The sequence below is a fragment of the Cyprinodon tularosa genome, unplaced genomic scaffold (genome assembly GCF_016077235.1).
Source record: "Cyprinodon tularosa strain WSP-4 unplaced genomic scaffold, ASM1607723v1 ctg182, whole genome shotgun sequence".
Taxonomy (NCBI): Eukaryota; Metazoa; Chordata; class Actinopteri; order Cyprinodontiformes; family Cyprinodontidae; genus Cyprinodon; species Cyprinodon tularosa.
The window spans coordinates 738,183-1,026,540 of NW_024038624.1; the positions used below are offsets into that span (position 1 = coordinate 738,183).

The 288,358-nt window shown below is 38.0% G+C and overlaps 7 protein-coding genes and 1 long non-coding RNA gene across 20 annotated transcripts; 4 read left to right on the plus strand and 4 right to left on the minus strand.

Annotated features, from left to right (window-relative positions):
• Positions 1 to 2,517: 2,517 nt before the first annotated feature.
• LOC119781817 lies at positions 2,518 to 12,360 on the minus strand. The gene is made up of 3 exons (XM_038282414.1): positions 12,154 to 12,360; positions 11,505 to 12,008; positions 2,518 to 2,721 (listed from the first exon to the last, which is right to left on the minus strand). Exons 1-3 carry the CDS (start codon positions 12,358 to 12,360, stop codon positions 2,518 to 2,520), a joined length of 915 nt encoding a protein of 304 aa, XP_038138342.1.
• A 2,388-nt stretch (positions 12,361 to 14,748) lies between these two features.
• On the plus strand, positions 14,749 to 54,488 carry mllt1a (MLLT1 super elongation complex subunit a). Of its 2 annotated transcripts, none has more exons than XM_038282349.1 (12): positions 14,749 to 14,886; positions 31,603 to 31,783; positions 31,890 to 31,972; positions 33,681 to 33,824; positions 35,813 to 35,938; positions 38,079 to 38,720; positions 38,908 to 38,998; positions 43,515 to 43,626; positions 43,907 to 44,006; positions 46,384 to 46,458; positions 47,510 to 47,581; positions 47,792 to 54,488. In XM_038282349.1, the coding sequence occupies exons 1-12, from the start codon at positions 14,875 to 14,877 to the stop codon at positions 47,918 to 47,920; spliced, it is 1,767 nt and encodes a 588-aa protein (XP_038138277.1). In that variant the 5' UTR covers positions 14,749 to 14,874; the 3' UTR covers positions 47,921 to 54,488. The 2 variants fall into 2 exon arrangements, with proteins under 2 accessions (XP_038138277.1, XP_038138278.1); XM_038282350.1 differs by having other exon boundaries at positions 46,384 to 46,449.
• Positions 54,489 to 59,464: 4,976 nt separating this feature from the next.
• On the minus strand, positions 59,465 to 91,389 carry acsbg2 (acyl-CoA synthetase bubblegum family member 2). 2 transcript variants are annotated; one of them, XM_038282381.1, is made up of 15 exons: positions 91,265 to 91,389; positions 80,577 to 80,709; positions 78,612 to 78,724; positions 75,648 to 75,895; positions 72,906 to 72,994; positions 71,490 to 71,610; positions 69,851 to 69,931; positions 69,626 to 69,775; positions 66,932 to 67,108; positions 65,782 to 65,963; positions 65,421 to 65,663; positions 61,940 to 62,157; positions 61,721 to 61,860; positions 60,830 to 61,076; positions 59,465 to 60,688 (listed from the first exon to the last, which is right to left on the minus strand). In XM_038282381.1, exons 2-15 carry the CDS (start codon positions 80,684 to 80,686, stop codon positions 60,570 to 60,572), a joined length of 2,238 nt encoding a protein of 745 aa, XP_038138309.1. In that variant the 5' UTR covers positions 80,687 to 80,709; positions 91,265 to 91,389; the 3' UTR covers positions 59,465 to 60,569. The 2 variants fall into 2 exon arrangements, with proteins under 2 accessions (XP_038138309.1, XP_038138308.1); XM_038282380.1 differs by lacking the exon at positions 91,265 to 91,389 and adding an exon at positions 84,603 to 84,802.
• Positions 91,390 to 93,686: 2,297 nt separating this feature from the next.
• rfx2 (regulatory factor X, 2 (influences HLA class II expression)) lies at positions 93,687 to 132,204 on the plus strand. 5 transcript variants are annotated; one of them, XM_038282382.1, is made up of 18 exons: positions 93,687 to 93,861; positions 109,024 to 109,132; positions 109,693 to 109,764; positions 113,276 to 113,352; positions 115,234 to 115,504; positions 116,445 to 116,519; positions 118,992 to 119,173; positions 119,330 to 119,449; positions 120,952 to 121,073; positions 121,278 to 121,396; positions 125,385 to 125,497; positions 125,584 to 125,735; positions 127,428 to 127,525; positions 127,687 to 127,836; positions 127,919 to 128,127; positions 128,217 to 128,370; positions 128,910 to 128,952; positions 129,901 to 132,204. In XM_038282382.1, the coding sequence occupies exons 2-18, from the start codon at positions 109,025 to 109,027 to the stop codon at positions 130,020 to 130,022; spliced, it is 2,187 nt and encodes a 728-aa protein (XP_038138310.1). In that variant the 5' UTR covers positions 93,687 to 93,861; position 109,024; the 3' UTR covers positions 130,023 to 132,204. The 5 variants fall into 5 exon arrangements, with proteins under 5 accessions (XP_038138310.1, XP_038138314.1, XP_038138312.1 ...); XM_038282383.1 differs by lacking the exon at positions 93,687 to 93,861 and adding an exon at positions 94,123 to 94,235; XM_038282386.1 differs by lacking the exon at positions 116,445 to 116,519.
• On the minus strand, positions 132,205 to 212,443 carry fcho1 (FCH and mu domain containing endocytic adaptor 1). The gene is made up of 27 exons (XM_038282379.1): positions 212,308 to 212,443; positions 185,159 to 185,209; positions 169,789 to 169,880; positions 163,140 to 163,214; positions 161,329 to 161,470; positions 160,994 to 161,146; positions 157,303 to 157,407; positions 156,004 to 156,102; positions 155,626 to 155,722; positions 155,212 to 155,329; positions 153,271 to 153,295; positions 150,480 to 150,540; positions 148,821 to 149,008; positions 148,667 to 148,688; positions 145,835 to 145,891; positions 145,020 to 145,071; positions 144,240 to 144,364; positions 141,598 to 142,611; positions 139,794 to 139,900; positions 139,522 to 139,717; positions 136,389 to 136,503; positions 136,141 to 136,296; positions 135,916 to 136,048; positions 135,590 to 135,786; positions 134,960 to 135,024; positions 133,039 to 133,206; positions 132,205 to 132,776 (listed from the first exon to the last, which is right to left on the minus strand). The coding sequence occupies exons 2-27, from the start codon at positions 185,183 to 185,185 to the stop codon at positions 132,748 to 132,750; spliced, it is 3,618 nt and encodes a 1,205-aa protein (XP_038138307.1). The 5' UTR covers positions 185,186 to 185,209; positions 212,308 to 212,443; the 3' UTR covers positions 132,205 to 132,747.
• Positions 212,444 to 229,264: 16,821 nt separating this feature from the next.
• On the plus strand, positions 229,265 to 243,595 carry prg4b (proteoglycan 4b). Of its 4 annotated transcripts, none has more exons than XM_038282412.1 (16): positions 229,265 to 229,529; positions 229,627 to 229,705; positions 230,027 to 230,143; positions 232,788 to 232,910; positions 233,197 to 233,268; positions 233,385 to 233,432; positions 233,890 to 233,952; positions 234,032 to 234,262; positions 235,497 to 235,898; positions 235,986 to 236,498; positions 238,922 to 239,008; positions 239,227 to 239,363; positions 240,981 to 241,137; positions 241,219 to 241,326; positions 241,934 to 242,062; positions 243,096 to 243,595. In XM_038282412.1, exons 2-16 carry the CDS (start codon positions 229,639 to 229,641, stop codon positions 243,203 to 243,205), a joined length of 2,364 nt encoding a protein of 787 aa, XP_038138340.1. In that variant the 5' UTR covers positions 229,265 to 229,529; positions 229,627 to 229,638; the 3' UTR covers positions 243,206 to 243,595. The 4 variants fall into 4 exon arrangements, with proteins under 4 accessions (XP_038138340.1, XP_038138341.1, XP_038138338.1 ...); XM_038282413.1 differs by having other exon boundaries at positions 236,073 to 236,498; XM_038282410.1 differs by having other exon boundaries at positions 235,497 to 236,498.
• Positions 243,232 to 285,359, minus strand: tprb (translocated promoter region b, nuclear basket protein). 4 transcript variants are annotated; one of them, XM_038282405.1, is made up of 51 exons: positions 285,181 to 285,359; positions 284,762 to 284,866; positions 284,598 to 284,671; positions 282,977 to 283,073; positions 282,747 to 282,850; positions 282,501 to 282,665; positions 282,308 to 282,400; positions 282,132 to 282,212; positions 281,563 to 281,650; positions 280,594 to 280,734; positions 280,354 to 280,454; positions 278,996 to 279,193; positions 270,176 to 270,283; positions 269,864 to 270,090; positions 269,595 to 269,758; positions 269,367 to 269,506; positions 268,383 to 268,531; positions 268,141 to 268,303; positions 265,594 to 265,728; positions 265,372 to 265,512; positions 265,107 to 265,272; positions 264,745 to 264,911; positions 264,183 to 264,335; positions 263,951 to 264,067; positions 262,259 to 262,462; positions 261,966 to 262,153; positions 261,732 to 261,879; positions 261,464 to 261,601; positions 260,107 to 260,238; positions 259,869 to 259,999; positions 259,496 to 259,706; positions 258,903 to 259,049; positions 258,548 to 258,746; positions 258,273 to 258,454; positions 258,086 to 258,159; positions 257,302 to 257,498; positions 256,921 to 257,217; positions 254,416 to 254,570; positions 254,258 to 254,329; positions 253,961 to 254,155; positions 253,726 to 253,887; positions 250,787 to 250,880; positions 249,410 to 249,570; positions 249,101 to 249,157; positions 246,496 to 246,584; positions 246,200 to 246,309; positions 245,983 to 246,081; positions 245,746 to 245,884; positions 244,163 to 244,284; positions 243,665 to 243,760; positions 243,232 to 243,464 (listed from the first exon to the last, which is right to left on the minus strand). In XM_038282405.1, exons 1-51 carry the CDS (start codon positions 285,329 to 285,331, stop codon positions 243,415 to 243,417), a joined length of 7,077 nt encoding a protein of 2,358 aa, XP_038138333.1. In that variant the 5' UTR covers positions 285,332 to 285,359; the 3' UTR covers positions 243,232 to 243,414. The 4 variants fall into 4 exon arrangements, with proteins under 4 accessions (XP_038138333.1, XP_038138336.1, XP_038138335.1 ...); XM_038282408.1 differs by having other exon boundaries at positions 246,496 to 246,581; positions 249,416 to 249,570; positions 285,181 to 285,331; XM_038282407.1 differs by having other exon boundaries at positions 249,416 to 249,570; positions 285,181 to 285,331.
• Positions 255,500 to 255,892, plus strand: LOC119781816. The gene is made up of 3 exons (XR_005280608.1): positions 255,500 to 255,633; positions 255,712 to 255,778; positions 255,865 to 255,892. It is a non-coding gene; the product is annotated as an uncharacterized LOC119781816 (long non-coding RNA).
• Positions 285,360 to 288,358: the final 2,999 nt, after the last annotated feature.

Sequence of the window (288,358 nt, forward strand, 5' to 3'; positions counted from 1 at the left end):
CTGGAGAAGACTCTTATGGTGCGTAGTGGCTGTGGCAAACTTTTTTATAAAATCGCGACACAGCAGCCAATCAGGGAATGGTTGTAGGTGAAGCGTTTTCCCTTAAAATGGAATTCAGAGATAAACAATATTAACAAAGGTAGGAATAAGGGATGCTCTTAAGATGTCTTTAGGTATCTTTTAAAAACGCTGTTTTAATTTAGTTCTAATATGAGTGTTAATTACCTGCAGCACAAAGCCAGGTCTGTCACTGCCTTACTCCCCAGCATCAATGCTTTGTGGATGCTCAGATTTACAAGGTTTTGCCAAATCTGACAGAATCAGAGCTGCATCTGGATGAACCAAAGTGGACTCTTTTTTTCAGAGCTTTTTCAGGGCTTTTTCAGAACAATTTAATAGCAGTTCGTGATGTTATCAATTAATCCAATCAATCAATCAATCTTTATTGTCAACTACAATTTGCATTGTAACCAAGATTAAAGTTCCTATACAAACTTTTCATCACATACATTTCATAAGCTACATGTTTATGTTGTTTATGTTTATGCATTTAGCAGACGCTTTATCAAAAGCAACTTACTAAGTAGGCATTAGCGTAAAGGGTCTTGCCTAAGGGCCCCACACTGGCAGCTTATAGGGCTTGGGATCTGCGTTGCATTGTGGGATGTGGTGGCCATGTTGATGGCTACGCAAACGTTAACATAGCTCTGATACAACGTTGTTGAACGAAGAGATGTAGACGTAGAGAGAAAAAAGATCTTAAAATCCCGAAAAGCATCTGGAATTTACTGGGACACATTAAAAAGAGAAGCCAGGGACCGGTATGTTGACAAAATCAGCATTATTAATAATTTGGATCTATATGAAGATCCAAACAATGAGCGGAGCACCAACGACAACTTTTTTCCACAGTTTTGTATATCAGACTTCTTCGGCTACCTTGTTTCTTGTATGAGCGCCTATACTTTAAAACAGTTCCGAAGCTACAAGTCCTCGGAGTCTCAGGTGCAGTTCACAAATGGATGGGTTCAGGAGCTGCAGATCATAAAGACAGCAAACAGTGGGAACACAGTAATCTCTACAAAGGTAAGCTGTGCTCAGACGGGCTCTGGTAGTTGAGTAACTGCTAAACGTTAGTGCTAACAACCACTCACGCATGTAAAGTACTTTTAACTAGCTGCTATGTGTTTCAAAGGTGTAAAATAAAACCGTGCATCTTTAACTTACCAGAATGAAAGTGCAGGGAACACACTCTCACTGACATCGGGATACTGTGGAAAGTTATGTTTGGTCGTCTTACAGCTGCGATCCAAGCTAGCCGACAACTCTTTGTTATCTCTGACACTTGGTCTCTGTGTTTGCGCCTCCAGGCAGGAAAGTGGTGGAAAGTTAACCCAATTTCTATGTTTTTCCCATGGCGATCATGTGTTGCGCTGTTACAACCCACACTACAGCAACGGTTTACCATGGTTGAAATCAAGTTAAGGTGAAATTAATCAAATTAAAACATGGCTGAGAGGGAGTACAGTACGCGGTAGTCATAGGCAGTAGTATGAGCAGCGGTAAAAGACGCATTCAAGATGGCGGCGACGCAAACTAATTACGTCATGACGCCCACGCCCTATTCAGAGATTTGAACCCAGGTGAATGATTGAGGCCATGTATGCCAAAGAACACTTCCATTAGGCGTTTCACTACCCGGAAGCACAATTTGTACCATCAGCTCATTTGCGCATGTGCAAGCAAATAAATACACCATAAATAATGTAGTCATGACTTGGCCAACTAATATTGTAATTTCTTACACACAGAGTGTATGCAAAACAAAATCTCGTTTTGTACAGCTTTCAGACAATAAATGAGCAGCAGTTTAGCAGTGAAATGAAAATTTCCATTTAATAAAGTGCAGCAGTGATTCAAAAGCCTCTGAACACATCCAAGATTTTATCCCATCTCACCTTTGAGTTCAACAAGTGCAGCCAGCTTGCGTTCCATCGCATCCAGCTTGCTACTCAGGTAACGGCCTGCTCTTTTCCAGCCTGCGTGAGTGCATCAACCGCGGCCCGAAGCCTAATCATCGCCCAAATTGCCACTGACTGTCATAATCCTGGCACTGGTGGTTGGCTTTTTCCATCTGCTTCTGCTCACCTGCCTAATTGGCCCTGTGACTAATTACTGCCAATCTAATTCACCTGGTCCCAGCAGTTATTTATGCTGTTTGCTCTGCTGCCATCGGCACCTGATTGTTCAACCTGTCTCGTGTGAGTAACTCTAGCGTTCAAAGTAAGTTGTCTGTGTTGGTAAATTCTGATTGGCTTTGTGCCCTTGTATTTTCGGTTTTCGTCTTTTTTCCTGTCTGTTCTGCACAGTGTGATTTTTGGTCTGACTTCCTGGGTTTTGCTGGTCACCAGACTTGGACTGTTTTACTGACGTCGGCTTGGTTTCTCCCTGCATACCTCTTCGGCTCTCTGGTAACCTGGTTTCTGAAATTGTTCTGGACTGGATTTCGGCTTTGGATTATCCCTTAAGGAAGCCATTGCTTGCTCCGTGTCGGCTGGCACCAGCTCCCCCGCCCTCTGTGCTCTGAAGTCCAAACGACTGCAAGCGGTGGACAATCTCCCCCCGGGTTTCTCCTCTCTCAGTATCGTACTGAACTTTCAACCAGGTCAGTGACTTTTGTAGTCTTTTCCGCTCATCATTCTCGTCACTGACCTGACTTTTCTGTCTCAACAGAGAATCCAAGAACCCACACCGAGGAGTTTTTGTCGCCCTCATTTTGTTATTTCAATAAACTTGTTTGAAATTCAGTTTGTCTGCTGAATATTGGGTCCAGGTTTCAGCGTCCGTTACACTGGCATCCTCAGATCAGGTACCCTCCAAATCCAAAGAGAAGAATTTTGAGTATCATGCATCCAAACATGAATATGCTTTTGACGTCCTGCACTGACACGATCGTAAAAAAAACACACCGTTCTCCAATCCTTCCAGGAGTCTAGGGTGTATCCCATGAAGTATGTCCTGGCAGGACAGGGCGGGTCCCCTTTACCCTGTCTGTATTTGATCAATTGCATTGAGACACCAGCTGACCAGATCCATATTTGATTCGGCTGATATGAAAAAAGAAAAGGGGAGGTGTAGGAGCAGCAGGAAAATGCGACCACCTCCACTGTGTCATGATCAGCAGGTTTACTAGCCCAGATGCAGAACTCACAGACTCAGAGGCAGGATAAAAGTCCAATATTTTATTGGATGAACACAGGTTTCTACCTGGGAGGCAGAAAGGACAAGGCAGGTTAGGTTCAGGTTTACAGGTTTACAGGAAAACAGGTTTACGGGGTCAGAACAGGCAGGGTGGCACAAGCTTGCTTAACAAAAAACTGTTTAACAATCCGGCCCAGAGGGAAGCTCTCACCCAGCTTAAATAGGGAGAGCATAAACAGCTGCTTCAAATGAGCACCAGCTCTCAGGAGAGGATCCACGGCGCCCTCTGGTGGGCAAGCCTCTGGATCCCAACCGACAGCAGAAACCCTCAGGAAGGGATCCACATCGCCCTCTGGAGGGCAAACCTCTGGATCCCAACACACTGAGAGCAGAACAATCATATTAAGTGTCACCTGTGATTTTATTGTAAAATACCGACAGCAAGACCTCGACCTGAAATGCCATGGGGTTGCCAGGGGTAAAAGCAAGTCTAAAGCAAAGGGTAAATCTTAAACAATCATTCCAGCCACTAAATAAAATAAACATGCACAAGGTTATATTCATTACTAGCATAGGAATGACATGTGAGGTTATGCAGTATCTTTTTATCGGGAACGCACAGCACTAATGTCTGCCGGGTTTGTGATGTCAGCTGTAATATAAATAATTAATCTTAAAAACCAAATCAGCTCAAATGATAGTTTCACCTGCACAAATGAAGAAGCACTGAAAATGTAGGCTGGATAACTTTGATTTAATGCAGAGTTTAATGGGTGGATAGTTGACACCTGGATAGGGTGACCAAACGTCAGTTTTTCCCGGGACATATCCGTATTTCACGTCCTGTCCCGGGTGAGGAAATGTCCTGATTTCACTGCGCACGACGCTCCGTGTGACGTAATCCCTGAGCCGCGTCAGTGCGGGCAGCCCTGTTCTTAATCAGAGGCTCTTGCTCTGTTCGAAAACCTAGGACGCATCCTCCAAGGACGCGGTCTACCTAGACTGGATCCTTCGAAGTCCTTGAAAATAAGGAGGCCGGAAGAGTTTTGGCTGTAAATTCGAACAGGTCTACCCTTCGGCGGGTATGCTCTGTTGCTTAGCAACCGTGAAAGTTGACACACAAAGCAGGAAAAGAATGAATACCGAGGTTTTCAAAACTGTTTGTTTATTTATTTATTTTTTTAAAGTTAAAGTGAACAAAGACTACACTCACAAGAATCCAGAGTGGAATAAAGGTTCCAACCAACGGGAGCAGGAACAAATAAAATCTAATGATAGAAACCTTAGTCAGTTAAATAACCTGCTGCTGTCATTCTGCACATCTCTGATGTTGCTGCTATTTTCAAATATCCATTACTGTAAAAATGTCCATAGCTGCATATTGGTTATTTATTCTCCAGTTTTATATTGTTAAAACACTTTACAGAATTGTATTTTTTATATTTTAACTCTTCCCTATTATGTTATTCTTATACATTTTTCTAAGGTCCTAATTTGTGTGACCATTTTCAATAATCTTTCTGCTGCTGTAAATCTGCCCATTGTGGGACAATAAAGGGATTTTCTATTCTCTTCTATAAAAGGGGTAGAGAGATATAAGTAAATCTAAACATCTACAAAATAACCAAACATTACCGCCACATATCTGACTCAATAACCATTAAATCAACTATTTTCATTCATTTCAGACTATGAGACATTTGTTCTGCACTTTCCTCAGCTATGTATTTCACTCTTACGCAAGCCGGTAACGGCTCTCCTTTATGAAACCTAGCCATGTCTGCACTTTTTGATACCTTATTTCATTGGCTACAAAACCAATGAAATAACTTAACCAATAACAGCAGGACTATATGAGGTGTAATATCGCTCTACTCTGTGCGTCACTGGCTGACAGGCAAGGAGCATTTGTGAGACTTCAGCGACTCTCCCTGACTCAAATCAAGTCACACAAATATGCAGATAATTTTGACTTTTATGTAAGAAGACAATGTAAAGAAACATACCAAAAATCGCAGACAAATTTTTGAGGAGATAAGTTTTTTTAGCAAGATGCTAAGCATTAGCTATGATGAACTAACTTTTCTGATGTCAAAAAACGGATGCTATGCGGCGATTTTTTCATCATGAGATGTTTGATGTCTAACGATGTCTATATTAGTAAAAATTTTACCGTTGTAATTTCCGTGCCTTCTCAGTTATTAGTTGTAAACGCTATAAAAGAATAATTTCTTACAAAGTAGAAAGAACAGAGAAAGGTCAAAATAAGCTTTAAAAAGAACACAACTAATCCTTGTAATAAAAATCTATTCCACCCCTCTAAAAAACAAACAACACTCACCCACATACACATGAACTGGACCACATAACACACACTCGACCCCCACACCGTTTACACATGGAATGGCCCATGTAACATACCCCCCCTCACACTCCATTTACACATGGAATGCCCCATGTGACACTGTGACATCATTCACAGGCATCACTTAGAAGCTTTACTAATTCTAGCTCCGCCCCTACAGTGACATCATCATTTAGTTTTCTATGAGAACAGTACTTTCCTTAACCTCATCATTCTGACAAAGGACAGGCAACGTGTTCAGTCACAGTGACCAAATCTTCAGGAAACAGGATTTCTTCATACAGATCATTCAAATGGGTCGGAGAAGACAGCGTCTTACCTCTCAGAGCGAAGACCATAGTAGTCTTTCGTCTCACCAAGATTTAATGAAAGAAAACCAGGAACTACAACATACTATGGATAGTCTTCGCACCAAACTTGAGCGCTGCGGAAAAAAAAAGAAAACCAAACTTTGTACAGAAATTGAGGAGCTTTCTGATGAAAATGATTGTCTCAGAGCACAGGTTAGTTCACTCCAAACAGAATGTCAGAACCTAAAGCAAGAAAACAAACGTCTGATGGCATGTTGTAAAACGATGAAAACCGATTTGCAACAACAGATGAATGAGTTTAAGAGGAAACTCGATGAAAAAGATCAAAAACTTCAACAGCTTACAAATATACAGGTTGACAATGAAAAGCTACCAACGTCTTTTCAAGAGTTAAAAATGGAACTGAAACAGAATAACAAACAACTTAAACAGAAGCACCACAATTTAAAAAATTCTCTGGATGCAGTCAGCAGTAAAGAACAGCACAATATAAAGCTAAAATCAGAGATTAAAGCCTTAAAAACTGAAACCATTCACCTTAACCACAAGCTGTGTGAGTCAAAGATGATCCACATTCAAAAAGAAGACCAATTTCAACAAGAAGACAGGGAGATGGCCTTAGCACAAAAAGTACAAGTTGTAGCCCTTCAAATCGTAAAGGATTTTTTTACACCCCAGTCAACGTACAGGTACTGGATTTCACCATGGCTTTGCTGAATCTGAATTCTAGGATTCAGCAAAGCCATGCAGGATCATCCAAATCATGATCCTGACTTTTTTAGTTTTCATATACATTTTTATTTATGTCATTTTTTTTTTAGTCAGTAATTGACTGGGTTCACTCCAGGTGCTCTGGCCAACCACAAAAGCCTTATTTTTTAGTAATATTATTAGCATAGTAGGTTTAAGTATTTGTTTTATGTGTATCTCTGTGTTATCCTGCAATAGACCAGGTGACCTTTCTTTCCTAATCAAGTTTGCCTGTTTTCCTTAGTTTATATAGGTTCACTCCAGGTGCTCTGGCCAACCAAAAAAGCCTTATTTAGTAATAGTGTTAGCGTAGTAGGTTTAAATATTTGTTTTATGTGTGTCTCTGTTAAGCTGCAATAGACAAGGTGATATGTCTTTCCTAATCAAATTTGCATGTTCTCCCTTGTGTATGAAGGCTTTTTTCCAGGTAATTTTGGTTTCCATCTAAAAAAAAGCCTTATTTCTTTCATTAGTGTTAGCATAGTAGGAATAAATATTCGTTTTATGGGTCTCTTTATATCAGGTGAGTTGTTTTTCTGCACCAAGCCTGTAAGTTTAAGATATCTCCTGCCACAGCATGGGATTATTTTCTACTGTTATGCTGATGATACTCAGCTATATCTGTCTATAAATCCAGATTAAGCTAACCCATGACACAGACTACAAGCATGTCTCGATGACATAAAAACCTTGATGACTTTTAACTTTCTACTTCTGAAATCAGACAACAACAGAAGTTAAAGTCTTTGGAACAGAGTCTTTGAAAAAGAAGCTGATTAGTCAGTCGCTGAATTTGGAAGGGATTAAATTAATCATAGATCACAAGTCCATGCATTTGTACCTCAAGGCTGAACTATTATATTCTTTGCCATCAGGAAGTCCACAAACTGTAGTTAAAAGCCTTCAGCGGATCCAAAATGCTGCAGCCAAAGTTCTGATGAAAATTAAAAAGAGAGATCATGTCTCTCCTATCCTAGCATCTATTCATTGCCTTCCTATTAAATCCAGAATCTAATTTAAAATCCTCCTCCTCACATATAAAGCCTTAAATTGCCAAACTCCTTCTTATATTAGAGATATGATTGTTCCTTCTGTTCCTAACAGAGCACTTTGCACTCAACCTGTAGTAGTTCTTAGAATTCCTAAAAATAGAATGGGAGGCAGATCTTTTAGTTATCAGGCTCCTCTCCTGGGAACCAACTACCAGTTTTAGTCCATTAGGCAGACACTGTCTACTTTTAAAGCAAGAGGTAAAACTTTCCTTTTTGATAAGGGGCTAGTTAAAGGGTCTCAGGTTATCCTGAGCTATCTCTGTATTTATGCTGCTATAGGCTTAGACTGCTGGAGGAAATCATTCTGCTGCATTCTATCTTTCTTCAGTTTAAAAGGGAGTTTTTCCTCTCCACTGTTGCTACAAGCGTGCTTGGTGTGAGATATTGCTTTTGAGTCAATGAATCGATGCAATCAGCTGGTTTTCTTCAGATAGAAAACGTTGAACCCATTTGACTGTATGATCTGGTTGAATTGTCTCTGTAAAGAACCTTAAGATGACATGCCTTGTGAATTGGAGCTATATGAATAAACCGAATTGAGATGAATATTGATGCAATCAGGATTCAAACCCACCATGCCCATGGATTGTTTTATTTGTTTACAAATGTTTATCTGTTAATCTGCTTTTATTTTTCTTCTAGTTTATTATCTAATTCGCGTAAAGCACTTTGAATTGTCCATGTACTAAATTGTGCTGTAAAAAAAAAGCTGAAATTCCGCAGTTTAGACACATAACATATGTTTATTTTATTTTTTCAAAGCCATTGTGATGTGTTTATGGAGCCAAAGAGATTAGAATTGTGGCTGTAGATAATATTATTGCTGGAAATAAAGAACCTTAAAAGGAGCATTCCTCCTTAAATAAAAGTATTTTTTCTACATGCCTATACAATGTGATTCACTTTGTATTCTCTGACCCTAAATTTCTTACCTAGAAAGACATTAGTCCTCTAAACAAAGATCTGTGAAGTCACAGTGGCAGACTCTTTCCTTTATAGAGGTGGAGGGATATAGATACAAACACTAACGGAGCTTCATTAAGCTTCCTTAAACTAAGCTTCTTTAAAAAGTACAGTCTGCTTTGTACTTTCTGGTAGAGGTAAAGAGTGCTGTATTTATACTCTTCCAATACATCTATACTTAATCTAATTTATATGTTTATAAATGTGTATAGAAATGTGTGCAGATCAGCTGCTTGAAAGATATCAGTGCACATCCCAGAGTTTCTGCGATAATGTATGATCTATGGCAGCAAAGGTTAAATTGTCTGCAGTGTAGAAGTTTGAGTGTTTGGTACTGAGATTTGGGACATGGGTACAAATCCTGGAAATGTCTGGAAGGGTATTTGGTGTTAAAGCGAGGTGTAATGGTTTGCTGTAGGGTCCACTTAAACAACTAAAAGAACTTATCAGATTAATGCTGTCAGGTTTTTGTTAGTTAATTTAATTATTACATGGGTAGGTCCTTCTAGTAGTTTATTATTAGATTTTTATTATTATTATCATTATTATCATTATTATTATTATTATTATTATTATTATTATTATTATTATTATTATTATTATTATTATTTCTATTATTAGAAAATATAAAAAGGCATAATTAAGCAGTTCTTTAAACTTGCCACTAGAGAGCAGCAGCTGCCAATCTGAGGTTTGCTGTTCTGCTTGAAACGAGGAATCTGTGATATTTGTGGGTCTGGGAGGTTTGTTTTGGGTAAGTGAACGTTCACTTTATGAGAGTAAACAAATACACAGAACTGGATCAGAACCTGATTGTTTTTCACAGTCATAAATCTTAATATACTTTACATGATCTACGTTAAACTCTCAAAAGCTTAAACCTTCCTGTGTTATACTTAATCTATACATATGTAGATAGATAGATAGATAGATAGACAGATAGATAGATAGATAGATAGATAGATAGATAGATAGATAGATAGATAGATAGATAGATAGATAGATAGATAGATAGATAGATAGATAGATAGATAGATAGATAGATAGATTTGGGCCACATCCATCACTACAGATGTCCTCTGCTGCTTATCAATGATCATTTACATAGTGATGCTGCTAAACCATGTAAATACAGTTTTGACACAGCAATATATCAATATTGATGTAAATAAATGTTAAAATCAATGCAAAATTATTTAATTTCAGTATTTCCATCTATGAAACTAATTAACAGATAAGATTCTCTCAGAATCATACATCATCATCATTTTTGATTGTTTGTGCTTACGGATTATGACAACCTAAGAAGTATATATCTGCTAAAAATTCCGGCTGTTTCATATAGCTGGTGAAAAAAAAGAAAATGTATAATAAAGAAAAGTAACGTTGTTTTTTGAAGCATAAATTCCAGCAGCGGTCAATACCTATTGAGTTTCTCCACCGTCTCGTCTACATCTACAAGTTTTGCTCTACCACATATTTTCCCTCCACTCAACTTTCACATCAGTATAACAGTATTCAGCTTGTTTATATATTCTGTTAACAACAATTCACTTCAATGCGCCTTACAAAATAATACAGTTTTTCTCAAATGCTAAAACACATTTCACAAACGTTTCGTCCATGTTCTTCAATGTCTAAACACAACATCCTTTTCTAAAGCTACATAAACACAACCACACCTTCTCCCTTCAAAACTCAAACTTTCACACCAAAAGAGCAGCTCGAAGCTTTCAAAAATGTAAACACTATACACATCATTACACACTACAGCAAAACAATTGAAAACACAATGCTCAATTTGTGAGAAGGTTCTTTGTTACTGCCAATGCATATTTTTAGAAACTTTACAATTATGGATCTTCTGCAGAGGATTGGGCATTTAGATTTGTGAGTTTCATATGAAGGGTATAAATCTATAGTAAATTCTGTACACTACTGTAACACAACTCACTGCAAAAGCAGAATCTATTGCACACAACAGTACTTTTGAAAACATGATCAGGGTGTGAAGTTTTTTTATTAATTTTACAGTATTTACACCACAATCACTGTGCGGCATCATGTCGCTGAGCTGCATCAGGCCACATCACCTCATCCACATCACAGGCTATATTGTCTCTTCCCAGGCACCGTGGGAAAAACGCCCTGGAATGGCGGATCCATCCTTGGAAGTTCTCCACTGGGATGTCAACACACGCCAGCTCCATTGCCCTTAGGAGGTTTTCTCTAGTGCAGTGGTTCCCAAAGATTTTCTTCTGGGCCCCCCTTTGGATTACAATTAAATTTCCACGCCCCCCCCCCCCCCCCCCGCCAAAAAAAAGAATAAACTGGGCACACTCATCGTTCAACCAGATATAATAAACCTATACGCATATTTTGTTTTCAAAGTCCACTGAAGTTTATTTCACACTTCAGGTTGCAACAAAACAAACTACACCATCTTTAAAGTGGAACAACTGTATTTTTTTCATAGTTCTATACTGTAGATTAGAAGAGGATTCTTTGTTGTCTGTGTTATTTTAAACATATTTCTTTTTTTTTATTTGTTACAATATTTAACTTTGCTATAATCTATACATTAAAAAGCCTCTGTGCAAAATGCAGTGAAAACATTGAACAGCTCCCTGAGAGTTTTTTCTTTGTACTTTAATCCTCCCATCTTTTCAGTGGCTGTAGTGAGCCTGCTTTTTGCTGTAGATCTTCTCAAATCTGGGTTGCAGTGTCACAACTGTCCATTATGCTCAGTCAAGCAAGCGCTGTTTTTTTTTTTTTTTGTTTTTTTTCTTCATTCATCCATACCGCTTCCCGCGCCCCCCCCTGCAATGGCATTGCGCCCCCCCTAGGGGGCGCGCCCCACACTTTGGGAACCACTGCTCTAGTGTATGGTTGTCTGTCATAAACCTTCCATCTCCACGATGAGAAGAACTCCTCTATAGGGTTCAGGAAAGGGGAGTAGGGTGGCAGACAGACGTTTAAAAAGTGGTTACTGTTGGTGGTGAACCACTCACTGATTTGGTTTGTTGTTTGGAAGTGTACATTGTCCCAAATGATCACATAAATGGGATGTTCGGGCCCAGGATGGTGTTGTTGGCGGTCTAGGAGGATATCTTTTAGCTCCTCTAGGAAGGTTAGGAGATGTTGGGTGTTGTAAGACCCAAGGACAGCCTGCCGGTGGACAAGCCCCTCCAAACCCATGGCCGCACAAAGAGTAATATTACCCCCCTGTTGGCCAGGAACCTCAGTGATGGCTCTTTGGCCAATGATGTTACGGCCTCTTTGCCTTCGTTTGTGCAGGTTGAAGCCAGCCTCATCCAGGAAGAGGTACTCATGAGGTCTGGCCATCGCGTCAAACTGTAATATCCTCTGTGAAAATGTGAAAGTGCACAGGTGTTCAGAGCAACAGTCAATCAGGTAGCATATTACGTACTGTATTGTCCAGAAGTAATGTAGGCCACTGAGCAACACAGTATGTTTACTAACTGTACTGTGAACATGGATGTATACTTACTTGCACATACTCGTAACGTAGGTCTTGTCGTGCAGAGTTTCGCTCAAAGGGAACCCTATAGACTTGTTTCATCCGCATCTTTTGGCTCAGGAGAACTCGGTCTATTGTGGCCAAGCTGACATCATCAATGCCCTCAAAGTTCACATTATCGTCAATGTCTTTGTCTCTGATCTCCCGGAGTCTGATGAGGTTGTTCTCACAAACCATATCCACAATGGGGGTTTCTTGTGCCGCTGTGAATATGGTAGCCCACCCACCTCTATGTGGCATTCTTTCAACTCTAAAGAAAGAAACGTGTCGTCAATTGACATGTTTTACAATACAGTAACAACTGATTTGAAACTACTGTAATAGACTACTTTCACAGGCTTGTAAAATTGTATTGTGACAAAGAAAGCAATAGAGTACAATACCTGTTGTGTTGTCTGAATGCCCTGATAATGGTGGCCACGGTGAACCTACTCAGGTTTGGACGGACTCTTAGTCCTGCTTCAGCCATTGTCATGCCATGGACAATGACATGGTCAATGACTGTTGCCCGCATCTCTTCCGTAATGATAGTACGAGGTTGTCTTGCTCTCCCTCCTGGACCTTCTCTCCCTTGTTGGCCTTCTCCTCTTCCTCCTTGGCCTCCTCCTCTTCCTCCCTGGCCTGCTCCTCTTCCTCCCTGGCCTGCTCCTCTTCCACCATGGCCTGCTCCTCTTCCACCATGGCCTGCTCCTCTTCCTCCCTGGCCTGCTCCTCTTCCACCATGGCCTGCTCCTCTTCCTCCCTGGCCTGCTCCTCTTCCACCATGGCCTGCTCCTCTTCCACCATGGCCTGCTCCTCTTCCTCCCTGGCCTGCTCCTCTTCCACCATGGCCTGCTCCTCTTCCTCCCTGGCCTGCTCCTCTTCCTCCCTGGCCTGCTCCTCTTCCTCCTTGGCCAGCTCTTCTCCCTCCTCTGACGCGATTACCTCTTCCCCTGACTCTGCCTTCATCCATTGTGTTTGTTTGGAATCTTCAGCATTAGCAACAGGTGTTTTCAATTTTGAGTCGTTGTGTGTAATGAATGACGCCAGGTGTGTTCATTTTGTTCAAATATTGCTGACTGTGGCAAGCATTTTGCATCACATGAGCTTTCATTTGAGAATATGAGCAGAGTTCTTTTGCAACTTGTGTTTTAGCAAGGAAAAATGTGTTAAGATTTATGCGAATAGAGGATTGTGTTTTGTGAATTGTGTCTTCATGTGAAATGTGTTTATGATATTGGAAAATGATGGCTAGATTTAGTAAATGTGTTTAGACAACTGGTCATTTGGTTTAGAGGATTGGCTTTTGTGTTTTAGCATTTGAGAAAAACTGTAAGAGAATTTAAGTCAATCAAATAGAGAGATTCAATGTCAGTTGCCTACTTTCTAGTAATGATACAGTGATGCTTCAAACTGGTTGAACAGTTTCCTGTCTAAGCAAACCCAGCAGATTAGACTGAGTCCCTGGATAATTGCTTGCATCGTGTCATTAACTTTGCAGCAATCCTCCGTCACTAGCATACCATTTTTTGAGAAACTGAATTTTAGGCTGTCATAAGCTTACAAGTTTTAATTATAACATCAAAAAAGATATAAACTATAAATATAAAATGTATCTGTATTTTATGAGTTGAAATATGGGATTTTCACTTTCTGAATCATGCAACTAATTAAACCAAATATTTGTACACATGATGTGGATTTTAATAAGTTTGAGTATGATTACAAATACCAGAAGCTTTGTGGGTTTTTAAGAGAATTATCTAACAGAATTTAATTCACAGCACAGTGACATTAAAAGTAACAGAAATATGTTTTGGGTTCTATTCTTTTCCAAAATCCAGGTTTCCTCTTTATGATGCATTTCTTTGTTTGTTTTTTTTTAAATCTATTTAAAAGTTAAAAAATACAAATAAAGTGTTGTTTTTTCAAGCAATGTAACAGCATTCTTAAGCATTCTTTGTAACTCAGTTTTCACAATTTCTGTTTCTCACTGTTACAGTATCTAACAAACCCCTTTAATCAACATTAGTTTTTATACTAAGTATTAGTTACAACACAGATATTTAGATAAACTTTGTGATTTCTGAAGACAATTGGTTCTGGTGGATTTTATTTAGGGGTATCGTTATCTCAAGGTTGCAGATCCATGTGTGTTGTAAAATGTGAGATTCAGGCTTTTTTATTTACTTTGTATTGTATTTTATGATAAATCCTATAGTTAAAAGTATAATAAGTCGTATCAAAATATGATAAAGTGCAATAGGTATGAATATTTTCACAATTCACTATAAATTGTGAAAATATTCATTTTTTATTCACTATAAAATCGCTTTTGATGGGGTAGTAATCAATTAGTACTAAGTGGAATTTATAATTGAAACTGAGCGTTAACTATTGGGACTCTCCTGCTGTCACTCGAGACAACCACCAGAAAATACTTCAATTGTATTTGCAGACCAGCTTAAGCCCCGCCCTTCCTCTCTTCCTATTGGTCATTTATCAGACCAAGGCTTGAGTTCGCGGCTCTCTGATTGGTCCGGACAGCTTTCTGTTTTGATCGTCTGCCAGAAGCCGTCTGGAAGGGGAGGGGACCCGTCTGCCTTCCGCTTCTGGGGCTGGATTGACACACAATGAGGAGCAGAGAGGCCGGGGAGACGCTCCACCAACGCCGCTGTAAATAATTACAACAATCACAGAGGCCGGAGAAACATGGAGAACCAGGTACTGTTCGTGTCTCCTTTTGATATGTGGTATTTTAAAGAGCAAAAGGGCAGCAGGTAGCTCACTGGCGGAGGAGGGATGAATGTTCATTTCTGTCCGTGAGAAAGAGAGAGAGAGAAAAAAAAAACCTCGTAGTTGTTTGGTTGTGGAGCCCAGCTAGCTGGGCACTCATACATCGGTATTTACTACTACAACACCCGCCACCGCTGCACAGCCACGTCCAGACACACAAAGACACCCCCGCTTGGTTGTTACTCTGCCCCGGTAGCTTCACAAACTCACGCAGACGGTTAAAGACTGAAACTGTATGCTTATAATGGGACTTTGGTGTAGCTATGCTAAGCTAATTTATGTATGAGGAGTGTGTCGGCCGTTGGCTAAAGGCTAAGGAGCTGCTGCTACAAGGCGCCGGGGGGTGGGAGGGGAGGTTTGTGATTTGTCCTGCCCCAGGTTGGGCAGCTGAGGCTGGGTGTTGTCTCCGGCCTGAAATCTGAACAGAAAGGAGCTGATAGCAGCATGGATCTAACTACCCTGGACTGTGTTTGCATTGTTTCACTCAGTTTGTTCATGTTCGCTGCCTTCATAGCTGCTTTGGGCTCCTGCGCTCTGTAGAAAAGTAAGGAATCCAGGGAAAGTGTTCTTCAATGTTGGAAAAGTCTGGAAAAATAAACTATAGCAAGGAGAAATTATGTCTATTTCTGGACTACTTGCCTTATTGTCTGAATTTTAAATGCATGCATTTATTCAGTAATAATATGCATGCACACATTAAAGCAATAATTCATCCATCCACACACGTATTTTACCTTCCAAACAGCATCTATCAAAAAAGGCTTTCTATTTTTTTCCAACCATACATCCTTTTTTATCTTTTTTTTTCCCATGTTGCATCTTTTCATAGAGCCACCCATAAATGCATCACGCTTTCAATGGATTCATCCATAAATAGACCTATTTTTCTATCTATGAATGTTTATGTTTTTTCTTTCATACATCCACAAACGTATCTATTATGCAATGCATTTATTCGTCTTTATTTGCTTGCACCTGCATAAAAATAAATTACTTCCAGTTTATTTCTCCGTCTGATTTCCTGTAGCCCTCTTTGCATAAGTTGTACCATCTACCCATTTGCAGGATTTGTTTTCATCCATATATTTAGATGATCAGCAAATTTGTGAACAATTCATTGTGATTTTTTTTCTTTTTGGTTATGTTCGAATTTGTATAATAAGGACTTGAGAACTTTAGAAATTAATGTGGCATGAGGCAAAATCTGTCAGAGGAAAGGCTTCTAAGCGAGGTTTTAGTTGAAATTTAAAAATACACAAAATGTATGTATTTAAAAAGGATACTTTTATCTAACACAAGACTAAAATAACTTTCAAATAATCTATATTTTAGTTAGTAAGAATTCTGTATAATTTTAAAACCCGAAAATTTTTTGGGATGATTTTTGTCCTTCAACTTTATTTAAGCTGAGCTAAACAAAAAGTCGTGAAAGAAATGTATTTTAAGGATTAAATTTTGTAGTGATGCACTGGGTCGATATTGGCCCAGACTTTGGAAAATACAGATTCAATTACAGAAAATACTGATGTGCCATCAGTCTGAACCCTGATTTTTACTTCAATTATTTTTGGGTAGAAAGTTGAAGCCGATTATTCTTTTTCATCCTCCGCTTAAAGGAATAGTACACCCAAAACATGATTAGCCTTCATTTTCTACTCACCCCCATGCTGAACAACACTCTGGAGTACTTTTTTGATATCTCAAATGCATCTGGAGATCTGGCAGGCTTCTTGCTGTCTGCTGACATTCAAATAATGGAGGTCTATGGCGCCCAAGGCAGAAAGGTCCATAAAAGTCCACAAAAAACGTGTCAATATTCCTCCATACTGCTCGTCCAATGTATTCCAAGTGTCCTGAGTGGGTAGCGTCCATAATGTACTCGAAACGAAGTCATTTAGAATGTTTTTAGAGCATAAACAGTAGTGTATAGGATTTCCTAAAAGCGCGTTCACGAGTCTACGGAAACCGCGGCAGACCAAACCAGATGAAAGTGCGCATTCAGCATCTGCTCTGCCAATAATGCAAGCGTAGAAGAAGAAATGTGCTGCTTACCTGTGCAAAGAAAGAAACAACGAAAGAAAAATGTCTGAGGACTTCAGTGTTGAGGAAGAGCATGAGTTTTTTGCCGAGCTGAATGCGCACTTTCATCTGGTTTGGTCTGCCGCGGTTTCCGTAGACTCGTGAACGCGCTTTTAGGAAATCCGATACACTACTGTTTATGCTCTAAAAACATTCTAAATGACTTCGTTTCGAGTAAATTCTGGATGCTACCCACTCAGGACGCTTGGAATACATTGGACGAGCAGTATGGAGGAATATTGACACGTTTTTTGTGGACTTTTATGGACCTTTCTGTCTCGGGCACCATAGACCTCCATTATTTGAATGTCAGCAGACAGCAAGAAGCCTCCCAGATCTCCAGATGCATTTGAGATATCAAAATAGTACTCCAGAGTGTTGTTCAGCATGGGGGTGAGTAGAAAATGAAGGCTAATCATGTTTTGGGTGTACTATTCCTTTAAGTTATAAAAATTACAACAAACATTATACAAGACTCAATCTAAAACAAAACAAAACATATCAGCAAATGAAACAAGACATCAACAATGTATAGCAAATGGAGGACAGTAGAAATGCACGCACTCGGCAAGATGTCAAGACATGGTTGCTAAATGCTCTAATAAATCAGCCAATACATGCAAAACATGCCAATATCAACTGAAAATATTGGCTGGGTGACATGTATCGGTTTTTCTCTAAATAATGACCGATATTTTCTGGTGTTATATATTTCTTTACCCTTTCGACGCCTTGAAAAACCAACTATAGTTCTGCTTCAGTTAAATGTCTGCCGTCCTGAGCTGCACCACAATCACTGACCAAACTAACATCCCATAACACTCCCCCCTACTGAAACAAAACCACCAACTACAAGGAAATAAATGTTGTTCTTAATATCGGCTTATTTTTAATCATTGCGCCATTATGATGTTCATTAAAATGATCAAAGCTAACCAACATTATTAAGGTCAATATATCTAAATCCCTGATGAATGAAAGACTATTTTAATGGTCAAGCTAAATTGTACTTTCTGCATCTAAAATCTTATATTTAGTTAAATGTAAATTTTTAATGTTTTGTTGTTTTTTTGAATGGCAACAAGTGCAATGCCTTTATAACAATAAGTGGTTCTGCTTACACTGTTCTTCAAAATGATTGTTGTCCAGAGATAAAAGGAAAAGAAGTGTTTTCAGTCTGACCGTGCCTAGCCTGAATAGGCTTGTGCTTTATGCTGCCTCCATGTGGTGTGGTAAAGACGATCCTTACCACTTGTAAAGTGGAAATTACCAGCGCACTGTGCTGAAGTGCTTTTGTTGTGGTAAAGAAGAGAAACATGTTGGATCCAAAGATTATCTTGACCAGGAAGGTACAGGAGGAGACTTGCTAAAGGAAGACTTGCTAGTTCATCTGCTAACGGAAGAACATGCATTGAATGTACCAACCGATTGCTGGTGAGCATCTGATCAAATCAAACAATAATGGTCATTTTAAAAACAAGTTTAAGTGTTATGTTTTTTTTTTTACTATACATGTCACCGCATTTTGTAGGCTATAGACAAACGGAAGAGAAAGCTAAACGATGCAGTATACTACATATAGAATCGTTTCACTGCTCTCCGCCATGTTGAAAGGTCAAAGTTTATGTGAGCAACTCGCCGATTATAGAATTTTCCCAGCTTTCCAGTGGAAATTACGACATGAATGGGTGTTCATGTGCAATTTTTCATGTCGGCTTTTGTATTTACCATAATTATGAAACCCATGAAGGCACCATTCAAGCATGTATGAATCTCTAGCTGACCTTTAATCAGCAACAACATCCACACTTTGGAGTGTTGTCAACCGGATGCCAGTACCACGAAGCAGGATTGCTGGGATAGGAAGACAACTTCAGGTTTAACTCTGACTTTCCACTACTGCAAAGCTGGATTGCTAGTCACCGTAGTAACGTACTCTGAACAGCTCCGGGACAGGATAGCTTTCAGGATTGATCTGAATCCTAAAAAAATGACCCGATTTGATAAGGAGCACAAAAAAACGTAAACAAAATCGCATATAAGGAACTTGAAAATCAAACTGTAGTTAAAACAAAATATTGTCTTGACAAATTAGTAGTAGTTTTTTTTTTTTTTCTTCCTTTGCCTCCTTCTTGACATACCAACATTTTACTTTTTTGTATTTTTCTCCTGTATAATATCCTCTAACACTGCTGGCATTTATTTGTTTCATGTTTAATTGACATATGAAGCAAAATTTAAATCGGAGCGCAAATTGTGAGAAGATCCTTCTGGTTCACTATAATTACTGGTATAAGTGATAGAGGTTTTTATGGGCTGGGCTGGCATATATGCCAGATCCTGGAACAGTGTGTCGGCTGTGTGGCCCGCAGGAATGAGTTCCTCACTGTATCACACACTGGATGTATGGCCATGAGATATTATGCAACCAGCAGCTTTATGTATACTGTCAGGGATGCAGAGCCCCTTTGATTGAACACAGTCTATAAAAGGATTTTATTCCATTGCAGGTGATTCATTACCTGGATTTCTGTGAGATTTCTTATTTGTCAAAGTATCAAAATCAAGTTATTAAATATACATTATAAATCAGAACATTAGTTATGCTGAAACCCTCCTAATGGGAGTTTAATGGCAAACTGCTGTAAAAAAAAATAAATAAAAAAAGTTCTGATACAGTTCAGAAATCAGGAAGATTTCCCTCAAACTGATCACTTCTTGTATTAATATGACACAATCATGGCATCAGCCTCCAGCTTTATTGTAGCCCAAATGTTATTAAAGTCCAACTAACTAGATGAAAATATGTTTCTGTGTTTTATTTTTATCTGCTCTCAAGTCCTCTTTGCTCTCCAGAGGACTTGGACTATGCAACACAGGGATGCAGTCTCTGTTAAATGACACTGATGTCTAACTTGTTCATCTACGCAGTCAGCAATCCTTTGCTACGTCATTTGCCGTCTCTTTGATGATGCCACTGTATTTGACTTTCCATTGAGACTATTTTTATCCTCTTCGTGTTTCTGTAAGATAAGTTGTTGTTTCTCACAGTTCTCACAGAAATATGGCGCACTCCCTACCCGCCCATTTATGCGTGCCGGTTCAGATTCATGATCAGTTCAATTTGTATTAAGTTAGCGAGTTGATAACCAGCTTGGTGGTACCGCTGATCCTGATTGCCATTTTTCTAAATTGGTTAAGCTTCGCCTCGTCTTTTCCTGTTTGGCTGTGACACTATCCTGGAGAGAAATATCAGCTGCACTGCTATATTACCACCTTTGTTTATAGATGTTGAACATTGGCCTGTTTTTCCGCTGTGGTCCTGTTTCTCTGACTGTGACTGACTGAATGTGCTCTCTTCGTCCTCTGACATGGAAGCTGGCTCGGAGCCCGTCTGCCTGGCTGTGTGTTTCCTGGACAGGGCCGCCTTTTACATTTGCTTTCTGTGTCTATGCTTTTGTCTCCTTGAACCCCAGTTGGCCTCAGCAGATGGCCGCTCACACTGAGCCTGGTTCTGCTGGAGATTTCTTCCTGTTAAAAGGGAGTTTTTCCTCTCCACTGTCCCTACAAGCATGCTTAGTGTGAGGTATTGCATTAGAGTCAATGAGTCGATGCAATCAACTGGTTTTCCGTGGATAGAAAACTTTGAATCAATTTGATTGTATGATCTGGAGAACTGTAAAGTTCTGTGAGATGACGTGTTGTGAATTGGCGCTATAGAAATAAATGGAATTTAAATGAATTTAGCTCCATTCATGGTACGATCTTTTGATCCAGTAAGGCCTATCTGTGATGCATTTATTGAACACAAGTTAACTTTTTTAGTTTTTGGCTGTGAAACCAATATCTACAATAACACTTCTGTTGAAGCTTTATTTAACCAATTGGTTAATAAACGGATCACTTGTTCTCAGACCTTCATAGTTGACATTTGTTCTCTCTTGATCAGGGCATTTCTAATATTGTACGCAAAAAAGTGATAAAAGAATGCACGACTGCATGCTGATATCAGTCAATATTTAAGGCTGTAACAACAGTATTGGAAATTAGAAAGTTTTATCAGTACACCACTGTTAACTAGGTTTCTGTTTTTAGGCTTTCCCAGGTATGAAAGGAGATCTATGTTACCAACCTTTTCTCTACCCACTTTATTTGCTCATAAAAAGAACCTTTTGAAATAGATATGCAACGTAGTTTGATTAATATTGTAAAAAAAAAAATTATTCAAACTATGCAAGATTTGTAATTTTTAACTGTAATTGGGAGCAATGTAAATGTTGTAGTGATTAAACACAAACCCCATGAAGTTTAAAACTAAAGAGTTTTTATTTTTGGTTGCTGTTCCTCTCCTGACAATTAACATTTTGTTTTCTCATTAAAAAAAAATAATAAATACTTAAAACGGTTTTGGAAAATGTTTACTATGTAAATTTACAAGGCTTTCACTCTTAATGTACATTGACTAAAGATTAAAAAAATATATTTTGGTGAATCGAATAGAAAATGTGTCCGCTGGCTAATCCAGTTTCCATGATCCCATGTTGTAACCCATAATTTTAAGGGTTGGTTTGTGATCCAAACGTGATTAATGTATAAAATTGCTCGCTCAGAGCTTATGTCATCACAAGTAGAACATTTTAGTTTGCAGAAAACTCACTTAGCCAAATGATATATCTGCTCTCTTTGGAAGGAACACAGCTTCATTCGTCTCAAATGCCTGAGGCAGTTAAAGGCTGAGTTTTCAGGGTGAAGCGGCACACGCTGTGGAAAGTGGCTCATCCACTTTCATGGGGGTAGACTCGACTTAGAACGGACTCCCTTTGAAGTTTAAACCACCCAAGGAAGACTTGTGGTACATGTTAGGAGCTAATTTCAGTTTTCTTATCCATGCTACACAGAACTGAAGATTAAAAGCTGGTATTTAAGATTACTTTTATTTATTTTAGTTGTTACATTTAACTCATCAGTGTCCAAAGAAAACAGATTTTAACTGTATTTCAGTGAGCATCTCTTGATTTTGACATTATGAATCTACTCATCTTGATGATCAGAAATGAAAGTTAAAAAAAATATATTTTAAAGGGTTTAAAAACCCTTTTTCTCTGAAGTAATGATGGTATAAAAAGTAGAGATACATCAGTCAGACATTTGTGGCTCAGGTCAGTTTTCCTCATTCAAAATAACTTGATCCCGTCCATTTTTATTATTTGCTTTTCTTTATGATTAATAATATTACAGCCACTGCAAAACAAGTGTTCACTCTTAGTGGAAACTGGTGGTTTTTTACAAGATTTGCACAAATCAATGTTTTTATGAAAAATCTTTAAAGGATAAAGCAAACAATCTTTCCAATACCATAGCCAGTTTTTGGTTAAATGTCCTACCGCTGTCAATCAAATACTGCAGAAAAGGATTGTAATAATTAAAAAAAATGATTCAATCTATTTCTAAGGAAATGCATTAACAACAAAATCTGGTCACTGGTTTAAAACTGGGCGAGAACAGTGAAATGTGACCTATTCTCAGAGAGATTTTTGTGTAATTTGCAAAAGTAATGTCTGGAGAAAGGTGCTTTTTTTTGTTTTTTTATTGTTTCCCACAGATGGAAGAGCAGTGAAAGCTTTGCATCTCTTATTCTTCCTCATAAATATGTGGCCTCAAGTTTGTTGTTTGAAGCTCAAAATTTTTAATGTTTTACTTTCTGTTCTCTGTAACCCTGAGCTCCTTTAATGCAAAGTGATTTATTAAAATGTTTAATTGATTGTTTGTCCAAGTGTTCCCAGCTTGATATATATGGAGCATGTGTTTCTTACTTAGTCAATTTCTATTCTTCGTTGGTTGCTCTTAGTGTTGCGCCAATGCCGTCGTTTGGCCCTGATACTGATACCTGGCTGTGCAGTTTGGCCGATACCGATACCATCTGTTTGAAATCGATGTGTGCATATATGAAGAACTGCATACTACTTGGATGTAAAATAATTGCCATCATGGCTTTGTCACGCTGCTGCCTACCTTTGTGAAGCAGGAAAAAGACTAATACAAAGTGAATCCAGTAGAACCTTTTATTGCCTACCTGGAATGGGTGACAATAGTTGAATAAACTTTTGGCTCTCTAAATGGTATCGGTGCCCTATTTGTTGGTACTCGTCGACACCGATACCACCATTTTAGTGCATCGCCAGATACTGGCATCGGTGCAATACTAGTTGCTCTCTCAGTTAATGGCGTGTTTTTAGACTAGACGTTCTCAAACCTACAAAATGGTAGCAATAAAATAGCATCAACAACTATTGTGTATTCGCTTTATTGTATTTGTGACGTTATAATAATTTTAACACATAAAATTGCTTCATCATTATCATTGTTATAGTTTAGTTTAATTTAACGGATCTTAGGGTCCCATACTTGATGATCTGTGACACACAGAAAGGTCATGACCCCAGCTTTGCGAATCAATGTTTTAGAGTCTCTACACCACAGTTGGCGATTCTCAATCCTAAATTAGTTTACGCTTGATTAAATAAATGATTGGTCACAATTAAATAAACACAGTAAATTATTACAACCTTAATTGGTAAATTAAAATATTTCATCACAGTGGTTGGTTTTTTCAGATGGCTTCATGGGAGACTTTGTGCATCTGAGCTTCTTTTTTTTTTTTTTTTTTACCGGCTCTTATTGCAGGCTCACTACAGCTGGGTTGACATGTTTGATTTGTCATGCGGCTTGTTTATATTCCAAACTCTCCATTTCACACACCCTGATTGCAAAAACCCGCTCGCTATCATTGGAGGTTTCACAGAGAGTGTTTTTAGTTGCTCAGCGTCTCTCTGGGATTTTCCTAAACAGATTACTGGTCCAATGTCCCCGGTGGTTCTGGAAAGCTAATGTAGGACATGAATTACTGATCTTCCCCCAGAGACTTCTTTGGTCCCTGTGTGTGTCTTCTCTTTGGGGAAAATGTTCCTTCTCTTTCAATTATTTATTAGCTTGAAGATATTGGTGAGGTTTTTATTTATTTTTAGCCACCAGGAGTTCATTGTTTTCATGGGAGCCAGCATGTCAGCCAAACCGTATTTCCCCTCACATTGGATGAAAACAAAAACATGATGATGATGATCACATCATCACCAGTTTAGCAGCTTTTCTTTGTTTTTAAATCTTCTGCATTTATTTTATTCAAAGTCACATGAAGTAGAAATCTATTTAAATCGCTCCTAAATGTGATCTTGTTTATTATTTTTAGATGAATTAGCATTTTATTACTGTACAAAGGTAACCATGTGTGTATTAGTCTTGTATTCTGCATTTAAATTTATGTTTCTATTTCTGTCTTAGATTTTTACATTTGTTCTACTCTATTTGTGAGGAATTTAATGGTAAATAGCCAAAACCTATAGCCATTTTTTTACTAGTAACTTTTCAGGGAATTTCTCACTTTGAAACTTTATATGCAATTGTTTTAATGATGTGCTGTGTTTAAACCTAATGAAATTATATTGTTATTGAGTGTCTGGTACATTTTGTGAAATAAAGGTAGTTAAAGTTGCATGGAAAGAGTCGAAGCAGAGTTTTCAAAAGAAAACTACCCACCGCATATTGGCTCTAAGCTCTCCTGGATTCTCCGGTAAAGACCTAGAGCAGAGCGAAGAGTTACACACCTAGATCTTTTTTCTCCTCACTATCTGACAATAAATTAGTAAAACCTTTTTTTCCCTTAATGCAACATTTTGTTTTATATAAAGATTACCTTTAAAGCCACATTAATAATTTAATGGCATTGTAAGCTTCTTTAATGCGGCGTTTCTAAACAGTGATAAGGTTTTATTTTAGCTTCCTCAACACTGAACTCAATTGCTCACCTGGAACAACATCAAGTCAGATGTTAACATCTTTTTTTATATGGGAAAATCCCCTAATATGCTAACTTAGCTCATTTTAGCGTTCAACCATCAAATGTCGGCATTTTACTCAAACATTCCCCATCAATAACAAGAACGACTACCAGGTGGGTTTTATTGCTGTAGATAAATACTGTAACTGGAATGCAGTTTGGTTCTCTGTTGCTCACTTCTTAAATGTACAGGGCTTGACTATAATTTAATAGCATACCGTATATTGATCGATAGACATGTGGCGCAATAGAAAAAAAGAGGATTGATTAAAGTTTGATATAGAAACACAGTTTTCCTTCCTTTTCATTCAAGTCTATAATGTAAGTCAGGGGTAACCAATTAATAATCAGCGGGGTCCGAATAAAGAAAATCCACAACCAGTAAAGGTCCGGACACATTTTTAATGATCTGTTACTTTAAACAGAATTAGACACTGAAATAAAGTGGGGTTTTTATGCATCTATGTTATACATAGAATTAAAAAAATAATAGAATTTTAAAATCTAAAGAGTTGTTTGAAGTAGAGAACAACAATCGTTCAGTTTTCTTTCTTTTTTCTGTCTTAATGAGAGCAGTGGGCTTTATGCTGCCCTGCAAGGCTTTAAACCTGGGTCTGATTGGAGACAAAGCCATTCAAAAGCACATATCAAGGTGCTTATTTTGAGCCTGGATCCATATTTATTTTTGATTCTGTTCATAGTGGAGAATCCTGCTTCACAGCAGCAGGTTGAGCCAAACATACTCTAAATGTGCAGGGTCATCTTTGAGCACACCATTTCACTTTTCTGCCCCAGTTCTCTGCAATTCTTACAGCAGTCCACACTTTCTCTGCTCTCTTTTTCTCATCGTCTTCTCCCTCTTTCCCATCGCCCCCCTTGCCAAAGGTTTGCCTGCTGTGTCTAAAAGTAGCAGCAGCAGCAACTCAGACTGAAACAGCTCATTGGCTAATTTGTATCATGTGCAGCCTGGTCCCGGTTACCATATTAACAGGAGAAGCGGCGCAAGTGAAGTTAAACACTGTCATCGGACAACATACGGTAATGTTTTAAAACAGGCTGGGTCTTGATTAGCCAATAGCTGGGTCCGGATCAGGACAAATCCGTGACCTCTGATGTAAGTTGATGCTACAGTCACCATTTCCCACCAACCAATCACAATCGTGGACCCAGGCACGCCGTCATAGAGCGCCCCCCTCTCAAACCACAACACAGAGTTTGCCAGTTTGGCAATATTTCTGTTATATCAAGTCAAACAGAAACCGGACCACAGTGATTTGTGAAATTTGCAGGGAACCGGTAAAAACACAACCAACTACTTCTATCATCTAAGCTGCTCACAGCCAATTGAAAACAAGCTTTTGTCGGCCCTGGTGCGGTTCCACATCATCTTAGTACTCTTCAGGAACTTCTGCCAATACAAAGCAGGCAAAGGGAGCTAGACTGGGCTTCCTTCTTTGTGATAAATATGACAAAGCATCCAAGCGGCATAAGCCATCACTCATGCAGTAACAGGCTTCATAGAGATGGATATACAGCCGTTTTCTGCTGTTGAAAAACCTGGCTTCAAACAGCAGCTCGCCACTCTTGATCCACGATATGAAGTTCCGGGCTGCAAGTTTTTCTTTAACACACAACGCTCCATAATTTGAACAGTCAGTGCAGAGACTCCGTGCAAAATGAGCTGCAATCTATGTCTTACAATGTCTGACGGACCTTTGGTCAAGTTGCACATCCGAGCCCTACGTCAGCCTCACTACATAGACAGAGAATGGAACCTGAGAAGTTAAGGGATAATTTAGATAATTATTCATCAATATGCTTTTTTTATTTTATTTTTTTTATTGACATGCTTTTTTTCTATATCGTCCAGCCCTTGTATGTACTGATCAAACCTAAGTAGTATTATCAGTAAAGGTTTTTTACTTTGTTTTTATGGCACAACATTTTTTTAAAAAGTATGCCTTGGTGTCTATTTGTTAATGTAAGTTAATATATGTAATTAAATTTACGATCTGTACTAGTTAATGCCCACATACATCATGTTACATGCATCTGTTTGATCTTTTAGAGAAGGTTAAGCAGTTAGGAAGATGAGCTTTAAAGTTGCAACTCAAAGTACAGACAACAAATGTATGAGGAAAAAATCTACCCCTGATTTAGCAGTTAGACTTCCAACCAGTTGGTGGCAGTAATGCACCTGAAGGTTGTTCACATTAAAGCCAAAAGAAAGGAATAAAAATGGACGCTGTCGGATAAATAACAGAGCAGGAAAGAGTCAACATTTAGAGGCAAAGCTTATATCTCAGTCCCACAGAAGGTGATGAGAAGGTGTGAGAGGAAACCAGACCGGTTCAGCGGTCCTGTAAGGCGAAAAGAGACAAAGAGACATGTGGAAGGTAGCTTAAACTAAACTCACACAGTAATGGAAAAGGAGAAGTATGGTTTCATCATTTTGAAATTAAGCAAATGAGAATAATTTTGGTCATTGTTACTAACCTTTAATAGTTAGGATCTGATATACATTTTTGACTGTGATTTATAAAAAGCATATTTCAGTTGCTATTTTGGATGGAAATTTAATTTAAAATTTATTTAATTGAATTTCTCCTAATTTGTTTACTGTGAATTGGTGGAAAACCCGTTTCGTTCTTTGCATTTGCTACAAAATATATAAATTTTGCTTATGTGTGGCTGTTTATCTGCCTTCGGCATCTTGCTTGTTTGTAAGGATGTTGCTCATTGATGTTTAAAATGAAATCCATTAACTTTAATAATAAAGTTCCTACTAGGAAACCAACCTTGTTTACTTAGAGGTTTTATCACCTTTGCAGTAAACGACTTGAGGAACTTTATCCTAAAGCAGAAATATTGTCCATTTACAGGACTTCAGATCTAAAGAGCTCATAATTGAAAGAATGGAGAAAGTGACTTGGCTGTGATTCAGTTGAAATATTGGCTTTATTGATGAAATGATTAAGAGACGCTCATGAATTTCCCTCTAGCTGTCAGAGCTTTAAGTCACCTTCCTAGTGGATGTTTCTTGGCCATACCAGCCATGCGGTCTGATTTAGACTTTGAATTGAGTTGATTTAAACACTCCAGGCTCAGTTCATGTATTTCAATGTCCATTTGTGGTTTGTTCCCTTTTATCCTGACTTTTTTTCATTGCTGGACTCCTTTGTGGGGGAGGGGGTGTTAGCGATCAGAGCGTCTCCTCCGTCTGCTCCCTGTTGGCATGCTGCTGTCGAGAGTTTAAGGGCATTACTGTCACAAGGTGACCAGGCAGAGTGCCAGCCATGAAAGTAGTTGTGTTTGTGTTTTCTCGGGGGGGTCAAACGAGCTCATCTCAGCCCTGTCCCCGTCTAATCCCTCCACTCAGTCCATTCTCACGAGCAGCACTGTGCCACTTCCAAACCCCCACATTCCTCAGTCCGGACATAAAGTGCCTTTCTGCCCCCCCCCTGTCCTGTGTCCCTGTGTTCTCCCGCTGCACTCTGCCTTTTCATCTTCTGTAATCACGGATTCATTTGCGAGGCTCTCCTGTTATTGTCTGTGGCAGACAGAAGCAGACTAATAATGTGCTTTTTTTTTTGAACCAGTCTTTTGAGATTGGTCCGCTTGGGCGTCAAATTACTCTCATTTCACAGAGGGCGTCCCAACACCAGTCCAGCTTTGTGTCTCTCTAACCCCCCCACCCCAGCCGCTGGAGGACTTTGAAATGAAATTTCAAGGTTTTTTGTGTTTTTTGTTTGTTTTTAATTGAAGTTGGAATCGGGAAATGGTGGATAATGGGTTCCTGGATTGATCTCAGCTCTGACTTCGCTGATGTTAATTGCATTAGATTGCTTTGTTTTCTAAATATTTCTGCTGCTGTAATTAATCACCATAGAAGACGCAGTTTTAAACCACCTAGACGGAGCTCGGACTAAAGGTCTTTTTTTTTAAATTAAAAATCAGCGTAATTAAATTCGAGGAACAAAAGGAATCCATTTTTATGTATGGTTTTCCCATTTCATTATTCAAAAAGTGCAAATGTTCAGGTAAGAATGCAGAAGCTATTGCAAATATTAACTTAATGTATTGTTTTGGGATTAGGCATCAAAGTATGTCAACCAGGAAGCCGTTAGTAATGCTCTTACCTATCCTTTCTCTATGGGAGAGTGGATGGACATGTGGTTAAAGAGCCTAAAATATTTGTTTAGGCTCTTTGTTAATCTGTTAATTTAATTTTAAATCAACATTTAAAATTTTATTGCAAAAACATATATCTATATAATCAGGGTCATTAGGTGGGTGGAGCGGCACCCTAGCGCCCTCTATTGACCAGCTACCACTGCCTTCCAGCATTACAATAAAAAACAAAACATTACAATACATGTATGCTCTAGAGCAGGCATCCCCAAACTCGGTCCTCGAGGGCCGCTGTCCTGCAGGTGTTAGAGGTTTCCCTGCTTTAGCACATCTGATTATAATGATTGCAGTAGAGCAAAAGCCTGTTAATCAACTATCAATTAAAATCAGCTGTGCTGGAGCAGAGAAACATCTAAAACCTGCAGGACAGCGGCCCTCGAGGACCGAGTTTGAAGATGCCTGCTCTAGAGGCTAACCGATACGTTGGTGGGCCGATGTTTTTGCCCGATATCAGAGGAAAGTTTTTTATATTGACATCAGCCGTGCGTACATTCGCCTATTTCTTATTGCATTTATCAAAAATGTGATCACGTGAATTATAAGAATCAAAGAAACGTCGCCCCCCTATATCTATACCTAATATCTACTCATTTTTAATATTTAGTTTGGCTTAAGAATTTTTGTTTTAAATTGTTGCATTTGATTTAACTGTCATTTGTTCATGTAACTAGTAGGTAAAAAAATTACTATTGGCTTCCAAATAACCCCAGTTAGACTGATGTCAAAATAATTGGCATCGGCCTAAAAAAGACTTTATCACTTGATTTCTAATATGTAAAGTATTTAAGCTAATTTCAGACTGTTTATTTTTATTATCATCATGATGCTCTTCCTCTGCTAATAGCTGCATTATTCAGCTCTAGTGTAAAAACCTTTCTGTAATTCTCTATAATTGTGGGCTGACACTTTTTTTTTTTTTTTTTTTTGGCTTCGCCCGAAACATGCGTCTGCAGATTCATCAGTTCTTCCAGCAGTCATACCTTGAGGTCACCTAGGATGCAAGCATAGCTACTTCCTGCATATCCTATCCATTTTTAATGTTGGGCTCGATTTGTTAATAAATGTTTGTTTAAATTAAGATTTATGTAACATTTATCATTTTTATCATATGAATGGAGGAGATAAAAAAACAATATATTCCTATAAATTACCCCCAAAACATCTGCAGCACATATCAGTGATCTGTTAGACCGGAGATCCCAAAACTTTTCAGTTTGTACAACAATTGTACAAGAAATGGTACAAGAATCGACAAATATTTCTACAATATAAATTAAAGACAGGTGTGGTAATATAGCTAACAACATTAATAGCCAAAGTAGTTTTTTTTTTTATCCATTTTCATGCTTTTATATACTTAAGCATTTAAATGTAAATATTCAAATTAAATATTGTTTAGTTTCTTTACTGGATTTCAAGGCCCCATGTTGGTTGATTAAGGACCAAAAGAAGGGTCAGGATAATTTTCTGTCGAAAATGTGCTTTTTCAGCCGATAGACATTTAACACCGAAACTTGTGATGACGTAGCAAACACCACGGCCGGCACGCAGGAATGTTTTCGAGTGTGCAAAGTAAAGCACTGAAGCAAGAGAGGACAGGTGGCAGAGCAGTTTGTCAGAGCTGAGCTTGCAGCAAACAGGTTTTGAGTGAGAGGGTGCAAGTTTAAATCCTGAGCATGGATCTCACTGCTCCCTCAGATCAGTGGCAAAAACATGATGCCATAGAAATCCAAACGTCCCCATCAGCATTCGGAATATAAGAACGTGACACGGAAACTGAAACTGAACATTCCCACTCAGTCTGTGAAGGACATGTTTGAAAATCCAGTAAAGTTTCCCAGTGATTCTGCTGAGGTAAATGGCATAACAAAAAACATGTCGGTAGTAAATGAATATTTTGATACTTTTGTAATTGATTTATTAAAATGCCCTGATTTTACTGAGTTTATTAAACATTTATAATTATTATGTTTCTAAAAAATTTCTATAACCAAAAATGCTTTGGTTCTAATATTTGACATATTTCCTTGCGGTGTTTGTTTTTGGCCTTGGTTTCCTCTTTTATAATTTTTTTCCCCCTTCGGTTTCAGCCAAGAATTTTCATTTCATTCAACCCCTATATTAGGAATAATCAGTAGTAGTACAGGCTTTTGCTTGTCTGTGTAACCCATTATGACCAAAACAATTCCTCATGCTCTTCTTCTGATTAACCTGAACAGCCTGTTCTAATCAAGGCAGATTCATGCATTAGACCAAAGTCCAGACTGGAGTAAGCTGAGTAGATCTTCATAGAGGTTATCTAGTCAAAGAAAACCGTCACTGGTTGGCTCGATGCTTCATCCGTATATTGATCTCTGATATTTATGCTTTGATGGATTAACATGGGTATGAAATGGTTTGTTGAAATCTTAGGACAAGTGGACCTCTGCCGCCTGATTAACTTCAAATGTGTTATTTAATGTAAACGTTTTCTTTTTTAGTGCACGGTGCAGGTGAAGCTGGAGTTGGGCCACAGAGCTCAGCTGAAGAAGAAAGTGACATCAGAAGGCTTCACCCACGACTGGATGGTTTTTGTCCGAGGGCCAGAAACCGGCGACATCCAGCACTTTGTAGAGAGGGTCGTCTTCCGCCTGCATGACAGCTTCCCCAAACCCAAGAGAGGTAAGATGGATCTGTTGTTGGATATAAACTAAATGCACATTTGAACATTTTTGTAAGAAAGACAAATGTTTAAAACCCTCTGTATAAATCAATTTTTTTTCTGCAGTATGCAAGGAGCCGCCGTACAAAGTGGAGGAATCGGGCTATGCAGGCTTCATCATGCCCATCGAGGTCTACTTTAAGAACAAGGTGGGAACGGTATTTTAGTTCTAAATGTTTCATTCATTCCTGTTTTTTGCTGTTCCATATTTAAACCCGGTTCATAGTGAATCCACCTGCCTTAAGATTGTATTAACTTTTGCATAAATCTTTCAAATATTGGCTAAATATTTCTGTCAGGAATTTGAGTTCAGGGAATAATTGAACGTGGAGGAACTACACACCTCATAGGGTGTGTATCCCTAAAGGTGTAGAGGAGTCTCTACACTAAGTATCTCCTCAGCCTCTAACCAGGTTCTGCATGAGCCAAAGTCTGATGTCAAACAATCGGCTCCTTAGTAGAACCTTGCAGGAAGGTTGTCTGCAGTTCCAGGGCAGGAATTGATGGAACCTGCCCTGAAGACCTGAGGTGGCCTGCAATTTGCTTTTATTTTGAAAAATAGTTTCATTTTGAAGATATCTGCCTTCTTTTGGGTTAACTACAGTAGCATCTTGTTTTTTGTGTGTGTGAATCTTTACTGAATTTCTTTTTTTGTAAATGTTAACTTAAAAAAACAAAAAACAGATTTATAGTATTTTGCTAGCTAGTCACTTTTTTAAACTGTGATCACATACACTGTTGGTAATTAATTTTGCAAATAAAACTGAAGCTTGTTGATTTAGTTAAACCTCTAGGTTGAGATGATTGAAGCTCAACATAAATTATTTTCTAATTTTTTTTACTTATTAAATTCATTTGATGGATGCATTAATACAATAAGTGAACATTGTTGGGCAGATAATCTTATTTCTCAGAGTGGCCTTAATGTTCCCATAATGCAAAACTAATTTTTTGGGGTTTAAAAGCTTCCCAGAGGAAATATTAGTATAAGGGATGCATGATATAATCGGCCCCCTATCGGTATCGGTCTTAAAACTGAATATCGGACATCGGCCACCACACTGATATTTAACCCGATATTTGATCAGCTTCTGAGTTTCTAAAGTCTAAAAAAAAATAAAAAATACTACTTCTTCTTCCTCAAAAACTTGTTTTTTACAGACTTAAAAACTTCTAAAGACGAGGGAAAAAATATTGATACATTAAAATATCACAGTATCTTCATATGCTGATATATTGCCATTTAAAAACATCTTATCAATCTCTTTTACTAATGAAATATTGCTATATGTCATCGAAATTTTTCCATATTTTTATATGTTGATATATTGCCAAAATCTCACAAGAATATGCAAAATATCACGAGAGTTTGTAACAGAACGATGAAATTTCACAAGATTTTGAAAGTAAAATAGATCGATACCGCGTTTTTAAAAATCTATTTGATATCAGCATATGAAAATATATTTGAGTATATTATTTTTCAAAGTGTCAGAAATGGATAACAAAACTGCTATTTTCAATTATTTATTTTTTTTGTCTAGCTTTAACATCGGTACCGGTATCGGTTATCGGCTACATGAGTTTTAAAATATCGGCATATCGGATATCGGCCAAAATCCCAATATCGTGCATCCCTAATTAGTAGCTTTGAATCCTCCATCACATTAACAGAAATGCTTCTGGCTCACAGAAATTTAGGTAACATGTTTGAACTTTGGTTGTTTTGCTTCTACAACTCCAAAGCTGATCTCTTTTCAGCGTGCAGACTTCTATCGTGTCAGTCTTATATTTTTTCTTCGTTCTTCTTCTGCTGCGACTCCCAAAGGAAGTTTCATTCCTGTTTCTTTTGTTCAGGAGGAGCCAAAAAAAGTCATCTTCAACTACGACCTGTTCCTCAACCTGGAGGGTAACCCTCCTGTCAACCACCTGCGCTGTGAGAAGCTCACCTTCAACAACCCCACCAAAGAATTCAGGAAAAAGCTCATCAAGGCTGGAGGGGTAAGGCTGGCTCACTCACAGCTTTTACTGAAAAAAAGGGAAGAAGAACTGAGGTCGGAAAACATTTTAATGTGTTTGTAGAGAGAACAAAACATGCTGTTTTTGTTCTAAATTAAATTTCAGACAAGAGGCTGTAGGTTGAACTGAACAGACGTCCTGCAGAAGCAGCTTTTTTTAAAAGCTCCAGTATTAACAGCATTAAAGTTGTAAATAGTATTATAACTGAAGTAGAACTTGAAACATCCTGTAAATATTAAAATCTAATGAAAGGAAATAGATGAGGAAGAATCTGATCAATCACCTGCCATGTTTTCTTTCCTTCCACCCATGTCGCTATCAATGTTTTTTCCATAAACGGCTCCAACTGGACAGATGTCTCATCCCGCTCTTGGTTCTTCCTGTTTTATTGCAGCTGTTATGTCATGTTACCAATATTTATAGAAATAATGAGTCAGTTTGGAAAAATAAGGAGTAGAAAGAACAGATATTTGCTTTGAAACAATGTGAGCAAAAGTAAAAGGTCCTTAAGAAAAAAATGATCAAATTTAGTTTAGAAAATCTGAACTAAAGTATAGAAACAAAAAAGCTACTTAAGAACAATAACTGAGAATTGATATTTAGTTAATTAACATCTTTGTCATCTTTTTCAGTTAATTGGTGAATTTAATTCCAGGTGGTAATGTCAAACAGCAGCAGAAATACTTTCTAAATACTAACAGATGTTCTTCAATCTTTTTATTTATTTATTTATTTTTTACATGGTTGAAACTTCTTCCCTGTGATCTTCTATTTAATTCAAACCTGTAGCTTTATATTTGAACTATTAGTGGCTTATTAGGTTTGTTTCTGTCTTTCAGTGTACATTTTATGTGGCTATATTATTCAGTACTTATTTGACTTTTATCTGAATGTCATCGCAATATTCGGCTTACCTACTTCAAAGGTAATTTATTGTTTGAAATGCACTCAGTATTTTTTTTTTTATCAAAACAATGTCTAAAAATGTACAACATTTGTTGGACTTATAAGGATTAGTTAATGATGTATTCATCTTTAATAATTGTGCATATTGCAACATTGGATCAAAATGTGCATTTTTAGAGTGCATTCTAGCCTGCAGAGACAGGGCATCCTACTTGAGCTGAAAGAAATCCAACTGCAGGTCTGGTCATCTTAATTTCTTCATCTTTCTTGAACTTTTCCTTGACGTATGGCACAAAGTCTAGAATTAATCGCCAGTCAGTAAAGTGAATGAGCGACATACCACCAGCTGTTCCCCAGGTAACCATAGTTGATAACTACTTTCTCAGAAAACAGACATGCTTGGCACCAACAAATTGAGCTTTTTTTTATATATATATAGAAAGCTATTCCTGACTGGAGAACCCTGAAGAAGTGTTTTAAGGTCTTGATAGGTTCAGAAAAATAAAAATAAACGTTTGGAATTTGAATGTTTTACAACATGCTTTACTTATGTTTTGTTTTAATGCAAAAATATTTTAATAACAAATTAAGTAAAATTTTGTGAGTTAAGATCTTTAAGCGTAAAAGTTCAATAATGTCTCAGCTTTTTTTTTCTTTTTTATTCTTAAAATTTAAGAAATTGTCTTTTACCTTCAAATAAAAAGGAGGTAGATATTTAAATTTGGCCTTGGAGATTATAAATGAATAACACCTACAGGTCTAATTAAATCTTTTTTGCTTAGAAGTTGTTTCAACATTATGAAAGAAAGGTTAACATTTACTTTGACCATGATCAAAACCTTCAATATATAACAATCTGTTCTCACATTTGTTTAAATTCAAATTATTTCATTTAAGCTTTTTTTTTTCCCCTATCAAACCAGTAGAAAGTTTATTTCTATAAACTGACTTTGTGCCAAATCCCAGAGGCTCAAAATGACTGCTTCTCATTTTGAACTTGGAGTACGGTGCTGGTTTTGAATGTCAGCAGGGAAACACTGTGACTCATGTGTATTTAATTTCAGATACTGGTGGTCCCTGAGGGGGCTGAAGCCGTGTCGAGGCCCAGTCCGGACTACCCAATGCTTCCCACCATCCCCCTCTCAGCCTTCTCAGACCCCAAAAAGACAAAGACCTCTCATGTATCAAAGGTAGGACAAAGAAAAACACAATCATTTTGTTATGGTCCCCCTTGGTCACTTGTATTCTGCTCACATTGCTTTCATGTACAGATGCAATGAAAGTTTCTATCATTTCTATCTTAAGAAGAGGGCGACTAGTCAGTAATCGTTCCCAGCTGTTTTTGCGTGCCTTGGTGTGCAGGATTACTCCCTTCTTATCTGTGGAGAGAGGGCGTACATTAGGGAAAATCCAGGAGAATGGCTCCTTTAAATTTTTAAGGGATGATTCAGTTGCAGTACACTGTAGATATTTATTCTCTTCCAGGCCCACATCTTTATGATTTTTGAATATATCTTAAAAAAAAGAAGAAAAAAAAAAAGAGAGGGAGAGAATATAAAAACTTCTAGTTTCAAACTAAGGTTTCCACCCTGGCCCTCAGCATCTACCGTCCTGCATGTCTTAGGACACATATCAAACTTCTGCATCTTTTAGAGTTGCCTCTGCTTTAATGCACCTGAATCAAATAATCAGCTAATTAGCAGGACTTTAGATAAGGGCATGCATATGCTGCACATTATTTTTTATTTTTGTTGCCCTTTTTGGGTTGATTTTCAGTCGTGAGAATTTTTTAGATCGGTCAGTTTTAGACCTGTTCTGCGTCATGTAGTATGCAGGGGGTTATAAGTAGCGTCTGACAACAACATCGTACAGTCAGGATAAAATCAAGTATGTCTGGAGTTCATTGGACTAATAGGTGCACATGTTGTCTGTACCATGAATACATTCAGTAGCCTTTGTTTTTCTCTCAGTAACTGAGCATTTTTTCTAAATTTAGTCTTTTTTTTTTTTTACTTTGCACATTTTAATGATATTTCTAGTTTCAATAAGGGAGGACATTAGTTTAGACTTGAGAATAAGGGTAGGTGTCTGATTCTAGCATCTTTCCATTTTCACCAGCAGTTTTTTAACTCTGTTTTTAATCAGATTCTCTTGAAGGTCATTCAAAAAAAAAAAATAGTCAGAAACTGCTCTTATCATTTGTTAAATGACTCCGAACTACAAAGATAGGTGTCAAAACAGGAACTCGAGAGGGTTATTTATGTGTTGACTTCCTCTCGTCTAGACTATTGCGACACACTTTTCTCAAGTATTAACTACGACAGCTAGTCGTTTGCTTCAGTTGGTTCAAAAGTGCAGCTAGAATCCTGAACAGATGAGCTCACATTACTCCTATTTTAGGGTGTTTTTTTTGTACCATTTATTTGTTCATTTTAGAAAATATTTAAAATCAGATTCTTAACTTTCCATCCTGTATTACTGACTTGCTAAAGCCACATAATCCAGGTTCAGACCTGGAGACCATAAGCTCCACCCAGGGTCCCAAGAATCAGGAAAAAAAAATATACAGACTGCTAAACCTGAGCGGTGGAGCCTGCTTGCCTCTTGTTAATATTTCATATTTTATTATATATTATAGAGAAAAATCTAGTGGCTTTTCATTTTTTGAGTTTGGCAACTTCACATGAAAGCAGCAATGGTTCAACTGTTACTATCTCACGACAGCAGCTAGAGCTGCTTTGAGTCTCTTCCTCCCTCAGCGCTGCCTCACAGGCACAGACGGCTATTTCCCACAGCTAATGAATAACACTCGTACACAAAGCTGCAAGCGATTCCGCCCTGGATTAAGCAGGATATAGATATAATATAAATATTTTTCATTCGGTTCTCTGGTTGTTGTTTTTTTTGGGGGGAAAATGTTGCACTACCATTGTTACCTGATTACCACACGGATTAAATCACTAATTCACCTCCCATTGCATGTGCCTCTGATTTTATTCCTTTGGGTAAAATTAAACATGGTGATTTAGGCTATGTGTAAAAATGTATACATTATTTTATGAATTATTATGTCAGCTGCGTTTCAACAGTATTTTTAAGGAATTTTAATTGTCTAGTTTTGTTTTAGATTTGCATGAACCAAAAGTTAGCTCACCACAACGGTTAGCAAAAAATCCCTTCACTGTAATGATATTTTAATAAAAGCTTAACTAAAAATTGAAGTGAAAAGTTTAAAAACAATCCTAGATTTGATAAATGTAAAATTTGAGGCAGTATATTGAGCTTTCTGCTTTCCATTTAATATAACTTCTGCTCTTCTCCACTCCTCAGGAACCCAGCAAAGAAGGAAGTGGCGGCAGCAGCAAAGGACCCAAACCACACAAACTGACCAAGGAGCACCGTGAACGGTCGAGAAAAGACTCTGAGAGCAAAGGCTCATCCAAAGGAGACGACCGTGATGGAAGCAGCAAAAGCGGGCGTGATCCCTCCTCCTCCTCATCTTCGAAAAAGCCCTCCGAGATCAAAGTGAAGGACGAAGTCAAAGTTCAGCCCAAGGCGGCCTTCAAGGAACCCAAACTCACCCTGAAGGAGTCAAAGATGGACGGCATGTCCCCCAAAGGAGGGGGGGCAGGTAGCGGAGGGGGAGGCGGCGGCGGAGGAGGAGGAGCTATAGAGGCCAAAGCTCCAGGGAAGCGACCGTCCGCCGTGGAGTCGCCCAAACCCAGCGCCAAGAAACAGAAGAAGGGTGGGTCGGATGGGCTGAAGGGGCCGACCGGCGGGGCGTTCACTGGAACCTCTCCTCGCGTCTCTTCATCCTCTGCGGTCAGTCAGTCCTACAGCGAGAAGAAACCTTCCAAGGAGAAAGGTCGCTGGCCCAGGAGCAAAAACGACAGCCAGGAGCTGAAGGAGCTCAAGAAGCCTCCAGAGTCGGAGGAGTCCAACTCTGAGGATGAAGCATCATCAAAGTCAGAGGTATGGATGTTTACTTTGTTTAATGGATAATAGATTAATGTGCGTTTAAATGAGAATATACCTTTTTTTTTTTTTTCTCAGCATTGCTATTTTTTAATGGACATAAGATATCACTTTTTTTTTTTTTACTTTCCTTTCACATTTATTTGTTCTTTTAACTCCTGCATCGTCGTGTCTGTTCTTACAGCAGTCGGCTCCGTCTAGCGCTTCCGTTTCTACGTCTAGTTCTGATTCCAGTTCAGACTCAGACTTCGAGCCGGAACAAAAACAAGGGCAAGGTGAGTTTGCTTCTTATTTATTTTCAGTTGATTGAGTCGTCGATAGCCTCATGCAGTTTTGACTGTGAGGCCCTAAACCTGTTTATGTAAATGATATGTGCTGATAAGAGGGTCATTCTTCCTGCTACCGAAGCTTTTCTGCTTCAGCTTCTTTAATCTGGAGGAAACTGTTGCAAAACAACTAGAATAAAAGAAAACTCAATCTGTCAAAGCGCCTATGATTTCAAAGCTGAACTAAGTCACTCTGGTTTTTGCTTTTGAGCCGAATGTTAATGAATTTTAAACAAATAGTTGAAACGATTACATCTTCAGAGAGTAACTAGAGCGGAGAGGAAACAATGTGGCTTTGGTATGATTTTTCATCGGAAAACTGAGGCTTTTTATTTTCAATGATTGTCAGTCATTACCCTTTACATTTTTGTGGCTTCACTCCTGACTTCATTGCTACTTTCCTTCTAAAGCTAAACTGTTTTAGCTTCCAAGTGAGGAGTCTTAATAAAACGATGTCTTTTATAATTAAAGCTTTTGTAACACGTCCTGATGGATCACTACAGGCACAGCATCACTTACAGTGTGCTTGATTACAATGTGTCTGGGTCACTGATGCATAATCCTTATTGGTTTTCCATCAGATGCAAAACATTCAAATATTTCAAGTTTAAATGTCTAAAATGGCTTTGATGGGATGTTAATCATAGGAAATGCTACAAAGAGGCAGATTTCACTCTTCATTATAGTAATTTAGTTATTTCAATTGTGGCTGATCTTGCTGATATCTTCACATAAAAACATTTGTATGAAATGTAGTCCGATAATGATTTCAAAGTAAAAATCGCCCCTACGTCTGGAAACAGACATTTATCCGACAGTCTATGGTCAAGCGGTAGAATATACCCTGGACAGGTCACCATTCTGTCGCACGGCAACACAAAGACGCACACGCTCTCACCTAAGGAAAATTTAGAGATGCCAATTTACCTAACATTCATGTTTTCTTTGTTTGTTTTTTTGTGTTTTTATTGACAAAGTTTTCTTGTTACGTGTGAATAGACGTAAAGCTATTTCACAGGGCGGGACATAAGAAATCAGTTTCAAGTGCATGTCTGCTCTTTTTCATATTGGGTCATAGACCAAGATTTAATTAAGTATTAATTATATATTATCCAGCATTTTTAAACATCATAAATAGGATTTTTTTTATTACAATTTAATTTTGTAATCTAAATGAAAGATTACATTTGACAAATTTTTTTTTTATAAAAAAAAAAGAAGAAAATAACGGCTCGCCATTATTGGCTCCGTCCCGATAGCAGAACCAATAAAAGCGTTGTTGCGGCCGGGACATTTGGGAGATGCGCCATTTACGTTTAGTCTGGAAAATATGAGCAAGTGTAAATGTAACGAAAATTGGTTATCCAGCCAATAGTTTTCTTCATGGCTAAAACCAGTACCAGGGAACGTATATGAGGCACAGTGTATTTTGTGCAAGAAGTCATTCAAGCTCAGAGCGATGGAAATTAAGGCAGTGGAGTCGCACATGTGAAGCACGAAACACAAAGCATCAAAATGGAGTTACAGAGAAACAGCCGGTATTTCTCAGTTTTGTTCCACCCTTGTCTCTGCAACGCCTCCACTTATCACCAAATCAAACATACTAAGAAAACGATACAAAGAAAAATAGCTGCAAAAAAGACTTAGCACTGGTTATGTTGTGGCTTTAAAACTGATTTGTTTTGTTCCCTGCTAAAACAAAGTTTGTGAATTCAGTTAAATAATTGTTAAAATATATCTGTCATTTGTGTGTTTTTAGCTTTCTTCCTGTATGGGAAGCTTTTCAAAATTTGAAACATAAGTGCAGTGGTTTATGTTATAATAAACCTTTGGGTTAAGTTGTCACAAGCAGGTTTTTCTTGTGTTTCTTCTAAATTTGGTCTTAAATTTTTATTTCAAGTGGCATTAAAAAGTCTTAAAAAGTCTTGAATTTAACTTGCCTTATGCTGTAGGAACCCTGCATGTGATTATTTTTTCCAGTTTAATTTCTCATGTCTTTTTAAAAATGTACAAATACATGTGTTACATAATAATCAGATTTATTTAGAGCACATATTACAAAAATAAAGGAAACAAATCTGTGGCTTTACCTTATTAATATCTTTTAAGTTTCATGATACATACACATATGGACATTCCTTAAACGCTGCCAGATTTTAAGACAGTCTATAAATAAATAAATAAATTTGTCGTGTTACCTCGTGAGGTAGCAACAATAGCAAGGCATGTCCTGCACAACACCTGACGTTGTGTTGAATTATTTTGGGTTTAAAACAGAAGACGCTGCACAAGTGATGTACTGCTTCTCTTTGGTACCAGACCTTCAGTTGTGTTGGTTTTTGTCGAGTTCTAAGCCATTATTCAGCAGGTTACTCGCATACGAGTATCGTCTTTCCCTCCGTGCGGGAGGGTTTCAGTTTTTCCATGACCTTGAAAGCCTGCTTGTCCAGAATCCAGTGTTGCAGGTCTTTACTGTTAAACTTCAACAAACAAGTTCTTACTTCTACTACAATGCAATAATCTAGGTGCTACCTACAATTCTGCCTTCTCTTCTGTGTGGCGCCATACCCAGTTTAATCGTATTACTGCCACCTAAAGAGCTGGAAAGAGAAATGTTGTGCCTTAAGGCTAATTTATACTCATCTGTGTGTGTTGCAGTGAATGCAAATGTGTCTCCTCCCTGCCGCAGACATTCTGCTGTACCTCACCACAATTGTAGGTGTTCGCAAACACTGCTGCAGACAGGTGGCCTCTGATTGGTCAAATCTACATCCGCTCTACACTATGCGTATTTCTTGTTTGGTACCTTACCGGCTTATTTTGTTTTTTATGACCGCCATTGTGAAAAAACAAATTAAAGTTGGACCAGCTAGTAGAGCGAGGTGCAGAGAGCGCTGGGACCCTTTTTCGACCTGGATCCCCGCTCTTTTTCGCCCTCATGTCCCTCCGCTGTTGCCCAAACTTGCCCCCACTTACTCACTGCCTCGGCCGTATCTAGACCCTCTTGCATTGTGGCGTGGAATTACATAGGGCGGACCACGCTTCAACATTGGGCATAAATGGAAAAAATCTGCGACAAGCTCACTGCGACGCACTGCTGCGGGGGTATAACCAGCCCTTTACTCGTATTAAATGTGTTGTGATTAAGAATTGAGTGCTTCTGCGATTTGAAAATTGCATTTTTCTAAATTGTAATTATATTGCATATGCAATTAAGCTCTATTGGAAAGATTTGATCAGAACCATGTTCTGGGGTTGATTTCAACCCTAGCTTTCTGGTTTGGCTCTGGTTCCTGCAAAGGGACTGACTGGATTGGAATAAACAAAAGAGTGGAGAAAAAAATATAAAAGGTTTTCAGGTTTCTTCACCTCAAAGTTTAAGTTACCTTCTATGCCTTCAGGTCTGTGAAAATGGTGGCATTTTTGCTTGAAATGTAAAGGAGCAACACTTCCTCAGCAAAGTAGGCAAATGTGTAAATCTCTGACTTTAGCTCTTCATGAAGATGGATTCAAATTAATTCATAAAGTTGAGTAGTACTTTGGGCAAACCTGGTTTAGGTGGTTTAGTGTTTTATTTTGAAGATATTGCTGTTCGTAAACCCCATTATAATATTATTATTATTATTATTATGTACTTCTTAAAATTTCTTTCCTTGTGTCGGTAATCTGATACATTGATAGTTGCATCTAGCAGCCATGCATATTTGCACTCTCCGTCTGCTGTCCATTGTTCACAATTAGTTTGATTTTAATAAATGTTCCCTTTTTGTTTAATTTGAGACAGATTTTTTTCATTCAATTCAATTTATCTTTATTGTCATTGTCACAAGAACAACGAAATTTTAAAAAGTGCCATCGATCAGTGCATATGCTTAAAAACAAAAACAAAAATCATTGTCACCACCATTTACACATGATATAAGAAATAAATAACAACTGATACAAAACAACTAATAAGAATAGTACATTCTCGCACATCATCCACGATGATTAATGGTTATTTTTGGTAGCATTTAGTTTTGTTGTTGGTGTCTGGTAAAAACTGTCTGTAAGGCGGTTGGTTCTTGTTCTGATTGCTCTGTATCGTCTGCCTGAAGGCAACAGTGTAAACAGAGAATGTCCGGGATGAGAAGTGTCCTTTGTGATTTGTTGTGCCTTTTTTAGACAGTATAATAGTAGAAAAATAAATGTTGGCCTCCAAAATAAGCAACAAATTTCAAGGGTTGGTTAGACTGACATCAAATTAATCAGTGTCGGCTTGAAGAAAATGTTAATCTAACTTTTTTATTAACATTTGGGGATTTTAGTTTTTTTTTTTTTTTTGGAAAGTAGAAATTAGAAACGCATTTAGACTGCTTTACATTTACTGTTTGCAGAAGTCTTTGGCCCAACAAGTTTCAACCAGTTTAAATGTTTTTATTGTGGGTCGAATGAACAGTGTCTGTGTTTCTGTGCTCTTCTCCAGGCCCCCTGAGGTCCATGGTGGAGGAGATCCAGTCGGAAGAGTCGGACGATGACGACAGCAGCTCAGAGGAAGAGACGCCCGTCAAAACCAACCCCCCCAACCGCGACTCTCGGTCAGTTTCTGACCAACTCCTTCCCGCCATTATACTCAAACATTCAGATGTCTGAGTATGAATTATTGACCCACAAAACATATTTTACACATGCAGAGTTTATTTGCAGCATTTTTTTTAAGCCAGGGGATTTCACATAGTTTTTTTCAGCCGGTTAAAAAAAAAAAATCTACTTTTTATCAGATGCAGACGGTCGCTTAAAAGCTTCAGACATAACAGTTAGGCAGCGTTCCTTTAGTCTGTTTGAATGACCTCTGACCTTGACCTGTGCCTCTGACAGACTAAGCCTGGACAGCGAGAGTGACAGCAGCGACGGCTCGCACCGCCCCAGTCGAGACCCTGCCCCACCCCCACAGAAACACAGCTCATCCAACAACAAAGTGAGTCCCCCCACAGACCGTTTTATTTCGGGTTTGAATCTGCGCTTCTTTAACAGTCAGGCTGTTGGAGGATTCCCAGCTGCTGTGACTCAGGTATCAAAGTACACCTTAATAAAATTAAATGTGTGGAGTTTTATCATTAAAGGCTTATAAAGATGGGCTTTAAGCCTTTTAGTGTAACGATTGTATTAATTATGTTTAAGTTATAACTAAGGATTAATTTATCAATCCTGTTATCTTATATAAAAGATATACAGATTTAGCGCATAACCTATTTCTATCTAATAGGGTTGTTACAATATAAAGAAATGTTAAACCATTACTGTTCAGTTTTCAGTAACATCTTAATTTTTGTTTTTCAGTTTTGAGCAAAACATGATTGAAAGTATTTAAGCTTATTAAGCAAGTCTAGCGCCCCCAGTGGCTCAAAGTGAACAGTATTGCTCTGAGTAAAGGACAGTTTAGTCCATATTAAGTGAAATATTAAAGTATCACATTCTGGTTAAAAGAGTTGAGCGGAAAACGTGGAGCATGTTAATATTTTTATAGAAGAATTGGATCTACCTTTGATTTAGCTGAAAGATTCCATCTAATAATCATCTTTATTGTGTGCTTACATCATCCCGTCGATTTACCTTTAATACAAATCGATTTCACTACTGAGTTAAAGGATGATTTTGTATTTAAAGGTTTTTTTTTCTAATCAAACATGGATCTGGCTCATGCAAAAAGCTGCCTTCTTATAATGTAAACCAGAATCTTTTCCATTCAAATGAATTCAGCAGTAATGAACAACTGTTGATCTCACTGGTATTTTAAAGTGAATCTTCAATTCCTACCTATAACTGCTGTAATTGTCTAACCTGACTCAGCCAGATGGATTTGCTCTGCATATCCATCTGGAAACCTTCCGTTAAAGTAATTTTGGGAAGGGGCAAAAATACTGGTTAGCTGATTGGCCTATGTTGGTGATAGATGGGCCAAATAAACCAATCAGATCAACGAAGCATATGACGTACTAACAGACCGACGACAAAATCACAACCACAAGCCAGGCTACTCTTGCAGAAACCAGTCCGGAGAAGAGCAAAAACATCTTTTCCTCTGAGAAAAGCCTCCAGAGCAGTGTTTTGCTCTTCTTTCAGTGAAGAAATACTCTGTAATTCCGATAAAACTTGCCCGATAGCCACGCTAACGCTAGTTTCATCGGCTGAAGCCGCCATGTTCTTTAGACTGAACTGTCGCGCTTCACCTCAACCCGCCTCAAAACCAACGCTGATTGGACGTTCGTTTGGTGAACAGCTCCAAATTTTCTTCAACGGAGTCTTAAGACTGATTAGTGAGTGAAATCTTGAAAGCTCGTGAGATCAGGATGGTCTCACGAGGCTAATAATTGTCAGCCTCGGAACCTGTTTATGATGATTGTCTCTATTGCCTGAGGATTAATGGATGGTTTGTTTATATTTTCACTGTTTAGCAGCAAATCAACACTAGCCTTTGTTAATCTGTAGCCGAGTGTTGTAGATCTGCGCTCCTGAAGGAGGGACTCGGACCCACTGAACTCGGTCCACTCCTATTTCTTTATTTTCTTTTATACTGGAAGGATCTCTTCGTATCGACTTGTAATATGCAAAATATCAGTATATATTAACTGATATTAACAATATTAACTGATTGTCTTTTTTAATTGGTGTTTGGTTGTCTCTACTGTTTATACATTTCAAAGCAAAGAAAGGTAAACATTTAGTGACAGAGATAGGATTGTGTAGATATTTTTTTATTAGATATTTGTTTTCTTTTTTTTTATTTAGAATTAGGACGGTGCATATTAATCGATGCTTCTATGTAAATATGTCAGTTAGCTCCAGAGCTACATCTCATCCGTTGTCATAAGGCAACGCAAACATTTGTTGTTTTTATTTTTTTTAATTTTTACGGCTCTAGAGACTTTTTTTTTTTTTTTTTTTTGGGACAGTAGGCTGAAAGGAAAGGGGGTATAAGAGAAGGGGAGAAACATGCGGGAAAGGACCAAAGGTCGGATTTGAACCCAGGTCGGCCGCATCGAGGACTAAGGCCTCCATACATGCGTCGTGTGCACTAACCACTGCGCCACCAAAGCACGCCAGATCCAAACATTTATTAATACACATAACAACACAGACATTTCTAAAGGAAATAGTCAAAAGACTATTTAGAATAAAAGGCCAGAATAAAAAATGATCTAACTGCTGAAATACACAAAAGTAGAATTGATTAAAATGTTGTTTGTGTTTCTGTTGTGCTTTTATTTTATTCCCCAGATATTTCCTTAGTTTTCAATTTTTTTAAGACTTCAGATCACTTCTACTCCTGCTTTGCCTCCGATCTTTTGCTACAGGTGGTCCGAAAAAGTCCTGATTCCTCTTTTCGCTCTGAGAAGGTGATGAAGAAGGGATACGACAAGGTAGGAAGGGTAAATCAAACTTTTTACATTCAAACTCCAACTCTCCTGCTGCAAAATGAATCTTCTACTCTTACAAGATAAAGTAATAAAGAGACCAAACTTTCTGGTTACATTTTAGCATCATGGTTTCTTGTAAAAAATCTATGGACCTCAGAATGAATTAGATTAAACCCTCCTCCCCAATACCTTCTAGATCATACAGTTAAAGGTTAGTTCAGAAAAAAACTTTCAAAGTGCTTCAAACCCTCGATATTTTGTATTGACTCTGAACCTAATTATTGATTTTCATCTAATCCAGGGTTGTTGGATTATGTAGTTTTGGGGCCTTTTGAACTTTTCTTAGGATATGATTTTTACCAATTTTAATCTCGTGATATTTTGCTACCCTTTTAGTTTTCTATCAACTTTTACTAAAAACAGACCTGGGTCCATTTATTAAACGCATCTAAACAAGGAAAGGGGAAAAAAAAAAAAAAAGCAAAATACAAAAAATATTAAGCTAGAAGAGATTTTTCTTTCATTGAAACAAAGAGACTGTTTATACTTTAATACATGATTAATTTGAAAAAGGAACTTTAAGGATATTTTTTGTAAAAAGGATTAAATATTGATGTTTGGCATCTTTTACTGTGGTAAACTATGAGGCTCGACTATGTTGAAGACTGTGCAGTACTTATGCCGATCCATTGGTGGTGCTGCCACAGAAAAACTCCTACATCCGTCCACACAGAGCAGGCCCCTGCAGAGGTAAATGATGCAACATGGCGGCGCATGCAGTTTCAGCAAAAAGATGCTCTTACATTATTTCAGAAAAGTCAGCAGCTTCATTTACACTCGTTTCCATGGCGCAAACAGATTTGAACACAACTTGTTCAAAACTAAAAGTAAAATCTGGAGGACATCTTGTAGTTTAGGTGTGCAAAGCTTTCTTTAGGTCCCCACCCCTAAGGTTCAGAGCAAATGAGCTATCTAGGTTCCTGAGTCTCCTTAGCATTAAACTTTATGGCTTCTATTTTCTCCAACTTTTCGCTAAAGTTCTGAAAATCTCTGAACCCTGCAGGCCTACACAGAGGAACTGGTGGATCTCCACCGCAGACTGATGGCGTTAAGGGAGCGAAATGTCCTGCAGCAGGTGTGTTTATGAAAACATTTTTGTTTAACAACTCATGAGGATTCACTGCCTAAATTACTTTGTGGAGATTTGATGTAATAAACAAAAACATTGTTTTTAAATCTTATTGTTGGTCTGTTGCATGAAGTCCCCATAAAAACGGTGACTCTGAGCAGCCATCGTTCCTCCATTCTTCACGTCTGAATTTAACCGATTTGAATTCTCCTCCAGATTGTCAACCTGATCGAGGAGACCGGCCACTTTAACGTGACGAACACCACCTTTGACTTTGACCTCTTTTCACTGGACGAGTCCACCGTCCGCAAACTACAGAGCTACCTGGAGGCGACGGCCACGTGACAGGAAGCAGGGGGGGGCGGCGGCGCGTGGACGTCGGCGGCAGAGGTAGCCTCGCCATCACGGCCGCTCTTTGCGGAAGAGATGAGCAGAAGCGTCTGCCGCAGCCTCTTCACAAGCCTGACTGGAGCATCGAACAACCACACCGCAGAGCAGAAACACACAAACAGTCGCAAGCACACAGCACCACCTTCACGTGACCCCGGGGAGGAAGCAGGAGGAGGGGGAGGAGCAGGAGGCTGGTGTGTGAGGAAAAACCAGAGCGTCTGACCTCCGTCTGGTCAGGATTTTCACTACACTCACTTCGGATCTGTGCCGAGCTGTGGAACCCCCACCCCCCTCCTTGCACTTATACTGCTCCCGCCTTCGAAGACCTCATATCCACCTCCTTTTCTTTCTCTTCTTCTTTTCATGCACACTCCTAAATTAGCAAAGCCCCACTCCAGCTCCTTCCTTCCCCCACGCTGTCAGCTGGAGCTCGTTTCTCCTCCATCACACTCCTGAGTTGAGTTTGAGAGCAGTTTGTGAGTCTGTCAGAGCCGTGCCGCTGAGCTTCAGGAGGTCGCGTTGTCTTTGTGGTTTCTGATTCTTCGAATGTGAAACTTGAGCACAAACAGCCGGTCGCATTTCTCCCACCAGCCACTCTGCCCCACTAACCCCCAGGTTGACATTATTAGTTTATAAGCACTGAAAAATGACTTTAATTTACTTCTTCCTTTAGCCTCTCATCAGTTATGATTTCAGTAAGTCAAAAATATTTTCTTTTTTAACTATACAACCCTTTTAAGGGCGAATTGGACTCTTCTTACCTCTGCAGGTTAATTAAATTAGGACAAGGATGACCCTGAAAGTGGCAAATGCATTTGTTTTAAATTTAAGAAATGGTTCCTCATGTTATAAACATGAAACATCAAGGCCAGATTTTTACAGTGGCAGAGTGCTGAACAGTGTCTCTCTGTAGATAAAGGTTTTATCTTGCTTGAAAAATAGCTTAAAAACTAAGTTAATTCAGAAATCGAATGAAATGGCAAGAAAGCAAGTTTCTAAAAAACTTGCTTTCTCCATGGCTCCAGGCAAACACTTTCCTGATATCTCTCTATCCTTTCTTTAGTCCTTCTTTACCTTTTAAACATGTATTTTTTATTTTATTTTCCAGCAAGTAGAAGCTTTGCTGACATATCTCTTATACTAGAACAAATTTAAAATAATTTACCAAATAAAGTCTAATAAATCCCTTTTTTCAGTCTATAAAAGCATCAACCAACATTATGCACTTTGATGCCTTTTATTTTTTAAGTTGACTGTAAATCAGATAAAATGGAGGGGTGGATGCTTGGATGCCATCTGATCAGTGCATCTCCAGTGTTTCTTTTACCGAACGAGCGACTCGGTAAAGCTTTTTTTTTAAATCGGCTTGTTTTAGTCTTAGAGATGGATCATTGTTAGCAGATTTTCCTTCGATTGGCTCTGACTGACGGTCGATTAAATACGAATTAACTTCAACTTTGGTTGAAACTTTCAGGTCAAACCTGAAGCCTTTTCTTTTCTTTCCACATTTCAAATGTCAAAGTGGACAAAGTCCTCATAAATCCTGTAGAAATGAACCCAGTGATTGAAAAGTTCTGCTCAGAGCTTAGTTTCCTCATTGCTGTAAAGTTTTCAGTGCTTGTAAACACGGTGAGGAGGGGGAAGAAAAAATGGTTCCTGTGGTCTGAGACCTCCACTCTCTGTACTTTTGAGAAGATGTTTTGTTGAGCGTCTTTGCTGCAGAATGCTGAACCTTGACCCCCAACACACAGATCCCCCCCCCATCATGTTTTGCATGTGTTGAAGGGCTGAAATGCTCGCGACCACAGCAGTGGAGGATCGCTCCTGCATTTGCCTTCCAGGTGGGGTTAGGTTCTAGTGGGGGTTTAATAAAGACATAAAAGTAGCCATAATTGTTTTTCCTAAATCCAAAATAAGGGGGAGGGGGCAGCTTCCCTTTTTCTTTTTTTTCTTCTTTTACATTTTATTTTTCTACGAATGCATTTTCTGTATTTATTCCCAAGATAACCTGTGAGCTCTGAATGTATATTGCTCTTAGTTTTTTACGGCTTGTAACAGCCCCACTCCAGTGCCTTTTTCTGCAGTGCATAGCACCAAGCGGGGGGGAGAGGGGGGGGGGCTTTGCTAGTTTTGCTCATACAGATAAAAAACAACCCTCCCCTTTACAATGACCCCCCCTCCTGCCTCCCCGAGTGTCGTACAGGATGCCTGTATACCCAGTATTGTCTTAATGGTTTCCATCTTCTCCTCCTCTGATCTCTGGTCCTTTTATCCAGAATATCCGTGTCGGTCCGACCTGATAATTGATGCTTCTGGTGGTTGGCGTTCAGCTTTTTGTTTAAAAGAGAAATGTCAGGATACTGTGGTAGTTTCTCGCTTTAATTAGCTCTGCTTTGTTTGTCATTGTCGATGAAAGGCCGCTCGCTCCCTCCTCTGCTGTTTGAACGGCGGCGCATTTGATCCATGGAAGCTGGGCACTAAAAACCATAACAGTGGGGTAAAAAAGGAGCCCCTCCACCCCCTCTGCTCCACTTTGTTTACACGCCCCTGGAACTTGCTCAAGTTTATGCCGGTTACAGCTACAAACTAATAACTATTCTATTGGGATTTTACAGCTCGGTCAGACATAAGCGGTATTAATTGTGAAGTGCAAGGAAAAAGATCTCTGCACTCTGTTCTTTAAAATAAAAGCTGAGCCCTGCAAGATGGCGTTTTTATTTTTAAGACTGTTGGATTTAGATTGCAGCGATACTTTAACCTGAACCGTCCTAGTGAGGTTTAGAGTTTCTATTGCTGCTGAAGGAAAATATCCCTCAGCATGATGCTGCCACTGCCATGATGGGGTATATCCAGCAGCTTTTCCATGAAGTGCAGGTCAATAGTTCTACCCTCAGCCGATTGCACCTTGGCATTGGATCCATGCAGCTCTTCCAGTTATGAGGCTCTGGGCTCCTCCTGCCTAGCCTGATGGACGGACAGACTGTTTGCAGTTAAGCTTTCTTCTCAAACAAACCTCTGAAGGTGTCCCAGAGTCGCTAGAGTCTTAACGAGATTAGATTAGATTTACAGGATGACTCTTTCTACTCACTGGGTGGTTTTTGGAGCTAAACTGGGTCAATAAAGTTTATTAAAAGAAAAATAATTTGAAGCTTAAAAATGATAGTTATTTAAAACTATAAAAATTATTTAGGTACTGGGAAAAAAATAAAGAACGCGGGGGAAAAAAATTTAATCTGAAGATAAAAAGACAAGGTTGGAAATTGTAACAAAATCTCCCACAGTCGCTGAATGCAACATCTTAAAAATAAATCTTAGATCTCGTTTCAAATATTTATTTAGTTTTAAAGTTTAAAAATATTTGTCAGTTTTAATTCTTTTTTTTTTTTTCAAATACATTTCTGTGTTAAATCTTATTTATTTTTTTTTAACTGGAAAATATATTTTAGAAAAAAAAAAAGTTTGGCTCCAGTTTAGCTCCATGCTAATTGGCCTGAATTTTAGTTAAGGGCTTCAGCAACGGTGGCATAATTACAAAAGCATGCCACACTTTTCAGATTCTTATTTTAGGAGAAAAGGGAAAACCTTCAACTTCACGATTTTTGCTGCAGTTTGTCGACACTTTGCGTTGTTTCCCAATAAGATAAATCCGGCTTAAAAGTGTGGAAATGTTAAAGGGGTGTGAATACTTAAGAAATGAAATATTGTCCCTGATTAGTAGAGATGATCTAAAGCACAAAATAATCTGTGTGATTAGGTGATGGGAGACGAGGTCCGGGTTCCTACACGTCTTAAATTAGTGTTTCTCTTTTTTCAGTTCTGGAAAACGATTTATTTCCATTTTCTCCTGTTATTGTAAAAGTGCTCTTTATTACGTATCAAGGGCTAAGCTGCACTGAAGAGTCAGACTCGCTTATTCTCCACATAATTTATGTATGAGCGGCTATGAGGACGTTAATATTCCACTTCTTTTATTTACTATTTTCTTTCAAATGACCAAACTGCTGACATTACAGGGTCCAGTTTTCATCTACGTCCTTCAGCTTGCGTTTAACCTTTGAGCAGTTTGTGTTTCCATCTTTGGAAGATGAAACGATGAGCTCCTCCTGCATCCTAACAGATTCTGAAGGTTGAGTTTAGGAGAAGCTGAGAGAGGCTGAGTCTCCAGTCGTCCTAAATTATAAACCCATCAGATACGCTTCTGATCAGTAAACAAAATGAGACGGGAATCCCCCGAGGGGCACTGAGGCCTTCTCCATCAGACAGGACTGTATGAGCAGCAGAAATGAGGCGTGGAAGCCATGTTTGCTGCCAGGATGGAGTCGGTCCTGGTTCTGGAAAGTTGTCTCGTATTTTTTGTATTTCACGTTTTTTCCTGCGGCTCAGTTCTTTTTTTTTTTCTCTCCATCAGTTTGATTCAGGCGCTTGCTGTGTTTTGGTCCTCTTTTCTCTCAGATTATCACACACACACCGGCCCACTGTGGGACAGCTCCTCCCCCTCCTGTGTTTTGGAAAGCTTTAACTCCTCTTTATTTGCCTCCCTGCGCGGCTCAGGGCGACACGCTCCTTTTTACAGTAAGATGATAAAAAAACAAAACAACCTGGATCCACGCGGCCTTACTCACCCTGCCGGTTTGCCTCCATGCTGCCCCCCCACCAACCCCCTACCTCCACCTGCAGCCCCCCCCCCCCCCAACCCTAACTTTGAAGCGAACATAGGAGAGAATCCATGAAGAACCTTCCTCTTTCCTCTGCACCAATCTGAGAACTTCTTGATCCCAGTTCCTGAACTCTGACCCCTGACCTGGCACTCATTCATGGGGGGTCATGATAGGAAGCCCCCCCTTCCTCTAGTCTACCCCCAGTTTTATTTATGGACCTCTGCACTTTTGGCTGTGATGACTTCAGTACTTCATTAGTTACCGAAACTGTATTTTTAAGGATTTTATACGATATTTACATGCAATACTGAATCAATTTGTTTGTTTTTTTTTTTCTTTGCCAATCTTGTTTTTATTTAATTTTGTTTCTAACGGCATGTGATGTCATTATTTACACACAAACATGCCGGTCAAATCTGATTGAGGCACGTTAGTTTATAAGAGGGAATGATCCCTGTGATTTTAATGTTTTATGTGTTTTTAATCCGTTTGATGAAAGCTGAACACCAAGAAGCAGGTGGTTGGAAAAGCTCGACTGTCTGTTACCTTCCACTCCAAGTAGAACTTGAGCATGGGCCGCCTAAAGATAAATCTAATGGTTTGATCTCGTATAGGATAATAAGTCTAAACACAGATGGGCTAATTGATTTTATTTAGAAAAACAAATATAAAAGCGGAAATATTTTTAAGCAACCATTGATTGGTTCAGATTTTTCTGGGGGGTTTTTTTGTTATCGATTCGCCAACAAACCACAGAAAGCCTTGTTTTCTGTGTGATTTAAACAATCGTGATCCAACATAGTTCAGGCTTTATTAAAACTAATAAAGAGGCTCCAGGTGTGAGTTATCCTCCCAAACCGTGCAGCCATTTCCTACCGAATTGTCAAACCTGCTGCACCTTTTTGTTTCAAGTCTCCTCCAACAGGTCAGTCCTGAAAAGAAATCGGCCTCAGCCGCTGGAATCCTGATCCGTGCATCTGATCATCAAACAGTAAACTGATCGTAGCTTAGAGCTTTCTGTGCTTTTAGATCGCATTGAACTAGAATCAGGAAGTCAGCTGCTAGCAGCTAGCCAAACCTTTCTTGGCCAAAATGACTCTTCTGCTTTTCTTTCAGGTCTGAATATTTGGGTTCTGATTTGGAACAAAAAAAGTCGTTAATACTATTAAAAAATAAGGGACAAAAAAAGCACATTTCTAAAAAAGATGAAAGCAGGACGGCTGGAAAATATTTGCTCTTAAGATAGAAATCGGTATTGGTCTTTATTCCTAATGCAACATGTTACTGAAAGAAAATGATTTGGATCATCATTTAGCTTCCCAGCATGTTAGAATTTAAGCCTAAACGGGTCGATAAATCTAAATGCTTCTCTAAGCTTTTTATTTTTTCAAAAAAGGAAGAAAAAAATATTCTCAAATGAACACTGATCACCAATTTGACACAATAAAACGTAGAATTGGCTGTTTGTGATGGATGGCGGTCATTTTTTTTAAACAGCTTTTCTAGGAGCCTCTTTCAGTCTGTCGAAAAGACTGCAGCTTTTTTTTAATCCTTTTTTGCAGCAGCAAACGTCTTCAAACAGGAAAATGTTCCTTTGTTAACTTTCAGTGCTAAACTACAGTCATCGCCCCACTAAAAGGTGGAGCGGTGACGGCGTTAAGCGGCCCATGCTCGGTAGAAATAACTGGACAAGAGGAGGAAACAAGATGTTTACTCTGATACCTGGAAATGATCTCATCCTGTATCATATCTGGTTTAGGATTTGTTTTCTGTTTGTTTTTGTCTGAATCATTGACTGTAAACAAAGTTTAATCATCATTTGATTGTTATTTTGACTGCGTTACAGAAGAAATAAATCCCAGAATGCAGAGTTGCAAAGTGAAGGGAGCTGCTAGAAGCTCTGCTTAAACCCAGTGCTTTTTGTGCCTTGATGACTTTCAAATAACTAGAAAATATTTTTGATCTACTTCTGTTCTCTTCCTCGTCCAGTGAGCTTAGGATCATGGGTAATGTAGTGTAATGTAGAAGCCCTAACCGTCAAGTGGTAGAGGAGGGGAAATAAAACAAAACAAAATGGCAGCAGAGCCTTTACTCTGTAGCTCTGCGAGGTTCGGCTCAGGCTATATTATATGTAATATGTGTTGTTGAGCTGCAGAGGCTGGTTATCTACTGTGTGGATCCTTAGCAGATGGAGGGAAGATCAAACACGGGGGGGGCAGGCCGGGTGTTTCCTGTGTCGTTTGTGTCATAATGTGTCTGAGGGGACAGGGTCGCCTGCATCTATTGGGGGGGGGGGGGGTCAAAGCAACCAGGAGCAGAACAAACGAACTGGACGGACGGCAAAAAGAACAATTTGGTATTTTTGAAACAAAACAAAAAACTTGGCATTGCGATGCCACCATGTGGCCATATGATGCAAGTTCTTAACGAGGATGAAACCTTATTTTAATGTTATTTTTTATTTTGAATTCATATTATTAATAAAGTCATTAAGAACTGTTGACCTGTGTGTGTGAAGTCTGTGACCGCCGTGTGACCCGGGTTCATGGGAAGTTCAACCCCACTAAGGGGTTAAAAGGACAAGCAGCAGGTGGGGGTGGGGCTGATCAATAACAGGGCTTATTATTATGGGATTCACAACTGGATAAGAACGCCGTGAATAGGAAGAGTCAAATCCATCTTTCCGATGTCTGCAATACAACCTCCGTCTGGTGGAGCGGGAAGGTTTTACTTCCTGTTGGGTGGTTGATACTGTGATTCAAAGATGCAGGAAAGCAATCAGATCCTAGTTTTTCCAGAAAGTTATGAATTAATTTCTCTTTTTAAGGTTTTAGTTCAGATTTTTGTTGATTGTTAAACTCTTTCCGAGTAGCAGTTTAGCGAGCGGTGGCACTCTTGGTGCTTTTTCATGGGGGCACCAAATAAAGGAATAAAATAAAAGACATAGGTTCAAAGTTTGAATTATTAAGTTAACCAAGAAGCCATTTTCAGCTCTGGAAACCTCCAATCATATCTAAACTAATCCTATACAAGAGCAACAGCTTAATTTTTATATCGATGCAATAAGGCTGCAAAAACAAAAAACTGAATTCTATCCGTTTCTGTTCAGAGCATCTTATTTATTTCTCATACATTTGCTTTTCTGTTGTGGCTTTGGTACAGGGGCCATAAAAGGGATTTGGATCAGTTCTACCTGGGGGCCCGTATTGAACCTCCAATCCTATGAATGAACGATCCAGATTAGAGTTGTGAGGAATTGGTTCCCGTTTCTTTTTTTTCAATAAAAAAAAAAAACGACTTATGTTTTAAGCAGATATCTTTCTCATACTTAAGTGTTTTAATATTTTGTCGTTCTGACAAACAGCTTGAATGTCATTGTTGGGATTTTAGGTGACAAAGATCTGAAAATAGTTGCTTTTATATGTAACCCATTTTATCCCCCTAATTAGTGATTAGAGCCCATATGTCTGTGTTTAAGCGCTGAATATAAATCCAGATTTTCTGTGAAGGCATCAGATGTTTATCAGAACAAACATGATGTGCAAGAGACGCAGAAATGGAGATTTAAATACCCAAATAGAGAATAAGGCCCAGCACCAGCTGACTAGTAAATAACCTGGAAACAAGTACAAGGTTTTGCCTTTTAAATGTCAGTAATGTGAACTCTGACTGTTGTGATTTTTCTCTTAATAATACAGATTCAGGTACCACTGTAAAAATATATATTTATACAGTGAGGGAAATAAGTATTTGAACATCCTGCCACTTTGCGAGTTCTCTAAGAAATCACTGAAAGGTCTGAAATTGTCAACGTAGGTGCATGTCCCTTTAAGAGACATAATCTAAAAACAAAATCCAGAATTCCCAATATATGATTTTTTTTAACTAAATTCTAAGTATTTGAACACCTATCAGCTAGAATTCTGACCCTCAAAGACCTGTTAGTCAGCCTAACATATCCACCTCCACTTCATTTATTACTCAATTAGGTTCACCTGTGTGAGGTCGTTAGCTGCCTAAAGACACCTGTCCACCCCATACAATCAGTAAGAATCCAACTCCTAACATGGCCAAGACCATAGAGCTGTCCAAAGATACTCAAGAACTGGCGACTGTTGGAGCAGTCATTAGAAAATGGAGGATGCTAAACATGAGTGTCAATCTCCGGTGGTCTGGGGCTCCATGTAAGATCTCACCTCGTTGGGTCTCAATGATCGTAAAAAAGGTGAGAAATCAGCCCAGAACTACATGGGAGGAACTGAGTCAATGACCTGAAAAGAGCTCTAAATGTTTGACCTATGTAATTGTAAACAAAGGCTACTGTACTAAATATTAACATCGATTTTCTCAGGCATTCAAATATTTATTTGCGGCTGTATCATACAAATAGTTTTAAAAAAATCATACATTGTGATTTCTAGATGTTCCTGTTTGATGTTTTCCTCACTGTGTTATGGTATTGTTAAAGATTTGCTCTGTGTCTGCACCTTGAAGCTCTATCTCTCTGGTTCCTTTTCCTGAAAAGAGATCACTCCGGACAAACTCTTCAAATAACACTTCATAACTTATATGACAACAGATTTTTATATAAATTGCTATTTTACTCGGATCAGATAAGTTGCTTAGAGTTTACAGAGGGCAGCTGCTCACGTCTCAGGAAGTGGCCACGATTAACAGTTAAAAAAGCATTTTATACATCTCCCGTCTGCCACATCATCATATTTTAGATCATACATGTTAGCAGATGATGAGACATCCATGGCTCCAGCCTTATCAAAATATTACACTTTTTCTTAGCGGAAGGATACGCTCTCATTCCATTCCCAAATCTTTGCCACGTGCAGAATGAAGATTATAACTGTATATCCGGACAGAGAAACTGTCTTAATTAGATTAACTGTTGTGGAAAACATCAGTTAAGGTGTAATAAACTCACACATCATCAATAATAATTATCCTAACAGTACAGTACAGTAACAATTTTTTTCTGTTTCTTTAACTAAAGAGAAACAACTTGGTTTCTATAGAAATTATCATAGAGATGGTTTTATATTACGTTAGCAACCAGATGAAAGCGATTATTGTTTCAGAGAGTCCCAAAATCTAAAGGTTTAAATTGGCCCTCACTCTGGTTGCATCATAAGGCAAATCTCAGCTTCCATTTTTAATTTAGTTTTCTAGGTTTATAATAAAAAATGTCCAGGGGAACAAGGAAGTAATGGAATCACACAAGTCAGTGTTTTCCCTTCAGAGGAGTGAAACCAATGAGGAAAATGTCTAAGATCCGTAGAGACGCACAAAAGAAAATCAACAAGTGCTATGCAACTCAGTTTTAACGTGAACATAATTTGACATTTTATAGGTATAGTACAGTATAGACAAAGCCCTCTATAATCAAACGTACCACATGTTCCTGAATGCATCATGAAGCTGTTGGAGGGACTACAGTGCTGCTTTGTGTTTAAATGCTACAGGAAACATGTTTAGGTTTCTGCTGATTTTCCTCCAGTTATTTTATTTGAATTTTTAGAAAGGAAAAAACACTTTATTTTGTGTGTTTAGGAAGTTCTATGATAATCACTTAAATTGAAAACCATAAATTCAGTCTTAACTGCTTCTTGAGCAGTGAAATGCAAAATGGTGTCATTTGAAAAGAGAACTTTCAAATTCCGAGGAACTGTACAGTTCTTCTCTTTAGCTCAGGTCAGATGCGTCTGAAGTCTCTAGATCAGATTAGGATTCCTCTATGTGGTTTTCTCCCTGTTGTTGGGGCACTTTTTCCTTTTACTTAACTTTATTTGAATATCCTCAGCTCCAGCTCGCTGTGAACATCCATCTTCCTAAGCAGTGATCTTTTCAGGACGGCATCAGTGACGTGTGTCTAATCTGCATTCTTCTTCATGATTTTGTTCTTAGACTGAGAAGAAAATTAGCTGTTTTTTTCTATGTCTGAGACAATCTTTGGTTTTATGCTTAAACCAGAATGATCAAAATTACAAGAAATAAAGCCTTAAATCTCCTGAAGCTTCACTTTCCAAAAGTAGTGACCATAACTATAAAACATTTTTGAAGGTTATAAACATTTTTAGACATGTGCTCATAGACCTGCTCTCCTTCCTGGAGTCTGTTTAACATGTGAAAAGAAGCTGCTCAGGCTGCTGCTGTTCTGTTAAAGGATGAGCTTGACTTTCAGTCCTCCTCCTGGCCAGTAGGAGGCGCCCTCTCACTCCTCCTGTATAGTTTTCCAGGTCTGCCCTACTAATCAGAGACAAAGGGCCAGAAAAAAGAAAAGCAGACATTTAAATTACTTGTCTGAAAGAAACCTGTTCAACATGGCTAAATATTAACTTAAAAAATGCATCATAATTTCAATTAATTTCAATTAATTTCTACCAACACTCCAGTAATTCCATGATTAATTCCCACTTTGGGATCCAGACCTCATCCTACTGTTCCTTTCAGAGCTGAATCCTTTTGTGTAGACATTTGAAGCGTCACTATATTCATAGATTGTAGATCTGTCAATATGTGCAGGTGATTTATCTACTAAGTTGAAATGCATGCTGCATGTTCCAGATTTCTATTTGCATAAACCGTTAAAAATCAGCCTTTCTTCTGTCCATGGCGTCAGTCAGAAAAACCCAACAAAGCATTTCAAATTTTAAAGTCTCACTGTCATGTTTTTTTTAAAAGATGTTTAAGGTCACTTTGTTCTACCAACAAATATTTTTAACCAAGCAGTTCAGCTTGAACTAATTCCCCATTGTTGGTGTCAAAGTGTGATGGTTGGTTTCAATTCTCCAGAAAAACAAGTAAAAGTCACAGAAAATAATCTGCACACAAGATTTGAATGAGGATTTATTCCAGAACAGATTAAAGGAATCTTCACATTTCTGTCAGGACAAACAGGCCATCTTCACTTTATCTCTGCTGCATGAATCAGGCTCTTATCAAACAGCAGCTCAGGTTCAAGTGAATTCAGTCTCTGCCTGCTTTACTTCTCGCTCTGATAACAGGAACAAGTTTTCTGATGTTTCACAGATAAACCACAGCTTTACTTAGAGCTGCATGTTTTCTTTATTTAAAGCCACCTAACCCCCCCCCCCCCACACACACACACACACACACTGAATCACCATCATTTCCTTTACTTAGCTGTTTAAATAAGTTATTTACAGTTAACTTTAGCTGCTTTAAGAGAACCAGAGCCACAAAGTTATCGCTTCCTCTTCCACCGTATGTCATTATTTACAACATCCGCATGTAAACATCCGCTGTACTGAGTGCAATACGCCTTATATTTCATAAAATTCAAAAAAAATCTTTAAGAAGGCCAAAAAATAGGTGATTTTCGCTGATGTAATAATCTGACATATTCTGACAAATGTACATTTCAGGTTAAAACGAGTCGATTCGACCAAGAGAGAAGAAGGAGAGCAAACCTATTGACAATACTTACAAACATCAAGGAATCAACACAGGAGATTTACAGGTACAAAAAAATAAAAGCGACAGATATGGCTTCATGTTTGGAGACAGCTTTGAGTTCAAACGTTACATTTTCTGCAAATAAAACAATTTTCTTCATTTGTTTTTGGTGAGAACGTCAACTTTGGCAAACTAAAGAATAAATAAATCAAGTCAGTCCATTTAAAAAACAAAATAAACAAAAAAAACATCCTCTTAACTGCTGTGTTTGGATTCTGTGTCTTTAGCTCAAGTTTTTCAGTGCGATTTCCCCCATAAACGGCTCAACCCCATCCGTCAGCCATCGGATCCAAACAAATAGCTGCATTTATATTTTAAACTTTAAAGCTATCTGCTTTTCTTTGTACAAGACCCGACATATACCGGCCTGAGGCAGAAAAAGGAACAAAGAGGAGATGGACTGATGAGGCAGGGGGTGACGTGGAGCCGTCTGACGGTCGCTGCTGGGAAAGCTGCGTCTATTTGGGAGGCAGCTGGTTGTCCTGGCTCGCTGGAGGCGCCGTCTCTTTGTAAAAGTTTTCAATCTGATCTTTGTACATCTTCAGCACTACGGGCCTCTTCAGCTTCATGGTGGGACCTGTTGGACAAAAGCAGATTAGAGTTATGAGCGTTACTAGAACTGACGCTAGGACTGGTTTGGTTGGAAAAGCTCATCAGTTATATGAAGACTCTCTTTATTTAGAACGTCTGTGGTTCTATTTATTGATGGTACACTGACCCAGCTCGCCTCCGCCGACAGAGAAGTCCCGGTCCAGAATGACCCACTTCTGAATGCGCTGGGCGTTGGACGTCGCCTTCTCGTTGACTCTGTTGATCCCCTCCTGGATGGCGGCGTGGACGGCGCGGTCCCGACCGCCCGCGACCTCAGAGACGCGCGTGGCGTTGCTGCCCAGCCTCCTGCAGAGCTCCACGGCCTCTGGCGTCAGCTCATCCTGTGGGTCGCCCGTCTCTGGGTTCACTTGGCACTGCGGGACGAGAAAATCAGCTTTAACTGTACAACCTTTTATTATTATTTATATCCAGGATTATTTACAATAAATAAAGAGAATTTTTTTATTTCCATTTTTTTTTTAAAACAACAAAAAAATGCTACTTTCATTTACATTTTATTAAAAAATGTTTGAAAAAACAAAACTTTACCAACAACCAACAGAAAAGTTTTACTTTATTTGCAGCATAAATAAACCCTTTAATTGTTACCCAGAATTTACTTATGATCTCTTATTATTGTCTATTTGTTCTTTATGTTAGAGGGCCTCCTCACCATCACCCTAATCTTTACCTCGCTTCATACAACCTCTGACTAAAGTCAAAAAAGCAAAACCAGCAGGTATAGCAATAACCTTGGGTTTAAATGGAATTTTATGCCTATGTCATTATGAGCTGTGAAATTTTTTTACCTACTTTTGGTTTTTATGTTTATTTTGATCAACTTATTCCCATATTAAGGCCTTTTTTTATTGTCTATTAAAATAAGATGTAAAGATGTAGTTTTCTCAGGGATCACCAGATGGCGGTGTTGAGCTTTAAATAGATTAGTTTCTGACACTCCATCTGATTGCAGTTTAACTGGCTGCTGTAGAAGGCGGCTAAATGCCTCTGTTCTCACCTTGACAGTGAGCAGCATGGAGAGGAACTTCCTCTTGTCTCCGATCAGCATGGCGTTGCTTATCAGCGGCACTGCTTCCTTTACTGCGTCCTCGATGGGAACCGGAGGGATGTTTTCCCCTCCTGCTGTGATGATCAGCTCTGCAGAAAACAACGCAATGAAAAGTCTGGTCGTTTGGAGGTAGGAGGGATGAACGTCCCCGGACAATCTGAGGAGTACCTTTGATTCTGCCGGTGATGAAGAGGAATCCGCTGTCGTCGTGTTTGCCCAGGTCACCCGAGTGCAGCCAGCCGTCTTCATCAATGGCCTCCTGAGTCTTGTCGACGGCGTTGAGGTAACCCATGAAGACGTGTCGGCCCCAGAAGCAGATCTCCCCGTTTCCCTCCTCATCAGGGTTGTGCAGCTTAGTTTTACACCCAGGGATCTCTATACCACAGCTGCAGGAGCACAAAAAGCAACATTGTAAGCAGAGTCTTTAACATGCTCTTAATTTGAAAACGACAAAAAAAGACTAAAGGCTATTTCCAGGCAGTAAATCAGTAGAACCTCGACTCTGAACATCTCTGATCAAGATGCAGAAACAGCTGGAAGTTAGTTAGCGAGAGCAAAGCTAATGGGCCGATACTGCATAGCCAGTTATCGAGTATCGGTATCAGGGCCAAAAAATGGCATCGGCACAACACTGGTAGAAACAATGAGAAGGTCCACACCACGGAGCTTCGCCTTAGCATATTACAGCTGATTACCCTTTAGTTTATACACTGAATGTAATCACTGAATGTAATCAATATATATGAAGATACAAAACTTTTAGTTCCACAATATTCATTATTTGAATGTTTTTAATATAATTAAAGGTATAGTGGAGGATGTTCTTTTCTCAGGTGGATCATCTCAATAAGTGGTCCTCCTAATTGTCAATCATTCTGGTGATGTGTTTACTTAAGGCCGTCCTACGTCCCCATTTTCACTTACTGGTGGAAAGTCTTACATAGTGGAAAAACTGCTGATCTTCTTTTGGGCGGAGTGTTGGCCTAGTGCTTAGAGCATTGTGCTTGTGCTCTGAGAAGATTGCAAGAACCTGACGCTCCACTCTGGGTCCCTGAGCAAGACCCTTAACCCCACACTGCTCCCTAGGCGCCACACAATGGCGGCCCACTGATCCACAAGGGGATGAGTAAAATGCAGAGGTAAATTTCTCCAGTGTGAGATAGGGTTGTCACGATACTAAACTTTTCAACTCGATACCGATACTAAGGAAAATATTCGATACTCGATACCATTTTCGATACCACAAGAATAAAAACAAAGACTCCAAAATTCTACAGAAATATTTTCATTAATAAATAAAATACAATAAATAAATACAATAAACAATAAGAACAATATTTTGAGGTTGTATGCTGTGCACAATATTAAGCAAGCTTGATAAAAAAAACATATGAAATTAAAATAAAGTGTTCCTTACTTGGCTATGCTTTGCACACATAACAATGACACTAGCCAAACCGGTTAAGAAACAAAAATAATTCTCAGCAGCTGCACCTGTTACAGAAAAAGTCTGAAACTGAAAAGTGCGTAGAATTATTCAATCACACAGTGTTCTGACAGTGCATTGTCCTCTATTCTGCACTTTAAATGAATGACTGCTTAGGTGCCACTGGTGGTAGCACTGTCTCGATACTTTTAAAAATGAGTATTGTATCCGGATACAACATTTTGGTATCGATACTTTTTTGAGTATCGATACTTTTGACAACCCTAGTGTGAGATCAATAAAGTTTAACTATAATATTAATTATTATTAGAAAGTAAGCTTGTATGAGTGATGCAAAGAGCAACTTTTAAACGGAGCGTGCACGAGGAGAAATGGGCTCGTGCACACTCTCACTGGAAAAAAAATCTAGATATGTCATTTCATTCTTAAAATAAGTGCATTTATTCATGGTTTGAGGAGGTAAAAGAGACATTTTGCCAAAGGAACAAGAGAAATCACATTTAATTACAATAATTATCTTATTTTAAAAGTAAAAATATTAATTCCATTGGCAAAATATCTCATTTAACTACTCAAATTAACAGTAAATTAACTTAATGTAAGTAATCTTTACTTATTTCTAGATCGTTTTTCCAGTGCTCGTTTACTTGTTTGATTGGCGTTCCCTTTTGGCAGAGAGTACAGGGTTGTGCATGTGCATTTTTTTATTGAAAGTGGAGAGGGTAGGTGTTTTCAAAAATTCGCGAAAATCCTCCATAATACCTTTAATGAGTTGCCAGAATATTATGGAATTTAATATTTTAGCTAAGTTTGGGATTTTCAGGTTTATTAAATCTGTTAATGAATAATAACAAAATATTCTGAATATATTCTAGTTATCTTTTAAGGTGTTTCTGACCTTATCTCAAAACAAAGGTTTAGTGTTTAAGGAAGACTTCTGATTTCTTCTTAAGCAGATTAATGTAGTTTATCAACATTTTTCTCTTCATTATCTCTGAGTGAATCAGATGCATTACCACCATCTTTTACAATCTGATGCCCTATTTATTCAAATGCAAACAGCATTCAGACTTCAACTTTATTCAGATGTGGGATGAACTGATCCGCATTTTTTCCCACATCTGATCCGATATCTGCTGATCCCAACATTTTCCGATACCAGAGCTCTGTTTGCTTTAATGTTACCATCCTGTCTGTTGGTTTTATTGAGAGGCTGTCATGGGCTACGTTCGCACTGCAGCAGATTCTGTTTTTTGCCCATATGTGACCTGGATCTGATCTTTTCGTGACAGTCTGAACAACAGAGATCAGATTTTTTTCCATAGCCAGGAAGAAAAACAACAACCATGATGGACAATAATTATGAGAGCAGAGATTGCGTTGTTGATGCGCGGACTCTCTGGTAGGAAAGGAAATGAACGGTGGAGAGCTGTGCTCCAGCTCTACCAACGATGTTTATTTCCATAAACGCACAGCGCGCGCATAACTTGTTACGTCATTGCATCCTCTACTGCGCATGCGGGACACACGTTACAATGCAGAGGTCGACATGCTGCACCAATAGGAATGGTAGGTTAAAGTTAACTGAGTGGAGCTCTCTGACGGAGTGGAGAAAAAGCTTCCTCCCACTCTGACATTTCTTAGATTCAAGCCAAAAAAAAAAAAAAAGAAATTGAAAGGAACATTGGCCAAACATTTGAGCATTGGAGCTGATATAAGGAAGCATAGTGACTCAGATAAGAGGCAGAGGTTTCTGATTTCCCTCTGGAAATTCAAGTTGACTGTTAGCATTGGCTAACCAGCAAACAAGAACAGGGAAACATTCTATGGGAGGAGTTTAACCAGCAGGTATCCCCTAAATCAAAGACATATACCCCAAAAGAAGAAAACTTTTATGATGAAGAGATTTTTAACCTAATTTAAATTTATCACAGAAATAGACTGAATAGATCGAATCTTTCTCCTAATGGATCAGGTCCATTTTTACCAATACTGGATCCAGAATTATCTTCAATGATCAAGACTGATACTGATATTATTTTCAGATCTGTGCATCTTTAGATTCTTTACTTTTTAAACAAATATTCTCTTCTTTGTTCTTTCTCTGCTTGTGCTGATGTAATAAATGCTCCATGTTGCCTCTGACTGACAGGTTTAAAGGCCTTCCTGGATGTTGTCAGAGTGAATTCAGAGAAGCTGTACCTGGTGAGTTTGAAGGCCTCGGGTTTGGAGATGGTGTGGGGTCCGGTGCTCTCGCTCATGCCGTACAGCTCGTACAGAGGGATATCCAGGCTGAGGAAGAACTCCAGCGTGTCTTTGGTGATCGGCGCGGCGCCGGTGTAGCATTTGGTGCAGCGGTCCAGACCGAGAGCCTTACGAACTTTCTTAAACACAAGCTTTTTGGCCACCTGATAGCTGAACGGTGCACGGCCGGCTGCTGCGTTTCTTTATGGGAGAAAACAAGGAAGGAACATTAAAAAAATAATAATATCAGTAGGTATATATATATTGCGGTTCTGTCCATTAGATTAAACAAGCAGGAAGTTCTTCAGAGCAGCCTTACTGGTTCATCTTGGTCAGATTGGTCTGCAGACCGACATCTTTGGCCCAGGCGGCCACTTTCCGCCGCACGGCTGAAGATTTGGCTCCGACTGATTTCATCCTCTCCTGCATCTTTTCCCAAACCCGCGGGACGCCCATGAAGGCAGTGGGACGCACTTCTTTCAAAGTGTTCACCAGAGTCCCCTGAGAAAATGCATTCAAAAAGAAACATTTTACCCGATTATCAAACCTTCGCTGAAAAAGCCTTCAAATAAACTAAATTCATGAGGAAAATCCAATAAAAAGGGCCTTTTCTGTTTGTGTAACGGTCACATAGCCTTAAGGGCGTCCGTGTCCTGTAGATAATCTACTCTTAACAACATGCCATGCTTTAATAGTTATATGAACACATTGAGGTGATAGATAAGATGGAAATGGCTGCAGAATAAAAACAATCCTTGTTAGGAAGCAGCTGAAGTGGAAATTAATTTTAAAGGATTGGTTGCAGCAAACTGACACCATCCTCCTTTTTTCTAAATGTTTTTGTTCTCAAACACGAAAAAATGTGATATATTATTTTCATTTCTTTGAGATCAACTTTGCAGGATGATAAATCTGCTTTTTTCTTTCCTGCAGCGCAGTAAATCCTCAGAACTTTATGACCTGTGAGATAAACGTTGAAGTAAATCAACACACCTGTAACAGTCAAAGTGCACGGAACATGAGGGACATCATAAACGTCCGTTTGATAAACAGGAGTTTATCTGTTCTAAAACTGCCTCACCGGTGAGACCAAAACATGAAGAAGTGAAGCACATTGGGACCAATAAGCCATGGAGGGTCAAGCGTTGTTTATTAATTCAGTGTTTGAACTGGATTGAGAGATATAAAATGTAGAGCTTTACTCTGTAGAAAAACATATTTAGTGTTTGTTTTTATATTATAAGAATCTCTAATTGTTTGGCTTTAAGTGCATTGTTTTTACACCTAATCCATAAATAGTTAAATAACCAGAAGATGCATTCTACACGCCATCTTTAAAGCTGGGAAAAAAATGCCTTAAGGAGTTGCCGTAGTTACACTTAACTCTTTCTACCTATTCAAACGTTTAGCAAACAGCTAATGTTAACAGTTCAGTCTGAGATTAGGTCAGACTGTTGTCAGCTGCTCACCTTCAGGGCGTCTGGCTGAGCGAAGTAGGTCGCCCCTCCGACCCTCATGATGACCCAGATGTCGACCATCTGCGCCGCGATGTGACTCAGCGGCAGGTAGCTGACCACCACCTCCTGGGACTGGGTGGCGTCCTTCAGGTGGACGTGTTTGCCCGTTGATAGAGCGGTCCAAGTTATCTGAACACACAGACACACATATTTTAAACTGAGGGTATAGAACATTTAAATCAGTACAAAAGAACAGCTGGGAGGTGATTAAGATTCAGACTTAATTCAGGCATAAAATCACCAAAAATTACATTTTCTTTCTGCCAAACATTTCCCCTAAGCAAAAGGGAGAGGAAAAAACTAAATATCCTTTGCCAAGAAGCTTACAGACAAAATAAAGCTAAATCATAATGCATTCGTTTGATTAAATCAGTAAACATTTTTAAGGAAACTATCAATATGTATAAAACATAGAATAATAAAATAATTGACATAAGGAAAACCTAACATGAGCCTCTTCATATTAATATTAAATAAAAATACTTTGTTTTTACATGATTTAAACACGTTTGAGGTCTTCATGAATTGAATTCCTCAGTTTTATCCCAAAAACTGAAGCGTTGGACCAAGAAATTGGTTTCATTTTTTTTTCTTATCCTCCACTTATTTTCTAAATGGAGAAACTGTTGTATTTTTTCTGGCAAACATTTACATCTTGCTTTAAATATAATTCAGTGTTTGTAACTTGAGCAAATCTGGAGCATCTCTAATAACTCTGTAGCTGGAAAAACAAACTGACCCTTTAATGAATAATCTAACCAGGCTTATAAAACATCCCAGTGATGTAAAAGTTCACACTGGTTCCTTTTCACTATAACCCCAAATATCAGCTTAACAGTTTGAGATCTTTTTATAGTAAATTATTAAATTTGTCGCAGGATTTGAAGCGATCACGTAAAGCCAGAGAGGATCCGTCGTTTCGCTGTGATCAGATAAAGGTTCACTTGATCTGCTGAGTAAAGCATAATGCGTTTCTTTCCCCATAAAACACGCCTTGCTGAGGTGCAGCACTCTGTTATGGTTGTAAAACAAAATCAGCTGCATTTTTTTTTTTTCTTCTCCAGCCTGAGGGTCTTAAAAGCATCACAAGATCAACCTGAGGCGTTCAGAGATGATCAGCAGTGGAGGAAAGAGGAAAAACAATCCTTTGTTGTCCAGGATCTTCTCTGTTTTAGTTTGAATTATTATTCGGATTTTAAATATTAACTGAATTATACAGAGTTTAGCCATGAAGGATGTTTTATGATGTATGTTTTCATGCTTATTTATTATCATAACAGAAACATATTGTATTAAAGTGTTTGTAATCCTTCAATCTTTCTTTAATTGGATTTCCCATACATCTATCTGGGCTTCACACAACCACAGAGTTTTATTGCCTTTTCCTTTTGTAAAAGATCCTAAATGTGATGATGTAACTCCTCCAGCTGAGGCTATGCTGTGTGTTTAGGGTTGGCTGTGCTGTTGGAAGGCGAACCTTTGTCCCAGTCTCAACCTTTTCTGATCTTTAATGCATTTTGTTCCAAGATTACCCAGCATTCAGTTCCTACATCCTCTCCCCAAACTCTGCTGAACGCAGAATAATCCTCCCACCGCCATGTTTCACCTGAGAGATGCTGGCTCATTGTTTTCCTCCAGTGTTTTACATGTAGGGCAAAAAGCTTGATTTGTTCTCTTTTCATCTGCTCCTCTTCTATACAGGACAAAAAGCTGTTCCATTGACAGTGCGCTGCTCCTCTATAGCTGATTCCTCCCTGCCCTTTCCGTTGAGCCGTTTGTTCACTAATGTTCTCTAACAATCCTCTGAGACTGAATTTAGGCTAAGTAAAGTACAAACTGGTTAAACTGGGTTTTACGTTGGCTGCATACAAACGCTTCCTGTTTGTTGTTTTGCATTGATCTGTCACCTTAGCATGCAGCACAGTGATGCCTTTTGTTTAAACTAGCAGGGTGAAACTGTTAAGGGTGAGCGACACACTGCTGCCACAGATACGGCCGAGGCGGGGAGGACCAGTTTGTGCGACAACAGAGGGACAGGAGGGCGAAAAACAGCAGGGATCCAGTAGGAAAAAGGGTCCCAGCGTTCTAACGCATCTCGCTCTTCTATCAACAGTGGCGTCGGATGTAGGAGTTTGCCCTGAAATCGAAGGATTGACGGTTCAAGCCCTCTGACTTTCAGTGTCGTTGTGTCCTTGGGCAAGACACTTTACCTGCATTGTCTACTGATGGTGGTCGCCAGTGTACGGCAGCCCCGCTTCTGTCAGTGAGCCCCAGGGCAGCTGTGGCTACAATGTAGCTTGCCACCATCAGTGTGTGCATGAATGGGTGAATGACTGAGTGTAGTGTAAAGCGCTTTGGTCAAGTCTCCTGACTTGAAAAAGCGCTATATAAGTCAGAGGATTCCTGTCTGCGGAAGGGGCGGGGGCATATCTGCGTTAACAGCGACACACACAGACGATCTGGTTAGTGAGTATAAATCCGCCTTTAGTGTCCAGATGTTTGAATTGAATCAAACACTGAAACGCTCCAGCAAAAAATCCAGAAACCTTTTCATCTGTCCATCTGCTTCCATTCCCCAAAGAGCTGCGAACATCCGACCCAAAAACCCTTCAACACGCAGTGACATCATGGGAACTCCGGACTCACGTTGTCGTGACTCAGCATGACCCCCTTTGGCTGGCCCGTGGTCCCTGAGGTGTAGATGAGCGTGCAGCACTGATTGGGCTTCTGGCTGGAGATGATGGCATCCAGAGGTCCGTCCGGTTCTTTGCGACCGATCTCCATGAATTCTTCCCACTGGAAACGAGATAAACCGATCAGTTGGGCCTCCCTACATACCTCTGAGCAATCTGGATCAAACAGTCTGCTTACCGAGTACAGATTCTCTCTCTTCTCTTTCACTGCATCTTTGTATTGGATAATGGCTTTCAGGTGAGGCAGCCTGTCTTTAATCTGCAGACAATAACATGACTGAGTAAAACACTTACTCATTTAAAAAAGCTATTTTATATGACAAGTTCTGCTCATTCAAGAATTTAGTGGAACGATGCTAAATTTTTATATTCCATGTTTTCTTGTATAAGATGCATATGGAGTAATTTTATTACATTTGTGTGGGAAGCAAAGAACATCTTTTGTAAAAGGAAAATTGAAAGAAATGCAAACAAAAACCAAAAGTTTGAAAACCTATAATCAAAATATGTTTTTTCTTTTATTGTCAATATCTTCTTTCTTTCCATATTTCACCTTTTAAAAAATAAAAAATACAAGTTTTACTTTTTTTTTCAATTTTATTTTCTTCAAATTTTTCTTTTTCAGCTTGAAATTTGCCAATTGCCTTTTTTTCAAATTTAATTTTATAGATCCCATTCTCTTCCCTCCAAACCCAATATATTGGACATTTCATCACAGCACTGCGTGTCCCGAGCCCGTAATATCATCAAAGACCCCTCACACCCCCACCATGGACTGTTCTCCCTGCTGCCCTCTGGAAAGAGGTTCCGCAGCATCCGCTGCAGATCCACCAGGTTGTGAAACAGCTTCTTCCCCACTGCCATCAGACTGTTGAACCTTTGATCCACAATCCGAACTCTGCACCTATTGCACATTATCGGGCATCAAAATGCTGCTGAACTTTTAACTTTTAGCCCTTTAAATTGTTCATCTCATTGTATTTTTCAATAACGCATTTTTTGCACAAATGCCATTTTGCACTGAACCACTGCAACTTGCACACTGTCTCTTATCCTCTGCACTGTTCACACTTTGACCACTGCTGCACTTTTTGTATTTTTCTATAACTTGTGCCATTTGAAATATCAATGCAACGTTCATAAGCTGTATGTAACGCAATTTCGTTCTGTATGCACCCTGTGCATACAAAATGACAAATAAAGAAGTCTAAGTCTAATAAACGCTCCCTTTTCTATGAAGAAGCTTTTTAAAGCTTCATTTCTAGGTTGCATGTTGTCAATTTTCTTGCAATGTTCTTTGCTTGCAAAAATAAAAATAAACTCCGGATGCAGAAAACACGAAACATAAAACGTGTTGCATAGTGCCAATAACTTCCTGACTGAGATGTTCTTCCTGATGAAAATAGCTGTTTATGAGTAAAAAATCCACCAAAGTTTCTTTGTATTTATGGTAAAAATATATATTGTTAATTCAAAACCGGTCATACATTTCCCCAAACAACACATTTTATTTGCTTTATATATTTTTACTTAAATTAAGACATAAAATGCAAAACTACTTCATGTTGAAACTCTTGGTTTTGTTAGTGTAATAATGTTCAAAATAAAAGAGTAAACTAATGAATGACATTAAAGCTATAAACTGAAATAAAACAACAATAATGACAGCAGTGGAATGAGGAAACAGAAGATAAACAAAACAGAAATACTGATCAGAACTTGTTAAAGCTGTTTATTTGATCCTGTGTTGCAGGTTTTACGTTCCTGGAATTTAAAACCAATCAGACCAGTGGTTTATATGGTGATTCTTCTCTCACCTGAAGGATTTTCTGCAGCTGTTTGTGGTTCTCCACCACGATAATGTTAGCTTCGGAGTTTTCTGCTACGTATTGGCACGCCTCAGGGGAATTGGTGGTGTAGATCCCCACAGCAAACCCGCTGCAAGAGAGGAGGAGAAGGTTAAAGGTGATGATTTTCTTTAAAATGAGGACAGGGGGTAAAGAAATGGTTAAAATCAAAACATAGAATTGTTCACAGGCTTCTTTTTGTTAGCATGTTTTAAAAAATCTCCTAGTAAGATACAGGGAAGTTGTGTTTTTATGGTAAAGTCACAAAGTTTAAGTTTTTTATGCATGGAAAATAATCCAGGAGTTAGCAGAAAGCTGGGGAGCTACTTTATGGTGTGGATGGGGCTCATAGACATGAGCCAGGATTTAAAAAAAAAAGGCATCTGTAAACCTATGGAGAACCAAATGCATAAATTCTGGTGTGAAAGGGCCGACATTGCATGAAATGAAAATAAATAAACCAAGTCAGATTTCACTGTCTCCATTCCAAGGCGAGTGAAAATTAAGACCTTGTTAGTTGGCATCTACATAAAACCAGATAAAGGAACAACTAATCTTGTCTTCTAAGGTTTCTTAAACTGATGCTCCTACTGAGATACTGAAGTGCAACTGAGATTTGACTCGCTGCAGCTGGTTAGGTCACATTCTTTCTATGATTGGTCTGCAGTGACAGGAGGCGTGGGAGTGGAAGGCAAACCCACATACCACCACGGTACGTGCCATAAAGCCATACTTAAACTGCAAGACATGAGCGTTTATCTTTGCACACAGGAGAACAATGGGGAACCTGTCCTTTCTGAGGCTAGCTTCTCTTTTAATGCAGCCATGGTAAATAAACAAAAAAAAAAAAAACTAGAGGCAAGAAAAGTACATATTTCTACACAACAGGTTGAGGCTCTGTGAGCTGCAGCAGCTGCAGCTTTGACCAATTGGTCTGTTCAGTTTTTATTCTGCTGAAGGTCCTGCTTTAGGCTGCTCTTAGTTCTCAGCATCTCAGCATAGTTAAATGTGAGCAGAAGTGATTATCTGCAGTTCTGATCAAATCATCTGTGCTCTGTTTCCCTCCTGAGGAAGCAAATACAAAAAAGGGTCCTTAAAAGCAGAAACAATACATCACGTCCAATGTCAGATGTGAACTTTAGTAAACTTAGCAAATATTGCAAAAAAAAAAAAAGAAGCTTAATATGTCAACAGAAATGTTTTTTAGCTTGTTTATGTTAAATGTCTCAAGGCTAAGATGTGACCTGCTGGCCGAGGTCGAGCTGTGGCACATTCTATCTCACTAAGTCACGATAAGCAACGTCAATAAACTGATGCAGATTAGAGATAAAATATTTGTTTTGTTTTTAAAAAAATGGACACTGAACTAGAGAAATGGGAACTCACCCTGCCAAAATGGCTCCAATGTCGGCGATGAACCACTCTGCAGAGTTGAAGCCCAGAATTCCCACTCCGTGGAAGCGCTTCAAACCAAGCTGCAGAGAAACCACAAACAGAGCCATAAATAAAAAGAGCCCCCAGTTAAAACATCTTAACAATCTGGGGAATAATATCAGCGAGGAAAATTCATTAAACGTCCTGTTTTTAAATGTGCAATTCTTTTTTTTTTTGTTCAAACTAATTATCCACAAGTGTATGGAGTGAATTTTGTTCCATTATTGCTGCAGAAAAATAACATGTTTTATTAATTGAAATTTGGAAAACACTCAGACTGATAAAAATGTTTCTGCCAATGCAAAAGCTGCCCAACAGAAACGTTTTCGCTCCTAACTCCAGGGAGAAGCCCGTCCCCAGAAGTGAAGACAATGTCATTTGTAAAAACGAAAAAAAAAAAAAAATCCAAAAAGAGAACATTTTAAAATAGAAATTCTGCAAAAAAAAATTTGAACATAAATTTGAAAATTTAAAATGAAGTCTTAAAAACACATAATAGAAAAAAGAAAAAGAAATTTAAACAAAAACTAATTGGACAAAATAAATCTGAGAAAACAGTAAGGCTACCTTTTTAAGTTTTATATCTGGATTGCTTTTTTTTTTGTTCAAATGTCCTTTTTTTATATGGTTTTATTTGCTAGCAACAATAATGGAACCAAATTCCCTCCGTTAATGATCAAACCCGTTATATAGGGAAGTCCCCTTGCAATGTTTTTATTTCTGATACAATGCAGTATTGCACACATGAGAATTGGCCAAAACCAACATTGAGTCGATAAGATATTAGCAGGAAATGCACCGGCTTTTATTGTTTACTTTATACTGTAGAATGTAAGAAAACACTTAATAATAAGTAAGTAATATTACTAAAGCAGGGAACAAAAGTCAACAACAGATGCCTGTAAATTTAACAAATGACTTACAGGAACTCTTAGCAGAAGAGTTTTTCTATCAGAAAATATCGGAGATTTTAGTTGTCGGCCGATAAAATCCGATATTAGTTTTTGTCTAACATCGGACCCCATATCTGACATTAATACCGAATCGGACATCCTAGTGTTATGATAATCTTCATGAATAATACAAAAAAGAAAACAATATTATAATGAGAATTCAAAGTTATGCCTCAAAAGGAGAAGAAGGAAGTAAAAAGCTATGAACCCTGTTCATGTGCATCTCAATCATGGTTGTACCACATTCTATAAAAACATAATCATCTAAATCAATGTTTGTTTTCTTTAATAAGGGACGGCCACCAGATATTAAACCTGTATGTTAGGATTTAAATATTTGCTTCCTTTTCTTTTTTGTTTGCTTTTTTGTCTAGTGTTTCTCAATGTTTCAGATCACCAAACACATTTTATAATTTCAAGATAACCTGGTTAAATTCCGAAAGCTGTTAAATAAAGCTTTTATTTAATGAAGTAAAAGGGAGAACACCCTTTGGCTTATTTTATTGTAGACCTACAGCCTTACTTAAACAGAACCTGACTTTCAACACGAAGTAGGCTGGAAGGTCCCTGATCCTGTTCTTAATAACACAGAAACAGAAAAAGCAGAGCTCTTCATCTCTATCAGTCCCAGCACAGGTAGAGCTGGAACATGGATCAGCCTTCTGAGAATTGGCCGCCAATCAGCATAACCCAAACAACTCAATGACGACCAATCCAGGAGGAAGCAACCGCCCCAGAACAATCAGGACTGCTAGACTTTGACTAGGCCAATCCAAAACTTTCATTTCATGAATTCCTGTCCAGATGTTAAGGCTTAAACATGACTAAATAAAAACAAACGCTAATAACTTCTTCACCAAAAAAAAAAGGTTAAAACTAAATGACAAAATATGTTAAGGAAACAAATACTATACAGTGCATTTTACTTTTTTATACCGACAACACAAAAACAAAAGAAAGATTAAACATAAATGCACACGTCGGCTGGCTGACTGGATTCCTTATCAGCTAAATAACATTAAATAAGTCAAGCATTTCCTTTTTTTTAATAGTTGATAGACATTCTTGTAATTCCATACAGAAAAAGCACCATAGCTTTTTTTCACAGAAAGGTTTTTAAGGCCGTTTCAAGACTTAAAATCCTAAGATTGTTCTTTTTTTCTAAGGTATGAATTCCACTGAATTCACAGCAAATTCCTAGAATATTTGCAGACCGTCTCTAGCTTATATTAGATCAGCTGATCATCACAGCAGCACCATGTGATCTATGAAGAGTCTAGTCTGTTGAGTCTATATCAAGGTAGAGTTACACCTACGTACATGAGAGCTGTTTAAATTATTAGGCTCTTTCATTACGATGAGTAAAATATTAAGCAAAGAGCGACTGATGGTAGAATGGTAGCAGCGGAAGGTTAGAGGTGCGGAGGGTTTGTGGGCGGAGCTTGCACTAAATTCTGAGCATCCTGACAATCCTTTACCAGGATCTTGTAAAGGATGCAAGGTTTAGATTTTTTTGCCTCATCTGGTGTTTTTTTTCTAACTAACGCAGCGTTTGCTTTGCCTAATCCTGAAACATCTGGACTTGCCTAAACATACAGGACAATATATTTCCAACAAGGTCAAAAGTTTTGGTTTTACAGATGAATTAACGGATATCGAGTCAGGAGATCCATCCAAAGAAATTCCAACTAAAAGAAGAAGGCAAGTTCTGATCTGATCAGCATAAAAGAAGGAAACCAACCTTTAAGAAACCCTTTGCAGCGGTGCGACAAGCCTGGTAGTACTCTTTGTAGGTGAGGGTTTTCTGTTGCTCACCCTCCTTCCAACCCAAAGCCGTGAAATCACCAAAACGTTCCGCAGCTGCGGCAAACATCTGGTTGACAGTCAGAGGTTCCTCAGCAGCCACACCAGAGTCTCCGACCCTCAGTTTGACCTCTCCGTCACGATGTGTCGTCCAAAGACGGAGCTCTGCTGACGGCGGACTCTGGGCTGAATGATGAGAAGAGACACTTAGAGCTTGGATAACGAGCCGCTGTGATAAATTCTTTCTTCTAGACTTTGTCTGTTGAGCTGAGTCATTTTTAAGGGTCATGATTTCCAACAAAGAATATATTTACAGTTTCTATGTAGCTATTTGACACACCTTCCTTATTCAGTGATTTTTTTTGTTTTTTATTCCAACTCATCTAACTTCTTCAAAACTGTTTAAAAAGCTTTTGAGGTTTACCTCATTAATGCTTAATGAGGTAAATATTAACATAAAGACATTCCTCTCATTAATTCTCATTGAGAGAATTAGCAAGCAACAACCAAACCAGAGGGGGGTCTTAACAAAAAACTAAAGTATAAAAGATATTTTGTTATTTTTAGTTCTGCTCTCTGTATATATGATCTAGAAAGTAATAGAAATAAGGAAAAGCCATTGAAATGCTAAGGTGTGTCCCAACCTTTGTCTGGGGTGTTTAGTCCAAACTTCTTCATTTATACAGCACTTAAAGCAAACATGTTAGACTAAAGCACTGCACAGAAAGAAAGGGATAATTTCTAGGAGTGGTTAAAAAGGAGAAAGGAAAAACCCAAAGGAAACATCAATTAAATATGTAATAACTTCAGAATAAATAAATATGGGGAAAAGGTTATAAAGCTTATCTCAAGTCATGGCATGGCAGGCTGGTGCAGTCACGCAAAAATACACAACACTTTATGTTGGGATAAGTACATGAAACATTTAGAGCTCTGAATTAAATTTTCATGCAGATTTATAAGTTAAACGTTTGCATACAAGTGCAAACTTTAACCTGGAAATGAATTAAAAAAAAATAAAAAAAAATCGACTCAGGTTAAGCAGCACTGCATAATTTTTTACCCCGATTTTTGCTTCATTTGCGATTTATTCAACGATTTTTTTGGGGGGTCTATATTCAGCTCTTGGTGCCTATCCATGCACTTTTCAAAAACCGTCCAATGTAACCAGGGAGGCTCGGATCTATCATTGACCAAGAGCGTCACCTGACAACAGTCTGAGCTCACTAGAGAATAAATATGACTGATCAGATATATTTTAGTTTTTCTGATGCAGGATTTAATGTAGAGACTGAATGTGGCCTGCCCTGCGATAGACCGACGACCTGTTCAGGGTGTACCCCGCCTCTCGCCCGTAGGCAGCTGGAGATAGGCACCAGCACCCCTCGTGACCCCGCTTGGGTAACGGAAAATAGATGGATGGAATGAATGTAGCCTTGAATTCACAGTAACTCCATGACTTCTCAATCTGCTGCTACAAATAGGTCTGCTATCAAAACCCAGAGGTCGTCTGGTTCCTTTAGACTGTGCAGTGCCGTCAGTGGCTACCAGGGGCGCTAAACCTGGAAGTTACGTCTAGTCTAGCTCCCCTAGTGGCTAAAAGTTACAGTGATGCTTTAAGCTTCTCACAGTAGTTTGCTGTGGTTTTGGCCCATTCTTCCAGACAGATATGTTGTAGCTGAGTCAGGTTTGTTCACATCTGAGTGTTCGTAAACTTTGACTTTAATAGAAATATTTTTTAACATAGTTAAAAAAATATCTCTCTTATTATCCTGTTTTGTAGCTAATATGCTGGTGAAGATTCTCAGTCAGTCTTTGGATAGTTATAAAAAAAAAAAAAAGAAGTTCCAAGTTTGAAGACGTTTTGTTTCCCATCCAGGAAGATTTTTCAATTCAAAGTGTCAGGAATAGCGTTGAGTTCGAGGTTTTCTACAGTAGCCCATTAAAACATTTTAGCTAATAGATCAAATTTTTAAAATCCCAACTGGACTAAAATAAGAGAAGTTTTATCCGATCTAAGGTCGGACACAGACAAAAACAGGATGTGTGTCAATTTATACTGCAGGTCTTAAGATCTTGTTTTAAATTGTACAAATATGTCACAAAAATCTCAGCTGATCCCTGGTTTAAGCCAGACATTCTTCGTAATTAGAAAAAAATATAGTTAAGTGAGAAACCCAGGTGTACGACATATTAGATTAAAACTACACAATAGGCTAACATATTCTTCTGGGTTTGATAGAGCCCAAAGGATTCTGATAATTAAACCAGGAGAAGACGTCTCTTGGTCCTTTGGGAGTTTGCAGTGTGAAAGAACAGATGTGTTTTTGGCCTAACGAGCAGCAGGATGTTTGTGTATAAAGTGGAGTCACATGCTGGATTTATTGCTGGTGAAACAGCTGCTTATCAGTTCCTCCAACAGACAGGATGGGGAATAACTTTCTCACTGAACAAAAAAATACAATAGGATTTCTATTATGTAAATATGGGCTGGGTGTATTAAAATAATTTCCACTGAGTCAGTCTATCTAAATATTGGATAACAAATGTTTTAACAAATATTTGCCGGGATTTTCGCAATGAAATATAGATTTTCTTGTTATCTTTATAGCTAACATGAAAGAGAAGACTCTTCCTTTACTGACTAACAGGGCAGAGCGCCGCTCATGAGTTTCAGGAAAAGGGAAGTGGGTTTTTTTTTTTTTTTCCAAAGAATGTGGGTTCTGCTTCCTCGGGAAAAGACTTTCAGCCAAAAAAATGCTGACTTCAGCAACAAGAACAGACAGAATAACTTCATCCGAGATTAAAATAAATCCTTAAAGTGTTTTTTAATCCTCTTTTACATGTTAAATCCAGCTGCTCAGACAATATAAACACATGGCAAGTCAGCTTCAGGCCTCACCCAGTTGAGCCTCTGAGCTCTGCAGCGCTGCTGAAGACTTAGTGCTGCTGGTGGCTGCATCTGGAGCTGCCATCTCCTCCTTCTCCCCCGTGGACTCTTCCTCTGAAGACTCACTGAGGAAAAAGGAAGAGAGGTCAGAGTTAGAGTCTCTGCAAAGGAACTAGAGGAAAACTGGAGGAGAGACGTAACAGTGTTGAGTCATTAGAGGGAAGAAACAGTTAACAGCATGTTAGGAGCTGCTTATAGACGGGTCACAATAACAAGAACAGAAACACAGTTATTTTGGACTCCTAAGTATTTAACAGGTTATCTAAATTTAGTCATAGATACCAGATGTTGCAGATGAAGTTCAGAGTGACCCAAAGGTTGGTGTCACTTTTTGAGCCAATCAAAAAATATCTTTCAGACAGGATGGTGATTTCCCTTTCTACGTTTCAAAACTAATGAACTATCTGGAATGACGACTAAAGAGTGAACTGACAAGCATCTAGGGCACTGATACTGTAGATATCACCAAAGAACAGACAAATAAATCAGGTCTAGGAGTAGGCTAGTATCTAAAATAAAAGATTATTTTAGACAACACGAAATAAAAATCAGATGTATTTAGAGGTAGACCATAAGATTGTTTGTTGAACAATTTATTATTTATATTTTCAAAAACATAAATGTTGCTTTCTCTGCCTTTAAAGCAGGCTGTATTATGTTGGGATCAAAAGGATTACATGAGGAGCAGTAAATAGGAGTATCATCAGGGAAGAAGTGAAATCCAGCATACAGTCCTGGGCAGAGAGACACGTCTGAAAAACGTATCCGTATATAAGCTTTTTATTATCAGCTGAGATCGATTATTAATTACATGTGTTTTATTTGCCTATTTGACATAAAGACCAATGAAAAAAGCCCCCAAACATATACTTAAAAGTCGTAGGGAAGCGGCTGATCCAACAGTTGCATTTCTGAATTCTCCCGAGTGGTGCCCGACTTGATAAAGTGAATGTGATTGGTCAATTATCAAGGGGGCGGGATTGTTGTGGCAAGTAAGTTTGGTTGTGGCCGGTTTGTCAGAAGCATCTTGCTAACCAGTTAGCAACTTAGTGCTAGTAGGTTCCCACAGACGTCCAACCCCGTGAACACTGGGACAGAACTCAATGGTAAAGTAAATGATTCTTATTTCAACCGTTACGTATATTAGCAGCAACATATGAATCAAGATGCTATGACCGGAAAAAATTTGATTGACAGATGACCGTTGATATATGATTGGCTGAATTTAGGTGTACAAGCTGACATATAACTAACTGGCCCGCATAAAATAACGAAATAAAAAACAGATTTTAAGGCAGGATTTTTTTTTGATCTAACTTTTGGAACAATATGGACTTATAAAGAGTACATTTTTAAGCCAGAATGATTTGACATTTAAATATGACTTCCCTACGACTTTAACCTTTAAAAACAGGTCGGCCTGACTACCAACCTTGCTTAGTTTTGGTTGAGAGGCTCTATCCTTTCCTCTGCCTACATCTCCCAGAATGCCATGTGTTTCTGAACCAGAGTTCGGTGGAATTAGTAAAAATCTATCAATATATTTTATATTGATATTAATCAGGGGTCTATTGCTATATATATATATATATTGAGAGTGATTTATTGCCCAGCCTTTTTTATCCTTGGTTTTATAAATATGTGAAGATGAATAACAAATGGGCCAAGTAGTGCACCTTGCGGAACGTTTCTGTCTGAGGTAGACAGATCAATCTGAATTACTTGTGTGTCACAAGATAGCTTGCAAAGCTTCCATTGGCTGCTGTCATTTTCAAAGGTGCAACTCCAGCAGCCAATGAATGGCCTATTTGCCAACACAGAGAGGGTGGTTTCTAATGCAACACATGGCACAACTGACTAAAGGTTAAATTTCATTTTCTGAGGGTAACAGTTGTAATACGTTAAGATTTAACCTACTTTGCTGTGTCCAAAATGCCATCATCAAGGGAAGCTGAACTTTCTCCTGCTCCACACGACCCCAGAAAGCCTCCTTCTCGAGGAAGCTCCATCACCACAGCTTCAGACATGGCACTGGGTTCGCACGCAGTCACTGTAACACAAATATTATTGGGGTTTTTTTTACTCCACATTAGGTCGAAATAATACACACATTTTTATGTTTAAATGGCTTCTAGAAGCAAATAGAGAAAACCACACATTGTCCGTGGTCATTAATGAAACAATCCTAATGTTAGGATTACTTTCTATTATTCATGTATGAGTTTGTTAAACCATTTTCCGTTTGTTAACTTTGTATATATTTAAGTTTTATGTATAAGCTCCATATTTTTGATTAGAAAACAGAATTACAATTAGATTTTATGCTTTCAGTCCAGCATAGTAATAAAAAAAATCCCTCAGATGAATCCAAAAGACAAAATTTTCTATAGGTTTCATGCCAACAATGATTTTTAATGTAAACTTCCTACTAGGGCTGTCTGATTTTGCACCAAAATATATTAATTGTCCTTTGCACCAACCACAAGCATCTACGTTTCTGACATGTTGCGTGGAAACCTGCTTACTTCTAGTTGTTTTGCATGGATTTGCAGGCTACCTGTAACTACCTTTCCTAAGTTAGTGTCTTACTCTCGTTAAAAAGAACCTAACCAGAAATATTGAGCTTTAAATCTGCCATATTTCAAATGCAATTCATAGTTTAGCCCTACTTCTAAAACCAACCACAGCTTTAACATGCGGATCATATGGAGAAGAACCTGTAAAGTGGAAGAACACAGCTCCAGATGTATCTAACAGCTATCCTTTACTCTCTAATCAGAGGTTAAAGTTTTAACATAGTTTAAAAACTGAACACAGAAGTTAAAGAAGAGTCTCAGGTACTTTTAGTTTTGTTTTACATCATGACCGGACGGACATCCCCCTCCAGTTCCCCTATCACATCTTTGACCTGTTTACTTTAACACATACCAGCAGCTTCCTCTGCTTGTTGTGGCAGGAGCCTATCATGGCTCGCCTGTCAGGAACAATTAGGCTTGGCTAATCGGACAGAAAAAAGGCTCCAGAGAGGTCAGAGAGAGCAGGGGCAAACATATTTTGAAGCGAGCTTTAGAGGTTGACACAAATTTGTTCAAACTAAACCTCCAGTAACCAACCACAACAGGTTGAACTCATTTTTAACACTAAAATGCATCCAAATCGGTGGCGAACGTAACGTCGCAGGGTGGCTGACGCCCTTAGTGGGGCGGCCACATAGCACAGAGGAGGCTCAGGGTTGAGGAGGTTTGTTCAGTCAGGGTGCTGAGACATGAGGGGGGTGGGGGGCTACTGAGACCTCAACCCCTCCTCATGCCTTTAGTTTCTGGCTTTGTTTTGGTTTTGGGCGGGACAGGGATCTCATCAGGCATGGGTCGGTATGACATTATAACAGAACAACAGCCTTGAGTAGGAAAATCCTTGATGTTAGTGGTATCAATGTTTGAGACAAGATTTGAACAAAAAACATCAACTATGATCTGTTTCTTTACTGATTTAAAGTTAGGTAACAGATTAGAGGGTTTTTTGGTAATGTAACACAATAGCAGTTATAATTATGCTGTCTACAACCTATATTAGATTAATTTCTTTTCAATGAACTTAAGAAATTTGCTCTAACATTGGTATCAGCTAATGTTGGTCATTTTGAAAGCGCTAACCTTCGGTCTGTCTGGATAAACGTAAAAAGCCTGTGTCTAGATCTGATGGGAATGATTTAATACTTCTACATCTTTCTCTGATGTTTGGGGGCAAATACTGATTTAAATATATGACTCAGAATTGGCCTTAAATGTACAATGCCTTTCTAAAGCTTAAACACCTGTGGTGATCTTTGAATTGTAATAAAAAAAGAAAGAAAGAAATTAATAAATGAAAACTGTTTTTCTAGGTAGAGCAGGAAATGTTTTCCTGAAGGTCAGAAAGCCTTTCTTGGCCACATCTCTTAACCTTTAACATGAGACTTCTCAGAAACACTTTTTAAACATTCAGTCTTTTTGTGACAACGCCTGCAGTCGATATATGAAACCTGATGAACCTGAAATGTAGTTCAGCTAATTTGCCTTCTTGAACTAAATCCACAAGTTACAGGCATTTTAGTAATTTGACTGCAAGCTGGTTCTAAAAACAATTTTTAGACTAAAAAACACTAACAGTTACTACAAATTGGCTGAAAAAAAGAGATTGAAATTGGTCAAGGAAGAGGGCGGCACCACTAGCTGGACTGCAGGAATTCCCAACCTGCTCCTCTCTACATCCACACCTGACCAAACGCCCCAAATTTAAAAAAAAACGACATTTCTTAGCATCACCTTAAGTCGAAAAATACATCCAAATAGATAAAAGGGCGATTCAGGGAAAGGGAAACATTTTGAAAAGGGCTAAACGAACTGCAGAGGAAAATCTTTAGATGTTATATGAGAGATATGGAAAACGTATGAGATGCCAAGCTAGTTAATGTCTCAAAATTAAGGTTTAGGGTGCTGACTGACTTCTACTGAAGAAGACGTAATACTGATATTTTGTTTCATTAGGATCCAAACAGGTAGTTGCATCTTTATTTTGCTATAGTTCTAATAAATATGTTTTTTAACTTCATCTTTAGTGGATCTGTGCCATTTCTGTGTAAGACAACTAAATATTTACAACCTATTTGCTTTCTTTTGCACTTCTTTCTCTCTTAAAACACCATTTCTAATCATCAGCCACCATCATATGAACTTGTCATTCAACATCTTTCTACCTTCTTAAGATTCCACTCATCACTAAGTATTTAAACACCCACAGCTACTCTTGGCAGAAAAAAAAACACCTTTAAGCATCAAGAAAAGCTCACCGAGGAGACAATGACTGAAGCTGTAAGGCAATCTTAAATGTCATGCTTTCTGGTGGAAAAGATGGATTTCCCCAGTATTCAAGTATTTAAATCAATCTTATCATGTCTGAAACCTTTAATTTTTGCACATATTCAACTAATGCAATGAATAAACTGTAAACGGTACTTTTTATGTCTTTTTTGTGCAGGACGATGAGCATGATTTGGTTTTAATATCCCAAGCACGTAAAAATGTGGCTTGTTGAGGCTGGAAAATTCACTGCTAAGAATGAATCACTCAGGCCTGCACATGCTGACACGGCTGCAGAAACACTGCAGTCATGCAGATGGGAGAGAGGATTATGACGATGGAGTACAGTCGAGCTTTGCAACAGCTGCTCTGTTCAGGAAGGGAGAAAGCAGCAACAGTTGAGCGGGTAAACACACGTCTTATTCAGGGTGTCCTGTTAACAGAAGGAGATGAAATAAAATCCTAACAGAAACAGCCTTTGGCATGAACCACATGAGGGAATCTCACTAAACAGTATAATTTGATCAATGAATATCTGTTTCTTTTGGGTTGATCTGCAAACAAAGAAAAAAAATCCCCTCTGGACGTTTTTTTCTGTTTCCTTAAACAGGCTGAGGAATTTTAAGCTTTCAAAGCATAGGGCGATCTGAAGCCACTGCTGCTGACAGGGAGATCTGGGCGTGATCGTCTGCATCCTCATTTTTTGGAGATCAAGTTCCTGCCCTTAGTAAGATGGGGACCTCATTAAAAAAATGAGCTGCAGCTTTTAAAAGACAAGAGTGAGATGGGAAATTTATACAGATCTGCAGGCTGGGTTACACCCATTCAGCATAGAGATGGAGCCAAGCTGTCCAAATACTCAGGTCCAGATCTAAGTTGAGCAAAACAGCCACAACCAAAGGAGAAATATAACACTTCTTTAAATATTATATACCTTTAGGAAAAATAAACCAGGGATAAAATCTTTAGACAATGGTTTTCCTCCTTCTTCAGACATTTAAAGGTGAAATCCACAACAACCTGGTCGGTTTTCTCAATGATCATTACCCAAAAATTAAAGCCCAGAGATCAAAATCAACATTTTGTTTTAAATTCAGCTACTCACGTTGCATTGTCAGATGATTATCTTCCCGGTTCCTATCCAACAGGTTTTCTCTAGGAATGTATTTTCCCTTTCTTCTAATGAAGCAGATGGATCACTAATCCTACAACCGACCAGGATGTCTACAGCAGCAGCATATCATTTATTTTCAAACAGGAGTAGCAGCCGGCCGGCTCTGCAGGTCCCTCCTCCATCCCATACCCCACCCAAGACAGGCTCACCAGCTTCTTCCAGGCAATCTCCCCACCCATTTCATCTTTACTCAGCCCCATTGGCTGAAAATGCTCACACCATGCACCACATAAGGTCATGCAAACCAAAAAAAAAAAGGGAGGGGGAAGTTGCAGGGAGGAAGCAGACACACATCTCCCTCTTTAGAGATGATGCTGAAACTGAGACCCATCCCCCACCAGAGAGAAACACGCCTTTTGCACACAGCAACATTCACAGGAGGGTTACTATCGGACAAGCATTTTGATGTCTGCTATATATATGCAGCATTTTCTTAAAACTGCTGAGAACAAACCTGATAAGCTAAATCTGAGCCAATTTCTATCTAACATCACCTAATTTGTTTTTCCCTATTTTAAAGGAAAACATTGAAAGTTTTATTTAACCTAGTACGTTCACACTGCAGCCTGAAGTGAACCAAATCAGATTTTTTGCCCATACACAACCTGGATCTGATCTTTCCATGGCAGTCTGAACAACACAGATCCCATTTTTTCCAATCCGACCCAGGCTACTTGGCTCTGTGGTCCTGAATCCGATACGAATCTGATCTTTTCAAATGCAACCTGTGTCTGAACGGCCACGTCAGATTCATCCGACCTGAACGCTATTAATACCCAACAAAGGTCACTATTCTGGGTCTTGCTATGAAGAAGCGACAAGAAAAGCAACAACCATGGCAGATGACGATGCCGAGAGAAGTATTTATGTTTAACCATCTTGAAAAGATTGTGTTTTTCTAGTTGGGAAAGATCGCTAGATGCGCTCCAGCACTCCATCCATGTTTACTTCCGTAAACATAGAGCACTCTGGCCTGGGACATCATTGCGTCCTCTACTCCACATGCTGGACACTTGGGTTGTATGACTGCAGTTCCCACAGTAGATCACAAACAAGTCGCATATATTTGGAAATTTGAACGGAAACGCAAAAAATTTCACTAAAAAATCTTAATTGAGCATCAAGGCCTGCAGTGTGAATGTAGCCAAAGTGACCTGGTTTGTCTCTAAAGGCTCCCTTAGATTAGGTTAAGATATACAAAGATTTCATTTCACCTGATAAATATGCTGATGACATTCAATTATTTAACTCATTGCATGAGTAGTTTGCTACGGTCACTGAGTCAGTGTGTCTAAAATAGTCTTCACCAGTTAATCCAAAAAGCAGCTAACAGAGCTTTGACCAACTGTAATGCACATTGTTCCTTAAATGACTGCATTGGTTCCTTGTTTGTTTAATTACTTATTTTAAAAATGTACTAAAGGTCTAAATGTGGCCCGTAACAGGAAGCGAGCTCAGCTGAATGGGATTACTCCAAGCCTAACCAGTTTAAACAATCCACAACAACAGCAATCTGGATCAGCAGTACTATGAACATGGTTATCAACTCAATCCAGTTTGATTCACAATCAACTGATTGTGAATCTGTGAATAACTCTGAAACATATAGAGGCAGGTTCAAGGTAGCAGACCAGTCACAATCATGAGCTCAGAAGGGAGAACGTCGTACTTATCAGGTGAGGAACTACAACTCGTCTTACAGAAATACAAAGAGAAAAGAAAAAGTGTCAATGAAAAGTCAAACATTGTGCAAAGGATTCCTGACTGCGTTGATGAGCAAGTTATACATCAGTGTCATTTAACACAGACTGCATCCCGATAACTGTACTGCATGGTAACTGTTTGGCCCTCGGAAATGAAGAGGACTTGTGAGCAGATAAAATTAGAAAACAAATACATAATTTCATCTTGTCGTCATGATCTTGGTGCTGGTGCCTGGTCTGGTTACTCATTCCACTCACCTGCCTATCGCCGCCCAGTTCTCATTACCGTTCATCTGATCCACCTGCTTCAGCTTCTATTTACCCAGCCTTCAACCATTCATAAGTGCCTGATTAATGGAGCCTTTGGTGAGATTTCTCTAGCGTTCCTGTGTGTTCTGATTGCCTGATCCTGACCTGTTCTGCCTCTGGACCTCTGAGCCTGCCTATCTGATCTATTTGTCTGACCTGTCTTCTGACTCTTGCCAGATTTCTGCCAGTGTACCGAACCCGGAACTGTCCCCCGACTCCGTTCTGGATTTCCCTTTGGCACCTCTTCGGCCCTCTGATCTCCTGGCTCTGACTTCAGAGCACGTCATCAACATGGCCTCGCCTTCAGGAATATCCTGCCTTCCTTCGTCTGCTTGTGCCTGTCCTCCAACCTCCAAGACATCAGCTTCTGGGTCAATAACCTGTGTTCTCCTCCTGCAGAGGTTCCTGCCTTAGATCCTGATGCTGTTCTCTGCAGTTCAGTCTTAAATAAACTTTTGTTAAATCTAACTGTATTTCTGCCTCAAATACTGGGTCCTTTAGTTCTGATCAATCCTGAAAGCTAAACTGCCCCAGAGAAGGTTTTGATGTTCAGAGTAGGTTACCATGGTGACTAGCCTCGCTAACAATTAATCCTGCTTCCTGGTACTAGAAAGTCAGGGTTAAACCTGAAGTTGTCTCTCTAACCCAGTAATCCTGCTTCATGGTACAGGCCTCAGGAATTAATCGCCTTGGTCTACAAATATTTCAAATTTGCATATCACATTTATAAACCTTGCAGGCCCCTCGGGTCTTTCTAGAACCAGAACTAAAGAAGGGGACTCTGTTTAGCTTCTATGCTCCTCGTCTCAGGAATCAGTTTATTAAAAACGTTGGGTCCCTTCAATCAACACTGGAAACATTATACTGCAGCATTTCCCCAAAAAAAACATCCTATAGATGTATTAGTAATGCTTCTTTTAACAATTCCTCTTCTCTCGTTGGTGTCTTATCTGTAGCAGTCTATTGGGAAAAGACAGGGAACACCCTGGACAGGTCGCCCGTCCATAACAGAGACACTCAACCATGCACACACTCACACGGGGCACCTTTTAGAGTCACCAACCTACCTTATTTGGACTGTGGGAGGAAGCTAAGCTATGTGGAGGGAACCCACACATGGACAAGGAGAACATGCTAACTCCATGAAGTAAGACCCAGGAGGTTCTTGCTGCGAGGAATCAGTGCAAAAACTGACTCCAAAGTTCAGCCTTTCTGCTTTAATCATTATTATTTTACATTTTCATGTATTCCAGGATCTGATTTTATTTTTGTTTTTCTTATTTTCCGTTAAAGCACGTAAATCATCTCATGTATGAACGATGCTCTACAAATAAATCTGGTTTGAATTGCAAATCCACTCATATCCTTTGTGACCATAAAAAACACTCATTCATTTTCATTTCTCTAACAACGTCGCTCAGATTTTAAATAAACCCATTTAATGCCTGACTTCATGACTTTAAGATCAGTTCTGTTCAGAAATAAACATCCACTGACCCCGTACTGCTAAGTGCAATGACCCAGAAAAGTGCCTTAACATGAACTTGTTTTCTGACCTGATTCTGGGCATCTGGAACAAAATCATGACTCTTACTGAAACTACGCAGCTTGACGAGCCAATCCTGCTCTACTTGTTTTGTTCTTTGTTAGTCAAGTCCTAATTGACAGAAAGAAAAAAACTAAACAAAGACCTTATCTTCACTTCTATATCCTAAATGTGATAAAACTCCCTTAATGTCTACAATTTCCCATTAGGGGCAAAGATGTAAAGATTTCCTCTAACCTCCTACTAGAAGCTTTTACATTCTAAAGCTGAGGAAGCAGAGTGCGTTCTTTTCAAAACATTAAAAAAAACATTTTGTCCTTATATAAAAATGCTGGAACATATTTGTCTTAATTTGAAAGAACTGATCTCAATCTTAGTTTCGACATGCTCACATGACCTCACTAATCTGTGTCCTCACTGCTCTGTTGAAAATTTCAGCCAATCACCAAGCGAATCATCACAACAGAGCCACCTCACCACAGCGTCATGCGACACCCAGAAGCCGGCTGATCCACGTGTGCCGCCCTGACATGCTGCAGGAGGAGCTGAGCACCAGTGCTTCCTACAGAGCGCCTCCCATCCTCATTTCTCTCAATCCACTTAATGACAGGACACATCTTGACAGCAAAGCAACCAAACCCCCGGCCGGCTGACTCATCAATAAATCATTTAGACTGTATTTTTAGATCTTTTTTAATTAGTATACATCTTTAGTTTTTGCTTTTATTTTGTTTAATGTATAAAAATGAACCTAGTTTTAGAAAAAGGTATCCTTTCACATAAAAGTACATTTTTTTTAGAGCACTAGTGTTACTTGTTGCTCCTTTAACATGCTTTGAAGCTTCATTCTCACAGATCTGGCACCGAGTATAAAGGAAGTATGGTGTATTTTTACCACAGCTTTATTCTATTTTTAAAAAATTGATTCAACAATAATAACAGTTTAGGTTTTCAGTAGGCCTTATTTAAGCATAAATACAGACAAGCAAAAGAAGGAACAGTATTTCACATTGGTGATAGTTTGCAATGAGAACCCAGCAGCTCAGTCTTACTGCAGCAGAGCCAAAACAATCCAAGCAAACTCACTGCTTTCCAAGAGTGCTTGATATTTCATGAGGGATGCACCGATAACAATGTTTGGGCCAATAATAATATTGCTGTTAATAACCAATATTTACAAAAATTATTTAAATGTCAAATCATTCTGCCTTAAACATGTAAATAAATGTAATCTTTATCAGACATTGTCCAAAAAGTTAGAAAATTTCTATTTTTTTAAAAATACAGTTTTTTTTTTCCCGTTATCTTATGCAGGACAGTAAGTTATACCTCAGCTTGCACACCTGAATTCGGCCAATCATAAATCAACGGTCATCTGTCAATCAGATTTTTTCGGTCATAGCATCTTGATTCATATGTCGCAGCTAATATACGCAACGGTTGTATTAAAAAATATGAATCATTTCCTTTACGGAGATGGACGTCTGTGTCTTCAGCAGGCGTAGAGCTAACAGAACTGGCAGCGTTGCGAGGCAAGGGCTCAAACATGTACGGCTGTAAGCCTTCTACACCAAACCAAGCTTCTGCCGCCCTTGCGTCCTCTTCCACAACATCTTCGTCCTCGCTTTCCTCCTCTCCAAAATGGAGAGTAAAGTTTTCTGCTGTTACACATTCACACACAGAGTCTGTGAATTTACTCTTTGGGTGTCAAATCCACTATAGGAGTTCAGAGTTGATAGACAAAGAGTTATTTTTTCCATTTTAACACCTCCTGATTTATTATGTAACACTACTTTTTAACACTCAATTTTAACTACTAACATGTGACACCTCAGAGTTATTTTGTATAATATAACTCTATTAAGAGCTAAATTGACTCCATATTTTAACAAAGTCTACTATAACCATATTATTTAGCACTTTTTAATTTTCTGTGAATGCGCTAATGAGTCGGGAAATGCATGCACTTCCATTTACTGTCTGTCCCGACTTCGACAAAATACATTTTCAAGTTGCAGTATTATAATAGATTAACGAATATAATTTACATATCCTCTTCCTCCTCAATAATTGTATTTCTAATTTTAGGAGTTTTTTTTTTTTCAAATTGGATTTTTAAGACTATGATTTGAATTTTAAATTTGAAGTGACCTTTTTTCTTTTTTAGTGACTCTCTGGGTCCTCCATGACTGTTAATAAGTGGCTCTAAATGTCCCTCAGGGGTGGGTGTGTGCCTAGTTGTGTGTCTCGGTGATGGACTTGCGACCTGTCCAGAATGTTTCCTTCCTTTAACCTAAAGACTGCAGGAGATAAAGCCCCAAACCCCACAGACACCCTGAAGGACAATCAATAGAATCAGAAAAAAAGTAGAATTTGTACAACATTCCTTAATAAAAGTGTATCTGTTTCTTTCAGTGAATGTGTTAAATGAAATTACTTCTAAGAGATGGGCTGCATATAGTGAGGAAGATTATCAGTCAGTAGAAAGAACCATTTTATATTGAACCAACAATTCTGGATCCTGCAGAAAACCCATTTAGCTCATCTGAGCTGCAGTCTTTTACTAAAAAATGTACATTAATGCGAAACATTTTTATGTTTTTATCATACAAAAACACCAGTTTTTACTATTATTTATGCTTTTTTTTCGGTGGATTTAAAATAATTTCCTTCACTATGTTTAAAGAAATAATAAATTCACAAACTGCATTTTGTAGCTGAGCCTTACAGTAGCAGTAAGTGAAGCATAGATTGGAGGGATTCTACCTGAGGAAGAAACACCTGAGTTCAGAAAGGTTGGATATCTAATAAATGCTTTTAAAATGATTAGAAAACAAACCGAAATTATTTTATAAATCTGGTGAAGTAAAAACATGTACAGCAGAGAGTAATTAGCAGCCTTTAAACCTCTTATCTGCTGCTGTAAGTATCTACGGCCTCTATCCAGCTAACTTTACACGATATTATCTAAACTTGTCTTACAGGTTGATGTGAGGACGATGAAAACAATGGAAGGTGAGTTAATCACCACTTACCGTCAGAAGAAGCTCCTGAAACACGTCTGTCTCTGAGTTTGACAGCCAAGCAACTGAAAGGATTCCTGCTGCTTAGAGCAGGAGCCACAGCTCCAGAGCAACACTCCCACTTTACCTCACACAGGGAACTGATCTCCAATATAAATAAATACATTGTTAATAATAAATAACAATTTGTTAATAGGAAAGTATTTTTATTTCATTTTAAAGGTACATTTCATCTTCAAGGTGGTGTCAGATTTATTACATAGTTATGTGCTCTATGTGTCCTAAACTGTAGGAATTCCAGGATGCATTCTTTGTAAAGGTTTTAAAAGTTAAGATAACACAGGATCAACTTTGACTTTTAACATAACTGTTCAGTTTGTTCTGTAAATATAATATATATATATATATATATATATATATATATATATATATATATATATATATATATATATATATATATATATATATATATATATATATATATATATATATATATATATATATATATATATATATATATATATATATATATATATATATTATATTTACAGTAATGTACTCCAATACGACATGTTTACCAGGTCATTATAAAGCGTTTGTAGGATTATTGTACAGGGATTAGAATAATCTGTGTAGTTTTTTCGCAGAATAGGGATGTGCTGCCATCGTGTGGTCAAAAGGATGTAATTACACGAGGAAAGTCTGGGCCTATAGAATTTACAGTCTAACGATAAGATAAGGTGACGTGTTTTCATGATGACATTAATGAAACAGGTAGTTATAAGCATTAAATGTGTGTATCATGAGACACTTTCTGATTATCAAAGTTGTTTTGAGTCTTTCAGAAGACAATGTAAAAATATATTTGCGTATTTATTTAATCATTTCATAATGATGATGATGATGATTAAGGCTTATGGTCAGATGCACAAGGTGTTGATTTAAATGCAAGTTATTTAAACATAAAAAATTGCAGACAATGTTTTTGAAGGTTTTCCTGATTTGAGCTTTAAATAAAGAAACAAATATATAATGTATTTTAGAGATATAGATGTAAATCCAAAATGATCCTTCCTCTTAAAGAGAAAAATATAACATTTTCAAGTCAATTTTTTTTTATTTGTAGTGTAATTAAGTGAGAAACCTTGAGGATGTCTTTTGGGGGAAAAAAAGTTTTGCATCCATTGTTAGTGTGTCTTTACTGATATGGGTATTTTATTTGCAAAAAAAAAAGCTGGTGCAAACATTGTAAATCAACCATGCATTTCATTTTAAACAGGCCATGAAGTTGTCATGATCTGCCCTGATTGCTGACCTTAATTGTTAATTTTACTTACCGTCCCAACTCTGCCCGGTCTCTAATTACCACTCATCATATACACCTGCGCGTGGTGCTTTATAAACGGCTCAACCCAGCTATACGGGCCAGATCATTGGATGTTGTTTGTTCTGTTTTTGTTAGTTTGAGTTAGTCTAAGGTTCGTGTTAAAAATAATTTTGTAAACTACTGGAAAATTTCCCCTACATTTATTTTTCAGCACTAGTTTAGCTATTCTCTAGCAGAAACAGACATTCAAAGAATACATGCATCAGAAAAAAACATGGTCTATTAAAAACTACAGTACAAGTAACCCAAACCATTATACTGTGCAGATATCATGAGTAATGTCAGCATAGCTACACAAATAAATACAATTATTTAGAACAAGTCTAGATCTTTTAACATTTGTACATAACTTGTAGTATAATGTTGTCAGTGCATTGGTAATATGGTTGAAATGCATTTTAAAACCAATAATGGTTTCTGCACCAGGGAAACATTCTATTTTTCTCATCCCTGGCCAGCATAAAACATATTTCCTGATAAAGTTTAACATGTAACATATTGAAATATTTACTGATGTGTATTTCAAGGACTCAGAAAAGAATAATGAACGATAATAATACATTTTATGAAGATGTCTCTGATTATCTGTGAAATATTTTAATCCAAACAGGTGATTTTCAATGAATTATGGTACTTTAATGTTAATTAATTGCAGTAAATGTATTCAAAAAGTAAAACGTGTATGTAAAAAACAGTGTGACACAAAAATTCTCGTTTTGTTTTTATGACTATGGCTGTAAAATAATTAAAAACAAAAAATTCAGCTTTTTGTAATGTTTTTATGTTCATTAAGGCTAAAAAGGGTCTTCAGCATGTGCCATTTTGTATGATACTATTCTAATATACTTAGATACTCATGTTACACCATTTATTGACCGTAATTAAATATATTTAACCTAATAAGAAATCTTCCGGCACATAATATTTCCTGTGACAACAGCGCCTCCTAGCGGACTAGTTTAAACTAACAGCCATGTTTAACCGGGCGGATCGCCTACTCATAGGCCCCTCCTTCGCAGAATGGGTATCTGACGTAGGCGTTCGAGGGTAGCAACAGTTGCCTTGAGACCCCGCCGCGCTATAGTGACTGTAGCCGTGGAGACAGTTACTTACCAACGGGCGCAACACTCAGCAACAGCAGCAGCAGCATCTGGAAGTCACCGAGTGAGTTGGAGAGAGGGAAAGAGAGCAGTTCCAGGGCAGAACTTTTCTCAAGGCAAAGGTGATTTTATGTTTATAACATTTGGAGAATGGCTTAATTCAAAAGGGAGAAAGAAATATGTGTTCTCGAAGGCGTCTTACTGACTGTAACTTTCTCCTATTTCTGGCATCCGCCCCAAGTTGCGAACAGCTTCTTTTTCTTCCCTTCCGTTAAACGATAAAATTTCACTTCTAATATTCTTGCTGGGTCTTTTCCTACTTTTCCTACAGAATGCTTTCATATCAGATTCTAAATAACAGCAACTCTGAACTAATTCACCACTTTACACTTGTTGCTACCAAACCGAGCCGTAAACGCTCCCTGGGCTCCAGCAGGATGGATGGATGGATAAACCTAGAGTACGGCTAATGCTAGTTTTACTCGCTCACGTGAGAGTAAGTTGACTTGTGAGTTTGAACGCGGCTGGAGCGTTTTGAGAATTGTTTTCGGCGTTTTATTTAGACAAACGCGGTTAAACTTTGACCGGCACAGCGTCGCTTTTGGGGCCGTTTTAACAGGTGAAAGTGTCGCTAGCTGTAGCCTTTAGCCCCGCTGGCTTCTGTTGCTACAACGGTTACCAACGTTCGGCTCGCGACACTTTCAGTGAGGTTCACACTGGAGGGTTTTTACTCTTTTTTCATAAAAAGAACTTAAATTTTAAAACATTTTTAAGCGAAGTAGAGAGACATTACATGTTTTATGTGTTTTCTCTTAAAATAAAACTTACCGTAATTATCAGAATATCCAATGCTTAAAATGGTTCCCTATAAAGTTAAATTGCTTTCAGTATTTCTGGCCTAACTTTATTAACACGATGAGTTACAGCTAGGTGGTGCCACTGCATGAAGATTCCTACTGTTATACTGTTGTGTTTAAAGTCCTTTTATTGATTTATAAGGATAATTTGTTTCCTTAATATAAAGTGATTGGAGTTAACTTTAGACTTGCTTCTATAACCATTTATTATTATTAGACAAGGCCTTAGAGGATAGTTGTTTTCAGCTGTGTTTTATTTGTTCAATTTGGCAGCAGTTTTATTTATCTGAATCTCAGCCATAAATCTGATGAGAAGAATGGATAAAGTAGATCCCTGGGATTTTTAGAGGCCATATCTTTCGTTTTTATAGTTTTTCTCTACAAAACACTACAAATTCTCTTTTCCTGTCAGCTTTTTGCCTTGTTTTGTCTCAGGGGGGACATTATTCCTCAGAACCTGTTTCCTGAAAAACATCCCATCAGGTTTTTGATGTTTTATAGTTTGTACCATGTAAATTAAATCAGCGATCTGTTTGGTAAAGACACACAGATCAATGATAATTTTTTTTGCCAGTTTCCAAACTGTGTTCTACTTTAAAAAAAATAGTTTTATGTAAAGAAGGGCTATCTTAATGTTTTAGCCTAAACTTGTATTTTTCTAGAAATGGAAGGGTAGAAGAATATGTTTTCTGTGCTTTCTAAAAAGTAGACCTTCTTAACTCATCACCTTAAATCTCCAAATACAATACATTTCTACAAGGTGTGATAAAGTCAGATCATTGTACTTTAACAGCCTCTTTACACCAGTCAATGAGAAGCCAGTTAGGTTTGGATCAGAGGTGATATGACTTTGTGTGAGGAAGTGTTACATTACCATCTCAAAGACAGAAAGATTACGGCGTTGACACTTTAAAATGTCTTTAGCATCTTATATCAACACTTAAATCAATAACAACCGTCTAGATTATCGTTTCTGCTCTGAGATTCCATAAAAATTCCGGTATTTCCATATCCAGCATCTGATCCGTGTTGCTTTTATTCCCACCTAGATGTGGATTTTAGTTCAATTTCCCACAGAAAGGCAACGTAAAAAAAAGCTAGAAGTTTCTGTTTCCGATGCAGGCAGGTCTAAGAGGAAAGGGATGTGGAAACCTGGTGGAGCAGAACATAAATAATTGTTTTTCTGTCTAACTTTGTGTTTTTCGCCACTTGTTTGCAAGAAACTTAAATTTTAGAAGCTTCAACTTTATGCTTATAATCCCTGTGTTAAGAACCCAATATGAACTCTGTGACTTGGTTCTGCTGCGTTTCCATTCACATTTTCCATATTTGTTCCAAGTTTGTGTTATCAGAGCAAATCTGTTTTCCTCAAACTAAATGTTCCTCACATTTTTAAATGCTGTTCCCTTGGAGTGCTACCAACTACTTCCAAATGTAAATCTCTGTTTTGGAGTGCGATAATTCGATCAGTCAGACATTCCTCACAGAGGCAATAAGAGCAAATCATAACAGTGATATCAAAGCGATGACTCTGCTGAAACTGTAAAACCTCCACCAGCCCCACCTCCCTGTTTAAGCGTGACACTGTTATGTTTACATGGCAACTTGATACACAAAAACACAGAAGGCATGGAAAGAAAAGGGGTCAGAGTTGGCCAAGGAATGAAATGTCCGGATCAGGTATATTTTATCTACCTCTGCTTGCTGCCGGGCTGCATACCTTTAGTTTCCGCTGGCAGGTCTGAGAGAAAAGCTATGTGGAAAGCATCTGGTGAAACAGTGCAGAAGTATTTTATTTTATTTCTAATGTTGCTTCAATAATGTGATGAATAGCTCTGGGCTTATCATTCTGTCTAAAGCTATTTTAGCTCAAAACTGGTGTGATTTCATGGAAAAAAGCTGTTGCTATAAATTGTTGGATTGTTATATTACATGATTAGGCACTTGTAGAGCTCAGTATGCAGTAGAACAGCTGCAGAGAGCAGTGGGTGACTCCACTGACCTAACTCAGCTTTTACTTATTTGTTCAATCTGAGTGAATTGTCTGTGTGTGTTTATAGGTGTGTTGTGGTGCTGGTTGCTAATGGAGTATTTAGCAGTCCTCACTAGAACCCTCTGTGACCCTCAGGGAAAACGTTTTAGCTTACTATAGATTAGTCATTGTGGAGTGATCCTATAGTATCGAAACTTTTATAAAAAAAAAAAAAACAGCAATTGTGATGTTTGTGTATAGTTTGAATAAAAAGTAATGCAAGGAACAAATATCCCAACCGCTTCATAAAATGGATGGTTGGACATTTAAGTTGGATGTGCCTTTCAACTACCACCTTTTAGCGGTTTTGGTTTTTGTAGTTTCCACACTCTGATGTAGTCATTGCATTTCAAAGCATGTCCAAACAGCTGAATTTGTCATATAAACGAAGGAACGGCTCCGTTCCCTCTTTCAACCAGATGAGCAACAGTGTGTTGCAACAGGTGGGCAGGGTTCAGGCTGAGTTATTTATGTTGAAATTTTCTCTTGTACCTGTTTAAAATAACTGGAAAGGGTCCCTTTTTTTTCTTACCTTCATACAAGATGTCGAATACAATCTGCTAATCTCCCGAAGAGCTGACTGTCATGCATTTGATGTTTGCATATGTGTCTTTTGAAAAGGGAGATCTATTTTTGCACTTGCCTTTCTCATTTTTTAAGATCCAGTTAATGGTTTATAGCTGAACCCATGTCATAGCATGTCAGGAAATCACACGGCAGAACAGAACGGCTGAGAGCAGAACGCCCTGTGGGGGCTTGTTAAATAGAAATGTGCCATTAGTACATAAATTTTATGTTACACTTTCATTATCTCCACAAGTCACTGGTCTGTTGAGTGACACGCTGTTATCTGTAAGCAGAACTGTCTCTGTTGCATTAAGTCAATCTAGAGAGATTTTGGAAACTGTGAGGGTTTTCTTGCTGCTAGGAGACGGAGAAACAACTCTTGTTGTTCCCTCCGAAAATGCGATCACCGATTCGCCCTCGTGTGCTGGTAACAAGCCGAGACTTGTTGTGAAATGAAATGTTTTTCCCTCTGTACCCCACGTCTGAGTGTATGTGTCATCAGCTGCATACCTTGCATTACACCTGCTTGTTTCATGGTTACACAACTGCTAATTAAATTTCCTGCCACAAACTGAAGACAAGGGAGCAAGATTTGCATTAGAATGACCCACCCCCTCCCTGGGTTCAGGCGGATAACTGCAGACCCCTATTTGCTCCCCACTTTTCCTTTCCTTTGTGGAGTTAAGGGCTAGTTTGGCAATAAAAAGGTCTGTTGGTGTAGACCTGCCTCAAAGTTCTAAAAGGATCCCAGATTAATCTTTTTTGTTGAGCTAAGTTTTCAGCAGTCAGCAAAGAATGAGATGCAGAATGAGTTTTTAGATTTTCTCTTAGTTCTACAACATTTTTTTAACCAAGCATGGGAAGCAGTGGCAAAGACTCAGAGAAGACCCAGCTTTGTTTCAGCCCACATCTGGATGTGGATTTGCTGTTCTTTAGATCCTCGTTTTAATCATCCACAGTTTTCTCTTCCCCCACACCAGATTTAAATAGCTTTACCCTGGTCCTTGTGGGACACGTGTTCCATTTCTTTAGCATGTTAATATTTAGTACTAATACATGTAGAGGGCTCCTCAGAAGGACTGCAAGGCGAGTGTGCCGCTCTACCTATGAAGGTTTGAAAGAGAAATTCGCAGCAGTTGGAAAATCTGAACTTTAGTGTATTTTCGCATCACAACATACAACAGAAGTAGATGCTGTCACTCAAGATGAGAGATGGAGAAAATAATTTTGACAAAGGATATAGTAGGGAATGCCCTAATCAGTTTGAAGGTGGCTTTTAAAAATGCAGTTTTAATTCAGCCCTAGAATGACTGTCAAATTATTTATCGTTCGTAATTTCCTTAGCTCCAGCACAGACACCGTCCAGTTGCTGCCGCCTCTCCGCGGTTCTGCTCAGCAGACTTCTCTGATCCCTCGCTGTTCTCCAGCTGTGGGTTGCTGCTCTGATTTCCTGCAGCTTGTGTCTTGAGCCGTCTCACCTTACCTTAAGCTCTACTAAAAGCAGCCGTGATGCCGTTGATCCCGGACACCCTGAATAGGCAGCGTCTCTGGAGGATCTGCTGGATCCATGGACGCTGGGTTTTTTTTTCAGCTCTTCAAAGTAAATAAAGCACCACCAATTGACAAACAACAGAATAAATGCTGTATTGGAGGCTCTTGCCAGTTGTGTGAATTCTCCCACCAGGCAAATATCTGCCATGTCAAACAAAACCTCTAAAAGTGGCATATTTTTGTTGTGCTGGTGAAGGTTCTCTCAGCCATCCAGGTCATAGTCATTCCAAAAAAAACATTAAAAACAATCCACTGGACTTTGTTTCCAAGTTTGAAGACGTTTTTTTTTTGGGAAATGTTTTTGACTGTTTCATGTTAAATGTTAACACATAATTACAGTGCAAATTGCCATAAATGAACACATTCAGTGGATTTTTTTTCACTATTATCTAATAGATAAACATAAACTACACAGAAACTGATGGTTTCTCTCTTTTCAGCCTTTTTATTCTGATTGCTACTGAAGACGATACAATACAACCCATTGCCTTCAACAATTCCCCAGTTATTAATGAGATTCCAGCTGTGAGGGATTCAGTCTCAGTATAAATACAGATGTTCTGTAAACATCTGAGAACTTGCAGCATCACAACCAGGCTTCCATGACCAGGCAGAGTCCTGTCATCTGCAGAAACACTCATATGAATCTGTTGTGGTCGGGTGCATCACAGATGGACAAGAAGCTGAGGGAGCTGGTGAACCGCTTTGTGGCACTGCATGGAAACAATCATCTGAACCTGAATGTGAACAAAACAATAATTGTAGATTTCAGAAGAAAGAAACAAGGTGGGAGAAGAAGCGGAGGAGTATGAATGCTTGACTTTTTAGCTTAGCAACTAACTAGACAACAGGTGCAGCTGTGAAGCGGTCTACCAGAAGGGACAGGGCAGACTGCAGTGTTTTATTGCGATAAGACGAGAGCCTGTTTGAAGTCATCATTTGTCACATTACAAATGAGATATTTAAAAAGTCGGTGGATCAGTTAAGATAAGACATCGATAAAAATTTTCTTTTCCTACATCTGTGTTTATGATTCTGTCTGGGATGGAGATTCACCTTTACACCGCACAGTTACCCTAAACATCTAGCCTGAGTCACAATGATCCTATTAAAACCTCAAACTCTATTCCTGACATTTTGAATTGAAAAAGCTTCCTGGATGGGAAGCGAAAGATCTTCAAATTGGAAACAAAGTCCAGTGGATTGGTTTTTAACTTTTTTTGGATCATTACCAGCATAATGATCCAAATGGAGCATATCAGTCCCTTAACTGATCTAGTCCAAACTTGGATCAAAGAAGTGGTAGCAAGACTTGAAAATTGTTATTCACAGATTATGAATTGGCAAGTTTTTCAACAAAAATTTTTTTTTCAATCTTAAATTACAGCAAAATGTGGATTTGTAAAATGATGGCCTCAGGAGACTAAATACAAAATATTGTTTTACATTCATTTTTTAGAAACTAGTTAATGGGGATCTGTCTTATCTATGTTAGATATTGTATGGGCTCATTTAAAAAAAAAATGTTTTTCTTAGATGATTGAATGGGGCTGTAGTGTTAGTGTGGCTGATTTCCCCTTTCAGTCGGTTCTCTCTTAAAATTGAACATAAGTCTGGAAGCTTTACAGGAAGATAGTTTGGATTTAAATTTGTAAAGTTTGATTCCATTTGTGATGGTTTCTTATTAAATAAGAGACGAGTTGGATTATATTTTTTGAAAGCTTATGTTTGCTCAGGATCATATTTGTTTTTTTATCTGTGAAAAGCTCAGCCTTAAACCCATCCTGGATTAGAGGCTTGATCCCAAGATGTTCTGCTTTAAACATGATGATGTGTCTAGCTTTAGCTGGGGTTCTTTTTTTATACATTGTTTTGACAGTGTTCAGGTGTTCTCATATATAAGGATATAAAATGACATTAAATGAAAAGATATTCTGGATATGTTCAGTTTGTTTTTGATTAAGGATCTTCTATTACCGGTAGATGCTAGCGTCAACAAAACATACTTGATCCATCCCAGATTCAAAGCTCTGATGCCTGCTTTAACTCTAAAAATGTACATTAGAGAGGGGTATCTGAGTCCTGTTTCTGTGTGGTCAGGTCTCATTAAGCTTAACATGATATTTCTCTTAGTTTTATGGGAAAATTAGAGAAGAAAAAAGCTGCTAGAATCTAAGGTCTGTTTTCATGTTCATTATCCCGTGTATCTTTCAGCCACTGGGGGCGCTAGACTTGTAAACACCAGGTTTGGCACCCCTGAAAGCAAACTGATAACACTGCCTGTCAAACACTAAATAGTCTTTCTCTGTTTGGAATCTGTCAGCAGACCAGTTTGGAGCAATAGATTGAGAAGTCATGGAGTGAGTCTTAAATTCAAGGCCACATTTACACAGCGTTAGATTAAGTCTTACATCAGAGAAGCAAAAACATGTCCTGTCAGAATCCTAGCTGTTTATTGGGTAACAATGACTTTAAGGTTTGTTAGCTTTGGTGTTAAAGGGGAGCCGTTAAGGGACGCTCTGGTTCAGATGACCCATTCAGTGACAGATCCAACCCTCTGTATTGGAATTTTGCAATTTCCAGCAAGCTCTGCATAAACCTTACTTCAAAATGCATATAAAAAGATAGAGACACGTCTATAAAAGCAACAAAATTGGAATCAACTAACTATATTACACGAAAAAGTTTTTATGCTCCCTTGAAGTGGTTTTTGATTGTTGAGAAAAAAGAGTTAAGTGTGCAAAATAGGAGATGAATGCAAGCATTAGAGTGATGGTTTTCTTTCAACGTCTTCGGGTGGCATGTGCCATGGCCAATACCAGCTGACGGATGAAATGTTTAGGTTTTTAACTGCTGTGATCAGCGACCGGAGCCAGTCAAGCAGGAAACTGACCACTTTAATCGCCAGCCTCTTTCTTAATACAAGTCCAGAATGTCATCATTATAGCTTGAGATGAAATTAATGTGATGGAGAGCAATGTCCAAGCTTATATATAGCCGGAGATCATCTCCAGCTTTGTTTGTTTCACCCCTACTTCTCCTTGCTTTAATCCTAATTTATGTTTGAGAATAAAATTGACTCCCAACTTCTTAAGATGTGAAATTGTAAGGATGAAGGTATGGAGAAGATAAAGGTTAAGAGGCTGTGGAAATTTGGAAAGGGTTAGATGAGGAAGGATGTGGGGGAGGAGGTGGCGAACATACGATCTCCATGGCAGCAGTTTGATCTTTGTCTCTGTGGCTGTCAGGTCTGCAGTGCACGCAGTGACAGAGCGGACAGGTTGTGCTGATGACCAGAGCTGGGGAGGAGGAGGAGTATTCTTGGATCAGAGGCAGTGGTCGGTTCCTCTTTTCTCTGCCTAACCCCCCCTGCTCTGCCATCTGCAGACACTGAGAGCTGCTTTGATTGGATTAGCCATGAATTAATGAGACAGGCTTGAAGAACAGCTTCTGCCGTGGAAATCTCTCATCATATCTTAATTTGCTTTTTGTGTGAGCATGTTTGCCTTAGATTTGATTTTCCATGAAGATGAGCTTTTATGATCAAAATGTTTTTTAACCTGAGAACAAAGAAAAAAAAGACATAAAACATGTAAATACGTTTTGTAAATGGAAAACAGATGTTTGATATCGGTCAAATGTGTTTCTTTTTGATGTTAGATACATGAGAAAAAATAAAGGGCAAATCTTTTTACTCTGAGAGAGTTTCCTTTCATAGATGTTCTGTTAAAGCAACAAGTGTCGCCTTAGTTCGAAATGGGAGTTGATTAGGTTGAGGGGAAAAAACAACTCTGAAGTTTTTGTTATTTTATCGGACTAGAAATATTTGGGGGGGAAAAAAACCCACGCTCCTTTTCCACTGTTTGTTTTTTAAATTATATGGTTCTAAAGAGCAGAAGGAGAATCTTTTGTCTTCCTGATGACTCAGATGTTTTAACTTCTTCTGACCGCTGCGTTTCTACAAAAGTAACAAACTTTATCAAGCCAGAGATGACACATCCACAGCGAGTATCAAGTGTGTAGATTTCTGGCTCCCCCTCCTCGCTGTCTGAAATTACCAGCTTACATACTGTTTATTGTAAGTTTTACTTAGTATGAGCCAGAGAATTCAGGTGGGGGGATGGCATTGTTTGGTTTGGGAAGTATTCTGTCGGTTGCATAGCAACAGGCTCCTGGAAACGGGAGTGGACGGTGTTGCCATGAGCAACGGTTGTTGCTCTGCAAACAATGTGGGCCGGCGCAAACACGAGCCAAGACTGTGGGCTCCTGCTTTTAATTGAACATCTGTATGTATTTTTCTGCTGCTTTAGTTTGATACGTATCGGTGACAGGGGGTTAGATTCAGGCTTAGCTCTCTGGTCTTCAATGGTGGAGCCGCTGTAATGTTGTTAAGTGCTCTGCTGGGATTTACTCGCATAAAATCAGGCTCAAAGACTTAACTTGAAACCAGACTTTTGGATGAAGCTGTCTAAGTGTTGGAGGCAGAAAGGACTTTCCTCAGTATTGGTTTTTACAGCAGAGTAATGTGCCTCCCGCTGTGTCCTACCTTTGTGCCTTTTCTCTGCTGCTGGTGGGGAATCTGTGTGACTTTTAACCTTATCCAAGCATGAAGCAGAAAGGCTTCTCTAAGCCCTCACTCTTTTCCGCCCTTCTCCAACTCAATGGTTTGGTATTTTTCAGCCAACCTATTAAAGTCTGTTAGCCTGACGTAGTCCGACTCAATTCTAGTCAGAATATGAGTCTGATACTGCTCCATAGAGCTGTGATTATGGGGCGTGTTTCGAACGAACCAGGAAAAAAAATGCCTCTGCACTCAATTGGATAGACCTACAACCAATAAGAGCAACGGAGTGCGTGACGTATGTTAAGCGAGGCATAGTTGTTGTCCACAAAAATCAAAGCGTGCAGTTTCGCGTTTCTCTGTTCCTCTTTTAAAATTAATTTGCTGTCGATATCTTCTAGAACAGACCTAATAGCAGAATCTACTCACCCAAACTCTCCAGCGGCAGCCATTATTGTTGTCACCCTAGCGCGCTTTGGTCACGTGGTTGATTACGTTACTGTTGATCATCTGTCCATCATCGTATAAAGCCCGCCCTGACAATTTGATTGGATCGCCTGACAGTGGGCTTTAATACTCGCGCTACTATGGAGCAGAGCCAGACCGAACTTCCCCGAACTCAAACCTTGTGGGCGGGACTAAGTTCTGACTGGCACCCAGGCTAAAAGTCTGTATTTTAAATGATGAGAATATACAGGTGGGCAGCACACAGTTTGCTGGTTATCTCCCATCGTGACACATTGCCACCCACTCATCAATGAGATAAATTGCCCCCGAGGGTGCTGTCCTTCCTCTGGGGAAAATGACAAGTTGCAGAGAAAAATGATAGGGTTGCTGCCATGTATTTATAGCTTAGCTAACACTTCAAATCTTGAATTCCAGCCTTCAGAATGATATTTGAAGATTGCAGGAGCCTTTTAAATGCTCCCTCTTTCAAGTTGTTCAAGAGATTGATGTTTAACACAAGTACAAGTTAGGAATGTGAAGAAATATTTTTAGAAATATGTTTCAGTGGTTGTTTTAATTATATTCTGTAAAAATGATGTTTAGATTGACCAAGTGTGTTTGTCCTGTAAATGATCCATTTTCCACTGGTATTTAATCAGCTTCACACACCGATGTGTTTTTTTTTTTTTTTTTTTTTCTCACATTAGTTCCTCCAGATATCTCCACGACTCCCTAATCTGAATAGATAGCATAGTTTAGTTGCAATGTAAAGGCATATGCCTGGCTTTAATACCTGCAAGGTAATATATTTCTTACTGACTGTTGGCAAGTTTTACAAGCAGTTGATCAAGATGCACTGATAAAAGGTTTTTGAGGCTTATTTCTAATCACTTTCTTTTAAAAAGATGAATAACAAAATACTAATTTAGTCTTTTCTGATTAGTTTTCAAACTTAACTTTCTGAATAAGAGTTACTTAACACTTCAGCTAAAACTAACAGATGTATCTCACCCTCATCACTGGAAATCTGTAGTTCCAGTGAACTTCTCCAGACCTATCTATAAACCGGTCAATCTAAACCCATCGTGGTTCAGGAGGCACCATCACCTCCAAATAACAAGCTTTGACACAAGTCAAGTAGATTTTTCAGCCTACTTTAAAAACTTATTCAACCCTCATTCATTCAAACCTAGCAATCAGAGCTCAAGGTGGGCTGATCTTTTTTAAAACTCACCTATGTAACTTGAGAGGTCAGATCCGTCTCTAAATGGGTCTTGTGACTTAAAGCTATACTTTACAGCAGTCTGAGCTCTTCTTAAACGTTACAGCTTTTTTCTGGAATTTTTCATGGTTTCTAATTACTTAAAGGCTGGTTCACATGGCAACATAATCATACCTCTACTAAAATATTTTGTCACTGGATTGTGACGATAGTTTATAATTTAGACCTACATCATTTTAAAGTAGCAAAACTGGCCAGAAAAAAATTATGCGATTTTAGATTTTGTAACTTGCAATTTTTACCACCTAAAAACACTTTATATTCACTTTTAGCTTCGACAACCAGAGCAGAGAATCCCACTTTTTCTTTTATCGCCATGTTTTGAAAATCACCAGACAATTTTATAATGCCACTGAGTCAACCAGCCTTATTGGCACTGAGTTAAAATTAGGATGTGATGCCAACATCATAATCCAGTTTTTTACATGTAAGAATTTTTTTCTTTTTGGTTCAGATTAAAGCATTAAAATGTGGAGCTGAAATAGAGAAAGCAAATGTGAAGGAATGCTTCATATCCTTTCTTAAACATAATTTAACTATTCCAGAACCTGAAGAGGACCAGATAGTATACAAAGTTGAAAAGCAATGTGGAAGATAGAAAAAGGTGAAGATATGCTGTAAATCCAAACCGTAAAAAGCTACCCGGAGGACCGTCGCCTCCATATATGGTTCATCTGCTCTACAGACTGACCCATGCCATGCTCCCAACATGTGGCATTTTAAACCGTTATATTAACCTCAACCTGTTTGAGTTTTCTTTCATTTCCTAATCCAGCATGAATTAGACTCCTTGCTTTTATTTCAGCTTCATGTTATCTGCTGATCTTTCCCTCCAAATGAGGCATCCTAAATTAACCCCCTCCTTCATGTATAAAAAAATGCAATGTTTTCTTTTTTTAATGACACATTCATCCTTAAAAGCATCTGTTTCATGAGGTATGAAGGCTAATTCATTCCTCCTCATTCAGAAACATCATCCACACTGAAGAGTGTTGTTAGCATGACATTCAGTAAAAGCTTGGATCTGATCATACCTTGTTAACCCTAGAGTCCTTCCGTTTCGTACCAGTCTACCTTCTGTTCCTCCTCAATCCAGAGATTGAGGTGGACCAGGTATCTGCCATTAGCTTTGCTTCTTCACTAAAATTAGTTATACCAATTCATATTAAGATCTAAATTCAACTATCAAGTGTTACATTTAAGATCAGATTCAATTCTGTAAATTTTACATTGATGTTATATTTGTTTATAAATTGAAATCTCATAATTTTGTGAATAAAAGAGGCATTACTGAAAATTTTTTACAATAGTCTTTTTATTTAACCCACTAAGATTAAAGCATTGATGAGCAGACTGACACCCTGTTGGTTCGATGGAGATGCATTTTTACGCCTGTAGCCTAAGGGTCACTAACGCGGTGCCAGTCGGCACCAAGGGGCCCTCCAGGACCACGTGGGGGACCTTCAGTGCAGAGTCCTGCACAGGTCTGATATTTCAAAAGACAGAAACCAAAGGCAGCTCCATGTAAGGTGAAGAAAGTAATAAAAAAAAAAAAACTTGAGTATTCGCGCAAGCTGCGAGGACAGGCAGAAGAGTGCTGCAGTTCTGAATTTTGGCCACAGGTGGTAGTATTATTCAAAAGTTGTGTAATGCTCCTTTAAAAATAGATTGTGGCTCTTTTACCTTTTTGTCCTTAGGTGTAATTCAGTGTCAGTCGCTCCTGTAGTATTGAGAATGTATCTTTTTTTTTTTTCTGGGAATGTTTCATCAAAGCGGATCTAACAGCAGTTTTCTCTGTGAACTCAGCACTTTTCTTCTGAGCTGTTGATATTTATCGCCACTTCCTCTTCACGCCACTGTTATGTTTTTATAGTTATAACCAGTTTTAGTAGTATTTTTGGGTTTGTTTTCATTCTTAGCTATTTCAACTGTAGTGTTTGAATCCTACTGTATAACTTTGGGTATTATTTATGTTTTGTTTGAGTTAATGTTATTTTAAAGTCCTATTAAATTGTCCTTGTTTAACAAAAAAAATGCAACAAAACATACAGACCTGCATGTTTTTTCCTTGCAAACTGTCTTAGTCCTCACTTAGTCAGAGTATCATCCTCTCCTAACTTTTTCTTTCTAAAATGCGGATTAGATAACAGCTCCTTATCAAGATATTATATACTCACTTATGTAGAGACTAAATGATTGAAGTGGTGCTTTTCAGAGAGCCTTCAGCAAATTAAAAAAGGAAAAGTTGCATGGCTCCAGTGACAAGGCTCATGATCAGATGATGTTGAATAACTTGGCCAACTCAATTAACTTTAACTACAGGATTTATGCCATAAACTACATGTTGCTCATCAGTCCGCCCCCCCCCCACCCCCCCCCCCACCCCCCCCCCCCCCAGCTGTGCTCTATCTGCCTCACCCTTATTGAAGCTCTCCTCCCCCCCTCTCCCCTTTGTTGTCACACTCAAGAGTTCCTGTGGAAGAGCTTTATAAAAGAGGGATGAGGATGGCGAGTGAACACAGAGGGGTGGGGGGTTTACTCATGGTGGTCGTCATGGATCCCTCACCATAGCAACTGGAGAGCGTTTACAAAGCATTGAGGAATTTCCTCATATCAGCTGGATTATTGGAGCCCTTGGAGACGTCTCTCATTTAAAACTCATGCAGGATATCATCAGGAACCTAGCAGGGGCCGAAACCCCAATCTTTTTTATTCTTTCTTCCATTTTTTTTGGAAAGTAGGGAACTTTTTTGTCTCCTCCCCCCCTTGCTGTACCATTCTTTTGCATGTCGTACCCCAGCTCTTTCTCCCTTCTCCCTGTGTCTTTTATTTTTAAAGAGCCTTTGTGTCGCTCCATTTTTAGCTCCCCTTTGCTATGCTGCACACACTGTGACCCAGTGGAAAGCAAAGTAGTGGTAGTGGGTTTGGCCTTCAGGAAACCACTCAACCCTGTTGGTAATTTTAGCTCCTCGGCTATAGCTTTCCCTCATTAGTCTGTTCTGATACCAAGACTTTTACTGGAGTGCACTGTGTTAGTCCCATTGTCTTTGATTAAAATAAAATTTAAAAAGCCAGTGGATCTTAGGGTTTCTTTTGGGCTGCTCAGTGGCGCAGTGGGTAGCACTGCTGCTTTGCAGCAAGAAGGTTCCAGGTTGGATTCCCGGCCTGGGGTCTTTATGCTTGGAGTTTGCATGTTCTCCCAGTGCAATGGTGGGCTTTCTCTGGTTACTCCGGCTTCCTCCCACCAAAAACATGACTCTTAGATTAATTGGCTTCTCTAAATCCTCCTTAGGTGTAATTGTGTGTGTGAATGATTGTTTGTCCTGTTTGTCTCTGTGTTGCCCTGCAATGGACTCGAGACCTTTCCAGGGTTTACCCCGCCTCTCCCACTTAGACAGCGAACCCCCTTTGGATAAGCGTGACACAAAAGATGGATGGATGGATGGGTTTGTTTTTACTATATTTAGAGAATAGTCATTAAACCAAAGTAAAAAAGCAACAAAAGTGACCCTGCCACTGTCTGTTTTGTGGGTCTCTTTCAGTTATATCAAACCAGGGTATAGGAGCAGATGTAAATTTCACACAAAATGACCAAGAATCACAAGGATACTTAAAACATTTTTCTACATATTAGGAATATTTCTGGTGAAATGTTCCTGGTCTTGCATATGGTATCTTATTCTTTAGTAATGTTTGCTCATGTTTCAGCTACCTTAATTTCTAAAGTTTGGTGAGAACTTCACACTGTATTTCAGCATAACCTACAAACGCCGACTTCTTAGACAATCATTGATTGGAAAAGTGTTGGATTTTTTCAGTTTCTGACTGAAGAGCCAATGATCAATAGCAATTGAACGAAACATCGTCCTATTCTACTCAACAATCATCTTAATTCACCTTCGATTTTAAAAATTTGTCACCTCTGAAGTTTATGCAGTGGGCTAATGTAGGACTATCCTGTATTTATTTGTCCTTTTTGTTTTCCAGCATGCAGAACTCAGAGGCAGCGGCAGACACCCCCACTGGTGTGGCAACGCTGCGGACATCATCATCAGCCCAGGCTCCTGTGGTACAGCCAGTCCCCGCCTCCCAGCAGGTAGGGAGACAGGACTGCCCTGCTGCTTCCATAAGGACAGGATAAAGCCTATACTCATTAGACTCCTTAATCCCAGTTAGGAAAACCTTTACTGTGGTCAAGAGCTTATAGTAAATCTTTTTTTAATGATTCAGTGCAGTGAGCTGCATACTTTTGAATGCACCAACAATAATTTTTCTAAATAACACAAGCAGAAACCTTGTTTAAGTTCTTAGATCGGTTGTTGATCAGAAATATAGGTATAAAACTTTAAGTTACTAACAGCTGTCTTTCTATCAGTTGGTTCTACAAAAAGGCTGTTGCTGGCAGAGAGATTAGATTGCATGTTAGAAACATTAAAGCCAACATTTCTCATCTCATTTCCATCCCACTTGTCACCACATTCCTGTGTTTTAACCACTTGTTTGTCACTGACTTGTCAACAGTATCTTTTCAGAAAGAAGCAGAGTTTAACATAGTAGTCGGTGTTTTCTGACTATGATGTTTTGACCTGTGTGTGTTTAGTCTAGTGTTTGAATGTGTGTACCTATGTAATTGAGTTGTGTCTCATATTCACACAGAGGGTGCTGGTTCAAGCCATAGGCTCAGCTCAGAAAGGAGGACAAGTATCAGTATCCAGGGCCTCCCAGCAGGTACACAGTACTGTGCATACCTGTACCGTGTTCTGAAAAGCTTTGGACACCCCTTGACTTGTTACAGGCTACTTCAATTTTTTTTAATATATATATATTTCCGTTTAGCCATTTACATTATGAATCTTCCTAATATCTCATCACAGCGTTCCATTCAGTTTTACATCTAGACTTTAACTAGGCCCTTCTTAGTTACTCTTTGTTACAATAGTCTTTGTAGAGCAGCCAATCCTTGAAAGGTTCACTGCTCCATAATCTCTCTATTTGTGTATCAATGCTCTTATTTTGGTTTTCTGTGATCACACAAAGCCTTAGAAGTGATTCATACTGTTATATCGGTGACTTTGTTTACTGCCCGTCTGCTGATTATGGGCATTTATTGTCCACTTAATGTTGTCATAAAGGTTCATTAAAGTAATTCCAAGACCCTTCAGGTCGGGTAGTAATGAGTGTAGCTAGTAAAATAAAACCAGTAAATGTGGTTTGGCACAGATAATTTAAGAATGAACAAAAGAGGAAATTGTATTTTCTAATAGGGCCTGGCTGGATTCAACACGTTTTCTCTCTTTAGCAAAATCATGATTTTACTCATTGATGATTGATTTATTTTTTTATATGTAATAAAAATATAATATAATATGAATAAATCAAAGACTTAGTCAATCAGAAAAAAATCTCACTTGATTGGATTCTATCCAAAATACAAAATTAATAGATTTAATGAATTAATGATTAGACTTTAAACATTTCGGTTTTGTTTGGTAAATATAAATCCTGATCTTACTCATTATCTTCCTCTACCACTTGAAGATATGGAACATTTTATTCTGTGGCTGAGCTGTGAAACCTGAGTTAGTCAGGCAGTTTTCTTTTTCTTATTTGGCACAGGAGCTTCCTTTTCCCCAATGTGAAGGGAGGTATCAGGCTCTTTAGGTTTTTTTTGTCCTCATAAGAGTTGGTGTTGATACTGTATTCCACCTCATTTTGTTAGAAACATCTTTATTGAAATACTTTTGTTAAAACATCTGCAAGGTTGTTGTCAGCACCCCCCCCCCCTTCCTCTAAGAAACTCTCATAGGGCTGCCAGTCTTATGAAGGAAGGACTCTTCTCAACATGCTAAACATACAGAGAGAAGCTCAGATTTAAACATAAACTGGAATGATTTCAGCTGCAATAATGTTGACATTGTTAAGTGCAGCATTATTCAAATGCTGCACTTAACAAAGAGCATTTTTACAGTAGTATTTTTATCAACATGTTTCCTCCAATTCAATGTAAAATTAATATTTCGAAGCAGCCAGCCAGAGTCCCGGCTTAAATCTGATAGAAAATCTGTTGAAAGATTTTACAGTTAGAGGGATGCTGAGGAGGCCTTTCAACGTGGAAAACTCTGAGCTCGTCACCAAAACAGGTGATTAAAATACCCTAAAAATCAGAAAAACAAATATTCATTGATTATAATAAAGGGCCTATCGATTGATTGTGACTCTGGATTTGATAATAAAATGAAAGTAAGATTTTATTATGAAAGATATTTTGCATGGTCAAATTTTCGGATGATGTAATCTGATCACCAATCATAAACAAACTTCTTGTTGGATAGAAATGGTTCCAAATCTAAAACTGCCAGGGCTATGGACAGTTTGGGGCTTAGGTGTTCAATGTGACATGTTACCTTGTAATGAGGAGGAGTCTTTGTTTTCTACCTGCTGCAGATTTATAATGTTTCTCCTGAAGGCTTGAACCAAAACCCAACCATTTTCCACAACGTTTTCCTCCATTGTCATAGTTTAGTAGATCATATATCTTTTATCGTGTAACTTCATCATCTCAACCTCATATAGAACCTACATTTCTCTCTGTGTTAAGGTTATGATGAACTTCATAATCAGTTGAAAAGAATTAAATGTAATTGCTTTACATCCAAATATATTGGCACCCCAGGTAAGGCGTAAGTTGTTTTTTTTTAATAAAACAATGTTTTGCTTCTGTTTTATAGCCTCAGATAAAAAAAAATTATAAATTGGATTATCTTTATCCAGTGTGGAGAAACCAAAACCCACAGAGACTAATGATTTCTTTATTTAAAGATGGTATATAGAGTTAATTAACAACAGAAAAAGAGTTTTCATTTTTAATAGCGAGGACTGAACGGTTATGATTATGGATTGGCAAAAACATATTTTCATTTCGTTTAGCCAAAGTGTGCCATAACGGCTGCTTTAGAAACCTAATGCTTCGGTTTTAGCCATAAAACCAGTAAAGTCACACCAGCACAATGCTCGTCTTGAAGAACCTACATTTCTGCTGTTATCTGTAATGACACACAGATGTTTAGCATTGCATTGCTCTAAAGAGGGCAGGGGGCTCTTTGAGTGACCTAAATAGAAGCCTAGACTCAAGAGGATGGATTTGGACCCGAAGAAAATTCAGCACCTGAGGAAAGAGAGATGTGGTTGCAAAGTAAAATGCATTTGCTATGTGGGAAAATACAAAATAAAATCTCCCAAACGCAAGGGAAAACAGGTTTGTGCAGTTTGGCAGCACAAATCTGCATTACTTCAATCTCATGTGTTTTTTTTTATTTATTTTTTTTTTATTATTATTAATAGCGAAATTGTGTGTCACTTTAATGTGTCACATTAAAGTGTAAAGTGTAACTCACCCCCTGTTAAGCATAAACCAGTACACAGATAACTTTAACAAAATACAACCAACATGGTTGGAATCGTCTTTCACATTTGTCCTGGGAAATTTAATCAGAGACAAGATGTGGCTTTTACTACAGAGACAGCTTTTTAGAGTCAAAATTGAATATGGATAAAATGATATTGACAAATGATAAGAGCTTTGTGTAGGGCTTAAAAAAAAAGATGTTTTGATTTAGCCCTAGAAGGACTAGTTTGTCGTCCTTCTTTATGTTGCCTTTTTCTGTATATGGCTTTGTGAAGCTTTCCTCTATGAAAGGCTCTTGATAAATACATCTTAGAATCACATTCTGTTTGAGCCAATAGGAAAATAAATCAGCAGTAGCCACTCTTCAACCCTAAGAGGGCAGCACTAAGAGGGATTTAAGACAATATTGCATTGCAGAAATAAACAAAATCACAATAACATGATAAATACATATTAACACTAAAATATTACCATAGCTATACAATATATAATACAACAATATAATAATGTCAAATATTGTTCACCTAAAACAAAAACGCATAGAAAAAATTGTTTGTTTTTTTGTTTTTTTTGTCTCATTGAATACATTTATGTATTTTTATTATATGTTCTCATGTTATTTTAGTCATTTATTTTTTCTTTCACACACCCTTCTGCGGTGAAACATTTATTTATTTATTTTTTTTTCAGATTCAGCAACGTCTGTTTGGACAGATTGTCAATAAGCCAAGGGGTGGATAGTTTTTTACTGTTGTTTTTTCAGTGTGTTTTACCTAAGCACTGCTGTTTTAACTCTAAACTCTCCTTTTTTTTATTTTATCTTTGTATGAGCAGCAGGTGCCACATGTCTACCAGTCCCAAGTACAATATGTAGGAGAAAGCGAGGAAGCTGTTTATACCAACGGAACTATGTAAGATCGGTTCTTTCATTTTACTTTGTTAATGAGGTTTTTAGGTTCTGTTTAAAGACGCTAATTATGAAATGGGAAGGGGGGAAAAAACAGTCTTAGTAGTGAAAAAAGCTCCAGGTATTTCTTTCAAAGTCTGAGTCAGAGCTACACCTGCATTTAGCATCCAATGATTGTTGATCCGGTGATCTTTGTGACTCAAGTTTGAACAAGTGTTGTGTTGATAAAACGGTGACCGATAAGATCTCCTACACTATTTGTTTTATATGTGTCACCAACTGGTTTTAATGTAGCTCCAATCAACTAGCCATTTAGAATAATTAAGGCTCAGTTGTTTTGTTTTTTTCTTAAAGTTTCAGTGATTCATTTTACTACGATAATACCAAATATTGTGACATCAGTTAGTCATCTTCCCTTTGAACACAAATATCTCTCAGCAGACCTGTTGCTTTACACTAGAGTTGTCACCATACTGAAATTTGAAGCTAGATATCGAAATCAAGGAAAATATTTGATAATTAAAAGCATAAAGAATATTTTTATTTACATAAACATTTTTTAATCTTAACTTGGAACTTGCCTTCCAAGTTGACATAAATACCAACAGAATCATAAATACCTGTCAAATAGGTGTTGAAATAAATGCAAAATAACTTAAATAAAACACATTTTGACAGTATTTTAAGGTTGGCTGAGGTGTTATTATTAAATAATCAAAACATCCAGAAATGTAAAATTATCAAGAGAGAAATATTCAAATAAGCATTCTTAAATATCGTCACCATGACAATGTTTGTGTACCTTACTTTACACTGGACAAACACTAATGAGAATTAGTTTGTTTTCCAAGCATTCATGTCCGATAATGGACACTTCAAAGGGCCTTATCCCATTTTTACCACGAACAATTACAAAATAAATAAATGTTAAATGTCATCTATCGTAATAACTAATGCAGTTTTGCAATTATTGCTCCTTTACCATTAACATTGTACATTTTTGTACTATTTAATAACTATCATTATGACTTGTTACAAAGTTAATCTGTTTGGCCACAGAACCTGTAGCTCAATCAGCAGCAAATGGCAAATTAGATTTAATCAGCAGAGGGAAGTGATATTATTTCTAAATGTTATGTTAAATGATACAAGGTATAGTTTCATAGGGCAAGTGCAGCCAACATTTGAGCTAGACCAAAAACTTTCAACAATCAGGGTCCTACAGCACCTTTTACCAAAGACCCTGCAGCCAATTAGAATCGATAATGTTAAAGGAATGATTAAAATGTTCAGAATATGGCAGGGTGGCATCAGCCAGCATTACTAAAACAGCAGCCTTTAGTTTAACTTGTCATCACTTCCTATGCCTTATTTTGGAAAGAAAAGATCCCTTTTTTAGCCCCACGAGTTCTCACTAAAGGGCAGAACAGCATAACAGGAAAGCATGTACGATAGTTGACATACTAATGTTGGATGTTTTCATTACAAGCTGATAAAGACTATCCCACATTTTACCACTATGTTTCTCTTTCTTTTCTCTTAGGGAGCTTTACTAGCTCAGCCATTGAAAATCGACTTCAGATGGCAATACAAGTTAATTTAACTAAAATGTTATTGAAGCTCAGAATTTAGCTACAAAACAGGCTAATGCAGCAATTAGTATGATGTGCAGCAGTACTGAGTAGTTTTCTTACTGTGTGATGCATTCTCTGGGTTTCTGACTAATCGGGGGCCAATCGAGCTAAAAGGTCGGACATTAATTGATTTCTAAGTGCATCTCTTCTTTCCACAATCCCCTCAAACAGGACTCAGTGTATTTCAGTATCATATAATGTGAGATGGATTTAAAAAGCATGTCATGCTAACTGCAGTGATCTTTCTCCAGCCGAACAGCCTACTCCTACAACCCTGACTCTCAGCTGTATGGACAAGGTAGCGGAGGGACCTACTTTGACTCCCAGGCTGGTGGAACCCACGTCACCACTGTGGTCTCCTCCGCCAGCAGTGGCGTGCCTCCTCATGGCATGGTCGGCATTGCCATGGACGTGGGCAGCAGCCACATCATCTCCGGTGGCAGCACCTACCTGCTTCATAGCGGAGGCTTGGACGGAAACCGCAACCACATCTCACACTCGTCTCGCTCCTCCTCAGCCATGGTGAGGATAACTCCTGCTCCTGTGGTGGGGCTGTTATAGCTGTAGTTTCTATTGTCTCACCAGTCAGTACCCATGTCCAGACTAACCATCCTTTATGCCAGGGGTCCGCATCAGGAGCTGTTGTACTGTTATATGAACAATCACTGAGAGAAAAGCGGTGCTAGGCCGGAAGTCTGTAGAAGTGGGACTTTGCCTTAAGGAAGTGCTGCCTTGTTTTAGGGGTTTTCACAGGCCTTGAGCACCCCCTGAAACAAAGAAACCCCTGGGGCTTATTACCATTTGGCTAAGGGTCCTCTGGAGCTCTCTTTGAACACTGCCTGCTTCTCTTTCTTCTCTCATGTCTGAAGTTTAGTGCAGTTTTCATAGATTTTCATCCTTAACTTTAGAAAATCCTCCTGCTTTACTTACTCAGTTAAAGCTTTAAGCAGACTTGGATTGTTTTTTGTTTAGATGTTTTTCTTATAAAGTTTTAGAATTATGTAGGGTTAATATATTTAGTGCTTAATTTTGACATAGTATCATCTTGCCTTATCTACTTCTTTGGTTTTACTTATGTTTTCTCTGCTTTTATTAAACTCTGAGATGATTGACATTGTTGATCCTCTGTCCCAGGTCTGGATGTGACCCGTATCCCTGTTTGTTGTTCTAGTTTTGCATACTTTGGTGTTAGGACCTTCACTGAGCCGCTTAACCCTATGAGTCCCCTGATTTGCATGCTTTTGTCAGCCAATAATTGATTTGGCTGCAACACTGACTATTTGAATGGAAATGCACAGATCTGGCTGCTTTCTAACAGTCTTATTTCCCTTCTCGCTTCTTTTTTCCCCAACATTATGTCCCTGGTTATTTCTTTTCCTCTCTCTCTCTCTCTCCCTCTTTTCGCTCTGCATCCTCCCCCTTCTGTGTCCTTTTTTTCTGTTTTGCATGCTTCTTTCTTCAGCTTGAAATGGCGATTGAAAACCTCCAAAAGTCTGAAGGAATTGCCAGTCACAAAAGCAGCCTGCTCAACAGCCATGTAAGTCAAACAGGAACTTTCTATGTAAGGAAACATCAGAAAGTGACGACTGAATCTCTAGCCTCTGTGTTCTGCTTGTGTCTGCTCAGTGAAATACACTATTTCCTTTCTAATTTTATTTTGATATTATTTTCTTTTAATTCTTGATCTGAAATCAGAGCTGTGTGCTTTTACTTTTCATTACATGCAGATTTGAGATGATTCCTTTGATGCATGGTTTATTACTGATTGTTTTTCTTACTTTCATTATAAGAGTAATCGGATTCGTTTTCACTGGCTAGCTTTATTTTTGGTCTTTATATCTGGTCATTTTACTTGGAAAACATTGATGTACTAACAGAAGTTACATAACTTTACAGCATTTTAAGTTTTCTGTTTAGTCATTATATTTTTAGCCGATTTTAGTGTATAAACAACTGACTCCACATCTTCCAATTCTCCTGTCAGGCCTTTATCATGCGGCTCAATGCCTACGAAGATATATATCCATTTTGTGTCACTCACAGACAAAAAATAAGATTAAGCTTGTTCTGTTCAGGTTAGGTAACCGGACCAAAATTATTTCTTTTTGTTAAATATAAAAAATTTAGCTTTGCATTCCTGATGAATTTGGATTAAAAAAAAGAGAGATTTTAACCAATAAGGAAAATAAAGTGAACTGCACCCACTTGTTTGATAGCAAAGATCAGACTGGATTCCCGTGGTGAGTAATCAAAACCATTTAAGGTCTTGGTCTCTGTTCTCCTACCCCATACTTGAGGTTACTTGATTCCGACATGAATTTTAAATCGAATTAGTATGAACCCATTCCAGATAACAAGCTGTAAGCTTTGGAGTCTGAACTGTTTGCTTCCTGGACCTTAGAGTAGACATTCAATATTGTTTGTCTTTCAACTGTTTTTCATTTTGCAAAGTAAAAGAAAAACTCAGTCGTTCCAGCAGATTCATCATTAAAATAAGACCCTGGGATAGAACTGAAACGGATAAATCAGACACAAATACAAAACCCAGTGCTAAAGGCTAAAATTATTTATTATTTTCTTTTTTGATTTGATTCCTTGAAAATTAAGCTCCCCACATTTTTTTTATTAAGTATGTGGGAAAACTTGAAGAAAAAAAAAAGCATTTGTCCACATGTTCTAATCTTAGTGCTTTCTTAAAAATATGATTCTAAAATCAAATATCCAGCTGCTTTCTTCCACAGTTACCTGAGGATATCTGAGCACACTGAGCTAAAGCAGCCAAGTCTCCCTTTTAACATTTGATGTTTGGTCTCACTTATTCAGGAAGATCTTTACCGCATATTATAGTGTAGTTTAGATCAGCATGACTGAACAGAGCAACACAGAAAGATGAACATACTGTGTTATAAAAGGAGAATAAAGACGAAAACTGCTAAAGAAAAAAAAGACAAAATAAAGTGATATTCAGCAACACATCATTTCAACATCTAATAAACTATGTTAAATATAAAACTTAAAAGATAATACTAAAATGTATCTTGATTTACCATGTTTTTGTTGTTTTCTAGAGGAATGTTTAATGGAATATTGATTGTGAGATGTCTGTTCTGTAAAGCCCAAGCTGCTATAGAAAAAACTCGCTGGTTAGACCATTAAAACTGTCTCCATGGACTGTTTGTGATTACTTATCAATGATGGGTACAACATCTGAATTTTTTCTCTCCAGCATGAAAACATTAAAGAAAAAAAAAAGCCATTCTGGTTCATTTATTAAGCTGAATTATTAAGCTTAAGCTATTTTTGATTAAATGTCTTTAACGGATATAATCCAGAAAAAAACATCAGTACTGGAGCAGGTTACAAAAAAGGGAAAGAGCAACAAGATATTTGATGCTTTCGGTTTATTTTTATTTGTAAAATTTAAAATTTAATTAGTATTTCCTCATTTAAGTATTTGATTTATATTATTTTATTTTACTATTTAGTTTCTTTTCTTTTTATTTTTTTTGTTTTTCAAATGTACATTTTTGTTTCTAATTTGTCACATAATTGATTCTGATTTTGATGCATTTAAATATTTTTTCCTTGTAGTCGTTGGAAAGGGTTGTTTTTTTTGCAAGGTGTAAGATTGTATAGTTTAAAAAAAGGTTTAAAGGATGTGATTAAAGGTCTTCGTTTAACTTTGTTTTCAACATTCGAACAGGAGAAGCATTCCTGCGTTAGGCAGCGTTTATATGGAAATCATTCAGACTTAGTAAGGATCTCATCAGATCGGATTGACCTGCTCGTTTGCAGCTTGAGCTAAGAAATAAGTCAAATGTTTTGACACAGATTCATTTTAGTAAAATCCCTGATATTTCAAAACCCGAGGCCAAGTGATGCTTGTTTTATGTTGGCTTCTGATATGATAAAAAGATCTTCCTTTGCTCTGCTCTGCGGCTGACCATCACAGGGCAGGCTCGTCTCCTGGAAACGCTGATGGTACAAATATATTCTTCTCTGTTTTTAGCTTCAGTGGCTACTGGACAACTATGAGACGGCGGAGGGGGTGAGCCTGCCCCGGTGCTCCCTGTATAACCATTACCTAAGACACTGTCAGGAGCAGAAACTGGATCCTGTCAACGCAGCATCCTTTGGGAAACTCATCCGCTCAGTCTTTATGGGCCTAAGGACGCGGCGCCTTGGCACCAGGTAGGAGGACGCTGATAATAGGGATTGCATAAGTTTTCAAGATTCATTGAATACGATTATGCACTGAGGGACTGGTGGTGAAGAGCAAAGACAGTAATTACACTGATGGGGAGGCTTTTTTCACTGCTTTCTGAATATTTTCCCTTTTTGCTTCAGAGGCAACTCCAAGTACCATTACTATGGCATCCGGGTGAAGCCAGATTCTCCACTGAACCGGCTGCAGGAGGACACCCAGTATATGGCAATGAGGCAGCAGCCTGTCCACCAGAAACAGAGGTCAGACTCCTCTGAACTTGTACCATAATTATCGAATAAGTTCAGATTTGTTTTCGCAACACTTAGTAATTTTCTGTTGAAGTTGTTGCCGTTTGTTAACTGCATGCACTGCAACACTGTCCTCCTCCTTCTACTTTAAATTTATGCTCTCCTTTCAGATGATATCTGAGACTAAATACTGATAAAATACTTAAAAACCAGTGTTTATAAAAAACAAGACATGGAAATAAAATGATACATGAATATTAATTGGCATAAAATAAAAACTGTTTAGCAAAACTCAGATTTATTCTACTTTATTCCCTAAAATTAACTTGTTACTTTAGGCTGCTGAGAAAAATTATGGCTAGAAGAAAATATATCCACAAAAAAATATATAAGTAGATCAATTTGAACTGACTTTTTAAAAATGTTAATACTTTGAAGCTAAAATAAATATTCTGTAAGTATATCTGTATTGATCTTTTCCTCGTTGACAGTGAAGTTTAAAGAATCATTTCTAATGAAATGACAGCAGAGGAGTCAGAAAACAATGTTTTATAATCAGAAATATATACATTTACAATTATAAAGACAAAAGTCAGATAATTGATAATCAATGTAATATAAAACAATTTATTTAAGTACTACATCCTTTTCTTTATGCAGTCTGTTACATTGATCTTATTCGGCCATGTTAGGTTTTTTCTACTAGGTGCCTTTTTCTTTGGTCAGGTTTGAGCTCTAATGATTATTTTATGGAAAGAACTTTGGGATCATCACAAGAGAACTATACTGTAGGGGCGAAACAATGCAGACATGTTTTCAAGAAGCGTCCAAAGTGCTTTTACACTGTATTCAGTCATTCACCTGCTGATGGAGGTAAGCTGCACTGTAGCCACAGCTGCACTGGGGCGCACTGATAGAAGCAAGGCATTCCTGCATCCTACGCCACTGTCACCCAAAATAGAATAAAAACATCAACCGTATTCAGAGGATCTCTACAAACAGCAGGTTGGGGTTGTGTATGTAAAAATAAGCAATTGGAACATAAATTCATTCTCTCAATTATGATATTTTTGAAATAAAAGAACTTAAAAGATTCAATAAATATGGATGAATTAACAAACCTCTGGCATTGGCTGTAAAAATGGCGCCACCCTGCGCATGCACCTTTGCTGCTCAAACTTTTTGGTCAGCAATGTGAGGCGTGCCTTGGTGTTTTTCTTTTCTTGGTCAGCTGATTTTCTGTCCCTGCTTTTGCCCAGTTCCTCTTTCTCATTACTACCTGAGTCCATTGAGATTGTTTCCTTGGTTTGTTATGTGACCTCCTGGTTGATTCTGTGTTGTATGGAGGGTTTCCCTCCACTGCACATCCGACTCCAGCTGACCTTGCATTGCTTTCTTTTTCTACTCTTATTAAATTGCTGTAGATGATTTTCTGCTGTGTTATATGTCCTCTGATCATTTTTGGTTATTTCAGTGAGCTAACCTGCATGGCTCGCTCTCACATGTGTGTGCAGGTTCAAGCCTCTGCAGAAGGTGGACAGCATGTCCGACAGCCTGTGTGGAAGCTCCCAGCACTGCAGCAGCACTCCAGAGCAGTCGGTGGCGGCTCAAAGCCAGCAGCACCAGCAGTATATCGGTAAACTAAAACAGAGGCTGCCTCTAAAGCTTTCTTTTTTTGTTGTTCCTTGACCTTTTAAAATGACAGGTTTGATATTTCTAAGCTACATTCGAAGATGTTTATATCAAACTCTACATGAAATCCACAACTAATTCCTTTAGAGTCACTCTAGCTTAATTTGGGGTTTTATAGATAAACACTGGTCCATGTTGATTTCCACAGATACGTCTCACTCTTTACCTCCGTTTCCCTCTCTGGACCTGGGCACACAGCCTCTTCCTGAGCACATGAGCATGAATGATATTAAAAAGCTGCAGACTCTCTACAGAGGCCACTGCGAGGTGAGATACATTTATATCAGTAATTTGGTTCAGAAACCAGACCTTGTAAGTAGTTCAAGTGTTTGCTAAAACTGCATCTAGTTATGGTTTACAGATTATGAACCAATACTTTTTTCCTGACGGCCCCCTAAAATAAATGGAATGTTAACAGATTTAAACGTTTCCATTGTTTGCTGTTGTACAGCAATGCTAATACTGCGAATTGGACAGTTATGCTACTCACTGAGTGTTAAAGAATAATAATAGAAGTGAAGTGGAGGGAAAACGTGTCGTAGAAAAGGTGCACGGCCGCCATAAGTGAGAGTCTTGAACTTAAACCTGAAGAAAAACTTGTTCAGAGTTGAGAGAAAATATATACGTCAAATGAGCGATCACCACTAGGTTTCCATAGTTACTCTGTTTGTTGAATTTGTTTACTGTGTACGTTTTGTTTTATTTAAATTTGCTGAAACAAAGAAAGTGTTTCATGAGTTACTTTACCATTTAGGTCAAGCCAAGGTTTTAGTTTCAGTTCTTGCTTCACCCAGTTATTCACAAATTGAATCCTGTGCTTCACTTAGCTGGTCATTAAAAAAACAACAACACGGAAGCAGAATCTGTTTACAAAAGAAAAAATAAATCCTTCATCGTGTCCTGATATCGGCAAATCAAGCAGCAGTTGTATTTGTCTTATTTCCTAATGATAAATCTTATGGAGGATGAGAGAGTTGTAGGGAAACGATGGGTTTCATCACAGTATTTTACAGTATAGCGGTTACTTGTCAGAACAGATCACTGATGCTGGATGAAGATGGGAAACAGAAAACGTGAGGCCAAGAATTTGGGATTAAGGCAGCAAAGTTGATCATATTATCGCTGCCTCGCCTTGTTCAGCTTCTCCACACACCTCCTTTGTTCCAGCCCTCTTTTCATCTCTGCACAGCTTTCAGGACTTGCCAATTAACCTTTCAGTGCGCTGGGTGGACATCTCGCTGGCCTCCCCTCCAGCCTTTGTGTTACTGTCTGCGGACAGGTGGACAGACTCCTGTCTTTGTCCTCCGTCACATTTCTGTGTCTCCTACGCTCCCATGGACTAATGTCTCTGCATTTCTCCATCTTTGTCCTTTTTGGACAGAAATTTGCTGCAAAAGAAACACATTTGAAGCCTTCTTGGTTTATTACCGTAAAGCTTATTTTAGAAAAGTTTGTCGATTAATCTTTATTAACAGCATGTCTGTGTGTGTGCACTACATTGGAATAACAATAGCTGACAGTTAATTAAAAGTCCTGCTTCTCAAAAACCTAAATATTACATGTGACCACTGGTATATGAATGAGTGCATCAGTGAGGCGTGATGAGGATCCGATCAACCTCTGAGGAATAAGGAAGCATAGTTTACTTTATTTTCTTCTCTTCTTTGTTGGGTTTAACATCGCTCATCTTCCTCTCATCTCTCGTCCTTTTTCTCCATCAGTCTTTCATATTTTTTACTTCAGGCAGAGGGAAAACCAATTAGAAAATTGTTCAGTTAGTATTTTACTCGGTTAGAAAGTAAGACTTGCTGAACAATTAAAAGCAGGCTCTCCATCCAGCTTGTCAGCAGAGGGAAGCTCAAAGTGCCTGTGCTGAATTTGGACCCGGTGGACCAACACCAGCAGATGACATGGCACCATTCCTTTCAAGGCTTATCTATTTTTCACCCACACCTTTTCCCTCTACTCAACTTTCCATTAATAGGCTTTAATACTGCTCTCTGAACATCCAGCTGCGTGTGCAGGACTGTTTGTGGGCGATCCTCCTTATAGAGGCCTTCATTCACTGATGCTGGACAAACAGGCTGACTATGACCGTAGACTGTGCCAGAACATAACAGTTCTATATTAACAACACATCTTTGAAATGATTAACATTTTTGATTATGTTTATTACAAGGCCAATCATTTTTTAAATCTAAATCCTTTGTTTATATTATTCAACCAACAGATTAGTCCAGTGATCATGTAGCTTCTTTTAGAAAAGGCTGATAATTTAAGAAGTGTGAGCATGAATGATAATGATTACGTTTATAAACGCTTTCAACTTGCTGAACAGGAGGTCGTTCATTTGTAAAACAATAAATTATCCATCCATCCATTTTCTGTCATGCTATCCCAAGCAGGTTTGTGAAGGGTGCTGGTGCCAACTAGAAATCAAACAATACAATTTAAAAACAGGTAAAAATGTAAAATGAAAAGCACAAAGAAACATCCATATTAAAACAATAAAAGTTTAGGCTGCAGAGGAGAAGGAGAGCGAGTGGATCTCTACAGAACAAGCCTGCCGTTTATCTAGACGGAGCTTGTTTTTAGAAATATAGCACAATTAATCCCATTTAATAAATAAATATGTAGCAAGAAGGCATAAAATATTACCTTGAAGAGTTTATTTGCTATAAACAGAAGTTAAAGTTTCATCTCTAATTCTGAGAGCAGAACAATGACAGTAGATCTGTACGTAAATCATTGCCTTTCAGAGCTTGAGATTTGCTATTCAACATGCAACATTTAGTGCATTTAAACCACTGAGGATATTTGTTCTCCTTAAGTTAATTACTAAGACAACCTATTCCTGTTCCAACCCATTTTACCGGGAAGTTGTTCCCTTTTTTCAGATGTGGACTTATTTACCTTTTTCTCTGAAGCTCTTCTTCTGGTCTCATGTGGGCTGGCTGGAGAATTCGTGCTACAGTTCTAAACTCTGACATTAGCGTCACAAACGTCCGCTCTGCTGCAACATAAGTCACACTAAGAGGGTTTGTAAGCTTGAATACTTCCAGTGGAGCCGCATCTGTGACGCTGCTTGTGTGATTTCTGGGTGTTCAAGAAACATCGAATATGAAGGACTTTAGTTTCTATTTACACATTGTGGTGGTCTTATTTTTCAACCTATCTGCTCAAGTTTAAAGTCAGCCCTATTAAGAAAACTTTTTTTAATCATTTTAAAATTCAATAAAAATATGTTTGTTTTTTTTAACTAACAGTAACGGTGAAATCCTTTAAAATCTGCCGTAATAAAATCTTGATATGTATCACTGTTTATGTCGTTAATCTGAGTAAACTTCCATTGATTTTCTAATTCCTTGAGATGTGCTAGTTTTTATTGGTGTCATGGCAACGGATCAGGTATCCAGGCTCAGTTAGTGAAGCCTTTTAGTGTAAAGATCACCTCTGGAACCACAGCCTTGGTTTCCGACTCCAGAGAGGTTTGGACTGAGGAAGCTGCTCTTCGTAGTCGTAGCGTTCACTTCCACCTTTGTTTTTCTCCCTCTCTGTCCTTTTTCCTCATGCTGTGCAGTTGTTTTTCCTGCCGTGAGCTAGGAGACACTCATTGGAGGGGATAAGGAGGCAGAACGTGCTTGTTTGGAGGGAATGGGGAATTCTTCCTTTTGTTTTGGAGCTCAGTGTTTGACCTGTTGCTGGGGGCAACTGTAAACACGGTTGCCACGGTGACGGGCAGAGAGGAAGCAAAAGCATATCATGTGATCGAGACTTACACTGCCGTGTAACAGGATCCTGCAGCAAGTGGTGGACAGAGGAAGGGATCACTGCATGTTCTGCAAAAACAATGAACAGTTTAGAGCAGAAGAAACAGATTTCCTCATTTTTTCCCCTGAATTAGATTAATCTGATCTCCTTTGATGAAGCTGTTGCATTAGATAAACTCCTAATCCGTTTACAATCAGGTTCTTGGTGTTGAAGCACAAAGCACGGCTTTCATCCATCCTGACAGGAGAGACGCGTTGCAGTTCAGGTCCCTGAAAGAAGCTAAACTGATGAAATGTGCTTCAGTTAGAAGGAAAACCTGACGGTGCAGAGAGCTGTAAAAGCTGGAGGAGCCGGGCTGAGCCAGAGGCTGCCTGCCTGCCCGCCCGCCCGCCTGCTTGGAGAAACTTTGTTGTGTCTCTGGTTGCCATGGTTCAGCTCTGTGTGTTTTGTCCTGCCCCCACCCCCCCCTGACTCCCCCCTGCAGGCTACTTTGGACGTGGTGATGAATCTCCATTTTCACTATGTTGAAAATCTGTGGCAGACCTTCTGGAATTCAACACCGCCATCTAGTGACAGCAGCACAGCCATCCCCAGCAGGTCAGACCGAACTCAGGAAAACAGTGAAGGTATACAACTTTGGATTAAAGCAGCAACATTTACGTTTTTCTTTTCTTCCTTCACAGCGATGATGACCTGGAGCGTGTGATTCCCAGAGAAAAGCTTGTAGCTCTGTGTAAATATGAGCCGGTCAGGCTCTGGATGAGGAGCTGCGATCACATCCTGTACCAGGCTCTGGTGGAGATCCTCATCCCTGATGTGCTGCGTCCTGTTCCCAGTCAGTTCTCCTGATGTTTTCACTGGTTTGAAAAGTAGAGACGCTCTGAGCAGAGATTATTCATCAGATTCTGATCCTTTTCTTCTAACCTAAGACTTGCTGATGAATCGTTTTTTTTTTGTGAAACGATTTTAAATGTTTTCATCATGTTCTTGCTATCGGTTCATCGTGAGATTAGTAACAGTTAAAGTAAGGAGGGGAGGTGATGTCACACTGTGTGTGTTGGAGGATTTACCATAAAACAGGGTTTTATTATTTCAAAACAAAAAAATAGGGAGCTTTATTTTTAGCATTGAGTGGAAGCTGTTGCTGCAGCTAGCATAATAAAAGCAAACATAGTTGTAATTATCCTTTGAGGAAAAAAAAAATGAAAGAAGGTAGACTGTTGGCGTCTCTGGGAAATTTCCAAAAGGTTGCCAACATTTATAAATCCTATATGATCAGACAGGAAAAAGCAGAGCAACTTTACGGTCCTCAACTTCCTGTTAGCTACTTTAAGCTTCTTACATAGTTGGCCAGAGATTTGTCCAATCTGAAACAACAAAACCCAACAGCAACACAGTGACAGAGGAGGAGGACAGCAACATTTATTCAGAAAAAAAAAGCTAGTTAAAGGCATTAAATACTTTTATTCAAATGAAAATCAAAGCTTTTTTAATCTCAATGTGCTTTAATTACAGAATCACAAGTGTGGAATTAAACCCAAATAATGAACGCTAATATAATGCAGATGTATTTATAATGTTTGGATGAGGTATAATTATTTTAGTGGCAAAATAGAAATCTAAAATAAACAACAGCAAAAATATGCAAACAAACTTGTCTTTATTATGACAATTTGTTGTTGTAACTGGATACAGTGTCTAAGTATAAATAATTTAAATATTTATGACTGCCCAACAAGCTTTAGTTTCTCCTAGTTATAAAAAGAAGAGCCTTTGTAGAAACGGTTCTCACAGGAATGAGCCAGTCTTTGGCCGAAATAAAACGATATTTGATTTTAAACTGTTATCGGACCAATATGCCGATTTCCAATACCAGAAGGTGACATCCCTGAAAACAGGGAAGGTGCAGCCTGGAAAAGCTTGACCCTTGTCTACTAATGGATTGGAGAAAATCTTTATATTTGTTTTTATCAACTGGCTGATCTAACGTTAAATAATCCAGTTCCAGGATACTTGAGACCTTTTTATTGTAAAATCCCAAACATTTAGCAGTTAAAGCTGTTTCTATGGTTTTCTGAAACATTATTTTCCTGTTGGCAGCATCAGATCCCCAACATTGAAGTTTTAGATGATAAAAATAACACATTGATAGAAAGATGTTTCATAAGTCTCACTTTAAACATAACAAATCTGATTTATTAACAAGTCAAAGATAATGCTAACAGGTTAGCACAGGGAGTGCTAACCTGTTAGCACTGCAATGGATTCACTTCACCCGATCTCTGAATATGGAGCCAGAAGGCAGAGAGGTGCAGCATCTATATAACCTAGATATTCATCAGGTAGAACAGACCCTGAAAGCCCATCTAACTGCTCCATATGCTGTCAGACTTTATGTGCTTTTTGTTATTGTTGATATGAAGACTTCAGTTAGGTATAAAACTTGGTCTTAATGTGTTAAATGGTTTTTACTGGGAAGTCCTGCTGATGGTGCTGCTTTGTAAACCAGGCCATGATGTTTCTGCAGGCACTCTCACCCAGGCCATCAGAAACTTCGCCAAAAGTCTGGAGGGTTGGCTGACGACCGCCATGACCAGCTTCCCCCAGGAGATCGTTCGCACCAAGGTAACCAAACCCGCCCCTCTGTAGCTGTTTATCCTGCTGCACAGGCATGTAGGGATTTTTAGGGAGCAGTTTCACATGCATCTGATAATCTGAGTGTTTCCCTCTATAACCAGGCTGCCACTCGGCCTGATCGTTCATTCATTAGTTTGTTTGTGCTGTAGGTGGCAGTGGTGAGTGCGTTTGCTCAGACTCTGAGGCGATACACCAGTCTGAACCACCTGGCCCAGGCAGCCAGAGCCGTCCTACAGAACACCTCCCAGATTAACCAGATGCTCTCTGACCTCAACAGGGTTGACTTTGCAAACGTCCAGGTAAACGCCGCCTCCCAGCGCCTTTAAACCGTCCAGAGTTTGCTCCGGCGACTCTCACTGGGTGTGTCTGTGTGTCCAACAGGAGCAGGCGTCGTGGGTCTGTCAGTGTGACGAAAGCGTGGTGCAGCGCCTGGAGCAGGACTTTAAGGTCACCCTGCAGCAGCAGAGCTCTCTGGACCAGTGGGCTTCATGGCTGGATAACGTGGTCTCTCAGGTCCTCAAGCCTCACCAGGGCAGCCCCAGTTTCCCCAAAGCTGCTCGCCAGTTCCTGCTCAAGTGGTCGTTCTACAGGTAGGAAATCAGAAGACCCAAACATCGGAGCCGCTCCTTAGAAAGATACAAACCATGTGATTTTTATTTTTCTTTTTATTTCATTTTAGCTCAATGGTGATCAGAGATCTGACTCTGCGCAGCGCTGCCAGCTTCGGCTCATTTCATCTGATCCGGCTGCTTTATGATGAGTACATGTTCTACCTGGTGGAGCACCGTGTGGCTCAGGCCACCGGAGAGACCCCCATCGCCGTGATGGGAGAGGTAGGAAGGATCAGATGGGACACTGCAAACAACTGCGCCTTGAAAGGTTTTCATACTCCTTGAACATTTAGTCACATGCAGCCAAAAAAGCTCCTGCTGGGCTTTAGTGCTTTAGTTTCTGCTGGAAAATAAACCCGGATTTTCAACAGCTGGTTGTCAGGCCAGTTTATTCTGACACTGATATGTGAAATGAAACTCAGTTCAACTCATCCGAAGTTATAATAATAATTGAACGTTATTGATCTCACATTGGAGAAATGTACCTCTGCATTTAACCCATCCCATTGGGGAGCAGTGGGGGGTTAAGGGTCTTGCTCAGAGATCCAGATTACACCGCCTCTCCCTACCAGTTAAACGTTACGCAATCATCAGAGGGTTAAAGTTTCCTTGATTAAATAAATCCCAGATATAAAGAACAAAAATAATGGTTTTAACATGAACTAATGTGAACAACCTCTGCAGTATGAAGACTTTTCAAGGTTCCGTAAAGTTAATGTTCCTTTATTGTTTGATAATTTCTCCATTAAATCTTGTTACAGTTCAGCGACCTGACCTCCATGATGCCGTCATTCATGGAAAAAGGTGAGTAAACCCTTAGCAGGAACGCTCTCTCTCTGCAAGTCGGCACATTTAATAAACCTTTTCCAGAGATGCATCACATCAGTTATTAAAGCAACACTGCGTTACTTTAAACTCAGTATCGTGCTGCGTTCAAAAACCACATTTATTTTGATCTTCAGGCTTTTGATCTTGTCTTGAGCTGTTAGGTTTTGAAGCACATTCATAACTTCATGCTACAGAGTTGGAAAATCGAAACCTTTAAATGTATTTGGATGATGGAGTGTCATCCAATCAGAGAGCCCGATCCTCGTGATCTCTGCTCCTGCAGAGCTGACAGCAACAAACAAAGGGTTTAACTCCACTAGTTTAAAATAGAAAGTTATTTTTCTATGATATTTTCAAACTCGTCATTTTTCTCCCAGGGTGGAAGCAGCATTCTTTATAGAGTGATGGTCTCTGCATCAACAACAGAGGTTCTGTCTGTAACTACTGTTTAATGCAGTGTGTAAGCCTGTATTTACTGCCTGGTTCTTGGGCCACTCATATGAGAATTACCAGGAAGCAAGCAAGAGAAGCGGCCCAGAAATAGTCTCAGCAATACCCAAGAAGACACTTAATTTAGCTGTGATACATGTTCACACCATTAACATGTGTGTGCTGTTCCAGTTTAAAGCGCTAGGTGTCACCATTATGATTTATTGCTCCTTTAAGAGATCAAAACATGCTGCTGTGAGTCATGCCTTGAATTTACAACAAACTCCATGGCGTCTCAACCCTCCAGTCCAAACTGGCCTGCTAGCACATTCCAAACACAAAGGATGACGGGTTCATTTTAGGTCTATGCCACCAGTTTGCTTTCATGGGAGCTAAACCTGAAGTGTGGCTAAAACGTTACACATTGTTGCTTTAATTTAAGAAAAAAACAGAGTTTTCACTGTGCTAAGAGAACTGTCCTTTCTTTGCCTTTAGATGCATCCTTCTCAGATGAGATGAGTAATTTAGAAAGTGATGCCGACGTGTCCAGCGGTCCTGCTGAACCAGCAGTGAAGAGGGAGAGGATTGAAATAAGCCATCCTCTGCAGGAAGTGTGAGTCCAGTCTGCGCGCAGGCAGAAAGCAGGCTGCTGGAGATGCAGCATTTCTTTCTCCTGCAGCAAGTGTGCAATGTAAATAGGAGGAGGAAGGGTTCTCCCTTTAGGTTTATTCTTTTTTTTTTTTAAGTCACAGTTGTGTAAGAGATGTTTTGTTTTTGTTGGAACTGTGAATTACTTCTGTGCAGTAGCTTCTCATTATTATTGGATGTGTAACTTTAAATGGCGGTGTTTGTGGTTCGTCTTTGTTCCTGTTTTGATTTTGAAAAAATTGTTTTAGTTGCGCCATAGTGTCCTTTGAGTGCCTTAGATTACCTTTGAAATCACCGCTACAGATGTCAATCTGTCCCTCAGCTGTGCCTCAACCGCAGTATGAATGTATCGTCTTCAAACCTCAAACTCTCAGAGCACTTTCTACTCTGGTCTGGTTGTAGTTTTGCTCTCCTTGTTGCCTCTGCTGCTCCTCGTAGCATTAAAAAGGAAACGGTTAGAAGCTGGAGCTTGAAGCCTACGAACTCAAAGGACTTTTCCTTGAATTATTCCCAGCAGCTGCCTCTGTTTGAAGCAGCAGAGATTATCAGGGATTGAAACTCCTTGGATTTCTACCTTAAATGTTTCTATGCTGTGCTCCTTTTGGCTCAATTACATATATTTAGGGAAAAAACTATTCTTAGAAAGCTCTCAGGTCACCCATTGATCATATAAAGAGCCTTGCAAAAGTTTTCAAACCCCTTGAAGTTCTTTATTACAATTTGAAGTCAGGCATAATTATAAAGGATCTGAAAAGATTGTCTTCAGTCTGCAGGCTTCCTACCAGTTTTGCACATCTGCAGACAGAAACTTTTTTTAATTAGCTCAGGCTATGTCTGATTGTCTGTAGAGCACAAACCAACATTAAATCCAAAAATTCTCAGCTGAATTTAGATCTGAACCAGGATTACCCAATGACTGTCCTGCTCTTTAGAGGCATCCCTCCTTCCTCAGCTGGCCAGTTGGAGAAGCGGTTCAGCCAAAGGCTGCAGGGGTTTGACTGAACCAATCCCGTGGAGCTCTGACTGCTGAACCTCAGAACTAGCCTAGAATGGGTTCATTTCCACCCCTTCCTAATGAGCTTCAGCGTCCCCTTAGCATGATGCTACCATCTCCATGCTATAAAGTTAAGGTGGTGTGTTTTAGGGAAGAGCAGTCAAGTTTTTTTCCCCATGCAACTAGAACACTACTGCTGAATCTTGAGGCTAATTGGACCTTTTTGTGGATTTTTCTGGGTCAATCCAGCATAAAAAAAAAACTGATTCCACTTTAGCTCCTGCTCTGTGCAGTTCCTCCAGAGTGGCCTTAAACCTTTGGCTGCATCCCTGATTAATGCTCCCCTTTATACAAAATGTTTCTGGTTTTATTTGTGTAAAATAAATCATTCTTTCCCAGAAGGTAGATTATTCAGGGCTGTGAATACTTTTGCAGGGTTTTGTCTACATAGAGCTGGAATAACATCCTAAATTATTCTGGAGTTGGAAATATTCCAGATTAACCAACAGGATTGTGTCAGGATGTTCAGAATCCTCCATGTTAGATCTTTGGACCTAGAACCTTTAACAGATCCGAGCCTCGAAAACTCATTTTCCATTTAACGTCTTTCTAGTCTGAGTGAAACAGGATAATCCAGTGTGTTATTTGGGGAACCATATTAATAATTTCCTGTTTTTCCGTAGAGCAGCTCAGACTGCAGCCTGAACTCTGATGTTAAATGTCTAAAACTTAAGTTTATCAGTGCAGACCAGCTGCTGGCCGCAGTTACCCACAATGTCTGGAAAAAAATTCCTATTTATGAAATTTGATGGATTTGTGTTGAAATCGTATATTTTTTTTTCCCCCTCAGAGGATGTTGTCGTAGCAACAAGAGTCTTAAGTTGTTTAAGGCTTTTAGTAACTCGTGCCTGTCACTGTAATCTGCCTTAAAGTGCTTTTGGAGGAAATTATTTCTATGTGTAACGTTTTGTAAAACTGTTTTAGATTATTTTCTATTGAACTAGTTTCTTCTCACAAGTATACGGAACTTATTTAGTGTATTTTTAAACCTGTTCTTGACACTTCAGCTAGCCTAAGGACAGATCTGTAATAAACTGCATACCTTCACTGTATTTTGTACTTGGTCACAATGTTTAATAAACTGTTGGAAATCCAAATGGTTTGAACACATTTATTTATTTATTATCTTTTATCAATTCTTAACACAAAATTTCTACTTAAAACAAATATCTGCTTTACAAACAGGTTTTTCTATAGTTTGATAGAAGATCAAACAAATGTCTCCTTGATCCTTCAGGTTGGTACAAAGATACATTATTTACATTATTTAAATACCCTCATGGCAGCACAGCTCAATACTTTATTTTATTTCAAATCAGCACTTTAATATTTTCTATAATTCACTGAAAGACATGTTGCGTATTTCCAGTCTCTCAATCCAAACAGAGTCTGAACAAAGCAGCTTCGTTTAAAAACAGTTTCTCTCCAGAAAACGGCCGAACAGTTAAAAGCACCACAAACAACCCAAGTTAGAAGGGAAAGAAAAAAAAGTATTTACAGGAAAAAGGTTGGTCCTAAAACAGCAGGACGTGGTGGAAGCGCACGGTGTCCTACGTGACGGAGCTAGCTTCTGAAAAGTGCAAAGTTCTGAGGACCAGCAGCGAGGATCTGTTCAGGAACCTGATGGTTCCTGCTCAGGTTTACAGGGAGCAGCCGGCCATGTACTTCCCTGTGGGAGAGAGACCTCAGTTAGAAGCCAGCAGATTTATTAGACCACAACTATAACGTCAATTTATCAGTTTGAAACAATCATGATTTGAATCCTAAATAATTTAAAAGCTGAAATGAAAATGTTTCTATCAGACTGTAAAAGTTGCAGTGATACTTGGACTTCTAATTAATCCAAGTCATTGACATGAAAGGTCTGTTCAATAAAATCCATCTATGAACTGTCCATGTCTGCTGCTCTAAATGTAGGATGTTAGTCCCACCTGTGGCAAATCTCTTCTTGACCAGCGACATGCGGTAGCGGGCCCCCACCAGCTCCACATCCATGCCTGACAGCGACGTCCCAGAGCCCACAAACTGAACGGCCAAGCTGGGCGGGGGGCCGCGGGGGGCCTCCAGGCACTGCCAGCTGGCACACAGCGTCCCTGAGCCTGGGACACACAGCACACCTTGATCATCAAGCCGCTTATTTAGCAGGAGAAAATGTTCATGCAGGTTTAGAAACTTTTGCAGTTAAAAATAAATAAAATCCTGATGAGGACGGCAACAAAGCGACAGGAAAAGAAGCAGCTTGAGAAGCATAGAGACAATTTAACATTAAAAAGATTATCTTGTTTATAATTTGGGGGAAGCGGAACTTTGTTTATTGTTTGAGAATACTGCGATATGAATCGTTTTATAGTTCCTTTATTCTTTTCTGTACAATCACATTAACCTACACCGACCTTAAAACCTTTTTAGACATTTAAACTTTAAAAGCAGTACTCGAGACGAGGGGGGGGGGGGGGGGGGGGGGTGACATTCCCCCTTCTTAAATGACCCTCCCCCCAAACCATCCCCTGTGATATTTTATTACTGAATGTGTAAAATTTCTACTATATATTAGAGGTGAGTATTGGCATGAGTGTTTCGATTCGATACATGTCGCGATACGTGGGTCATGATACGATATTATCACGATATTGCAGTATCACTATATATTGCCATATTTTCCCCAGCTATCAAAATCAAATGATGAGATAAAACAGCAAATGCTGTATATTTTCACCAGAAAATATTGATTAGGTATTATTATCCATGTTGTTTGGGGTTTTCTTCCACTGTGACTGAATTAAATACAGATTTGGTGCTGCACGCACAGTTAAAGGGCTCCACAGCGCTTTCTGCCAGAGTGGGGGTGCAGAGGTAGCCCATTTTCCCATCAATGTTTTATGTAACCATTTTTTTCTATCAATACTAAGAAGTGAAAGATCGATATTATATTGGGCAGCCGAATATAGCGATATATCACCAAAACGATTATTTCCCACACCCCTACTATATATTAACAGTAATGGTAATAATATTGCCCTTTCAACATTTGGCTGGGGGCTAACAAGTAGCCTGAGCAAAATGAATCAAATCAAAGAAGTGTCCTACCATGACTATGAAGCTGATCCCAGTTGGAAATTTAATATATTAATATTAATTAGGCTATGTGTGCTTCCAAAAAAAACCCCAAAAAAAACAACTGGACTACTGCCTGTCGGAAAAACCCCTAAAGAACAAATTGAGAGGAGGAGGGAGGAAGAAAGGATTCAGCCTTTTACTCATTTCTGTCTCAGTTAGCCTTCCTGTTATCCCTTTAGACCGATTCAAGCTGAATCTCTCTGGAAGCACCTCAGTCGTTTTTTACTGTTGTCCTTCAAGGATCAGCCTTTTTATTCATCATTTCCTTCACCCCTCTGGATTATACTGTTTCAGTCACTGGTTCCCAATCATTTTAAGCAGCCATCCTTTAAACTCTTCCTCAATCTGATACAGCTCTTTGTGACCCGTCACATTGTCATCCTCTACAGCAACGTTACTCCATCTGCTTTTTATCACCTTTGCAATAATAACTTCTCCATCTCTCTCTCATTGTTTTCCAGTCTTCCTTAAGGCAATCCCCTCTTCTTCTTCTCTCAGAACGCAGTCGCTTGATTCATCACCCAAACCTTCCTACGATCCAATCACTCCCATCCTCTACTCTCACTGCTCAATGTCTGAAAGCATCTGTTCAGATTATCCATCCTGCTCCTGCCTTTTAGCTGCACAGGAGCATACATAACTAAAATGTATTATGATTCTTATGTTGTGGTGTTAAACAGTTGAAGCGGCTGAGACGGCTCCAGGTTAGTCGGAATGAGGAAGCAGGGCTCTGACCTTTGCTGTGGTTTGTCGGGGAAAGGTTGGGAAGTTTCCACAGCAGTCGACGTTCCTCAGCGTTCCTGCAGGGACGGAAATTTAAAGTCAGTAAATAGTGAAGCGGGATGCAGAAGGAGCCACGGCCATGTTACAACGTCGCTGCTTCAGCCAAACTGAAAACACTGAATACTCCGTAATCCTGGGTTGTTTAGGAGCCGTAATCTGGACCTCAGATTAGCTGTTCTCCCTTTTCCCCCGCAGAAGTCCACCTTTTCGTTTAAGTCAAGAGTTTCTATCAGCTATAGGATTGATGAAATGTAAAACATGAATCATCCAGCAGCAGTCGCTCCACACACTACAGAGCTTGAATAATTCAGGATTAAATCAAAAAGGTTCTTCCTTCCAGGCCCATTTCAACACAGCTGTTTTTAATCTAGAATTGGTTTCTACATTAAGAGCCCCAGAACCCCTCAGTTCCTTACATCTTTCCTGGTCCTTAAAAAGACCCTGAACCGTCAGAAAACCGTATCGATTGGGTCACAAGATGAACAACTTAGCTGCTGCAATATGAACACCTCAAAGTAAATGGGTTCTGTTCATTCTAGTTCTATGTGACGGGTCCTCTGGGCCAGCAGGCTCTCTGCTCACCATGAGGCGGGTGGCTGGCACTGCACGTCTGTGGCGCTGTGGTCCAGAGGCATCAGGACCTGGACTGAGGTGAGCTGAGTGGAGGGCGCCGTGGCGGGGCAGCAGTGATAATCCAGGGACACTCGGGTCACCGTGCCGCTGCGCTGACACTCAGCCGATAACAGGAGAGGAGCTCGGCCCGGATCCTGTGAAGAAACCTGAGGGAAACAGATCAGAGGTCTAAAGGAACCTAAAAGAAAAGGTTTTCTACATCCAGCTGGTTTCTATTTAGCAGGATTTTTTCTGTTTAAAGAAAAGAAAAAAAGAAAATCCTCAGACTTTCAGACCTGGTACTTGAGCACGCCGACGTTGTAGTAGGAAGCCTGCGGGTTAAGCTCCGCCTCTCTCTGCAGGTAGAGCTGCAGAGCCTGCATGTTGAACCAGAAGTCCCTGGTTTCTGGGTCACTCTGGGACGGATCACTGAGAGGAAACGGACTCGGTGAAACCACCAACCAACAAACGGAGCTGAAGAAGAAGATGGTTCATAAGGGTAGAAGGAGGGGAGGGCTGACCTGTAGAGCAGCTTCTGATTGGGCAGGAAGTGATCGATCCTGGAGATGTTGACCAGCCGGAAGCTGAGCACAGGAACGTTGGGGTTGGCATTGAAGATCCGGGTGATCCCTGCTGGGAAGGACATCATCAGATCTCCTGTGATCTTCACCAAACACCTGGAGAGAAAAAAAAAACAAACAGTTTGACGTAACCAGCCAAGTTTATCCTGTTTATTAAATCGATCTCCTCAGGACATCTCCATGCTGACCGGTTGTGCTGTCCTCCTTTGAAGTATGCATTGATGTACTCGGTTATCGCCGCGGCGACCGGCCAGGCGTCCTGTGTGCTGAGGGAAATGGGGCTTGGACCTCTGGACAGGTGCACTGAGGAGAGGACAGACGTTTGGAACAAGTAAACAAACGTTAACAGGGAGGATGAGGAGGGGCTTCATCCTACTGTAGATTAACTGAAAATGAATTTATACATAAAAACCTCAAATATGTGGAGTGTTTCTGACTAAATGGCCTCTGGCAGCTTAAATGACTCCTCTTGATAGAGTAAATGTTCATTTCTGTCTTAAAAACTGTGTTTATATCGTATATCTTTATGGTGGAATGGAAGCAAAACAAACATGCTTTTAAAATAGAAAGCATGGTTTGCATTTCATTCAGCCTAATCGTTTCCTACAGATTCAAGTCAGGTTTAGTTTGTCCATTCTCGTTTGCAAAATAGATTAACTTGAATCTAAGCTGGCTGATAAATCACATTTGCTTTCCTTTGGAGATGAGGGTCTAAATGGGTCGGAGTGACGCCGTCCCTCCCTTTTTATTCCTAAAGGTGAGAGCAACAAATTTAACTCCTAACGATCAGTGAGATTTAAGGCTCTCACCCTGTTGTTGCGTTTGTGATTGCCAGCTATGCTAACGCTAATTCTAACCTTTATTCTACAACTCACAACCACTAATCTCTATTCACTGGATTGTTGATAGCCCGAAAAAAGTGAAGCCATCGGCCGCCATATTGGTACTCCCCACTCCCACGGAGATGCGCAGTAAAAATGCCTCCCTGTGTGCATTTGGTTGCAAAAACAAGCAGTTTCCTGGTTGTGGGAGACGATTCACAGCTAATTTCACAGTCAGTGGATTTACTAACCAAGAAAATCCAAATATAAGCCGATGTATCCTATGGTATATTATGTAGCGTAACAATAGTCTGGCTATTTTGGACTGAATCCAAGATATTGACCGAGTTAGACATTGACATTGTGTCTTAAGTTGGAAAACTATCTCAAGGCTCCATGTTTATTTCTAGTCCGAACAGGGGCGGATCTAGAAAAATATTTATGGGGTGGCAAGAGGGGGGCAGGAATTTTTTAGGGGTGGCAACATATGGCATTTGTTTACACTGAATTTAATCACAGTTATCACAGTTTGGTGAGAATAGTATGTACAGTACTAGTGTTTCATGTGAAACAGTTCATATTAATAATACATCATACAATGTGATCTCACTTAATAGGAGATAGAAGAATGATAACACTACTTCTAGAGGGACATTATGACAGGAAAGGTATTAAGGTAAGACACAGGTGCTGAGCAGTAGATGTGTGAGATTGACTGACAGCTTTGCAGCATTTGACCAAGAAGAAACTATAGAAAGAAAAAGTTTCCCATCAGAGATCTATGGACTGAGCTGGACTAAAGTGAGCATCACTACACAGTAGAAATAAATGGGTCAAGGCACCCGAACAAGGTACTGGACATCTATGTATTGTTTACTCTGAACACGCATTTACCCCATTTGTTCCTCAGTAACTTGACATACAGCAGTTAAGGCAACATGAAAGGGACATTTCATGCATGTAAATATGCTGTAGATAGAGCTGCATATGGAGGACCAACTCTGCCATATTTAAAAATAAATACAGAAATAAATAAATGCTCAATAAATAAATAAGCATACAATTAATTGCCACCAAAAATACAATCAACAAATAAATGTAATTAGAAATTATATTATAATGGCAGGCAGAAATGTTAAAAGGGCAGGCAGAAAGAAATAGCGGCGAAGAAATAACTAGGGTAAAAAAATACAAAGGAAGAATAAAACAGACAAAAATATTATAACATGCACATAAATAAATACTTAAAAATATAAGTAATTAAAAAATGAAGTTGAAGATAATAAATGACAAAAAAATAAATAGGGTAAATATTAAACAGGCAAAGAAATAAAAAGAGTTATATACCTTTATGACTAGCTGTATAATTTAATTTCTACTTACATTTATTTGTTGTTTGTATTTTTGGTGGCAATCAATTGTATGCTTATTTACTTATTAAGCATTTATTTATTTCTGTATTTATTTTTAAATATGGCAGAGTTGGTCCTCCATACTGCTGTATCAACAAATCAACAAAAAGGCGGGTTCTGTATGTTACATCAAAATCTCCACAAATCTGAACAGAAGCAACATAAAAATACATTTTGCTTGTGAGTAGGTTCATACGAGTCATTTCTGGATAGTTTCATATTATATATACAAAAAAAAGAAACAACAACACTGCTTCATATTAAGCAGGATTCACACCAGTATCACATTTTTAACTTTTAACTCTTTTGGTTTTATTAAAGGAAATATCAGATTTTCTCAAGTGCCAAAACAAAATGTAACAGCTCTGTAAAGGCTCACCAAAGAGCATAACATAAAGTTAACATGACTATAACAGCTGAATGCAGTGATTTCCATGTTGCTCAGCAAAACGCTTCACAACTTTATTTAGATCCAATCCCTTTGTGCGTTTTGATTTGAGTTTAACTAAACTTGATAGTCTCTTTTCTGTCATAGTTGACCGTAAATATGTCTTTATGAGCCTGAGACGTCAGGCCTAACATCATAGATAGAGAAATAACGTTCTGCAACCTGATTTTTATCATCTCAAAATCAACATTGCAGCTATGCTAGCAACATTGTGCTTTCATTATGATTTCATTTCTCGATAGATAGTTAATCAGTTTTTACCTGTTTCATCCCGTGTCTCCTCTCCCCATCACCCCTGGCTCCCTCGCTTTGCCCCATTCGGTTTTCAAAACAATCAGTCTCAGTTGCTCTCACGTCATCTCGTGCTGCATTCACTGCAGTCCGACATTAGAAATTAGCGGCCGTAATTCTCAAATGATCCATAATTTATAAGCCTCGCCACCCCTACCGCCAACTGGGGTGGCAGCTGGGGTGGCAAAGCTGTCATTTAGGGTGGCATTTGCCACCCTATGCCACCCCAGTAGATCCGCCTATGAGTCCGAACAGTTTAACTTGGATAATCTGCGATTCTTCGGACCTTTTCATCCACAGATTATTTTGGCTGCAGCCTTTTGAGCCTTCATTGACACAACTAACTTACTTTGCCTCGGCTGGTGGTCCTGGTGCTGGTAAGGCAGCGGGGAGGCCTGCCCCCCTCTGGCAGGACTGGGTCCTCGGTTCTGTACCCCCCACTCTCCTTCTCTAGCGTGAGTCCCCCAGTCGCTGGGGCTGGAGGAGGAAGAGGAGGTGAGGGAGCAGCTGGGCTCCGGCAACGGTGAGGAACAAAGAGAGCGGGACTGAAACACAGAGGGACACACGATGAGCGCCATCTTTAAGGGCCCCTCATGGATTAGATGGGGGGGGGGGGCTCACCCTCTCAGTGCCACTGAGTCGAGCTGAAGACCTTTTGACTCGGTTCCCTCTATGAGGAGCAGCTGGAACCGCTTCAGCTGTGTCCGACCTGTGGTTATGCTTAGAGCCTAATGGAGAGAAAAACAGCCAATCAGCAGAAAGGAAAGAAAAGCCTCATGAACACGCTAAGCTAACAGCAGAAAGACCTGAAGTATTTCTATGAAACAAAGTTCCAACATGTCGATTGAGAAGTTTTCTTCTAGTTAAACAAACATCAATAAAACAAACAAGAAAAATCACATCAAAGGTCAAAGATTTTCAGAAAAAATGTCAAATAAAGTAAATTTCAAGCTTGAAAGTTTCAGTGTAGCAACTAGACGTGAAGTTTTCAAGACGTTTTGCTTTTCATCTAAGAATCTTCTTCAGTTCTAACTTATGGTGAGGAGCAGTGAGATTAATGTACTGTAGGTGGAACAAAGAGCTGGGGGAAAAAAGGCGGCTCTGATCTCTCCTACACAACATGTGGGATGAGAAACTAAACGTCTTCTAGGAAACGCCATGTCTAGTTGCCTAAACTGAATCTTTCAAGCTTTATTAAAGTTATTTAGCACAAAACAATATATTTAAATTTATGTCTGTTGTTCTGCTCTTGTTTTGTATTCTAAGTGTTTGGAAATGATTTTCTAGTCTATAAATTGTCACCATTTTTCATCATCCTGCAAACAATAACTGTAGCAGTGAGGAATCAAATCAGTTTAATAATGCAGTATTTAGATGGAGAGAGAGCCAAAGATCTACTGATGGTAACACGTCACTGCTGAGATGGGGACATCTTTAGTGGACTGGTATTTATTTTCTTCTCAAACATGCAACATAACAAAAAGTCAACGCTTTTTCATCACCTTTATATCTTTGTTTTGTTACATGTGTTTTTTTTCTGTTTTTTTTTTTCAGTTCCAGAAGCAGACTTTGAAACACTTTAATGTTTCTTTTTATCGCTTTGTTTAAAGGATTTTAGCTCCCACTCTGTTTGAGTTACTCATTCATATTTCTAATTGCTTATCTTTTTTAATAATACTGCAATTCCAGATTTTAAATGATAGAAGTCCTTTCACCAAGTAATTTCCCATTTGGCCACAATATTTTTAGATTATTCTTGGTGAAAATGCCCATCACATTGCATTTTTACACCTTTCCTAATGTTTGTGACCATTTTGATTCTAAACTCTAATTTTGGGTTAAGATTTATAATAATTATAAAAAAATGTTTTATATATATATATATATGCAGCTTTTAAGCTGCATTATATTATAAAGCTGCTACTCATCTTTTTTACAGACTGTAGTTAAACTGTAAAAAAGCTGTTGTTGGGTCATAGAAATGCTAAAAGAGAGTAAAGTAAAATCAAAATAAAACTGCTTTTTCAAACTCACAAAGTTTTTAAATACTTGATTAGGAGAAATATTTATAATTAGTTTAAAGAATTATTATTATTTAGTAGGATTTGAAAATATGTTTTACATTTTTTATATTTTCAAAATATTTAATAATAGATTGATAAATAAAAAAAATACAATTACTATTAAATTTTATTTAAATGGGGAATCCTAAAATGCTTTTTAAATCGGATTTCTAAATCAATGAATTAAAGTTTAATCTGAAATTGTCGTGTTTCTTTTTCACTTCTGGTCCTCCATATGGGGGTAATGATACTTCGAGGTATTTCAACATGTATGCTGATAAATGAATAGATTGATGAGTATTTATTTTATAGGCCACTATTTGAATCTGAAACCATGTTAACGTGAAGAACAGAGCAGTGACCTTTATTGGAACCGATGCTGCAGGTCGTCATCTGGGTGCTGAGATCCAGACAGTCCTCATCTTTGTCTGTGGAGAAGCACAGGTCCTCCTGGGGTCCTGAATGCCTGGTGAGGGGAGGGGCGTTCCTGCGGGGCTCGCTCTCTGATGATCTGTGCTTCCTACGCTCTCCTCCTTCCTGTGGCCTGGAGCTGCTGCCGTCGTTGAACGGGTTATGGACAGACTTCCAGTGGGTCGTCTCCTTCTTCGGCTGAGCTGACTGTGAGGAGCTGCTAATGGGATCGACTCCCAGTCTGCTGCTGTGTGAGGGAAGCGTCCCGGCTGCTGCAGCCAGAGATGATTGGTGGGTGGGGCTTCCAATCATGGTGATGGCAAACGGGTCATCAGACGTGACGGGCGGGGGGAGGCTGCGGTCCCGCTTCCTCTCTCGCTCTTTACGATTGGAGGAAGATGATGAGGAGGAGGAGGAAGAAGGAGGGAGGAGAGTCTTGGTTTCAGTGAGGGCAGCAGAAAACGGGTCGCCACGGCCTTCCTTTCCTCTGACCTCTTGCGAACGGCGTGGAGGGGGCCGCGTCCAGGCGTCAGACAGGTTTAAAGTCTCCTGGGTGACGGTCCTGTCGAAGCTGGTGAAAAAGGGATCCTCTGTGGGGATGTGTTTGCAGTTCCACACAGATGATTCCATTTCCGGCGGACCGAGGGACTGGGAGAAGGCTGGGAACCGCACAGAAGGGGCGTCCATATCTGGGGGGGCCCGTGACGGACGTGTCGAGGCGACAGACCAGACATTGGTGGAGTCGTCCTGGTGGTTAGAAGTGCGACCAGAAGAAGGCTCATGGAAAGCAGAGAAGAAAGGATCCACAGGTCGGCTTGGTGTCTGTTCTTTAATCTGAGACACAGGCGGCCAGGCGGCCCAGCCAGCCAGCTCAGGAGAAGGTCCCAGAGGCTGATGGGAAGGCGAGTCCAAACCAGAGTCTTCAACGTTCTCTGGTGATGAGGAGTCAGATGAGAAGGCAGCATCTGGAACGTAAATTAAAACATGTTGGTGTAAGAAAACCACCTGAACGTACAACAGGGAGAAAACCAAACAAAAGAACCAAAGAGGATTTATTTAACCTAATTTATGAACATATACGAATGCTTCTATTTAGAGGTCAGGGCTAGAAAATTTTCATACAAACAATTAACATTTTTAAAATTTATTTACATCTAGAGAGGTGCAACATAAAATTATTATTTTTACAGAAAAAATAAAGTATATAAATGATTGTTTTATACATTTTGACGGGTCCAAAATCCTTGAAAATTAACTTCTGGTAACGATGCATTAACGACATTTACAGGATAATAATCAGGAGAATAGGGAGCAGTCTGCTGGGCTGACGTCTTTACATTGATATGGACGTCAAATTATCAGAATTTACTCTCGTTTTACAATTTAAAAAAAAGGATTCAGTGTTTTAAGTGTCACTTTATTTTAAAGTTTAACAGAAGAAAGGTGGAACATTCCTCTTAATAGGAACAAAAATAAAATTCTGTGTACATTTATAATAACTATATTTTCTGGACTATAGAGCACATATTACTATAAGCCACAGCCACAAAGTTATTTAGTTTTTTAACTGGAAACGTACATATTTAAGCATCACAGGGCTATAGGCTGCTGATATCTACTGAACTGTCCCCGACCAAACCAGTAGGGGGAGCTCTGCATATTGCCTCTAGAATAGGGAAGAAGAACTTAGCTTGTTGGCTTGCAGCAGTAAGAGCTTCTAATTCAATTCAATTCAATTTCAGTTCAGTTTATTTAAATAGCGCCGATTTATCATGTCATCTCAAGACACTTTACAGTTCAACCAGATAATCCAGTCAAATTGATTCAAAGTTTTCTATCTAAGGAAAACCAGTTGATTGTATTGACCCATTGACTAGAATGCAATCCCTCACACCAAGCATGCTTGTAGCGACAGTGGAGAGGAAAAACTCCCTTTTAACAGGAATAAACCTCCAGCAGAACCAGACTCAGTGTGAGCGGCCATCTGTATGAGCTTCTAATGAAAGGTGGGCTTCTGCAGCTCTTTATTTCAGCTCTGCAGAAGTTGTGTCCAGCTTCTTCATTGGTTCTGCAGCTTCAATGCAGGAGATAAATGTCAAAATGTGTGAATTTGAGACATCTGTTCTTCATCATACCTGCTGCTAGTATGTGCGTATGCTAAATGAAAATAGGTGCTTTCTTCTTGGATTTTTTTTTTTACTTTGACATCTGCTGCCTGGTGCTTAAAGAAAAATCCACATAAAAGCTGCACCTTCATATAAGCTGTATGTTTCAAAGCATGGGAAAAAGAAGCTTATAGTCTGGAAAATACGGTAGTTGATCTTTGTAAGTCTAATATAGAAATAAATGTTATAGTTGGTATTACTGTATTAGCTCTACCTATAAGAATTACAAATGTTGAACTAATAAATAGTATTTCTTAGATTAACAGCTGTAAGAATATTTCTGTCTCATTATTAAAATAAAATAAGTGATACTATTTTAGTTGTAATTCTTGTGTAAACACAGCAGCAAATATTCCTCTTGCAGATGACCATGAGGTCTATATAATGTTTATCTCGCAGTGAAGCAGGATGAAATCAACTTTTCTCACATTCAGAGGCACCAAAGGTGTTCTGCTCTTTGAACTGATCCCGGTTGTCGAAGCTTTTGGACTTGAAGGCCAACTCCAGCGGAGGACCGAACAGGCTGTCTGAACCAGACGCTGTAGAACCCAACCTGACCAGGAAGAACCAGCAGAAAGTCAGACAACATAGAGAGAGAAACAGGCTTATGGAAAACACAGGAAGACACCAAGAGGACGACTGTGACAGACTGTAGTTCTATGGTTTTATCACAATCATTTCACAATCAAGAAAGGTTATGTGATTATGTGAAACTGAATTAAAGTCATTACTTGTTTTTTTTTTATTTAAATGCAATAGATATGAAATAGAACAATATAAAACAGAACAAATCCTAAAATATACAATAGTATGGAGCCTGCATGTGACAGAACACAAATGAAGCTGTGATGTGTTTTTGTTTCTTTTCCTCTTTGCAAAGCAGCTCAGTCAGATTATTATGAAAGGTAGTGATCTGATTTCCATCCGGACTTTGGACCATTCTAACATTCAATCATTTCAGGATATCTCCTGATGCATGGTCGCTGCACTGCCAAATGGTTTTCTGTTGTGTATCTGCCCGCTGAGCACAGAACTGAGGACGGATAAAAATAAATGAATCAAGCCAAGGGGCCAAGGTGAAAGCCTGGAGAGTTTCAGGCAGCCGACGAGGCCACTAATGATACAGATCCACCTCTAAATGTGTCTGAGCTGCAAAGAGACAAATACAGAGGGGGGGAAAAAAAGCAACGAGGCGAAGGACTCCTCACCTGCTGTGATCAGGGCTGGAGGAGGACCTGCGTAGGCCTTCCTGCTCCCCATCTGCAGAGAGATGGCACACAAATGAGATCAACTGACTCGATGGAGGAGGAGGCTGCTCAATCAGGAGCAATCAGCGATGAGAGAAGGCGACAAGGGAAGAAGAACCCATCAGCCAATACCTCCTCTGCAATAAATACAAGCAGTTAGCCTGGTATCACTGAGCTCCAACAAATCCTTGTGTGGAGCAGCAAATTAATCTGCTGCTGCTGAATTTACCACAGAGAGAGAGACTCCCTGCAGCTGGACTGCAGCAGGATCCATCCTCCCACTCCTGCCAAACCCACTGGCAGATAACGATCGGACTGGTGATAAATCAAGCTTTAGAGCACGAGTGGCGTCACCTGAGACTAATAGGAGAGGAGCTGCTCGTGTTAAGGTCAACTAATGAAGAGATTTACTATTCTCTCCTCTGCTAGGACTCAGCTGATAAAACTGAGGCAGTTAGAGCTGTTTGGGAAACCATTAATGATACAAATAGAAAATTTAAGCCTCTAAACAGATCTGACCTGGCTGTAAAACCACATAAAAATATCATCACCTTCAAAAACGGAGGCAAAAAATATCAAAAATAGGAATATCTGAAAGGAAAAGGTCAGATTTTCTTGTTTCTTGGATATAACATCTGAATATAGATTAGTTAACTAATGGATAAACACTCATGTTCTCAGCAAAGGGGGATTTACAAGAAGTCACTAGCGTCACAAATGTCATTTCACTTTGAGTTGATTTACAGTTTCGGTTTGAATATGAACTGCTGACTCACCCCGATGAGAGGCAGCCTCGCTGTCTTCTGATCGGCCTCCTGCTGAGCTGGAGTTTCCTTCAGCGATGCAGCAAAAGATTTCAACCATCAGGATTTGGTCAAACACACAGTGCATAGTTTACATTGGAAGCCTACTTTAAAATAACCATGAAGGAAAATAATATTTTTATATTTTTGATTAAATATATTTTTATTAATATATTTTTTCCCCAAACCCTCCTGTAACCTTCCAGTCAATCAAAAAAAAAAAAAAAAAATCGGAATATATATAAATTTAAAATTAATTGACTTTCCTGGATTGTTGTCCCTTTTAGAAACAGCATATTATCACCTTTATTCTTATTCCCATTTAAGCTGTATGAAAAAAAGGTTACATTATCATCTTTAGTCATTTTGCATTGAAATCCTAACAACAGTCAACTGCAAGCCAGAGAAACATGAAGACACTCTAGTTCTGTCTTAGATTTGTCAACAGAAGAATAAAAACCAAAAACATGAACAGATAATGTTATATAGGAGATCTGATTGTTCCTTATGTTCCTAACAGAGCAGTTCGCTCTCAATCTGCACATTTACTAGTGGTACCTAGAATTTCTAAAATTAGAATAGGAGGCAGATCTTTTAGTCATCAGGCTCCTCTCCTGTGGAACCAAATACGTTTTAGTCCATGAGGCAGAAACCCTGTCTATTTTAAGGTTAGGCTTTAAACTTTGCTTTTTGATAAAGCTTATAGTTACAGTCTCTATAGTATAGTTCTGCTGCTATAGGCTTAGACTACCGGAGGACATAGGGACCCCTTTTTTATCATTCTGCTTCATTCTATATTATCCCACTCTCTCTGCACAATCTCTAACATTATGCTCTTTCTGATTATATATTCATCTGGTCTGTTCCTGTTTGGCTGTGACACAACCCTGGAGAGAAATATCAGCTGTGCTGCTGCCATCAACACCTATGTTTATAGATATTGGAGCTCGGCCTATTTTTCAGTGTAGTCCTGTTTCCCTGGCTGTGACTGGCTGGATATGCTCTCTTCATCCTCTCCCATGGGAGCTGGCTCGGGGCTCGTTTGCCTGGCTATGCGTTTCCTTGATGGGGCCGCCTTTGGAGCTGGTTGACAAGTTCCTTTTGTATCTCTGCTCATTTCTGTACCTCTGCTTCTGTCTAATCGAACCCCAGTCGGCCTCGGCAGATGGACACTCAAACCGAGTCTGGTTCTGTTGGAGGTTCTTCCTGTTAAAAGGGAGTTTTCCTCTCCACTGTTGCTACAAGCATGCTTAGTGTGAGGGATTCCCCTAAAGTCAATCCGTCGATGCAATCAACTGGTTTTCCTAAGATAGAAAACTTTGGCAATTAATTTGATCTGTATGATCTGGTTGAATTGTAAAGTGCTTTGAGATGGCAAGTATTGTGAGCACAGGTTCTAGAAAAGATTGATTGAAACGAATGATTCAGATCAAAATAAGGCATCAGGCGAAGATAGGGAGGAATACAATGGCGAGAAAGATGGTAGAAGAAGAAGAAATACAGCGAGTGGCAGATCCGTGATAAATTGAGTCTTTCTGTTGCTTGAAGGCAGAGCATTTTCACGCAGTTCCTGTTGAATGGCGAGTTGCTCTTTCAGTAAAAACAGATTTGATGTTTAAAATCCAATCAAGCAACTTTTTATTTGGAGTTTAGTGAAAGCAAGTCATTATGACCCAGAGACTCAGGGTTTATACAAAATATGAAGACCACATATTAACAGATTTCACAAAACTGTTAGTTCTACATGGAAAGTCAAAGCGAGCTCTGATTACTGCCTGACCGAAAAAAACACAACTTGTCATACAGGACAAACTATGGCCAATAAGATCAAATAGATTCTGCCCCAATAAAAATAAAAAACTGCGAAAGATTTAAGAGGGTTATAAAGCCATTTGTAAGCCACAAACATGATGTTCTAGAAAAATCTAAGGTCAAACAGTGGTGGGGTTACTGTAATGGTCTGGGACTGCTACAGATAATGGATGTACTGATAAAATGTTGCTACATTATAGTCGTTAGTAAAAAAACACCTTTAATAAATGGACATTTTAAAACAAGCATTCCAGAAATGACAGTTTGAAAAACTCCTTGAATATAAAATAAAAATGTATGTTTTCTCAGTTTTTTTGTTTTACATCATATTTTCTTTTATATATTACCGTCAGTATCAATTGATTTTTTAGATTCTATCTTTTTTTTAGATTGCGTTTTCTAGTACCAATTTGACAATTTGTAAAACTCAATTGAAAAAACAGAAATTTAGAACATTTTAAATACAAAGTGTGCAAAAACGTTTTAAAAATATTTTTATACAAATATTTGAAAAAAATTTAATTTAGAAAAAGTTACTCTTCAAACCTTTTTTTGATTAAGAAATTGTCTTAAGTTTCATTGCTTTTTTTGAATTTCCATTTACAGAACATGTTTTTTTAATGTTTCCAACAATAATAGCACAAAGTTTACTCCACATGGAGGAATTGTTTTTTTGTTTTTCATGGAACCTTAAATTCTGCTCTCAAACAGAAAACCTCTTAGGAAAATGACCAACCATCATTTTCTAATTATAATCTCGAGGTCATCTCTGTTATGCAGCAGGAAAATGAACCGAAGTCCATTTGATGGTTTCTGTTTTAATCAGGGTGACCTAACCAGATAATTGGTTTACTGTAGATGGCCTCCTACTCTTCAATAAAAGTCATTAATTTTTGAAAACTGCAAGAAGAAATACTTTTCTTCGCGGCACTGTATGCTTCCACCATTAAAAACTGAAAATGTCAAAAACAGGACTAAATGAAGTCAACTTACTGGAGAGATGCCGCTTCACCGTCTATAAAAAAAAAAATACACACAAATCAACATTATTCAACATCATTTTTGCAAGATTTTATTTTCAAAGTAACCATTATTTGCTCTAGTCTTATAAAATGCATGAATGCCAAGAGGGGATCCAAAGACTAACCTGCTGCCTTGTTCCTCTGTTGGGCAGCGTTAACGTCCCCACTGTGGCTTTCAGCTCCTTCTCGGTGGCGACAGAGTTGCTGCGGCTGCTGCTGGCTACAGGTCTGATCTGGATGTGGAACTTCTTGGGCTCCTCGTCATCAAAGTCTGAATCACTGGAGTAGAAATTATCCTCCTTCTCAGAGCAGCGTAGAGGAAGAAAGAAGGGTCAAGAAAAAACAGCTCAAACTGAGAAATAGTGTGATGAAAACGGTGGAGTTTGAAGACGAGTGATCACATTAGATTGGACTGTTTTTTTCTACAATACCAATAATCTGAAAAGAGCTTTGTTTCACCCTGGGATGAATCTACCTCAACTTGGTTCTGTTAAACATACAGGAAGAAGGTTGAAAACATAAATAAGACTTAAACGGCTTGGCTTTGCATTAACAATGAATATTTAAGATAACCTTTCCTGAATGTTTACCTATTTATTAAGAATATCTCCAGCTTAATATGGATGTTTTATTCAGTTGACTCACAAACATTAATTAGCTGCAGACTTATGGAGTGAATTTTATTTCATTATTGTTGAAAACAAAGAACACATTTGGTAACTGATTTGATTTAAATATTGCAATCTAGAAACCATATTTCCATATTTTCTTAATCACTGTTTAGACAGATTTTATATTTTTTGACCAGTTTTATTTTTTGTTTTTATATTTTCATATTTTACAAATTATATATTCTGATTTTTTTCTTACAGATTTTCATATGTTATAATTATTTTATTTTTTACTGATTTTATATTAAAAAATTGTATTTCCTATTTCTCTTTTTAGACTTGAATTTTAAGAACTGCATTCTTTTTAAATTGTGTTTAACAGTCCAAATTCTCTGTACCTCTGAGGGCGGGCTTTCCCCTGGAATAAGAAGTGAGCCTCATCTCTATTGGTCTGCATGGACATCAGTGAAACCACTGCATTGGTCAATGAGCAAGTGTTTATGAAGAGGAAGTGATCTGTGAAATGCTATTTGAAAAGAATAGATTTTGTGACTATCAATCTGAAAAAAAATTAATAAATTACAAAATAAGATTTCATAAGCGGAAAAAATATTTTCAAAAAATGAAGTTTGGAAATATAAAAAGAACATGAAGCAAAATTCCCTCCATACAGACCCAATTCAGTTATTAAGGTTTGTTTAGAAAATTAAATAAACAGTAAAGCCTAAAAGTATTCATATCCTCTGAAGATATAAAACGACTTTCAGATGAAGATTGTTTCTGATAAAAAAAAAACCCATCATATTTATATTGATAATATTAATCTAGAAGAATTAACAATTTTAAATATGACATTTTACTATTTTTTTATCAGATAAAGTGTGCTAAAAATTATTGGATATAATTATTGGGGGGAAAAAAATCAACCCTTCTTATGGTTGCTGAAAAGCTTTTTGCAAGTTTCCTCTGATATTGTGATTATTTCGTTGATGAGCTCCAGCTTTCTCAGGTTGAAAGGCCTCCTTGCCATCACCCTAATTTTATCTCCATCCACAGATATCGGATCAGAGAAGGCCCTCCAAAACGCTTTTCTAACCTGTAGTCCAATCCATCCTGAAACAGTTTAGCCTGTCTTTCTCCTTCATACTCAGATGGACCCAACTAAAAGGATATCATTCTGAGTGCTGTCAGCTCGGATGACAAAGCCCTCGTCGTCCACTTCCAGCGGGGAATTCTGTGAAAGCAGGAATAAAAACACTTAGGGAGACGGAGAGCAGCTGCTCAGCAGCTCAGACACAAATGATGCATATCTGACAGAAGTCCAGCCCAGCACCAACAGAGAGCTTTGGTAGTAAATAGTTTCAATAATTTGTGGGTCAGTTATAACTGCTGTACATGGAGTAACATATTCATTACAGGACCAATAAATATCAAACAATAAGTCTATTTCTGCCGACTGTGTAGTTAGATAATAAAATCAGTCTAATCATGAGGAATATGTGTTATAATGTCACATTCACCTAATAAGGCAAACCTAAATTGGACATTTGGGTAAAAGCACATTGTTATAACAGTGGTGATGGGTTCTGAAGGATTATTAGGCCCTGTTAAGGCATCAGAGAGTAAAACTACCACATTAACAGGACCTCAACATAACTGCTATTGTTCCTATGATATAAAGAGAATCATTCAACTGCCTTATCATTTAAATAGAGATTTAGCTAAAAAAAACAGACAACAAAAAATATTTAGCATCTAAATAATGGAGCTTTACAGACTTTCCTAGCCTCTAAACTCATCGCAGGAACAATTCGTTTTTCTACAGTACCAGGTTGTTGTTTTTTTTCTGCATCAATAAAAATCAATCTTTATTTAAACAATGCATTTTATATATACTCAGACTACATTGGCTGTCATCAGTTATAACTATTTCTTAAGATTATCTGAGAAAAGGAAACCCAATAAAATGAGAAATCTGTAGGTGGCCAGAAAGCATGAGCTGAGTTAAAGGTACACTATGCAACCGGTGTTGATTTTCCAGTGAGGCTCCCTCCAGAGGGCGAAAGTAAAAGTGCACTGTCGTAAATATGCTCAGCTGTTCACCTGGTTTCTCCGTCAAGCCAGGCGCGGTTGTTTTGAGCTTAGCAGCGAATGACTAATGCTGCGTTCACACTGGATGTAGCTGGCGCGACAGAAGCAGCGAGTTTACATGCAAAGGTCCCGCGGCGCGTTTTGAGCTGCAGGCGCAGCATGTCTGAGCGGCTGCAGCAGCGCGTCGGGTGAGAGACAGGGAGAGAGACACAGCGCTGATGATCACTGCTCTTAAACAGTTTATTGACGCCTAAATTAACTTAAAATGCAGAAATCTGCCGGCAGAATATGCAGTTTGGATTATTTAGATGAAAAACACCTACCAGCTGCCGCGTGAACCGCTGCTGATGAAGGGATCCATAATGTCGGCGCATCCCTGGTATGTGGGGGTCTGAGCGGCTCCGACAGAAAAAATATTGAAGGCTGGATAATAATCTGAATGAACTGACGGCACTGATTACGTTTTCAGGTATATTTTCTCACTTAAACACATATTAAAACTACTTTATTCCCACTGATCACAGCAAATATAACTGCAAGGCAGAGAAAGGATAGTGAAGCTTCGCCCAACGCGCGTCAGACACCCTTTTGCAGCCAGAGCAGCAAAACTGCTTCAGCCGCTCGTCAGTACTAACTGGTACAAGCAGCAAAAATGAAGCAGCAGACGCGATTTTGCTGATTTTGCTGCGTGAACGTAGCATAACTGCACAAAGATTGCCACTGTGCTAGCAACGAGCATGCTTTTAACTGGGGGGTGTAGCAGTTCTCGCCGTAAAGCAAGACTGACTCTCACGAGACTTCTGAGCCTGTGGGTGCGGGTCGGTGCTCCTGCAGTTGCAAGTGCAGTATTTCCCCCACAGACCACCAGGGCGTCCGAGAATACCTTTGTTCAACCTGAAATGACTCATTTAGTCATCCATAACGTTATGGAACACATTAATTAACTGAAAAATGTTGCATAGTGTCCCTTTAAAAAGCTAGCACTGAAATAAAACATGCAGCCTTTTATTTGCATCCCACATGAGTCTGCATGTTGATGTTGTATGATTTACTTTGTCTCATTTTTACAGATATTAAAAATAAAATCCTTCAATATGCAGCTACTACTTATGCTGCTTGGTAAATGTTAGCACTGAAGTCAGTTACTGGAAGCTCTGCTATAACTTATCACACTGATGATTATAGAAGGTATTTTGCATCCAACTTTACATAGCATGTTTGCATTTGCTTTGCAATTGATCCAATCATTCGTTAGCATTAAAAAGTCATACATTTTACAACAAATATGGTTATTTCAGTTTAAAATAAATATATATATCCTGAATCGTTTTAAGAATGAAACCTGCTTCCTTGTTCTAACAACCTTCAATTCCAGGTATAGAAAATGTTTAGAAAGTTTGCAGCTAGCTGTGGCTTCATCTAGAGGTGCAGAAAATGATAAAAATAGCAGCTGCAGTAGTTTAAGGACGTTCTGTTTACCTTCTGCTTCATCCTTGGTCTGTTAGAGGCATTTCTGGCAACGTTCAAAGCCCTTTCACACACAAAATGACCCTGCTTTTAACACGCCCCCGTGTAGGAAAACACGTACACACATTTCCTCAAATGAACATAATCACTTCCACTGTTGCACCAAGATAATCCTGGAAATGTGTTCCAAGAAGTACAGGAATAAACCTGGGAAACCCCACACCATCCATCTCATTATTCAAACACACACCATCTCTCCCTTCTCATCTCTGTAAGGAAAACACCCGGCTGTAACAGATCATAAAGCCTTCGAAACACCCGAGTCTGCGTAGGTATCTCGCATTCAGGATACGGACAGAGTTTGTTAGGTTTGAGCATTTCAGTGTGAAATATGTGAAACACTCACCAGCGCCTCTGGGACAGCAGAATCTCTGTAAATATAGGAGAAAACACAGGCGTTACTTTGGGCCAAGTATGAACCCAGCGGCAAAAAACAGTCGAGTGAAGAGAAAGGAGGTTTAACATAGCTGGTTGTTTTTTTGTTTGTTTTGTTTTTTAAAGAGTGCTGGTTTTGATTTTCCATCAAAAAATGTAAACACTAAAGCTGCTGTGTGTATTCAGAGCTAGGAGTTTATTATTTATTTTTGTGCATCATTGTTAGAGGAAAACGCATTGTCCAGATAAAGAACAGGTTGGAGGATCTTTACAGTCCACAAAGTTTAGAGACAGAGACTTGCAGAGCAAGGAGATCTTTTAAAAAGATTAGTTTTTAATAAACAGTGGGTATTTGGAACCATGAATAGCTGGAGACAGACAAGACTTGTAGAGAGCACATTCAAGCTCCTAGACAGATGTCCCTAGTTAGGCTTCCCATAACTCTGTAAACTGAGGTTTAAACTGATTCTGTTTCTGCTCTTTCCTCCGTCACTCCACACTGCAGCATTCATGCATCTGCACTGCCCCTCTCTCATTTTCAAATGCAACACATCAGTTTCACTCTTCCTGTGTGTCTCTTGTTGTCTTTAGAAAGACAGATGAGGAAGGAGGGCTCCTATTAGTCGTGTTGCATCGCCGTGGAGACAATGGTATTTACTACTTTGACTAAATTGTCTGTGCAAATCTGGGGCCATTGTACTGACTTAGAATCTTCAAAGATTCAAGGTAACAGGCACTAAACTGACCGTGCATTTTTTTTTTTTATATGTGCAATAAGTGGGCGTCTTCTGGGTGATCTACAAACATCGGTGTCCAAAGTTTAAGATGTTCAAATGAGAGGACCGTCTGGTGCTAAAGGCGATTTGATAATGGCCCTAAAATAAAGATGAGATTCTAAACCATGTTGAAATGATAAAGATCATTAAAAAAAATATAATGACACTGAATTATATCTATATAGCACTTTATATAGGCAGCCCACATCCAAGTGCAACAAAGTAAAGAATAAAACGATTAAAATAACTTAAGTTAAAGATTAATAAATTAAAGATGAAAAAATGAAACAATTCTCCTTGTCTGTTGACAAACATGGGTAAGGACCCCTGTCCCTCTCAGGGTTTCTAGGCTTCAAAAAGCTCAACCAGTGGATCTGAAGTATTTGTTAGTTCAATCTCTAATGTTCTGCTCTCTCTGCTTTTCTCATAGCAGCTTCATCTGGTCTGTTTCTGTTTGGCTGTGATACAATCCTGGAGAGAAATATCAGCTGTACTGCTGCTACCAACATCTTTGTTAATAGATGTTTATAGGCCTGTTTTTCAGTGTAGTCCTGTTTCTCTGACAGTGACTGACTGGATGTGCTCTCTTCATCCTCTGACGCGAGTGTGGGCTTGGAGCTCTTCTGCCTGGCTGTGTGTTTCCAAGATGGGGCCGCCTGTGGGGCTGGTTGACAAGTTTATTTTGTATCTCTGCTTCTTCTGTGTGTCTGCTTCTGTTTCCTTTAAACCCAGTCAGCCTCAGCAGATGGCCGCTCACACCGAGTCTGGTTCTGTTGGAGGTTTCTTCCTGTTAAAAGGGGGTTTTCCTCTCCACTGTCGCTACATGCAAACTTGGTGTGTGAAGTCAAGCAATCAGCAATCACCTGGTTTTCCTTAGATAGAAAACTTTGAACCAATCTGACTGTATGAGCTGGTTGAATTGTCTCTATAAAGTGCCTTGAAATTACGTGTTTTGAATTGCTGCTATATAAATAAACTAAATTGAATTGAACTACATTATGTTTGGGACATTAGTCACCTCAGACTTATGCTTGTCATAATTTCATAACTGGATGTCGAGTCCAAAACTCTGTGTTCAAGTTCCTCACTAGCGTAGCCTCCTCTCCTCTTGCAGCCTGTAGTCCACAAACACTTACGCAGAGTCGGGTTCCTTGTCCCTCTTGCTGAGGCCGGGTATCCTGAAGGCTTTTGTTCGAGTCTTCTTCCCGCCTTCAGGGGTCAGAGTTGAAATGTACTCCTCAAACACGACCAAAGCTACAAGCCAAAAAACAAAAACAAAATGTTTTTTTTTTTTGTTTTTTAAAAAAACATTTATTGACATGAACAATCCACAATTTTCCCTTTTCTTTTAAAAGTCCCTCTTCACATAGATCATATGAGGCATGTGTTCTTTCAAAGTCGCTAAAAGTGCAACATAAAGGGGAGTTAAGTTATACCAGGGCGATATAAATCATGAATGTGAAAGTTTAATTTGCTGCATAAGCTGCTGCAAACGGCTCTTTAAAGGCTGGATGATAGTATTTGTGCCGATGTGTTTAAGCTCACTCTACCTGGCCTTTCTTTGCCCGTTCCCTTCTGATCAGCAAATTTCTGAATGAGGATGTCGATGCCGATATTTTCCACATTCTGCTTGAACTCCTCATGGACCTACAGGGTTCACACAATCGAGTACATTTCAAAAAGAAAAATTCCACATTGTTTAATTCTGAAGTAATTAGATACACTTCTGTTGCAGAGAAAACCAAAGCAAACTAAGGAACAGTGTCTTCTGCCAAATCATTAAATAGACCAGCAAAAATAACAGAACTCATTCTGCATCTTAAAGGGCGACTGAAAAACACAAATGTGGCAAAGCTGTAGATAGAACGTATTCCTCAGGAGTAGAATTACAATCATCAAAGTGATATCTGAAGTACGGTGGAACATACCTGTCCCACCTGGACGTGGGTGTCCTCTATGGAGTGAGAGTAACTTTTCATCAACTGTTTCATCTGCCTCAGATGAGCCTCTTCGATTTCCTGGAACCTCTGCTCCACCAAGAACACAGTCACAGAAGACAAGCAAAAACAGAAAAAATAGAAAATATTTGATTCTTTCCTTAGAAAATCTGAAAAATATTAACTTTTAAGATCCACAAATCTAGATAGTAAAAATGGTTTTACTCTTCTAAACATAGCTTCTCTAAGCAGGATGGAAAGCATCAGTAACGATCCAGTTTTAAATTGGACTTGTATCTGGACTTTGACTAGGCCATTCTAACAGATGGATCTGAACCAATCCACTGCATCCTCGCCTCAATCAGAGTCTCTGTCTCTCTGGAAGGAGAACCTCTTTCCCAATCTAAGGCCTTTTCTGTTAAAGGATCTGAAAACAAAAGTAGACTAAGTATCTTTATTAGTGAAAACGTTTAAAACCAATCATGTCTTCCCATTCGTTTTATAATTATTCTGTAACTTGTGTGTCTACAGACCCAATGCAAATTGTAATATAATCTTTATTTTTACAAAACACCATTTTTAATTCCCTGCATTTTGGTTAGATAAATTTTTACAGGTGTAATACACCTGCTTTCTCACTCCAGAACTTTAGGTGTTGGTAATACACCAAAACCAAGTTTGCTACCACACAGAACAAATTTATGCACGTAACAGAAAAGTCTCTGGACAAGCAAGCTGTGAGGTCATAAAAAAATAAAAACCCTGGAATAAAGAATCACATGTGTGGCTTAAATCAAAATTGCAATATTGGTTGAAAAATAATCCCATTTTTGATGTCAAACAACACTTACAAGACGAGCAAGTCTTAAAATCAGCCAAGTTATTAAAAGGTGTAAAAAAAAAACAACATCTAATTTTTAAGGTGGTAAACCAGAATAAAAACTAAAAATTACAGCCAGACCCATAACTGCACACTAATTGGTCATCAGGAGTCTATTCATTATTTCAAATGTAAAACACAGGAGTGCTCATTAAGATTTGTTAAATATTTCCATGGAAACAGCAGCTGTAACCATGGAAGCACAGAGGCAGTGATTAAAGGTGGAAGTGGGTGTTTAGGATTTGGGGGAGATTTGGCCGAGGTTTCCTTTTATTGATGATGCATGAATGGATGAGATGGGGTTCTCTTCAGGCGGGTGAGTCACAGAGGCGTGACGCCAATGAGAGGAGGAACTCATTTAAAGCATCATCACACAGCAGGCGAGTAACAACGCCAGAGTCGAAGCTGACCTGGGCCGACTCGCTCATCCTCTGCTCGAACTCTCCTCCCACACGGTTGTACTTCTCGATGCACAGCCCGAAGGACTCCGCCGCTTTCTTAGACTTCAGCTCCGCCTAGCGAGGGAAAAAAGGAACATTACAGCCATCCAGCTGCTGACTCACAAGGCTGACACTAAATCCTATATAGTGATGAATCAAAACCATTATGACAAAGAGTGTTCAGGGAGAACTAATGCATTGTGTGATTACTGAGCTGCAACACACTGAATGTCTGTAAACATAACAGGGGATCTTTATTTCTGGGTGACATAAAGGAGAGAATTGTGCCTTGTAGATGCAGAACAGTCAACAATAACATGACATAATGAATGACGAATGTAAATGAAGATGTTCCCAACAACTGGCTAAGGACTAGTATGTCATCCATTCCAAGCTGACAGATAACCTTATTTCATTGATCAACCGCAAACAAAGTTGATAAAAAAGGGAAAAAATAAAGAATTTAAATAATAATTTGCTATAACTATAGAATATTTTGTTATATTTCTTAATACACGTCATTTAGAGCTGTTCTATTAAATAAATTAAAAGTTTACATTTAAAATTATGCTGCAAATAATCCCCCAAAAAATGTTGTCATTATGGACGATTAATGATATTCCTGTGAATTTGGCCCACAATGCACAAATATAGAAAGTAAGACTAAAAAAAACCTTTGGAAGTCTTCAAAAAGTAAAAGATATATTTTTTTTTAAGTGAGGAGGAAAAGTGAATCACTAATGGCAGCTGGAAGCAACCTTTAGTTCTTATCCTCCGCTAATCCAGGATAAATCTCAGAGAGCTGTAAAAGGTGTTTTATATTGAGATTATTTGTTGATGTTGAATGCAAGCAAGCAAAATCATTACATAGAACTGGTTGACAAGTAACTAACACTGTCACAATGGAAAGGATGCATGGAGGAAAGTTTTGGGATTAAAAACAAACAAATTGCTCATTCCTTGGGATTATAAAGGGCTCTGTTCAATCAGAGATGGAAGAAATAAACAGACTCAGAATCATACTTTAAGTTCTTGTAATTCCCCACCAGTATGTTAGCGGTTCCCATTCTACATTTTGAATATATTCGTTATCATTCTTGTTTGTTCACTGCAAATTCTTTTGAAATAGCAAAAATAAAAAATAATAAAATAAAAACAACAGATGCTTAGAGTGATCTTTGACTGTGCTATTTAAACATTATTAGTTAGGTTTTCAATCTAACTTTCGTTTTATTTTCTTAACCATTTTATATTTTTTATGTAATCACCATATTTCGATGTGTCACTTTATTCTGTTAAATATTCTGTGTTGCCTCTATGTCAGGGTAATGTACTCTTCTTTTTTCTCATGAACAGAACTTTTAATTGGTTTGCCACTGTAGAAATAAACCTGCCTTCACATTGGACAGTCATCACAGGGTGACTGCATTTAAAGGTCTGGGAAAGAAATTGTTTTTAAGTCTGCTTGCTCTGGATCTATTGCAGATTAACCAACTTCCCAGTGGAAATGGGACAGCTCATTGTCAGGGTGGGTGGGATCTGCAACGTGTCTGGTCTTTTTCTCAACTTGTGTAACAGAGTCCAGCTCTAGCAGACGGCTTCAGACGTGCTGCTCTTGAACAACAAGGTCACTCAGAGGTGATGACTTTTAAAACATTAACATTTTTGTTCTTAGTTTGTAAAGCCTACTGACTGCAGCACCAGCCTGGCTGGTATCAACCGAGGCCTGATGGGTTCACGTCTGCATGTAACTTGATTAGATATGGTTGGGGTTTTTGGTGGGGTTTTATTCTTGATGTTTATATGAGAACATGAGGGATTCTTTTTTTAAAGGCAAATTACTGGCTGTAATAAGATTTTAATATTTAAATAATTTTTAATTTGCGTGTTTGCACATATTCCAGTCAGGGTTGAACTATTGTGGAAATGGCCTCTTTTTTCCAGTTGACACTATAAATGATCATAATGCCCGTATCAAGCTGCAGAAAGTTCATGAAGTGATAATAAGTATTTATAAAAACATTTACAGTTTGAAATGTAAAGATTTTCCTGTCTACGAAATAAGGAAGGATGGATCAATTTAAAAATAACCAAAGCTTGTAAATGTAATGCTCGATTCTTAACTCTTTTCTGGAGGTTTACCAAATAAAAGATGAGATTTATTCATCACATCCTGGGTCTAGTTGAAGCCCCATGTTCTTGGGCAGAGTCTAGTTAATCTGATTAATAGAATAAAAACAGAACAAATACATGTAAAGATGCCCTAAGTCTCTGCTTTATTCGTGGCATCAGCAAGACAGCATGCCTCCTGACCTGATACAAAAATAACTTTTTTATCCAAATTTGGTCTTCCTTCTAGCCACTTTTTCAGGTACCTGCAAGTTCGCAATTTTGTCAGACTACATTTCCCTCACTTTGAAACCATATCAGTGCAACATAGTTTCTTCGAGCTTATAAAAAAGCCCCTTACTTCTAAAAAGCTAATTTCTCACTTTGCTAATCTTTTCAGTTTATCTCCTTCTACTAATCATAAAAGAAGCCTGGGCTTTCGACACTCTAGTCGATATTTCAGATGAGTTATGGAATTTGAGTGCGTCAAGGATCAAAACCTGTTCCATTAATTCTAGATTGCAACTTATTCAATTCAAGGTTATCCATCGTTTTCACTTTTCTAAAACCAAACTTAATAAGATATTTCTCAGTGTCTCACCAACATGTAACAAATGTAAATCAGATAATGGGACTTTGGGTCATATGTTTTGCTCCTGCCCTAAGCTTATGGACTTCTGGTACAGAATATTTAAATTTTATAGTAAGGCTTATGGCAAAGTTTTATATCCGGATAACCATTTGGTAATTCTGGGCTGCTCTAAATTCTCTGTCACTCTTCCCATGTCTCTGCAGCAGGCTCTAATGTTTGGTTTGGTGGTTGCAAAATGAGTTATTCTGCGGGAATGGAAATCTTCTACCTCTCAATGCTTTAAGAAAGGGCTCAATGATATGGCGTCCTGTATCTATCTCGAAGAAATTTGATACCCTTTGTCAGACAATCATGATAAGTTCCTTGATGTGTGGGGTCCTTTTAATAGACATATTCAAAATAATGGGTTAAATGACTCTCATACTTTTCTGGACCTGTACCTTTTTTCTTTTTTTTTATTCTTTTTTTCTTATTACTCATTATTATCTCAATACTGTCATCCTTTATTGCACTCTTCTTTTATTGATATCCCATGTCTTATGTTGATCCACTTGTTGTCCCCTCTGACTCTGCCTCGTGCTTTAATAAGCTCTACAGTTTGATTAGTACATCTTTTATCCTGTTATCAGTTCTCCAGTTTGCCGACACTGTTTTGTCTTGTTGATTTTTGTTTTTGTTGTACTTGTTTACTTTTTTGCTGTATTTTTTTTTCCTCTTTCTCTTTTGTCTTGTCTGAGTAACTCTGAAAAAGCATAAATAAAAAGAAAAAAAAAAAAAACAAAAAAAAATGACTACAGAGGAACATTGAGAACTGAGGTCCTCATCGTTAAAAAAACTAGCAAGTCTTTAAGAGGAAAATGCATTATAATTTAAATATCTTATAATTGATTTTACAGATTTGTTTTATTTTTGCTCACTGCTGTGGCTAATGCTTATGAGGATGTTTAACTGGTGGCAAACCTTTTCTAGTTCTTTCTGTGGCGCTGCCTCCTTCTTCAGTCGATCCAGCTCCAAACACTTGGTGTGGTAACCTTCCTTTGACTTCTGAAGGTGGCCGTTCTGAGCCTGCAGCGCCTGCACTGCCTCCACTGTTCCAACCAACTCCTCCTTTGTCTGGTTGAAGCACAGTTTTCATGGACATCTTAAACAAATCGTTGCTGCACTTAAGGCTTTAAAAGGACAAGACAACAACTGAATGTCCTTGGAAACATTAAAGAAATTATGGCTTTGTCTTCAGATTGATATAATTTCTACAAGAATGAAGCAAAGGTGATGGTTTTATTCCAGATACATACCTTGCGATGAATTTTGACCTGCTCGTCTCCATACTTGTTGATGTCCCGGATCAGATCGTTCATCTTCTTCATCAGCTCCAGGTGGCAAAGAGCCAGCTTGTCAGAAGACACCCTAAAAATATCCCACATGGGCGCAAAGGTCCTGATGGGAAAAAAAAAAAAAAAAAATCATACTTAAAAATTACACTGTTGATCCAAAACTCAAAGATTTTACAAAAAAACATACAATCTTCTTATCTTAAACAATTTTAGTGCCATTAACTAGCGCTGTAACATATGACTTTGTAAAAGTCAACGTGTAAGTCAGTACTGCTCTTCAAACAGATTTGTTATTCTTAACTTAAAGTGTATAAATAAGGACTACAGAGTCCTGGTGTAAGCGCATGTGGCGCACGCAACTTTAGCAGGAACAGATGATAGACAATGGTGCAAAGCCAAGGATTCAAAGACAGCATTGCTGCAGTGAAGCTGGAAATTTAAAGAAGCTCTACACATTCTTTATTTTGTCAGGTCTACAATGATTTTACTTGTATGGTTTACGTTTTTTCACAAAAAAATCCTGGAATCATACCGTCCTATTTGTTTTGTTTTTTTGTAAAATGTCAAATCATCTTGTTTTTTTTTTGATATTAACAAGAAACATGATCACATCATCATAATTATTTTGCAACTTACTTGTTGAACAACACACACCAAAATAGTGCCGATTAGCTTTTACCATTTTCAGATGTGTAGACCTTTTAATTATTTCATTTATTAATAAATAACAAACACTTCATATTCCTTAATTGAACTACTAGTTATATTAACAATCCCATAACAAGAAAGTTTCCTAAATTCTGCGACACTTTAGATCATAAAGAGTAACTGCTCAACTACTTTAGTAAGTTACTTTCAAATTAAAGTAAATTAATTTTTTGGAAAAATAACTAGTAACTATAACTATTTGTATGAGAAAAATAACTAGTAACTATAACTAAGTATTTTTTTTTTTTATTGCCCAACACAAAGGTAATAATATGCTAATTTCTTAGCCTATCTTGTATGGTTCTCTGCAGCTCATTTCAGTTTACCACTCCTTTATGTTTCAAGTTGTTAAAATGCTGTGTAATTAGGCCAAACCCTGTCTTTCAATTAGGGTAAACTGTGTTTTTTAAACATATTTACCTGCTTATTTGCACTTGTAGGTAACAAACCAGCTTGTAAATCAAAAACAAAATGGCCGATGATCAGGGAAATGTTTTTTTCTAGACCATAAAACGCAGCATCTTTGCTTCATCGGTGTGCAGAATCCGCAGAAACGGAAAGTATCTGGCTCAATCTGATATTTTGCATTTTAAGGGAAGATATAAATGTCCACTCCCAATATGAAAAAATAAATACATAAAAAAAGGAAATGAACAGAAGTCAGTTAAGTTAGCAGAGAGGTTAACAAAGAAAGACAGGTGACAGATGAGTGAAGCAGAGAAGAATTAAACATTTTTTTTCAGTATAGCCCTGCCTTTATGCTAACTGCAGCATCTGGTTTATAATCTTCATTATAGCAGAAAGTTTTCGTTTGTAATAAGTCTGTAATAATCAAGATTTAATAGCTTTTGCTCCTCCTTCAATTACAACATAAACATGTACATTAAAATACGTGCACTAAACATAGAAAATGGCGTTACTTTAATCCCAAACATGAAAATTAGCTGATGCAGACGTTCCCCTACTGACACATGCAACCATATAAGAGTCACAGGATTACATAAATGTGAAATAACTGGTTATATGGCAGCGCTGGATAGTGGTGTGGTTCTGGTTCTACTCACCCCAGCTGACTCCCATTGCTCGCTATCTTGGCCAGTTTGCTCATGGATTTGGAATAGGTCTCCTCAATGGCAGCCCTGTAAAACAAACAAGCAGAACCACTAATTTAGAGAATGTGTAAGAAACTGAGATAACAGAAAAACGTTAAAACTGTACAGTTCTGTAAAAAAAAAAAAAATAATAGATAGATATACAATCATTATTTAGCTGGGATTATTCAAAATATTTTAAAAGTTAAAATTGGCTTATTGTTCAGCCCACATCCTGGCCTGATTATTGACAGACTAAGGATATAGAAATTAAACAGCACTAATTTGACAGCATGAGGCAAAAAGATCTCAGAGAAACGCATTCCGATCTAAAGCACTTTAAAAGCAGGACAAAAAATGAAAACAAAGTCGGGAAAAAAACAAGGCTATTTATAAAATATTTGGAATCCAATAAAACACAGATAACCACAACTAAATGAAACAGGAAGCAGTAATGAACCTTCTCCTGGCCTACAAAAATAACTTCAAAGAGTTAATTCAAGAAGTCACAAAAAGACCCAGAAAAGCATCAAAAGAACATCTGACCTCACCCATCCCAATGAAGGTTACTGTTTAATAAAGATGCAACAAAAGACCGGAGAAAAATGTCATCCATGGGCAAAACCATGAGACCAGAGGGTCTTATAATCGACAAAAAACAACTTGACCTTTTGGAGAAATCTCTGAGCTAAAAAGGGACTTTTTTGGAAGGTGTTTGCCGCAGCAGATCTGGAATTAAACTACCAGCATTCCAGGAAAATGAGAACATGCCCAGAGGTGGTGCCCAAAGGTCTGGGGTAGCTTTGCAGCTTTGCTCAATTAATAGAAGCACGAATAATTGACGCTCATATTTTGTGATTATTTACATACTGAATAATACCATAGTACATCGCCTTATTGCAAACCATTTTTCAGATGAGTAACATCATGGATTTAAAATTTCAATAGCAAGACTTGACAAACATAAGAGCCCAGAATAGAGAGGCAGTGTTGCAGGGTTCTGTTTTTAGACATTAATTAAAAGGATGTCATGAAATAATTGCATCCTTTTCTCCTGCCTTTAAAACAAGAAATCTATGCAAATGACAGTATAGGTTGGCGGTTCAGTAAGCTAGAAACACAAATGACTTATTCTCGAATGCTTTATTCCAGCAGCACTACAGCAGCAGCCCTTAGAGAAACCTGCAGGAGAGAAAAAAAAGTACAAAGCCCAATAGCTTAAAGTATACTCCTCGTTTTTTTCTATTGTTAATATTAAAATACAGCATAGCCATATTTTTCTGGATGGATGGAATTGAAATTGCATTTTTTTTTATACATGAATGTTTTTGGGCCCTATATATGTAATGCACTAAAAGGCATCTCTCTAACATCTATTAATATATCAGTGTATTATGGTTTTCTTGTATTCTCAACAATAGCAAAGCATTCAATAAATATGTTTGAGCTAATTTTTGGAAAATACAAAAACCTAATGAAAGTGTTCGGGTTGAGTAACTGTAGGTCCATCAGCCGCCACCCTTAGAGTTTCCCCACCAACTTTCATCACAAGGTTACAACCTTGCTTTAGGTAAATCAAACAATTTAGTATGATACGGAATTTAAAAACAGAAAAGCTCAAATAAAAAAATGAAAAGCACCACAAATACTCAGGTCTTCATCAGAATAAGCTGGCAAATTGAAAACAAGAGTGGGCGACTTGTGAGTGCGCCACCTACTGGCCGGAAGAAGTTAAGCTTCTAGCTATCATCTTTAAAAGAGAGGATAGTCATGAGCTGCTTTAAAGAAACTAATTGCGGACGTAACCTTTTATTCTTGTTTTTTTTTCAGGCTTGGAAAGAGCAGGAGAGATCACCGTGTGTATGCTCTAGAAAACATTTGCTTTAATTGACCTTCAAGGTGGCCAACATTTCCAAATAAACTTATTCTATAATGAGTTCATAACTTTAGTTACAGGAATACAAAGATTACTGAGGTTTCAGTTAAAATCTTAAATAATACACTTCTACTTTATTTTTATAAGGCACTTAAAAACACTAACAGTCTTAAAAAGGTCATCATTTGATCAAGAAATGCTATTAAAGTGGGCCAAGCTCACTATGCTTATATATGATACTCAAATAGCTGAAAATGTCATCCTCATGTAGTGATAGGCAATAAACCGATTTGGAAAATTTACTTGAAAAATCTGGATTTTTATTTTTACTCCAAAGGAACTTGAACTTTTTAAGGTCAGACTGACATCAATCCATCAGTTTTATATCTTAAACATATACTGAAAGCTGATAAAGTGGGTAATTTGGTTGTATTTACTTGTTTACAAGCATGATTAGCCCCAGGATTTGTTTTACATGAGCAATATGAATCTCAGGTAATCCCAACCAACCATTTCATAAACATTTCTACAACAAAAGCTTTCAGGAAGCATAGAAAGGAAGAAAGAGTGGGGAGGAAGTACACCAAAACGGATGCCTTCCCAGATCCGGCTGGATCACACTGTGCTACTAAAGTGCTTCTGTTTCATTTCCTCACCACTGATTTTCCCTGTATGCTGCTGTCAAACAGAAATGTGAATTCCCCCAGTGAGGAATGCAGACAGGTGTTTTGAATCAATGTCAGGATTATATCAGGAGCAGAACTGTGAGTTTACCAACTCCTTGCACTGATAGCAGGGAAGCCTCCTCCATAAGCAGTCAAATAAAAACACTATGTTCCTAAAGAAATTTTGTTCCTTTTTTTATTTCTTATTTTTTGTAATAACTGAAGCCTAATATATCTAGGTTTCCAGTCCCGCATGCTGAAAATTTTGCAATAGTAAACATTGTGCAGTTTAACATTATAATAACTAATAGAGCTTGAATAAGAAAAAAAATATGAAATCTTGTTTCTAGAGATTATGTTTTAGAATAAGAGAAATTAGAGACAGGATGTCGGCTCTGATCGAGTTTGAAACAATTAATCCTGATTTATCGATTAAAATAATAGATTTAAATAAATAGTCAACTAATTCAGTAATTGATTAATCATTAAACAAAATTGTAAAAAAAAAAAAAAGAAAAAAAAAAAAAAGAAAACAAATATTTTTGCATGTAAGAAAAAAATTTATCCAGAACTCCTCAAGTGGAAAAGTCTAAGTTTCACCTGGTTTCATTTAACAAAAAGTCTTCTTTAAGGAACCTTTGGCTATCAGATTGTTTATCGGTTAATCGATACAATAATCGACAGATTAATTGATTTGCAAAATAATCATTAGTTGCAGCCCTAGCTCTGATACTGAGCAAATAACTTGGTTGGATATAGAATAAATGAGCCAATCCAGCATTACGATACGGTCATCTTTTTTCTTTATTACTTCATATACTATACAGTTAGAGCCTTCTAGTCACTTTAATTGTTTGTATCAAACTGCACTTACCTCCTTACGCAGAGCAGCTAATGGGGATTTAAACAATTACCTTTTTTATTTAAATTTATTCACTCATACAGCTAGATTTACGGTTCATTAATTAATTCAACGGTAGTAACAGCTCAGACACAGTATTGCTACTAGATTGGATATGAAAAGGCTGGATTGGTCCATCTTTAACAGTAATATGAACATTTCTGTTCCTTTCATTTCTAGATATCTACAAACACTGGAGAAGATTAAGAGAAAAACACCGTTATGCAAGTAGAAAAGCTAAAAATAACATGGTTTATTGATTTAAGAATAATCCAATATTGTAAATCAGGGAGATGCAAAAAGATCTTTTTAAAGAAAATTGAATTCAGTTGATTTCAATGAACAAAGTAGGAGAGTCAAAAGTGGAAACCTAAATCTTTACAAATAAACCAACTACTGATTTATTGACATTAGTGGAAGAGTTTCACTGTCAGGGGAAAATTATAACTGTCAGACTGAGGGAAGCAAAAAGAAAACACTTTATGGTTTTGATGTTTAGGACCACAGCTATGTTCCATTGGAGTAATAAAGTCCAAACACATTTAAGAACTAACTGAATCCCCTAAAAACACATTTGAGCAGAATAAAAGCTTTTCTACACCAAAAGCACTTCATGCTTTTTTTGAACAGAAAAATAACCATGTAAAAGATTACTTTATCACAAAAAAATACATTTAAGAAGATAATTATATAAGATCTAAAATCAGACTTGAGTAAAAATATATAGAACAAAACCACAAATTAATCTAAATGAAATTCACATGATGGCTTTCACACTGACCAAATGTCAACTGAAACCTTAAAGTCTATTGTAGGGCTGAAAAAATAAATCAAATTAATAGTGATTAATCGATTATTAATTCTAATTAGTCCATTACTAATCTAGTAATGGATTAATCATTAACTTGAGTATACAGACTGTAAAACATGAACTTTACTGACAGAGCAACCCACTTAGATCAGGAATTATACCAAAATTGTAAAAAAAAAAAAAATAATAATATATATATATATATATATATATATATATATATATATATATATATATAAAAACATTTTACATTTAAATAAACTTTTTCGTCTCTCATTAGCTCTACGCAGAACTCCACTTAAACGTCACCTGGTTTAATTTAGAAAAAAATCTTTTTTTAAAGAACCTTTGGCTATCAGATTATTAATCGATTAATAAAAAATTTTAATTATCAACAGATTAATCAATTTAAAAAATAATCATTAGTTGCAGCCCTAGTCTATTCCTATCCCTTTGTGGCTATTTTAACTGGATGATCATTTATTCAATTACTTCCTACAACAAGGATTTAAGCCTAAAGACAAAATAAGAAGGGGGTTTAATAAGATGATCTGTCAATTCACGGTAGATGCCAATCTCTGTTGGTTTAAAATATTGCTTATGTTTACTTATATTGCGTATTTTACTTTAATTGCAGCAAAAGTTTGAAAGGATGAGAAGTAAGCATCTCCACCACCACTAAACAGTATATCAGAGGGGCCATACAAATTACTGAATACCATTTTGAGTTGCTGCAATTAAATTTCAGCAAAATGAACTAGCCTGCCGCATCATTGTTTCACTGTAATCTTTGAATTCAGCCCTCTGTAGGTTGATAATTTTCCTTTCCATCAAATGATGAGGCATCCTTTTGTTCCTAACACATCACCCAGTCCACATCAGTATAAATAAACAGCATGATTTTTTTGCCCCATTGAGATCTGATGTGTTTTCAAAGTGTTCCTTTATTTTTTTAGCAGTGTATATTCAAACCTTAATTGAAAAGTTGGTAGAAATTAAGTCCTTTGGAATAATATATTTTTTTTTAAATCAGTAGATTTTTTTGTTAGACAATAAAACTTCACAACAATTTTACTTTGACTACAAGTGATAAAAGCTGAGGCTTTAATATTAATGTTAAAGGAAGAATTTCTGTTTTCTATATATACAAAAATTAAATATTCCCAATTCAACTTTTGCTGGATTAAAGACATAAAAATATGTTTTAAATAATAATATGCCAACCATATCTAAATTCAGATGAAGAATGTGAAGATTTCTGCAAGAAAATACTTTGAAAGGAAACCTGAAAGGATTGCACCAATTTTTAAAGTGATGCTTCCTGTTATAGTTTTCATTGAAGTAGAAACAAACACAGAACTGAGTCAGCAACTGAGCAAAGCTTTAAGGTATCTGGGCAATAAGGAAAGCAGGTTTCATTTAAATGTTTTTATCAGGACAGAAGAACAGTGACAGACGGCAGAAGCTTTATCACTGAGTTGGGAATTCATTTTTCCTCAAATATTTCTTTTTTAACATTAGATTTGTTTTTCTATAAAATGAAAAATATAAATACTATAACAGGCCGAATATCTACTTTACCGCTTACTGTTCCATCTAAGCATCACTAATGCACAATAACCCAATCCTCGTGTGATCCAAGATTAACTGTTCAACTTGAAACACCCCTGGTGGAATAGAGCGGCTGGCAAAAAGAGCGACATCCTCTACATTTAGTGGAACCAGGGGGTCAAGTCTTCAACTACATTAGTTAAGAAAAACCTGTCATTTAATAAGATAATCCTTAAAAATAATTGGTAGCAAGAGGGAAAAACTAGTTCTCTGGAATATGAAGTTGCCGACTTCTGAGCAGTAAAAAAGAAAGTAATATAACATATTTATTCATTGTAGAATATTTTACTCTGTGATACAGGATTAAAAGTTGAAAAAAAAAAATCTTAATTCCATCTTTGATTTATTACAAGAACACTTGGTCTGCTGCAACTACTTACTGTGACCTAAATGAGGTGGAAGAGGAAGTGTACAGTTGGCACAATAAACATCCAAATACTGCAATGAGCTTCTCCACATGAATTAGATTTCTCAGAATACCTGATGTACTTTAGTGGCATATAATAGGGGTTAAGACGTGAGTCAGAGGTCAGAGACTATTTCAATAGTGCTAAAAGGGAATAGTGGATATATTGTGTTTTTTGTAAGCTAGTGACAGGTCCTCACTTTCACTTAAATCAGCAGATGTACCCAACAGCCCATTTCCAATAGGTACATCATCCATTCTTGGCTCAAACCCTCGTCTTTTACTCCAAATGCAGATTTAGGAGTCAGATTTCACCCTGCACTCCCATCACTGAGTCACCCTCTACACAAACCTTTCTCGGACGAACTCGGCCAGCTCTTTGGTTGCCAGCTGGCCATGCTTCATGTTGTGGTAGAGCACGTCAAAGCCGGCATTTTTCTCCCCCTGCAGAGGTACAAATTAAACAGACAGATACCTTCTGTTAGTGCCAAGTCAGAAAGGAGCCAACTGACCAGGTACTTTTAAAAAGAGATGCGGGATGTTCAACCTTTAGAATTAAAAGAGCAAATAAGCTACAGTGAAAGTAGAAAACTGGTCTATTTTGTTTGCTACTGACAGAACTGGATTAAAGGAATAGTACACCCAAAACATGATTAGCCTTCATTTTCTACTCACCCCCATGCTGAACAACACTCTGGAGTACTTTTTTGATATCTCAAATGCATCTGGAGATCTGGGAGGCTTCTTGCTGTCTGCTGACATTCAAATAATGGAGGTCTATGGCGCCCGAGACAGAAAGGTCCACAAAAGTCCACAAAAACGTGTCAATATTCCTCCATACTGCTCGTCCAATGTAATCCAAGTGTCCTGAGTGGGTAGCATCCAGAATTTACTCGAAACGAAGTCATTTAGAACGTTTTTAGAGCCTAAACAGTAGTGTATAGGATTTCCTAATAGCGCCCCCATGCGCGCTCACGATTCTACGGAAGCCGGCAGACCAAACCGGAAGTCAGCGTCTGCTCTGCCAGTAATGCAAGCGTAGAAGAAGAAATGTGCTGTTTACCTGTGCAAAGAAAGAAACAACGAAAGAAAAATGTCTGAGGACTTCAGTGTTGAGGAAGAGCATGAGTTCTTTGCCGAGCTGAATGCGCTGACGCTGACTTCCGGTTTGGTCTGCCGGCTTCCGTAGAATCGTGAGCGCGCATGGGGGCGCTATTAGGAAATCCTATACACTACTGTTTAGGCTCTAAAAACATTCTAAATGACTTCGTTTCGAGTAAATTCTGGATGCTACCCACTCAGGACACTTGGATTACATTGGACGAGCAGTATGGAGGAATATTGACACGTTTTTGTGGACTTTTATGGACCTTTCTGTCTCGGGCGCCATGGACCTCCATTATTTGAATGTCAGCAGACAGCAAGAAGCCTCCCAGATCTCCAGATGCATTTGAGATATCAAAAAAGTACTCCAGAGTTTTGTTCAGCATGGGGGTGAGTAGAAAATGAAGGCTAATCATGTTTTGGGTGTACTATTCCTTTAAATTACTGGTGTATGTAACCTTATCACTGCTTCTTGGGAGTTTGCAAGTAGAAATATTTAACAGTAAACTAAACTTCAGAGCTTAAAATTAAATAATGCCATTTTCTGTTAAACTAAGTGAATTTAACTCTGTAAGGAAGTCATTATTTATATCATTTCCAATGTATGCATATACCAGGTTGTTAATGATGTTGTTAGCATATTTACTATTTTTTCTTTCTTACCTCCCTTCTTTATTATTGATGGTGCCATGATACAGTCCGCTCCCATTGCTCAAGACTTTAATAATAATACAGAAACCGCAGCTTTTTTTTTTTTTTTTTTTTAGATAAAAGCTTTATCGAACACTTCCAACAGTCACATCCATCATTACCTCCCTAAACAGTGTGTTTGCCTTCACAAAGATGCTCTTCTGCATGTGTGGGTTGCTTTGCCTACATAATGGCTGCATTTAATTGGTAGTATGAACAAGACAGTAACGAGAAAAAAATATATTTCAGCGAAAAATTTTAACTGAGCATCAAGACCTGCTGCGTGATCCTACAGGATTTTACTGCATTTATAATTTGCAATGGATTTTTGGGGTTAATCTACCAAACAGTGGAACATTTTGAATTATCCATTTATACCTTCAGCATCCTTGAGCTCAGGGGCGGATTTACCATTAGGCAACACTAGGCATATACTAGGGGGCCCATAAAACTCCTTTTACATGTATGGTTAATACAGCTATTCCTTATTTGTGCACATTAATTATGATTTTGATAAAAATCCTTTGGCTGAAATGCAATCAGAATGCTTATAATATTCAGTGTGTCTCAGCTGGAAACACAGGAAGGAGCAATCAGCTAAGTGAGCTTGGTGCTTGGAAAAAATCTTTCATTTCTTTTGAGACAGCATGAAAAGTCAGCTGAGTACAAAACAGAGAGGAAAACAACAAGAAAAGGGGCAAGAATAGAGTGACAAAACATAGAACAAGTAATGTATGTCTATCCCATTAAAATTTCTGTATCTGTATAATGGGTCTGTTTTATGTTTTGTCTTCTCAATTCCCCTGCCTGTCTTTGCCTGGGGACGCAAATTTCCTAAATTGGCCCCTGCTTGAGCTTAAAGCAGAGGAATCGCTTCAAGAATTAAGAAACACCGGCTTTGCAAAATCAATAAGCTAGAAGACCATGACCTTGTTTCAAGTTTCAGGGAAAATATACTGGGGTTATTAATAAACAAATGTAATAAGGGAATAAGAACTGAAAAGATAAAAAAATAAAATAATACGACCTGGATAGACTAAATTAAACTAGACTCCCAGAGACTTAAATTGCACAATAATTGTGGTTAAAAAGGCAGATTTTGCACCTTAAGTTTTATGTAAATTATCCATTAGCTTGAACAAAAATATATCTACTGTTCTTAGAGAGACCGCGTAATCAGTAGCTCCAAGGTTTCCAATAAATCATTGATCAGAAACAAACCACACAATGTTAGGTCAATGCATTAGCCTCGATATTCAAACACTTTTTAATACGTGCCTACACGTAGAAAATTCAAATGTCATTTTAAACCTTGTTTCACAGTTATTTTATATAAATTTCTGTTAAGATATTAATCTCAGAAATGGATCCATCCTCTATATCCAGTTATCCTTGTAGGTCATTGGGATTTTGAGTCCATCTCCAGCGGTTGGCGTGAGGCAGTGTGGACACTGGGAAGGTCGAGCTGAACTTCAGCGACCAAGTAATGATCCGCCTCACTAACGCAGTCTTTCTACAAGACCTTCAGGATTTAATGCTTCTAGAGAAAAATATTAAATCCATCCATGTTTGAAATGTCAGATTCAGTTCTTCTTAATCTGTTAAATACAAAGTAAAAAAAAAATAAAATTGAAAAATTAATAAAAGGTTATAGGTTCACTTTAAACTTTAAAAAAAGGAGAAAAAAAAAGGTTTGATAGCCGCAGCTTAGCTCTGACTGCTATTCAATGCTACCCCAGTTTTCTGCACAGCTTTGTTTTAATTGGTCAGCAGGATCATACTGTACAAAACAGAGGAGAGTGCAGCTGTGAGCAGTTATGCCGAAATTTAAATCAGTTGATTTAAACTTTTTGATTAGTGTGTTATGTTTTAATTCTGTTTTTGCACCAAATAAATGCATTTATGTATTTATTTGGTGCTTTTAGATTTCCCTTGGGAAATCTAAGAGAGTTCTGTTCTAAATAAAAGGATACTTTTTAATAGAGCCCAACCGATAAATCGGCACAGTGCATATCAATGAATGTACATGGTTATTTATTTTTATATATTCTAGCCAAAATATAAAATATATACACATACACAGAATCTGCCAAACTAAAGAAAAATAGAACATAAATCCACAAAATAATATGCCAGTTAAACTTTATGGGTTTTTTCTATGGCTGTTTTTTAAACTTATTGACTTTGGAAACATTTTCTTAGCCACAGATGCTTCCTTTTTATTTTCTAATAAAAAAAAAAAAAAATTGTTTTGGGGATTTTTTTTTTTGTGTGCATTTTTTCCAAGTATTCCTATTAACCGTAAAGTAACCTTAAAATTTAGCAAAAAATCTGCTGAATGTGATTATTTTAAAATCAGATTACTAAATCATAGGATCTATCGATTACTAAAATTACTGTTTCTCACAGCCCTAATTTAAAATAGTAGAAAATGTAAGGGAACCAGAAAGCTACCTTTTCAACCAAGCAAATTTAATAGACCTACTATCATCACGTCACATCCATCAGTGCTATAATTTCACAAACCTACACCTGTCTACATAACTCAATAATCCACATAAGACCCACTCAGACAGCCACACAGTTACTAATAGGGTGTGTTTGGACGTCTGCCTCACCACATTTTTTAGTAAACAGACGCTTGGACTCCTCGTGAAGCCGCAGACAGAGCCAGCTGCTTCTCAAGACCTAAAAATACCCTGTTTGAGGAGAACAGACCCTTTGCCAGGTACCAGGGGAATGGCTGGAATGCTAAGAAAAGCTCGGGAATTGCCACACATACATTTGCTACCAACACAGGCACATACAAACTGCTCTATGAAGAAAAATCAGACATTAGAATGTAATCTGAGAGGAATTTCATCAGATTAAACATTAAGCAAGCACAATCAGTCACTTTTCCACAAAAGTTATTTCTGATGTAAATAGAAGAGAAATAAAAACACCACAAATACTATTGTGATTTTCAAAGAGGTCTCCCTCTGCTTTTGGTCCTTCTTAGGTCATTTTTTACATATTTGACAGGAAAACAATATCCTTATGAAACCTAATTAGAATTGTTTTTGTGTGTGTGAGGCAAAGGGCCTTCTTATAAAGCCTCCAAAAGCCTCTAAGCCTGACAGAAAGGCTCAACCTTCAAATTGTCCTTTCTTTCTGCAGCAAAACCTTATTAATACCAATACCTTAGTAATACTAAATATTAAATGGTGTAGTGTATGCATTTCAATGCAGTGAGGAATCCTCTGGTCTTTATATTGGAGAAACCAAACAACCTCTCCACAGACACATGGCCCAACACAGAAGAGTGACCTCTTTGGGACTAGACTTGCATGTACATCTACACCTTAAGGACAAAAGACATTCTTTTGAGGACCAGAATGTTCACAGTTTGGACAAAGAAGACAGGTGGTTTGAAAGGGGTGTGAAGGAAGCCATGTTGAGAAAGAAAAATCAACCTTAAACAGAGGGAGTGGACTCGGGTTTCAGCTGTCAAAAACGCAGCAATTGAGTTGAGTCCTTCCCACTACCTTCTTAACCCCCACCCCCATGCAGGGGACAAAAACATCTCGCCCGGTCAGCCAGGCCAACAATTGCCCCTAACGACCCCCATTTCAGAGGCATAGCCCAGTATTGGGTATTGCAGGCTAACAAAGAACCCAAATGATTCTCCATTCCTAAGAGGCAGACCTGTTCTTCTGGTTTAATTTGCATGTTTTCTAAGCCAAAAAAAGTTTTTGGCCTACTATATAAAGCCTCAAACTCAACGCTATTTCTGACATTTTGAATTGAAAAAGCTGCCTGCATGGGAACTGAAGCGTCTTCAAACTTGAAAACAAACTCCAGTGTTTTTTTTTTACTTTTTTGGAATGACTATGACCTGGATGACTGAGAATCTTCACCAGCACTAAATACTAAACAAACAGGTAAAGTCTTATTTTCAGTAACTTTTTCAGAAAGATTTTTAAATTAACACAGTAACCTTTGACCCTGCTATTAGCTCATTTGAGATGTATTCGATGGTATTTCCGGTAAATATTCAGCACTTGCTACGTATTGATGCTCCCTTCTGGCTGCTCTTTAAAAAAACAAAAACAAAAAAACTCGTATGTAATTTGAGAGGGCCTGATCCATCGCTGAATGGGTCATTTGACCCACGTCAGTCTGAGCTCCCATTAAACACTACGGCTAACTAAGCTAAAAGTTGTTGATAGCCAATAATAAGATCTAATCCTTACCTGATCAGACATATTTCTGGTTTTCTGATGCAGGATATTATGAAGAGAGTGACTGATTCTTCATCATTACCAGTAACTTCATGACTAATGGTCTAAAATGGTCTGATAACAGATTCCAAAAACACCAAGGAAGACTGGTTCATTTTGTGACCAGCGGTCTTCAGGGGTGCTAAACACACTGCTCCCCAAGCACCCCACAATGGCAGCCCACTGCTCCCCAAGGGGATGGGTGCAGAGCAAATTTCTCCAATGTGAGATCGATAAAGTTCAATTATTATTATTATTATTATTATTATTAAACCTAGAAATTCCAGGTCTAGGGCTCCTAGTAGATAAAAGTTACACAGTGCTCCTTTAAACTTTAAAGTATGAAGAAAATATTACAGCTGCAACAAATAATTATAAAGCTAATTGAAGTAAATTTTCAATTAAACTATTAATAACCAATTAGAAAAATATTCCTTAAGATTTTATGCATAATTAAAATTAGGACAAGCTAAAACTAATCCACAAATGGAGCATTTTGAAATTTTAATTTTCTTGAATTCAAAAATGTATAAATTTTTAACAATTTTAATATAATTACTGCTCTATCTGGGTTTCTATAATAGCTAATAATATTTTTAAAGTCTTTATGCTCCAGTTAATGATTAATCCGTTACTTAATTATTTAACAGTTATTTCAATAACCAATTAAACATAATTAACATAATTAATAATAATTTTTTTCAGCCCAAAAATTATTCCAGAATAGAAATACATTCAGGAAAGAAATAGTAACTGGTAACCATATAAGAAAATCAGCACATATAAATTCCACTTCAATTCCAGCAGTTTGGTTTTATCGAACGTATCCATGAACTGTCTGTGGAAGGCGTCTAACAGCACACCACCTTTCAGTTTTAGAGGCTGACCAAAATTCCTTATAGGGTTGCTGTTGGCGTACTCTGTATGTTGAAATTCTACCCCTGCCACAGAAAGGTGAGCCGACAGCTTCAGTTCAGGCTTCAGCTATACACACACCTTCTCATCTTACTACATGTTGTGAGGACCGTGTAAAAATTCATTGATTTGCATTTATTTTTAACCCTTTCTATAGCATAATCTTGACGCTGCCCCAAAACCTAAAAATTATCACCTAACCTAAACTAAATTTAAATCTTGGCCCTAAAATCTAAAGATCTAAAGCCTATTATTAAAACCTGTTTGTCCAAAAACAAATACAGCATCTGCCCACCATAACCGACAGGCCGGTCTACCTGCATAGAGTCAGTCTGTCTTTAAACATTTTTAGAAATCTTTATTCTCTAGAAATACACAAAATCGAATTAATATCATTTTAAATATTGCTGAACATTAGAATTGACCCAGATTTTTATTGACTATTCTCTTTACCTACTTTTATCTGGGTATTAGGGGAAGCTACCTTCCATATATTGGATGGTAACTTGTTGCATATATTAAATATGCACCAGAATATCACATCCAAGCAGATTTTAGCAGTCACAGCTGTGCACAAAGCAGTACTGTGATTGCAATTTGATATATTGTGAATTCATGGCTTGAATCAATAAAATAACTGGCAACAGTTTAAAAAAGAGAAGTAATAAACTTAAGATTTTGAAAATGCATAAACTTTTAAAAGGGAGGCTCTATAGTGGGGCAGATGTAAGCACTGTTGCAGTGCAGGAAAGAGGTCCTGGATTCAAATCTCAGGATGATGCTGCCCTGTTTTTGGGGCCCTCTGATTTGTCCATAGGTATGATATTTTTCTATCAATTGCAACATGCTGAGCTCAAAGTCTACCCAAGTCCTGCACTGTGACAAAGGGGGAGATTGTTATGGCCAACCTGTAAGAATTAGCAGCCATAGGAGTAAGGTTTGTGGGCCGTCAGGGGTACATATAGTCTTTATTTCAGTACAGACCCCCCAGGAGATGATAAGAGATTTCAACAACTGGAGATCTGCCAACCGCAGAACACACAGGTTTACAGCACTGCAAATTTTTGGATGGTCTTTTTCTCTCAGCTTCTGAGATCACAAAGCCAAAACTAGAAAGTAAATTTCTAAACATTTCTAAAAATTCAGTGTGTGTTCACTTTACAAATAAATTTTGTTTCAGCAAAATACAAAACAAGACATTACTTTTAGATGTGAATTTGTGGCAAAGTAGAATTGTAGATTACAGGGCCTTGAGTGGCACTAAATATTCCTTAAGCTTTAGCTGAATGATACATTCTTGCCATGTGATATATGGAAACCCCCTTCTTCATTTTCTTGGTAATCTCTCATCAACTAACTTGACCAAGTAGTTTATGCATGAACTGATTCATTACCATGACAATAAAGGCAGCTGATGGGAGCAGAGACGCCGGAAAGCTTGGGGGAGGTTTACAGAGTTTCTCACAATGACTTGGATGTGGGCCTCTGAGGATGGTCACGGATCTACTACAACTTGTTGAATAGAGAGATTATTTTAACTCAGCTAAGTGCCACCCGCCCCAATTCTGATTAAAGAAATCAGATCAGACCATCTCTGATCTCAAAGCACAACAGATGCAAACAGAAAGAACAAAATATTGGATTCTTAGCACCAAATAGTAAGTTTACACCATTTAACTGGAAGGATAAATTGTTTCCTAATGATTTGTTATGTCACAAAACTTTTGTTTGGTTTGTATTTTAGGTTTATATAGCCCTGGAGTCATAAAAACAAGGAATATATCTTCTAAACTACAAGGTTCTTTCATTTCTCTAAATTTGCAAATGAGAGCATCTATCTATTTGACAATGCAAAGCACACACGGTTGCTCTTCAGTAGCATAACAATTTGCTGCTATAGATAGCTGTTCCATTCCAGCAGTTGAAATGCTCATTAAAACAGTCAAGCACTGAGAGAGGATCCCAATAATTATCTCTACAAATGGGGTAGCTACTGCTGAACATTCATGTCTTTGTCATTGCATTTTTACTAGCGTTTAAAACGACCTGTGAATTACATACCAGGCTTTACATGAAAAGTTCCGCTGTGGGCCAGGCCATTATCAGAGGAGGATCATTTTCATCCATGTAAATACTTTAATTTAGCCTGTTTTAGAAACAAACAGAAGTACTATACCACCCTGGACAACAAAAAAGAAACTACAGCTGTTTTCTTTTAGGAAAGTATGAGTTTTGTGTATATAATAGTTTGGGTCATTTTAAACTCTACATTCTAATTACAGACATTTAAAGGCTAATGCCAGAGTGCAACTTATTAAATATAGAAGAAACCTTCGCTGTTCTAAACTCTGCACCACAAGGCCTTTTTTCAAGGTGCAACTTAAACAAAAGCAATTTAAACAAACGAATACTGTCGTCGCATCAGTGGTCCCCTTTGCTAGACTCTTACTAACGGCTGACAGTAAAATATAGAAAAGCTTTAAAAGCTTTTTTTGTTTTTTCATAAAATTTGGGGTGTAACAACATAACTCTTGAACCCTCCAGCCCCTAGATGGCAGACAAACCCCCAATAGCCTATTATTCAGCTGCTCTGCACCACTTGCAGCAGATTTTGTGAGGTTTTCCACAACTATATGGAAATGATAAATAAATGAAAACAAATCAATCATTACTAAAGCTAAATAAAATAAGAGTAATGGCTTTTGGTAATAATGAAAGCAATCCAGAATTACACAACATTTATGGTGTGCAAATTCAATGCAAATCTTTAGAATGTTTGAATCATTTTGGCCTCAACTGTATGTAGGCTTCTTTGGAAAATAGCCAGCTTTAAGCTTTAGCTCAGACATCAACATAAAAAGTGAAGCCAGTTAACGTGTGTGCCAGTGTGGCTCACAGGTTTGCTGACTCGTGCAGAGCTGTTCTGCTTAGTGGGCAGGTTGAGCTGAATGAGCGCTTCCACAGCAGAGACAGGTCGGTAACATCAGGGGCAGATAGCTGCAGCTCAGCATCACAGATGGCCAGTTTGTTAAATGGTCTAAATACTCAACATCAAAGGCTTACATGAAGATGGCTGCAGGCATCTAAATCAGAATCAAAATCAGAATCCAGTTTATTGCTAAGTAGGATTGCACTTCCAAAGAATTTGACTTGGTTTTGAAAGGGCAGACATGTTAGATATACGTATATACAGAATCTATAGCTATATAATACCGTACATATACTATATACAATATAGCTATACTATATACACTGTAGACTGTGCGTTAATGTAATGCAGGTGGTCTGAAGATGCTACGTTGGTGTAGCTTCTAGGTCCTCAACAGGGGAGTGAGAGAGGTTTAAAATTAACCAAAAACCTCAACTGATATTTTAATTTCACTACACCTCACCAACATGCTTCCTACGTTTAGTTCTTGTGATTACTTTCTTTAGTAAGCTTAAATACTCACAAACGAAGCTACCTAATTTAAGGACAATTAGACCTAGCTTAGTGGCTAAAATTAAGTTTGATTAATACAATTTGCTTTTTTTTTTTACTTTGAAAACATCTTAATATAACTTATTGTGCAGTGGGGTTTTTTCAGCCCTGTTGCATTGGTTATTATGAAGTTAAAATTTTTTTTTTATAAAAAGCAGATAATAGGTGCTTATTTAGTCAGGTTATCTGCTGCAGTAGTCAGTTATACTTTATTTTCCTTACGATAAAAAATCGAAGTAGCCTCCTTCTCTTAGTAACTGACAAGAGGTTTGTAGTAATATGTGGGGGAGGGGCCTTGCTGTGTTGTTTTATCTTTAGGATCTAAACCCAGTTTGTCGCTTTCACAGGTATCTCATTAGATCGACTTTAAACACCCCAAAAAATATTGGAATTAAATATTGAAAAATGACTTTCTGGTTTGTTTCAGGTGGAAATCCTGCTGTCAGGAAACCGTGGATAATTGAGCGTCACAAAAGTTTCTAGAACGAAGCAGCGCCTTAATTTGCTAAGGATGCATTTAATTATAGCTGCAGCCCCCCTGTGAGCACAGTTCTTATGTAGTTACTGGGAAAAGACAGAGCTCTATGAAGAGGCTTTGTGACCGGCTGTGAATGTTCTTGAGCCAAACAAGACAAGGCTGTGTGAGATGCTCCTTCCCAAGCGGCACCGTTGGCTAATTAGCTAAAGGGCTGGTTTGTCTTACACAGCTTTTTAGATCTGAAAGCAGCCTGGGTGGGATTTTCTTTCCTACTGTTAAACATGCAGGCTTTTACAAAACAAATACAGTTATATAAGCTTTAGAATAAACTAATGCAGAAGTTACTTTTTAGCAACATGTCATGTCTTGTTGGCATCTGTATACAAGGTTTTAAAATGAATATACATCAACAGTACAGCTTAAGTTCTCTGCTTTCATGTTTATTCATATTTTGAAGACTTTTGATGCTGAACAGTAAAATTTGAAGCATCAGTTAGATGATCTCACATAAGAAACTCTTTGCATTTTGCATATTATCCAACAGAAAATTGTGTCAGACGAAGTCGTGGCATTTAGCGCTCATTGAGAGTCAATGGGGAAAAGTCACACCGGACACGATTTTTCTACAAGGGGGCTTGCACTGAGATAGACCCCAGGTCTATTTTAGTCTGAATATGCAGCAATTTAGCAGCTTTTTCATTGGTCTGAAAGGAAGAGAGACGCTGTTACAAAGTAAGACACATCCACTTTGGGTGAAAATACAGAATAAAATCTGTTAATCGCATAGGGATAGAGTGAATTTTGGAGCCGCACATAACGTATTAAGCAAGCGGGACAGACTAATGCAAAAACAATAAATGAGACATTTTAAAAAAATTATTTAATCATGACAGGAATTCAGGAGGACAAAAAACGGATAAAGTAGTGATCCCCACAAAAACTACAAGGGACAGAAAGCGGGGTTTACTAATCTTAAAAAAAAAAAAAAAAAAACTTCATGAGGAGAAAAAACAGATAAAGTGAAATAGGGATCCTCCTTGAGCCCCAAAAAAACAAAAAAATTAGAAACGGATAATGCAGGTAAGCAAAGCTTTCCCCTCTTTATGAAAAAAAAAAGAAAAAAGACTTCGACAAACTCCACAGGAATCACCTCTCCCTGTCTCAGTCAGCATATAAACCTTCCCACAGCATTTATTAGTGCATTTTTATTTTCCTAAATGTAGTCTCCATTATGTTTTTAATATAGGCCTCTTAAAATTCTCTATCTGCTCCGGTTTAAGATACTACACAGACTCAGTAAATGGGGCTTTGCTTTATAGCTGCACCGGTGTTTTTTATACATTAATTTTAATAACGTTTCATAATCTGTCCAAGTCAAATGTGAGAAAGTGTTTTAATTTCTGTGGCACAGATAAATCGTTAACTGGATGCATAATAAGTAACTGTAAAAGGATTATTTTTAATATATTTCCACTTAAAAAAAGACATCAATATTCGCACATATAAAAAGGTTTAAATGAAAGACAAGCCCAATAACTCATATGAAAATTTTGCAAAAAAAGATCAAATACTTTTAGTCACCAACAAGCCCTTGACTGGATGTTTATTTTACTTATTTCTCTAGTAGTTTAGCCAAATTCGTAGGTTTTCTTGGAACAATATTTTATGTTAGATCATCCAAGCTGCTTATAATCTGTCCGCTTTCTCCTCTTAAAAGCCAGGTTTGATTTATGTTTAGGATAAAAGTCAGATCTTCCAGTTGTGTTGTTAGTGAGCTCTATTTTTTCCATTCATTTCACTCTCCTGGAGCTTTCTTCCTGTTAAACGGGAGGTATTTTTCTCTCCACTGTCACCGCATGCATGCTTGGTGTGAGGGATTGTTGCAGAATCAATGGCAAAATGCAAAGAAATTCCTGTCGCCAAATGCTCATCCAGGAGGAGAGAACCCTTTAAAGTCAAAGACTGGGTGCAATCATCTGGGTTTCAATCGACTGGATGATTCAATTTAACAGACTCTTTAAAGTGCATTGAGCTGACATCTGTTGTTAATTGGTGCAATAAAAATAAGCTGGGTTTGATTCATCCATATGGCATTATCCTCATCTTTTAGGGTGGCTGTACATTTCAATCAAGCTGGAAAATATATAAATTTTGAAGCAGGGCATCCTTTCATGGCCGACTCCCTCTTATTCCATGGACGGCAATTTAAAACTAGCTTCAGTGAGGAGGCGACCCTCATATTTCTGTTTGTGAGCATCATAATTGTGGAGAGCATTACAGGTGTGATGGGTTAAATCCATTCTAGCACATCAATAGCAACTTTAAAATAAACACCACTTTAAAATAAAGTAATACAGTAAAAAACATATAACTTTAGGGTTAAATAGAGACAATTTTGTAAAAATCTTATGTGCACTATTATTTAAAAATGTAAATATGTTTTGAGCACAACCATTTTCAAAAAAGTTCACACTAGTTTGTAACTCTTCTCTATCTTGTAAAACAACTTTTAAACTAGCAACCTCGGCTACTGCTGGTTAGGTTTTAAAGTTAGAAAAGAAAAATGCAAATTCATGGTGTTTCCATTTGGTTTGAAGCAAATTAAGAAGCACTGAAAAGCGTATCGCCATCCTGATCAGTCATGTGAGTAAAAGTTTGCTCTGTCAGAGCTGATATGAAAGAAAAGGTGTTTCCATCTCCTGTATTGCACACCAACCCTTTTTCACAGATTTAAGGGAGCTTATTTGAATTTTGCTGTTTCTATCAAGCTTTTCTGATGCAACACTTCAAAAAGCTGTTTGAAAAGCACCAGATTTAAAGCCTACCTCTACCTTTTCTATTTCTCGATTAATTTATCTCATGTTTCTTTTTTTTGGCCAGCTTTATTTTAAATGCACCATTTTTTCCAAGTATGGAAAGATGAGCAAAAAAGGGAAGTAGGACACAACTGAAATAGATTTGTTAGGTGTGCAAGGACAGAACAAAATAGAAAATGTCAGAACGTATTAAAAAAGGAGGCAGACAAAGTGAAAAGAATGAGCCTGTAACAGATGAGGAATTTCAACCGGATCAGATCAAAGAAGAAAGGTCAAAAAAGTCTCAGTCCTACATTTTATACAACTTCAGACAGTGAAAGAAACAGCAACTCTTTTGTTCAATTTGGACTCACTGGAGCCAAGTTATGGAGGTGATACAAGGTCTGAACAGGCTGCCTAGAGTTTCCTCATGAAAGAACGATGAATAACAGAAGATCCATGCAGCTGAATCCTAACTAATGATCTACTTAAGTTGCCATGAAAACTCTGAAAGCTGATCATTATGCTACAAATTAGTAAACTGGTTGGTCGGTTTTAAAAATTCAAGGATAACAAGGAATCGTGGTCAGATTCCTTAAACAGGTTTCAAATTTTCTCTGCTTTTTCCATTTAATTCTAGTTTGAATTAAATTAATTTAATTTAGTAAATCAAATAATTTGTCACCATAACAGAAAACAAGACATAAAGCATCAATAGGAAAATGACTGAAAAGGGACAGGCAGGAGCCTGTATCCATCCTACATGTCTAATGAAACCACCCCTCACTGTTCCTAGAATATAGGAAGAAAAAAGAAGACTTCAGGTGCAACCATCCATAAATCAACTTTAATATTATCTGCTAGAAACTATATCTACATTTACATTGTGAACATATGATTACCAAAACCATGGCGACACCTAAGAGTGGGTCATTCTTATGCATTTTGATTTGTTTATTCATCCAGTTACAATGATTCATCTTAATTTGCATTTGGTTGGTTAAAATAATTTCTCCTATTTGTAAGCACGCACATTTAGTTCATTGTTCTATTCTATTCACTAAATTATCATATTAGATGCATCATTATTAAATATTATTTGCCCTCACAAAGATGGCAGCCAGGGATTGATGCACCTGAACAAGAGCTACCTGGACTGCACCAGCAGCTTCAGGAGAGGGGGAATTTTTTATTCACTTTAATGCTTTTTCTATGTTCAACGTATGAATTGTGTTTGACGTTTAATGTGCTTTGATTTCCTTCTTTGTTGTATTTTAGTATAACAAACTTCACTGTATTGTGTTGTTCATTGTAGAACGCTGCATTGTTTTGTTCCCCTAATAGCTTTATAATAATATTATCAGTGTATGTATATATATTCTGGTGTGTCATTAATTCTTTGGATCAGTTGTGCAGTCAGTTAGTTTGTTCATCCTTTTTGTAGAATTGTGTTTCTTTAACCTCTTATCAGCTCAGCATTTGTGAAAATGTAACTTTTTTGGGTAAAATAAAAACAATTTTTTTTTCAAATCCCACCTTGTGACTCCTTGTGCTTTCTTACTCAGGTCCCCCACAATACTGTAATAACATGAATTGCATTGTCAGCACTGTATTGTGTATTATTACGTGTAGACGACAGCTTGCCTTTGATTCAGAGCAAACACAATGTTGATTATTATAGGGCCTTACCTACCTATAATTTTGCTAAATGAATATTCTCTATGATAGAGTTTAGAGAGAGGAGTTCTAGATAAAGCATATTTACAGATAATTTTTCCATCCTAAAAGCAAAAGGCATGTGTATTTTGTACATATTCATCTAAGTTACTACACCATTTCCCTCAGAAAATGGCCCGTTTAAATATCTGCATAACCATTTTATGATTAATAAATTACTAAATCAGTTGAATATTTTAATAATCAATAATGATGAATCAAAATACCTGTTTCAACCATATAGCAATTACACCTTTAAATATTATTTTCTGGAGACTCACCCAGAAGTTGTTCTGAAAAACAGCCATTGTGACTTAAAGGCGGTCGGCAACCTGTGAAAAGAAGAGGGAAAAAAGAAGGTGAGATTCAGCAAAGATTGACGTTTTCATTTCCTTCCAGTCTAACATTAATTTTTTCAGCTACCTGAAGAAATAAACAAGACAAATTATTTTTCAATTTCTTTATTATTCTGAAAAAGGTTTATTTATAGTCTCTGTAAATTTACAACCTGCAATAACAATTTACCGGCAGTATTGAACAAAAATGAGCTCTGTGAAATGCTTCTCTTCATAACAACTCCTGAGACGCTATTAGTGTAGGCAGGGAGCCCCAGAGACAGAGGAGAGGACTTTAACAAAGGACTTAAAAGAAGTAAGTCAAAGGATGGAGGGTGCTAATTTAGGTGGGGAGTTACTTTAGTGAAGGCGATAAGAAGAGAGGAAAAGGCAAACTGGGCTGTTCATAAATACAAAGCAGATAATATATTATAAATATATATACAGTTTAAGGTAGGAGGGGCTCCTTTCACTACAACTCTGCAACACCTTCAGCGCAACACACACCAATCTGATACGGCCCACACCTTTTTAATTAACTCAGCAGAGGGACTGGAGGCTCTCCAGAACCTCTTCCAGATGACATAAAAAATATGGACAAACCAGGACTATAGAGAAATATGGAACCAAAAGAGATTGCCAAAATAAGGTTATATCCATCCATTATTTCTGAGCTAGACATGATGCAATCGAATCCAAACCTTGTCAATAAATATACTGTGTATCAGAGACTAGGAACTTATGTTTATGTTATCCTTCAGTACAACCTGGTTTTTCCATCCATCTTTTTTAACAGCTCCTTTCGCAGTCATGTCTGTTGTGAGTTGAAAGAATGTTTAAATTGTACACAGACAAAATGTGGGTTCTGATTGTTTTATTCTTCCCCAACAGAACACCAACTCAAAAAGCCTTGCGTAGAAGTGGCTGTGCATGCATCCCTGTGCAGGGACCCATATTTATACTTGGTTGCAGACTTTCAGTCCTTGAACACCATGGACCTTGTTTTCTGTTGCTTAAGGAATCACATGTTGGTGCATTGGTCTGAAATAACTAGAAAATGTGCAGCATTACTTCATTAGCAAAGTGACCACATGTCAACATTTACATCACAGCACTAAACTAAAGGCCAAGAAACCTACAAGGAAACAGGCCAAAGAAATTGTCCCTATTCTGACAGTGTCAAGTTTTAATAAACAAGCTACAGCGGAGCTTATAAAGAATATGTTTTAGTAAATCAAGTGAACAAAAGTAAGCAGCAAGTCGAGAGGATTTCTAACTTCAGAGCTAATTCTGAAAATTTGTTAAGGACCAGAGCTACTTTCATTTTTTTCACAATAGGAAACGATAAAGGAAGACGGAAAAAATATTGTTTAAAAACCTTTAATTGATTTTAGGAACTAAATAAATGGAAACTAGTTTAATACATATTCTGCATGTTCAATAAATCATAAAACTTATGATGAGATGCTTTTTTTTTTTTTTTTTGGGGTTCTTTTTTTGGTCGAATCAATCCCACATTAAAATCTAAGATTTTTTAAATTTGGATTGAATTACCTTAAGTTTTACTAATGCAAATATCAAGTAGATATAGATATAGCAGAAGTATACTGGTCTTAACACTGATCACAACCGCAAAAAAAACCCAATAAATAAATAAAAACTAAACCCGCTGATTATGTTAAGTACCATTCTAATTCTATTTTTCTATTCTCATACGCATAAAAATGAGGTTCTTGCTTTGAACTTCTTTTGCATTAAATGTACTAGTTTAAGCAAAAAAAAAAAAAAAAAAAAATCAGGCTTTTACTGTAAGATAATAAAATAAAGTCTGGAAATTTTATCTTTTTTCCATTCTCTCTTTTCTTTGATCAGCATATACACTGTACTGTATATAAAATGAAAAACTTTAATTTTAGGGAAATTTGCAAATGCAAAGCAAAAAAAACAAAAAGAAATTGCAGCTTTCATCTAAATCTCCTGATCGCATTTCTCTACTAGCCTATGCCCCTGATCAACCGTTATTGTTGTGTATGACAGGTCAAAGAGTCGGACAGAGGGTGAAAGAGGACACCGTAGCAGCAGTTAAACACACCGTTTCAGCTGAGGAGTATAATCTTTAACAGGCACAGAGACCAAGGAGCAAACCAGCCTTATGGACAAAGACAAACAGACCTCCTCCTCTGCCTCACTATGTGTCTGACAACACACAGATGGTAGCCAAGAAAAATTGGGACTCTAAAAAAGCAGATGGAAGGGAGTGAAAGAAAGTCTCACACTAACGACCACTACCCACAAACCATGCATTTCCAACAGAAAACAAACTATACATCTACTTCACTGACCCAAAGCTCTGTTGTCTTACCTTCCTTTTCTTAGGCTAGCTGGCAGATGTTCTATGTGGGAATGGTGACCAGTATAATCCTGCCCCCTCCTAACAACCTACACCTGCTTTCCTGTTCTAAGTGGGTGACAGAAAATAAAAGAGGTCGTAGTGGATTTTTACCCTATTTTTCTCCTCTCATCGGTGCTCAATACAGCAGATAAACCAAGCAAGCTAAAAATGGAACCAGGCTAAATGTAGTGACACAGCAAAGGGTGGAATAAACCTTCGAACGGCACATTTGTCACAAGCACAGGTTGTGCAGTTGAGAGGAGAAACTGAATGGAAAAGAAGAGGAGAAATAAAGGAAGCACTGAGGCAATAAGGATAGAAGAAATAAGCCAAAAAGCACTGTAATTAACTCGACAGGGAAAACTCAATACATTTCAAAAATCACTAAAAAGTAATTTAATTTCAGCCATTCAGTTCAGAGAGCAGGTCTCCTTTATTATAGATTACATTCACTACAGACCAAATGGTATATTTCAAATTTTTACTTCTGCAGAACCTGATCTTTATGGCTTAGAGAAAAGTCAAACCTAGAACTTAAATTGCATATAAACACTAACAGGATTTATCTATACAATAACTATGCCATCATGGTTATAGACCGCTCATTTTCTAGATTTGTAGCAGATAAGTCACTAATAACCTCCACAAGTAAGGAAAGCATCCAATGGTCACCATCAGGAAAAATAATCCGTAGGGATGTATATTTAAATTACAAGGTCATTAACCACTTACACCCTAAGGGGGTATAAATAAATTTCTGCCTGACAAAAACACACAAAAGTAAATAACTTATAGCCTCACAGCTATTAGATTTAAGAAGAAACTTTTGGTGCGTCTGTAAAGGTAAGATGTCATAGAATGGTTTTCTGGTGTCAGCACCATTGTAGCTTTGACCCTGCCTGAAATATTAGGGACAAAATACAAAATATTTTGCATTTTTTGAACCTCGCCAAAATTTTCTTTGAAATAAACATTGCAAAACACTACCAAAATATTATCTAAAAGCACAAAAAAGTAGTACAGACTTTTAAATCTAAATGTTGTGTAAAAATATACCAAATTTGGACTCAATCAGATGAATCATATTTATTTTAGAATGGTATTAGTGAGAAATTTCTTAGGCGGAGAGGCCATTTTGGCACATTTATCCATAAATGTCACCAAACTGTGCCAAATGTGTTTTTTACATCAATACTGGGGGTTTGTTAAAATTACGAGGTCACGTAGCAGCTGGACCCACCGGTGGGTCCGTAGGGTTCTAGGGGTTAACGGTTTATTAGACTTAAATTTGTTAAATCAGATTAATTTATAAGGGCCGCTTAGAAGGAATTTTTTCCACTAGAGCCATTATTCATTTCTAAGTAGAGTCTCCCTAAAGTAATGACAGAGCAGAAACCTGAATAGATCCAGAGTCCAGACCAGGATTATTTACACCGTTTAATGGCAACAATGATGCACAATGGACTTTATATGGTTCTGTTTGTAAATATAAAAGCTAAAACTCTTTAAATGATCACCCAAATAGCAGACATTTAGTAGCGCTGCACAGCGGAGCAGCATCAATTTCTCTACTGACATGATAGAAAACGACAACCCCGCAATAAGCAGATTCAATGAGGAAGCTTTGGCTTTTATGCATTAATAGATTTTATCTTACAAAATTGCCTCCTTGTTAATTAAGCCCACTCCTTGGTCTTTCAATCTTTTATATATGATAAGGGCGATGTTCATATCTCCCCTCAATTTGCAAATTGTCAGACTGAACCACCTGCAACAGTGGTAAGCAATGCACTGGCAAAGCAACACTGCATTTCATTGGCTAAAAAAACAACACTGATCATCAGTCAGTTCGGCTCAACAGACCGGCCGTTTGGGAATTCTTCTGAATCTGGTCACTTCACCCCTGCTTTCAAAGCTGGCTCTCTGTCTGCTGACAGGGTGGCAGCTCATGTCTTCACCTGCCCACAAGCTCTCCCTCGAAAAAGAGATTTTAACTCAAGGGACTTCCTAGTAAAATAAAGGTAAAATAAAAATAAATAAAGCTCTCATGGCGAGTCAATGACAGAGTCTGAAGGGTTTACATTTTCATAGGGCTTTTCTGGCATTTATTCGGAAATAAATTTGGAGATAAATGTGTTCAAAAAAGGTTTCTGTAGCTATTAGACCAACAGTCAGTGTATTGGCCTAATTTCAGTGGAATTCTAACCACTTTCAGTGTAACCAGTGTTTGTGCTGAAATAAGCTGGACAGAGCGAGGGAGCCCAAATGTCAGTCAAAGTCTTGCTACTCTCATTTTAACCTGAAAAGCTCACACAGAAAGAAAAGACAATTGGAAGAATTTTATTGACAATTCCTTTTTTTGGCATTCAGACCTCGACAGGAACCATTAGCATTGAATTTTACTTTGTTATGCATGAACAGGAGTACAGAACAGGGATATTTCCCCCCAGGCCTGAAACTGATGGTGGAGTAGAGATAGATGCCTTTGGTCAGTCCATTACTGCTGTATGGAGAGATCCAGAGGACTGCATGAGCTGATACTAATGCTTTACTAGGGGACTTGAAGATGGAAGATGGAAACTATCCATGATAAGTAAGATTGAAGTCAATGGCGTAACGAGACAACAATAGGCCCGTAGGCAGCATTATCTGGGTGGGCCCCATATGAAGTACAACACGTGATAAAGGTTCAGGATACGGCGACAGTTCCATCAATCGGCCAAGAAGATACAATTATGCAATTGTCAGTAGCATATGATCACACACGCAAAAATAGTGACTAGAACCATGCTTAAGTACCACTTTTTGGAATCAATCATCGCTAACACATTGTACCGAACGGTAATGATTTTAATCTACGCTCTGAGTTACCCATAATTCCAAGTCGTACTGTAAAAAATAAAATACTCAAATACACAATTTTTTTAAGATCTTTATTGTGATTTGAAACATTATGAGTGTATTTTTTACCAACTGTCTAATGAACTATACACAGTTACTAAACATAGTAGCACTGTCTGCCTTGCTATCGGTATCATGTTTAAACGGCTCACCATCTTGTTGAAATCTGGCATGTATTGAGGTATAAATACGGTCTGGCGCGGTCAGTCTGTTCAGTATCGGGTGGACTTAAGAGGAATTTTTCACACCATTACATCTGCAAAGACAATTCCTACTCTAAAATTGTGTAGAGGGCCTACCAGGTGTCAGTGACGTGCCCCCTAAGAGGTTGTGGGCCTGTAAGCAACTGCAGTCTCTGCTTAACGATATTTACACAATTGATTGAAGTGACAGTGTAGAGGAAAAACTGCCCTTAAGGAAGAAACTTCACGCAGAAGTCAAGGCAAGTCTGACATAGCACAACCACTGCCTGCGCTTTGGTAGCAGACTGATTGATGGATTTGAAGACTCTTTTAAGATGAACTCTGGATGCTGATTGGCTTTAGTGTAGGTGTGGTTCAAAGCGGATTGGCCTGTGTTGGAGGGTGTGAGTAATGAGTTCCTTAAATTGAACTTCCACCTAGGCTCCATTAAAAAAAAAAAAAAAAAAAAGTAGCATAGAGGTTTTATTTTGGCAAGGACAAATTTGATGATAGTAACCCCCTATCAATGAAAATGCTGGCTAGAACCCTGATGTCTAGTTTAATAATGTGTAAGAAAACATTTTTTTCCCCATTTAGTCAGTATTTAATATAGCTGGCACATTAATTTGTTAGAATATAACATTTTACTATTTTCTTTATTCAGCATATTTGAAATAAAGTATCTTCTTACAAGCAACAACTCAGGTTTTTAAGACAATTACAACTTATCAGTTAATTATAAGAAAATTGATAAGATCAGTCAACTTTAGATTAATTCATTGGTTAATCATTTCCATCCCTTTTGGCTATAAATTTTAAATTTAATTTTCAGAAAAATAGAAATAAGTACAATGTAGTACTGTTGTGTAAAGATAGATTCATCTTTATTATTAAATCCTGATGTTCCCAATTGCAGGATACAGGAAGCACACTACTAAATTAAACATTAAAAAATTATTTAGATTAAAAAAATAATGCTGAAACAATATTATGGATTAATCGTGATTAAAATATGAAAACCGTCAGATGACACAACAAGCAAATTATCGAAAATCCTGTTCAACAATCCATATGAACATTTTTTTTTTTTTGTGAATGCAGGGGGAAAAGACTGATCACAAAAATCTGAACATCAGTCGTCTTTTGATTCTTCCATTTTAAAAACTCAGACTGGGCACATCAACGATCAATGTATATACAAAACGCAGTATTTCTAACTTTTTACTGGTATGGCATATCCAGTATTTCTTTATTTGCTTTCCTGGACTTTTTGATTTGCAAGTTACTCAGTTTACTGCACCTTTAAAGGTCTCAATCAATTTAAAAAATAAACTTTTTATACTGGCTTTGCCGTAATATTCATAGGGCAGATGCGACAGAGAATAAGGATAAAGCAGACTGAAATTGTTGGAGCAATTTGAAGTCTGTTGTCTGGCAGAGGACAGACGCTGTGGTTTATCTATATTAGTTTTTAGGTCTGATTAGGTGAACTCCAAGATGATGGATCACTTAGTGTCAGAAGCAATTTCCTGTTTGCTGCCAACACTGTACTGCTCTCCTCTGTCACATCTGCTGGCCAGTAATGACTCATGACTGGGACGTCAGATTTAACCATTAGCATTATGATGTCACTGAGGGGTCCTTTTTTTAACGGAACTATTAGACATTATGTTCCAGTGTTTGAGATACTGCAGCTACAGAGAGAATCACACATTTATAAATATGTTGATACAAATGTTGGGAAAGCAGAGGTGGAACTGAGCTGTTTAATCACAATACAATGTTATTCTAATTTCTTTGGATGAGATATGAAGTTTGATCTCATTCCATTTGATTTCCAAGTCTGTGATATTATGATATCATCGGCCCAATCTAACATTTATCTACATCTTTAACAATTCAAAGTCAAACTCAAATATGATTCATTTTATTAGGCATCAGACATTTAAAATAAAAATAAAAAATGTATTCTTTCTATTATAAGGACACAGGCAAATTCAAAACTGTTAAATTTCTATTGTTGGTGTTGTATGTTAAAAGTACAGTGGTGACTCAACACTTGCTTAGTCTAATTCAAACGCTTGAGAGTTCTCCAAAGATTTGGTTTTAATCTAGTGTTAAGAGTTGATTTTAAAATCAACATCTGAGTTTCTCCCTGAATTCAAACCTATCTGTGACACGTTTTCTTGAAGAATGTTGGAGCAGCACACATGATGAGGAATGTTGGCGTAACACAGCTAAGTTACTGACAGAGCCAAGGTTGGGCTGGAGGTGCAAGCTAGATATAGACCGATTCATCGGCCGGCCAATATCTTTAGCCTATATTAGCATTTTGTTCTTGTATCAGCGTTGGCCGATCCATTAGTGGGTTCAGCAGCCATGCCTTGAGATCACATGAAGCACCTGGGTTGCTGCTTCCTTCAATCACTATCCATTTGTTTCTTTGAGTTGTTAATAATGTGCTTTTTTTTTTGCTTAAATTGAGACCTGTATAACATTTTTTGATCATTGTGTCATTTTCATCTATAGGTGGTGGGGGAAAAAAAGTCAGCCCAAGCATTTCAGCAGCATGTATTGGGGATTGGTTAGATTAATGCCAGACTAATCAGTAGAAGACTTAAATAAAAACAATCTCTACTTGAAGCACACGTTTCGCCTGGGGACAGCTGCTAAAAGTTGGACTTGCTCTGCTAGCCTTGTGAGCTCATTGCAAAAGTCCGTCCTGCAATTGAAGGGTGGCAAGTTCAAATCCGAGCTGTGTGTCTACGTTGTTATGTGAGTGAAGACGCTTTGCCGCCATTGTCTACTGATGGTGGTCAAAGGGCTTGGTGGTGCTGCGGTACATCAGCCTTGCTTCTGTCAGCTTTGGCTACAGTGTAACCTTACCACCATGAATGGATGACTGATTAAAACTAGCCTGTAGCGTTAAATTTTGACAGTTCAAACCAGTGCCAGATAAAATTAACCCTGATAACTGATTAATTACACCTATATCCAAAAATCAGAAGTAGTGTGTCCTCCTGTGGGAACTGACATGATGAGAATCAAAACTGCAGCCTTTTGTAAAATTATCTGTTAGTACTGTCTATCAAATATGAAAAGATGCATGAGTTAAAAGATGAAAGCAAGAAATCTTCTTTGTATTCTTACCCAATAAAAGTAAGAAATGCTGATACTGGAATTTCATCAAACAAAAGATCAGAAATCACACAAACACAATGCTTTATTTTATAGCCATCAAAATGTATTATGAATATTTTTTAATGTATGCATGATTTGTCTTAAGTAAAAAAGGGCCGCTTTCTTCAGGTCATTTCACACAATCATATGTTGATTTACACCAGTAGAAAGGGTGTTTCATAACATCTTTAACAACCAATGATTTACAGTGATTCTCTTTGATATAACAGACTTCTATTAGAAAATGTGGTTATGTGATTAATTAAGATGTCCCTATCAGAATGAGGACATTTATAATTACTTTGGTTTTAATTAAGTGTCAAAATAACCAACATTTTATACAATCCTACAGTTATTTTAACTAAATCTAGCGTCGATCAATACAGACTTTAAGGCCGATGGTGATACAGATTATTTTGACAGTGACCAATCGCTAAAAAAGCAGCTAATATTTCTTTAAGCCGCTATTGCTTAATTTTTCTCAATTTGCATAATAAAAATAAAACAATGAAAACAATTGATACACAAGTATCAATTTAAACAAAAAGAAACATTTATTGACAAACCAAACAAAGCAGAAAGATAGCAACAATGCATGTGCTTCTCTTGCTCCCGACTGCTGAACACACAAATTAATCAGCCAAATTTGGCCAGACAATGTATTGGTCTATCTCTAATACAGACACTTTAAAGAGTATTGGATTTAATTCCCTATGAGTCTTATAACAGATGATCCGTTTACAATAGTCTCAAGCTCTTTAAATTTCAAAATAAAGACAAATTTTAAAGATTTCGATTTGGAACAATGTTTTCATTTGTATCAATGCAAATGGATCCATTAGCATTTAAACAATGTGTTGTTTAAATGGTAAACTATAGGGGCAACAATGTAGCCAAATATTTAAGAACTTTGATTTCAAGATTTTATTACATATTTGGTAACGAATGTTGTTTATCTCAGCAGAAATGATCTTACGTGGGCAAAAAGTATTCTGCTAAATATATAAATAAGTTGAATTGAACAATAATTTTGTTTATTTAATTATTGTTTATATCAGCTTAATGAAAATATAGAATCAACTCAAGTAGAAAAATTTTTGTTTAATGAGAGATTAATTCGTCCCAATCATAAAACACCTGTCAAGTATTAGTTTATAATACCCGCTGGTAGAAAAGTCGTCTGTCTAGACCAGGGCTCGGCAAACCAAACTGCTCAAAGAGCCATATCGGATTAAAAAAATAAATAAAATAAATCTGTCTGGAGCTGCAAAAATATAAAAGTCTTATATATGCCTCTTATGGCAACACAGGCTCTAACTGTATTATCCCACTTTAGAAAAGGACTATGTGGGCTTAAATATATAATAAGCATTCATGATTAAATGTTTATCCTGGAGCAAATGTCACATAGCAGCATGAGGTGATGGACAAGCAGTGAATGCTCCCATCGCGGGCCGCTTCACCGAGAAACACAATAAAGGAATCTTTCTATGGTGGACGTGTTTCTGTTGGGAGCAGTTGATTAAGTGATGAGGAACCCGCAGGTACTGACATCTATCAGAGCAGAGCTCTCTAACCCTGAAATCCCACATCCTCTGTCACCAGAGTTCCTTGGTGTTATTTGTATTTTTAGGATTTGGGGAAAAAATGGAAGAAAGTTCACATAACTGCATCAGAGCGCTACCTGTTTGATTTGTGGACGGTTTTCCATCCTTGCAACAAAACTAGCAGCAGTATTAAATCTATCTTTGCGCTCCTCTAAATTATCCAGAAGTTCTGCAATCGCACTTTTTCTCTCACTCCCAGCTTGGTGATCAGGTGCATATTTAGCTTGCCATTCCTGGAAATGCCTTCCAAATTTTCCTTTTTATTTTTTGACAACCTCTAATTACAAAGCAACAACAAAAAAAAAAAAAAAACAGGCAATCTTTCCGCATTGATAATGAAAACAAATGATTCGCTCCATTCTTTGAATCCTCTTTTCTCATCAGCTATCTTCCTTTTTTCCCTTTGGGATCCATGGTCTGAGACACACCCGCAGCTTTGTTTGCCTGGCACCACGCAGCGCTGGTTGCAAGTTATGACCACTGATCTCTATGGCTATGACGCAAATTATTGTTTAAATTTATTTATTATACAAATGTTTATAGCATTGGAAAACATAATTTTTCTTTGACCTCCTGCACACCATATTATAAAAAAAATAAAATTAAAAAAAAAATTAAAAAAATCGATTTTCAAAAACTTTTGAAAAAGCCCCAGGGAGCCGCAAGGGGGACGCTAAAAAGCCGCAAGCGGCTCCAGTGCCGCGGCTTGCCGACCCCCGGTCGTTTTCTTCTTTACATAATCTCCACAACCGGTGTTCTGCCGGGTAGCAGAGACAGCCATAACCTCTGCTCCAAAACTGCCTCTACTCTCCTTGCTATGGCCCGAGTCACACGTTGAATGAGCTTAAAATCCTAATGTGTTCTAGACACTCCAGTGTCCTTTCAGTTTCGTCATACTCAATTTCTTAAGTGTTTTACGGTTTTGAGGTATCGCCACTTGAACGTCACCACTTGGAGTATTGCCAAAACAAAATTTAAAACAATGCTACAATTTTTCTTTTATATTTATATTTTCAATCCATCACAACAGATCAAATTCATCCCAATGCACCAAACTCTTAATATAAATCATATCTTCATTATCACATTCACTAACACTGTAACATGCTGCCTTTTTTCCTGATATTAAATAGTCCTTGATACAATTTTTATTTCATGGACCTTTTACACCTCTCTGTCTCCATAACAGATTCAAACTATGTAGCTTTTCTTCCCAATACGAGTTTTGAGTCTTAAAATTTTGAAAATTGATCGATTCTATTTAAAGAAGTATGTAAAAAATACAATGTAAAACTTTAAGTTTATTTGATTAATTGCATTTTATACCAATTACCATTTACAAACGGTGTTCTTTGCTTGCAACAATAATGGAACAAAATTGCCTCTGTAGTGTCAATGCATTAAATGCAACTAATTGCTTATAACTTCTTAAATGTCCAAATGCATTTCTTATATATTTTCTTCAAATCTATGGCATTTTTTCAAAGCCCTACAAGATATTGTCAGGAATAGTTCTGCTCACAAATCAAAGGGCATGAGTAAATCAAAGCCCGGATTACACTGATGACTGCTCGCTAAAATGACAGAACTACATCCTGTATTTAAGGATGAAGCAACACAAGGCAAAGCTTTTCTTGTGACTAATCATCTATCCAGTGGCTGAGAAACATAGAAAGCTAGTGAGACAACAAACACATTAAACATGAGGACATAGCATTAAAGAGAGTGAAAGGCGAGTGATAAACACAACCCGGGCTGCCAGTTCCCCATTGTCCCAAACTGAATGTGCTTTTGTCAGTGCAGCGTACAGCTCCAGTCCAGCACCACTACAACAATATACCAGGATAGCATCGCTTCGAAGCCTTGGAAATGGCCCGCTGAATGAGAACAGGGAGTACAACTCAAAAAGGACTTCTTCCCAGTTTTAACTATACATTTTATCAAATGAGAATATATTATTGTAACTACTAGCTGTAACATCACAAATACAAAGATAACTCATTAGCGGATATTCTGATATTTTCTATATCTTAATATAATGTAATTTTAATAAAACGATTATACAATTCAACAAAATTCATTCCTTTTTTTTAACTAAAAGAATATGCAAAAATGCATCAATTAAAGCATAAAACCACTTGAAAACTATTGGTTTGTTTAACTACACTGAAGATACTTTTAAAATGGGTTGCAAAGTCTGGTTTTCAAACTCAACCAGGTTGACTTTATAAACAATATCACAGATTTTATCTCAGTTGAATTTTATGTCCTAGCCAAAACTGCAGTCGTTTCCTTAAAATTGCTCCTTGCACATGTGTGCATTCTGTACAGCCGTGCTACCAGGTTCATTAATAGAGCTTCGATTCTTAGCTAGTTTTAAAGCAAACACGTCTACATTTTCCAATTACTGCAAAATAAACTTAATTTTAGCAGTTTTTTACTTATTTTAAAGCTTGAATTGTTTTAAATTGACGTAAGGCAATAAATGGAGATTTAAAACTCTGTATTGTTTCAGAAAACTGCAGTTGTACAAATGCCACACATGAGCCAAGGAGACAAAACCTACAGTTATAACAAAAAAGCTAAATAAAAGCTTCTTTTTATTGAGCTCCTGGATGCATTCAAAGGTCAAAGAATGTTTCCTTTCTCATGCTTTTGATGCATCTTTGACAGATTTGCTGCCAAACAGTTTCTCTGCATCTCTATTAGAGACCAACCAATAAAAATTTTTTTCATTTTAATTTAACATGAGTCCAACCAATCCCAAATATGTGCTACCGCTATGTTTGGGCGGATTCTTAGAGATGATATTACTTTTTCCATTCTCCACTTGCATGATAACAACACAAAAAGCTAAAAGTTCCAATAAAAAAAAAAAAAAAAAAGACAAAACTTTTGCCAAAAAAAACCCATATATATATATATATATCTCATTAAAAATTAATAAAAGATCGAGGGAAGGAGGACCATAGGAATCAAGCATGGTGAACGCAGTAATGCAATTTTTACTAGGCCTGTCTTTTGTTTACAAGAGAGTTTTTGCGCCCCCTTGGTCCCTAACCCTACTCAAACCATTTCAACGGTTGAACAAAGGTCAAAAACAATAAATTTATTATTGCAATAAAATAAATTAAAATCCCTTTTTTTTTAATCATTAAAACTACCACCTTTAAAGTGCACTAATCAAGTTTAGCTGTATATTCTACTGTGTGACAGATAAACAGCTGCACTGATGCAGAGAGGATGGCTCTGCAGTGGGAGGTTAGGGCTGCACAGAGGATAGCAGAAGGCAGCCTTCCCTACACTTTGCACATAAAGATGCAGGGGGAGCGCTCTAGCTTCATGAAGGAATGCACCCACCCAGCAGACAGACTGTCTCAGCCTCTTTCCTCATGCAGACGGCTGAGGAGCATCCAGATCATTGCGAGATCACCAGGCTCACAAACAGTTACTGGCCTGCAGCTGTTAGATGCTGAACTCGAGCCACACCCTTTCAGCTTCATCCATTTCCCCTTCTTTTCTTTCAAATTAAGCTGACGGAAATTGTGGTCTCAGTCCAAATCTTATACCAACATCCAAATGTGAGATGGCATGGATAAATAAAACCTTAACTCTCAAACAGGTTCATTCATTTTTACCACACTACCCTGCAATTACGCCGATCCAGCCCCAGGGGGCGTGTCCCTCAGTTTGGGAAAACTGCACAACTGAACTGGCCAACACATCCACAAATCAGTTAAATAAATAAATGAAAATAGAAAATGTTAATATCTGCAAGAAATGTCTGCCATTCAATCTATTGCTCCATCTCTAATCTGTAAGTGGTGACGTTGTGCAGCCAAGCTAAGAGATTTTACCGAATTCTGTTTGAATTAAATTCAACTGTGAAAGTAATATCAATATAAATTTAATCAAATAAATCAAAATGAACAGACAAATAATTAAGTAGCATATATAGATGTACTCTTCCTTTTAATTAAAGCGAATTAGAGAAAAAGGACAGAGGACTTAAGAGTTGCAATCATGACTGACCTGAGGAGTTGTTTTTTTTAATAATAGAATATAAGTTTGACATTCTGAATACTCTTGGATTATATTTGTACGTACTGAAATAACAGCTAATTTATTGTCATGCTTGATGTACTGATTTGGACATAAGAGCCAGCATTTAAATAGTGATGGATTTGTTTTTTCCCCTGTGGTGGAAAATAAACTGTTTTAAAAAGTAAAGTGTTCTGAAGCTTCATAGAATATGACTGGTAGGCCTATCAAAAACTCTCAAAACAGGGAAAACAGAACTAAAATCCATCTGGTCTTTTTTAATATTATCAGAGTTGCAGTCTCAGGTAATAGGTGAAAAAAGTGATTAAGTATGTATCAGAATTACTCAAAGGTTTATTGAGCAGAACAAGGTTAACACAAAACAGATATCAAAAATTGCAGCTCATTGTGTTGCCATTTACTATTCTACCTCACAGTTGCACGTCAGTCATTAATACTCCCCTGATGTACCACACAGAAATAAAACTGCAGGTATAGCTGTGTTTGAAGAATTTGAATTGGTGAAATCCTCCTACAGAGATGGCTCTTTTTTAAACCATCTGTTTTTGTTGTATGATTGCAGAAGCTTTAAAAAAAAAATCTAAGAGAAAAGAAAAAGATTTCCTGCTCTACCAAAGCAGTGGGTGCTTTTGATAAAGGATTCAAACAAGTACCACACAGAGATGAGCGCTTTTAATTTTTAAACTGATGAATTATAAGACTTTCATCTCTAGTTATGATACGTTTGATTCAAAAGAGATGGTCAACATCCTTTTCACCATGATGGTTTTCTTTTGAACTAATCATGAGGTAAAAGAAACCCTTGGAATCTCTTTCAATGATGGTATAAAGAAATAAAAAAAAAAGCAAAAATGGATAACCCAGAAATAGCCAAAGCCTGGACTATGCCCAGAGGGATGAGCCCACTCCCCCATCCTGCCCCAGGATTCTCCCATCTGCTGCATGAAGACTTTGGCTTGACTCTTTTACTGCCTCAGGCACAGGCCACTGCCTTACAGTGGGGTTAAGATTCAGTTCCCCAACATTTTCCCACCAGTTACAACATGAACTCATCCAACAGTTACCGCTGCATTTATATAGGCCATCTTTAAATCAGAACCTCTAAATCAAAAACACTTCGGTCTATATTTTCATCAAGTAACAGGTTAGCTCAGTTTACCGTTTCCTGCCTCATATTTCCCGCCTCTGGGTGTTGCCCTGCTTGGCAAGTGCAAAGAAGCCTTTGGAGCATTATAGCCTACATATGAGGAGGCAACCCATTTATAATTTAGCAATATCATGAGCACCCAATAATATGTCAAAAGACAGAGAGTACCGAGAGGTTGTTCACATTTTTTTTACATAACAACAAGGGTACAAAACACTCTTTATGCATTAAAAAGATGAAAATAAATATGCGAATCACTTATGATTTCCAAATAGAAATAAAACCATCAATAATAGCCAGGGGATGTCGCTCTGGCATACTGTCAGACTACTGGCTGCTTTGTTTCAGTGAAGTGACAAGACGAGACTAAATAAAAATGTTAGCTGGTGGTCAGTCAGACATTTAAAATGCATTATTGCGCTGTAATCTGCTAAGCAGCCCACCTGGTGTGCAGCGATGGACATTCTGCATGAACACAGATGGATCATGGCAGCAGCAGCAGGGGTGAAAATAATCCAGAAAGGTCCAGGTGTCTGACAGAACACTAGTACTGCGCACTGAACTCTGACAAACTCTGTCCTTCCAGTTGTGCTTGTACAGAAATGCATCTTTCCGCACACTGCGCTTGCGCTCCACAGTGATGGTTTGCTCTCAGCAGTCTGGCTCTTCCTGCTCTCGCTACCTAATAAACTATATGTGGCTGATCATCCTCTGCCAAATGTAAAAATTCCCTTTGTCTAACTATCAACATTTTACTTCTTCCAGCTCACAAGAGGTTATACTAAACATTCTTTAATTTCTACCAAAAGGAATCACTAAATGATATCCAAAGCAAATATTTCAATATTTCTTTGTCATAGTTCTTGTTTCTATCTATTTAAATATGATGTAAATGTTTCCTTGAATTGTCATTAAAACATTTTCTCTTTTTCCTTAAATTATTTCAACAACTGAGTTAGCATATTCATTCAATTTAGGTCTGGATTGCCATGGCATTACAAGGCAATTATATAGGTTCTCTCTGTATTTTTTTTTTTGTCAAAACCCTGTGAATTTAAATCTACTTTAACCCCTGAGCAGCGGTAACCAAAGGGGAAATTAGAAATAAAGCCAAAATTGCCAAAGTAGAAAGAAGAATGTTTTTGTTCTTTGCTTTGTGGAGTAACAAAAATTTTACCGATCTGTGTGTAATGCATAAATCATAGTAGATCAGGAAGTGTTTGCTTTTGTATGGAAACCTAATATGTCTAAAATCATTCCTTTCTTGTACATTTTGTTAGCTTTTATGTCTGCTATATTAAACAATATGATGTGTTGACCTAGATCTGGTCTTTTCACAAGTTCTGTGAGACACTTTTGTATAACGTAGAGCATAAATTCTAGAAATCAAAGGTTTCCTGCCAAGAGCAATGATGAACTGCATGGCAGCATTCTATACTGAGCTACTGTAATATCTAGGCAAGAGCTGTCAGTCTGGTAAAGAATCTGGTTGTTATTCAAAATTGTTAAGGTTAACTATTTTATCTAACATAAAACTGACTAAAACTAGACTAAAAACTTTTTAAGTTTTAGTCGACTAAAACTATCACATATCGTAATGACTAAAATGTAACTAAGACTAGTAATAGTTTTCCTGAAGACTAAGATTAAATCTAAGATGGCTCTCAAAAACAACACTGGTTGAATTAAATAAATTTTACTCTAATAAACCATAAATCCATAATTAATCTCTTCGTCATTTATTTGTTTGCATCCGTACTTTAGCTTTGCATTTTGGTTTTGGTCGGGTCACGTTAAATACAAAGTACATAATTGATGCACCTTGGGTTCAGTTCCTCAAGTAAATACTCATATTTCTGCTAATGTACCGAGACTGAGTTAGTTTCTATTATTTGCAGCATTAGTTATTAGAATGTTTTTCAAATAAATAAAATAATAAAATGAACACTGACTTCAAAATGTTGCTGATAAAATAGTGATTTTTTTTTTAAAGAGGCCAAAGTTTCAGAGCTTCCCCTCCCTGCATTATTGGAAACCAACAATTTACTAAAATCCTCCATAGGAAAAATAAATTAATACTGATTCAATAATTAAACCCAACTAACTTTGCAAGACAGATTATATCCTAAAACTTTTTTTTTTTATGTGCACTTTATTGAGCACCTCACAAAATATATATATTTTAAACAAGGTCATCTCAAAAACAAAGTAATGTATATGGTAGCATTTCATTTAATTACTGGTAGCATTTCATTTAATTACTGTACTGTAACAGAAACATCATGTAAACCCATGTGTACCTATATTATAACCAATATTATAGTCATTACCTATAATATGAGAAGAGCTGCATCACCCTGCATGTTTAGCAGCTGACAGAACTGCAGGTAAACAGCATCTGTGCAGAAAATAGAGCTTCCTGTATAAAAGCATCTTGCACATTTTGCTCTTCCTCTCATGTCATCATTAATAACATGAACATGAAAGTAGTTGGCTATGTTTTGTTCCATCAGTAACAACTTGAACACTAAAGAGTGTTGTGGTTGTTGGAGCATCATTTCACTTAGTAATGATATCAATTAGACAAATACTGGATTTCACAGAGTATGTGACACCAGTCAGTTGAGAAAAAAAAGCATCTAGTTTCAATCAGCAGTCTCTGCATTTTAGGCCCAGGGTTTAATTCAAAATCAACTTCATATAGTCGTCAAACTAGCACTGGGCTATATGACTTAAAAATCTAACCTTTAATTATCTCCTGGCAAATTCAGTTATTAATTCCCCCCTATAGTTTGATGGAAAAAAAATAAGAAAAAATAAATGGCATAATTGCTTAAAATATTTTCACTTCATCATTCCATCTGCAAAGTGAGTTTAGTTTAAAAATGCAGCAATATTTGGGCCCTGACAATCATGTTTCACAACAATTACAAAATCTTGATTTTCCCCCAAAAAATGTAATCTTCATAAGGATAACATTTGAATTATTGATTAAATGTAATCGCCCAGACCTACTTTAAACCATTCTAAAAAAAATTGTAATCACCATGGATTCTATTTTTATAGTAATTACTTAGCATAAATGTTGCAATGCTGGAAATTAATTAGAGCTGAAACAATTAATGGGAATAATTGTGATTAATCAATTATTAAAATAATCATGAACTAATCTGATAATCAATTTGCTACCTAGACTAATGGTACACAGGCTCTAAAATATGTTATTTGCCAATATGATAACCTACTTACAGAATAGTTAAGACAAAACTACCTAATATATTAAAAATTTTCATTGAAAACGCTAATTTAATATATAAAATACATGTATATGTATACACATTGTATATTCATAATAAGTCATTTAAAATTCTCAATAGATTTTCTTTTTCTAAATGTCAAACAGTCATTTAGAAATGCAATAACGCATTTCTAAATGAATTTTTAGTAATCTAAAAATAAATACTAAATATACAGTATTTATTTTTAGATTAAATCGATAATATAATCAATAGATTAACTGATCACCAAAATAATCCATAGCTGCAGCTAGGGTTGTCAAAAGTATCGATACTCAAAAAAGTATCGATACTGAAACGTTGTATCCGGATACAATACTCGTTTTTAAAAGTATCGATACAGTGCCACCACCAGTGGCACCTAAGCAGTCATTCATCTAAAGTGCAGAATAGAGGACAATGCACTTTCAGAACACTGTGTGATTGAATAATTCTACGCACTTTTCAGTTTTAGACATTTTTTTTGTAAGAGGTGCAGCTGCTGAGAATTATTTTTGTTTCATAACCGTTTTGGCTAGTGTCATTGTTATGTGTGCAAAGCATAGCCAAGGAAGGAACACTTCATTTAAATTTTTAAGTTTTTTATCAAGCTTGCTTAATATTGTGCACAGCATACAACCTTTATTGTATTTATTGTATTTTATTTATTAATGAAAATATTTCTGTAGAATTTTGGAGTCTTTGTTTTTATCCTTGTGGTATCGAAAATGGTATCGAGTATCGAATATTTTCCTTAGTATCGGTATCGAGTTGAAAAGTTTAGTATCGTGACAACCCTAGCTGCAGCCCTACAGGGAAAAGCTATTTCCATGTATTTACTGACATGAATTGTAAGTAAAGTGAAAACTGACCCAAAGCAACCATTTTCCCTCCAAATCTATAATATTTACATTTAATTGAATTTATTTTGAAGTCCTCACACTCACTTTTAATATGAAAACAGCTAAAAATAAGTGTTTTTTTGTATCTCATTTTATTACATCTAACATTAAAGGCTTTTTTCTTATCATCTGCATGTCTTCTGGTGATGTGATGAATTAGAGCAATTCTAGTCTGATGCTCTTCGGTTAATTAATCAGCTTCCTCTGTGTAAACTCCTAAGGGAACCACAGGCTCTATACCCGATTGTACCTATACCTAATACATAATTACAAAAGAGGACATCTATCTTTTTAAAACATTGATGGTGGTTATGAAGAAAGGTATCACAAGGAAAATGGCTGAAATAAGAGGTAAAACAAAGGATGGAAGTAAAGCAGGAGATTTGTAAAATGGAGAGACTGACTTTCCTTCTTCGACCAGAATGGAATGCATTTAATCAATCAGACGAAAAGTGCCTGTACTTGAGGACTTTAATGATTGTATGAAAAGTGAATGAGAATTGCCGCCCCATTTTCACATTTTGTTCTCATTTATTTATCATGTCTTATTTAGGACAAGGAGTAAAAGCAAAGAAAAAAAGATGTAGTTTGACTGACAGGTATAAATCCTGCAGTATTCAAAGTTTTCTCAGAGAGTTGGGGAGATAGGCAATATCAGCTGTACCTAGAGGACAGCAGCACTGCAGTTGTTTTATGCAAAATACTGTGGCCTGTACTGTGCCTGCTCGCATATTACTTCATATGACACATAAAAATGAAACAAATAATCTGTCAAAGGGGAATTCCTGACAGTCTTTTTCTCTAAAACAAAACACTGATTAAAAGAGGATGTAATTAAAACTACAAATTCAACCTTCTAAACTCTAAAACTGAAACTATTTGTGTACTAGTAAAGCAGACTGTGATTGTTGCCTTTAGGTTTGACAAAGATAGACAGGCGATTTCAATCAGGAAATGTCCTGATGAGGAACAAACAGGATGGCTTCAAAACCACAAATGAAGAACCTCCAGTGTGAACCTTTAATGCAAAGGTTTGACACCTGTTTATATTTAGAGGTGAAAGTCAAAGCTCTTAATGAGTCAGCATCACTACTGGTCCAAACTGAAGCCATTTTTGTTTATATTAACATGCGCTATCCATTGTCCCAAAATGTGTTGTTCTGATGTAATAGCAAAAAGCAGTGGGGCATATGTTTGGGGCTAGAAGTGTGGCACAAAGGAATACTAGATATACACCCATGCTTGTATAATGGTTTTCAAAAGTTCAAAATTGTGGTTTTAAGTGGATCTAAATGATATAAAAGTTTTCTGTACTGTAATCATGACTTTTTTAATATACAGAAAATTACCTACCGTATATTAACACTGCTGTCATGGCCTGACTTGCGCTTTATAAATTTTGTTAAAAAATTATATATATATTTGGGGTGTGCTAAAATAATTGTGATGATGATGCATCGTGATTCTAATTTTCGTGATCTACTGCATCGATTCTTGATGCCAAGAATCGATTATTAATTTAAAAAAATGAATAAATAAAATAGCATGAATGGTTGGCGAACATCAGCCAAAAACAAGTGTAATACAACTTTCAGTCCAGTAGATGTCGCTGCAAATGTGTTGACGCACGCTGCCTTGTGTCACAAGCATTTCCGGCCGCGGGATACTGTGCCGAGTCATTCAAAAACAAAACATGGAGGAGAAAATATTGCAATGCATCGCAATAATTCAAGTATCGTGATGAATCATGATAGAATCGCATCGTGGCCTGTGAATCGTGACTTCTTTGGCAATACCAACCCCTAATATATATATATATGTATACACACAAACAAACCTACTATTCAGCACCAATCCCTTCCACCTCCAGAAACACACAAACAGCAGCAATGGAAACTGGTATCAGCCGATACTGATGTTGACCTAGAAAGATTCACCAAGGCGAAGAGCATTTTATGAAACCATCAAACTAAAATCTTCAGCTTTCGACTTTGATGCAACATATTTAAAGTAAATGAAGGTAATTCAAATATTACTATCATATAAAAACAGTAAATATAGCCAGATAGATTGGCCGATTATAGCATTTTTCTGAGGTATCACTCTTGGCCAAGCCGAGTATGAGTTGGCAGATTCAGAAGTGGATTCAACAGTAATGCCTTAAACGTATAGTAGAGGATTTTTGCGATTTTTTTGAAAGGACCTGCCCTCTCCACTTTATATAAAAAAAAAAAAAAAAAAATGCACATGTACAGTACCCGATCCCGAGAGGGAACGCTTATTAAACGAGTGCAAGAGCCCATTTTTCCTAGTGCACACCCTGTTAAAAAGCTGCTGTTGTCATAGCTCTATACAAACTCTTATATAGAGCAGGGACTATACAGTGGACTTTATAGCAAACTCACTTAACTGACCGTTCAGACAGATGATCACTGCTTTTTGCTTCCCTTTAGCCATGTAACTCCACTTCCACCACAGCAGACCACTGTGACAGCAAATCCCATAATGCTTTGAGAGGCGCGCTCTCCACGCAAAGCATTCCAGGATATGGCAGTGGTGAAGAAACTATTCTGCAATCTGCTAGACCTGCATGGGATGCTTTGAAGTATCTTTCCAGAAGACAGCAGGGAGAACAGTCCATGTTGGGGGTGTCAAGAGTAATTTATAATGAATATAATTTATTATGTTTAATTTTATTTATAAATGCAAGCACGAGTTGCTAATAAAGGTTTCCTTTTTTATAAATCAAGACTTGAGTAACATTTGTTATCGTGGTGTCACTTTTATCATCTTAATGGAAGAAAAGAAACTGACTAATGGGTCTAGATAAGAATCAGCCCCAAAAAAACATAAAAACTGCAGAACATATCAGGGTTTGGTTAGACTAATGTCAACATAATCAATTTCAGCCATTAAAAACCTGTATTGGTCAATCTCTAAAAAGTTTGTACAGCACGTCAAATATAGTGTGCCATTTAACTCTTAATATCATGGCTAACAAAGCATAGATTTCCACTGCAGAAAGAAAAACCAACTGAAAATAAAACTAAAACAAAAGTCCTTCTATGCTTTCTTCAGCACCAATTCTGAAGGACCTCCAAATGTTTGACACAGGTGAGCACAGGGCATGATAGGTACATTTATTCCTGCCCATATTTGCCACTCATCAATCTCTCTGTGTGTGTGTAGTGTAGGGTGATGCTACTTTAGCTGACAAAAACATTTTTTGATTCTTTCTTTTTTCATCTGTTGTTGACTTAAATGACAACAACATTTGCTGGTCTGTAGGTGCCATTTATGACTGGTAGAACCGGGCTTAACGTGCTGTTCAAAGTGCCTGTCTGGTAATCATTTTCAGTGCAAACAGGAGGTGCAGTAGTTCCTTTAAAAACATTAAAACTTGAAAAATAGTTTTGATTAAATCAACAATTTTTTTTTTTATAGCAACTTGCATCACACTGATAGCTGAAGAGCTTCGTAATGAAATACGGCTTTTCTTTATTGCTAATCTGATGGTCCTGTGCAGAATCCTCACCAAACATCAGCTGGTATGTTTTTTCTCATGGAGTGGTAACTTTAGTAAAAACACCACCGTTTTACAGTTTCTAATCAAAAATGTAAAACAAAAAAATTTACAAAATGTAAAAACTAACATTTTGTAGCTGTGAAGCTCTAACTGTTTTTAACCTGAGTCTAAGAAATATTAAATGTTTTCAATGTAAACTTAGAATAGCAGTTAGTAATGCACAATATGGACTCCAAATTATATTTTCTGTAATATAAAACAGCATTTTTTTCAGAAACGCGTTTCTGCCTAAAACAGGAACCACATTAAACTATGTGATAAAGGACACACTTATCAAATAATTATTTACATAAGGGAAACATTCAGCAGTGAAACTAAACAGATAAAGTAGTCCATATTATCTGCAGATGTAATACAGTATTTATTGAATGCTTTTTTTTTTTACTAAATGAGTTAAATTTACTTAGTTTGCAAAGCTCACAATCCTTACTTTAAAAAAGGCTTTTAGGTTCACATCAACAATAAAGCTAGCACCCATACCTAGGTCAATGTATGGAGAGTTTAAAACTTTCATTTTTTTTTAAGAGATCTCTGATAAGACTAGATTGTTTATGTTATGTTATATTGGTATTTTTACATATGCCAGTGGGTTGTTTTCCAGCCAATTCTTATGGTTATCTACAGCTGTTTGTTAAAAACTGTGCCTTTAAGTAAGGAAGTTGATTTAAACCAACCAAAAAGGAAAAACAATTGATATTCTTGTAACTATATTCCAAAAGCTGAAATGGCAATAAGAACGCCCTTTGAAGGTGGTTTACCAACTGGGCAAACTGGAAGTTGCCAAACAGCCAAGATTTGTATCCAATATGGCTGCCACTGAGTATAATAAACTAAAGATTGTTCAATAGCACTTCCTCTGGTTTCTTTATCATTAGCCAGGGGCGCTAGCAGTGCTGGAAAATGCCTAATCGGAATCTTCTTGTTGTAACTGTACAATATGGTGAGTAATATAGTCATTGCTACTTGGTTGTAAGAAAACCATGTTAGCACTAAAAGAGATACCCTCAATGTGAATTCTGTAAATCATAGCTCCATTTCCTTCTCCATTTACAGGGTCAACAGTAAAATAACATTTAACATTTAATAATTATCAGGGGTAAGATCTTCATACTATTGCGCCGAATTCAGGCTGCCTTTATTCTTATAAACATAATTTCTGTACAAAGACACACATAGCAGATACTTGTCTAATTGGGGCTCCTGCCTTTTGAAAGAGCAAAAAAAAAAAAAAAGCTGCCCATATGTAGTACACAGCATAAGCTCTCTACTATGAAACCATAACATATGAAGAGGTGTACATTAAATATAGTGATGCACGATCTAACATTGAAGAAAGTTCTAGATCAGGTATCACTGAAAATGAGCCCAGTCCATAAGAGCAGATGTACTCAGTTAATTTCTATAATAAATAATTCAAGTTGGGTTGAAAAATCATTTGATCAGATGAAAAGTTTACCCTTATGTTTAAATGCTTAAACTTTTAAACATTTCTATAAGAAATGTTCCCTCCACAAAGACTTCAACGCCATTACACAAATATAGTCGTTAGCTTTACGCAAGACTGTTTACAACAGCGGTAACATTGTTCCCCTGTTTAATAAGACACTGTTGAATGTTTAAACTTGAATGGTTGCAATACTTTTATATTACATTGAAAGTAATCATATGTAATGTTGTTTAGTCAATAAATGAATGAAAAATAGATCTGTTGCTTTTCCTGCACATGCCATCATTTTTAAATAAAAGGGGGTAGAGCACTAATCATGCATTTATCTATATAGTGTTTTTTTATTTACAAACGGAACCACATAAAGTTAATTCTGCATCATTGTCTCTATTCAACAATGTAAATATTTGCATGCTAGAATGTGGAGTGGTTAATGTTTCAGCTCTAGGATTCATGTCACCACCCAATCCGTACCGGTAGCACGATCCATGCCTTCAGCTCATTTGCGCATTCGCAGCCAAATATATATCCGGGCTGCCCTTGATTTTGATTTGTAAAAAAGACCTAAATCATGTTTTTACCTTCTTAAAAACAGTAAGCGTAATAAACTATAATGTGTAAAATGTTTATGATGTATTTCTTGAGAAAATAAATGTCTTAGAATCCTCTCTTTTAACACTCATCTGTGTCCAATCTGTACAGGAAATGGGATCCTACGCTACTGCCAGGGGCTAACTTTTGTGGCTTTGGATTTAAATATAAATCTAGTCTTTTTGAGTTTTATTTTTTCCTTTCGTGTTAACCTTATGGTATACAGTGCATCATCTAAGAAAAGAAACAACTAAATGGAGTTAAATGTGGTTTAATCATATTTTGCGGGACTACTCTGAGCATGTCTGATGATGACAGAGAAACAGTTTAACTAAGAAAATGTAAAAAGCATCAAATTGTCTCAAATAAGTCATAGAAAATGTCTTAAAGCTTTGTATTAACATTCTTTAGTAATTTAAGGATAGAAATAAGTAGTTTTAGTACCATAATTACATTATTTATGGAAACCAGGATGAATATCTGCTTGGACATACACAAATGAGCTAAGGGTACGGATCGTGCTAGTGGTACGGATCGGGTAGTGACATGCATGCTAGAGCTGAAACATTAACCCATTCATATTTCAGCATGAAAACATACTGTTAAATAGAGACAAGGATTCAGAATTAACTTTATGTGGTTCTGTTTGCAAATATAAAACACTGGATTAACGCCTTCATTTATCACCTAAATTGCTCATATTTAGCTATGCTGCATTGCAGAGCAACAAAACATCCCTGCTGTGATCAGAAAGACGTGATTTAAGGATAATAAAATAAAGGGCATTACAAAATATGTTTATAATTTGAAGAAAAATACATGCTAGCAATAAGCACAGCAAATGGAGGTGAGTGAGTTTATGCACTTTATTTTATAAATATCTCTCGTTCATTGTGTGAGAAAACTGTATTAGGTCAGTATTTTCAATACAGCTGGCACAATAAACAAAATATAATTATGAGCTTTTTTTTGTAACTCAGTATATTGTAAAAACAATATTTAGCCCTTCATGTTATGGAACAATCCTCTTAATACAATAAAATGAAATAAAAACTGCCACCTATAAATTAATGATTAGTCGATTGATAGATTAATAAACTTTGGATTTATTTAATTGATACCTTAAATCCCTAAATTGAATGGAATCTTGGTAAATCCCACTGTTTTCAACCAGCAACTTACATTATCTGAACCTTGCCATTATTTCCAAAACAAACAATTCAATTCAAAAAGACTTTATTTATCCCAAAGGAAATAAACTAAACCTTAACCAGCTACCTTATATGATGTCACTAGATAACTGTGTCAATATTTGTTTGTTTTTGCTTTAAAAACATTTATAAGAAAAAGTATATACTGTTTCTGAAGTGAATGTGTTTTTTTATTAAAATAATGATGCTAAATACCTTTAAATGTTTTTGCTTTACCTCACAGGTTAAACAATCAGGCAGAAGAGCAGCTGTCCCAGGACCTCACAGCAAAGCAGCATCACACAACAAAATTACCTCTAATTTAAACCTCACAGACGTAATTAGTTTAACGATATAAAACAATTAAGGCTACTTTAAGAAAAAAAGATGCTCTAAAACGAAACAGGAGATTAAATTGTGTTCATAAGTTTGAAACAAACGTGCTTTTTTTACTATAGTTTTCTCTTTTTTTGTCTTAGCAAAATTTCCCTCCGTTCAAATGTCAAACAAGCGCCTGTATCCTCGCTCGCTATTTTTAAAACGCCAGCGTCATTTGTCGGTGTTTCCTAACACTATTTTCACCTGTATCCACGTTGTAGCGAGTAATTAAAAGACCCGGAACCATGTTCTTACCTAGAGAGAGTCGTCAGATAACAAGGTGAACATTTTCCCCTCCCCGGTCAAACCAACGGCTGCCCCGCTGCTGCCGCTGCTGCTGCTGCACGCCTGCTCCTCTTGTCTGGTAGTAGTAGCTAGACTTTCACCAGGCAGTTTTCACTGAGAGCTCAGACTCCGACTCGAGCTCAAAGCTGATTGGTTTATCTTCCTGTCAGTCACAGCAAAACGCGGAGTAGACATAGCAACCGCATAGAGGCGGAGCAAAGATTGTACACCAGCCTCCGATTGGCTGTCGCCGGCCACCGTTAGAAGCAGCTACAGATAATCAGGAACGTTTGATTATTGAAGAAAGAAATGGTTAAATATCTGAGGTTTACATAAAAAAAGCTATAAAATTCAGACAGTTGTTTTGTAAGAATACGGACGAGATATTATATAAACATAAAATGTAGTTTTTGTATAATTAAAACCATAAAGTAGATTCTAAAACCCGGATCTTTACATGTGCACCTTTAAAGTACGTTTTGGTAATTGCATGTTCATTAGAAACCTTAAAATTGATCAAAAATTGATAAAAATCAAAATCAAGTGTACATTTTTATTAAGCAGTCATAATCTACAAAAGAGAAAAGCAGCTCAACTATCATTTGAATATGGATTCACAAATGTTCACCACAAGGCACTAATAAAATAAAGGATATATGCTTATAATAAAATAAATTTGGTCTTTTTTTATCTAATGTGAGACTAAAGTTAAAACCTAAAGTTGAATCCACTGATATGGACAGGGAATGTCTTTGAGTAAATAAAAACCTAATCCAGAGGTGGGTAGAGTACTAAAAAATTTACTCAAGTAAAAAAAGCACTACCTCAAAGAACAGTAAAATGTAGCCATCCTAATTACTAAAACAGGAGTGAATAAGCAGGTAGTACAAAAGCAATTTAACCCTTTAAAGCCTGGACTATAAAATAATTGACACTTTATTAGAGTTGTCATTGAACTTTCTGACAAATGACATCAAAAAAGAAAGTTTGTATACGGTAGGTTAAATTAGATCATTTATTTGCATCAAATTTGATAAATAAGGCATTTCTCTATAATCTTTCAAACGTTTTCTGTCCCCCACATGCGATTTATTGTGTAAGTCAGGGTTTTCAAGAATAAAATGAAGATGTAGAGGTCTCAAAAACCTATGTATCATATATAATACAATTTGCTTTAAAGGGTTAAATAAGCGGGTTATAGAGAGGCTGTGTAAATGTTTTACTATTTAAAATAATGCAATCAGACAGACCATAATATAAAGTTAAGTGCAAATTCCTTTTATTGAAAAGAAATACATAAAAACATAATGGAACATAAACTCAAAAGACGCAAAATATACACTTCTAAAAATTCATTGCTAAACATAAAACGTATGAAAATATTCAACTTAATGGCTGTATGATCAAACAGAGTAAATTACCTCCAGTGAAAAAAAATGCCTCATTTAGCCCTAAGTGACTTTCATATCATAAAGTCTCAGCAGATAAAAGCAACCTTAAAACAAAAAGACTTTGTACAAAAAAAGAAATTTAATTTTAGTGAGACTGTAGCCGTCAGTCTGTTTCAGTTCATTTTAGGCTAAAATATGCTTGATCCATATTTGGTAAAACTGGCAAAGAATTTTTACTCAACTAAGAGTAGGGATATGCCATGATACTATTAGTATAGTATACTATACTATACTAAGTAAGAAGTGCATTTAAAGTACTTCTAAAAAGGACTAAATATGCAACTAAATAGAACTAAGTAAATTGCTAACCACCTCTGCTCTTAGAAACTCCTGGATAATGTGTGAAGAATATAAAAGAAAAAACATTAGTTTCATATTTTCTTACTTTTTTACAATTTAGATAAATATTCATATAAAAATTTTATACTTTGCATATTAAACTGAATACCAAATATAATACCACACTTTGAAATTAAAACTGAACCAAATCACAAAGGAAAATCAAATTGTATTAACAATGCAGCATTTCACAACAAGTCAAACTTCAAGTCACTTTACCAAAAAAAATAGCAATTTCAAACCAATCCTACAGGCAGTTTCCAATTCAATAACCTATATTTCAAATGTATCCTCGGTATCAATAAATGCAGTCAAATTTTCATAAATTAAATTCTTACTTTTCAAATAATTGTTTCCTGACTAAGGAAATCAAGCTGATTACATTGCGCAAATGACTTGCAGAATCCACTCATGTTACAATAGCAGCCTGATGACTGCATTGATAGATCTACTTTGCATGCTTAAAAAAAACCCCAAAGGGAAACTCGACTGCAATGGTAAGAAAACTCCCACATCACCATCTTCACGACCAACTGAGGGTTATGGTGACACATTACGTTTATGAGACACCATCAGGGCCTTTTTTTGCAATTAAAGGAAAAGTTTTTTTTTTAAATCACACATTTGACAGAGCTGGTCAAAGAGAATATTAAAAAGAATAAAAAATCTATCTTTAATATACATTTTTTTCAGAGATTTTTTCACACGGGCTGATTCACCTCTATGATCACCCTCCATGTGAATAGATCATGTGTGTTTACCAACCAAAGCATATCATTACGGGGCCCGCTGTAAACACGTTTTCATCAGCCTGCTGTCACTAAACATGTTGTCTTTTTTTCTTTGGTTATCAGGTTGTTAATTATCTCACTCACAGTATTCCGTACATGCCTAAGCGTGAAATTTTACCCCTGTTATTTTCCTGTAGTGTCTGTGTTTGTTTGTCTGTAAATATGTTAGAGTTTCTCTTAATTAGTCCTTTATCCTCAGCCCCTCCTCCTTCCTTTGTGTGTTTTCCATACCCAACCACGCCGGTTATCTCTGTGCTGCTGTCCGTTTTAACTCATCATTCCTGTCCTGTCCAGTTCCTTTCATGACAATTCCCTGTTTTTTTCTAAGCATTTTCTCAATAAATCAACCTAATCTTCTCCATGAGGATGTTCCTTTCCTCCCTGTGCTTGGTTCCAATAACAGAACAATGTCTCAAAACAAATTTAAAACCCATTAATATACATCCATCCATTTTCTGACACACTTACAGGTGCTGGTCATAAAATTAGAATATCATGAAAAAGTAGATTGATTTCAGTAATTCCATTTAAAAAGTGAAACTTGTATATTATATTCATACATTACATACAAACTCATATATTTCAGATGTTTATTTTGTTTAATTTTGATGATTACAAATGACAACAAATGAAAATCTCAAATTCATCATATCAGAAAATTAGAATATTGTGAAAAGGTTCAAAATTGATGGCCCCTGGTGCCACACTCTAATCAGCTAATTAACTCAAACCACCTGCAAAAGCCTTTAAATGGTCTTTCAGTCTAGTTCTATAGGCTACACAATCATGGGGAAGACTGCTGACTTGACAGTTGTCCAAAAGACGACCATCGACACCTTGCACAAGGAGGGCAAGACACAAAAGGTCATCGCTAAAGAGGCTGGCTGTTCACAGAGCTCAGTGTCCAAGCACATTAATAGAGAGGCGAAGGGAAGGAAAAGATGTGGTCGAAAAAAGTGTACAAGCAAGAGAGATAACCGCACCCTGGAGAGGATTGTGAAACAAAACCCATTCAAAAATGTGGGGGAGATTCACAAAGAGTGGACTGCAGCTGGAGTGAGTGCTTCAAGAACCACCACACACAGACGTATGAAAGACATGGGTTTCTGCTGTCGCATTCCTTGTGTCAAGCCACTCTTGAACCACAGACAGCGTCAGAAGCGTCTTGCCTGGGCTAAAGAGAAACAGGACTGGACTGCTGGTGAGTGGTCCAAAGTCATGTTCTCTGATGAAAGTAAATTTTGCATTTCCTTTGGAAATCAAGGTCCCAGAGTCTGGAGGAAAAGAAGAGAGGCACTTCATCCACGTTGCTTGAAGTCCAGTGTAAAGTTTCCACAGTCAGTGATGGTTTGGGGTGCCATGTCATCTGCTGGTGTTGGTCCATTGTGTTTTCTGAGGTCCAGGGTCAACGCAGCCACATACCAGGAAGTTTTAGAGCACTTCATGCTTCCTGCAGCTGACCAACTTTTTGGAGATGCAGATTTCATTTTCCAACAGGACTTGGCACCTGCACACAGTGCCAAAGCTACCAGTACCTGGTTGAAGGACCATGGTATCCCTGTTCTTAATTGGCCAGCAAACTCTCCTGACCTTAACCCCATAGAAAATCTATGGGGTATTGTGAAGAAGAAGATGCAATACACCAGACCCAACAATTCAGAAGAGCTAAAAGCCACTATTAGAGCAACCTGGGCTATCATAACACCTGAGCAGTGCCACAGACTGATCGACTCCATGCCACGCCGCATTGCTGCAGTAATACAGGCCAAAGGAGGCCCAACTAAATACTGAGTGCTGTACATGCTCATACTTTTCATGTTCATACTTTTCAGTTGGCCAACATTTCTATAAATCCTTTGTTTTTATTGGTCTTCAGTAATATTCTAATTTTCTGATATGATGAATTTGAGATTTTCATTTGTTGTCATTTGTAATCATCAAAATTAAACAAAATAAACATCTGAAATATATGAGTTTGTATGTAACTTATGAATATAATATACAAGTTTCACTTTTTAAATGGAATTACTGAAATCAATCTACTTTTTCATGATATTCTAATTTTATGACCAGCACCTGTAATCCCAAGTGGGGTCACTAGGGGTGCTGGTGCCTATCTACAGGTGAGAGGCAGGGTACACTCTGGAGAGGTCACTAGTGCATCACAGGGCAACACAGAGACAAACAACCATTCACACACACACACATTCTCACCTAGGGAGAATCTAGAGAAGCCAATTAACCTCACAATCAAAGCACCCAGAGAGAACCCATGCATGCTCAGGGAGAACATGCAAAACTCCATGCCGAAAGAGCCCAGGACGGGAATTGAACCCACAACCTTCTTGCTGCTAGGCAGCAGTACTCATGTTACTGGCACTGGCACAATGAGCACCCATAAGCCTCCCATTAATCCAATTTAGTGTTGTTACTGGAACCAGATATTCACATTTAAGTCACAAGTCTTATGTTTATTTACCAAACATTTTAGCCTGTTACCCTAAATATAACAGCAGACTGGTGGAACCCCCCCACCCCCTTTAAAATACATATCAGTATTTAATTCTACATCTATATAGAGTGACATAATTGGATAGAATTTTTTAAATAACACATTTTTTTAAATGAAATTTAATTCATAATTTTAAATGTTTTTCATTATTTAATTGTGGCATTATATAAGTTAATTGTATAGCATTATTTTAATTATGTTATAAGTTAATAACATCTGCTTAACATTCCCATTTATGTTTTTTATAAAATGTTTTCGTCTCAGAATAACTCAGAGATCACATCAAAATGATTGTAAAAAAAAATCAACTCACAACCTAACCGACACTTTTTGAGCACCTGCTCTTAATAATCACAGGATTTAAACTACATTAATCATTTTTTTCTTTCAAGGATCCAAGTCCGTCAGAGATAAGACATGATTTTGACACTGTGCTGTTTGTTAGTTTTTTTATATTTTTTTATATGCCACACTGATAGCAGTCAATAAATTTGATCTGCATTTTACAATACAGTCCAACACAGAGTAGTGCATGAACGAGCAAAGAACAGGATGCAGGATTTTCACATATTTATGCATAAAGAAGCTCAGCTCATTGATCTGTTGGAGTTTAAATCTTTCCTGGTCTTAAGTTTTTACAGCACATGACAGTTTTTAAATCCACCCATTAGATCTCCTGAGCTTCCCTGTCTTCTATAGATAAGTATCCCCACAGCATAATGCCGCCACCACCACTGTGTTGGGTTGTGTTGTCCCGGGTGTTGGTACTGTTAGTTCTCCATCTAAATGTAGGTCAAATTTTCAGTTTTGGTTCATGTGCTCAGAGCATCTTCTTGCATCAGTTTGCTGTTTCTCCCACTGTTAAAAAATAACTTTCTTTTTCACAAACTTCAAGTAAAAAAAGTTTTTTTGAGAGTAAATTATTTACAGCAGTTCTGCAAAGCCTAACCCTCTAACCGTGGCTCTCCTGGCTGCATCTCTGATTAATCCTCCTCTAAGAGCATACTTGGTTGGTTTGCAGTCATGCCATATTTTTATCATTTTCAGACAAACCAGCGCTCTTTGAGATGTCCAAAAAAGTTGAGATAATGTTTAATGACGAGACGCTGCTCTTAAACATTAAACAACTTTATCTCCATCCTGTCTGCTGGGTCTTGGTCTTCCTGAAATATTCTCAAATAAATCTTAACAGCCTTCAAAACAGCTGAATTTATACTAAGATCAAATGTTCGCAGTTTGACTCTATTTACTAACTGGATACTAAAAGTAACTGATTGTATTAGATTCCCTTTACACCACTGGAGTAACTACGTTTGAATACAAAGTGGTAAAAAACCGTTATCCATATGTCATATGACCTCAGGTTTCACAGTTAGACAAAACTGTGTGATTGTCTGCCACATAAAAGCCCAGTAAAAATATTTTGGTTTTTCTAAGGAGAGGAACGTTTTAGAGTTTGGAGAAAACAAGGTGGACATTTGTTGGATAGCAGAAGATCGAAAGAAGCCATAGATCAATGCTTTAAAAGGGTGATGGCCTAAGAGTTAATCTTTTCAACCCCTACTCTGGGCCTTGACTTGGCTCCCCAGGAGGGTTTCTAGCAGGTCTGAGACAGGTCTGAATCACCAAGCAACAACGACCCATATAATAAACTAAACACAGGGTTGGGTCAGTGACTCATATGTTGTTATTTAGTCCTTAGTGACTTTAATGGACCTATTACAGGGGTCTTTAAACCTGTGGCTCCTTATAACTGGAAAACAGTTTATTTAGAGGTTTTTTATATATATATATATATATTTAAAGGGAAGGAAAAGCTTTTAATTTTTAACAGGGGAAAAATTAAACTGTTACCGGAATTTAAGGGGATGGGTTAAATGCAGAGGTACATTTCTGCAATGTGAGATCAATAGAGCTCAAATTATTTTTATAAATCCAGTGATTTCCAACCAGGGGTAAGCGTACCCCTAGTGGTCTGTGAATATATTGCAAGGGGTACATTAAAATATTTTATCTTCTAGTAAAATAAAATAAGGCTGGGATCTGTTTTGCTCTGACCCAATTGAAAAATTAAAGAAGCTCTTCTTGTATGTTTGGCTGTGATTAAAAATGATCCTATCTAAAAAACAAAACAAAAACAGCACAAGCAACAGTTTTACCTGCACAAATGAAGTAGCACTGAAAAAGTAGGCCAGACAAATTTGATTGAATTCGAAGCTTAAAGGGGGAATAGCTGACCCCCAGATGACCTGAATATCCCTGAAACAACAGTAGCACGTGTGATCTTTTTTTTTTTTTTTTTTGTCTTTTTTACAAATGACGATTTTAGTTGCATTAACCTGCACTAATGAAGCATTAACCATTCGGGCTATTTGCTGGGGTTTCTTGGGGTTTCAGCTTCATGCAGCTGAAGCCCCTCCGATTTAATGATGCAGTCCAGTGTGCAAACACTGTGCATCCTAAACGCAGAATGGTAAACTGTGGAAATCACTGCGGACACCACGCTCGGTCTGAACGCACCATTATGCACACAGTCCGGTCATATTATGCCGCATAAAGCCCTGCTGCTATTGGTTAAAACCACATGCAATGTTTGGCTTTGTAGCCAATTAAATAAGCTTTCAGACAAGCGTAAGAATGACTAATTTGAATAATGTAGAGCTGATATGTAGCCTTTCCTAACCGCGCACAGATGCATTAGCGACTGGATCATTGTGCATCATTATATTGAATTATTAGAAAATGGAGAAGATATATGCTTCAAAAAGTTTTGCAGTCCTCAAAATGCTTCGGTGCGATTTAAATGGGTCAATTTGTTGTGTAATAGCATAATTTGGAACATTTTGAGGGGTTTGGAGACACTGGTGACACCAAAAGTTCAAAGTCCCACAGCTCTAACAGTGTTATACATAGAGGTCTCGAATTTTATGCAGTAGTAGTTGACATGATGCAGATAGAATTTAAGTAATGACACATGTCTGCTACTAAGCATGTCTTTGTTACTGCTATTCAAAAATACCTAATACTTTCAACTGAAAAAAAACCTATGAAAACAACTATGAGTCATGTTTGAACTGATGCCGTTTAGATTGTGTTTTAGTCACTATTCTCATTTATATTTCTAAAAACTGCAAGTTGTGGGCTTTAAAATGATGTATCATAAAAGTAATTTGGCCTTACAGTTCCTTAGTTATTTGCTTTGCCATTTGGGTATGCAAAATAGGCGTGGAATACTTTATAAGAGGTGAATGTTAAAGCTGTATTATCTATTATATTACAGTTTAATGATACATCTGTTTTCTGTGGCAAGTTTACAGAATACGGTCCAGCCCTAGTTAAAAAGTAGTTTAAAAACTTTTAAAAAACCTTATCTAGAGTGTTTGATCTCTTTGGATTGTTAAGGTTGAAACCTTTTTCCCTATTAATGAGATTGATTTGCATCAACTTTAAATTTATCTAAACCCTGTTTTTGCCTTTTTTGTTTATTTAAAAAAGCCATTTGTTTGAGAGCTGATGCGTTTTTAACCAGAGAAAAAAATCCAGTTAAGATTTGTACCCTGGGTGAATGAAATATCACCACAGAGTAGTTACGTTTTAGCTGTTAATTGACAAAAACAAACAGATGTTTGAATATGTTTATAAGAGTGACTAGATAACAGTATGAGAGCCGTATCATATGTACGAGGAACTTACTGTAGAACTGTAATTATTTTGCTTATTTGCATTGCTTATGGTATTGCATGTCACCCAGGATGTGTTTTCCCTTGCAGCCAGGTAGTGTATGTAAAAATGTAGGAAGTAAGAAGCACGTTTCTTTTAGGACATATTTACTTCCTGTTGACATTTAGAATATAAATATGACTTGCAAAATTAAACAGACAAACAGGATTGTGTGTTTTGACATGTTATGACTTCACTCACTGCAGTTGTGTGATATTATTTATGCGTTGGATCCACAGGGTGCAGCACAGGATAATGTCACTGGCTCTTTTTTGCACAACTTTGAAGTTTCTGTACATTTCCTGTGCAGCATTAGTGATACATATAGTGCGTTCTGATAACTTCCGCCTGAGTAAGCTGCAGGGAAAATAAAAATATTTGACCACAAGTAAGATAACATGCAATACATCAGGGTTTAAAAATAGAGCTGCACACGTATCACATGTAGAGCGTGTACATGCGTGACAGAAAAGGCCAGTTGCTCTTTCGATGAGTCTAATAAGAAGGGTCTCATCCTCCCATCTGCCAACCAAACTGAAATTAAATGATGGATAATTACTAAGCATTTAATCCAGAGTTAAATCTCTGACATAAAATTAAATGAGCTTTTGATTTTGATATGCAGCATGTGATGCTGCTTCCTGTTGTTGTTTCCTCTCATTTGTCTCCCTCTAAAGGTTCTTGTTGATCGTTTACCAGTTTCAAATGCTGAAGTCAAGCAGTTTATGAAACTTTTTTAGTTTTTTGTTAGTTTAGATGCATTTGAGATAATAAATATCTCATTTGTTTGTTTTTGTGTCTTTTTGGTACACTTGCGCTGAAATGAAAACAGAACTGAAACCATAAACATGTACGCTGTTTCCTGTTCCGAGCTCCTTTCTAAACAGCTCATGTCTTGCAGGAAGTGGCCGTGCTTCCTCATTCAGTTTTCAGCCCAAATGCTAGAATGATACTCCGAATGAGGCTCAGTGGGCTCTCCGTTATTCTATGCACCCTCCTATCTTGCTGATTGTGACGTTCTTTGAGGGGGCTCGAACAAACCAGCTTAGTTCCTGCTTGTGCAGGCTGCCTAATTAAAGCTGCCAAGACAGAAGATTGGCCTCCTCTGCTCAGAAAGCACAGATGCTGTTCGTTTGCCAGGATGGCAAGGCCACTCTACCCCTCAGAGCTCCTCTAATATCATTGAGAGATCAAGTGTGTGGCATCCATCTGTGAATACGAGTGTCTTATCTTTACTTGCTGCCTTTCCCTTTTTGTCCATTTGTGTCTGATGTTTGTCTCTGTGAGCTTATTATTCTGAAAGGAAAAGGAGAGAAACAGATGTTTTTATCTGCAGAACCTTCAGGTTCTGCAGATGATGTAAGTCCAAAGATGTCTCAATTAAAGAAAAAAAAAAAGTAAAATGCTAAGATAACGACTATTTAACATAAAGTCGGATCTCCACTTTACTTAAAACACATAAAAAGACATGTTACCTTTATTATCTCATTGTCTGACATCAGACAATGAGAGAATCAGAGTAAATATTATCAGACTAAATATTTCCTGGTTTGGTTTAATTAGAATTATTAAAAAGGTTTCTGTTTGTTAAAACTGCCAGAATTTTGAAACGTAGTATCTGATCATTTTCAAATTTTCACAATTTGCAGAATGTTTTATACACTGGAAAAAATAAAAATCTAGTCATTTTTTTCTTAAAATAAGTGGATTTGTTCTTGGATTAAGGATGTAAGGGAGACATTTTGCCATTTGAACAAGAAAATGTACACATAAAATAGAAAACACAATTGCATTGTTTTATTTCAAGTGCATATTTTCAGATTATCTTATTTTAAGAGTAAAAATACTCATGCCATTGGCAAACTATCTAATTTACCTATTAAAATTAAGGATAAATACACTTAATTTAAGATATTTTTACTTATTTCTAAATTGTTTTTCCAGTGTAGTGTTTATTTTGGACCTGGCATCAGCTTTTTACGCTGCTGTCCACCCTACTGTGTTTTATAGGTTGAGGAGTTGTGCTAGTATTTCAGGTTCTTTGAAAAATTGTTTTTTCTCTTACTTGTCTGATGAATCAACTTTCCTGGCCTCATCTACTTACAAATTTCATTTTTGTCCAGTTCAGGTGTTCCTCAGGGCTCTTTCAGGGGGGCATTGTTGTTTTTTCTCTACCTGCTCCAGCTCGGTCCATTTCCTACATAGTACCGGTATAAGGATATCTGCTATCATTCTTATGCTGATGGTACCTAGTTTTCATCTCTTATCCTTCAAAAAACACATTTTACTAAGCTGTCTGAATTCAATTAAAAGCTGGATGTCTGAATGTTTTCTGCAGTTAAACGAAGTTAAAACTGTGGTAATCATCTTTGACCTAGACTATGTTTTAACATGAAAAATAATGTCAAATCTCTGGTTCGGTCTTCTTTCTAACATCTGCAAAACATTTGCCAAAATTGGCACTATTATCTCTCGTCCAGAAAGGGAAATCTTAATCTATGTTTTTTCTTCATTTATCTATTTTCTACTATCTTGTCTTCATTACAAATTTTAATAAAACCTCAATAGACAGGTTACAGTAAGTGCAGGACAACACTGGAAAGGTTTTGAAGGCATCTTAAAAATGTTGCCACATAACTCCACTTTGATTCCAACTTCGCTGGTTTTGACTTGGCAAGTAGGTAGTAACAGCCAACAGATGGCAAAGACATACATTAATGTTTATGCCTGCTGGTCATAACTGGTGCAAAAATTATTTTCAGATTTAAAAAGGACTCATTAAACTCTATCTGGATGAGTATTTGGTGTGCATTTCTTCATTTCAACTTGAACTTATGGTTCATGGTGTTTTTATAGGCATAGTGCTGGGACTTTTTAATTGTAATTTGCGGTCAAATGAAACTATGAATAAGTTATTTGTTTAAAAAAAGCTGTTTTTGAAAACAAAGGTATTTGTGGAAAAAGTATAATTCAATTTAGTTTATTTATATGGCGCCAATTCACAACATGTCATCTCAAGGAACTTTACATTTCACCAGATCATACAGTCAAACTGATTCAAAGTTTTCTATCTAAGGAAAACCAGTTGATTGTATCGACTGATTGACTTGAAGGTAATCCCTCACACAAAGCATGCTTGTAGCGACAGTGGAGAGAAAAACCTCCCTTTTAACAGGAAAAAAACCTCCAGCAGAACCAGGCTCAGTGTGAACGGCCATCTGACGAGGCCGACTGGGGAAAACTTTGAATCAATTTGACTGCATGATCTGGTGAAATGTAAAGTGCGTTGAGATGACATGTGTTGTGAATTGGCACTATATAAATAAACTGAATTGAACTGTAAATCAGCTCCACAGGCGGCCCCGTCCAGGAACCACACAGCCAGGCAGAGAAGCTCCGAGCCAGCTCCCATGTCAGAGGATGAAGAGAGCACATCCAGTTAGTCACAGTCAGGGAAACTGGACTACACTGAAAAACAGGCCGATTTTCAACATCTATACACAAAGGTGTTGATGGTCGCAGCACAGCTGATATTTCTCTCCAGGGTAAAGGCACAACCAAACAGGAACAGACCAGATGAAGCTACTATGAGAAAAAACAGAGAGAAGATACGATATTTCCCGTTGTTATGTATAGTAGAGGTGATGCTGTGGGTATCTTTTCCATACAAATATCCATTTAACCATTTTACAGTTCATGTCATCCTAAAATATTAAACAAATCAGAACAATTTAAATTAGAAATCAGATGCACTCCACAAAATTCAAAACATTAATATCAACACAGAAATAGTCAACCCTCAAAAATGTAATTACCTTTTCTGTTTCTGTTATAGGATCGCAGCTCAAAGACCTAAATCCTCAAAAAACAGGTGAGATGAACTTTTACGGAGCGTCAGAGAGTATCCCAGATTAAAATAATGGTAGTTTATCTGTTTTTGCACCAAATTGTCAAACTAGAAGGGAATGGGATAATTTATTAGTGTTTCTCTTTATTAAAATAACATATGAAAAAGCACAATCTTCGGCTAAAGGTCATACAATAAGAGAGAAGCAGTGAAAACAAGGATTTCTCCAAAACTACAGAGAAACACAACTTTGTATTGTGAACACAAGGTGGTGCACTTTCTCTACTCTAATCAATCTGAAAGGCCAAAGTTTTGTCAGCTTTGTTCTGAGGTATTGCTGGAATAGCTGCAAGTGTTTTTTCCTGCTCTGTCATTTTAAAATCCCCGCTTTAACAAGGCAGCACCAACAGACACTTTGCCTCTAATTGGACCATGACACAATGGGAAAATCCCTGAGCTGTCAAACAGTTCTATCTGATTTCCAACCACAAAACACCAGCTCTAACTGATCCAATAAATGCAAGCAACTTTAAAAACACTAAATGTTTGGAACCTGTATAGTCTGTTTGATGTAGCTTGTTTTTTCTCTCATTTTGGAGAAAACTGTTGTTCTGGACTGTCCCAACCCATTGGCAGCCATAGAGCCTTGTGGGAAAATCCAGCCGTTAGTACATCTATTAACTAAAAAGAAAATCGCATGAGGAAAAGTTTTTATCTCTAAGGTTAGATTTTCATGAAGAAAAAAAAACATTAGACTGAATGATATAAAGTCAGGCAGTTTTGATTATTCATCTTCCCAGATTCTCTCCAGAGCTTCCTTGGAGTGATGCTGATGCTCTCTGCTCCTCAGGTTTTCTGAGTTGAGAGACAGAAAAAAAGGTTGATTTTGTGTCTATTAAACCACCTCTGTTTTGATTGAGCTGCATCTTTTGGATGATTATCTCATTATAAGACCCAGTTAGGAAACATTTTGAATTTTCTGGTAAAATTGTTCAGATATTTAAATACCTCAAAGTACTACAAAAAAGAAAAGCATTAAAAAAGAAATACATAAACATTTAAAAATAATAATTACAAAAAAAAAATAATAATAATAATAATAATAAAAGCTGTTTTAAAAAGAGAGAGAGAGAAAAACATTTAAAGGACACCAAAAGTTTTGCTAAAAAGAAATGTTTTAAAGCCTTTTTTAAAACACTCAGTGGATTGAGGTGTCCTCAAGGTTAGTGTTGCACCGATGCCAGTATCGGACGGGGCCCCGATACTGCCCTAAAATGGTGGTATCGGTATCGGCGAGTACCAACAAATAGGGCACCGATACCACTTTGAGAGCCATAAGTTTATTCAACTATTGTCACCCACTCCTGGTAGGCAATAAAAAGTTCTACTTTTTAGATAGATCTATCTATCTAAAAAGTTCTACTTTGTATTAGATTGTTTCCTGCTTCACAAAGGTAGGCAGCAGCTTGACAAAGCCATGATGGCAAATATTTTACATTATTATGGTATCGGTATCGGCCGATACTGCACAGCCAAGTATCGGGTATCGGTATCGGGGCCAAAAAATGGCATCGGCGCAACACTACTCAAGGTGGCAGGGAGGGCATTCCACAAATGTGGGGCAGCTGCTCCCATTGTCCTGAGTCTGGTTCTGGAAATGTGGAGCAGGTTTGAGTGAGTGGAGCGAAGGGAACAGGTTGTGTTCCGTGGGTTGATAAGTTCTTTGAGGTGGGGGGGGGGCATGTTGGGGATGCATTGATGTGTGAGGAGGGAAAACCTTGTATTCAATCCTGGTGGAGATGGGAAGCCAGTGTAGTGAATGGATAATGGGGGTAATGTGCTCATGTTTCCGTACTCTCACCAGGATCCTAGCTGCAGAGTTTTTAATGTACTGAAGCCTCTGCAGACTCTTTTTAGGGATCCCAATGAGAAGTGCGTTGCAATAGTCCGGTCTGGAAGGCATGAACCAGCTTTTCGGCGTCTGGGAGGGAGCGAATGGGACGGAGTTTGAAAATGTTTCGGAGGTGGTAGAAAGAGGTCTTGCATAAATTATTTAAGTGGGCTTCAAAAGTGAGTTGTGAGTCCATTCTTACACCAAGATTGCTGTTGATGAGAGTGGGGTGTTAGTACCAGAAAAAGTGATGCTGGTTATGGATAATGATTTGGTTTGATAAGGAGTTAAAGGATGTATTGGATGTTCAGATCCATACTGAGCACAGGCGGAACTTTCTGAAGGACTGGTTTGGACATGTCCCCACCAATGATTTCAATACATTGACTTTGGCTCTCAATGATATGCAGGACAAATTTCTAATTTGACATTGTTGCTTTTGAAGGAGGATAATTACTGATGTAGCTGGAAGGGAAAATATCCATCTATCAATCCACATATTTCTGGAAGGATTGATGGATGAATGAAACTGAAACAGTCCATAATAGGGAGGCATGATATGTTGCTTTTGGCATCAGAATCGGCTGTTATTCATCCTTTATACAAAAATGTCTAACTATCCATAAATATCAGTGTATTTTGGTTCTTCTTTTGATGCTAAACAATAGGAAAGCATTCAATAAATATGTTTGAGCTCATTTTTGGAAAATACAAACCCTATTGAAAGCGTTTGTGTAAAGTAACTGTAGGTCCATTAGTCACCGCTCTTAGATTGTCCCCACCAACTTTCTCTAAGTTACTCCCTTGATACTGAGAATGAAGGTTGATGTTCTCTCCAATTCTTTAAAGATGTCAGCCTGTTAATGCAGATAAATGTGTTTTTTGTGTGTTAAATGTATTTTAAACCACCATGTACCATTTCACTACACTGCATTAGAGGTATAGTAAACAAAAACTCCACTCAGGTAAGAATAGAAAAGTAAGTAGAAGAACCACTTCATCATAGTTTTGCTCAGGTAGGAGGAGAAAGTAGAAATTGCAAGAAATTAAGTGTAAACAAGAACTTACTAAGTACTGAGTGACTCATTACATCTAAAATTTGAAACCATGCTATAAAACAGACCAAAATATAAAAGTTATGAGGTACAAGGAAGCTTGTGTCGCAAAAGTAGGAAACTGTTTTCAACAAACATTAAATGTGTGTCTTTGTCTGGAACACGTACATAAAAATCAAGCTTGTTTGTTATTCAGTGAAGCTATTCACTTTTGAAGCTCGTTTCCATGGAAGCCTGTTTAAGCTACACTGATGAAAAAAAAAAGGTATATCTCATAATTATGAGATATTGCCTCATTATCACTTTCTGGGTAGGAAATCCATTAAATAAATAAAATAAATTACAATCTCCTTTAATAAAAAATAAACCTTTTGAGTACTGTAATATTATTTTATGTAACATAATTCAACATTGCTATCTTTCCATCCATCCATCCATCTAAAAAAGTATTATTTGTTCAATTAGTTTCAAACACACCCCTGCTGTTTTTATGCAGCTTGTCTATGACACAAATCTGTAAAAGTTTGTAATGTATTTCCACTGCTGTAAGGTGATCTCTCCCCCCAAACACCAGACTTCATTTAGATGTTGGTTTTTAGCCTAAATCTGGTCCTTAACTCATAGTCTTCATTTTGTCCAGAATTAGTTGTTGAAAATTGGGTTATTTTGGTCGGTCGGATTTTGTCCCGCTTTAGTCCAATAAAAGATGTTGAAAAGATCTGAATTTCAATAATCTGAAAATGAAGGCTTTTCACCTGTAACTTTTCAACCAAATGTAGACGTTGTTTGGATGTAAACCATGTCATTTTTTTCATTGTCTTGTTAACCAGTTTTTGCTCGGGGGGCTGGCTGTTTGTTTACAAATGGCTGCAGGATCAGTGGCTGATAAGAGGCCATCCAGTCCCAGTCGTCCTTTTCTTATGTTTTCATTGCATGCTAATGACTCAAGCACCCTTTCAGCTGTTAAAAACTGGAAAACACCTTCTCAGCTGCTTTGTTCTAAACATGAATAAAATAACACTTTTGTTCATCTCCCTACATCTATATACATGTTAAGATATCATCAATAACCTGAAACATGTTTTTTTTTTCTATTGCAACATACAAATCATCCAAAAGTCAGAATACAAGTTGGGAAAAAAAAAAATTTAATTTATGAAACTCCATAAAAAAGTGTCTTCAGATTGATCTAAATGTGTAAGAAATATTTGAGTATAAGGTTTAAAGAGGAACAGAACAATTAAGAAGGTTATGACTAATGAATTCGATTGACTCTAACCTAAAAGGTCTGGCAGGATGTCCTCTGACTTTTGACTGAACAACAAACCCCAGCCTCTGCTTTTTCCTCTCCTCTGCTTATGTGTGTGAAGTCAGCCGTCTGTCTGGCACAGGAGTGTGTTGATGTGCTTCCAGGTGTTTGTGGTAAATCCTAATGTCTGGACAGCAGGACTTCGCCACACCCTGTGAGATCATAGGTTTTTGTAATTAGCACGGATCCACCAATTACCAGGCTGCCTCTCTTTCTCCCTGTCAGCTCTTTAAAAGGAGTCAGAGCCACAGATTCTACAGAGAGCAGCTCAGGAAAGGTAAGTTCACGCTCTGTTTGGAGTAGTTTGTATTTTCTGTATAAAAATTATTTAAAAAAAGGCTGTTTCATCTTTATTTCCATATTCTCTATTCCAGATTTCCTTCATAATGTCTTCCAAAATACTTTGCCTTGTGACTTTGCTGGCTTATACTCTAAAATTGACCTTCACTCAGGGTAAGTAAAGTTTTATTTTCATTTCATATTTAAATCAAAACCCCTACTTTAATCCTTTTCTTTTCAAATACGAGTCTATACAAAAAATATATATATTCTAAAAATGCTTTTTACATATATGTAAACTGTCTTACTTGTACTCATCATTGTTTGCTTTAGTAAAGATTATTAACCCGAGGGGGAACCTGTGCACATTTGTTTGTGTCACTGGGCTCCAGAAATCAATCTCTGGCAGCGTTGTGGGGGCCGGGCCCCTGGAGGAACACAACAGCAGTGTAAACAGTATCTCCTTTTTGAACTCCAAAGTTTTTTTCCCTACAGAGAGCTGCAGAGGACGATGTGGTGCGGAGTACTACAGGGGCCACATGTGCCAGTGTGACTACAGCTGCCTGTCCTATGGAGAGTGCTGCAGCGACTATGAATCCCAGTGCACCTCAAGTAAGATTTTACACAGTGACCTTTTGTATGTCTTGGAACCAGTTCAGTTTATTTGTAGCAGACAAATATAAATGTGCTAGAAGAGGAGGGGAGGACACGCAGCAAAAGGCCCCAGGGTCAGGACTCGAACCCTAAACCTCTATGTTGAAGACAAGCCTCTATGATCATAGGCTTCACCTCTGCCATGCTCAACCACAATTTCAAAATAATTTGGTGTCTTAGAGCAGGAGCTCCCAAACAGAAACAGATTGGACATCCCTATAAATAAATATAATTACTTGAAATAATTATATTCACATTTAGATTAATGTTATTTTTAGATTACATTTAATTAATGTCCTATTCTATGATGTAAAATACACATTTGAAAGTGTCAACTAACTATTTAGTGGTGATTTCTTTTTTAAATGAAAGGTATATTGATGTTTGAATCATATTAGATTAATAAATGACTAAAAGTTAGCTACTTCTTTCATGTTCTATTTATTTATTTCATGGGACATTGACATTTAATTAATTTATGACATGTTTTGTCCCTTCTTGACCCCCAGTTTGGGAACGCCTGTCTTAGAGAGACTGATTCAAAACACTGCCTAGCAACAAGGATCAGAAATTTTATATTTTGCAAAATATTAAGCAGGGGTGGGGTGATAGATCACGACAGATAAAATATTATTCTGTCAAATAAAAAAGAACTGCTATAAATGTATTATAGAGGTTATATATGGGTAGTATTTATGCACAACCAGATATTTCCATACACAATAAATTACAAAAAAGTTTTATTCTCAGTATTTAACCTTAAATAAAACTAAGCATCTCTTATTTAATTCCTGTCATGATTGACAACAGAAACAATTCTGCCTAAAAAAAAAAAATCAACTTTAATAAATCAAGAACAGCTCCACAACTATCAGGTCTAAATGTAGAGCTGACAGAAGGCATCAGAAAACTAATAACTGCTTAGGGCCCAGCACAACTTGGGGGCCCCAAAACTACAATTAATTATTTTGTTTTTTGTTTTTTTGCATAAGGAATATTTGATTGTATAAATAAAGTAAAAATGCATAATTTCATGATATGTTTTATTTTCTTACATTAAAATATTCTTAAGCAGGCAGACATCATTACTTCATTAAATTACATAGAAAAACAACAACATATAGGTTTTGGGGCCAGATTGACATACAGACAGGGGAAGATCGCTGTAAACTTCTGAGACACAAGTTATCTTTGGAGAACAAAGCTTAGCTTGATATTTTATTGTTTATTCCTTTTAATCATGTAAGCTTTCATATAAATTCTTTCTTTATTCATCAAAGCTATTTTATTTCTTTTTAAACAATCTTTTATTTTTGAACATTCCTGTAGCATATGGAGAGAAAAAGTATAAACCACATGATGCGTTCACCCCAATTAAGCTACATACCAGATTATTTTATTACCTTAAGTGACTCTCAAATGAGGAGACTGCAAACAGCACTACCACAGGTGCACTGAGTGTATAGTAGGTATGTGGCTAATCTGATAATTGGATTGTTAATTACAGGAATATACATTATTGGCAAAAATAGGGGCCCCAGATATCTAATGTTGCTTGGGGCCCCAGAGAGGCCAGAGTATTTATCAGTATCAGTATGTATTTATCAGCATCTTCAGTATAGCTATAGCATATGTTGACTGAATCAGTGAAAACATATGTTATCCATCGTGGTTTTATTTTGTCATTAGTGGAGGGAAGGCGGATCTGTCGTTTTGGCAAAATTCAGCCAGATGTGCCTAAATTGTGCTTCATAAAATGGAATCTGGTCAAATAAAAGTTCTGATTTCCCCTGCAGGACTCCTGCCAATGAGCCTTTGGTCAGAACAAACAACAGAATGTAAAGCACAGAGGTTATAGCAGTGAATACTTTTATAACCTGCATTAGGCATGGGCATTACAACTGAAAACTGCTGAAAAAGACTAAGTATTGGTTGTTGATGCTATGACTGCCTAGTTTCCAGGCACAGCAGCCATGAGGGGCGGAGCAACAATGTTTCTATGTCCTGAAGCCTTTTTTTGGGAGATTGCATATTCTGTGTTTAAGTTTCTGTCAAACAAGAAATATTTTTGAAAAAACAACATTTGTGGGTTTTTTAAAACTGTAAAAGACTCCCACTTCAAAGTTTGTTTTTTATAAAGGACAATAATGGAAGGGGAAAGTGGGCGTCTTCCTGTCCTTGGCTCGGCACCGGGCCCATATTAAGTTAGATAAGTTTCTGTAGCATTTGGTGGACTTTTAACTGTGTAAATTGTGTCAAATGTTCTGGGTCTCCTTCTACAACTTTCCACATTATCAACCGAATTGGGTCTATTTGGTTGCTTTGCTCAGGCAGATCTTTTCACCTCTATTTCTAAAATACTGAAATCAGAGCATTGCTTTAGCCAGTCCAAAATATTGACTTGGTTGTCCTCAATAAGCCTATTTGTGTGCAGACATGCTCAGCATAATGGTTCTGGCATCTCAAGATGCTGCAACATTTCTGCTTTAAATGACACTGAACTGGAGTAAAGTGTCTCAGTTTTAGTGCTCAGTCAATGCATTTCAGTTGAACTGTGCAGAAGTGTTGTGTTTTAAGCTTCAGGGCTTTATTTGTGTCACAGAACACTCCTGCAAGGGCCGTTGTGGAGAAAACTTCAAGAGAGGTCGGCGGTGCACCTGCGACTCTGATTGCTTCAAGTTTGGCCAGTGTTGTCCAGATTATAAGGCCCACTGCGAAGCGGATGGTAAGCCTTGAAAAGCAAATAAATGAGTAATGATTGTGATTTTATTTTCTGCATGTGGAACACTTCATTCAGACTTTTACAGAATTCCCAAAAGAAACTACAAAGACTGTAAAATCTAAAACTGTATCCAACAAACATTTTTGATGAAATTCAAACCTGAAATTGAATCCGGCTGCATGTGCACCAGCAGCATGCTCAGAAGCATGGACAGCATCATCTTAAAATGCATGCAGTTAACCTGCACTGATGCATTTGATGGTATTTTCTGTATTGATAATTACTGCAGAAAAGAGGGGAGCAGCAACAGGACCAATGAAGAGTAATTCATGTGATAATGTACACAATAACAATCCCAAAGGTATTTTCTTTATTGCTTAAAGGTTTGTAATATTTTGAGCCTTAAAGGTAAAAAAATAAGCAAAATCCAAAAGAAATTAATAATTAAGTAATATTTACACATGAATATTCTCACAGATTCAACTCTGACGGACGACCCTTCACTGGGCGAAGGAAACAATGCAGGTGAGAACTGATTTATTTATAGATTTTATTTTTGTTTTAAATGCTGCACTGAAAGCCTCACTCAAACCATTCTAAGCTAAAGTCAGGAGTTTCACATTGCCAGTTTTATGTGGAAAGAAAGCTGGAAGATGTGTACCAATGTTTGATTAAAGCTCTGCCATCACTGACCAGAGAAGCCAAAGGAAAAACAAAGAGGCAGTGTTGTTATGAGGAGGAGGAGAGCTGGACTCAGTCACATAAAAGAACGAAGCTACAGGAAAAACGATTACATAACACGTTCCTGCCCTTTCATCTAATTGTATGGAGGATTTTTATACTTAGAAATGGAAAATCTTGGCATTTTTAGTTAACTTTGATAGAATAAAATATGCATTAACAGTGATATCTACAAATATTTGCATTTTTTTCTTTCTCTGTTTTTCCTAATTATCCTAATTATCCTCCTAATTATCTGCAGATGACAACTCATTTACTCCAGACAGTTCAGCAACACCGTACCCACTGAATGATCTAAGTGATGGTGAGCAGAGGAATCTCTGGGTAAAGAGTTTAGCAAACAGCTTTTCTTGACATTAAAAACCTAAATCTTTCTGTGGCAGATATTTTTGGTGAGATCTTTCCGCTTGATGACCCTTCCACTAATGGAGATGGAGATCCGGAAGCATCTCCAGGCCCAGAGATCATCAGTGGTGAGGGATCAAATCCGGCTGAACCCCTGGATAAAATCCCAACAGAAGCAACTCTGGTTACAGGCGATCCGGCGTTCAGTACGGAGACACCTGAGGTGTCTCCTGCAGATCTCATTTTTACTCCAACAACTCCAAGCAAAGGTGTGTGATGTTCAGTTTTCTATCATCATCTGGAATGGGTTACATACTTTTATTACCAACCATGCTAAAGGTATTAAAAAACTACAAAAAAAGATAATGGAAGGAAACGAGGCCCACAGCATCCCAGTCCCTACACTGTAGATAACAATGGGCATAATGTGAATTTAAAGGTCCTATTTTATTCTTTTTTAAGCCTCTCACAGTCATCTATGAAGAAAGAAGTGAAATAACGCCTGTACAAATTTTCCTCAATTTGCTTTGAAGGAAAGCACATTTCAGTCACCTCTCCCATTTCATGATGTTGCTGTATAGAACCCCGTCTGAAGGCTAAACAAAGTCACAGACCTTTCAAAGATAAAATTTATTTGACCTGTAATCATCTCACTCTGCCTCACAACACCCCTTCCTTATCAGAGAAAATGGGGGTTTGTTTACAGTGCAGGCGCAGCGCGGTTAAGGAAGGGGCTTCCTAAAGGGGGCACTCTTTCAGAGATGCTCTCCAACCGCTCCTTTCTATAGGACTGAACGCATGAGGACTACCAGAGAAGCAGGAGAAATGCTGCTTTGTGCCGTATAGAATCATAACATAGTTGAAAAATCATAAAAGTTGATTTTTAAACATACCGTAAACAGTTTCATTTCAGATTTATCAAACCATGTTGATGCACAAAAGCAAGCAAATTTCCTTGAAAAATCACATTTGTGTCATAAACTATCCTAAAAAGCACCATATACGTGTCATCTTGTATTGAAATGAGCTTGCTGATCAATATTATATAATGGTTACCAATGACAACCGTAGGGAAGATAATGGAAAACTGAAGTGGTTTACTATTTATGAGTCACGGGTTACTATTTAAATGTTCGATAACAGTCGTTAGGGTTAAAAAGTGAAGCGTTAAGTTTAAAAGTGCTTAAGCTGCAACTTTCTAGGAAATATCCAGATTACTAAATTACAGATTAGGCTCTTTCTATTAGTTAATTTTCCCCGGAGGCTTTTTAAGAAATAATATGGCGGATTCTAAAGATCTTTAATTTGTTTATTAATTATTTATTTCTTTAAGTTGTGCTCTCTGTGTATCTTTGTGTATCTTATGTATGTAATGTGTATCTTATCAAATTTCTTTAAACCCAGATGTTCCTTTTCTATCACAGAAATCCAGCATAATGTTTCTGCTTTATTGATTCAAACTTTAACAGTGAGATTTTGTTTTGCATTGCCGTCCACCTCTAGATCTCCAAGATCCTAATGGAGACCCAGATGGACCAACAATTGCTCCTGACCCAACGGCTGCAGCTGACGATGACATCCTTCAGCCGTTCTCCCCCTCAGCATCTACAGTCTCTATAGACACAGAGGAGGAGATTTTATCTTCGGAAACGCCTGAAGTCTTATCCACCGACATGCAGGACTTAATCGCAGAACCAGAAAAATCTCAGCTTGGTTCGACCCCTGCCTCTTCAATCCTGGCTTCAGCGATGCCCCCAGAGGAAAACACTTCCAACCCAAACATAGAGAGTGACCCAGGAAGCAGCACCAGCTCCCCTGATGTACTGCAAGGCATTAAAGATCCAGAATCCACTTTATCCCCAGATGGAAATGGGGTTTCCTCGTCCACAGATGCAGACCCGCACGAGACTACTGACAGCGATCAACCAGACGTACCGACTGCTGATGCCCCCACTTCTGAACCCGACATCCAACCTCTGAACCCACTAACCCAGAGTACTGACAGCGATCAACCAGACGTACCGACGGCTGATCCTCCCACTTCTGAACCCGACATCCAACCTCTGAACCCACTAACCCAGAGTACTGACAGCGATCAACCAGACGTACCGACGGCTGATCCTCCCACTTCTGAACCCGACATTACCACTCTGAACCCACAAACCCAGAGTACTGACAGCGATCAACCAGACGTACCGACGGCTGATCCTCCCACTTCTGAACCCGACATTACCACTCTGAACCCACAAACCCAGAGTACTGACAGCAATCAACCAGACATACTGACTCCTGATCCCCCCACTTCTGAAACCGACATCAAACCTCTGAACCCACAAACCCAGAGCACTGACACCGATCAACCAGACGTACCGGTCACTGATTCTCCCACACCTGAACCCAACATCACACCTGACCCGTCCAAAGTATCGACCACCTCTAAACCAAACACCAAGCCTCTGAACCCACAAACCCAGAAACCATACAACCCTAGAGACTACCAAGGAGGTAATAACACATTATTCCCAGCACAGACATCATGTTATAGTTCCAAGGCCTGTTACAGTTTCCGATGAGCTTAGTTGTTTTTATTCTTCCTTCAGGGAAGTGATTTCTCAAACTTTCATTAAGGAAAAGGCCAAACTGACGCGTCCCTTAAAACGGTAATAAAGGTCGAGCAACCCTTGGCAGCAGAGATATAAAACTTTAAAAGACTCTGTGATAGGAGATTTCAGTCTAGGATTTGACGAGGCATCGCTAAAACGTTGGTTTTGATCTCTTCAGAGGTGGACTTGTGAGCATTCATTAGATGAATGTCCTGGGCTGAAGGCTGATGGTTTCAGAATATTCTGCTACCGAACTGAATTTATGGACCAACCGATTACAGCAATTCATCTGGATGCTGGAGCAGCCAGCAGCCCAAACCATTAGTCTACCACCACCGTGTTCTCTTTCTGAAAGGTTAACTGCTTTATGCTGGTTCCTTCCAAAAAGTTTCACTTTGTCTCGTCGGTCTACAGAATATTACCAAAATCTCTTCAGGACCATCGAGGTGCAGCACTTTAAATGATCTGGGTTTTATTATAGAAGTTCTCAGTAGGAGCCATAGAACAAGCTTTCCAGAGATGACAACAAATGTGTTTCTCTTGTTTCTAAATTTCTTCTTTTCTTTTGAGATCTTTTATCCTACTTCATGTCACCCTGGTTGCATTTTCTCAATTCTGAAGGTTGGTGAACAATGTTTTGTAAAGGCCACAGAAATAAACTTAGCTTTCCAGAAAGAAAAGGTCAATTAAATTAATCATACTTTGAAAAGAGAATTGTTTTTGATAAGGAGCCATGATGGGTTATGTAGAGATTTTCTCGTTAATGCTACAAAATTATTTTCAAACAGCTTAAACAGCAGTTAGAGCACCGTAATTCTCAGCTAACAAAACTCATTTATTTCTGGAATTGGACCAGAAGGTAACAGATATCTGACTTCAGAGGTTTGGTAAACACAGCATGAACAGACGCACTGAAAAAACAATCTAGAAATAAGTAGAAATGTCTTAAATTAAGTGTATTTATCCTCCATTTAATAAGGTAAATTAGATAGTTTGCCAATGGAATTAGTATTTTTACCCTTAAAATAAAATAATTAGATAAAATGCACCTGAAATAAGACAATGCAATGAAAAAATACTTATTTTAAGAAAAAATTACTCATGTAGATTTCTATTTTTTTCAGTGCACAAGACTCACTATCTCATTTTAGATGATAAGCCAAGGTAGACTGATGCATCAGTTAGCCTATTTTTCTTGCATTAGCATCAGCCGATGCGTGCAGGCATTGGCTGATTCAGTAGTCCGCTCCCTCCATCTGCTATTGATGCCTTTATTAAATCCAATCCATTTGATTGGTTGATAAAAGGTTTTTTTTTTTTTTTATTGAGACTTTCGTAACATTTGTTATAATTTTTATCATGTAAATGAAGGAAGAAAAAGCTATATACGCTGCAGAAATTGGCAGCACACATGAATTGGTTAGACCAGGAGTGGGCAAATCCAATTCCCGAGGGCCGGTATTCTGCAACTTTTAGATTCTTGGTCCAACAAACCTGAATCAAATAGCTGAGTTGCTTCCTCAGTATACAGTCATTTCCTCCAGAGTCCTCTCAATCATCTATTTACTTGATTCAGGTATGTTAAACCAAAGGCACATATTAAAGTTGCAAGATAATGGCCCTCAGGAAGTGGAATTGCCCATCCCTGGGTTAGACGGATGTCAAAAATAGTTGGTATTTTTAGAAAACATGCATCAGTCATCTATAATCAAGAAATGCTGAAAATGTCACCTTCATTCTTCTTTTCTGAAAAGATTGAATGAAAATCTGACCTCTAATGACTAAATCAAAACCTCTATGATTTAGTCATTCAAACTAAACATGAAAATTATACAAAAACTTCTCTTTTTAGCACTAATGTCGACTAAAGTACCAGCAGAGGAAACTGTGCCTCCATTTGATAAAATATGGGAAATAAAAAAAAAAAAAAGAACATTTTCTTTCCTGGTGGAATCCTTAAAGAATTTTTTTTTTTTTTTACAATAGGGTGCATAACTACCAAAAGAAAAAACAGCAGGAGTAGATTGCCTCACGGTTCTGGAGTTAATCAAAAAATATGAACTATGAGAACTTCAAGATTCTTCTAAAATTCAATAAGGGCAAGAATCTTTTGTTGTTTTGCATAAGTTAATAATAAAAAAGACATTGAAAAAAAAGATGTAAACAGAAACTCAAAGAAATATTAAATTAATAACAGTCTGGTTTCTATTTTGTTGGGAGCATTTTGTACCCCAGAGATTCAAGAGCCAAAAACCGTCCACAGAAAATGTCCAAATAGATTCAATTGAAGGTCTGCCCTCAACACTCTGCTTGTTTCCTCTCCAGATGAGAACAGTGACTCTGATCTGTGCAGCGGGAGGCCGGTTGGCGGGGTCACCACACTCAGGAATGGAACAATCGTGGTTTTCAGAGGTTAGTGTCAGGAATGATTGAAGTCTGTTCACAATCAACTATAATCTTCATTAGAGAGATTTTTTTTTTTATTCCTTCCCTTTATTTAAACATGGCTGAATGTTATTGTCAAAAATTCATTTTTATCTACACACACACATTATTTACCAGCATGCACATTTCAAAAGCTTTATAAATTGTTTCTGTAGTTCTTTTATCAGAGTGTCATTTTGTCACAGGTCATTACTTCTGGTTTCTGGACAGAAACCGGGTGCCGAGCCCACCCAGAGGAATCACAGAGGTTTGGGGTGTCCCCTCACCTATTGACACCGTCTTCACTCGCTGCAACTGCCAGGGAAAAACCTACATCTTTAAGGTAAGCCACCTCACAGTGTCCTGCAGAAACACAACCATCCCAGAGCGGAACATACTGGCAGAGATAGGTAGAGTACCCAAAAATGTACCCACATAAGAGTAAAAAGGCTAATTGAGTAACTGTTAGATAATATAATCAGATAGAGGATGTTCTTTTTCCGGGTGGATCATCAAAATAAGTGGTCCTTGTTATTGTCAATCATTCTGGTGATATGTTTTCATAATGCCGTCCTACACGCTTGTCCCCATTTTCACTCTGACATAGTAGAAAAATTGCAAATCTTCTTTTGGAAACTAAGCAACTTTTAAACAGAGCGTGCACAAGGAGAAATGGGCTTGTATACGCTCTCACATGCGTTTAATAGGCGTTTCCGCTCAGGAGTGAGTACACGGTTGTGCATGTGCTTTTTTTTTTTTTTTTTTTTTTTTTTTTTTTAAGTGGAGAGGGCAGTTCTTTTCAAAAATACGCGGAAATCCTCTAATGTACCTTTAATGTTCATAAATGATGCTGGAAAACAGATTTAATATGCAAGTTCTGGCATTTTAAAGAGTCAAATGACTGAAGAATAAAAATAAATGTGAATATAAAAGAAGTAATTTGTGCAAAAGAAATACTTTTACCAATTTCTTTTTCATAAAACTTAGAAAACCAATCCATACAATGAGAACTGTATATAATGCTAGAATAGGGTAACAAACTTCCACTGTTAATTTCTAATGTTTACGGTTCGTTTACCTGATTTTTGAATAGTTCATCTTACTTACAGAGGACAGAGTGGTCAAAGGTGTGACTCAAGTAGGATAATTGATATTACTCAAGCAAAGTAAGAAGTATGGCACAGTAAACCTACGGTACTCCCAATGGTACTTTTTTTTTCAAATTGTCTCTTATATAAACATGAAAAAATGTTAAGTCCAAGGTTCTAGCAATACTGCTGTTGTAGAACCCTTTTTAGCCGGTCCAAATCCATACACAAAGGAGGAAACATGTTTAAGTATTAACAGCATTTGTAAGTATTTTCAAATCCAGTCATGTTTGACTAAATCATTGATAGAAGCAAACATTTGCAGAGGAAGATCTCACCTTCTATCACACCCTTACGTTCCTGTAATTTCCATTTGCATGTTTCCAAGCGATACAAGGCTTTGTCTATATAAGACTCAAACTCACTGCGGATCCAGACATTTGAATTGAGAAAGCTTCCTGAAGAGGTGGCAAACGTCTTCAAATCTTGGAAACCAAGTCCAGTGGATATTTTTTGAATTTTTACAGAATTTCCAGGGGAAGACCCCACTGCAAAGGCCCAGAGTTTCTGCACACTTTCCCATTTTATCTAAAAGTCAGCCAGCATGTCTCTCCAAAGCCCCCAGTCAGCATTCAGTCCTTCTCACACAGCTTTACCATAGATGATGCTGAAGTCGCCATTATCACCATATGTCAGCATAAGAATGTCCATTTTGGCTGACCCACACAGAAGAGTTAACAGATGTAACAGTTACTTAAAACAGAAAATAAAATAGAAATCAATCTTTAACACAACTTTGAGGTGAAGCCTCAAAATCCCTCATTTGATCTCTAATACTAACACATTTCCTCGATGGTTGTTTTTATGTGCAGGGAGGCAAATATTGGAGGTTTGAAAATGACGCTCTAGATTCTGGTTATCCTAAAGCCATTAAAGTGGGCTTTGATGGGCTCCAGGGTCACATCACGGCTGCCCTGTCTGTACCTCAGTACCTCAACAGAAAAGAGTCAGTCTTCTTCTTTAAAAGAGGTAAAATAAAATGGTTCCAAAGCTTTTTAAACTTATCAGAATCTGTGATGGGTCAGTCTAATTCTGTTTTTTTGTCCACAGGGGGAACTGTTCAAAAGTATTCATACCAGTTTGGCACCAGCTCAGGATGTCGAAGAACTTCCTCACTTCCTGTTTATACCGTTCGTTCCAGATTTGCCCGACAAGCAGGTTTGGCACAAATTAAGGCCACAAATGATTCTAAATTTCATTTTTTTCAAAGGATAAAGTACTTAGTGATGAAGAGAATTCCCTTTAGTCTTGCTGGGTTGAACCATGGTGCATTTGATTGTACTTTCCTTTGCAAGATGGAGGCCTTTGTGTCCTTCCTGGGTTGGGGTCTGATTGTTTACACTTTGCATGTGCTCCTGGGTTTCCCTATACACACGAAGGCACACACTGATGACCAAGCATTGGCCATTGGGTATTTCTAACCTGAGAATATGTGCATGTGATGCACAGACCAGCTGTTCTGTGTAAGGATTAAGAGGTACAGAAAATCCTCTATAATTTATTCTGCAATGTTCTAACACTGCAGACGGCAAGACATTTTCCATTGTCTCCACAGACTTACTGTTTTTAAACAAAATAATAGATGGCAGCCTGAAGATCATTTACCCTAAAAATTGTCAGAATCCTTCCTAGAAACACTAAAGTAGACAGAATGCAGTGATGGTTAGGAACCTTTAACATATAAGGGGCTAAAAATCATTTACTTAACTTTACACCGACATAAAAAAAAATTATTTTTAATTTTGTAATTTTCGCTCCTCTCTAGTTTCTGTTTTAGAACCAGCCGTAAACATCCGGAAAGCCTGGAGAGGATTCCCCTCCACCATTACAGCAGCCGTGTCCTTGCCAAGCAGCAGAGACCCAGAGGGATACAGATACGTCGTCTTCTCCAGATGTAAGTCTGACACACTGCTTTAACTTTACTACATTTTCCCCCCGGAAACATAAAACATATGTGAACAGATTAATATAAATAATAGATTACTGAAGTTGGATATTTAGGTTTTATCTTTATAACTTCAAATGTCAAAGGGAAACAAAACCAAGTTAATTTGAAATTAGATTAATAGACTGAGTGTTCAACTTGAACTGACTTTCCTTACAGAAACATGGTGTTGGCAGCATAATGCTGTGGGAGGCTTTTGCAGCAGGGACAGAAAAATTTAATGAAACCCTGATATAGGTGGTTTGTCTTCCGATAACATGAAGCCAAAGCTGAAAGGGGATTGGTTTAGATCAGGGGGCCATAAACGGCTCTTTGGACCTAAAAAAATAGATCTAATAGTGAGCTAAAAATGTCCACAAAAAGCCCTGCTTTGGATACAGATAATAAAAAAATTAATAAAACAAAACAAAAAACCCCAGTAAATATCAGTAAACTTTGTTTTATTTTCCTAAGAAAAAAAATTAATAAAAATTAACCCAAAGTAATTTTTCTGTTTTTCATTTAGGATTGAAACTATTGATCAGATTTATAGTGATTAAGTGGAGTATAGACACTGCAAAACATGCATTTACTGACAGAGCACCCCACTTAGAGCAGTAATTATACCAAAATTGTAATTAAAAACAATAATTTTGCATTTAAGATAAAAAATAAAAACATTTGATCTGTCAATATGCTATTTTCAGAACTCGTTAAATGGAAAAGTTTGAGATTCACCTGGTTTAATATTAAAACTTTTCTTTAAAGACTCTTTGTCTGATTATTAATTAAAAAAAATCAACAAATTAATCAATGCTCAAAATAAACGTTAGTTGCAGCCCTAGTTTTTTTTTTTAACACCATTAAACACAGCAGCAGCAGCTGCAGCTCACTGACCACTTTCCCTAAAAATACAAACTTCCAACAACAAGAAAAGGAAATCTATCCTAAATACACTCCAACGAATCCGTTTACAGAACGTTTTGCATTTATTCTTTTGCAGCGACGGCCTTCAACGTGAGGATGCAAGGCGAGCGCCCCGTCGTTGCCGCCCCGAGCCCCAACGTGTCCCCGAGAACCAACAACTTCTTCAAATGCCCGAGGAAATTATAAAGGAAAAAATACGAAGAGGCAGCTTTTTTTCTTCACTTTTATTCTCTGCATTAAAAGACACGGCATCAACATGGATAAAAAAAAAAGATTTCAACACATTGAAATCAACACAATCTAAGGGGAAGAAACAGGAATGAATGCATGAAGAGGACTAAATGCGGATCTGGAAGTCGTTTCTGACGGGAATCCTGGAAACCAAGGATCAGTCTTCATCTCAGAAATCGTCTCCCATGAACGCCGCGGGAAGGGAAGGCTTGACCTGTGGAAAAGAAAATGACTCAGTTACAAACTTGACTGTAATGACATCATTTCCTAATAGTTTCTCCTTATAACTAAAATTTGATTTAAAAAAATGCTGTAAGATTTTTTTGCACTATAAACCATTCAAAACTAAAACACTTGTATTCTGTCACATTCTTTCATTAATGAAGTTCTAGTAGGAAGGATCAAACGTCTCACCTCCTCTCTTCATCCGACCGCCGCGGCTGTCTTGCCAGCGCTGCAGCTGTCTGGTGGCTCCAAGACGAGAGGGTTTAGGTGCGGCGCTGCTTGTATCTGTGGAGATGTAACGTTTCAATCGGTCAGATCTGGCATCACAGGCAGCCATCAGGGAAGAGTTTTAGGACTCAGTGGCACCGCCAGGGGGTGGCCACAGCCACCCTGCGCAATCCCCTGGCCACCCCACCCATCATTGTAAATTGTAGTAGCAGCAGTCTAGCTTTTTATCGCATTATGCCGAGCCAACGTTGTAACATTAAAAATCAGACAATAACCCAAGATATGAGTAGGTGTTTACTTAAGTCTTTATGATTTCTACATGAGGGTTTACCACAATAACAGGTTCTAACCCTGAAATTATGACTTTTAGTTTCAGTGTGCCAAGCCAAGATTTTTAGTGGCTCCATCTGGGCCCCTCCCTATAAAACATTTCTGGAAGAGCCACTGCAGAGTCTTTACCTGCAGAGCTGGAGGAGGGTTCCTGGCTGGTGGAGGGAAGGTTGGCTCTGTCAGACGGCTGGCTCGGCTCCTCCGCTTCTCCTTGGGACACCACGGGTTCCACAGACGCTTCAGCAACGGGCCTAAACAGGAGGAAAAAGGACTGAATCAGACCACAGATTGAAAACGTTTTCAAATGAGCCAAACTTTAACATCTGAACACCTTCTTCTTTCAAAGACCTTTTAAAGATTGTTTAAAACCTTTTTTAGATGTTGCTGTTAATATTTATTCAACAGTTCATAAAGCCGTTGATGTAGCGTTTAGATCATTCTGTTTTTTTTTTTTATCACAAAACAGAATTTAATCATCAAAAGTTCTGCCCAGAAACAGGCCTAGATTATTGGTTTAAGTGTAGAAAGGCATGAAAACACTTAAAAAGAACAATATAGGAACTTCAGCAAATTGGAGAGGAAGGTAGAAGCAGGTTTGCTCCCTTCCACTGTAGGATTATCTTTTTAGTGGCATTTGTATCAGTTTCAACACATTTCTTTTACTAAATGGCAAAAATAAACAAAAATACTAAAATAACTGAATTACCTGGCAAAATATGAGTGCAAGCTTTGCTACTTTATAGAAATCATTAAAAGGGCAGCAATATTAAAGAGTAGATAATCTTAAACTGTCCTTAAGCAAATTGAAGTAAGAAGAACAAAAAAAAAACTGAATGATGATGATGATGATATAGACATTGCCATCATAACCATAAGCACATGTTGACCTATTCTTGACCCGTCAAAACATAACTTAAATACCATATACATTTTATTCAGTTAAACTATAACCTTCATTCTGCAGCACTCTATAGACGTTCTGTGGAGGATTTCTTTTTGAAATATTATATATCTTTTTAAAGGTGAAGAAGCTATGACTTTAGAAGTTTTGTAAGTTTTTAACTTAAAAATATGTACAATAACCATTTTATTTGACCCTTTATGACTAAAATATTGTTTGATAAGCAGACTGAAACCTCAGTGGTTCGGCACAGATGCATTCATGAGCCTGTAGCCAATTTTCCTGAATTTAATTAAACTCAGAAGTTACCGCTCCTCAGCGTATGAGATGTCAACTGTGTCCATGTTGAATAGATCCAAACAATCTAACCTTTATATAAGGATGTATTTTGTGGATACTCGGAAGCGACCGGCAACCAGCTCAACTCAGGCACAAATGGCAACTCCACGTAAGGTGAATGAAGTAAAATACTGGTCAAGTGTGAGAAGAAGGGTGCTGCAGTTCAGCATTTTGGCCACAAGTGGCAGTATTGTTAGGAAATGCCTTTTTTAATACAGATTTGTGTTTGTCGTGTACCAGAAATGCTAAAAAAAACCTATAATCAATGTGGGCCTTGGAGTTTGGTCATAGAGGGAAAAAAATAAGTGGATTTATGCAGGACAAATGGGAAGTAGGAATACATCAAGCAGCAAACATATTCAGACCTAAGAATAAAATTTTAAGATGAATCAGAAAATTTTAAACACCTTTATGGTCTGTAAAGTAGATAGCTGCTTTTGGATCCTGAAAAAGTAAAAATGGTGATAATCACCTTTCAGTGTCTGGCTCCAGGAACGCTTCTCTTTCGTCCACAGATCCGGACGTTCCTGGCAGCACCAGGCCCGGCGTGGATGTGCTCACCATGGGAACCGACTGCGAGGCGTGCTCCGTTGTGTCAGACTGCACAGCGTCTGAGAAACAGATAATGGAGATAAAAGCAAATTAATCTCATCTTTACAAACTGCCGAAACTCTAAAATCTAAATGCTCTTAAAAAGATGCTCTGATACCTGCTGCTGCAGCCTGCAGCGGTGTGGTGGGAACGCTGCGGCCACCTGACTCTTCCTCATGAGGGGCCAAGAACAGAGGACTCTCATACATCCCAAGACCTGGAGAAAAATGTTTATTTTAGTTTTTACCGTTTCCAGACCCTTCTTTTAGATTTGTATTTGCATGCAGGCAAACTTATATGTAATGAAATGGATTTTGAAAGCTGTGATGGATTACCTCCTTGTGAGGCGAGCTGCCCGAGGTCAGAGTGTGAGGAGGAGCTGGTCTGAGGCACTTCTTCTGACAGACCGAACCTGAAGCGGGGGACTCCAGCCACCTGGGGAGAACTAGAACCAGACAAACCAGGCTGAAGCAACTGAAACCAAGTGACTGCAAAACAATTAGACTCCCCCTTAGTTTTTTATATATCGTCACTTGGGAAGATATATTAATTGAAATGGAAAGAGTAAAAAAAAAAGAAACTATACGCAAAAATGATTAACCAACCAACAGAGTAGTGAAGAGATACTTACTGGATAGCCTGGTCAAACCCTTCTGAGCGAGGAGGCACCAGAGTAGGAGCGCTGGGAACTGTCCTGTCATCGTCTTCGAAGAAATGCTGCTGCAGAACGAGGGAAGAGCAGTGAATTTAACGCTGATGCACAAATGCCACAAAAACAAATAAAGCAGAACTGAATTTAAACCCATCTGATGGTGGGAACAGCTTCACTCTTTGGAGTGGAAGCTGCCTCTAAATGAACAGGATTCTCCCCCCCAGCTATTTACTGATCTATCAATGAGGATGTTAAAATAAAAGGAAGAGAGACTGGAGATTGGTCCTTATTCTGTTATGGTGCGTTCAAACTGAACACCAGTCCCACTTGTTTGACACGTCAACAGTTCCCCTGGTGCACTGGAACGAGGCGATCAGCTGTGGCCAACTCTGGAGCTCAGGGACGACAGAATAGCTACGTTTACATGCAAAAACTTTCCTCAATCCGATCTAAATTCCGGTGGTTTGGAGGAATTAAAATGTATTTACATGGTAATAAAACGATTCGGTCACGATGGGTGTACACAGGTATCATGAGTTCAATCAGATTAAATAATTCCTCATGCACAGAACTGTCTAGTTCACAGGTGTCAAACTGGTTCCAGAAAGGGCCGTGTGGCTGCAGGTTTTCTTTCCAACCAAGCAATGGCACACCAGGCTCCAGGCATCTCATCAAGTCATCATGTTCAGATTGGACTCACTTCATGAGATGATTGGACTCTGGTGTGCTATTGCTTGGTTGGAAAGAAAACCTGCAGCCACACGGCCCTTTCTGGAACCAGTTTGACACCCCTGGTCTAGTTTTTCAGAAATGCTTTAGTAGTAGAAGCTGCCCGTTATGTAAACAAAATAAATCTGCTGATCCTCAGCTTTAGCTACGCTTTCTGTCTGCCCCTCACTCTTCTTTTACTTCTATTCTTCAGTCGGGTCTGTTAAAGTTTTCTTCCATTATGGACCTTTATCGTATCTTAGTATCCATCTGTTTTTTATGGTCATTTTAGTTAATTGTTCAGCGGTACCTTACGCTAATGCTCCTTTGCTACAGGGGTAGAGAGCAGGATGGCATATTCATCCGCACATTACATTCAGAGACGCCTCCTCGGCCAAGGACCAGGAGCCAGTGGATGAGGGTCAGGAGTGAAGAGGAAAAGATAAGAAATGTCTTTCTTATCGGAACAAATCAGATTGCAATCTTCAGTCTGACATGTTTACTTAAAAAATTTTCAACCTGATCAGGCCTTCAGCACCATTATTTGTGCCCATGTAAAGGTAGCTAGTAAGTGTAGCAACAAGGAGGATGAATGAAGTAATGAAGAAATTAATTAAAGTTCTGAGGGTAGCTATGCTGCAACCTTTAGATTTGTTTTTTGTCCCAAATCAAATGGCTGAATTAGCTCCTCAGGACGCTGTCAGTTTCTGCAGTTTCCTTGTTTCTTAATCATCTAATTAATTGACTCAGGTGTGTTGGACCAAGAACACCTCTAACATTTGCAGCATAGCGGCCCTAAGGAACTGGAATTGCCAATCCCGGCACCAAGGGCTACATTAAAATGATTTTTAAAAGCCAAACACAAACCTCTAAGCATTCCGGACCTCATCTTAATTCAACATAAAGCTTTTGTTGAATGAAAATGAAGATGGAAAAGTTAGTCTTCACTGCACTCCTTCAGCCTACATCAAAGCAGGTCCCTGATTGGTTATCAAATCAGACTTGACAAAAGTTCAGATTTTTCAACTCACGCACCTCTATTGCATGCGCCGCCATAATTGGGCCATCAATTCACTAGATGAGCATCCCCCGCATCACTTTGCATCCCTGTGCTTCTGAACGTGCCCCTACATGGGGGTGACTTAAGGTATAGTGGAGGATGTTCTTTTTCCGGGTGGCTGATCAAAATAAGTGGTCCACCTAATTGTCAGTCGTTGCGGTGATATGTTTACATAGGCTGTGCTACATGCTCGTCCCCATTTTCACTTACCGGTGGTGAGACATAGTGGAAAAATTGCAAATCTTCATTTGGAAAGTAAGCTTTTATGAGTGATGCAAAGAGCAACTTTTAAACAGAGTGCACACGAGGAGAAATTGGCTTGTGCTTTTTTTTTTTTTTTTTTTTTTTTTTTTTTTTAAGTGGAGAGGGCAGGTCTTTTCAAAAAATGTTTAAAATCTTCCACTATACCTTTAAATCCACTCAATGGAATCGAATTCAGTGCAAACCACTAGAAAACACGCTGGCTTTGGAAATGTTGGCCCCTCTAGAAATCTCAAAGCTGAAGTAAGGATCTATGTTAGATGTTTAGGAAAATCCAAATAGCGAAATATACTAAAGTTAAAGTTACCACAAAAGCTAAAAGCTAAAGTTAAATCCTAACCTGTTAATGATCAGTAATATTGAATCAATTTTAATTACCCACAAAACTCTGCTTTACAGTGATTAATTTTTCATTTACATCTTTCAGTTTAGCCTTTCATGTAAACCATTAATGACCTGATTAGCTTAATGAATGGAAGAATAATTTGAATGCTGCAATTGTTCTTAAAAAGAAAAACAACAACCTGGACAAAATTCTGTTCAATGCAGACTTACAGCACTGCTCTGTGTGCCAGGGAGTCGGCCCACTGACTGGCGACGGACAGGAACACGCTGGTAAAGAAGTAAAACCAGTTAAACGACATCCAAATGGCTGACAGATTTTTTAAAGCAACTTTTGGATGCAACTGTCCATCGACACACAAGATTCAAAAGGATCATTTCCTTCAAGGTTGAACCGTTCATGTGGTTCCAGTGTGTTGGAGCACTGTTGCATCCAAAAAGAACAATAAAAAAAAAAACAGGACATGTTGCTGGAGGACTGGGGCTGCAGGCCTGTTTTAGACATTCATAAGATGCACATACATGAACCTGAGCAGGCGGTCCCAGTTCTGAGGACTGAGAGGGATGGATGTTGAGTCGGGCCGGAAGCTGCTGCACTGGTCTCCGTGGCGACGGAGGCATACGTGTACCAGAGCTTGTGATTGGCTGCTCTGTTGGAAAAGCCTCAATTTGGCTCCCCTCAACTGAAATGTTTAAGTAAAAAATTAATAAAAAAATATATATATCTATATCTCTCTCTCTATATATATATATATATGATTTACCATTAATAAATCTAAAAAGTTGAGATACACGAGGTAAAATAAAAGGTCCATATGTATGGCGTTTAAGCTAGTAAACCTTTTTTTAACAAAAAATAAATAAAAAAAGTAAGCGGTGTGGGTATCTAGAAAGAGAGTTCTAGGTTCTCTGTGGAGGTTGGGTATGCTTTCTGCATTATAATTAAAAATCCCAACACATAACTTCTTTCTTTACTTCGTTTATGCAAATTACTTTATACTCACACGTGTATATATATATAAAAGAAATAATTTCAAGGTTTTTAGACATGTTTTAATTACAAGTTTCCATTCTATTTAATTTGTGATACATTTTTAAAATACAAATAGAAAAGTTTGTTGTGAATTTATGGTACATATTCCAGGTAAGGGTTTAAAAATAGTGAAAAACAAATCAGATGGAAAGAAAGACATAAATGATTAACAAATAGGAGCAAAAATGTTGGAAATGTTTTAAATCAGCTTTTTGTTCCATACCAGTCAAAGTAGGAAAAGTAGAAAATAAATGCAATGAATTGAAATGTAATAGTGTGACTGTTTTTTGCTTCTCTGTTTTTCACCCATTTACCTTTAGCGAATATCCATAGTAGTTGGCCGCTTATTGTTTATTAGACATTGTTCAATCTTTAAAAGGTAATTAAAGACCATAGCTACAGTTTTCTTCTTTCCAAAAATCACATAAAGGAAGCAAAACCAGGGTGATCATCAGTTGAGCTTTTAAATGTTTGTCCCAGCTTTTAAAAGCAATGGAGCTCAGAAATCATGCAGGGGTTCCTGTTTCATTCTAAACAGGTACGTTAAATGTTTGCTAATGCTAACCATGTTAGCATTAATGGACCTGACAAAAAAATTCTAAAAAGCTATAATAATTAAAATTGTATAAATCCTGATTTCATTACGTAGATCTAAATAAAATAAAAATTCCTGATTCTGTTTTAATAACTGGTCTATGGAGAAGGAAACTAATTTGGCCAGTTTCACTTCTCTTCTCCAGCAGACCTTTAGCATCCTTTCCAGACGTTGTTTGGGGGCCGATAACTAATTGGATGCTGAGTGTATGTGGAGACTATGATTCAGATCCTTTAGGCTCATGCTTTTGACAGGGTTTCCTGGATCTTACAGCTCGGTGTCTGGGAATCTGCGGGCCTCTGGGTGGAGTCGGAACCCCCCAAACTCTCTTCTGTCTCGGTGCCCGGGTCTGTGACATCAGCTCCCTGGGAAAAATGAGGAACAAAGGACAATAATGAAAAAAGCGAATGGAAAAAGAAACATTTGCTGAAATTCAAAATGTGAGTAAAGTTCAGGAGACGGGGAAAAATAGGGGCGTGGGTGGCGGATTCGATGAAGTGAATGACGGTTCCCGGCACATGATCACATCGACAAAGACAAATAAGGAATAAATAAAGAGAGATTCCTTTCAGTGCAAAAACATAACTGTACTACATGCGTTAAGGCAGGAGGCATAGAAATGCCTCATCATGACTCTAGTCTTTGGTTCCAGCATCCCTCATTCTTTTAAACATTGGTGAATTTGTAAAACAAAAAAAAAAAATAAAAAGATACAGACACTGATTAAGACACAAACAAACTCAAGGAATAACAATCAGTTTGTTGAAACTGGCTGGTTTTCAGCTTGGTGGAATCTGACCAGGTCAGTCAGAGTCGAAATCTAATATAAACGATAGAGATCTACCTTTATAGGTTTAAGGCTGCCTGGCTATTCTGGTATCAAACGTTTTTTTTGGTGCAGTGATTATTTTTGGGCCGATGTTTAAGCTTTTTCTTCTCGCACTTCCAGGATTAAAAAGGACAGTAATTACAAATGTTACACTGGTCTCAATTTCAACAAAACATTTACAATGGAAAGCAAATGGAGGAAGCAGCAATGGGTGAGCTTCATGCGATCTCAAGGCCTTGATGCTGAAGGTGCTTATTGGCTGATGTCAATACAAAAAAATATCAGCCCAAAAATATCAGACGAAATACAACAAATCCTTCAGTGTGAATTATTTTACTGATTGAGATGTCTGGAGTTTATTTAGGGAACAATGAGCACTGATGATCCAACAAAGTTGCTCCATTGTCCTTTTATGCTTCCTGTTTGCTCTTGTGACATTATGAATATCAAGATATTGAAAGCTTTTTAGAAAAAACAAAATTATATATAAATATAAATATATATACATATACATATTAGGGATGGAACGGTTTATGAAAACTGTCCGAACCGTTCAGTTCGACTGTCTCGGTTCGATTCGCGCATGTTGCGTTCGGTTCATGCTCTGCTCCTTTTTCTCATAGGGGAAGCGATTACACTCCAGAGCAGAAGGTGGCGGTACTGCGACCAAAGCCAACCACCAGTAGTAAACAAGAAGAAGAAGCAAAGCAGCTTAGCCGGGTGTAGCAGAAAAAAATCAGTTGTGGAGAATTGTGTCGGAATGGCGAGTGGGAAAGAACAGGAGTTGGAAGACGCGCCAGCAGCACTTTATAGGTCTGCTGTATGGGAGCGCTTTGCATTTAGAGTGACCTACGATGACAGCGGAAAGAAAGTTGTGAATAAAAGTGCAACAGTGTGCAACCATTGTGCAACACATTTTGTTTATGCTAACAGCAACATGACCAACATGTCATGCTAACCCCGAAATCCCACATACTCCCGTCAGCGCTCCGCTCCAGACCGCCTGCACAAAGCAAAGCCTACAGCCTCCACTGTGGCTCCCGTCCGCTCCGCTCTGAGTTCCTTGGAGATGGTAGAGGGCATGCGCGAGATTAAATTCAAAGCAGCAAAACATGCGGAAATGATCCATGGTTTCCGCGGATCATTAAAAATAATTACAATTCATTAATTTTATTGGATTTTTTCATAAATTTTTATTTTTTCATAAATTTTTATAATTTTAATTAATTTTTTTATTTTTCGGTGTAACAAACATATACCAAACCGAACCGAAAACCGTGAACCGAACCGTGGATTTTGTGAACCGTTCCACCCCTAATACATATAGGCCTATACATATACACACACCCACACAGGCATTTTTCACAGGATAAAGATATAAAAGCAGTAAAAACTAAACGTTAGAAAAATGTTTAGCCTCTGATGTATTTTGACTCAATAATCAATGGAAACATCTTTAAGTCTGAGAAAAGAGGGCCTCTTGCCATCACCCTCACCTTCAGCCCCTTTTACAGGTTCTGCCAGATGTAGGTCGGGACACTGGTTGACCAATGTTTAGTTGTTGTTCATTGTTGGACCTTAATAATAATATTGGACATTGAGGACCAGTTTCCATGTTTCATCTTAACCATGTTTACAAGGGTACAGGGTGCAGTTTTCCCCCACAGTGTTGTTGTTCTCTCCAAGCTTATGCAACCCTCCTCCGTTTCCTTGAGGACAAAAGCAGCCGTCTGTACCCTTCTCTTTCTGTGAAGCCACTCTGGGGGTTTACATTGGAAAGGGAAGCCATCATGGAAAGGACTAGATTTCCAGAATGAAACAGGCCAAGTTATAATGTCAGAACCAACTGGTTTAATTTAAATATTGTTCTCAGATTTTCAGAACTTATAGATCCTGACTGGAGGTGGGAGCCTCCTAAGGAAGCTTCTTCCCTTATGTGTGGCATGTGAGACAAAATAGACATGATGCTCTCCAAGTGATGCAGTGTCTGGTCCCGAGTGACAAAACTGCTGTGAAAATAACTGTAACAGCTGAAAAATAACCTGATATTAGAAAACAACCCCCGTCTCTACGTGCAAGACGTTACTCTATGCCTCGGTCTGCAAACGGGGGTAAAATGTCACATTTCAGACACAGAGTCATCAGACTGAACACGTGCAAAAGAGAAGAAAAAGGTGAACATTAAACAGCTAAAGTAAACAGAGACAAAAATTACGAAATAAGACAAGAAGGTTGAGTAAAACTGAAAACAGGCAGTGGAACAAATGAGTTCATGAGCTGGAAGGCCTGAGAGAGTCTACCCTAAAAGCATGACAGGGATGGGGGGGGGGGCTGTGAGCTGAACATTTAGACGGGGGGGCAGACGAATCATTTTAACCAACCTCTGTATCGTCTCCCTCATAAGCCTCATTGCCGTCCCCGCTTCCTTCATTACTCTCGTCTCCTTCCTCCTCCATCCCTCCATCTTCTTCCTCCTCCTCATCTTCTTCATCGTCCTCCTCATCATCCTCCTCTTCCTCGTCTTCCTCCTCCTCTGCATAATCCTAAAAGATAGAAAGCACCAATGAGAGAAACCCGAGACATTTCATAAAAGCGTTTTTGAACCAATACCCCTACCTGCTCCTCTCCCTCTTCCTCTTCCTCCTCGTCCTCCTCCTCTTCTCCTTCACTTTCAGAGTCAGTCAGTATGACGATGACCTCCTGCTGCAGCTGATCGGGTGTTTCACTTTGGCTCGAGGTGGCCCCTGGCTCTGCTGGGACTGACTGAGAGGCTGCTTCTTCCTCCGCTTCCTCAAGGTGTGAAAACTCCATCTGCAGGGCAGAAATGTCACGCTTTGATAAAGTCAAATAAAAGAGGCAGGGTGGAGGAAAACGCTCTAGAAAGTTAAATTAACGGCTACAAAAATGACTTGCCTCTGCTCCATCTTGGCTGTCTGATGGCACCACCCCCTCAGCCTCGGCGCTCTCTTCAACCATCACTTCCTCCTGGGAGATCAATCAAGACAGCATTTCTGTAAAAACCTACAGAACAGTTAAGGGGGATGAAAACTTGCTCCATCATCTCTTCTTACCTCTGGCCCCACTCTCTGGATGATGCGCAGCTTTTTCGGTATTGGAGCCCTGGATGTGTCCTCTTGGGTGGGCTCCACCTCCGTGAACGCGGCACTGTTCTCCTCTTCCTCTCTTGGCCTCTTGGACATGGCGGAGGACCCAGGTGTTGCTGAAACTGAAGAAAAGGAGCAATTAACACCATATATACCGGCAAATTAAAAATATTTACAGAACAAAAAAAACTAAATGTAGGAAGTGTTTTTCTTGTTATTTTCTCTAATGCATTGAAAGTTGCTGGAGACCTTATAAAATACATTCAAACTAAAATATCCAGAAGTATTGCTATTCTAAGCAAAGCTAAACATTTCCTAAATCATGCTGCTTTTCCTATTCTGTTTACTTGAGTCACTGCGTAGAAATATGAAGCAACACCTATAAAACCTCATTATCCACATTACAAAAAAGGGCCATCTGAATCGTTCATGAGGCAGAACTCCACAATCATACAAAGTATCTGCCTCCTCAAACTCCCAGATTGGCTAACATTTCAAACAGCTCAGTTTATGTATGAAGCTAGAAATAAACAACTGTTTTCTCACACAGCTTTTGAGTGGGGGACTATAAGTGGAGGACTATGACTACAGGGGACAACATGACTGCAGAGCCTTGAGGGTTCAAACCACCATGAAGAAAATGTGCATTTCTGTCAGTGGTGTGAAGATCTGGAATAAACTACAAAAAGAGCTGAAGAAACGTCTAAGCATGAAAAAGGCTAAAACTGATGCTTTTCCAACATGTACTGGGATGAGGAGGGAAGGTGTATGGCGCCGTGGGGTGCGAGGGTGGGACTGGTGGGGGGAGTGGGTGGAGGAACTGTGGTGCTGGGCTGTGGCTCTGATTTTTAATTTTTTGCAACGCTCCAGTGTGATCATTTGGGAAAGTTTAAATAATAATAATAACAACAATAATGGAACCAAACGACCCGCAAGGCCTTGCTATATAAAGATTCAAACTCACTGCGGATCCAGACATTTGAATTGAGAAAGCTTCCTAGAGGTGGATATATATGGGTTTTATATTTTATGTTCTTTGACAATCATACAAGTGTTACAGGTGGTATGGTGGGCGTGGTCCAAGCAGTATAAAAGCGGAAGCTGCAAACTTTCTTAAAAGGTGTCAGTTTCCATGGGACGCCAGGACGTATCTGGGTTCCACACGTAGATTTGTCAAGAATGTGGGTGAGTGTTTTTAGAGTGTGGTTATATTGAACTTTTATTATGACGAATGTAAATTTTAATCATTCTTTTCCTTGTTAGGAGGCCCTGCGGGTTTTTTAGACCAGGCTGTGTATACAGGCAGATGAGGGTGGTGTACGCGATACAGGTATTTTTTGAGATTTTAAGGTAGTTATTAAAATAATATTTTGATTGTATTATTTTTGTAATTTGGTGTTTTCTGTTTGTTTACAGAGATGTTTTTTGTTGCTCCTGCTGTCCTATATTTATGTTTTGTTTCTTTTAGTTAGTCCGACCCTGTTTGATGTCTTTGGTCCCGTTGTTTACTTGTGAGGGCGGACTAACTGTTTTGTTTTTTTTATCTTTTTTTCATTGATCTGTTTGTTTTCTCCTTGTTCACTCTCCCACGAGGCTGTGAGCTGGTAGACAATGTTATATTGCATCTGATCGTCTGCAGTGCTGAGTGGTGATTGTGTGCAGTGTTTTTTTCACCTGATTGCTGTGAAGCCTTATAAGTGTGCGACTTTTCTGGTTCTGGTTATGCGGGTTTGTCCGCCATCCACTAATGTCAGAGTTTAAATATTATATTGTCTACCCTAGGCTATCAGTTTCGTAGAAGGAGAGGTAAAGGATTTTCTGTCTATTTGTTTAATAAAGAACGTATATTGTTAGGACTGAGTTTGTTTCATCCTTGCGCGGGTGGTTACACAAGTTTTGTATCACAAATGAAGCTCTCTTATTACCCAAGCACTCTCATCATCTAAGTTTCTGTTTCCTTGAGAGCATGGTTTAATACAGAGGTGAAGTGAAACGTCTTTTCAAACCTTGGAAACCAAGTCCAGTGGATTGTTTTTCAAACTTTTACGGAATGACTATGACCTCGATAACTGAGAATCTTCAGCAATTTGGTAAAGTTGCTTTACACTTATTTCTTTAAGGAATAGGTAAACATTTATTAAGTGCATTTAACCCTAATTTGAGAAGATAAAGATGATTTGCAAATGGAATGAGTTTTTTGCTCATAAAATAATTAAATAATATGCACTTGGACAATGCATTTTCTTATTTTAAACGTGAATTGTCTTGCTCCATTGGCAAAGTGTGTCGTTTACCTTCTAATTTAAGAAAAAAAGCACTATTGTAGAAAAAAGTTAGTTATTTAGATTTCATTTTATGTAGTGAGATCTCCTTCTTCACGTCTAAGCACCACTGTCACATATTTGTGACTGAGACGTTTAAATATCCAATGTGCACAGGTACCTTTGCCATTTTCCCAACCAGATTTCTCACCTGTGCCAAACACAGAGGAGGATGAGGAGGAGGATGTTGAAGGCCATTCCACCTGAGAACTCGGCGTGGCCTCGACTGCTACAGGTGAAGGCTCCCGGTTGTCGGGTTCTGGGTGGGTCACGCTCTGCTGCTGTGTTGGCTGAACAAAGGCGGTGGCTTGAGCTGGAGTCTGCTGAACGGTCAGCATGGAGCTGGCCAAAGTGGTCTGGACGTTGGGGCTGGCGGAGCGTACGGAGCCGCTGGCACTTCCGTACACAGTCACATGCTCCACGGGTGGCGCTTCTGTAGACTGCATGGCTGTGGGTGAAGTTCAGGTTGAGATTGGGAGAAAATAAGGGGAGGATTTAATTTTTTTAGTCGGGGTCTTGCAGCTGGACTTACCCTCCTGGGTCTCCACCTGTGTGGTTGGCATGACTGTAGCGGTGGGTGTTGGAGTGGGCACAGGGGCAGGGGTAATCATAGGTCTGATGCTAGCTCGCGGAGTGGGCTTGTTGCCTGGGTTCACAGGCTGTTTGCTGGCTGTGGCCACCACAGGGGTGGGCTTGATGTTGGCAGTTGGAGGCTCAGAGGCGCTTGCACTAGAGTGAAAAAACAAAGTGATCTCAAAAACATTTTTAGAGAAAAAGAAAACTGTTCTGATTAGGAGAGGGCTGGTTTATCATAATACCACATTATTAAACTGCTTTCAAAGAGTTTGTCCTGATATTTGGGTCAACTTAGAGGATGAAATGTTTGCTGAGCACTGCTGGTCAGTAGGTAAAAAGCAGACTACTGCACCTTGTTGAAAACAACCCCTACTTGGTGCCAGCTCATTTTTTTTAACCCTCAAGTCAGCCTGGGCTGAAAACTGACCGTGAGATGAAAAGAAGAGTCAGAAGACTGCGTGTGACTGGGATCTACAAACTTCCAATTTACAGAGCTACCTTTGCAACATTAATTTGGTACGTGACTGTAATTTAAAAAAAGACCTGGACTGTTTAGAGAAGCATGGTGTTAAATGGAGCAGGTACTGACAGAGAAAAGCTTTCCATTTACCACTCCTGATTGGTTAAACTGTTTTACAAGTGCAGCTAATAAATTATAATGGCCATGCTATTTGACTTCTGTATGATACTGTATTCCAATGCTAATAAAATGCTAATTGAAGATTATTTTCAACGTTTACCTGCCCCTCTCTGCAGCTGGAGTCGTCTTCAGGCTGATCTGCCTTTGTTCCGTCGTCCTTTGTTGTTCTTGAATCTGAAATGAGCAATATAGTTAGTTCTTTAAAACCAAGTTTGAGAAAGAGGATTCACAAAAACTCCAGTAAATAGACTGTATTTTTTTAACAGGCTGAACGTGTGGATGTTCACCTTGCTTGGACCCGCCTCTGCTGGCTCGTCTCTCTGCTCCTGCCTCTCCTGCTGACCCCGCAGATCTCTGAGCTCCCTCTCTTGTCTGCTAAGTCGGCCTTCATACTGAGACTTGAGAGCGCTCACTCGGACCTCCAGCTCCTCACGCTGCTGCTTCAGCTCCTCGTTCTCTCTATGTAGCTCTATGCAACCATGTAAATTTGTTTTATAAAATCTGTGAATCTTTTTTATCTTTCCTGGATGTGATGGGAAGTAAAATGAAAACATCTTCACACCTGTGACACGGCTGATCTTCTGTCTGGCCATCAGGAGGGCCTTTCTGGTTTTCTCGTCCTTCTCGGCCATCTGCTTTCTCAGACCTTCCTCCTGAGAAGCCTTTTCCTGCAGCTCCTGTCTCAGCCGATTCAGCTCCGTCTGCAGTCTGGAGGACTGTTCCTGGACGTTACGCAACTCAGTTTCCCGCTCTGCGACCACCTGCTCAAGATAGTTTTTATTTATTTTTATAAATAAAAGCCATCATGAAAATAAAATTTCACTGTCTTAAAAGATGTGAAACAGACAGGTTTGTTTAAAAGAAGGTTGCATGCAGTGTTTTCTGTTTTAAAAATTTTGATACTTGTGATGTCTCACCTTGTTGATGTTCTCCAGCTGTCCCTCCAGCTCCTTGGTTCTGGTTTCAGCCTGATTCAAGGCATCTTTGACGTTCTGCAGCTCCTGAGCCGAAGCTTGCCGTGCCTCCTCGTCTTGGGATGGACCTGCTGCAGCCTCATTAACAAGCTGCATGACATAAAAACGGTGGAGATCAGCAGGGAAATTAGCTTGTAACTGGAACAGATTTTCATCTTAATCGGTTCAGACAGGTGGCCAGACATAGGAAACAAAAATGTAAACTTACAAAACCCAAAATAAAAAGGCTAGCATGACAACAATAAGAATAAGAAAAACTTTAATAATCCCAAAGGGATTATTACACAGGGACAGTGTCTGGTGTGAAATTAGAAAAGGATCAGTTAACAGAATCAGGCTTTGAGAAAGAGCAATACTATAGCAACTGCTCTTTTATAGAATGGCGTTACATATTATCCATACAGGATGGTGAAAAAAACCCCCAACTTATATTCAAGTTTGGATAAAACCTTTTATTATTATTGATCCAATAATTTACAACAGGCAACCATCCACTTTATCTTAAAGTGTTTAAAGAAAAGCAGGAAGAAACTCACCTTCTCATGCTGCACCTTGAGCTCATCATATTGTGTCTTATAGCGACGTCCGATTTTCTTCACCTGGGTGATGGTTCTGGCCTTCTCTTGGATCTCCTGGTTCTTAGTCTCTAGTTCCTTCTTCAGGTTGTTCCTTTCATCGTTCGTCTTGTTCATAGTGTCGCGCATGTTCTGTATTTGTCCCTGCAGCGTGGTTGTCAGGTTATTCATCCTACCCAGCGACAAGGAGAAAAAATAAGGGCTTTACTTTAATAATTCAAAAATACTTTATTGATCCCAAAGGAAACCAAATCTGTAAACCATTTACTCAGCTTCTTGTCCATCTCTGATGCAGCCATAACATTTTATTCCAAAAAAAGAAGAAATCTCTTACTTGTTGAGCTCAGCTTTGAGTCTAGTGTTTTCCTCAGTCAGCTGCTGGATGCGTTTCAGGTGAGTCTCTTTCTCAGTATGCAGCCGTTTGTACTCGTCAGGATCTGAATCTTTCTGCTGAATCAGTAAATTCTGGAGGGACATTGAAAACAAGATGGCTGCAGCAACATGTTAAATAAAAAAACAACAACCGTTTTGTTTCTGTTGGGGCCTAATGAACTTCCAGTCTGTGTGCTGACCTGAGTCCGAGCCTTCCAGCGCTTGATTTCCTCCTCCAGGATCGTCTTCTCCGCCTGCAGCATGCCGTTTTTCTCACTCAGCTCAGAGTTACTTTGCTGCAGAGGAAAGATGTCCGACTCAAGCTTCTGTACCTGAAAGATGCGTAAAAGTCTGAATTTGAGTTTTTTAATAAATGTTAACAGGTGAATAGATGCAGTTCTAGCAAATATCACACAGTAATTATTCACTGCTGGTTTTCCCTTCCAGTTGGGTTTTTTAACTAGTCGTTCTAAGATGGCGAACTGGATCCAAAAGTTGAAAAACATTTGAAATAACGTAAAAACAAGAAACAAAAAAATATGTAAAATGAACCGTCATGATTTATTGGTCTAAGGCTTTCACCAATAAAAATGGAAAAAAGCTATAAACAACCTGACAGGATAGGAGACTTAAGAGCATCACTGGCAAGAAGAACACATGACTAAATATTGGTTTGTGTTCAAGTTTATAGTTGAGCCCTTTTGTAGTCTTTTGATCTTTGGCTGTGTATTAGAAGTACCATTTAGGCAACATGACCTAAAAATGTTATAATTCTATTCTGTGTCATTATTGTGATAACTACAAAACTGATGATGACACTTCTTTAATTCTTTAAAGTAACTGTGAATGCAAGGCACAGTAACCATAGCTCCACAATCACAAACACTACTCTAACATAAAAAGAATAAAAAAAAGTATATATATATATATATATATATATATATATATATATATATATATATATATATATATATATAAAATGTGATGTAAAGTGTTACATCTAGCATCCATCCATCCATCTTCCTCCGCTTATCCGGGGTCGGGTCACGGGGGCAGCAGCTTAAGAAGGGAGGCCCAGACTTCCCTCTCCCCAGCCACTTCTTCTAGCCCCTCAGGAGGAACCCCAAGGCGTTCCCAGACCAGCCGAGAAACAGTTTCTCAAGCGTGTCCTGGGTCTCGCATTTAATCATGTTTCTATAAATTTGCCCCAATGAAAAATAAAATTTACCAATTTTTTTTGTTTTTATCATCACTAATTCAAATTTGTTGTGTTGACAATAAATCTAATTGTTAAGAATAGAAACTTATCAAGATAAACTATATCAAATACAAATATGATATAAATATGATAAATGCCGACCCCTACTACTGCAGCTGCTGCTCTATGTGGACCGGTTAGCACAGAAAATGCATCTTTAAAGACCTCAAATTAGGTTTGAAATGGTGTAATTTACAGGTCGCTATAAATCCCCAACAGAACTCTACAGCAGCCTACCGCTGACGTACAAATAATTTCAAACATCCTACCAGCTTTTTACAATAAAATGAGGTGGACACCTTAGCTTGGAGTTCCTGCAGCTCTTGAGTCATTTTCTCTTTCTCTTCTCTCAGCATCTTGTTGGTATCCATTAAGATATTCATCGTTTCAGTCTTCTTCATGAGCTCATCGTGCTGAGCCAGAGTCTTTGCAGTCACCTGAGACAAATCATTGAGATATCAGAAACAGAACATAAAAAGGGTTTTTTTTAAACTCCCGTACAGAGTGGATTAATACTTTGATTTGATATTTTTTTAAGGTTTTGCTCCTTTGGTTTTTAATATGTACCTGCATTCGCTCTCTTGCAGCAGACAAACTGTCCTGCACCTCCTTAAGCTCTTGCTCCAAGTGTTCAACCCTCAAACGGTGACGTAAACTCTCGCCTTGGGCCACCTCAAACCGGGATTCAGCAATCTCCTTTTCTCGACGCACAAACCTGTTGGAAAAGGTGAAGACCGTCAAAGTAAATTTAATGGAGGAAAAACAATCAGGTAGGAAAGTGATGAGAGATCACTTGGTTACCTGAGAATCTCAAGCAGCTGGTCTTCAGATTTTCCCTCTTCAGTCAAAGAAACATTCAGCGAGCTCTCATTGGCGGCTCGCTGAATATTGGCAGCCATCTTGGTGCTCATGGTCTGGACCTGCTCATGCAGGAGGGTGTTCTGTCTCTGCAACTCCTCATAACGACTTTCCATCTTAGACATTTCCTCCTGGGAGATTTTGTGGATACAAGCATTTTGTTTATAGAAAACCTGGCTTGATTTGCAGCAACTTTTTAAATTGTATTTGAACTGCAGAGGTAATTCAGAGCCAACCTTAATGATCTTCTCCTGCACCTCCCAGGAGACTCTGGCCTCCAGCATCTCAGAGCTGACCCGCTGGTTTCTCTCTTCCAGCTGGTGTCTGAGCTCTGCAGCCTGCAGAGCCTGAGCCTTGGCCGCCTGCAGCGCCTCAACGTCAGCTGCATGCAGAATCATCTCCCGCTCATATTTATCTTGAGCTTCAGCTGCCAGCTTAGCCTTAGAAAAAGGATTTAATTTTTTGTTAGAACATTGTACACAGGACTCCCAACAAGCTGTTTATTTATTGATAGCAATACTTATTGATCTTGCATAATAAATGAAAAGTTAAAATCATTAAAGGTGTTGGTTTAAAGGTTTAAAGGAGACGGTTTGTTGAATTTTGTTTGTTCAATTGTTGAAGCGGTGGTAAAGTTTAGGAGTCACTGCACTGAGGTATTCAAAAATATTTTTAATGTTTTAATGAAATAAAAAGTTGAGTGGAACGAAAAAAGTTGGGTATCAAAAAATCCTGCTCCTACTGTCTGAGTAACAGCTTTTGTTTTTCTTTCATCTATAAATTGTAATTAGGTGATAGAGCTAACTCTTATATCACAATGTCTGTTTCTTAATTTGGTCAACATTGTATAATTTCAATATAGATATAAACAAAATGCCAAACAAAAAAAAATGTATAATTAGAATTTTGCCAAGTTTATAAAAGTCCTTCAATGAGACATCTTTAAAAAAAATTCTTTTTAAAAACACAAAACATATAAAACTACATAAAACCCAAAACCTCTGAGAAAAATAACGTAATCATAGACTGATCATAAAAAATATCTGAAATGCCTTTTAAATCATATCCATTATTGAATAAATATAATCTAAAAATTAACATAAAACATATAAAAGCCAAAAAGCAACTAGTAGGCCACCTTGGTAGAACAAGAAGATCCAAACAGGAAATCTCACAGCTCTGGATTGCTTTAAGGTTTTAGTTCCCTTCAATGACAGAAGGAAGCATTAAGCTAAATTAAAGCTCAGGTACAATATCAAGAGCATAAACTTTATTATTCTTAAATTCCATCACTTAGAAATAAAGTATAGCTTAACTGCTAAATGTGGTGTGCCCTGGTGAGTGATGATGGTTTCAATTTACTGGAACCACTTCTATCGTTTCAAATTTCTTAATTCAAGTTAAAACTGAGAAGAAGGAAATGATGGATTGACTTTATTGATCTCACAGTGGAGAAATGTACTCGTTACATTAGTTCAAATAGTCAAAAAGAGAAGAAGAAGGTGCCAAAGGAAGAGAAAGGTGCATGGGGCATGTACGGTATATAAAATGCGTCCACATTTTTTATAGCAGGATTATTATCCAGGGCTGTTGCAAGGGTATTGAGATATATAAATATATATACTTTAAATATCTTTAATCCCAATTATGAAGCTCCACTAGCATGGTTCTTTGTGAAATTATCACTTCTGCAATTTATTTTGTAGCATAAGAAATTGTAGTCAAAAGAAACATCCAAGTTTAATAATGCTACTCGAGTTACATAAATAAAAATAAAATTATTTTAATCAAAATATTTTAATATACATTTGTATGGTGAAATACCCTCAGAGACGCATAAAGCCGTTATTTTCTCTAAAACAAATCCTCCTCCTGACTGTAGTGAACGTGTTCATGAAGCTACATGAACCGGTTGCTGATTTGCTTACCTGCTCCTGGCTGTCCTGAAGAGTCTGCTGCAACTGGGTTTTAGCTACAGCCAGCTCCTGGAGCACCGCCTCATGATCTGCCTGGGCACTGCTGAGACTTCTCTTCACGTCATTCATCTAACAAGCAACAAAGGATGTCAGTGAGCTAATCAGTTATTAAATAGTGAACAAACAACAACTCAAACCCATTATATTTGTGATCTCCACAGGCTGATAAAGGTGGATTTTGTACCTGCTCCTCCAAAGATGAGAGGTCTTTTCTCTTCTGCTCCTCTAAAGCCTCCTTTTGCTTTTCTGCTTCTAGGAGCTTCTCCTCCAGCGTCCGCCGCTGCTCCTCTGCCTCCTTAAAACAAGCTTCAACTGACAGCCGGGCCTGCTCTGTTACCTGGCACAAAGCAGACATCGATGCAGCTGTTAGAAATTCACTTTGATTGAGTTGATCTGCTTCATTCTATGTGCTGGCTCTCCAAGAACCATGAAAAGTCAAACTTTTGTCTTAAAAAGATAATTATTGGTATTTTTTTCCTTTTCTTTGATACATCAGTACTAACTCATAATGGTAATAACAGAAGTCTTGTCATAATGTGTTTTATTCTGCTTTTTTTTTCCCAAAATATACAACGCTCAGTAATAAAATCTCTGTTTCCGTTATTGCTGCTTTTCCATCGCATTTCTGTTTTAGTGTAAAAAGGTAAAAGTTTAAAACCTCCAGAAAGTTATTGGTTTACAGGTGACAGGCATGTTAACCCTTTATAGTCTTAGAGAGCCATAAACCTGTCTAAACGCCTCCTGACCTGTTTCTCCGTCTCCAGGGACTGCTCTAAGCTCTGGGCCATGGCTCTGTACTGCTCCATGCTGGAGGTGGCAGCCCTGAGGCTCTCTGCCAGCTCCTCCGCTCGGGTTTCGGCCAGCTGCAGGCGGCCTTTCAGCTCCTCCCTTTCTTGATCCGAACCCTGCAGGCCTGGAACAGAGCAGAACAGTTTGTTGGTGTGTGCGCCAAGGCAAAAGGAAAAACTATTCCACATGTTTGTCTTGTGGCTGAAACACTTCAAAGATGGGTTAAACCATGGCAATAAAGCTGTACGACATTGTTTGCACGCACATTCAAACATCTTGAAAGTTCTACATATTTTTGGTTAAAAGCATTCCAGCTGACCTCTGATGGGTGTGGACGGAGAGCTCAGGGTAAGACGTGCTTCAGGACGGCCTTGCTGCATCTTCAGAGTGTTGAGCTCCAGCTCAGCAGCATTCAGCAGGTCCTTTGTTTTCTGATGAAGGGCTACTTGAGTTTCTAACTGCCTCTTGACATCTAGCAGCTGGATCTGCTCATATTAAACACATAAATGCCTCTGTTAAGGCTCCATGTTTAAAATATAACTTCAATTTTTCGTTAATGTGAAGAGCTTCAATGTTAGATCTACCTCTTGGTTCCTGTTGTTTAGATGGCGCTGTTCCACTTCCTGCTCAAGCCTCTTCTGAAGCTGGGAGATCTGTTGCTCTTGTTTTTCAATCTGGCTGTTCAGACGCTGACGTGCATCGGCTTCGGACCGCTCCAGCGTGGCCTGCGGTGCAGAAGAGTCAGCATTTTGAGCTTCAGTTACCTGTCTCTTACAATCTGCAGGTAAACTGAAATGTTAAATTACTTGTATGGCCTGAAGATTATTCAGCAGCAGGTTCTGACTCTGCTGCTGGCTCATGGTCGCCTCCTTCTCCTGGGTCAGCCTGGATTCCACCAGCTTCAGCATGTCTCTCTCCTTGCGCAGGTTCTCAACCTGACCCTAAAGAACAAGTTAAAGTCAAGAATGAGGATCTCTTCTGGCAGCTTGATTCCGCTAAGAGACAGTGACTTTAAAGCCTTCAAAGCCTTGAAGTTAAAAATTAGTCAATTTATGTTTTTTCAACATGTTTCCCCAAAAAAAAAAAGCCTAAAAATGAGACATTTACATCAATTCACTTTTTATATTCCAATTACTCTCATTTTATGTAGAAGAATCAATACTATTTAGAGTTTAGTCGATAAGTAAACACTGTGTGTAATTCAACAAGCAACTATTTTGCTAAAAATATAATTTTTTTTTTTTACATTTTGTTATTTTTGTTTTGAGTGTGCTTCTCTTTCAGCTAAAGGCTAGTTTTAGAGTCTCTATGCTCAAGTTAATGATTAATCCATTACTAAATCAACAACTAAGTTGATTATTTCAATAATCAATCCGCTTAATCCTGGGCTGGGTCGTGGAGGGAGGAGTCTAAGCAGAGATACCCAGACTTCCCAATCCCCACACACCTCCTGCAGCTGCTCTGGTGGGACCCCGAGGCGACACCAGGCCAGCTCAGAGATTTCGTCCCTCCAGCGTGTCCTGGGCCTTCCACGAGGCTTCCTCCCAATTAGGGCTGCAACTAACGATTATTTTAAAAATCGATGAATCGGCCGATTATTTTATCGATTAATCGATGAATCGGACAAAAAATATTTTTATTTTATTTAATATATATATATATATATATATATATATATATATATATATATATATATATATATATATATATATATATATATATTATATTTTATAATATTAATATTTTTTTCCAAAATAAACATTTTAGACAGAACAAACAAGCACACAAGTACATGTTGCTCATTAACTGTACTGGTGCAATATGAAAAATAAATGTTTGTGTTAAAACTACGCAAACTTACATGAAAAATGTAGCTGTACATCCACAAAATATAGTGTACTTTGTTTCATAAAGCGCAAAAAAAGGCATTTTTGTTTTCTAAAGCCCCTAAGGGGTTCAAACAATAGGCCCCCCCATTTCAACAAATGAGTTTGTTTTTTTAGACTAGAAGAGTTCTGCCTTTTAAGACAGGAAAGTATAGCAGTTAAAGTTGCTACTTAAGAAAATACTGAACCATAGAGATAAAAATAGCCCTGTGATTCAAATTATAAATTGTATTTGGAATAAAAATGAGAGAACTAGGGGTGCTAAAAAACACATCCTCCAAAGACAGATATTTACATGGGAATGTGGCAGATAATTAATTGACATATTACTGATCTTGCTGGATTTTATACTTTACTTCCATAAATTGCAGGATCTTCTTTACTTTATCTTTGCCAGAAGATTTAAACTTCAAAAGCCTTGCCCTCATAATTTGCAAGATAATTTATTTATAAAGGCTATTTTAATTATTGTGATCAATTTGCACCGTCAATCCCGGCACATGCGCGCTTCATTTGCAGTCTGGACGCTGAAACAGGCTGCAGCGGGATGCTTCTCCAAGTACATCCTGCGGCTCTGATTGCAGCGCTGAGAGAGATTCCTGCGGGAGAACGGGGTTGGGAGAGGGGAGGCGCCCCACGGCAGCAGCTGCCGCTGGAGGACAAGAGTAGGAACGATACATGCTTTCACGTAAGAGTCTCCAAAAGCCGCCAATGACACCGTAAAAAGTCGCCAGATTTGTCGCTAGTCACTTTTTTTAAAAAAAAAATAGTCGCTGGAGGGGTCTAAAAAGTCGCTAAATATAGCGACTAAGTCGCTGAGTTGGAAACACTGCGCACCTGCGGCGCTGACTCGCTCTGCCGTATCTTTTTTTTTCTTCCCCTTCAGTCAAGTGGCAGTGATAATGGCGGCAGCGGATGACGCATTAATCGCGCGACACAACTAATCGATGATGAAATTCGTTGCCAACGCTTTTAAAAGTCGATTTTTATCGATTTTATCGATTCGTTGTTGCAGCCCTACTCCCAATAATTAATCAATCACGACTAAACTGATTGTTTCGGCCCAAAATTTGATCTCAGTATAAATCCCATTGTTCTGCATGGCCTCTGAGGTTTTAAAGACCAAGAAACAGATAAATAGTAGTTTAAAACAGATCAAAAAGCTTCAGCGCTTCATTTGAAAATGGAGTTTGGTTTAACTGTGAACCATCAGAGCAGGTAAAGAGGATTTATCAGAGCAGGGATAGGGAGATTTATGGTAATTCTGGAAAACCTGCAGAGATTTACAGTCCAGGTGGTAGAATATGTCGACAAGTCCTACGATGCAACAAAATGTGAAGAGAGTGACAAATAACCATCAGAAATTCATGGCCAGTCTTGTATTAGGAAGCATAAACGTGTGAGAGGAAGGTTTGTGTTTTTAAATGTCAACTTATGGGGTATGCAGGCTTTAGCAGGCTGGTAAACCTTAGTCATGGAGAGTTCTTCGTTCACAGCCTTCAGATCCTCTCTCAACGTGTGGACGGTCTGCTCTAGTTTCTGTGTGGAAGCAGCCATCTTCTGTTCTTTCTCCCGAAGGGAAGCAATCTCTTTCCTGTAGCCCTCCACATTATCCTGCAGCATCTCATACCTGAAGGTTTAGAGAAAAGTCATGAGAGCAAAGTTCTTGCAGATACAAAGTAGATTTGCTGCGTTCTGTGAATCTTTACCTTTTCGATGCAAACTCTAGCTGAGTTGATATTTTGGCATTTTGAGAGCGGAGGTCAGAGAGCTGCTCTTGGAGCTTCTCGTTCTGCTCGTTCATCATCTTATCGCTCTCCAGCCGTTCCTTCTTATAGGCTGAGAACACTTCCTGCAACTATACATAAAAGCAGACAAATTGATTTACTTTTCTAAACAGATTTTTTTTTTTTTTTTTTTTTTAAGTGCAATAACAAAATTATAATACATCCGGGACTTCAGTCATTTGATGATTCTTCAAATCAAAGTTATATTATGAGAGGGTTCTAAGAAGGCGAGTTCTTTGATGCCTTTACATAAAAAAAAAAAAAAAAGTTGCATCAAATAAGACGTAAAGAAATTTTTTACTAGAGGTTTAGTGATTCCTTGCATGTGAAAGATAAAAAAAAAAAATAGATCATGAAACACAGCTTGTATGGAAATGTCTAGTGTGAGTAGCGCCATCTGGTGGCATCCTAAAGCTATTGCAGAACTGAGCCAAATGCTTTGTTTTTTACAAAATTTAGACAAAACTTTTTTTCTCAGTTGCATTTATATTTTACAAGATTGAAATACACAACCATGAACTTGCATTTAAATTTGGCATTAAGTATTGAGGGTCTATTTTGGTGTTTTTAAATTTAGAACTAAAAACTAGCATATCAAACTGAACTATCTGATCTTCCTAATAAAACCTAAAACCTTAGCCTTCAGTCTCCATCTTTTCTGCATGGCCTTTTTCTTTCACTTAAAATTTGCTAAAAAATACACTGGAAGTGACGTCATGTTGGAGTGATCTATAGATCAGTTTCAAAAGCAGAATGTTTCCATTCGCTTACAGGGATATCTGTCATACTTATAACAGTTTAAGCTAAAGGATCCAACACAGATTTAAATCAATCAAATAATGTTATGATAGTAAAATAAACACTTATTTTATTCTGATAAAAAAAAAAAAAGAGCTTTGCAATCACCTGTCGCAAAGCTGCCTTTGCCTCCAGTGCCTCAGCAGACTCCATCATAGCCCCGAGTGCAGTGGGAGTTCCTGTGGTGGGAGTGGTCGCCGGTGAACGCCGAGGGGTAGAAGTCAAAGAAAACTCCTCCACTGATGTTCCTAAACATCGAGCAACCATGAACTCAGACACAGAAATCCAGTCAAACTAAAATGTCCATTCAAACATGTTTTCTAAGGACGCCCTCACCTTGTTGAGGGAAGGCCCCTCCTGTAGCCTGGGCCAGCAGCATGCGGTACATGTCCCTCTGCCTCACGATGGATTCTGCCATCTTAATCTGCTGGCTGCGCTGCTCTTTCAGGGACTCCAACTCAGCCTGGGCCCTCGCCAAACTCATTTCCAGCTCCACACGACTTTAACAGTCAAAAAATGTCAATTAAGTCATATTTTGTTTTTTCCTGCAGCTATCAAGATGTTAAGGAAAAAGAAATCAAAAGGAATCAGAACATGAGACGTACTTATTGCCAGTGCTTTCCTGCTCTTCTATCTCTTGGGCCGCGCTTAGGTCCCTAAGGGCCACAAGAAGTCTCTGGTTCTGCTTCTGGAGCTCCTCCACACTGCGGAACGTCACCAAGTGTTGGCTGATCACCTCCGATGTGCTGCTGATGTCAGCTGAGCTCACCTCCTCCTCCTGAAGCACGTGGTTCCCACGGGCCTCTTCCAGCTCGATGAGCAGCACTTGGACCTGACAGAATGAATGAAGCATTTGGCTGAATTTTCTAGAATGGAATGATTTTATCTCCAAGCGGTCATAATGAGCTGAAACCAACCTGTTTGGCCAGGTCAGCCACCTGGAGTTCAAGTCTCTGATTGTCTCTTTCCAGGACAGTGGATTTCTTATTAGCTTCATCAGCCTCGTTCTGCAGACGGTCAACTTCCTGCAAAAAACACGTAGTACCAAAAACTTTAAGGGACTGCTAACAGAAATACAAACCCTAGACGAGTGGTTCCCAAAGATTTTCTTCTGGGCCCCCCTTTGGATAATAATAAAATTTCCAACGCCCCCCATCATCCATACCGCTTCCCGCGCCCCCCCTAGGGGGCGCGCCCCACACTTTGGGAACCACTGCCCTAGAGGTCTTTTTTTTTTCTTTTTTTCCCCCCATATTTACATACATTTTCCAATAACTTAATTTGAGATTTAATGTGACAGACAAAAGAGAGCAATTGTGAAAGGAAAAAAGGTTCATGTTTTTTTTTTTTTTCAAATCAAAAGTCTGCTTGAATTTTCTACCACTTGCAGCCTGCAGCGAGCTCTACAGGAGGCAGAGCTCAAGGTGCATAAAACCCAAACTAGAATGGCCTATATCAGTGGTTCCCCCCCTAGGGGGGGGGGCAATGCCATTGCAGGGGGGGGCGCGGGAAGCGCTATGGATGAATGAATGAAGAGAAAAAAAAAAAAAAACAGTGCTTGCTTGACTGAGCATAATGGACAGTTGTGACACTGCAACCCAGATTTGAGAAGATCTACAGCAAAAAGCAGGCTCACAACAGCCACTGAAAAGATGGGAGGATTAAAGTACAAAGAAAAAACTCTCAGGGAGCTGTTAAATGTTTTCACTCCATTTTGCACAGAGGCTTTTTTAATGTATAGATTATAGCAAAGTTAAATATTGTTACAAATAAAAAAAAAGAAATATGTTTAAAATAACACAGACAACAAAGAATCCTCTTCTAATAAACAGTATAGAACTATGAAAAAAAATACAGTTACACAAAAGTGTTCCACTGTAAAGATGGTGTAGTTTGTTTTGTTGCAACCTGAAGTGTGAAATAAACTTCAGTGGAGTTTAAAAAACAAAATATGTGTATAGATTTATTATATCTGGTTGAACGATGTGTGTGCCCAGTTGTTTCTTTTTTCTTTTTTTTTAATGGGGTGGGGGGTGGGGGGGTGGGGGTGTTGGGGAAATGTTATTGTAATCCAAAGGGGGGCCCAGAAGAAAATCTTTGGGAACCACTGGCCTATATGAAGAACTATGGGGTCAAAATGGTAGCTTTAATATTTGCAAATGTGTGTGGAGAGTTGTGTGTCTGTATCTCGGTTTGTGTGTGTGCAGTGGGATTTGAAAATGTGTAAATAAATCTGTAAATGTGTGAGGAGATTTGTGTGTCTGTACAACAATCTGCAAATGTGTAAAAAAATCCACAAATCTGTATTCAGATCTGCAAATGTGTACTGAGACTTGCAAATGTGTACTGAGACTTGCAAATGTGTAGATCAATCTGTAAGCACACACAGAGACACTTGTGTCTGAAGTATTTTCGCTTCAAGACCCAGAAATACAGACAAATCATTGGTTACAAGTCAAGCGGTTTTTTGGTTGGCTCTCTTTACACACGTGATTTTTGCTACTCTTCTGCCGCGTGAGATGCACAAATGCGTAGAAGGATTTGTATGTGTATTTTCGCGATTTGTAACCCCTTGCGCAGGCTCGCAGGCTCACATGCTGCCCTGACCGCAGGCTCGCAGGCTCACAAACAGCCTCTACCTTTTTTTTCCTCCACTGCGGGACTTGACGTGACAAGGATGATATATTGATACCATTCAGTAAGGAAAAAATTTAATCTATTATTAAACAAAAGGTTACGGAAAGATGGCAGAAGCTGTGGGAAGAGCATAGAACTGGAAGGTGGCTTTATAGTATTCAAAGGAAAATTGGTGAAATGAGGAGAACGGAAAGGAATAAAAAAGAGGTTATATCTAGATTAAGTTTCGGAAACACAGGGTTAAATGGAAACTTATTTAGAATGGGAACAGGAGGTTGTGGTTTTTGTTATCAAGGGGAGACGGTTGAGCATGTTTTGTTGTTTTGTTATAAATATTCTATGGAGAGAAGGGAATTATTAAGTTGGTTACAAGAAAATAAATTACAGTTAAATATACAAGATATTTTGGGGGGAAAAAAATCTACTTATGATTATTTTTGTAATTTGATAAACAATCTTGAAAAAACGAAATTGATAGAAAGGATATAAGTTTATTTATGTAAATATTGTTAATATTTATTTTTATTTTTCAGTGGGAAAATACATAGCATCCCGATCCACACTCCACTGAAGTAGATGGTGGTAATGCACATCATAAAGTTGCTTGCCAACCGCCATAAAACAGAAGCAGAAGAAGAAGAAACAGTTTTACTAATGCAAACTATAGAAAAAATTAAAGAAATATACTTACAGAAAGCTGACGGGATTCCATTGCTCTCAACTTAGCAGGTACAACCCTTAGGACCCCAGTAACGTCACGTACTGTACAATACCGCCAACTGGTGGTATGTGGCTGTATGTGAAGCAAGTTGTGCTGAACTGTCGCAGCAGAGAGAGGCTGTCTGTGAGCCTGCGGTCAGGGCAGCATGTGAGCCTGCGAGCCTGCGCAAGGGGTTACAAATCGCGAAAATACACATACAAATCCTTCTATGCATTTGTGCATCTCACGCGGCAGAAGAGTAGCAAAAATCACGTGTGTAAAGAGAGCCAACCGAAAAACCGCTTGACTTGTAACCAATGATTTGTCTGTATTTCTGGGTCTTGAAGCGAAAATACTTCAGACACAAGTGTCTCTGTGTCAGAGATGGGAAGTAACGAAGTACAAATACTTCGTTACTGTACTCAAGTAGATTTTTCTGATATTTTTACTTTACTTTACTACTTATTTTTATGGCGACTTTTTACTTCTACTCCTTACATTTTTACACAAATATCTGTACTTTCTACTCCTTACATTTTAAAAAATTGGCTCGTTACTTTAGTTTTGAATCATTTCAATGGAGTTACCGTTATTATTTTTCACGTCATCAATACTGTGAAAACGGAGCAGTTTTCCCCCTCTGTTTGCAAAGTGTAGCCGCCGTCTATCACACACAGCATCACATCCTTCACTACATTCCCCAGCATGCACCACAGACCGGCCGTCATGGCGGCGGCAGTTCCAAACAATTCACCCGGTAATTTACACTAGTTCCGAAATTACAACTCACCAGCGTAGCAAACTCTGAAGGTACCCACTGCGACAGCTTTAATATACATTCCGTAGTCGGCAATAAAACTTCCCAGTCAAATTACACATCTTCCCTTAGTCCGTCAGCATACTGGTCCGTGTGGAAACACGTACCGCATCGGAGCCAGTCTCTTATCCATTGTCCCAGGGCATTGGAAAAGACTATTAGGGGGCAGGGGTGTTAAGTGGGATTTCAATGTATGTAATAATTGTTTGCAATGTAATAAGTAGGTGAAATGGTAATGTTAGTATGGTTAAATTATTTCATAAATATGTATGTTTTTGTATGAATGATGCTATTGTCTGTATTTATTTTTCTACAATGTTAACTGTGCTTTATTGGCGATTTGCCTTCCTGTTTAGTTGGGCTGTCCCAATTGGCTGATTATTGGTGGGTCTATTTAAGGGGCACACTCCCAATGGCTTAGGGGGGCTGCTTGGAGAAACTGGTTGGAGAAACTGCTTTTGAAGGTCTGCTTAGAGAGACTATATTTAAAGTCAGCTTGCTGTGAGGCTGTCAGTGTTTTGAATGGCCTGCAATGGCCGGTTTTGTTTTCTTTATTTGAAAGTATTTTGTTTGTTTTGTTTTTTTTTTGTCTTCACCGTTGCACCAGTAAATAAACCGCTACACGCTTTTGAACTTGAATTTTGTTGTCCGCTGGTTCTTACCACCTTTTTGCAAGTCATCTGCTTACTCCTCCTCTGACGTGAGACGGGAGCTGACGAGCCGTTTTCTCACAAATACCAAATTCAGTCTAATTGGATGGGAATCTATGTTGCATTTGACGCACCACTACAAGATGAATCGACAGATTCGGCGGTATTCATTCGCGGCAAATCATTGCAGCTTGGTGGCGGTGGTGTTAGCATAGTAGCATGGACGACGAGATGATTGAAAATGAATACAACGGAGATCTAGTCCTATTGGCAGACATCCATTTAAAATGTAGGCAACGGCATGAAAAAAGTGGTTTCTACTTTTACTTTTATACTTTAAGTAAATTTACAAGCCTGTACTTTGTTACTTTTACTTGAGTAAAGAAGTTTAATCAGTACTTCCACTTTTACCAGAGTATTTTTTAACACAAGTATCTGTACTTTTACTTAAGTACGGAAAGTGAGTACTTTTGCAATCTCTGCTCTGTGTGTGCCTACAGATTGATCTACACATTTGCAAGTCTCAGTACACATTTGCAAGTCTCAGTACACATTTGCAGATCTGAATACAGATTTGTGGATTTTTTTACACATTTGCAGATTGTTGTACAGACACACAAATCTCCTCACACATTTACAGATTTATTTACACATTTTCAAATCCCACTACACACACACAAACCGAGATACAGACACACAACTCTCCACACACATTTGCAAATATTAAAGCTACCATTTTGGCCCCATAAAGAACAGCTATGCAGAGGGAATCTGTGCTTCAAGCAAACGTCCGCACTTAATTAGTACACAGGTTTATTCTCATGGGGTGTGAATATTTTGACATTGGTCTACCAATCCCTGATATGTGCAGCTTATTACTTATCTTTTAAGCTGATATTGAGTTTTCCTCCTCAGTTTACATTATGACAAAATCATAACAAATGTTACACTAGTCTCAGTTAAAACAACAAAAAGAACATTTATTTTCAAACAAAACATTAACAATGGACAAAAAAAAAATGGAAGGAACAGAAATGCATGTGCTTTATATGATTTTACAGAGATCAGAGCAGTGCGCTTCTGCTCTGAGAAGGTTGCAAGTACCCGGTTCGATCCCAACAGCCTCCACAAGACCTTTAACCCCTGACTGCTGCCTGGGCGCCGCACAATGGCAGCCCACTGCTCCCCAAGGGATGGGTCAAAATGCAGAGGTAAATTTCTCCAATGTGAGAGCAATTAAGTTCAATTATTATTATTATTATTATTATTATTATTATTATTATCAGGCCGAAGCATTCTTTGACCAGTATTGGGCAATGCCAAGAAACAAAGAAAAACACACAAAAAAATTGGCCAAAATTGCTGTCGGTTGAAGTATCTTTAATGTATCTCTAATGAAGCCTGAATACAAATAGCTGCTGCAGATTTCTTCAATCAGCAAAAACTGTGACTGCTTGTATCTTTTCTAATCCACATAAGCACCACTTTCTTTTGTTAGTGCAGCATATACAATTTTAATAAAATCCATTCGGGTTTTTAGTTCTTATTAGAGATGTAAACAAATAAACAACTAATTAATTGTTGATTTGTGGTTTATCAACTTCAAATTTGTTCCATCCAGTTAATTGATAATATCTGCTTGATGTTGCACTGCCGTCCACTAGAGAGTGCTGATGTTGCTTTTTAAGCAGAGCCTTCAAGGCATTAACAGAACTTATTCCAGAATGGAGGCATGCTGAAACGGAACCATGAATGATTCAAGGATCCGGTCTGGATTTATTAACTTTTTAATGGCAACGAGGATGCAGAATTAACTTATGTTGTTCGTTTTATAAAAATAAACACTGGATAAACTTCAGTTATCACCTAAATAAGCCCATTTGGACACGGTGTATGGAGGAGCAGCATCAACTTCTCTGATGTGTTTAGAAAGCAAGGATGTGATGATAGAGAGGGGAGAGCGCTGTGCAAAATATTTGTAAAATGATAGAAAAGTCCGGCTAGCAATAAGTCAGTCACTTATAAACATTGCTTAGATCACAAATTACAGTAAAATCAGAGCTATATCACAGTTAGTTACATCAGTGAAACAAAGTGGCAAAGTCTTACAGCGTATCGAAGTGTTATAACCTGTGTTAATAATAAAAATACATTAAAAATCATGCATTTCATGTATTTTATTCATCTTTTTGTATTCAGTATCCCAACAGATACCTGTTAAATTATATCTTATAAATATGTATAGTTTAATTATGTATAACAAGACATTATTTTGTTTATTCAGTTATAACACAGCTTGGTTTTTAACAGCTAAATAATTACAACTTAATGATGTGCTTCTTTTATTTACTGTAAAAAATATGAAGCCCTTCATTTTATGAAATATCCTCTTGATTCAAGAGAAAACCCAGATTTTTAAGAACATTGCTGTTTAGCAATTAACCATCTTGATCGAAGACGACGAAAGAAGATCAATAAACTTTTTTCATTCTTTAAAGACACACCGTGGACTTTGTGACCTGAAGAGTTCATGCATACGACTTATTTTAAATGATTTCTTAGGCCAATATACAGCACTTGACATCATCAATGCTACGAGTTATGCTTCACTTTTGAAATACTGACTATGTAACTTGGGAATTGGCCAGGTCACATGACCTCGAAGAACATATCGCTTTACAGTCACAGACTCCTATATCGTAATGGAGCTAAGGCTTTTGCTCTACTATTTTTCCGTCTGGTCGACTACTGGTCATGGCTGAGGCAAGGAAAAAGTTTAAACCTACTGAGGAGGCTTAAAGAAGAAAACTGGCTGAAAGATGAAATTGGATGTAAAACGGTTTATCTTTTCTCAAATTTATTATTAGATTGGTAAGTAAAAACATTATCCTACTATACAATCATGTATCTTTAATATTTTCAATGTTTAGTAGAAGCAAAATACGATCAGAGCAAGGTGACAGGCTACAAACAAAAGCTAAGAACCCCATAGCCTGAGTGTGTAAATCTCAGGCATTCCATGAAAACGACCGATTCCTACTTTTCATAAAAACAAAACCAGTAGAACATGGTAGTGATAATATTTTAGGCCAATCATACTGCTTAGTTGATTTTTTATTCTTTATTATTTAATAGGCGGAAAGGCTGTTATCGGTATCGGCCTTAAAACTGAATATCGGACATCGGCCACCACACCGATATTTAACCCGATATTTGATCAGCTTCTGAGTTTCTAAAGTCTGAAAAAAAAAATAAAATAAAAAAATACTAGTTCTTCTTCCTCAAAAACTTTTTTACAGACTTAAAAACTTCTAAAGACGAGGGAAAAAATATTGACACATTAAAATATCACAATATCTTCATATGCTGATATATTGCCATTTAAAACCACCATATCAATCTCTTTTACTAATGAAATATTGCTATATGTCATCGTTATGCTACGAAATCCCCCGAAAATTCACGAAATTTTGCCATTTTTATATGTTGATATATTGACGCGGTATCGATCTATTTTACTAACAAAATCTCACAAATTTGCAAAATATCACGAGAGTTTGTAACAGAACGATGAAATTTCACGAGATTTTGAAAGTAAAATAGATCGATACCGTGTTTTTAAAAATCAATTTGTTATCAGCAAATTAACATCTCTGTTGGATAAAGTCTCCCCACCCCATGCATGAAGCTGTTGCAAAACTGGAGAGCTCCTTCAGTGACAGACTGCTGTACCCTAAAGCCGGGCTTACACTGTGCAACTTTTTGCCCTTTTTGGTCCGACTTTCACCCTGATCGTGCGTCATGTAGTGTACGGGGGTAACGAGAGGCGATCAACCTCTCAAACCACCTGCCTATCAGGAATCGTGAGGTAGGAAGAAATTCAATCGGCCGTCGTGGGCAAATCGCTCTGTGTGCAAACAACGACTCTTCTTTTACGTTTTCTTAGCCATCTTTGTCCAAATACGTTGTTGCCTTTTCTTTTTGGGGCTTTCAGCACAAAATTGCACAAATTGCTATGGCAGCGTTTCACTCTAGTGAGCTTCATATTCCTCTTTTACTCGTTTGGCTTCCGGATAGACGAGTCCGATTAGTGCCATCTCACTGCGGAGTCCAACGTTATTAGTCGTACATTGTGAGCAGGTAGATTGCATCAGGTAGTCGGGTCTCACAGAATGAGAACATACATTGTTAGCTGTGAACTTTTAAATTCTGTGGTTTCGTCTTACAGCGTGAGCTGTAAGTGTTTGCAACAACTGGAAAAAAAAAATATATATAGCACAGTGTATGCCCGGCTTAAATGCACCAGGGAGCGTCATCACAGAGCCTTCCTCCAAGCAGCTGCACGACTCTATAACCAACTCTGTTCTCAAAAACCTCAATACGTTGTTGCATTCATGCTGAATTTGCAGTTTCTACCGTAGTCAGTTAAATAACATGCTGCTGTCATTTTTCACATCTCTGATGTTGCTGCTATTATTAAATATCCATTGCTGTAAAAATGTCCATTGCTTTGGATATTTATTCTCCAGGTGCACAGTTTTTATATTGTTAAACACAGTAACAATTGCCATTGTTGTTGTGATACTGTGTCGCGCATGCATGTTTAGAGGCGACGCTATGCGTGTGAGAAAAAAATGCGGTTAGAGCTTAAAGATGGAAACGCGAAAACAGCGTTTCAAAATCTTCCCTCTGAAGGCTTTATAAAAAAAACGATCGTTTACAGACCCCCGAAACGCCGGCTTCGTATGGATGAGAGGCTGGTTTGGTGAAAAATGTGTGTGTTTAGGCCAGGGTTTGACTTCGTGTGGACGGGACCTAAGAGGATTTTCTATTCTATTCTTTTCTAAATTGCTGCAAAAATATCAAGGAGAAGTTATCTAATTAGAGGTAGCAGTAAACCCCCAAAGATCTAGAACTGGCCAACATCGCCTACCTTAACAGCCTGCTCCAGTTTGGCTGACAGACTGGTCACAGACTTCTGCATGCGCTCATGCTCGTCCCTCTGCCGCTTGAGGATGGGGGCTTTTGCTTCGACCTCCTGCACAATGTCATCCAGATACTTGTTGACACGCTTGTTCTCCAGTCGCTCCAACTGCAGCTGCTCCTGGCTCTCCAGATACGCCGTGTACAACTGAAAACACACACAACTCCAGTCAAACATCTTTAAGATGAAACCGTTTGGTGGCGTTATTTAGAGATGATCACAATATCTGGATTCAATACTTTTTCAAACAAGATAAAACAATCCGTTTTCATTATGTTCCATAGATCCGTTTGAGGCGTGGTCATTTGAAACTGTGAAGTTTGGCTTTTTACAGCAAAGAACTGAAGTAGGACGACCTGAAAGTCTAAAAGCGATAACCAGCTATCAGGATAAACCAAAAGATTTAAATTACAGTGATTATATCATCCTCTATGGAATCTGAGTGAAGTTGATTCAAGAAATGATTATATTCAGATGTATTTAGTCTATTTTTATAACTAATGAAAATGTAAAAATATCTTGAACAGTAAAAATGAAAAAAAGCCTTTATGGTATTTTCTGTCTGTGATTTTTTACAAAAACAGTAGGTTTGTAACTGTGAAGTCGTTTCGAGGATCGAATTTATCCTTTATTCCTTTTTTCTTTTTTTAGGCATTTATGGCACTGGGGGTAGGATTAAAGGCTGGTTTATACTCAGACACCAGGTCGTCGCACAGTTCTAGAAATGAAATTGAAACATTTCTTAATCAGAAAAAGGTTTTGAGTGTAACTTTACTGTTTTCTCAGATTTCTTTGTTTTTATTTGTGTATAATTTCTTTAAAATTAAGTTTTAAACATGAAATACTCAAGATCACATTCTTCCCTTCAGGGTCGGGCTTTTGTGTGGAATGAGAACCGAAGCCATTATTATTGATTTGCATAGATGTTAGCACCAGCATTTTTGGTTAATGTGAGCTTCCAAATTTAGCCATTTTAGAGATCATGTGAAGTGAAGACATTGCTGCTTCCTCCGTCTGCTATCCATTGTTAATGTTTTGTTTGTTAATAAATGTTTTGTTTTTGAATAAAATGAGACTAATACAACATTTGTTTCATCATTTTTATAATTTAAACAGAGAAAGAAAACGCAATACTGGCTTCAAGAACCCCCTCCCCAAAAATAAATATATAAAGATCTGTGGCACATAGAGGGTCAGTTAGGTTAATGTTAAAATAGTCTGTATTGGCCTACAGAAACCACGGAATCAGAGGAAAACAACACCTATGGTCTAAATTAATTCTCTAATCTAAAAAGTAACGGTTTTACCTCAGTCAGTTTCATGCTGGGTTTTATTTTAGACACAGCAGCAGCTGTTGCAGACATTGTTGTTAATTGATCCTCTGCCAGAATGTCTCCACCAGCAGGTCCTAATGAGAAAAATATAGACAGGAAATCATCTAACTGTTGACAGGAAGATTGGGTGAGAACTTCAGTGTAATCTGAGAAGGAGCAGCAAAGGAAACAATTAAAAAAAGATTAAGGAAAACTAAATTCAACATAACTGACCTCTGAGTTTAGAAGAAGACAGCAGATCGTTGGCGTTGTCCAGCTCTTTCTCAAGGCCTTGGATCCTTTCCTTTAACTCGTTCACTGATTTTTCCGACTCACCGTTAATCTCCTGCAGCTTTTCCTCAAGAACCTTGTTGGCTAAAAAATAAAAGAGATAGAAAAAAGGAGAAAAGTTCAGAATTACAGCTGAAAACTAAAATTAAGAATACCTAATAACTGCAGCTGGTTTACATGAACTTATATTTGTTTGACAATAAAACAGGCTTAAACGAGGCACACTGACTTTTCAGTTTTTCAGTGAAAACCTTTTGTAACCTATCCAGGGGTCTGTGTCAGTTCTGTCCGCTGGGACCAGAGCAATCTATAGCTGGAGCAGTGATGATTTTAAGGAGCATGGAGGTCCATCATCCAAAGAACAATCCAAATCAGATGCAAATCAGACCCACCCATTGTTTTCTTGAGTTGTTAGAGTCTGCTGCTTTGCATTTGGCCATTTGAATCATGATGAGACTACTTAGGTTACTGAATGAATTCCAGGACCAAATTTTTGTTCTTTGGAAGCTCGAAATCCTCCCACTTTGTTCAGTGATGGCTTTCTTCAGTTTTAAGTAACAAAATAATTTGTCAGTAGAAACATAAGCCCAATTATTAATTCAAGAAAAATATCTAATATTTGTAACATTAAAAAAGAAAAAGCAATCCAAGTATTTGGTTTCCAAACCCCCACTTCCTTGACGCTACAAAATTACTTATCCACTGGCTTAAAAACCCATTCTATTTTCTGCCAAAACAAAAAAAAATTACCTGAAAGGTTCTGCTATAAACATCATATGTGGCCATGTGGGTACATAAGAAACTCCACAATAAATAAATAAATCTTTCTCAATTAATAAGTCATTAAAACAATATTATAATCCCGTCTTTGCGGGTGTATTCAAAGTCTGAACTGAAAGCCTGGGTTCCTACCTTCTCCTGCATCTTTCAACAGTTTGTGCAGCTCCTCCACGGCCCGACTCAGCTCCTCACTTTTTGCTTCAGAATCTGCTGCTGCGCCCTGTCAGAACAAGGAACTCAACATCATCCTTAGGAAACTCTCCAATATTTTAGAGCTAAATTAAATAAGCCACTTGAGAAACTGGCAGTGAGAAGCAAAATTAACTCCAATGGGCAAATATGGTGGACTTAAGACATTCTGGGCTAGACTGTCATCAAGTATTGTGTGTATGTGTGTGAAATGCTGTTATCTAATAGGACCAGTCGTGTGGAATATTGTATTCATGGTTCTTATGATTTTTATGAGAGTAGCTCATAAAATTATTTTTCTCTGCTGCACCGTCTTCATTCTGGTCACACTGGTAACTAAAACCATTCTTTCCATCTTTTAACTATATTGAAAGACAATGTTCACATCTCTCAATTGTATTTAAACTATCAAAGCCACCCCTTGAGACGATGTTCTGATCCACCTGCAGCTGCGGCGATGCACAGATTACTGGGTAGTGAAAAAGAAAACACTTTGACAATATTTTCCATACCTTGTATAAATTGGAAAGTTTAATGTTGGCATTCAACTCATTGCGAAACTTCTCCTCCATGATGGCCTGTTGCTCTTTTGCCTGAAAAAAGGAGCAAATCAGATCAGTGATCCCAAATCTCATGCATTTCACAACAAGCGATTCAAATGGCAATATGAGGTTGGAAATACACGTACTTCTTTCAGTTTGTTGATCATGTCTTCATTTTGCTTTTGAAGATGCTCATTTGAAGTTTTCAAACTGGTCACCTGATCGTGAAGTTTGGTTAACTGCAAATCAAATTATTAAAATGAATAAAGCCAGAAGATTCTAAGAATATACATCATTTCAACTACAAAATATTTCTACAAATAAAGAAATTTAGCCAACCTCATCATCTTTATTCTCCAGCAAACATTTCAGCTCCAAGATGTCATTCCCCTTTTCCCTGGAAAGAGAGAGCAGTTCCTCCGTCTTTGCCTTCAGCTCCTCTTTAAACCAAGACATCTGGCTATGCAGGAGCTCCTTCTCTTGTTCCATACGCTTCTCCTTGTACTAAACAGATGAAACAACTATGACCAATAGCTCATTTATAAGTTAATATTTATAAAAAACAAAAATCATCTCAGAACTCACCTTAATATTCACCTCTGAAGCTTCAAGTTCATCCACCTTCCTCTGCAGAGCCATCTTGGAGGTGTTCACTTCCACTAATTTATCATTCAGCTGCCTCAAGTCATCTAAAAGGGCAAAACAAAAAACTGGGTATAGTCATGTTCTTTTTTAAATACATAAATAATTATATTATTATATTATAATACAATAAATAATTAAACAGTGTACAAATCATTCGTTTAAGTCCCTACCATTTAGATTTTCTACTTCCAGAGATCTCTTTTCCAGGGTTCTCACGAGTTCCCGCTTTTCTGCCTCCAAATCCTCTTTGACTTTCGAAAGCAAGGTCTAAAGAGAAACAATGAAGGGTTTTACTGCAATATATGGTGGGAGATGTCAGGGACGATTTGCAAATAAAATTTGAAAGTGTGTTTGAGAAAAGAAAAAAAACAGCTGTTTGATGTGTAAACAAACATCCTGTCATAACATAAAACAAAAGAGGATGGTGCAGGCTGTCTCCTGGCACAAATTGTGTAAGAATAATAAAAGACATTTTTTAAATCTAAAAGTATTTAGCTTTTTAGAACCATGATAACATACAGTGGAATCTGCTTATAGTGGTCACAAATATAGTAATCAACTGCTTATATGGATCACAAGGCTTGGGACAGAATCATTTCTATACAAATGCTGTTTAAATTATTGGTTTATAGTAATCAAGAAATCGGCTTATAGTGTTCATTTTTGGCCATTTTATGAATGTAAACATGAGCAAAAATCATTTTAAAATGACGTGTACGTCTCAGAGGTATAAGAGCGCTTTGGTAAGGGTACCAGTGCTGCACGCAGCGAGGAGGGGGAGGATGAAGAAGAGGACAATGTTGTCCCTTCCAGAGCTGAGATGAGGAATGCAGTTTGCATTTTAAAGACTAGTCTCCTGCATGCTGAATTAAAAAACTTTGACCTTTTACATTGTTTTGAAAAAGAAGTGAACTCGGTTTTGGACATAACTCTGATCCAGGGAACCATGGATAAATATGTTAAGTGATTTTCATAATGCGGCGCAGCAGATCTCCAACACAAAACAGAGGTAAGCTAGCTTTAATTTTTTGTAGCCCTTGCAGTTATCTTCTATGTTGCTATTGTTTGTTTCAAACTTTATTTTCAGACATGCTTAAAAAAACGCACTGGTGGCACAGCAAAGCTGATGCACAGAATAAGTTACATATGCCTACTGTAGGCTATCAGAGTTATGTCCGCACACAGCGCAGTACTGTGCTGTGATTAAGCATTTGTTTCAAACTTTATTTTCAGAATTGTAAAAAAAATGCACACAGCACATAATAAGTTAGGTAGGCTACCAGAGTTAAGTCTGTGCACAGCACAGTATACTGTAATTAAACTTGCATGGTACTGTAATAAAATTCAGTAAATGCGGAAGCTATCCAATTCATTTCATTTTTCTCATTGAAAAACCATACAAATGCCATTTAGATGATATTCTGCATAAAAAATAAGTGAAAATAACTGTAAATTCGATTTTAGTAATTAACCGCTTATAGTGTTCAAATAGGTTCTAGACCAACGTGATCACTATAGGCGGATTCCACTGTATCTGATAGGTGGAAATCATATTTTATTGTACAAAGTGGAAGTTTAAAAACCACTGCTATACATGGCTAGGTACCTTTCCACCTCATGTTACTGCACACTGCCGATCAGCTGGCTAAATTAAATGATAATGAAATCTTTCATTGCTGCAGGGGCCGTCCAATGCAGCTTCAAATATCTTTGTATTTTCTGTGTTTTTCAACTATCTTTGTATTTTCTGTGTTTTTCAACCATCTTTGTATTTTCTGTGTGTTGCTTTACCTGCTCTGATGACAACTTCTCCTGGACAGACTCATTTTCCCTGTTCTTCTCAGACACACCTTTTAGTTCTTCACCTTAATCAGAGGTTTGATAGTAATTTTATTAATTAATAACAGTAAAAAATGAGAACCAGAAAGAGTTAAGCAAAGCGGAGAAAGTTTTACCCAGTTTAGTGAAATCCTCTTTGAGTTTTAGATGTTCTTGAGCCTGCGACAAGAGCTCCGCCTGACACCGCTGAAGTTGTTCAACTTTTTCGAAAAACTGTTGCTCTAAATAGGGAGAATAACCAGACTATATCAACCTATACCAGATTAAAAAAAAACATGTTTTATGCATGCAAAAACTATCAGTTAGCAAAAAACAAAATCGATGGTGTTAGCTTTAGCTAGCCTACGTTTTATAAAACGTTAAAACTGTTCTGAAAATAATAAGTATAATGAGACTATCCGATAGTATTGTTACAGGTATAAAAATATGTGACACAATTTTTACTATTGTTAATAAATGACTTGTGCTATTTACAGTCATTCCTCCTCACCAACATGTTTAGCACTAACGGCTAGCTACATTAGCACTAACTCACCGCTGTCAACCCGGAACTGTTCATGATGTGCTTTTAAAGAGTCGATTTCGTATTGCCGATTTAATAAAAGTTTCTCAAGTTTGCTTTGAAGAGTTGTCGGCAGTTTAGAGAGCTCGGAGGAATCCAACTCCTGCAACAGCAGTGCCGCCATTTTCAATACACCACCTGAACGCGCACGCGCTGTTTGACGCTTACTCCTTCTGTTTTTTTTTTTTTAAGCGGTTGGAAAACGTTTAAAGATGCACTACCGCCTCCTACTGGTAATGAGTATGTAATACAATGAAATAAAATCGCCTTTGTATTGATATGAACATTTCTGCATAAATACTGACAGTATTATTATCCTATCACCAACTAATCCAATATGCACTGATCCAGGAAAAAAATTATTTGGCCGCTGGCGGGTGGGGCTAGTGTACTAAGCTAGCTGTTTTTAACACGGAGCTATCAAAACAGCTCAGGTGTCTTGATGAAAACAAATAAAACGAATTAAGTCAGTCTGACAATAATTTTAGTTCTGCTTTTTGTTCCCAATTCATCAAGTTTAAATGTATTTATAGGAGAGTTAATCAGAGGAGCTCCAGTTTTATAAATACAGGTTAATATCATATTAATTTGTATTTATTTTGATTCCTTTCTAACTTCCAGGCAACATATTTATGTAGTTTTTATTTGAGATTAAAAGAATGCAATGATAATAATTAAATGCTCAGATTAAAATATTAAGAACAATAGTCTTTATTTTATAATCAGTTATTGTAAGTTCCACATTTAGATAATCATTAATAGTTTTGACTAAGAGGGGTACGAATGGTAAGACAAAAACCCTAAAGGATTCCACAAGTCAGACAAAGTTGGGAAATACGGGCCTAGAAGAGCAGATGAGTGATATGATGTGTTTCCAGAGCAACAGTTTCTCTTTCCACCCAAAGCCCACTCCTTTCTGTTGCAGGGATGATCAGTTTAGAGGTTCTGCTGATTAACCTGAATCTTAACTGTTGCTTTTTTAGCAACAGGAAAGAGTTTTGATCCTGTAAGTGCTATTATATTTACACTCCTGCCTGACTACAGCACGAAGGAGTGGAATTTGGGTGGAGAAAAACCTGTTGTCTAACTAAAGCTTTAAGAGTTCACCCACATCTCACCCAGAGAACAACAGAAGTTTCCTTAATCTCATCTAAAGCTGTGAAGGCCTGACTGGTTCGACTGTATGGTTTAGATATAGAAAAATAGCATTTCTTAAATAAAATCAAAAAATCCCTCCAAACTTGGTGGTAAAATTTCCTTAATCCCAATCTGTTTGTTACAGTCACCGCACAATGGCAGCCCACTGCTCCCCAAAGGGAAGGGTTAAATGCAGAGAGTAATTTTGTTGCTCTGTACTTGTGACAGTATAATGACAATAAAAAGCTGGGGAAAAAATGTTTGATTATCCCTATTACAAAAACTTACAACAAAAATATAATGTTTGGGAAGTGATTGATGCTGATGAAAAGTTTTAATGATGTCATATTAAAGTAAACGTTCATTGCCGCAGGTTTTTCTCCTATTAAAGGTATAGTGGAGGATATTCTTCTTCTGGGTGGATCATCAAAATAAGTGGTCCTCCTAATTGTCAATCACTCGACCCCATTTTAACTTATCGGTGGTGAGTCTGACATAGTGGAAAAATCGCAAAATCTTCTTTTGGAAATTAAGTTTTATGAGCAATGCAAACAGTAACTTTTAAACAGCGTGCATTAGGAGAAATGGGCTTGTGCACGCTCCTGTATGCGTTTAATAGGTGTTCCCTCTTGGGAGCGGGTACAGGGTTGTGGATGTGCATTTTTATTTGGAAGTGGAGAGGAAGGAGCTTTTCAAAAATTCGCAAAAATCCTCCACTATACCTTTAAATAATAACATTGCGCATGCTCTCCTCAAGCTTCAAGGAAGTTGGAGCGGAACAAGATGGGAGGAACCACGGAGGCTGTGGGCTTTGCTTTCCCCCAGGGCGGAGGGGAGGATGTGGGATTTCGGTGTTAGCCCCATATTGTCACCATCACCATCCACCTCTTCAGTTCTTGTAACTCTTCATATATTTTACCTTCCGTATGACTTACTCGTGGCCACGATGAACACTGTGCTGAAACAAGAAAATCATTAAAAAAAAAGCCTCTATAGTTGGGAAGTCCATGTAGGATTGACTATAACTTGAAATGTGTTCCTTGTGTCAGGTTTGGTGGAGGTTTTGAGGACCCAAATGCAGAGAGGAGTAGGCACGGATGAGTTTGAATGGTTTAATGAAAGTCCAAGGGAAACAGAGGCAAAAATACAAAATACAAAAATACTGAAAACCAAACAAAACCAACAAACATCATGAAAAATACTTGAGGGAAGCAAGAGACTAGGAAGCAACTAAACATCTACAACACACACAAGAAACCAGTACTGAATGAAGGCTCTGGTGCTCTTTTAAGTCCATCACTATGATTATTAAGATTACTTTCACCTTTGTAGGCTACCCAAGTTCTCTACAAAGATCCTCTATAGTAGAGATGCACAACTCACACTAACCCACACACAGGAACCCTGACAGTACCTCCCCTTCAAGGGTGGATACCAGATGCCTTTAGAGTCAAAAAACAAACCCGAAAAAAGAAGAGAAACACAAAACAACCCACCCAGGGTGGGCGGATGGGGGCCCAGGAAGGAGGGCAAAACAAAACAAAACCCAGAGCTTATGTGGTAATGTGGCCTTTTTGTTAAGTTTATTGCATGTTTTCTAATTTTGGATTTTCTTTATTTTTGAACTTGTTTGCTTGTTTTCAATTTTGTGTGTTGCATGTTTTTTTTGGATTTTGTTTGGAGGCCACATTGCCACTCACACCTGGACACGCCCACAGCAACGGCACAGGTGTTTCCCATCAACCAAGCAGCGTGCCGACTGGGACGCTGATTAAAAAGGCAGCTGTTTGGTTGGAGAGACACACCGGACATGGGAAGGCCGATCATGGAGGGAGCCGGACGGAGCGGGTGAGAGAGAAGCAGCGGGAGAGGTTTGGGAACTGACTGCCGGAGGCCCGCTGGAGCGAGGTGCAGAGACGCGCACCGGAGCGAGGTGCAGAGACGCGCACCGGAGCGTCGGCCTTCCATATGAGCGAGGTGCAGAGACGCGCACCGGAGCGAGGTGCAGAGAAGC

Bases quoted from the DNA above. Each gene is read 5' to 3' on its own strand.
- LOC119781817 (XM_038282414.1), bottom strand. From the start codon at position 12,360: ATGGTTTGTGAGAACAACCTCATCAGACTCCGGGAGATCAGAGACAAA. The intron at 12,009-12,153 runs GTAAGTATACAT...ACATTTTCACAG, and splicing joins TACGTTACGAGTATGTGCAA to AGGATATTACAGTTTGACGC. The intron at 2,722-11,504 runs GTGTGGGGCGCG...CTGTTGAGACAG, and splicing joins CTAGAGCAGTGGTTCCCAAA to AAAAGTCAGGTCAGTGACGA.
- prg4b (XM_038282410.1), top strand. From the start codon at position 229,639: ATGTCTTCCAAAATACTTTGCCTTGTGACTTTGCTGGCTTATACTCTA. The intron at 233,433-233,889 runs GTGAGAACTGAT...AATTATCTGCAG, and splicing joins GGGCGAAGGAAACAATGCAG to ATGACAACTCATTTACTCCA. The intron at 242,063-243,095 runs GTAAGTCTGACA...ATTCTTTTGCAG, and splicing joins ATACGTCGTCTTCTCCAGAT to CGACGGCCTTCAACGTGAGG.
- mllt1a (XM_038282349.1), top strand. The intron at 43,627-43,906 runs GTCAGTTTCTGA...TGCCTCTGACAG, and splicing joins CCCCCCAACCGCGACTCTCG to ACTAAGCCTGGACAGCGAGA. The intron at 44,007-46,383 runs GTGAGTCCCCCC...CTTTTGCTACAG, and splicing joins ACAGCTCATCCAACAACAAA to GTGGTCCGAAAAAGTCCTGA.
- fcho1 (XM_038282379.1), bottom strand. From the start codon at position 185,185: ATGGCTGTTTTTCAGAACAACTTCTGG. The intron at 153,296-155,211 runs GTAAGTGTTTGT...CTATATTTACAG, and splicing joins GACAAGGAACCCGACTCTGC to AGATTCTGCTGTCCCAGAGG. The intron at 145,892-148,666 runs GTAAGTTGACTT...GCATCGCTGAAG, and splicing joins GGTGAAGCGGCATCTCTCCA to GAAACTCCAGCTCAGCAGGA.
- rfx2 (XM_038282382.1), top strand. From the start codon at position 109,025: ATGCAGAACTCAGAGGCAGCGGCAGACACCCCCACTGGTGTGGCAACG. The intron at 125,498-125,583 runs GTCAGACCGAAC...CTTCCTTCACAG, and splicing joins AGCACAGCCATCCCCAGCAG to CGATGATGACCTGGAGCGTG. The intron at 128,953-129,900 runs GTGAGTAAACCC...CTTTGCCTTTAG, and splicing joins GCCGTCATTCATGGAAAAAG to ATGCATCCTTCTCAGATGAG.
- acsbg2 (XM_038282380.1), bottom strand. The intron at 65,664-65,781 runs GTAAGGCTGCTC...TCTCCCATAAAG, and splicing joins AATCTGACCAAGATGAACCA to AAACGCAGCAGCCGGCCGTG. The intron at 62,158-65,420 runs GTACAGCTTCTC...GTGCTCCTGCAG, and splicing joins GAGGCCTTCAAACTCACCAG to CTGTGGTATAGAGATCCCTG.
- tprb (XM_038282405.1), bottom strand. From the start codon at position 285,331: ATGGCGGCACTGCTGTTGCAGGAGTTGGATTCCTCCGAGCTCTCTAAA. The intron at 262,463-263,950 runs GTAAGCAAATCA...CCTTTTTCTAAG, and splicing joins TTCAGGACAGCCAGGAGCAG to GCTAAGCTGGCAGCTGAAGC. The intron at 254,571-256,920 runs GTGAGAAATCTG...CCTTTTCTTCAG, and splicing joins CTCCTCTGTGTTTGGCACAG to TTTCAGCAACACCTGGGTCC.